Source organism: Diabrotica virgifera, chromosome 2 (assembly GCF_917563875.1).
Source record: "Diabrotica virgifera virgifera chromosome 2, PGI_DIABVI_V3a".
Lineage (NCBI taxonomy): Eukaryota > Metazoa > Arthropoda > Insecta > Coleoptera > Chrysomelidae > Diabrotica > Diabrotica virgifera.
In genome coordinates, this window is record NC_065444.1 from 180,129,484 (window position 1) to 180,417,841 (window position 288,358).

A 288,358-nucleotide genomic window follows, 5' to 3' on the forward strand; every position below is an offset into this window, starting at 1 on the left:
AAGATGAACCACCCTGTATATGGTAAGAGCAAAAAGAACTGTTGGTAGAGAATATTTGCCTACTTTCTGTTAGTAACAATAACGGATTTTTCACAAAAGCCAGAGTTCCCTTTATTTTATCTATATCAGTATTTTCTATCACTCTGTCAATTTCACTACATATTTTAGTAATTTTAAAATTATTGTCATTGATGCTTTCAAACAAAAAGAATACCTGGATAGCAGATTTTCTAGTTGTGACCAGCGCGAAAATTTACAGTCAAATGGTAAAATCCATTTTAAATCCTGCGGTGACAGTGGGCTGTCCTTCATATATACAGATACAAGTAATTCCTTCGCTTGAATTCATAATATTAATGTTTGAAATAACTTGTATTCACTCATCACTACAGTGACTGTCAATATTTAATAAGTAAAAACAAATCCTTTCTTCTACAACTTTTATCTGTCAGTTTTTTAACTCAATCTTCTCACTAACATGTTGTACAAGTTGATTGAAATCCACGATAAGGTCTTCGTTTTCAAATTCCTTTACATTATTTTCTTCCCAGAGACTTATTTCAGCACATCTAGTTTCAGGATTTTTTCATGTTGGTGGTTTTGGGTTAAATAAATATGAAGGTTGATTTTCAAAAATGCTTGGGATTGCGTTCTCTTTCAACTTCGGGTATGTCAAATTTCGGTAAAGAACAGTACCATTTTTATCAATAAATGACTCAGTTTCAATATGTCGGTCGAATCAAAATGTTTTTTACGTACCACTGAACTAGCAGTTACTGTAAAATTTTCACGGTTAATAGATCTAACCTACTGATTACGAAGGTGATCGTTTTTGGGTAAAGAGAATGTACTTTGGGCCTGTTCATATTTTAAAGTAAGTTGCATAATTTGATTTGAAATTTGGTACACTGCAGTGTCTCGGCATCTCTAATTTAATGTGTTATAATAAAGAATCTAAAAGAAAAATGAATTAATTGTACCTGTACCAATGAATTAATTAACACTTATCGAGTTGGGGTTTGTAGTTATAGTATTTTTACTACAAAAACGTTATTACGTAGGTCAAAATTTTTGACGTAAGAGAACTGTCAAAACATTAGAATGTGACTTTTCATTATTACCGTGTTTATAATAAACATAGCAATAATGAAAAGTCACATTCTAATGTTTTGACAGTTCTCTTACGTCAAAAATTTTGACCTACGTAATAACGTTTTTGTAGTAAAAATACTATACTAAATGGATGTTGTGGTTGTGATTTTAACAGTTTGTACTATATCTTATTATTAGTAATCACACAAATATTACAATATACATAAGAGGTATATACTTTTTCTTTTTTAATCAAATAACTCACCAATAATACACTAAAAATTAACAAAATTAGCATAAACTCCCAATGTAAACAAAGTTAATAATATGGACTACCATCGGACTAGCTTCAACGTTGCCAATTTTCTCATTTCACGGCTTGTAATATAGTAATAATAGCAGACAATAAAGAGAAAATGCAAAAATTAATCGATATCTGGGTGGAATAAATAGAAAATTTGAAAATGGAGGTAAATGTAAAGAAAACGAAGACCATGATAGTAACCGAAAAGAAAAGGGAAGAAATAAACCAAACGATATTTAGTTGCAAAAACGAAATAATAGAAACAGTCTCGACGTTTGAATACCTGGGAGTAATAATATCAGAGGATGGAAAGCTAGATCAAGAAATCTCATACAGGACTAAAATAAAATTATAAATAAGATCTACTATGCACTAAATAAAACAATATTTGGAAAGGAAGAAATAGATAAAGAAATAAAACTGAAGGTACAATGCAAAAATAGACAGTACAGTAAACGCAGCGGAGATGAAGCAGCTGAGAAAAATAGCAGAAAAACGAAATTGGACAGAATAAGAAATGAAGATATTAGACAAAGACTGAAACAGGAATCGATAATAACCAAGATCCAAAAAAGAAAATTAAAATGGTATGGGCACATTAACAGAATGGACCAGGGAAGACTACCAAAGCAGGTGATGGAATCAAAAAGATATGGTAAAAGAAGGAAAGGGAGGCCAAGGAAGAGATGTATCGATCAGATTATAGAAATTGGACAGGAAAAAGGAAAAACACATCAACAAATGAAAGAGTTAGCAAAGGACCACCAGAAATGAAAGATATGGATAGAGGATGAATAAAACCTCCGACGCCCCCGAGGGACATAAGGAGTTCCGAGAAAGAAGAAGAAGATTACGTGACCAAAGTAGCTCATTTTTCTTTCCTTCATAGTGTTGAGTATTTCTTTTTCTTTTTTCATCTTTTTTTATTCAGAGAATATGTAACATCTCAATACTTTAGTTCTAATGGACTCTACACTGCACAAATCATAAAACAACTGATTTGGATAGCTAATTTGGATAGCTCTCAAAAAGACTGTTGTCACAAATAGATAAATACATGACAAAACAATGAGTGCGTTCGGACGACCACAGTGGCTGGACAGGTGAGTAAGCGATAGTGTTCAGACGACAGCGCTGGAAGTCAGCCGCTGAGAGATTTACTAAGCTTTCCCTATTAACGCTGGATACAATCACTAAGCGCTTTGTGCTGACAGTCAGCCGCTGTGGTTGTCCGAACGCACCCAATAATTGGCAAACAGTATGAATTAACAATAACACAAAAAACCCATGATTGTATTATTAATAGTGCAGTCACTGAAGGTTTTCACCTCCGATTTCGTTGAACCTCCATCGATTTTTATGAAAATTGGCGAGTCGTTAGAGGATACCTGGGGGTAGATGCCACCCCTTCTCGGGGGTGAAAATTATTTCATTAAAAATAATACCATAAATCGATAGAGGGACAAATTCTAAGCAAAATTTGTTATATAAAGTTATTAATATAAATCAATACTTTTTGAGTTATTAAAGATCGAAAGATTTTATTGTTTCGCAAAAAAATGCATATTTTAAACATGCTCTTTACGTATAACTCAAAAACTATAAGCTTTTACAAAAAAGTTATTATTACCAAAAATTAAAGATAATAAAAATTTAATACATTTCTCATTTAAAGAACTGCACTAATGTTAATTCAAAATTAGTTATGGGTAATTGAAGGTATATTTTTTTCGACGAGTACGCAAATCTAAGTATTCAAGCTTAAATAACAGGAAAACGATGCATTTTATAAAATATACCTACTAAGCACTTGCCAAACTACTTCGGAATACCTATCAAATGAGCTACATAAGAAGTTAATAGCATCAAAATTAAGCAAGTTATGATGAAAATAAGAGAACCCTTTGGAATTTTTTTGGAAAAAGTGAAAAATAAAACATCGCCATTTCCACAAAAATTAAAATTTATAGAAATCCATACAAAAGTTTCTTTATATTAACATAAGTAATGATTTCAAAAATTTTGACTGGTTTGGAATGCATATTTTTGAAAAAAAGATATTTTCAAAAATCAGAATTTTTCGGATTATCACAATTTTCATTTTCTTTTAATAATAAGTCCAAAAATACTCAATATACTAAAAAAATTAATACATATAATCAAATTTTAGTTTTTTCTGTATCAAATATTTTACCTTTTTTACTATTTCTGTAGGGTTCAAAACAACCGAGATAGAAACGTTTTAAGCTTAAATTATGCCCGCGAGAACCATGTAACCGGGGCAATTTAACCTTTTATTTTTAAAACAGTAAGGGGTTTAAAAGATTAAATTCAATGTTGTTCTGAAGCTATTTCCTTGTGGCATTTTTATGATTAATTATTTATATGGGAAATAAGCCACAATTAAAATGAAAAAAAAAATAATTTTATTAACGTTTCGACGCCCAAATCGGGTGCCGTTGTCAAAATACAAATTTTGTATTTTGACAACGGCACCCGATTTGGGCGTCGAAACGTTAATAAAATTATTTTTTTTTTCATTTTAATTGTGGCTTATTTCCCATATAAATAATTAATCATAAATTCAATGTGTTTTAAAAGCCCTTAGTTTTAGCTTTCAAATGGTTTTTAGGCGAATCTCATATCTCACAATTAACAGAGTTATTTAAAAAAAAAACAATAATATTTTTTGGAAAAGTTTTTAAAAAATAACTTGAAAAATTTTTGGAGCATAAATTTTAATGCTATCACTTGTTCGTGGGCTCATCTGATAGATATTTTTAAATACTTTGACAAATGTTTAATAAGTTTATGTTATAAAATGCATTATTTTCCCGTTATTTAAGCTTGAATACTTAGATTTGGGTAGTCGTCGAAAGAAATATACATTCAATTACCTATAACTCACTTTTAGTTAACACTAAAAGGTTTTTCTAGTAAGAAATTTATTTAATTTTTTATTATCTTAAAATTAAATTCTTAAAATCTAAAAATTAAAATATTTAATCTTTGATAACTCAAAAAGTTATGATTGATTTCAATAACTTTATATAACAAATTTTGCTTACAGTTAGTCCCTCTATCGAATTATGGGGTTATTTTTAATAAGATCATTTTAACCCCCGGGAAGAGGTGGCATCCACCCCCAGGGTAAAAGCGCAAGTTGGCACCATGTCACCTTTGTTCCTTGAGATATCCTCTAACCACTCACCAATTTTCATCCAAATCGATGAAGGTTCAACCAAACCGGAGGTAATAGCTCATATCCACCTTCAGTGACTGCACTATAACTAAACTGCTCGTCAAAAGTTAGGGATATAGAAAATTCTGCTAAATTTTTATAGTAGATTTTTTCCTGAACATATTAACGGATTCCGCTAATTTTTTTATTATTTTAGACTTTTCTTTAGTATTTACACAGTTATGCAAAGGTTTACTCAAACTTTTTTTTTTTTGTACTTATACCGGGTGGAAGAAAAGAAATGTTTTTCTTATGTTAAGTTTGAGATGCCCTGTAGGGAGGACGAGGTACAAATGGGAGTATATATCGAAATCGTATGTCTTATGTTTTGTGAACATTTTGTTTTTTGAATGTCCCTGATATCTTTAGAAATAAAAAAAATAGACGGTTTTGTAATTTAACATGTGTTTTAACCGAAACAAAAGTTTGAGACACCTTGTAGGGAGAAAAAGGCACAAAGGTGAGTATACCTCGATATTTTGTTGTAATCTCATATTATGTGAATATTTTATTTTTTTAATTTCTCTGATACCTTTAATAACAAAGAAACTAGACGATATTACTCTTTACTATGTGTTTTAACTGACGACATGCGTCACATCACACATGTGAAACATAGAAAAACATATTAAAGAGTAATACCGTCTAGTTTCTTTTGTTATTAAAGATATCAGAGAAATTAAAATAAAATATTCAAAAAATATGAGACTACAACATAACATCGGGGTATACTCACCTTTGTGTCTTTTTTCCCTACAAGGTGTCTCAAACTTTTGTTTCGGTTAAAACAAATGTTAAATTACAAAACCGTCTATTTTTTTTGTTTCTAAAGATATCAGGGACATTCAAACAACAGCATGTTCACAAAACATAAGACTACAATATTATTCTGATGTATACTCACATTTGTAGCTCGTTCTCCCTACAGGGTGTCTCAAACTTCACACAAGAAAAACATATTTTTTTCTTCCACCCGGTATAAGTACAAAAAATAAGTTTGAGTAAACCTTTGCACAACTGTGTAAATACTAAAGAAAAGGCTAAAATAAAAAAAAATAGCGGAATCCGTCTGTTCGCGAAAAAATCAACTATGAAAATCAGCAGAATTTTCTATATCCCTAACTTTTGACGAGCAGTTTATTTATTGTCTTATGCTTTGGTTAGTTCGCTTACATTTTTTTATGTTTAGATATATACCTACTATTAGTCAGCTACGTGACTCCAACTATCAAAACTGGCACAAACTGTGGATATTTTTGGTCAGATTTTGCGCTAAGAAAATCCACCAATCTATGGATCTCACTAATAGGCTCTTAAGGATTGTGGAATATGCCTTTAGGACTTCATCACATGAACAAAGACTTAGAGGATATGATTGTTGGAAGGTATGTAATAATTATAATATAATTATTATATGTATATACAGGGTGTGCCAAACCTCTGGTTGTCTTTGATCAACCTCTGATCTTCTTGGATCACGGCTAAACTATGGGATATACAAAAAATTAGAACGTGGCACTCGCGGGGTGCCGACAAGTGAATATTTCTTATAGATTCGATTATATTCCAACCTTGGCAACCCTGGTAATTATACCAGGGTTGGCAAGCAGATTATATTCAATTATATATTATATTATGTTTATTACCTGATAGTTTTCAAGAAAAACAAATTTTGATTATAATTTTATACATCGTTACTATATTTTTTATTCTAGTTGTCTTTGGTTCAGCTCATATGACATTTTTTTCGTCTCTTATGATTTAGATATATGATATTTGGCAATCTTACAAATACGCAATCCCTTAATAACGTGAACTTTATTTCTACCTTAATAACGGGATACCTTATCCGCTAATAAAGTAATACGTTATTTTTCTGTTATTGCGCATGAGCAGAATAATGTATAACGTTTGACGTTCCTGAAATAAAGAGCCTAAAGACTCTCTATTAATAAGACCAGTGCCATCATATGGTTCAGAAAGTTGGTCACTTACACAAAATGACCAAGAACTGCGCAAACGTTTTGAGCGAAAAATCCTTTGACGAATATATGGAGGCATAAAAGAACAAGGTTTGTGGCACAGACGTTACAACTTTGAGTTGTATAGAAGTTTTGGAGAACCCGACGTTGTAAAATTCAGTAAGGTAACACGCCTTAGATCAGGGGTGGCCAACCTTTTTAAGTCGAGTGCCAATATGAGAACAAAAAAAATTTGGCGTGCCACTAAAATTTTTCGACATACTAATATGGATACTATATATTAATAATATACGGTACAATATGTATTTCTTATGTAAATTCCCCATTTTTCCGTTTAGTCAAGATAGTGGAGGTTTAAAAAATAACGTAATAAGTAAAACATAACAACAAACTTACTTTATTGTTAATAAAAATAAAATAAAAACGTTAAACAAAAAAACTTAAATATTTTCTTATTATCTAAAATTCAAATTATTAAACAGTTACTTATTTAATGTGGTATTTGAACTTGTATTTTTTTAATTAATTCATCTATATTGGGATTAATTTCGGAACTAGCCAACAGAATTAGATTTTTTAAATGCATGTCAGTTAATCGTGACCAATATTTTGATTTTATTATGTTCATAATAGAGAACATTTGCTCACAAACGTACGTTGAACCAAATCTACAACAATATCTCAGAGCTAACTCGTGTAAATTAGGAAAATTGTTTGCTGGTACAAATTTCCAAAATTCAATATAATTGGGATCAGTAACAGTTGAAATAATTTCCCTATATTTGGTTTTTAGTATAGTGTGGTTCTGTAAATCAATAATTTCGATCTGTATTTCAGCTGAGTAACAATTGATATCTTGCAGAGAAATAGAAAAAGGATTTATGAAAAGGTCAACATTCATTTTGTCTTTTTGAAAATCTTCAAACCGGGTATTGAATGAACCTAGCAAAATAGATATAAGGTTTTTAAATCTGTCATAATTTGGAGTTCTACTGACCTTGTTGGCTAATTCCTGCATTAATGTGAAATGTGTCAATCTCTGTTCTCCAAAATCGTTACAAAAAAGCATAAGTTTATTCACAAAAGAAGATATATGACCAACTAGAGTAGGAAAAATACAATTTTTTCCCTGTAATCTTAAATTTAATTGATTTAAATGTCTCATAATATCAGTGAGAAAATACTAAATCCCAAAGCCAATCTTTATCATTAAGTAACGAGCACTCACTGGGTAGTTCATTGTTTTCTTGCAAATATTTTAAGACGCACTCCTTCAAGTTCCAAAACCTTTCGAGTGCATTTCCTTTGGAGAGCCAGCGCACACTGCAATGGAGAAGTAACTCTCCATCTTGCTCCGTTTCTTCCGCGAACAGTTCTCGAAATTGTCGTCGATTCAATGCCCGAGCTCGTATTTTGTTAATGCAGCGTGTTACAGGGTCAACAACAGATGACATGTTTAGGTCCTTGGCACAAAGAGCTTCCTGGTGAATAATACAATGGTACTTAAAAACTTTTCTTCCCAAATAGTTTTCCAGTAATGTAACAAACCCCTTTAGTCTACCAACCATGCAAGGAGCTCCATCTGTACAAACACTATCTAATTTTGACCATTCAACTTTGTTGACTTCGATTACGTTTTTAAGCTGTTGAAAAATGTCCTCTCCTGTTGTTGTGACTAGTTGGCGCAAATCCAGAAGCTCTTCGGCATTTTCAAAATTATCATTGGTATAACGGACAAAAATGCTTAACTGCGCATTTTCTGTGTTGTCACAACTTTCATCCAACGCTAAAGAAAAGAATTTGCAGGATTGTAATCCACTTATAATTTGGGAAACAACATCCTGGCCCATATCATCTATACGGCGCATGACTGTATTTCGGGATAATGCAATATTATCGACCATATTTTTGATCTTTACATCTCCCACATTTTTAGCAAATATTGCCAGACTATTTTTAATTATCTCCTCTCCATCAGAGTAGGCTTTTTTCTTCCGGGCTAACAGCAGAGAAAGTTCATATGATGTTTTAACCATAGTTTCCATTTCATCACTTCTCTTCTGAAACAGTGACTGTTGGCTGGCTAGGGTTTTCTTTTTTTTTTTTTTCAATAAAGTCGGCTCGCAAATGTGAACCAATAGGATATTTGTTGCTGAAGTCCTTATGCAGTTGTTTATAATGTCGTTCCAGGTTAAATTTTTTCGGAACTGCTACAGACAATCCACATATCAAACAAACAGGCTTTGAAGTATTACGATTAGTAAATAAAAATTGTTCTTCCCAAGCAGGTTGAAAATCGCGAATTGCAATATCATCTTCGTATTTTCGTTTTGAAGTCGAAGGCTTACTCGTGGACATATCGAACAAATACTTTTAAAATTTTAAAGAAACAATGCGCGATGACAAAATGTGCACATACAACGGGGCAGTTTAAAATAAACTAAGCAAGGGTAACGCAGTCCTATTGCACATTACGACAGCTAGGATCACGTGCACCAATCGCAGCAATATCGCTCGCCAGAGGATGCAATGATGCCGCATCTATCGTAACTTCCGTAAACCTACCAAGTTTCTTCTTATTATTTTTTGTTTTTCAAGTTTTAATTTTTTTGAAAGTTTTTTAATCCAAAACGCTACGCGTGCCACTGATAGGACTCAATCGTGCCACAGAGTGGCACGCGTGCCGCGGGTTGGCCATCCCTGCCTTAGATGGATAGGTCATGTAATCAGGCGAGAGGAAGATGCCATAGTCAGAAAAGTTTTTGACCGAAGAGGGCCGATAGGACAACGAGCAAGAGGAAGACCGAGACTTAGGTACCAAGACAACTTAGAAAATGATTTAAAATCTATTGGACTTAGAGCATGGAGAAGAGTTGCCAGAGATATGGGCGAATATAGGATTGTTCTGAAAAAGGCTTTGGCTCATAAAAAGCTGTAATGCCACTGATGATGATGATGTTGATGATAAAAGCTTTTAATTATTTTCCTAATAAAATAACCAATATATTTTTTTAATTTGGTGAAAAATTTAATTACTGATGAAGTATAGTAAATATTTCATGTTTCGAATCATGTATTTGTGCTTTGTATAATTTTATTGATTTGTTTCAGTTACATGTGTACATTTTATATTTTATTTTTCTAACTGTTATGTTTTGAATATCTTGCCTGGTGATTTTTCAAGCCTTTGCTTTTCTTATTTTTACTTTTTAAATTGTAATGAATGATTGTACCTCATTTTTTTTATTGTATTATTGTATTTTTACTGTTAATGGGATTTTCCCGTGGATAAATAAATAAAAAAAAAATAAATCCATTTATTATTAGGTACTTCCGTTAAAGGGGAGGTCGTTATACAAAACTGTACAAACCTTTTTAAAGTTGTTAATAAATTTTTCCTTTAAAAATGTACTCAAATTGTATTTTTAAACATCTTATTTATTTTATATAATAATTAAATCCAGTATCAAATGTCATTTATATTTTATTAATACCTAATTTAAAATTTAGTTTGACATTGACGGATGTGTCAAACTCAAATGTGAATAACGTATGCTTTTCTGATATAAATACAAACATATTAATTATTATTTGCATGTAACATAATCTGTTTAAACAATACATAATTCCTTTATTCAATTTTAAACATATTATTTTAATATAATGTGCGGTTTTCGAATGACGCCCAATGCGATTTTACACCCGCCAGAAATAAAACTGTTTTATTTTCTTAAAGTTCGCGTGACCCTGTGGAATATTCCAGCATTTATACAATACTGAAATTAAAACCCAACTGTTATAGCCTCATGTTTTCTTAACGTTATGTTTTTTGATTCATTCGATTATGTTGGATAATAAAAAGTTAGGTACTTCAACAACTAGCCTTGGTTTTCATCAATACCGTGTTTTTAAATAAGTATGGCAAACTTTGAGGGGTTTAAACCTTTTTAAAAGTTTTCAAACATGGAAAAATAATGACAGTTTGCTTTATCAAAGTATGTCTGCAAATGCTTCGTTTCCGAGATAGAGTGTGTTGAAATTTTTCTTACAAACTGACGATTTATTTATTGCTCCAAAACCGGTTGAGATAAGCAAATGAAATTGGGTGGGTTTTAAGAGATAGTTATTGTGCATTTTTTCACATACAATTAAGAATTTTATGTTCACCATTGGCAGACATAAGGGTCATATTATCCGTATGGGCGCCAATGGTGAATATTAAATTCCTAATTGTATATCAAAAAATGCGCAATAACTACCTCTAAAAGCCCCCAAATTTCATTTGCATGTCTTAACCGGTTTTACAGCAATAAATAAATCGCCAGTTTATAAGAAAAATTTCAACACCTCCTATCTCGGAAACGAAGCATTTGCGGACATACGTTTATAAAGCAAACTATTATTATTTTTTTATGCCGAATTAATTGCCCCTTAAAGTTTGCCATACTTATTTAAAAACACTCTGTCTTGATGAAAAACAAGGCTAGTTGTTAAAGTACCTAACTTTTTGAAGTTATACTCCTTTACGATCGAGGGTGAAATTTTATAATTCTCTAGCGCATGCACAGACAGACAGTAGTTCGTTGCTAATCTTTCAAATTATGTATGTATCAGCGCAAATAAGTCATTAAACAAATATATTAGTAAACCATACAGAAGTAAAAACTTCTTTTGTATATTGGTATAAAAAGTTTTATTAAAAAACATAAAAGTCCTCCAAAAGGATTTGCAAAACGTTTTCAATCTGAATCAGATCATCGATCCAATGACATCAAACACCAATCCCCACTACACCCCCTGGAGGTGGGGTGGGGGGTAACTTTAAAATCTCAAATGGAAACCCCCAGTTTTTCTTGCAAATTTGGATTCGTTACGTAAAAGTAGGCAACTTTTATTCAAGACATTTTTTCGAACTGTGGATAGATGGCGCTATAATTGGGAAAAACGATTTATCCTGATATCATAGGGAAATTATAAAAACGGTCTAATATCTCACGAAATACACTTACAAATGAGAAACCAAAAAACAGATTTTTAATTTTTCTCGAAAACCTATCGAATAACACCAAACATGATCCTCCAACCCACCCCCTGGAGGTGGGGTGGGGGTAACTTTAAAATCTTAAATAGCAACCCCCACTTTTTATTGCAGATTCGGATTTGCCATAAAAAATTAAGCAACATTTATTCGAAACATTTTTTAAAATATCTGATAGATGGCGCTAATAAATCGTATTGTTCCAATTAAAACGCCATCTATTAGCAATTCTAAAAATTTTTTCGAATAAATGTTGCTTAAATTTTTGTGACGGATCCGAATCTGTAATAAAAAGTGGGGGTTGCTATTTAAGATTTTAAAGTTACTCCCCACCCCACCCCACCCCCAGGGGGTGGGTTGGAGGGTCACGTTTGGTGTTATTCGAAAGGTTTTCGAAAAAGATTACAAATTTGTTTTTTAGTTTCTCATTTGGAAGTGTATTTCGTGAGATATTGGACCGTTTCTATAATTTACCTATGGTATCAGGATAAATCGTTTTTCCCAATTATAGCGCCATCTATCCACAGTTCGAAAAAGTGTCTTGAATAAAAGTTGCTTACTTTTACGTAACGAATTAAAATCTGCAAGAAAACCTGGGGGTTTCCATTTAAGATTTTAAAGTTACTCCCCACCCCACCTCCAGGGGGTGTAGTGGGGGTTGGTGTTTGGTGTCATTGGATAGATTTTTGAAAATGATTGAATACGTATTTTTCGGTTTTTCGATCCGACGTTTAATTCGCGAAATATTCGACCGTTCCACTACTTTTGGGACACCTTGTATAATAGAAGTATAACTTCTTACGTGTGTACAAAGTACACACACATTCTTTTTTTATTATCAAACATAAGCGAATGAGTTAAAAATCATAATGTTAAGAAAACATGAGGCTATAGTTAAGTTTTAATTTCAGTATTTTATAAATGCTAGAATATTCCACAGGGTCATGCGAAATTTAAGAAAAAAGGACAGTTTGATTGGTACACCCGGTATACAAGACAATTTACTTGTCTAGCAACAATATTAATACAGCGACGTTGTTAAAGAATATGGATATAACATATTAAAATAATCACTTAAATCGGACATCACTTATATCGGTTTAGTAAATTCGAGACATCAAAAATGACCCAGTGCGTTAATTTCTTGTAGAAGTGTAACTTCTACTAATCGAAACACTTTGTGTCACTGTCTTAAAATACCTACATATACGCTCTGAGCTTCGTTGGTGTCGCTCCTAGCGGATTACTAATGCAACTTTCACCGGTAATTTTTAAATTTATCATTTAATTGTTATCACTTAATATTTAATAGTCGCATGCCGGTGGTCCGGAGTTCAAATCCTACCGCCGGCAAGAACAACTAGACATTTTTAAATGTCTATAGGCCCCAGGTCGACTCAGCCTGAATAAAATGAATACCTTGGGTCAAACCAGGGGTAATAATAGGCGGTTGAAGCGTAGCACTGGCCCTGTTACCTTCCTTGTATACCGTAGGCCCTAGATATAGCAGACTACCCTGCTATACTCCCAAAGCCGCGTGCGGTATAAAACGGGAGACTATTATTATTATTATTATTCTTTTTCTCATGATCATCTTTCAGTGCGTCACAGTTTTTCGTTTTCTTTCTAACGCATTAAGTTGTATGTGACAGAAAAAAAGGCACGTCGGTGACATTTATAACATTTATTCTAGTTATTCTAGTTGTCGATAGATGGCGCCATAATAAAAAAAATAATTTTTTTTTAATTAGATAATAATATTACAAATATAATCTGTATAATTTATAAGACTATACAAATCAAAGAAAATACCATTTTATAAATGCAAGAAACACATTTGATTTGTTTTTATTCCAAATTGAAAATAAAATGTGACAACTGTCAGATTTAACTAAAATGTTATGTTAGAATAAATGTCATAAATGTGTATTATCACGGACTTACCCTTTTTCCTATCATTTGTTACGCACTGAAAAATGATCATGAAAAGGACAATACTTAATATTTACAACGCAAAAAAGTAATTAAATTGTAATCGATTTTTTAAAGATTTTGCTAATCATTTTAACGTTCTATTAATGAAATATTAATTTCTTACTTCGGATACTTTCAGAATTATCGAGTAGATGGCGCTTAGATTAATTTATAATTACATATTACGAATTATTAAAAAAACTTAAATTCAGTATTTAAAACGTAGGTATATTTAAGGTAAAAATATACACCACAGCTTTGACCAACTAATATTATTTGCTATTAATGTTTTTAATTTCAATGTTTTAAATTAATCACTTTGACATTTATGACAAATTTCCAGTAAAAGCTTACAGACTTGTCACTACTGGCGCTCGCGAATTTTTAATTATCCCCTCTACCTACGAGCTCATAGCGTATACCTACTGAATTCGCTCAGCCGAGATTCACTTTGACACATTCGGAATAGGAAATATGCAGCACCAAAATTCCTACTTCACACTATTAACTGCTCAAATCAACTTATCTTTCACTAAAAAAAAGAAGAAATATTGGAAATAGTGGGAGAGTATACTAAACCCATAAAATTTTGTAGAATTAATTTCTACAAAATTTCTCATTTTAGTGGAGTCAGTGAAGGTTTTCACCTTCGATTTCGTTGAACCTTCATCGATTTTCATGAAAATTGGTGAGTAGTTAGAAGATACTTCAAGGAACAAAGGTGACATGCTGAAAACTTGCGCTTTTACCCTGGGGGGTGGATGCCACCCCTTTTCGGGGGTGAAATTTTTTTTATTAAAAATAATACCAGAAATCGATAGAGGGGCAACTTCTAATCAAAATTTGTTACATAAAGTTATTAACATAAATCAATACTTTTTGAGTTATAAATTTCAAAATTTTTATTTTTTCTTAAAAAAAACGCATGTTCTAAAGCTCTTTTTCACGTATAACTCAAAAACTATAACCTTTTGTAAAAAAGCTATTATTACCAAAATTAAAGATAATATAGTATATTAAGTATGGAGAACGGTAAGGGTTTTATACCGATCGAAGACAATTGTTTGGAGGAGGAGCGGAGCGACGACTCTAATTATTGTCTGAGATCGGTTACCCTTAACGTTCGACATGCTTATAACGTTTTTTGCACGATTGATACCATTATAAATTATAAAATTAAACATTTTCGTCATATTGACTAGTTTCATTTATTTTATCAAGATAGATACTTTGGTTGTTAGGTAGTAACTAGGGTGCATAACAACAATGGAGAATTGAGTTTTTATTTAGTTGTCAATAATTTTAAGTACAATTATAAATTAAAATATGAGCGAAAGTGAATTTGAAGAAATTGAACGGGCTTGGGAAGAAGGGTGTTCCGCAATTATTCCCGAAAAATCCAAAATCCGTTATCAAAATACCTACCAAAGTTTTAAAAAATGGTGCGAAGGCAGGAATTTAAGAATCGAAGAAAAGACTCTATTGGCATATTTCGTTCAAAGACATATGCAGTTGAAAGCTCCTGGAAGCCTCTGGGCAGAATATTCAATGATTAAATCCACCGTTTTTCTTTATGATGGCACTGATATTTCCAAGTTTTCAACTTTGATCGCGTAGTTGAAGAGAAAAAATGTTGGATACTACTAATGTATGCGATTCTGCAGGAGTTTCTGTTAGAAGTGAAACCACAGCCCAAACAAGTGGGATTTCATTAAATAATTTAACAAATTGTACCATAAGTTTCAATATTAAAAAGCAATTCGTTAGTTTTCTTTATTCTTTCAAAAAATAAATTAAAATTAAGAGATTTTTTAACTCGACGGTTGGTGAATTACTTACCGTCGAGTTGGAGTACTTACCGTCGAGTTGGGTTACTTACCGTCGAGTTGCTAGTAAATGTCACCTACTGACGTAAAATCTGTCACGGTAAACGGGGTAAACAGTCAAAAATGATCAATCGTGCAAAAAAGAATTTAATACACTCCCCACTTAAAAAACTAAACTAATCTTATTTCAAAGTGAGTTATGGGTAATTGAATGTATATTTTTTTCGACGAGTACTCAAATCCTAAGTATTCAAGCTTACATAACGGGAAAACGATGCATTTTATATGATATACTTGTTAAGCATTTGTCAAAATACTTCAGAATACCTATCAAATGAGCTCCAGTAGAAGTTAATAGCATCAAAATTAAACAAGTTATGATGAAAATAAGAGAACCCTTTCGATTTTTTTAGGAAAAAGTGAAAAATAAAACATACGCCATTTCCCCAAAAATTAAAATTTGTGGTAATCCTCACGAGAATTTCTTTGGGTTAACATAGTTAATGATTTCAACAATTTTGACCGGTTTATAATGCACATTTTTGACAAAAAAAGGTATAATTTAAAAAATCAGAATTTTTAAAATTATCGTACTTTTCATTTTCTTTTCATAATAACTCAATATACGTAAAAAATCATATATAACTAAATTTTAGTTTTTTCTGTTCCAAATACTTTATCCATTTTACTACACACATGTCCAAAAGTTTGGAATACGTACAAATAATATATCTACGCCTATGGTGGTTTCAAACCTGTGGTTGATATTCATTTTAGAGCGTTTTTACATGAAAATGATAAAAACTTTGAATCGTTTTTGTATCATTTTGCCCATTTTGGTCACATTCAACTGGTTAGCGTATTTACACATTATTTCAGTCTGTGTTTAAATTTGAATTGAGACGTTTAAAAATGCCTAGAAACGTGATATCTCACTTTGACAGATTTAGAGTAATTGCTTTGTTACAACAGGGCTTTAGTCAAAGTGATATCGCGAATATTGTTGATGTTACTCAGAATGCTGCATCTAAAATTAAAAAAAAATTCCAAGAGACAAATGACGTCAAGGATTGTCCCAGAAGTGATAGAAGTCGATGTACAACAGCAGCACAAGATCGGCAGATAACATTGATAGCTCGAAGAAATAGTCTGGAATCCACAAGTGGTATATCCAGAGAAATTTCTAGGCTGCAAAGACTGAATATTTCACGGCAAACAATAACACGCGGACTAAATGCGGTAAATTTGTATCGTAGAAGACCCTTACATGTTCCTAAACTAACCTACCAACACAAAATAGTAAGGTTGCAATGGGCTAGAGAAATGGTGCAACATGGTCCTAACTGGAATAACGTGATGTTCTCTGATGAGTCAAAAATTGGCTTGGTATCTGATTCGCGAAGAACACTGGTTTGGAGGGCCCCAGGACGACAAGCCTGACTAGAAACAGCCCATCCGCGTGTCCCATTTGAAGGTGGCAGTACTATGGTTTGGGGTGGTATTATGAGTGGTACACGGACGCCACTGCTGGTTCTGGAGAGAAGTGTCACTAGTGCTGTGTACATCGAGGAAGTTTTAAATCCTGTCGTACGTCTATTCCGAGGGGCAGTAGGTGATGAATTTGTGTTTATGCATGACAACGCACCTCCTCATCGAACAGCAGCAGTACAAAATTTTCTGGAAGAAGAAGGAATATCTACATTACAGTGGCCCTCGAATTCCCCCAATATTAATGTTATTCAACATGCTTGGGACATTCTCAAAACACGCATCAAAAAGCGAAACAATCCCCCTATTACACTTCGCGAACTAAAAGATGCTGCTCGTGAAGAATGGAAAAGAATTCCGCAAGCCCAGCTCGACCAGTTAATCGGCAGCATGCCAAATCGCCTACAAGCATGTATACAGGCCAATGGAGGAAATACTAATTATTAGTTTTATAGAAAATTATTTTTTTCTTTACTAATTTATTTTTAAATGTAAGTTGTACTTTCTAAGTTTTACTCCAAGAGAATAAATAATTTTTTTTTGTATATCGTTTATCTGGTTTTGAGATTTATTTAGTATTGTTAAGAATTGAAACAACATTATGTTTAACTATTCAGAAAAGTTTATATGTAAAAATCAATAAAAAGACGAAATATTCCAATATTCCAAACTTTTGGACATATGTGTATTTCCGTAGAGTAAAATAATAACCGAGATAGAAACGTTTAATATTTCAATTTTGCTGCGAGAACCATGTAACCGGGGCCATTTAACCTTTTATTTTTAAAAAAGTAAGAGGTTTAAAAGGCAATTTTTGACGTTTTTTAATAGCTCTTGGAATCAGCTTTTAACTAGTTTTTAGGTGAACCTCGTATCTTAAAAATTAACGGAGTTATTTACAAAAAAACAATAACATTTTTTAGAAAACTTTTTTAAAGATACATTTTGAAACATTTTTGGTGCATAAATTTTAATGCTGTCAACTTGTTCGAGGGCTTATTTGATAGATATTTTTATGAACTTTGACAATTTGTTTAATAAGTTTATGTTATAAAATGCACCATTTTCCCGGTATTTAAGCTTGAATACTTAGATTTGGGTACTCGACGAAAGAAATATACATTCAATTACCTATAACTCACTTTCAGTTAACATTAAAAGGTTTTTCTAATAAGGAGTTTATTTGATTTTTTATTAGCCTCAATTTTGATAATAATAACTTTTTTGCAAAAACTTACAGTTTTTGAGTTATTTATGAAAAATCAATTAAAAACATACATTTTTCTCACGAAAAATTAAAATCTTTGATCTTTAATAACTCAAAAAGTTTTGATTTATTTTAATAAATTTATATAACAAATTCTGCTTATAATTTGTCCCTCTATCGAATTGTGGGGTTATTTTTAATAAAATAATTTTCACACCCGAGGAGGGGTGGCATCCATCCCCAGGGTAAAAGCGCAAGTTGGCACCATGTCATCTTTGTTCCTTGAGATATCCTCTAACCACTCACCAATTTTCATGCAAATCGATGGAGGTTCAACGAAATCGGAGGTAATAGCTCATATCCACCTTCAGTGACTGCACTATTTGTTATCAATACAATATAATGGTGTAAATCAATAATTATTGAATGGCGTAAGGTTTATGTTATTTATGTCTGTCTACTATTAATAATATTGGCTTTGAGCGGGTATGTTTGGTTGTGTAGTAATTTCCAGTCACGTCTAGCAACCAAATTTCCCAAAAAAAAAATTACCAACGTCACTAGACAGTAGTGTCTCAGGCGAATCGACTTAATCTATTTTTTTTGTTTACTTATATTTACATAAATATTTGCTAAATGTTATATGCATTTTCAGGAGCTCATTGATAATGCTAGCTTAGACCCGCATCACATCTCTTCCGCAAAACAAATAAAATTATTGGTAACACCTCTAAAAGCGAAATTTTCTAAACAAGAAGTAGTAATTTCGAAAAGATTCGATGTGTTTGTTCACTTGCTACAGAAGCTAAAAGGTGAAAGTGTTTTGTGCCTTTCCGAATTTTTAGAATTCTGTTTTGGTGTTAACACGACCGACAAGGATAATCACAGGTATTTACTTTTTTTGTATTATATTTTTAATTTAATATACAGGGTGTAACAAAAAGGCAGGTCATAAATTAAAGCACATATTCTGGCACCAAAAATCGTCGATTTTGACAAAATTACAAAGGCTTTAAAACGCGCCAGGCTTTAAAATGGTCTTGCCATTAAAAAGTGTTGGGGTGATTCTCAGAGGCTTGTGGGTTAAAGTAAAATAATCAAAAAAATCCTTAACCATTGTGTCCCCCTCTAATCAAAAATTGACCTGTCCCTGGTAGCCCGATCAAAGAACAATCTGACTCCAAAAAAAATAAAGGAAGGATGAAAATTTGGGAGTAGGTAGTTGAAATTGTCTATTATTATATAAGAAAAAGTTTACAATGTTTTCGGACGGTTTTTCGGAGATAACTGAAAAAGTAAGTATTTTATTGAAAAAAAATATTCTTAGCAAAAATATAGCCTATAAAAAATTGAAAAAAAAAATGGTGTATGTATGAGGTCTGTAGGCCCAGTAGAAGCAGAGCTGTAGTTAATGAAAAGTAGGTTATTCTTCGTCAAATTCCAAATCGAATATTTCAATGTGAAATATCCCAAAAACGGAGCACTCTTCGGGGAAAATTTATTTCAACTTTTTTAAAGTGTTTAGAAAAAGGTTTATTTTTGTTTTTTAAAAAAACTTCAATCATTAAAAGTAAGTGAGTTACGCTCAAAAGATTGTTGGTCCCTTTTATTTTTTGGTAAAAAAAATCGCGAAAATCACCCCCTAATTAGCATCACAAATAAATTTTATCATTACCTCTTGACAACTTACTTAGCTTATGTATTATTTATATGATCTGTAAGTTTCATCGGTTCCAAGTACTTATTTTTGAAAAAGGTGTAGTTAACCCGCGACTAGTCGCGCCGTTAGATAGGATCTCACATTTTATCCTTTTTCGCGATAACTTGATGAAAAATTTTGCAATTTTGAAAAAAATTCGTAAGTGCCTCGAGGAAGGGTGTAGTCCTTTTTGTGGAATTTATGGTTTTGGGGAGAGCCAATTAGCTTTAATAATTGTTGGAAATAATATTTCTAACATAACAAGTAAATACAAATACTATTAAATAAAAATTTGTTGTAAATTTGTATTTAAATTCGTATGTTGAGATAGAATCTAACACTCGACTATCCACGTTACAGAAGTGAGCGCGACTACTCCCGGGTTAAAATGGCTTGAACGAGTAACTAATCACGAGTTTAGGCAAATTTTGAACAGCCATAGCATAACCAATTTTTGTTTAACAAGAAAACAAAAAATCAAAAATATTCATAAAAGCAAAACGAACATTTTATTACTCTTTGTGATTTTTGGTATTACAATAATTGAAGTTATACTTCTTTAGGCACGAGGGTAAATTTTTATTTTACTGGGCGCATGCGCACACCGACAGTATGGTATAAACGTTATACGGGATATGATTAGGTGTTAAAATCATTTGTCAATAATTGTTCAATATGGAGACTTTGGATAAACAAATTAATGTTGTGTATATTAGTTTTTATTGCTGTGATGGCAGAGAAAAAAGCAAGTTTATAATATTGTAGTGACTTTTTAAATAGTTTTTAAAAGCGACAGGTACGTAATAATTGTAAATGTTTCAGTATCCTAATAAAAAATTTCATAGGTACCTACCTATTTGTAAAATTTAAAAAGAACCTACAAAAATAGTATGTAATGCTTTGATTTACATAATTTGGTTACCATCAAAATTTCTACCAATATTCACCTAATATATTGTTTTCTAACTCTATGTTTTGTTGTATTTTAATATTTCTTTCAATTTTAAATAATTTCAATTCAAAATCAAAATAATTTGGTTAAATTCAGAACCGTTAAAAGTATAAGGTGAATGAATTTCAATACTAACTGCGCTGATAAGCGGGTTCGAACCCCAATGGAAACTTTTATTTTTTTTATACATTTTATGATTGTAAGTTTATTTATTATATATATTTTTTTCAGAAAATATGTATTTAGTTAAAAATTTTTCCTACATTGTTCAGAAATTATTTGTGGCCTTCTTTAATGTGTTTGTTTGTGTGTGTTTTATTCTTTTATTATTTTAATTTTTGGCACTGTTTTAATAAAATTTTTGAGAAGTAGTAAGTATTAAAATTAGTTTAATATTTAAATAAAATATAAATAAACTACTATAATTGAAAATGGTTATTCCTTTTTTATAAATAAACTGTTTAAAGTATATTAATTTCGTTGAAATCATATAATAGAAGTATAACTTCTTACGTGCGTACAAAGTACACACACATTTTTTTTTAAGTTAATTTCATAAAAAATTCCATTTTTTTTCAAAATTAAGAAAAAAATGTTTATTTTAAACCCAATTTTTTTTAAAAATGAGCACTTTGAACCAATGAAACTTATAGATAATATAAACAATACATAAGTAAAGTAACTTGTGAAGCGGTCACAATTAATTTTATTTGGGAAGTCAATTAGGGGGTGATTTTCGCGATTTTTTAGCAAAAAATAAAAAAGATCAGCAATATTTTGAGCTTAACCCACTTACTTTTAATGTTAGAAGTGTTTAAAAAAAAAACAAAAATAAACCTTTTTTAAACACTTTAATAAAAAAGTTGTAATGAATTTTCCCCGCAAAGAGCTCCGTTTTTGGGTTATTTCAAATTGAAATATTCGATTTCGAATTTGACGAAGAAGTACCTACTTTTCATTAGCTACAACTCTGCTTCTACTGGGTCTAGAGACCTCATGCATATACCATTTTTCAGCTTTTTATAAGCTATATTTTTGCTAAGAATATTTTTTTCGCTAAAATACTTACTTTTTGAGTTATCTGCGAGAAACCGTCCAAAAACATGTTTTTTTTTGTTAAAAAATGAACATATTCATTCGCAAATAACTCGAAAAGTATTAACTTAGTGAAAAAACTCTATAGAACAAAAGTTACTTAGAATTGGTCATATTATACAATTTCGGAATTATTTTGAACGTATATTTTTTCACCCCCGAGAAAACATTTTTCACCCCGTATTTTCCAATTTTAGTAAAATGGAGGGGATGTAGAATTGTAAACTTTTTCTTATATAATAATAGACAATTTCAACTACCTATTCTCAAATTTTCATCCTTCCTTTATTTTTTTGGAGGTTTTCGTACAATTTTGTGTTCCCTGATCGGGCTATGGTTTTATTCAGGTAGAATAAAAAACAGTTAGCATGGATTATTTAGCACTAAATTAAAAACGCATGCAGAAAACATTTGGGGAGTTGATAAATTGTTAGATGATTTTTCCAATGTCCAATCCATTGCCTGAACAACACGGCGATTTTCTTGCTATAACTAAAAAAATCTCATGAGCATTTTTGTGTTTTGAGCAATAATAATTAAATGTTACTATGATGGCTAGGAGTGCATTCAATAACATGGCCAAACTCTTTAAAAGGCACAACCTTGGGGCTTACACACACTCAAAAATGTTTTGCATATTATCTGTAACGTCACTGAACGTTTCTCATTTGAAATTTTTTGCACTGATTTTTTGTGTCTACTAAAATTTTTTTATTGCTTGTTTTTTGTTTCTTAATCGTCGCAAAGATTCTCAGTATTTATATTGCGTTTATCAGTTTTCGAAAACCGATATTTGTAAAAATTGGTTCGCGTTTTATTCACTTTGTAGTGAACAATATGAATAGACAATTGATATCTGAGTTCAACAGAGCTAGAATCGTTACTTTGATTTAGGAAGGCCACACACAAATCGACGTTGCTGTCCGGGTTGGAGTTAATCAGAGTGATGTGTCTGGGATTGTGAAAAAATACCGAGAGACGAATTCTGTTAGCGATCGTCCAAAAAGCGGAAGACCCAGAATTACTACTAATGTCCAAGAACGCTTTTTAACGTTAACTGCCCGGAGAAACCCCTCTATGACTACCCCAGCTATTAGAAGAGAGCTCCAGCAAGCTCATAATTTGTAATTTGCGATCAGACTATTAGAAACAGGTTACATTCGGCGAATTTATTTACAAGAAGGCCATTGTTTGTACCAAACCTTACGTTAGAGCAGAAAGAGACTCGACTGGAATGGGCCAATGAACATTTACAATGGCATGACAACAGATGGGGAAATGTGCTATTTTCTGATGAAACCAAAATTACCGTTTTGTCGGATAATCGCCGAATTAGGATTTGGAGGAAGCCAAATCGACAGGATAGACTTAACCAAGCTGTCCAAAGAGTCCCATATCAAGGTGGCTCCATAATGTTTTGGGGCGGCATCATGCTAAATAATAAAACTCCTTTAATTCCTATTGTTGGTAACATGAATGGACAAATTTATATTGATACCATTCTTAGGCCTGTTGTACGCTTGTGGCGAGGAGCTGTTGGTCCTGAATGTATTTTTATGGACGACAATGCGCCTCCCCATCGTACGAGACATGTGACAGATTTTTTAAAGACAGAAGATATCGTCAGATTACAATGGCCACCTTGCTCACCTGACCTCAATCCCATTGAGCATGGATGGGATATGCTCAAAAGAAAAATTCAGTCCCGGCAGCCACCCCCAAGGACACTACAAGACCTTAGAATAGCAGCGATTGAAGAATGGGGCACCATGGACCAGAACTACATTAATACGCTTATAAGAAGCATGGGACATCGCATTCAGTCTTGCATTGATGCAAGAGGTGGAGATACGGCATATTAAGTATTAGTTCCTATATCTGTACAAATTTAAAAAATATATTTATAATACATGTTATAAATAATAATAATACATTGTTAATCCTTTAAATTTTGTTTATTGTTTTTTTCAAAACATACAATTTTATATATATAATAAAGTATTTTGTTAAAAAAAATAGAGTTCACCAGATTTGGTGGATAATTTTGGAAATATTACATTATGCAAAACATTTTTGAGTGTGTGTATTTATGTTAGGAGGGGGCGTGCACGATACGTGCCGTAGAACAATAGAAAGCGCACGTCCCCGGCACTCGCCGGTGTCGCCCCGTTTCGCTCTATGATAAACTAGCCAATGCTTTTTATATCAGACGTTCTTCAACGTGCCCCGTAAAACAGCAGTGCTGTCCAGCCGTGCTATCCATGTCCCCGTCCTAACATAAATCCGGCCTTAATCTGGAGATGAAAGTAAGGATCCTACGATGTTATATATTCTCAATATTATACTACGGAGTTGAATCCTGGACACGCACTGAAGCAATGGAGAAAAAACTTGAAGCCTTCGAGATGTGGTTATACAGGCAAGTCCTAAGGATATCATAGACAGACAAGATAACCAACGAGACAGTACTACGAAGAATGAGAAAGAAAGAGAGGTGTTATATGCGATTAAGGGGAGGGGGTATGGTTTGAAATATTTAATTTTTTCAAATAAAAGTGCATACTTTCAAGAATACTCTCTGAAAATTTCAAAATAATCAGAGTAAAATTACCAGAGATACAGCGTGTTGAATATCCCTACCTTCGACTCGCTTGGCTGCGACTTCGCGCCAACAAGCTTGAGCGTAGTGAGAAACGTTAAACAACTGTTCGCCTTCTCTTTTGTAGATTACTTCTCGCTCGCTTCGATTTGGCAGACAAATAAGAAGATGAAGATGCAGTTGTCAAAACTTTAAACACATTTTTCTCAAAACTGCTTTTTCAAATGCGGTGGACATTGTAACTGAAAAACTACTCGGTCGATCTACCTGATGTTTTGCACATATTTTCTTTAGACATTTCATGAGGTAACAACGTCGAGATATTTTTCTTTTTTTGCTTATTTTTTGTTCAACCATAATAAATGTTGATTTTCACAAAATTTTTACCAAAAATTTCATTTTTTTGATTTCTGAGTGATACCAAAAATTCAAAAATCATTAAAAATAAAAAACTTGACGTTGTGACCTCGTGAAACTCATAAGCTAATTAAATCTCTTTGAATTTTTTGTTTCGTATGATCGAGTGACGAGTTCTGATGTCCACCGCAAAATCCATTTTTTTGTGAGCTGCCTGTCAAAATTTGTCATTAATGGCTTATTTTTCAATATTTTGGATTTAATTTTTTTCTAAATATTCTTTGAATTGTACTTAATATGCTGATTTAATTTAAAAATAAAATAATTGTACCATAGCTTCGAAAAAAAATCACAAAAATGTGCTTGATATGTTGATTTCAAACCATACCCCCCCTTAAAAGGAGAAAGTGAGAAAATTTCGGACACATATTGAGAAACGGCACTAAATACAGATTACTGAAGGTAATCCTTCAAGGCAAAGTATTCGGAAAGCGAGGAATTGGGAGAAGAATAATATCATGGTTAAATAACCTGAGAAAATGGTTCTCCACAACAACTAATCTATTTAACGCATCAGTTAATAAAATAATTAAAACCAGAATGATTACCAATATTCGAAGCGAAACTATGATGTGAGTGAAGGTTATGTACTGTTCTAATACCTATATCTATGCACTAGAAGGATAGGAAATCTACCGGAAATAATACTAACTATCAAAAGACGAAAACTTGAGTACTTGGGACATGTGATGAGAGTGCAAAAATACTCATTATTACAACTTATTATTAACTATTTATATGGGAAATAAGCCACAATTAAATTGAAAAAATAATTTTATTAACGTTTCGACGCCCAAATACTACTAAATTAAACAAAACAAAACAAAAAATTCTTCTAATAATTTATTTAATCTGACTCATTTATATTGGCAATTGAGACATATATTATACATTTTAAAGTAGAAGACTATAATATATGTCTGAATTGCCAATATAAATGAGTCAGATTAAATAAATTATTAGAAGAATTTTTTACTTAGCAACAAAATTTTTGTTTAATTTAGTAGTATTTTGTATTTTGACAACGACACCCGATTTGGCCGTCGAAACGTTAATAAAATTATTTTTTCAATTTAATTGTGGCTTATTTCCCATATAAATAGTTAATCATAAAAATGCCACAAGGAAATAGCTTCAGAAGAATACAACTTATTATGCAAGGCAAAATCCGAGGAAAGTGAAATGTGGGAAGACGAAGAACATTCTGGTTTAAGAACTTACTGGAGTGGTTCGAATACAGTAGTGCAGAGCTATTTAGGCGGCAGTCAACAGGGTCCGCATTGCCATGATGATTTCCAACCTTCGATAGAAGATGGAACTTACAGAAGAAGAAGAATACCTATATCATTCTCTTTGCCTTTATCCCTATGATGCTTCGGATTCCTAATTATATTTCTCCACAGGATTCTATCTTGGATCAGACCTCTTTACCTTTTGTAACTCCACTTATCCATTCAACTTTTCTCACTTTCACCACATCCAATATAAAGAGCACACAGTAGCGATCAACAGGTAGCAACAAACGCGGTCCAAGATTCCGAAAGTTCTGCGAACTTTTAAAAGTGAGGCAACAGTGCGTCGGTAATTCGACACTGGCAGTGACGTTTATACTATCAAAAACAATAATTTTTATACACATAGGCGCGAAATGTTGCCAAGTCAGTGACGTTCGATTTCTTGTTATAAAAAAATCGATTTTTAGTAGTTCCAATGTGACACAAAATCTAGGCACGGGTTAAAAAAGTTTATTTGAAGAAAGTTTATTTTTTTGTCTTTCTTAATGGCGGTACAGGCTCCTTTTTTCAATATTTTATTTAGTTATAGAGTAATTTCCACATACTAACATATTTCCGAAATTGGGCTCTTTACCGCCATTCTTTATTATATTACGAATATGTGTGCCAAATATCTCGACAAAATATTCAAAATTAGAGCCGCAATATTGGAACGCGTTTGTTGCTACCTGTTGATCACTACTGTTTGCTCTTAAGTAAGTTTTATAGATTTTTACTTTCAGTTTCATTGGAATTTTGCTGTCCTCCTTCCCAATAACATAACTGCTAACACCTCTATTGATTTCCTCATTACTCTGTAATACTTTGTCTTTACTCTTAACTTTTCTTGTTTATTTTATTTTCTTTTTTAGGTCAGGCCAGGCAAAAACTGTGCCCATGATATGGCCAAAGAGTACCAAAGTCCTGCTATCCATTTTGGGACACAGCCATGAAGAAAACACTGAATGCGTAGAACAGATTTTTAAAAATCCAATTTTAACCCAAGAAAACTTCAAGAATCATTATATTGTTATCATTAATTCAGTAGGAGAGTGCTGTGGTTTACTGAAGGATAGTAATTTCGATTTTAATAAAGATCAGGTAATGATTTCTTTTTTTATTATATTAATTAGTCGTGCATAGTAAATCTAGGCATGGGAAATATCGTTATTTTTAAAGATTGAATCAACAGGTCATGATAAGGTCTGGGTCTCTGACCCGGATCTCTACTCAGTAGGTTAATTTTGTTCTAATTTTATTTTATTTTAATAATAAATAAAGAGAATAAACCTATAGAGCTTAAATTTATAGACCAGGGCATTTAGCACTAAAAACACCGGAATAAATCGATTTTTAAATACAGCACCTAGGGACTTGCCTACACACCTAGAAACTTTTTGTATTATAAAAGACTAAGTTTTTCAATCTAATAGCACATAAAACAATACTAAAAATATTACTCTACATCCCACCAGATTGAAAACAATGGGAACCTTCTCTGGCAACATCTCCGAGGCTTCTACAATTTGCAAGCCATAACGGATGCTGAGACTAAAGAAGATGAGGGAATTTTAAAATTTATAATTCACGTCCCATATGCAAGTTCCAACGAGAATGGTTTGTATTGTGTTCAGAATGATATCAGGAAAAAAATCTACAATAGAAAAATGGTTGGAAATGCATATACTTCGTCTAATATACTTACCGTTACACGACATCCGCGTTGTAGTCCGTGACGTCACATGATACCAACACAGTATCATGTGATGAGTATTTAGGCGGTAGGTGTGTTCTTTTTTAGTATCATTTTGCCGAGTACACTGGAATTACAGCCACTAGTCATATTTTATTAGATACGCGTAGAAATAATATTTGAAGATTTCTATTAATGTTAACTAAGAAATACACAATAATATGTTTCATTTAATTTGTATAAATGGATTATAAAGCGTTTTTATGAAGCACATTTGTTTGGAACACACTGTAACTGTAATCGAACGAAGGTGACATTTTGGCATACATTGGTAATATTTATTTGACAGTTGCGGTCATGACACTAGTGATGTTGATTATAGTTACTTTCGAGTATTCGTAACAAATTGTTACTTTTGTACCGGGTGTCCACTTATATTTTCCCCCATTTTAATTGCCTATAACTTCTAAACGGTTCAAGATAGAAATATGCGGTCTTCGCTGAAATGTTTTATTTTAGTAAAAGTTTTGTCTGAATGGATTGAATTTTTTATATCGCTTTCAAATACGAAATAAAAAATGGCGGATTTTTGAAAAAAATTTGTTGACTTTTTTTTAATGGAACACCCAGTATATTTTTTTGTAAATTGAAAGAAAGGTCATTCACCTATCCAGCGATATAAAGTTTTTCAAAATCGGTTGTCAAATCACTGAGTAATTAATTTTTAAAATGAGGGGTGCAACGTGGATATCACATACCTAAATAACATAACTGAGTAAAATGATATTATGTTATGTGATTTCCACATTGCATCTCTCATTTTAAAAATTAATTGCTCAGTCATTTGGCAACCGATTTTAAAAAATTTTATATCGCTGGATAGATAAATGACTGTTTTTTCAAGACACAAAAAATATACTGGGTATTTTAATAAAAAAAGTCAACAACGTTTTTTTTTAAAAAATCCGCCATTTTTTATTTAAAAGCGACATAAAAAATGGTCATTTACCTGAAAACTTGAAAAAACGGTCATTTATCTATCCAGCGATATAAAATTTTTTAAAATTGGTTGTCAAATGATTGAGCAATTAATTTTTAAAATGGGAGATGCAATGTGGAAATCACATAACTTGCTTAGTTATGTTATTTAGGTATGTGATATCCACGTTGCGCCTCTCATTTTAAAAATTAATTACTGTGATTTGACAACCGATTTTGAAAAACTTTATATCGCTAGATAGGTGAATGACCTTTCTTTCAATTTACAAAAGAATATACTGGGTGTTCCATTAAAAAAAGTCAACAAAGTTCTTTTCAAAAATCCGCCATTTTTTATTTCGTATTTGAAAGCGATATAAAAAATTCCATCCATTCAGACAAAACTTTTACTAAAATAAAACATTTCAGTGAAAACCGCATATTTCTATCTTGAGCCGTTTAGAAGTTATAGGCAGTTAAAATGGGGGAAAATATAAGTGGACACCCGGTATTTGGGTACCGGTAATCATATCGAGAATCGTATTTCTCAATAGGTAGGTATTTTGTATAGGTATTCCGATATAACAACGACGTTCACCGATCTGTTTAAGGGATAAAAATGATTTGATTACTATAGGTTTGTTCCAACACGACGAGAACCGTCATGAAACGATCACGAAACTGCGAGCAGATAGCAAAATAATACGTTCCATGGGTTATTTTGTTTACTGCGCAGTTTTGTGATCGTTTCATGACGGTTCTCAGTCTTGTTGGAACAAACCTTATGATTACTTTTGTTACTTTTGTATTTGAGAACCCCTAATCATATCGAGAATCGTATTTCTCAGTGGGTCCTCACACCCTTAAAACGCTTCATACCGATAACGATATTCGATAACACTCGTAAAATACCGGTCCCGTCCGTTACTCGCTGACATTTGATTGGTAGAAAGTAATCAAGTGCCCTGTCAAGTAATCAGACTAATCAAAGTAATCGAAGTAGATATAATAGTCGTTACTCGCCCTGATGCGATTGGTACGAAGTAATCAAAGTAGATACAATAGTCGTTACTCGCTCTGATACGATTGGTACGAAGTAACGAAGTAATCAGAGTAATCAAAGTAACGATTTGCCTCTCTGTACAGTAATCGTTACTTTCGGTATTCGTAAGTAACGAGTACTTTGTAACGAATAGATACTTTTTCCACATCTCTACTTGTCACTTCATATTTGTTTTTATTCTTTACTATAAGTATGTGTTTTATTATATTTACTATTTTTATTATTTACTTTAACAGAAGATTATAACTTAATTCTTGTTTTATATTCCTAAAGTTTTTATTTATTGACATTAAATATTAATTTGTTTTATTGTGTAATCCACTTCGCAATAATTATGCGATTTATTTGATTTAAAATGAATCCAAGAATTTTTTGTAATTGGGCAACAATGTCAACTTAGATATCTGATGTAGATAATGACGTAATGACGTGCAACGGTAAGTATATTAGATGGACTGTATGTAATTGCATTTTGAAGTGCATAAAATGAATTCAAAAGTGCTTAAACATGTCAAAATAAGATTTTATTACTCGGGCGATTTTGGGACCGTTGAACACGACTACACCATCAGAACCGACTCTCGGAACACCAGTGTCACTGTTAAAAGGCACGTCATACGATTTTGGCAATAAATTGATACAAGTAGATTACTTTGGGGGTTTTTGGGGTTGCTGAAAACGAATATGCTCTCAGAACGACACCCGACACGTGGTGTCTAGAGTCACGTCATTTTCTGGAGTTTCGAGTGAATTCGACACTAAATTGGTACAAACAGGTTACACGGAGAATTTTTGGGATTGCCAAACACGAATACGCCATCAAAACCGACTCCCGGAGCACCTGGTGCCCACGGTTACTGCAAAGGAACATCATCTTCTGGAGTTTCGAAGGTTTTTGGCACTTAATACATGCAAATAGATTACTAGGCGGTTTTTAGGGTCGCTGAATATGAATACGCCATCAGAACTGACCATCGAACCACCTGGTGCCCAAAGTCACGTCATCTTCTGGAGTTTGGAGGGTTTTTGGGCACCAGGTGCACCGGGGGTCAGTTCTGATGGCGTATTCTTGTTCAGCGATCCCAAAACCCATCTGTTGCATCAACTTAGTGCCTAGAACCCTTGAAACTTCAGATGACGTGCCTTAGCAGTGAACCTGTACTTCAGGTGCTCTGGTGGTGTGACCCCAAAACCCCCGAGTAATAAAATCTGGCCCTAAATACACTTATTTTGACATATTTATGCACTTTTTGATGCATTTCATGCACTTTAAAATACAACTATGCATTTCCACCCATTTTTCTATTTGTAACGTGGTCGTTGCGTTTGTTGCTCCAGGTAACAAAATTCAGCCGAAGACAAAAGTTCACTGTTTAAGACATTTTTATTTGGAATCATAACATACAAAAGATAAGATAATTAGCCTTAATTACTCGTTAATCTCGTTAATAAAATATATTTATAATCCACGCATCGAGCTTTCGGTTCGGGGCGATGCGACGATATTTTTTAGATGAATGAATGATATTGATGATCGCGTGGATTAGGAATTAATTTTATTAATATGAAATGGACGTATAAGGAGAGGAAATATCGCTCAGCTCGCCAGGGGAAAGGACATGTTGGGAAATACGATCACCGCTCGTATAAGGATAGGTAAAAGGAAAACCGTCGGATTCGTTCAGCGCACCAAAACGATGGCGGAAAATAGTCGGGATAACTCACCTCTTACACCTCGTTGTTGTTTATTATTCTTCGATCAACGCTCCAAGAATAATAATCAATTAGGCTTTTCGTTCCGACTTTTATATCGTCCGAGACAGTACAAAAACACGTTTTACTTAATTCATTGGCGTACTCTAGATGATAAAATTATATTATCGTCACATATTGTAGGCTTTTTCTTGACATCATCATGAACATAATGCAAACAGTCACAAGTTTCTAGGTGCTGTATTTAAAAATCGATTTATTTAATTAGGATTAATTAGGATTTATTTTTCACTACATTATTACTAATAATTTGAATTCTAAAACTTCAGTAGGTGACCTTATTCTTGTAAAAATTTTGCGAAGCTATCACAACTGGTCGCAATAATCTTTCATCCAGAAGGTAAAGTGCTGGAGGTTAAAGGATAAGGATTTGGCAGAAGTATTCAAGAGTAGAGAGCTGGAAGAGTTTGAGGAAAAAGATATGGCAAATGATGAAATTTCAACGAAAGTTGATTCCGTGTACTCAAAATATGAGTAAAACGAAAAATTAAAGACAGCTTATGTTTCATTTAGGTTCAGAGATGATCCACCATCCCCATACGTCCGTTTCGGTCTCCCAGATCTCTTCATTGGGGCTACATGAACACCTCTGAATCGAAACAAAAACAAGCTGTCTATTTAAACAGAATTATAAAAATAAAACGCGTATCGGACGCTGTAGCGACACCTACTAAAGAAATGAGAAGTCCCAGATAAAAACAATAAATCTGAAAATTATTGTGAAACCACATTCTGGTACAGTCCAACTTACCATTGGACCATTAGATATAATGTGTCCAACTTACCCATATACCTAAATATTAATTACTAGAAGTACTAGACAATTTAGGCTGGGATTAGTGAACTGAGTATACCATTAATTTATGATCAAAAGATAAATAAATAAATAGTTTATTTACGGTTTACCAATTACAATAATTATAATCATTAAATCATTCATATCATATTAACAGTTTTAGAACTCAATAATAATTACATACAATTTACACAAGACAAATGAATAGAATAAATACCTAAACGACAGTTTACAGTGACAGCCTACATTGTATTTTAAAAAGATTTTTTCAGCTTTTTTCGAAAACTATTCAGAGAGCTAGAAAAAAAGTCTACTTCTAAACCATTTCCAGATTGACACATTCGTCTTATTTAGACAATAGTTTGTTTGTTGGAATTCTAAGTGAAAAACGTCCTTAGATCTTATGCACCTTTGAGGAACCCTAAGACCTACTCTCTGCAAAATTTGAGGCGAATCTATCATTCCGTTTACAATCTTGAAAAGAAAAACCAAATCTAGCATTAAACGACGATTTTCTAATGTTGGTATATTAAGCAATTTTAAAATGTCACGTAACACTATATCTTCTGAAGAAATCCCTAATTTATAGCCTACAAAGCGTAGAAATTTTTTCTGACCTTTGTCAGTGCTCTCAATATGACGTTTATATAAAGGAGACCAAATAGTCCTGGAATATTCCAGAACTGATCTAAGTGAAGATGACATGCTTAAAGAAAAATTGACAGAGCTTAGGGTTTCTCCAAGAGGTGGACTGCTTAATAACTATACACCTTTTATAATTTTGACTTATTCTCCAATAAATATATTAGATCAAAAGTAACTAATAACTTTGCTAGTATTGTTTAATGGGACCAAGTTTTTATTTATTAAAAACTATTTTCAGGTTATCAGATGTATGTGGAAGTCGCTTTTTAACTTCATACTGTCAGCTAGTGAGTCGGATAAGATTATTTACAATAATATGATTATTAATATTTTGGATGGTTATATAAAGGTAAGTTTCTCTATTAATTTTGATTTTCACATTAGAATATTAATTAAATATTTTTTTCTTGTAACTATACAGGGTGATTGATTAGTGGGGTAAAGCTCAATAGATCCGCAATAGTAATAGATAGCAATAAAAGTTAATAACAAAAATTGTAGCCAACTTTGAGCTTCACATTTTAAAATTAGGATGTTACAGGGTGTTCGATAACATAGTGGCAGACCAAACTTATGTTTTTTAAATGGAACACCCTATATTTTATCTAATATTCAAAATCTTCTTAACTTCCCCATTACAAAAATATAAAAGTCTGTTATGTTATACAGGGTATTTACAAAGTTATAACCAATTTTCTATGAAAATCGTAACAAGTTCAACTCCCTGTATAAATAAAAATAAGCACCACAGCAATAGTTTATTGGTGCCATATTATTTTGTTGATTGTGAAAATTTTTAAGAATGGTTGATATTGCTAATTTTCTTTATCGAATACAGGGTGAGTCAAAATGCAAGGACATTATTTTCTCAGTAATTTTAAATGGAACACCCTGTATTTTATGTCACTATCGAAAAGTACCATTAACGTACTTTAATTTTTGTATAATATTCCCTATGTCTAAATTTTTTAGTTTTCGAGATATTTTCATTTTTCAGAGCAAATTATTAATTAGGGGTCTAAATCTTTCCAAATTTTAAGCAAGCCATGACTGAATTTTTTAAAACTGATAATTTAGGATTACTGATTATCAATCCGGTAATCAATGTAACAATGTAGCAAATTAAGAAAAAAAAAATAATTTATTAGTAATAAATTTTACAAAAAAAAAAACAGCCACAACATACAACATTTTTGAAACAATTACAAACTACTTTTGTATGTAAATGTAACAAATAAAGAAAGAACAATAATTTATTAGTTATAAATTTTACCAAAAAAAAACAAACACAAAATACAACATTTTCTGAAAAAAATTAAAAACTACTTTTGTATGTAAATGTAACAATGTAACAAATAAAGAACGAAAAATAATTTATCAGTAAAATATTTTACAAAAAAAAAAAAACACAAAATACAACATTTTGAAAAAATTAAAAGCTACTTTTAGTAAAATATTTTATATATTTAATTACAAGGTGTTCAAAATGAGTTTACTGAATGAGTTACTTACACTACGAAGCATTTGTAAATTAACACTTCGAAATACACTTTGTATTCTATTTTTCATCTCATCCCTTGTTGTTGGAGGAATTTTATAACCTTCATTCTTAATGTGACCCCAAAAAAATCAGTTCAGTTTATTAAATTTTGGTGATCTTTGTGGCCACGCTACTGGTCCATTAAAAAATGAAAATATCTCGAAAACTAATAAATTTAGACATAGGCAATGTTGTATAAAAATTAAATTCCGATAATGGTACTTTTCAATAGTGATATAAAATACAGGGTGTTCCATTTAAAATTACTGAGAAAATAATGCACTTGCGTTTGGACTCACCCTGTAGTCCAAATAAAGAAAATTAGCAATGTCATTTTTTAAAATTTTGACAATAAATAAAAAAATATGGCATCAATAAACCATTGCTGTTGAGCTTCTTTTTATTTATACAGGGAGCTTAACTTGTTACGATTTTCATAGAAAATTGGCTATAACTTTGTAAATATCCTGTATAACATAACAGACCTTTATATTTTTGTAATTGGGAAGTTAAGAATATTTCGAATATAAGATAAAATATATAGGATGTTGCATTTAACAAAACATAAGTTTGGTCTGCCACGATGTTATCGAACACCCTGTAACATTCTAATTAATTTTAAAATGTGAAGCTCAAAGTTGGCTACAATTTTTGTTATTAACTTTTATTGCTATCTATTACTATAGCGGATCTATTGAGCTTTACCCCAATAATCAATCACCCTGTATTAAGTAACTATTTATAGTAATATAAAATAAAATATAAAATAATTTATAAATAAAATTAGTTATTTCATTATTTCGAATACTTTCTTCAAATGTTATATTATTTGTTATTTAATTATTTCGAATACTTTCTCTCTAATACACCGACTATAATACTACGCATAAACGCCATCCCCCTCTGACACCTTTAGAATCTGTGCACTGTAGTTACTTCGTTAAAACTATAGTTTATGTCTGGTTCACCTTATTCCAGTCCGTAGTCCAGTGAGTTAATTCAGTAGAGTGCTGGACTGGATCATATCATCCACATTATTCCAGTCGCTCAAAAGCTGCAAGATTGATAACACTATAGTGACAATGCTTTAATGCAATTATCAAGCACTGGATTGGCTGTTCACACTATTTCAGTGGCGCTGGAATGAGCGAGCTACAATGAAAAATAGACCGTCATTCCAATCAACTGGACTGGATTGATCACTGGAATGGTTCATTCCATACAAGTTCAAATTATTATTCCAGTGACATTCCATCGCTCTACTGGAAAGCTGCACTGGAATAATGTGAACCGGACATTATTTTTCTTAATTAACAATTGAGCCGCTTAGAGGAAAAGTGGTATAATTGCATATATAGTAACTTAACTTTTGGTAAATGAAAGCTTTAGCATGTTAACAAATTAAAAAATCTCAGCAATACTTACAGCCGGTTTCCGAAACGTTATTCAAATCTCCGATCATCTAATCGGCTGTCAGATTTGATCGACTGTTAACCAGTGATGGGTTTCTGAAACGCCAATTATTGTAAAATTACATGATCATAGATCATGTAAATCGATGATCTGACATACGACTTTGTATCGATACTGTCACAATCGACTGTTATCCTTCAAAATTTCAATTATATTAACCTCTAAATCCAAACTTGTTTCTTTAGATTCTAAAGGTGCATTCCCTCTTATGTACTGTTACTTTTGTTTGAAGCAAGAATTGAATGAGAGCATTTTAAAAATGAGGCTAGATAATTTCAAAAAGAATAAAACGCATGAAAATATAATATTTTATACTCGTATTTTTATTTTTTGTCAATGTATTTACTTTTTATATATATTTTTAATTTATTTATCGGCTGTTTTGTTGTCTTCAAAGCTGGTTGTTATAATTTCTCACACGTTTTCCCTCTATTTTTAATTTATTTATCGGCTGTTTTGTTGTCTTCAAAGCTGGTTGTTATAATTTCTCACACGTTTTCCCTCTTATTTACATCCCTATAATCATTATGTTCTGCTTTTTAGAGGTCTGGCCTCTCAAAAATTAGCTCTATGAATCTAACATCGTTGTTATCTTACATTTTTAAAATAAAAAAAAATATAAATTATAAAATCAACTATAAAAAATGTCAGAGATGTCCATGTTCAGTTAGTTAAATAAATACTTAAATTATTTCTTCCATAAAAGAGTCTTATTTTTATTGAATATGATTTATCTTATTTATAGATCTGTTATTTGACAATTTTTTCTCGGTATTTTTTAATTACAGTAATTAGAAAACTAAAAAAACTCTTAACAGCCCGTTAATCGACGAATAATTTCAGATTACCTAACAGTCCATTTCGACCGCTGTTTGACAAGCGAAACTGGTTAATCAGCCTTTCGGAGACTCAAAACACTTATAATCGGCTGTTAATTAACGATAAATCGTTTGTCAGGAGATCGACTGTTGTTAACACTAGTTTGATTGACATTTCTGACGCATTTATTCTATTGTTAATCGTCGATTACATAATTTTTGAGATGATCATCCTTTCGGAAACCGTGCTTTAGTGAGCCAGATGTGATGGATTCTTGACAAGTATTTGTTGAAATTTCTATATGGGATGCTGAATTGCAATGATTTAATTTCGTTGTTCTTTTGTAATTAGAAAAATACCATTTCACTAACAAATGTTCATGAGTTATACCACTTTTCCTCTTAGCGACTCAATTTTACTCAGTAAACAATCGCAACCTTTTCTGTATTATAAATACAATAAATAGGGAACTTGCAAAAAATTTTAAATTTGAAAAAAATGCTATAAATCACAACAGAACATATTTTAAAATATATATCAAAGAAAAAAAGTTTTTTTGGCTTTCGTTTGGTCCTAAGACGATTAAAATCGAGAGAAAATTCAAATTATAGCAGCCGGCCCAAAACGCGTCCTCATTCGGCGTGACGTCATATCATTATAATGTTTGAGGCCGTGCTATTAATTCATTACGTTTGTTATTCGTTTACTTGCTGTAATCAACTTATGGTGTGTCTCAGTTTTATAAATCTTTAGATAGTTGCTATAATATATTTCATAATATTTTAGTGTTTTTGTTAAGACAATTTTTTTTTAATGACCGAAGAGGGTTTTTCTAAAGGGCAGTATGATAACTTACCCATTATGCACAGAAATCTTTATTATTATAATTAGTTTATTTTAATTTTATAGCAAAAATAGTTCCAAAAACATATTTTATAGGTAAATATCATTGAATCTGTAATTTACATCTACCGAAATATACAAAAAGTCATATTTTCTTTTTATTCAAAGTACACTTGATTTATTAAAAAAAACTGTTAAGAGCGTAGGCGCAAAATTTCGTTCCAAATTTAAACGAATTTAGAATAAACGAATAAAGAATTTAAAGAAGAGACAATTGAGTATGATTTTTAATTTCAAATATCTCGCTAAAAGAAACTTTTTGTTTATTTTAAGGGACTTTCTACCCTTGGTAATGATGTAATCTTTCCCTGCGCGTTTAAATTTTTCAAAAATATTTATTAGTTTTTCCAAGATTCGAAAAAAATGAACACCATGTCCGTGGTGAATCGAACATTCGCTATCTTTGTCAAACAATGTATTCAGTCGAACAGAATGTGGTGACAAGACAGTGAAAAACAAGGCTACTAAATTAAAAACGAATAAACATTTTCAATTTACCGCCTGAGCAGGTGGGACGTGAATTATAAATAGTTAAATTCCCTCATCTTCCTATAGTCTCAGAATACGCATGTCTTGCATTTTTAGAAGCCTCGGATGGTGTTACCAGAGAAGGTTTTCTATTGTTTTTAATCTGGTAGGATATAAAATGGTATTTTAAATATTATTTTATGTGCTATTAGGTTAAAAACTTAATTTTTTTCTAGCAGGGGCTGATTCTAATTCATTTCGATGTCGCAATTTAATTTCGACTCCGCCATGACAGTCGCAATTTATAGCGATTCTTATTCATTTCGATATTAGTTCCAACTGGGGATATTAACGTTATCATTTTGACACTGCTCAGAATTTGGGTTGGTCCTCCTGTTTATTGGATTTATTGGCTATGCAACCACCGCAACGTTTGTTGATAGTCTGGGCAAATGATCGAAAAAATGTCATTTTGGAAAAAGGTATTTACCTGTTATTTTATTGCTAAAATCGAATCTTAAGATTGCATATATTACTAATATGGGGTATGACCGTAAGTCCGCAGAAAATGTGTTATTTTATTTAGAAACAAATTAGCACTCCTAAATCTTCTTTTTTTTCAATTAGTGCTCTGTAACTTCTAAGATTTTTCTTTTAAACCAAAAACACTCAAATAAAATTTCACCGCAATTTCGTTCTTCACAAAGTTATTTTTTTTTCAGATTTCCTTCAACAAAAATTATACTCGGAAAATCCGAGTTTTCCCAAAAAAATCTTTAATTTTCAATTAAAATTTTAGGAAAGTAATTATTTATTATCAATAATTAAATAAATTGGTGACATGAAATATTTTTTATATCAGGAGACCGGCGACAATCTAACTAATAGTTTAGCAATAATTAAAATGTTAATTAAAAATTTCGGTCGAAATAATAACCAGAAAGATTATGATACACCAAAATAACTATGATTTTCGTATAAAAAAGCACTATACCTACAGTTGACTCCGCTAATCTTTACCCGTACGTCATCATTTAAAGCATACGAAATCAACTTAAAGCATACTCAAATGATGACGCACGGGTAAAGATTCGCGGACTCAACTGTATTCAACGTACTTTACAGAATTGAAATTGGGCTATTTGAGCGGTCTCAGGAATGTTATAAAGAAACAATTTTTTGGCTTATAAACAAATGGAACCCCTCAGAAAATATCAGATTAAATTAAATTAAGTTAACGCTGTTGAAAAGGGCACGGCTTCTTCTTCGAAGAAAAAAAATCGAATTGAGTGGTTCCAGGTATAACCGGTCAAATTTGACCGGCATTTGCGACAGAGTTATAAACAACAGGATTTTAATCTTTGAACCATTACTTTTTTATTCCGGTCCTCTTTGTACATACAAATTTTCATATCTTCAAGACACTCATAACAAAAAAGATTTATGTCACAAAGTTTTACAGTGAATTTTTATGTGAGTGTTTTTGGTTTAACGTTAAAATCTTCTGAGTTACAGAGCAATAATTGAAAAAAAGATTTCGGAGCGCTAATTTGTTTATAAACCAAATAGCACACTTTCTGCGGACTTTGCATAGCTATATTACTAATATATGAAATCTTAAGATTTGATTCCAGCATGTCCACCAATAAAATAGCTGGTACATAATTTTCCCTGTTTTATACTAATTTTTCCAGATCTTACATCTTTCATTGAGTTGATAATTCACGTTGTGAACATTCTCAATTATTATATTTCTAATTTAATACTGTTCTATCTAATTCCTCCAAAACCAGCAAATTTCCATAAAACCCAGTCATATTAATACCTTTTGCTTTAGTTTCCTTGCAAGAAACGAACAAAACACGGAATGGAACGTTTCAGCGCCGCCGGTTCATCGCCGCCGTTTCGATGCCGCCGGTTCATCGCCAGTCCATTTCATCGTCATCCGCTTCATCGCCGTCCGTTTCATCGCCAGTTAGTCAGTTGATTTTGTATTGTGGGAGATGACACGACACGACGTTAAATTCAGTTCAAAACTTAATAGTATACCATATATGCCGCAATATCATAACTTAAAAATAAAATCGACCTGTTTCGGGATTTTTCCTTAAAGTCGCCGGTTTACGAAATAACAAATTTATTCCTTTCATTTGCACCATACTGTCGGTGGAAAATAGTGTCGCGCACGCTTGATCAGCAATTAAAAAACAAAGGAGTTTTGAATATTGTATTGCAAAAAACTCTTCGGGATTTCATCAATCGATGTTTAAAGAATATCTACTACCTTGGCAACATTCAAATTTTCAGTTTTTCACATAGTTTTTGAGGGTTAAAAATGGCCGATTTCGCAATTTTTCAATTTTTAATCGCTTATATGTGAAAAACTATCATTTTTAGCGAAAAGTCACTAAAGACCTTTTCTGTTTGGAATGGCCCAAAAAACCTAAAAAAACTTTTTTCCATGCAAAAAAAATAATTTTAGGAAAAAAACAAAAAAAAAACGTTTAAAAAATTTTTGACCACCTTTTGGTCCTGGCAACATGCAAATTTGTTAAAAGGAGTCCTTTTTGAGTAAGATTGTGCAAAAAATCCGAATCAGAATATTTTTCCTAGCGGATGCGCATGCGCAGTGGCTTTCTGGACTACTGAGCAGATGGAACGTGAATTATAAGTTATAGTACATATAACTCCCTCATCTTCCTATAGTCTCAGAATCCGCATGACTTGCATTTTTAGAAGCCTCGGATGGTGTTACCAGAGAAGGTTTTCTATTGTTTTTAATCTGGTAGGATATAAAATAGTATTTTAAATATCATTTTATGTGCTATTAGATTAAAAACTTAAACATTTTTTAAGGCTACTAAATATTTGACAGGGCTTCAGGAATATTTTGAGTTGTTTATTAAATAATATTGAAAGTGTATTTGATAAATAATTGATTCAAGATTGATTTGAGACATGAAATTAATAAGTTTTTTTATTGTTTATTATTTATGGAATATCCAAGCACATAATACACCAGGGTAGATTCTGTAATCCAAGTCTTTTGTTATTAAATATTTATCTAAGTGTTCCATAGTATCAATATATTATTTAACTCACTGTATCACTTCTTCGCTTTTTTCTATTATATTTTTCTATTACATATTACTTTATATTGCATAGTATATAAATTATTGTAATCAGTGAATACATAGTTAGTGAAAAAATAATCCTATTAATTAACTGGATTAATAATTTAAGCGATTATGCCCATCTCTATGTTAATGATGACAATATAATTGTCAACTAATGTTTACATCTCCATACCAGTAAGAATTTTACTACACGTAATTTGCCGTGTAAAGAAAGAAAAAGTAGGGATAGCCGTAAAATATTTGCGCCTACGCTCTTAACCAGACAACAGACATTAAATACTTACAACAGATTGCCATGCTGGTCGCCAACATCCGAAACGGCATAGGCACTACAAGCAGAAGACACAAGCAAATACCTGTTGTAGCCATAGTTTTAAATAATTGTCAAAATTTATAAAAATAATTTATTTTCCTAATTCACTTTAAATTTCTACTTATTTAACTTACTATTTTTTACTATTTTTTTTTCAGCTCTCTAAAGACTCGAAAGACTCCAGTTACTACAAAAGCCTCATTACCCTAATCTTTACTTCGTTGATGGAATTCAATAAAGATATGTTACACGATTCTATTTCGCAACTTTTAAAACAACTGGTCACAATTTTCTTTGAAGCAAACATCGAGTAAGTTTCGTTTGAGTATTAGTTAATTGAATGTAATCACTTTAAACTCATTTCTTACATAATTAAAATATACTGAGTGATACTATACTGGGTGGTGAATCGTAAAACGGGCCATAAGAAACAGTGGGAAATTCGAAACTGTTGAATTTCTGCTTCCCCGATTATTGTTCTGAAGCTATTTCTTTGTGGCATTTATGTAATTAACTATTGTAATTGGGAAATAAGCCACAATTTAACTTGAAAAAATGATTTTATTGACGTTTTGACCTCCACCTCGGACGTCGTTAATAATATATAAATATATATTATTATTATAATCCCTAATTATTTTACATAAAAAGTCATGCGAAACCATTTGCAGAGGATTGAAATCTGTTCTTAATACAAATGTTAACATATGGCATTATGCAAAAAACAAAGTTATATCATTTATAAATTACTGCAAAAATAAGGGGTTTCTGCCATTATCTCGGTCAGTTGTTTATGTATTTTAAGGGGAAAATCTACTGTGACAAGGGAAAAAACAGGCCGATTTTCCGGGTTTTTTCCAACAAGAGATGACTCGTACATTAAATTAAATTAAATCGTTATCTTTATTATATATTCAGTATTTGTAAAAAAAATTCAAGTCGAATTGTGGCACTCCTTCAAGCGCAGGTCCGTTTTTTTAGGTGCCCAAACGGTGTACATGAAATCTCACGTCTGGGTGATCTGAAACAAAAAACAAAATATGCTTATCATCTACATAGTATTGACTCTCGTCTGACGGAGATTTTTTTTGATATCGTTTTTTGTTTATTGTTATAAACAATAATAACATCAAATTTGGGCAAAATTTCAAGAATTTTTTTTCGGCGCCAAAATTTTTTATCGACAAAATCCTCCGTCAGACGAGAGTCAATACTATGTAGATGATAACCATTTTGTTTTTTGTTTCAGATCACCCAGACGTGAGATTTCATGTACACCGTTTGGGCACCTAAAAAAAAAACGAACCCGTGAAGGAGTGCCACGACGGCAATTTTGAATATTTCGACTTAAAAATTTTTGTACACTTACTGAATATACACTGGGGTGCAAAATTAATCAGACACCTTAAAAATGGGTCATTTTTGATGTCTGGAATTTCCTAAACTTGTTGTCCGATTTAAGTGATTTTTAATATGTTATAGCCTTATTCTTTATCAATATCACTGTAATAATATTGTGGCTAAACAGGTAAATTTAAAAAAAACTAAAGCTAAACAACTATAGCCTTATGTTTTCTCAACATTCTGTTTTTCGATTCATTCGCTTAAGTAGGACCATAAAAAAGTCAGGAAATTTAACAACTAGCCATGTTCTTTATCAATACAGGGTGTTTCTAAATAAGTGCGACAAACTTTAAGGAGTAATTCTACATGAAAAAATAGACAGTATAGACAAAATAGACAAATATGACAGTTTGCTTTATAAACCTATGTCCGCAAATGCTTCATTTCTGAGATAGAGGGTGTTGAAATTTTTCTTACAAACTGACGATTTATTTATTGCTTAAAAATGAGTTGAGATATGCAAATGAAATTTGATGGGCGTTAAGACGTAGTTATTGTACATTTTTTGACATACAAGTAAGAATTTAATATTCACCATTGGCGCGCATACGGGTAATATAAGTCCTCATATTACCCGTATGCGCGCCAATTGTGAATATTAAATTCTTAATTTTATGTCAAAAAATGTGCAATAACTACTTCTTAAAACCCACGAAATTTCATTTGCATACCTCAACCGGTTTTAAAGCAATAAATAAATCGTCAGTTTGTAAGAAAACATTCAACACTCCCTATCTCGGAAACGAAGCATTTGCAGACATGTCGTTGATAAAGCAAACTGTCATTATTTTTTCATGCAGAATTACCCCTTAAAGTTTTCCAATTGTTATTTAAAAACACGCTGTATTGATGAAAAACCTGGCTAGTTGTTAACGTACCTAACTTTTTTATTATCCAACATAAGCTAATGAATCAAAAAACAGAATGTTGAGAGAACATAAGGCTATAGTAGGATTTTAATTTCAGTATTTTATAAATGCTAGAATATTCCACAGGGTGATGCGAACTTTGAGAAAAAAAACACAGTTTGATTGATACATTGGTATACAATGAAAATTTAACTGTTTAGCAACAATACTATTACAGTGATATTGCTAAAGAATAAGACTGTAATATATTAAAAAAATCACTTAAATCGGACAACAGATTTAGGAAATTCGAGACATAAAAATGACCCATTTTTAAGGTGTCTGGTTAATTTTGCATCCCAGTGTATAATAAAGATGACGGTTTAATTTAATTTAATGTACGAGCCATATTTTGTTAGAAAAAAATCCGGAAAATCGGCCTGTTTTTTCTCTTGTCACAGTAGACTTCTCCCTTAATAGGAAACTTTCCAAATTAAAGAACTTTTTATAATCTGCAACGTTTATTTCAACCATTTTTCTCTAAAATGTATAAGGAACATTTTGTATCCAAAAAATATTATCTTTCTACGACCGTTTAATAACATTCTCATTATTCACTATTTTCATTATTCACCCATTACTCACTCAGGGTTTAATTAATCAAGTGATGCATGCCAAGTGATATAATTATGTGACAGATATTAAGGTCGAAAGAGACTGTCATCAATTTTTAGCACTTTTAATATATTAGTCCTATATAAAACTTGCTTATTTAGGTAATACAATAATTATTGATTTATATCAATAATTAACGTTGCAAAATTTTTAAAGGATTTTTAACTGTAACAATGGGTGAGTATATTTTTTACATTTAAATTTCATCATTTGAACATTTAATGAATGTTACATGTTATGAATGTTTACATAAACGTTAAATATAATGTTTATCATAAACGTAAATAGACAAGACGAAAACGGCGGGTTCGTTGGGAAAAATATTCCCATGAGATTTTTTTGCATAATTACATTCGTGAGACATCCCAGAATAAGGTTCAAGGAGTCGCCCACGTGAGAAGTGGGCCAAATTTTTTTTAACATTTTTTTTTAATTAAATTGCAAAAATCAATATTTTTGGCCCAGACAATTTTTTTGGACCATTCTGAATAAAAAACGGCTCCTATAATTTTTCTCTAAAGTTGATCGTTTTCGAGTTATAAGCAATTTATAATTGAAAAAAACGAAAAATGGCGATTTTCAAGGCTTCATAACTCGTTTAAAAGTTATTATTATGAAAGTCAGAAAATGACTAAATCAAAGTTTAATGCCCCCCTACAAGATACCGAAGAAATTTTTGTCATTATTTTATTACTCAGCTGTTATTTTTAAGTAATAATATTGAGCGCCATGCACGGCCGTAAATGTGAGTGCAAGTAAGATGCACAATTGGACTGCCGGAGTGGCATCTCTATCGCACTCAGCATTTATGGCCGGCTACCACGTGCATGGCGCTCAATATTATTACTTAAAAATAACAGTTTAGTAATATAATAATGACAAAAACTTCTTCGGGATCTTGTAGGGGGGGGGGGGCATTAAACTTTGATTTAGTCACTTTCTAACTTTCATAATAATAACTTTTAAACGAGTTATTAAGCCTTGAAAATCGCCATTTTTCGTTTTTTCAATTTTAAATTGCTTATAACTCGAAAACAACCAACTTTAGAGTAAAATTATAAGAGACCTTTTTTATCCAGAATGGTCCAAAAAACCTACAAAAAAATTGTCCGAACCAAAAATATTGATTTTTGCAATTTGATTAAAAAAAATTGTTAAAAAAAATTTGGCCCACTTTTCACGTGGGCGACTTCTTGAACCTTATTGTGGGATGTTTCACGAATGTAATTATGCAAAAAAATCTCATGGGAATATTTTTCCAACGAACCCGCCGTTTTAGCCTTGTCTAAAACATTTAGGATTACAATTATTGCATTCATATCCACAGTGAAATACAATTAATTAAATTCACTTTAAAATTGCACATCATATCTATATTTTGGAGCATTACATAGTGCCTATTGGGCAATATTAAAATGCAAAATTTAGGTTATATTACTTCTTCTTTATTATGAGAGAAGTTCATTTTCCTATTTGTATTAATTTGTGCTTATAATTTTTCGGAAACGAATAGAACTTGAATTGACTATTTCTTGTTATATTTTTACAATACACCATTTGCGACGTTCCATTTTCGTCAATGATAGTCCTTATGAAGTGTGCTAAAAATAATACAAAGTTTCGCCACTTCACACACACGTTCGTTTCTCGTATCCCGTCCAAGTACTTGCACACAGCGAATACACCTCCTAATAGTAGACAATCAATTATTCAGTCATGTGCAATTGGCGAACAACATTTATTTTTGTAAATTTTAATTGTAATCAAGAGTAGTCGATAAAAGTATATTTTTCTACTAATAAAAATAAAAAAGGTCGTAGAAAAAGTATCGCATTCTACTCGCATGTAATGGCTATCATTACATGCTCGTTGAATTATACAGGGTGTTTAGTAAAGAATGGGCCATAGCTTAACCTTAGATTTCTGAGGTTAAAATGGGTCGATTTAAGCTAACTTACCTTAGTACAAAAGTTGATAATTACTTAAATACCGGGTGTCAAAGTTAAACTTGTATTTTATTTATTCTTGAATATTTCCTGACTGGCATGGGATAACAACACGAAATTTGGTAAGCGGGGGGTTTTTTGGGATGAGAAATCTAAATTCGCCACCAAAAATTATGTATTACCCAGATACGTCTTTCGCCACATACATCTTTCAGTGCTCATTTAATACGTTAGTTTTTTTTATTCCCCCCTCTGTAAAATTTTTATTCTCTATATATTTTTACTTAAAAAAGGTATACTACATTCATCTCGCTAAACTTTAAAATCAAACTCTAAAAAAAACTTAAATCTGCGATACAACATATTTTTGTGCATAATAAATCATTGCAGTTAGACCCGAAAAATAAACCATACTATTGTTATGAAACCAATGAAACCATAATCATTGTGCCAGTTCTCATATTTGTCATTGCATCGCAAATTCCATTTGAAGAAATTTGCGATACGTTTTTGTAAATTTTTATGGTTTTACCGTTGATTGATAAATATACCCCTATATTCAACCCCTATTGGGACAGTGCAAGTTCGGAAAAGCGACACCTGGTTTCTACGCTCTGCACTTTTATTCGCACTTTTAATTATATTGGCCAATCATATGGTCCTGGTTACTGGATAATTGTCAAGACCATAGTCAAAAAAAAATAATAAGAAGAAAAAATAAGATTTAGGTTATGTTATTCAAACATAAACAATTGTATGTAGTAAATAAAATTAGTTATTAAAATGCAGTACTGCAAGCAAAATAAAATTAATTAAATTTACCTTTATAAAATAATTGCATATTATCATATCAATATCGTGGAGCAATATATAATTTTTGTCCTTAAATGACAGTAGTTATGAAATGTACGTCAATTTGACAATTTCAATTGACGTTAATTATTTAAGAAAGTTGCAATATTTCTCCGCTATTCGCGCACGATCGTTTCGCGTATCCCTTCCAAGTACTTGCACAACGCGAATATCAATCAACGGTTTTACGTTATTTTTCGGGTGTAACTACAATGATGCAAAAAATTATGTTAGCCTCGCAGATTTAAAATGTGTTTATCTCAAAAACGGTTGAGTTTAACGAGATGAATGTAGTATACCTTTTTTAAGTAAAAATATTAAGAGAATAAAAGTTTAATTCAAAAAGTATGTAGAGTGGGTAATAAAAAAAATTTGAACCTATTTAATGAGCGATGGAAGGCGTATGTGGCGCCCTCTGAGCCATACATCATTTTTGGTGGCGAATTTAGATTTCTCGTCAAAAAAAACCCTCGTTTACCAAATTTGGTGTTATTATCCCATGCCTGTTAGAAAATATTCAAGAATAAATAAAAGTTTAACTTTTGTACTAAGGTAAGTTAGCTTAAATAGACGTATTTTAAGTTCAGGCATCTAAGGTTAAGCTATGGCCCATTCTTTATATATACATATATACAGGGTGTAACAAAAATACTCGTCGAACAAACTTTGATGTATGGGAACTCTGGAACAGGGAAAGTTTTAATTATGGAACGTGATTTTAATTGTGAAACTTGTCATCCTGACAAGTTTACAGTTGTGAAAACTAGTTTTTAAGTTTATTCAATACCAAACTTTATATACTCACGGAGAAAAACATTGCATATGCGTATGAAATGAAATTCTTTGTGCTGCTATCCTTAGCCCCCAATATTATAGGAATAGGATTTCGTTTCCGAATACGATGTTTTAAAGTGTCATATAAATCCTATAATCGGATTTAAATCTAATCTGGGCTATATACTGGCCAATATAATTTTTAAATTGATTCTCATCAAGGTAAGTATTCAATAATCTAGCGACATAAAGACGTGCATTAGCGCCAATATGTCATATCCAATGCGGCCTGCAAATGGCAAAACATGATATTCTAAAATGTTTTCAGTATATGTCAGTTGGCACTCGCCTAATCACCTTCACGTGTTCGGTATGTCCTTTTAAAGCAATATCGTTTCATAGCACTATGCCGCCGCCACCATAACTAACGCTCTGTATAAGGTGTACAACTGATTCTGATACAACTGTTACAACTGATACAACTATTCGCCAACTCGTCTGTAGACGAAGTTTTGTCAATCTTGCTTCCATCTGATGAACGATATACCAGATGAAACCTCATACAGACCGTTAATTTTGGTGGTGGTGGCATAGTGTTATGGAGTGGTATTTCTTGGAAAGGAGATATACTGAATTCGCTCTACCGAGATTCACTTTGACACATTCGGAAGAGGAAACATACAACACAAAAATTCCTACCTCACACTATTAACTGCTAAAATCAACTTAATCTTTCATTAAAAAAGGAAGAATTATTAGAAATAGTGGGAGTGTCCACTAATCTCATAAAATTTTGTGGAGTTTTATTTCTACAAAATGTTTTTATTTTGTACAATAAATAATTTTCTCATTTGTTATCAATACATTATAATGGTGTAAATAAATAATTATTGTTTGGCGTAAGGTTTATGTTATTTTTATGTCTGTTTACTATTAATAATATTGGCTGTGAGCGGGTATGTTTGGTTGTGTAGTAATTTCCAGTCACGTGTGACAACTGAACTTCCCAAAAAAGAAATTACTAACGTCAGTGTCAAAGTGAATCTCGATAGAGCGAATTCAGTATACCGAACTTGTGGGGGTGATTGGGTAAATGACAGCTGACATGTACATTAAAACTATTTTAGAAGATTATGTTTTGCCATTTGCCAGCCATATTGGATAACAAATTCGTGTTAATGCATCATAACGCAGGTCTTCATGTCGGTAAAATAGTGAATACTTATCTTGATGACATTAAATTAAAAATTATACTGGCCACCAATTTAAATCCGATTATTCCATTTATGTGATACTTTAAAACATCGCATTCGGAAAAGAAATCCTACTTCTGTGACACTGGGGCTATCTCAAACTATTTTATTTTACACGTTAATTTCAAAACATGTATGCAGTATTTTTGTCCGTGAGTGTATAATATATGAAAAAATGTTTGTCCGATAAATATGTTAAACATTTTAATAAGTCCGACACGTAGAACATGTCAAATTACAGGAATTATGTTGGTGATAAACAGCAGTCTGATTTTTTCATGAGAGTGTAATGACAGGGTAACAAATCAGTTGGAAGTTCTGTCCGACAAAATCCATGGGACGTTTTCGTAGTCTGACGTTCTAAATCTGTAACCTGTTCCACAGTTAAAACTTCCCCTGTTCCAGTGTTCCCGTATATCAAAGTTTGTCCGACTAGACACCATGAAGTCATTAACAAATTTTCAGCTTGCTATTAATAAAAATTTTTTGGTACGCGGGATCCAGGCCAGGATAATACCTTTTAGTATTTTTAAATAACTAGGTATAAGATTTTTTCAGCTTTTTTTTGTTGGGGGAATTTGCTTGTGTTTAAAACTATGTAATATAAAAAATTCGTTATTTTCCGTAGGTCTGACGAAGCCCAAAATTATTTCAAGCAGCTATTAGCTCATTCTTTCTCCACCGTAATTTTAGAAGAAAAGAAGATAAAGATGATTGAAACACTGTTAGATTGTTTAGTTTCACTACCAATAGAAGAATGCAATTCAACTAATTTTTCTAAAATTTGGACATTGGTGGCCCATGAGTTAACAACTGACTTTTCTGTAGAAAGGTTAACTCAGTTTACTAAATTCAAAGAATTTTTTTTATGGCCTTCTCATTATCTGCATTATGTGGATTTACAAGAGAAAAAAGTAAGTAAATCATGAAATTGATTTTTATTAAGAGGTACCATCAGCGCGCGGAAAACGGGTTCCAAGATTGCAGCGTTAAGTTTGAATATTAATCTGTCGAGATATTTGGCACACATATTCGTAATATAGTAAAGAATCCCGGTACAGAGCGCAATAGGCTATTGATTATATATTTTAGAAAGGATCCACAACGTTAACGGGGTTTTATTGTTTCATATAGTCCACGGACCTCTAAATATGAAAAACCCGCGGAGTGCTACCATTTAAAGGGGTGCGTTTTTGAGAAAGTTGTGAATTAGTTCCTAGGCACAGGGCAAATTAGGGTGAGTTCTATGCACTTTTAGTACAAACACGTCTACAGGAATATTGTTCCATGTTAAATTTACTATCTAAATATCACATTTTAAAGTAAAAAACATTCTTTTTTACAAAAGCATATTCAAAAGAAAAGCAAGAAAAAAACACGAAAGATAGCAATTTTGTTTTTTGCCACATAACTTTTTTCCACTGGGATATAGGTATAGGCATTTCTCCACAGAAAAACTTCCATCCAAAATATGATTTTTCAAAGTTCGCTACTCACAGCGATTTTGGCCCATTTTCCTTGTTACTTCTCAAACATTGTTCTGTAACTTTTTTCTACGTAGCTTTAGGTATATGTAATGTGTCATTTAATATGAAGAAAAGTCAATTACCTTTAAAATGGTCTAATGTAGAAGGCTGTATGGCTATTTTTAAGCAAGATAATGGTTGTTCATAGTTTTATACTTTTAATGATTTTTGATATATTTTACGATTATTTTTAAATTTCTCATTATAACTTTTTTTCTTGTATATTTAGGTATATAGATTGTACCATAAAAATAAAGATTTTCTTTTCTTTAAAATGGTATGTTGTAAAAAGTTCTAGGGCTATTTTTAAACAAGATATGCTTTTTCAAAATGTGACATATACACATGCAATAGGTCCCACTAAGTTGGAACCATATGGAAAACTTTTTTATTATTAACTTTGTGAAAAAAAATATCCTTTATAAAATGCTCTGCATAGTCTAAAACCTAAGATGCAATCATCAGATATAAAATTTTATCAATAGTGTACGAGGTGTTTAAAAATATGGATTTCGCTCAAGAGTAAAGTACCTATATTTCACAATATCGAAAAGTGTTATTAAGAAAAGTTATTTGGAATTAAAAAAATAATGTTATAATATGCAAAAAATATATGTTGAAAAAAATTAAAAAATTAAAATTTTTCTCAAAATCTGGATACCCTTAGATATCCTACGGATGTCTTGTTTAAAAATAGTCCTAGAAATTCTTGCGATACACCATTTTAAAGTAAAGAAAATAAGCTTTTTTTATTCTACAATGTATATACCTAAATGTATAAGAAAAAAGTCATATTGAGAAATTTAAAACATAATTATTAAAAATGTCAAAAATCATTAAAAGTATAAAACCTTGAAAAAGCATAACTTGCTTAAAAAAAGTCATATATCCTTATACAATAGACCATTTTAAAGGCAATTAACTTCTTTCTACTAAATGTACCATTGCATATACCTAGAAATGCGTAGAAAAAGATTACAGAACAATGTTTGCGAAATAATGGGGAAAATTGCCCAAAAAATGCTGTGAGCGGCGAACTTTGAAAAATCCTATTTCGGAAAATGTGAATCCTAGAGACTTTTACCAAAATGTATTTTCAAAAGGAAGGATGGAAGTTATTTTTCGCTGAAGTAATGCCTATACCTATATCCCTGTGGAAAAAAGTTATGGGGCAAAAAACAAAATTGCCCTCCTTCGTGTTTTTTTCTTGCTTTTCTTTTGAATATATTTTTGTAAAAAAAATATTTTTCACTTAAGAATGTGATATTTCGATAGTAGATTTAACCTGGAACAATTTTCCTGTAGACGTGTTTGTACCAAAAGTGCATAGAACTCACCATAATTCACCTTGTGCCTAGGGACTAATTCACCCCTTTCTCAAAAACGCACCCATTTAAATGGTAGCACTCCGCGGTTTTTTCAAATTTAGAGGTCTATTGACCATATGAGACAATAAAATCCCGTTAACGTTGCAGTTCCTTTTAGCCCTCTTATTTTGAACATAATCAATAGCCTACAATTTGAGAAATATGTTAGTATGTGGAAATTACTCTATAATTAAATAAAATATTACAAAAACGAGTCTGTACCGCCATTAAGATCTAAAAAATACACTTTCTTCAAATAAACCTTTTTATTCCATGCCTAGATTTTGTGTCCCATTGGAATTACTAAAAATCAATTAGGTATCGATAACAAGAAATCGAACTTGACTGATTTGGCAGCATTTAGCGCGCCTATGAGTATAATAATTATTGTTATCATAATATTCTGTCTTCGTTTTTGATATTATAGTGTCACTGTCTTACTATCGACGCACTGTTGGCACACTGTTCAAAGTTCGCAGAACTTTTAAAAAAAAAATATTGATGACGCGCTGATGTAGCCTCTTAGACCCTTGCTTTGTTGAGATTATTTCGTTAAACAATCTTTTCCGTTTCAGCAAATAACAATTAACTGGATGAAACTTTACAGAAAGCTGACTTTTGAATCAGATGTTAAAAAAGTTGAGATTATAAAAGACCTAGAAAAAGATTTTAAAAACAACCCTCTTCTTTCTTCAAACATTACATCCTTGTTGAATGTAATATCTCAGTTTGAAACTAAGTTTGGCAAAGAATTCGGTAAGATAAATGATTTTTTACTTATACTCTAAAAATATTAGAAATAACTTGCTGTGTATAACATAACAAGAATAAAAAACCATTAAACGCGGTAAAAATGAGTGACGCACACAATATTACATCTACAAAAGAACTGATATGAATATTACGTGGCGCCAAAATGTATTTTTTGAAAGGTTTTTCCATAGCATTTGCTAAATTTGAAGTAAAACGCGCCACAAAAGAGCCTCAAACTGCAGACTTTATCGAAGGTATTCTTTTGTGGCACGTTTTACTGCAAATTTAGCAAATACTTTGTAAAAATCTGTCAAAATAAAACTATATTTTATTTTCCATCAAAATAACAATACATTTTTGCGCCACGTAATATTCATATCAGATCGCTTGTAGCTGGAATATTGTGTGAGTAACTCATTTTTACCGCTTTTAGCGGTTCTTTTTATTCTTGTATCAGGAGATATTCAAAGTTTTTGTTATAAATGTTTAAATGAAATGTCTGCACTTGAATGTAATGCTTCTCGATTACACGTTATAACTGGTCGCATTTGTCGCATTATCGCCCAAATGGTCTAGTGGTTACGACACCAAACTTGTGATAGGGCAATCCGAGTTCATATCCTAGCCATCCCAATATTTTTTTTCTATATAGGTACATAATTCTTTGTGTCCATCAAATGTACACTAGATTTTTTTCTATTCGGAATAGATTAAAAAATATATATATTGAGATGGATGGCAAATAAACTCGAATTGTCCGATAAAGTTTAGCGTCGTAACCACTAGACCATTTCGGCGATAATTGTTAAATAGATTATACTTTTGGAGTTCGATAACTTCTAAACGGTTTAACCAATTTTGATCACTAAACATGAGTTTCAAAGATATTGACACCTAGTGTCTGATGTACCTAAGGCCAAATATGATATCTGACATGATGTAAGACTTAGTGAGCTTGAAAAACCGTTTTTCCCATTGGAAATGGACTTATAATACTTGTGAGTTAATACTAATATAAATATGATAAGATAATACTTAAACATTCGAATTTTCCCAGATTAGAGGTATACACAGAGGTATGCAGAGGTATACATTTATCAAAAAAATATGCCCTGTTGTACAGGGTTATTCACTATATTTTGACCCCTCTGTACTGCGTTATTGACAGAATGAGAAAAAAATGTAAAATACAAAAGTTATTCGATTTTTAAATTATGATTTTCTAACATAAGATCTAACAAAACTATGCAGATGCAGGCTAGGGCTGCATATACGCTGCACAGCTACCCTGAAACGGTGGAAGCATTTGAAGGTGAGACTTCTGTTAAAACCACCAACCCTTTCGTCTGTTCTGTTTGGGGAACACTTAGACGAAAAACGAAGCTATATACAAACATCAGGCCTGATTATATACAACTAAACTTGTGCTTTTGCGGAGTTTATCCGCACTTACGGGCACATAGACAAATGCGTAGAATCCTTAGGGAGGCGAGGCTCCAATTCAACGCTAATTTCTCGACGTCACTTCAGCTTGGTGGACCTTTTGACGGAGGTGAAAAATCCTATACGTCGGTTCTGTGATGTAGAACACTTTGACGCACGATGGGGCGAGAGACTATCATACTAGTGACGTCATCCATCTGGGCGTGATGACGTAATCGATTATTTTTTTAAACGAGAATATGGGTCGTGTGTTTTTTTTATTTATTTAATGGCATATACATTAGTCATTCAGCCAGTTGCAATAAAGAATATACAATCCTATCCCTAATACAAAATTAAACAGAAACAATATAGTAATACAATAATAAATAATACAATACAATAATAATACAATAAAAACAATAATGGATCTCTGATAAAGTGATGTAACATTTATGATGAAAAAGGATGCAAATCTGAACTGAAATCATAAAAAATATCATGCCCGCGTACAAATCTTATAGGACCGTGTGTGTATCTGACATGAAATCTATAATGATATTGTATATTTGTTGTGAGCCTGTAGCCAGCAGAGACTGGATATTGAATGGTGCATGCATATCAAGTTTGATTAAATTTTTATAGAGAGAGTTTGAATGCTGTTGAAACTTAGTACATTCAAAAAAGATATGATCAAGATCACCCTGCTTTCCGCAATGTTTGCAATTATCGTCTTCAATCATATTTATTTTTAGTCCAGAGAAATAAGATTTTTCTCGTGACACATCCCCCTCCAGGCCGAAACCAAATTTTTTGAGTAGTATGGACATCTATATTAATAACCTATATGTTTCCTGCAGCCGATTTTGATCATATACATAGCTATAAACAAATGAAGATAAAAAAACGCTAAATTTTCGCTTTTTTCGTCTATTACTAAAAAATGAAGCATTTTAAACAAATCTTAGAGTAAGAAACTGATAAATCATATAAAAAACTTCAATATGGCGTTTACTGCATATGTCTATCCTTATTTGTTCCTTACAAAATTGCAAAATAAGTCATAAATTTTGAGATTTTATAAATGTTCATAACTTATGTAAAAATTAAGTTAGAACTTTCTTATTACACAGAATGCTGAGACTTCTGGTGCTTAAATTATATTCTAAATTTCAAAGCAATTGGTCAAATAGTTTAAAAGTTATTTAATTTGTTTATCCCAAATTAATTTTTTTTGCAACACTATAAGTCAGAAAACGATGAGGTTACAGTAATACTTTGGACAGTTTATGAAAGAAGAAGATTTATTCTATTAACTTAATTAAAAAAAAATGACAAAAAATAATTATAAATAGTGTAAAATTATTTTGCAAAAACATGTCAATTTTTTGCTTATAAACAATTAGAATAACTTTTTAACCGTTACCCGTAGAAAAATTATTTTTCCATATTTAGAAAGACTAAATTTTTATACACATTTAGAAAGAAAAACAATTGTCCTACGACAATTAGGGACAAAGTTAGCCCCCTTCTTTTTTTAATTCACGGCAGCTTTGTTTATAACAATTAAGAAATAAAATTAGCAGCATTTGAAAGAACATACTTCAAAGTTTTAACGTACCAAGTATACAAAAGATTTCCTGTCAAGGAAATCGTCCACAAAGCTTAAAAATGTGGCCCTTAAAATCGGCCGGCGTTGAAACTTGGGATAGCGATGAGAGGGGGGAAGGAGCTGTTAACTGTATCTCTGGTTCTCGATTATTTATTTCGTTGTTTCTTTTTTTAATTTGTATGTACTTTTTACGTACATTACGAATATGCGTTATTTAAATAAACTAATTGTTATATACACCATCAAATTTGTTTAAACAATTTTTTTCAATTTTTTTAATAATATTTTATGTAACTTTTATTGTAAAACGTACATATTAGTTATACAGGGCGTAAGAAAAATACAGGTCATAAATTAAATCACATATTCTGGGACCAAAAATAGATCGTTTGGTCCTAACTTACCTTAATACAAATGTGCACATAAAAAAAGTTATAGCCCTTTGAAGTTACAAAATGAAAATCGATTGTTTCAAATATATCTAAAACTATTAGAGATTTTTTATTGAAAATGGACATGTATCATTCTTATGACAGGAACATCTTAAAGAAAAATTATAGTGAAATTTTTGCATCCCATAAAAATTTTATGGGGGTTTTGTTCCCTTAAACCCCCCAAACTTTTGTGTATAACCCAATTAAATTATTATTGTGGTACCATTAGTTAAACTCACTGTTTTTAAAACTTTTTTGCCTCTTAGTATTTTTTCGATAAGGCAGTTTTTATCGAGTTGCGGCTTCTTTTTTAATATGTTTACATAAAAATTTTATGGGGGTTTGTTCCTTTACACCCCCCAAATGTTTGTGTACGTTCTAATTGAACTATTACTGCGGCACCATTAGTTAAATACAATGTTTCTAAAACTTTTTTGTCTCTTAGTATTTTTTCGATAAGGCACCTTTTATCAAGATGTGGCTTCTTTTTTAATATGGTTCAAAATATGCCTAAAAATGTAAATTATAAATAATAAATTTTCATACGATTACCAAGTCTTCATAATCGTACTTAACCATATTATACAAATATGTGGTGGATTTGACGAATATTTAAAATATCTCAATAAAAACTGACTTTTCGAAAAAGTACTAAGAGGCAAAAAAGTTTTAAAAACATTGTGTTTAACTAATAGTACCACATTAATAATTTAATTGGAACGAACACAAAAGTTTGGGGGGGGGGGTTTAAAGGAACAAAACCCCCATAAATTTTTTATGGGGTGTCAAAATTTTACTATAATTTTTTTGTAAGATGCTCCTGCCATAAAAATACCACATGTCTATTTTCAATAAAAAATCTCTTCTATATATTGGACAAAATCGTTTTTCATTTTGTAAATTCAAAGGGCTGTAACTGTTTTTATGTGCATATTTATACTAAGGTAAGTTAGGTTCAATCGAACTATTTTTGGTCCCAGAATATGCGATTAAATTTATGACCTGTATTTTTGTTACACCCTGTAATTATTATATTACTAATCCTATTCAATTATTCCTAAATCTAAAATTGGCTTATAATATTAAATTGAAAATAAAAAATCTCAAATAAACTAGGATTTATTTGTTGATAAACATGCTACTAGATAAACGAAAAATGAAATGTAACAAAATTAGAGAGAGGATAAAAAGAACAAAATTATTTTCAGAAATTTTCTACAATATTGTAATAATTGTATCTTACAACATTGAAAGTTATAATTTTAAGATTGCTAAAAAACAAAATATATTTCATACATTTTGGTATGATAGCATAACTATTAAAATAAAATTAAAGGAGGTTTATCTAGGAATACTTGTATTTTTATGAAAAACGTAACAATTATCAGTTACCCATTTATTATAAGTTTTTGTAAAGTCAAGTGCATATGATCCATTCCTATAATTGCCAACAAAGTCATCCTAAAAATATCGTAAAAGAATTTCCAAAAATTGTTTACACAATTTACATAGTTAATTAAATAACCACTTTATTAACAAAAAACATATCCGTAACGTACGCAAAGAGTACACGCAGATTAAAAAAAGAAACTCCAAAATAGATAATAGAGAAAGATTGAGGTTTTGATAACCGAAGTCCATAAACTATTTATATCTCTGTACTAACAAGTACTCGGTGCAACCAGTTTTGCAAGAGCAGATAGTTTATTTTAATAAAATATCTGATATAAAGAAGATCTGTTGATCGGATCGGCACTAACGGTTCTTAGCTTAATTTCCAACCCCAATCAATTACGTTTATCTCTTTTTTGGTGGTTCTGTAACTTCAGTTTTTCATTCACATAATAGCATGTTTACTAAAAAACCTAGTTTATTTGAGATTTTCTGATTTCCATAAACCAATACTATTTTTAGAAACAATCGAATGGGATAATTTGTTTTTTCATACTTTAAATTATTACTAAGTTTAATAAAAAACTATGTATTATTATATTATTCATAAATATGTATGTTTTGTGATTAAAATTACTTCAAATATTATTAAAAAAAATGAAAAAAAATTGTTTAAACAAATTTGATGGTGTATATAACAATTAATTTATTTAAATAATGCATACTCGTACTGTACGCAAAAAGTACATACAAATTAAAAAAAGAAACGTCGAAATTCATAGGCGAGAACAAGAGATACAGCTAACATTTCCTTCCCCCTTCTCATCGATCTCCCAAGTTTCGAGGCCGGCCGATTTTAAGGGTCACATTTTGAAGTTTTGTGGACGATTTGTTTGAAAGTATATATTTTTTATACTTGGTACATTAAAACTCTGAAGTATGCTCTTTCCAATGTGACTGATTTGATTTCGTAATTGTTATAAAGAAAGCTGCTGTGAATTAAAAAATGGGGGGCGGCAACTTCGTCCCTAATTGTCATAGGACAATTTTTTCTTTTTTTTAAATTTGTATAAAAATTCAGTCTTTCTAAATGTGAAAAAATAATTTTTCTACGGGTAATGGTTAAAAAGTTATTCTAATTGTTTATAAGCAAAAAATCGACATGTTCTTGCAAAATAATTTTGCGATACTTAGAATTATTTTTTGTCATTATTTTTTAATTACGTTATTAGTATAAATCTTCTTTCATAAACTATCCAAAGTATTACTGTAACTTTATCATTTTCTGACTTACAGTGTTACAAAAACAATTAATTTGGGATAAACAAATTAAATAACTTTTAAACTATTTGACCAATTGTTATGAAATTTAGTGTGTAATTTAAGCACCAGAAGTCCCAGCATTCCGTATAATAAGAAGATCCTAAGTTCATTTTTACATAAGTTATGATTATTTATAAAAACTCAAAATTTATGAATTATTTTGCAATTTTCTAAGCAACCAATAAGGATAGACATATTCAGCGGGAGCCATATTGAAGTTTTTTATATGGTTTATGAGTTTCTTACTTCCAAATTTGTTTAAAATGCTTAGCCATTTGGCAATAAACGAAAAAAGCGAAGATTTAGCGTTTTTTGATCTTCAATTGTTTATAACTATGTATATCATCAAAATCGGCTGCAGGAAACATAGGTGATTATTATAGATGTCCAGACTACTCAAAAAATTTGGTTTCTACCTGGAGGGGGTTGTGTCACCAACAGGCTATTTTTTTCCTTATTTCTCTGAACTATTTATATAAATGACTTGGATAGCAAGCATGCCCAAAACGTAGTCGATTTATAGTTGTTATATATTTACGTGGAGCTTTAAAACTCTTAAACCAGGTACTTCGTGGAATCACTGGTTGTAAAGTGGTGTATCTTGTTAGGTTTGTTAGCTCATTTGAAAGAATATTCAATTCTCTATTCAGTAACATAAACATTAAGATAATTATTTATACAGGGTGTCCAAAAAAATTTTTTAAATTAAATTAATTGACACAAAAAGAAGAATGTATGTAATTTATTTAATTCAAAATATCTTCTACTGCTGTTAGAAAACAGAAATAAAAGTTTATTGCACAAATAAACATTGCTTTTTGCTTAAATTCAATGTTCAAACTGCCAAGAGGCAGATGAGTGGCAGCTTGAACATTGAATTTAAGTGAAAAGTAATGTTTATTTGTTCAATATATATTTATTTCTGTTTTCTGACAGCAGTAGAAGATATTTTGAATTAAATAAATTACATACATTCTTCTTTTTGTGTCAATTAATTTAATTAAAATAGGGAATTGAATAACCTTTCAAATGAGCTAACACACGACCTCTATTCTCATTTAAAAAAATAGTCGATTACGTCATCACGCCCAGGTGGATGACGTCACTAGTATGATATATCATATAGTCAAAAAATCATAATTTAAAAATCGAACAACTTTGTATTTAAAATTTTTTTTCTAATTCTGTAAATAAAGCAGTTTACAGGGGGGTCAACATATAGTGAATAGCCCTGTACCTACCCAGTTCTACCGGGTGGTGAATTGGAAAACGGGCCACAGGAAATTCAATGTAATATTTTAAACTGTTGAATTCCTTCTTCCCTAATTATTTAAAACACATGATAAACTATTTGTAGAGGATTGAAAACTGTATTGAAAACAACTGTTAAAATAATTCTTCTACGAATTAAACATATTCCAAAATTTTGTAAAAATATAATAAATTTGTCACAGAATCAGCCAAAGTTAGGCCACACACAGTGCCATAATGTGTATCGGTTGCGTTCGGTCACAATGAAGTTATTATAAATATTAATATTTGAACTGTCAAAATTTTGATTTCATCATTTCTTGTTTAAAAAATGATAAAATTGATAAGATACCCTCAGTTGAGGAGAAAGTATTAATAATAGGACTTTTCATTCACAGTCATTTGTTTTGAGCTTCTGTCATATGTCGTATAAGCCGTGTATATTAATATTATTGGGACCGTGCAAGTTCGGAAAAGCGACACCTGGTTTCATAGCTCAGCAACATTTTTCGCACTTTTAATTATATTGGATAATTATATTAGTCCCAGTTACTGGATAATTGTCAAGGCCATAGCCCAAAAAAATTATAAGAAAAAAAGTAAGATTTAGGTTATGTTATTAAAAGTTAAACGATTGTATGTAGTAAATAAAATTAATTACTAAAATGCAGTACTGCAAGCAAAATACAATTATTATCTAATTTACTTTTATTTAATAATTGCTTATCACATCAATATTATGGAGCAACATATACTTTTTCTTCTTCAATGACAGTATGACAGCCCTGGCACTAAGGCTATCTTCTCCCGGTGAGGGTGGTTATCCCTTATCCGAGGGGTGGAATAATTGATACGCTTTTACTTGTTGAGTTGTTTTATTTACACTCGCATGAGCATAAGCTGGTAGCACCGCACCCAAAGAACGTCTCGTGTAGAAAGAGACACTATCTTTAATGTGGAAATATTACGTCTGATCACCAAAATAGAATGACGAATGTCTAATATAATAATAAGAATTCCCTTGTTATAGTTTTGCTGTTTATATATTTAGAAATGCCTATTCAGCATCGACCATGAAAAGTGTTTATAATTGACTCTGCAATTATTAGTGAATCGTGATCTAGGATAACAATATTTATATAATCGAATGAAGGTTGTAATATTGTTATGATGACATAAATAACTGAAAGTAATTATCGTAGATAATTACAGGGTGTTTTTAAGATATATCTACTGAGTACAGATGAATTCTTGTACACCTTCCCTTTTTAGGAATTTTCCGACTACGGGGAGGGAAATTTGCAAGTCGTGCTACCAACCCATACTGTGTTGTAATCAATACAAAAAATTTATTTTATATACAACTTCCTAAGCCTACGTAAATACATAAATAATATAAAATGTTCGTTTAACAACATTGTTTCGTAACACTTGTCACTCACTGTGTTTTCGGATTGTAAGCATATAATCTATTCTTATGTATTTCCTTGATTTTATTGTTTTCTATTCTGATTTTTCAATTAACGTTATTTACTTCTGTTATCGTGAAAGGACCTACATAAAGACTATCAAACTTACCATTCTCTTCCCTTTTTACAAGGACTAGGTCTCCTATTTTAAAGTGTTGTGGTGTTGCTTTGAGCTTATTCTTTTCTTGCCGCTCTTTTTTGTGTTTTAATAAGAAGGTTCTGGCTCTCTCGTGTGCGCTTTGTATTCTCCTTTTCATGAACATTTTTCAGTGCGTCACAAATTATAGAAAAAAAGGTAAGTCCGTGATAATACATATTTATGACATTTATTCTAACGTGACATTTTAGTTAAATCTGACAGTTGTCAAATTTTATTTTCAATTTGGAATAAAACCAAATCATTTGTGTCTATTGCATTTATAAAATGGTATTTTCTTTCATTTGTATAGTCTTATAAATTGTACAGATTATATTGATAATATTATTATTTTATTTAATAAATAATTCTTTTTTGATTATGGCGCCATCTATCGACAACTAGAATAATCACCGAACTAGAATAATTACCGAAGTATTCCCAGACGTGCCTTTTTTTCTGTCACATACAATTTAATGCGTTAGAGAGAAATCGAAAAACTGTGACGCACTGAAAGATGATCATGAGAAAAAGAATAGTTTGTATCGTAACTCATTGTAGTAGGCATCTATATTGTAACATGGTTGAATCTCATGTGTAAGGTCTTCCGGTAGGTTAACCTTCCTGCCATATAACAGTTCGAACGGTGTGTATCCATGATACGCGTTAGGGGTTGTATTGTAGCAGTATGTGAACATTCTGCAACACACATCCCAATTTTCTCTGTCTTCGTCTATGAATGCTCTTACGTACTCGTTCAACGTTCTGTGTAGTTTTTCGCAACTTCCAATGGACTGTGGGTGGTATGCCGTTGAAAAGTTGTGTTCTATTTTTAATAGCTTTGTTAATTCCTGCATTACTTCGTTCTTATACTCTGTGCCTTGGTCTGTTCTTATTTGCTTCATGAGTCCGTATGTTGGTATGAAATGATCAAAGATTCCTCTTGCTATTGTCTCTGCTTCTTTATTGCACACTGGTATGCTGACCGCGTATTTTGTCAGTTCACACAACATTGTGATACAGTATTTATTACCTTCATTACTTCTCGTGAATGGACCTATTGTATCTATGTATACTATGTCCCATGGTTTGGAAGATGTGTCCGATATCACGAACTCTTCGACATGTGTTCTTTTCGGTTTGTTAATTTGACATTTGTGGCATTGTTTTACGTATTTTCTTACGTCTTTTTCCAAATTTTTCCATCGGAATCTTGCCTTTAGCTTCTTAATTAGTCTGTTATTCCCTACGTGTCCTCCGAACATCGGGTGATTATGGTATTCTCCTATTAATCTGTGTTTTTCTTTGTCATCTTTTATTGTTTCTGGTACTTCACATATGTATATTTCTATATTCTTCAATTTTTTATTTCCTTCTTTAATAAATTCATCAATTGTGCACATTTTAAAAATAATATCATTTACGTATATTTTTACTTTACGTACTGCATTCTCTACCGCCAGCTTATCAAGCTGTACCAACGCTTGGTTTAAATCGAAACGATTCAATCCTGTGGCTATGCTTTTGCTGCATTTTATTTTGTTTTTGGCCCTAATGCTCAGTCTTGGTGAGATTAGTTCTGCTCCAAAGGACAAAATTGGTAGTCTATGCGCCTCTAAATTATTTAGTACCTTCCTTACTGTCTGTTTGGTGGCTTCTGGCTGTAGTGCGAGTTCACTTTCAGCCTTTGTTTGTCTTGCTTCTTTCTCCTTTTCTTTTGCTTGAGCTCTTGTTATAGCTAGTATATGGGCGTTGTCTATGTATAGGTTTTTTAGTTGATGCAATGTTATTCTTGAAAGGCTGTCTGCGTAGTTGCTTTTCCCTGTTATATACTCTATTTCGAAGTCATATTCTTCTAGGTCTAATCTGATCCTCGTGAGTTTTGAGGTTGGTTCTTTAATTGCAAATAGGTTTGTCAAAGGTTTATGGTCTGTTTTTACTTTGAATGTTGGTGCTCCATATAGATAACATTTAAAATAATTAATTCCCCAATGAATCGCTAGTAATTCCTTAACGATTATAGGTTTATTACATTCTCCTTTACTAAAACTTCTTGATGCATATGCTATAGGTAGGTCAATTCCGTTATAATCTTTTTCTACAACCACTATTCAAAGTGCACTTTTCTGCACGGTTTTATGTTAGCAAACTTGATATTTTCTCACAGTATAAGATATTTGACATTAGTGTGCAGAAAAGTGACGTTTCTGTGCCGCAAAGTGACGTTTCTGTGCCGCAAAGTGACGTTTCTGTGCCGCAAAGTTCTTTTCTGCACAGTTGACTACCTCATTCTGAGTAACGTTATATTCTGTTTACATCCGTGGACTACCGCATTCTGAGTAACGTTATATTCTGTTTACATCCGTGGTTAAACTTTAGACAAATATATAACCTATAAGACAATTATTATATTTAACTATAGCATAGAAACTAAATTATGGATGTTACAACTGTTTTATTTTACAATTTTATTCTTATTAAACATTTCATAATTATCAAATAACCAATAAGGATTTAGCAACCTGTGCAAGAGACGTCGAATGAAGTAGGTTTTGTGTAAATCCGTGACTGCATAAATATAATGTCAATAATGTGTAATAATTGTTTAAATTTAAACAAATTAAGGCAGTGCATTAATTTTTTAACTGATTTCTGTGTAATTTATTTAGGTATAAGGAATTTAAATTGATTAGTAGGTATTAATTAAATACAGTTTAAAATTTATCACATAGGTACCTATTATAATTAATCGTCGTTTGGAAATTGTGATTTTTATTTTTAGGAAAAACTGTGCTTGTAGAAAAAGTATAGTGTGAAACACGTGCAGAAATATAATTTCTCACTCGTTTGAATTGCGGCACTCGCTTGCGCTCGTACCGCAACTTTTCAAACTCGTGAGAAATTAGTATCTTTCTGCACTTGTTGCACAATATACTATGACTTAGGATTGCTGAACAACTCTCATTGGATGCGTCTGTTGTTAAGATAAACTGTTTGTTGAAATCAGGATATTTTAAAATTGGTGGTTTCGTCAGAGATGCTTTAAGCTTTTTGAATGCTTTTTCACACTCCTCGGTCCACGAAAATTCTACTCCTTTCCTCGATAATTTGTTGAGTGGTCTGCATATTTCCGCAAAATTTTTAATAAAACGTCTGTAATAGTTGCAAAATGCTACAAATCTCTTTGTTTCTTCCGCTGTCTTAGGTGTCGGATATTGTTCAATTGCTGCATACTTCGCTTTGTCTGGTGATACTCCCTCTTGAGAAAGATCGTGTCCTAAATATGTTACTTCCCTTCTAAAGAATTGACATTTTCCTGGGTTAAATTTCAAATTGAATTTTCGACATGTCTCGAATGTCTTTTTCAGGTTGTCTAAGTGATGTTTTTCGGATATTCCAATTACTACGATATCGTCCATGTAAAGAAATGCTTTGTCTGGTGTTAATCCTGAAAATGCTATTGACATCATTCTTGAAAAGCTATTTGGGCTTACATTTAATCCAAAAGGTAATCTGGTAAATTGAAATGCTCCATTTTCTGTGCTGAACGATGTGTATTTTCTCGATGATTTTTCTAATGGTATCTGGTGAAAGCCTGACATTAAGTCTATAACTGAAAACCATTTTGCTCTTCCTAGTTGATCTAATATCGAATCTATTCTTGGTAATGGAAATTTGTCTGTAACTATCTTCTTGTTCAGTTGTCTAAAATCTATGCATAATCTCCATGCTTTTCCTCCATCTATAGCTTTTTTCGGTACCAGTACTACTGGGCTGTTGTACTCGGATGTAGATGGTTCTATGATTCCTTGGTCTCTTAGGTTTTGTACTTGTCGATTTAATTCCTCTGTTTGCGCATGAGGTGTCCTATAATTCTTGATATATACCGGAGTTTGGTCTTTAACTCTTAGTTTTTGTTCGTAGAAATTGTTACAGGTTAACATATCATGCCTTAGGGCGAATATGTCTGAATATTCCTCGCATAACGATACTAAGTTGTCTCGTATGTATTCTGGTATGTCTAATTTCAGTGATTCTCGTAATTCTTTTTTTCTGTCCTTGCTGTCGTTGACTAGCCTATATATATATTGAATAGTTTAATATCCAACGTCCTGATTGTGCTTGCGTCTACATTTACTGTTTCGTACGTTGTGTTCAAAATTTTGATGTATGGATTATTACTTGAAATAATTGCTCTTGCTATGAATATTCCTGGTTGTATTTCTTGCTGTTCCACTATCCTGTCTTTCTTTAACGTTTGAAAAATTTTTACGATTCTGTAAATTTCACATCTAGGCGGTATTATTATGGTGTCATTGTCTATATTATCCAGAAGTTTCGTACTAATGTAACAATCGTTGTCCTCTTTAATGTGCATTTTAAGGTTTGCGTAATCTAGTATACATTGAAAGTTAGAAATAAAGTCTCTCCCAATGATTCCGTCTGTTGGAATTGGAAAGTTAGGTTCTACCAATTGAAAGATGTGTTCGAATCGAGTTCCTTTTACTTCGAGTGTTGTCTCAACTTCTCCCATTGTTTGCAACTCTCCTTTAGTGACTCCTTTTATTTTCGCCTTTGTGTTTGGTTTCATCTGTTCCTTCATAAAATCTTGTGAACATTTTAGTATTGAAATGTCAGCTCCTGTGTCTATGATAAAAGTGCTTGTGTTTTCAAGAATTCCTGTTTTCATTCGTACAAAGTTCGTTAGGTTTAGGTCGAAGTTGTAAATGTTATATTTTATTTCTGCCTGTGTGCTTCCAACTTCTTGTTCATTCAAAACCCCAACTGCTGGTTTTCTTGCTCTTCTTGACTGTCCTCTATTTCTAGTAACCTTACGTTCCTGTTACGTCCGCCTCTCTGGTTTCCTCTGTATGTTTGATTGTTAAATTGTCTGTATCCTCTGTTCGAATAATTTCGTTGATTGTCCGTTGCTTCTCCTTCGTTCCGTTGTCCGAAGTTATTTCTTCTTCCTCTGTCATATTTGTTATGGTATCCTCTTCTGTATTGCTGCTGTCCTCTCCTATTCTCGTAGTTTGTCCTATAATTTAAGACTCTTCCTTGTGCATTTTCTTCAGTCGTATCGATCGACAAAAATTTAGATACTACTTCCTGCGGTGATGTAAAGTTACCTGCTTCCAGTATTAGCTTAGCTTTCTCTGCATTAGCGTTTCGTTTCATTCATTGTTGTTACTACTGCTTCCGTCGTATATTTCTTTGCTAAGTCAAGTGGCATTCCTTCCGCTATGTATGCTACTTTTAATTGTTCTGCTAACTCTTCCACTTCAGATGCGTACACTGCTGCATCTCTATGCCCTTGCCTTTTTTTGGCTAATTTGGCTATTAAATTCTTCGGATTATCACCTTTTAATTCTTTCTTTAGTGCTTCAGCTATCCGTGGAATCGTATCTTCTGTGGTTATTAGGTTCCTAGCCTTATTGGTGAGTCGCGTTTTTATTAGCGTTACAGCTGTGTCTTCATGACCTTCTGCCAATTTTCCAAGTAGTTCTAATGCGTCTAAAAATGGTTGTAATTTCCCTGCGCTTCCATCGAACTCGTTGGGCAATATCTTGCTTGCGATATTCAAAAATTCATTGATTGTCAAAGCCATGTTTAATATTGTTATATCTTGTTTTATGTCACCTTTTTCCTCTTTTATTCCGTCGTTAATTATTTCTTCTTCTCCTTCCTCGTCGCTTTTTCCTTCTTCTATTTCCTCATCGCTTTGTTCCTCTTCAACTTCCTTGTCGATTGGTTGATGTATTGAACTTGGAACCACTGTTCTCACATTTACTGCTTGAAATGATCGTATAACTTTGTCTCTGATTTTTCCAAAATATTTGTTGCACGATTCCCTTTGTTTGTCCGAAAGTGCTTCCCAGTTTTTCCTAGTCAATTGCGTGAACTTGTTATAAGCTTTAATTAGCTGTGTCGTCACTTCTTCCTTTATGTCCTTAGATTTCGGAACTTTTTCTTTAAGACTCTTCTGCTTTGCCTGTCTATTTCTTGTGCAATTTCCTCAACTATTTTGACAAAATCTTCTCAAGTAACTTTGTCGCTACTCATTTATACATATTTTTTTTCAGCTCCTGCACTTCTTAGCGAAAATATAAATTCGATAGTCTTACGGTGTATATAGATATGTAGTATATAGATATATAGTAAAAAAATATGGAGATAAAATAATACGTCAATATATGGTAAAAATATGTAAAAATTGCAGTGGTAATAAAAAATTAAAAAATAAATAACGTTATATTAACCCTTGTAAATAAGTAGTTAGAATAATAATTTAAATGTATTATGCATATATATCGTATATTTATGTATATATATGTTATATATCGTATATTTATTTTGATAGGTATATTTACGATAGCAAATATTAAAATCATAAAAAATTGCAAAAATGTACTAAAAATCAGTAGTCAAATAATAAATGAATAAAAGTCAGCAAGGATAAAGTATACGTTGATAAATATGTAAAAAATCATATAAAATTGTATCATTGCGTCCTACAATAACTTAATATGAGGGTAAAAAAAATCTTTGTATATTGATAAATATTGGTAATAGAATAGAATAATTAAGTAAAAATAGGTAAACTTGAAACATATATTAATGTCATTAAGGTAGCACATAATGTTTATACTTTATACTTTATATTAATCAGGAAATACCATAAAAATAGCTAATATGGACTTACCACTTTTACACGTCTTTGTTCGTATCACAAGTCCTCGCTGCACGTTCCATAGCATTGTCCATTTTCCATTGTCCCACGATGTTCCATCTCCATACTATTCCCTTTTCAGCTCCGCGTCGGCCTGATGTCTCCATCCATTTTACATACCACACTGTTGTCTAAGGTGGTCTAGGTGCCTGAACATTGACGTGTTTTCTCATTTCTCGTTCTAGACTGCTAGTTCTGAGTTCTCGCCTGGTCTTGGATCGCCATATGACAGCCCTGGCACTAAGGCTATCTTCTCCCGGTGAGGGTGGTTATCCCTTATCCGAGGGGTGGAATAATTGATACGCTTTTACTTGTTGAGTTGTTTTATTTACACTCGCATGAGCATAAGCTGGTAGCACCGCACCCAAAGAACGTCTCGTGTAGAAAGAGACACTATCTTTAATGTGGAAATATTACGTCTGATCACCAAAATAGAATGACGAATGTCTAATATAATAATAAGAATTCCCTTGTTATAGTTTTGCTGTTTATATATTTAGAAATGCCTATTCAGCATCGACCATGAAAAGTGTTTATAATTGACTCTGCAATTATTAGTGAATCGTGATCTAGGATAACAATATTTATATAATCGAATGAAGGTTGTAATATTGTTATGATGACATAAATAACTGAAAGTAATTATCGTAGATAATTACAGGGTGTTTTTAAGATATATCTACTGAGTACAGATGAATTCTTGTACAACAGGTAGGTATGAAATATACGTCAATTTGACAATTTCAATTGACAATATGATTTATTTAGGAAAGTTGTAAGATTTCTCCGCTATTCGCGCACGATCGTTTCTTGTATCCCCTCCAAGTAACTGCACACCGCGAATACACAGATTATACAACAGATGACAGAAGCTCGAAACAAATGACAATCGATGAAAAGCTCTATAAAGATGTTTTATTCAGTCAATAGTGTGCGTACTGTCAGTTAAATAATAACGTGGGCCTAACTTTTACATACATACATACTGTGGCAAATGCAGGTATTTTTCAAACTTTTGGAATGTGTTTATTTCGTAGAACAATTTTAACTTTTGTTTTTAATACATATTTTAATCCTCTAGAAATAGCGTCTAATGACTTTTGATGTAAAATAATTAGGGAAGCAGGAATTTAACAGTTTAGAATTTTACATTGAGTTTCCTATGGCCCGTTTTACGATTCACCACCCTGTATAGCTGGCTTATGGGTGGTCAAAAGTCACAAACGGTTCTGAATCGGCCACGACCCCCTTCTTAAAGCATAGAAAAATAAATTCAGATCGGTGTAACTTTCCCACACGCATACAAACGTACATATAAACATTTTCCCCTTTTTAAATAGAAATTGAGTAAAATTTGTGAGATCAGTAATTTTTGAATGGTATAACCGATTTTCAAAATTAGACATGCGTTAAAAAAGTAATGATCAATACTATCGCAAGCTGCAGAGATCGGATTTAAATTTTCGAAATTTTTGGGGAGTTTTGGGGACGAGAACGAAAAACAGACCCCAAATAGGGAGGGCCGTAAAATCCACACCCGTGGACCAAAATGGATGGTTGACATATCGATTGGCGAGTTTTTTCTTAACCCGTTCACTGCCGCTGGCTCTTCTAAGAGCTAAACACCGCGCAGATGCCAGTGCCGCTGACTCTTAAAAGAGCCGCTGTTAAACACTATTGTTATGCGGGATATTGAATTGGCACAAACGAAAATTAGTGGCAGTGAACGGGTTAAACTTGTAAGATGGGATTTGGCCCATTTTAGTTATCCAAGAAAATTCAAAAGCCATGATGACAATGTCATTGTCAACTAATCTCCATACCAGTGAGAATTTTACTGCACGTAATTTGCCATGTAAAGAAAGAAAAAGTAGGGATAGCCGTAAAATATTTGCGCCTACGCTCTTAAATAACTTGGTTTTATTATGGAATGTAATATTTTAAACTAACATTAAGATCTTTACCATTGTTATAGTATACACTCTCTATAGTTGAACATGGGTTCTATGTTAAGATTCATAGATAGGAGCCTATCCTCTCTATGATCTTGGTTCTATGTTTGGTCTCCATATTATCGTATAGTATCGTATAACATAGTGCGCCATCTGTCGACGTATAGATAAATCTCAGGCATCCCGGGTAACAATATTCCGTTTTAATAATAAAACAATGATGTGATAAAATAAACATAAGTATAATATTATGCTTTATTTTTCAGTTACGAAACTTATGGATGTGGTATCTTTAGTTCTTCAACTACCAAATTTAAATTCAGAAGATCAACAAAAATTATCATCTCTCGTAATGCAGTACTTTGAATCCTCTTTAGAGTGTTTTACTTCCGAACATAATGAAGAACTTATTAAATTTTTGTGTAATTGCATAGAACACATATTGCGTATTCATTCAGATTTTAAGTTACTTGATCCGTTTGTTGCATTTTACAAAAATTGCACAGCGAATCTTCAAACTCAATTTGCATTCCATCTTAAAAACGTATTAGTGGAATTGCTTGATAAAGAAATCGACGCTAACAGCTACGCCAGTAAAGAAATGTCCAAATGCTTAGTGTTATTCACTGATGGCGTTAAAGACAAAGACAAAGAAGAAGAAAAAAAGACTTTTATTATACCGACTGGAAGATCAGCACGCATTGCTCGCATGGGAAAGGATTCTCCTAGAAGTCCCCGCAAAGCAGGCACATTAAGACTTTTTGGAAAGGACATTGAAACGATGTCCCCACATAAACTTAAAGGCAGCCAGCTAAACAATTCTCCAGTTTCAAGTAAGAAAAATGCCGTCAACGTCGTAAAGGTGAACCAAACAGGAACAAAGCCTATCAGTGAGGAAAATTCTCAAGATTTTGTTCCAATAACTTCTGAAGTTAAATTACAAGTAAACAAATTGAACGACCATCAGAAAGAAAAGTTAAAGACACGACGTGATGACATTCCGGCTCTCTACCAAGACTTATCGCAAAGTCTAAGCCAAGACATATTTAGTTCAAAATCAAATTCTCGAGAAACTACCAAATCATCAGAGTGTGAAAGCGAAGAGAAAAAAGATAATGGCAATCCAGTTTCTCTTACATCAATTCCAGAAACTTTAAATTCAGAAAGCGACATGTTCCCTGATACGCCTAAAGTTGTATTTAACGATATTAATATTGAAAATAATGTTGATACAGAAATCAATGAACCTGAAACAACGGTTATACCTCTGGACCAAAATATTCCCAATTCAAACTTTGAAACAATTACTAAAGAAACAATTTCTAATGATCTCTTTAAATCAGATTCTACAGAAGATATTAAAAAATCAACAGAATCTGACATTATTGAATCAGATTGTAAAGAATCAATACCTACAGAAGATATTAAAAAATCATCACAAACTGACATTATTGAATCAGACTGTAAAGCAGACGATGAGGATGTACAAGGAATTCAACATTTTAAGGGTTATTCTAGAAAAAAATCACATGGTAATTCAGATAATGCATTAGAAAAAAGAAAGCGAAGTGAATTAGAAAGGTTAAGGATGGATATAGTTGGAGCCGAGAAATTTCTCGAGTCTCCTCGCAGAACTCGCGAGAAGAAACCCAAGAAAAACGTCTGTGATACTGAAAACAAAGTAAATAAGTCTGTTAAAATATCTGAAAAGTTACAAGAAAAAGAGAAAGGTGCTGAAATGTCTGAAAATACAAAAGAAAAAGATAATTCTGTTAAAATGCTTGAAAATATGGAAGAAAAGGAAAAAAGCAACTCTATTTCTGAAGTTATACAAGAAATCAACAAAGATAAAGCTGTCCAACTACCTGAAAAGAAGCCAGAAAAGAAAAGAGGTAGATCCTTCAAGATGTCTAAAACTACGGAGGCCAAGGATGTAGATCAATCTAATAAAATTTTTGACAATAAGGAAGAAAAGAAAAATAGTATTTCTGTTAATATCGCTGAAAATACAGAGGAGATGAAAATATCTCTTAAAATATCGGAAAATACGGCAGAAAATGAAAAAGACAAAGCAGCGAAAATGTCAGAAAATTTGAAAGATAAGAAAAAACATAAAGTTACTAAACAAATGCTTGAAAATACAAACGAAAAGAAAAAAGATATTTCCATGTCTGAAAATGTAGAAGAAAATACAAAAGATAAATCTCCTAAATCGCCTGATAATATGGAAGAAACGAAAAAAGATGAATATGGTAAAATATCTGAAAATACGGAAGAAAAGACCAAAGACAAATCTGCTAAAATGTCAGAAAGAAAGCAAGAAAAGAGAAAAGATAAGTCTCCTAAAACTCCTGACAATACGGAAGAAAAGAAAAAAGATAAACATGCTAGAATGTCTGAATATATTGAAGAAAAGATACAAGATAAATATGTTGAAACTCCAGAAAATCCTCAAAACACCGTAATTTCTCCTAAGAGGTCTGTGGGACGGCCGAGAAGAAATCCGTTACCACTTCAGCCTGAAGAAAAAATAATCAGTCCAGTAGCAGCTGTTCCAAACAGTGTACCAAATGAAACACCAGAAAAGAAAAGAAGGGGGCGACCTAAAAAAAGTCCCGAAGAGAAAACGAGAACAGCAAAAATTTTCGAAAAGCTAGAGTCGCCTACAAGGAGCATCGAAAGATTAGCAAAAAAACGACAAGAAGCTATGAAAAAAACTGATAAAACTCCCGAGGGCGAAAATAAGGCGTGCAAATTTGAATCTTCTCATATAAAGAACCTATTCAGAAAACTTAGCGAACAATACTCAGGTAAAGAATTTGAAAAAACAAACGAATCTGTTAATAAAACTCCAGAAAAAACGTTAGGAATCACACAAGAAACTGAGGGTAGAGGACAAAAGCGAAAAGCTCCTACAGATGATGAAAATGATGACATTATTGAGAGTTCTCAAGAGTCATTTGCTGAAATTGTTCCTTTACTAAATTCGTCTAAAAAGAAGCCAATTAGACTAAGTATTACTAAATCCGGTTCTCATTTAGAATGTAAAGTAAATATTTCAGATAATAATACTCCAAATACATCAAATTTAGTTACTGATGCTGATACCGTACATAGTAATGCTATTAAAATACCTGACAAAGCGGAAGACGAAGGTGTTAAAGACATTAATACCACCCAAGACACTACACTCACTCAAAATAGTTCTCGAGATTCAACTCAAACGGAAGATACAGTTTCTAAAGTCTCGGTGATGACAGATAGCACTATAACACAAACAGCCAGAGAGGATCCTGTAGAAGCACTAATCGAATCTCCAGAACCTCCTCAAAAGCCTAAATTATCTGAATCTGAACTAATTATGTGTCAGATGGATACAATGTCAGTTTGCGGGTCAAAAGAAACGATTACGGATAACAAGGAAATGCAAGACCGATTGGCATCTCCCGTATCACTTAATTCAGTTGAAGATATACTTGGTAAGTTTCATTTTTTATTGTTTTTTTTTTTATTTACTAAAACCTACTTTGTAAAAATAATCCTTATAGGCGAGCGGGAGATACCCCTAAAATGACCAGGTACTGCCCACGGAAGGCCGAAGGGCTAATTTTATTCATACTTTATATTTTCGAGTGTGCTGAAAACAAAAATGAGTTTTATTTTGTATTTTATGTGGGGGAACATTGTCAAAATCGCAATTTTAACCTAAAAATAAAAAAAAAATCACGTTTTTTGCGTTTAACTCGCTACAACTCTGTTCAATTTTAATATTTTTTTCTGAAATTTTTACAGTATATAGCTCTAACATTTCTGAAGACAACTGTACTTGTTTTAAGCTTTAATTCTTATTCTGATAAAGGTTATGAATTTTTCAAAGGGAAAGGTACGGATTTGTGCATTGCAAAGTTTAATCGCAAAAGTTGAGTGACGAAATTTAAAATTTAGCCTTTTAATCACGTTTATGTTAAAGTAGAGAGTACAAAGAAGTTTTCTGGAAAATTTTTGATCAAAATGTTTTATAGAAAAAAACTAGTGCAACTTTTATTATCGACATTAGAAATCCCCGATATAACGGTTATTTTTCGAGATACTGACTAGTGATGTAACGAATATTCGTATTCGCTTTCGCGAGTATTCGCATATTTTTGCATACTCGCATTCGTATTCGCATTCGTGAAATATTAACAAAATTGATTTTACCCGCGTAACTGACATTCTATTGAAAACTGCATTTTATTTTTTAGCGTCGTCCCAAACTCCTGAGTCTGGTACTCCCCTAAGCACACCTCAGAAATCTCAGAAAATTCCAACATCTCCAGTTACAGCTGAAACACCAAATAGGACAAATGAATTACTGGATAATACGATCAACATTTCCCCTATAACTTCCAGAAGTAATTCCGAAGAAGAGATTTCAGTAGAGGTGCCCATCGCTAAACCTCTAGAGTTTCTTGAAGTACTGGAAGACGAAATAAAAACTCTAGAGCAGGAAGAGATGAATAATGCCAGTGAAGAAATAGATGACGATATTGAAGGTGTAGATATTAGTGGGAAGTTTGCCAACGAATTGCCGAAGGATGACACTTTTACAGGTACGATAAATCATAAAATTTATTTTCTTTACAAAGCGTTGATAATATACTCATGGACAAAAATATTGCATATTTTATCTTCAATCGTTATTATTTGTTTATTTTTTTATCTTGGAAATGTTAAGTATTTTTTTTATTTATTTATTTATCTATTTATCTATTTATTTTATTTATTTATTTATTTGATGTATTTTAATTTATTAGAGATAAATAAATGGTTAAACATAGTCTTTATAACTGAATATGCAATAATGTAACAAATTAACAAACATTGCATAGTATGGAAAGTGTGCTTTGGCGACTTGACAATTCTTGTTTTGTTGAATTGTCAGTTGGAGAGTTTTATTTTTCGATTCTGCAGTTTTCTTACCGATATGCCACATTTAAGTGAGGTAGTATGTGCTAGAATTGTTACTTTATGAAATGAGGGTTACAGACAAGAAGATATTGCGTGGATAGCGAATATCCATCAGTCAACTGTTTCTCGTATAGTAAAGCGATACAATGAGACTGGTGAATACAAAAGGCGACCTGGTCAAGGACGAAAAAGATGTACAACGCCAAGAGATGACCAATATTTAAGACTTAAATCTTTGCGAAATCGTACACTTACAGCTTCTTATCTCAAAAATGAGTTACTGATCACAAAACAAGTTAATGTGAGTGCCAAAACTGTGACTCGAAGACTTAAAGAGGTTGGTTTGAATCCAAAACGGTCTGCCAGAGTTCCACTTCTTCTACCACGGCATAAAACTTAAAGGTTGCACTTTGCAAGAGACTACGTTAACTGGAACGAACATCAGTGGAGAACAGTTCCTTTCACAGATGAAACGAGGATACAATTATGGAAGCCAGATGGACGTGATCGAGTATACAGAAGGTATGGGGAACGTTTCACATAATGTAATCTTGTACAACATATTAGTTTTGGTAGCGGTTCCATAATGCTATGGGGTGGCATTAGTTGGGAGAGTCGTACGGAGCTTATGGAGGTGAATATTCGAATGAATACTGACTGGTACATACGGAACATCCTTGAAGAGCATGTTTTTCCTTATGCCGGCTTCATTGGGTATGATAACTTTGTGCTAATGCATGATAATGGCCATGCACATACCGCAGGAACAGTCATACAATACCTTGAGGATGTTGGAGTTGAAGCTCTAGACTGGCCACCAATGAGCCCTGATGCAAATCCCATAGAACATATATGGGACATCCTAAAAAGACGTATACGAGCAAGACATCCAGCTCCAAACTCAATTGCAGAATTAAGAATTGCTGCACAGGAAGAATGGAATCGACTTCCGCAAGAAACCTACCAAGATATTCTGCGGAGCATGTCTAGAAGGATGCAGGCAATCATTAGAGCTAGATGAGGAAATACTAGGTACTAAATTGTTACAATGTTGCCGTAAAAAATTGTTCTATTGTCGTTATTGTTTCTTTTTCTAATTAAATGTTATAAGCAAAATTAGACTATTTCATTAATTTCTCTACAAATTAGTTGTGACTCCGCAATATGCAAGTTACTTGACAATAAATATACGTAGGATAGTTCAGCTCAACTTATTTAGCAATAAAAATTACAAAAATTTTTAAAAGGAAAAAGATATACTTCAAAAATAAAATATGCAATATTTTTGTTTGTGAGTGTATTTGCAATAGAGAATTGAATATTTACTTGAAATAAGAAAGGTGTAATATCTGTTGCTGTCGCAGATGAACCGTCAGTAAGAAGTAATACCAGACTACAGCCTATCTTCTTCTTATTCCTCTTCATATGCAATTCTGCTTGTTCATTGGCGGATTGATACCTCTATGGAAGGTTGTCACTCCATCTTTTGCGCGGTAGGCCGATACTTCTACGATTTTCGTACTTGATTTCTCACTTCTTTGTCCTAGCTCGACAGTATAATTCCAAGGTATTTTAGTACCATCACCTTTTCGATACTGATGCCATTAATTTCTATTTTACATTTGCTTGGTTCTTTGCTGATTACTATTGTTTTAGTTTTCTGAGATGAGATTGTCATATTAAATTCTTTTGCTCTTATGTTAAATCTGCACATTAATCTTTGTTTAAGGAGAACAGTGCCTACGTTCCTTCTGATGACGCTCCAATAAGAGCAGAAAACTGCAGTTAAAGGGACTGGCTGCACTCCTTATTCTAATTAAAAAGTAAGATTGTTTTTCCTTCGTATTGCAGCCGAATATATAAAAATGGTACACACATTTTTATTTTAATCTTTGTTTGTTGTCGGCTGCTCAACAGAGTATTTTTACTTCTTTGTTTCCCATTATGTATCGTCCTCCTTTTTGACGATTTCATCCATGATTAAATTGAAGAGAATAGGGCTCAATGACTCATCCTGCTTTATTCCACTGTCTGTCTGTAGGGTCTGTAAGTTTTCCATCTGTTCTGATTTACATTTTGTTGTTTTGGTAGACGTTTTAAAAAACTTTACGGATTTTAGAGAAACTTCTCTATTATACAGAAGATGGATTTCATCTTTGAGTCTTAGCAAGAGAAATGCTGGTCTATTATACCCTAGTGATTTTTCAGTAATATACTTTATGACTAGTATTGCATCTGTACACACAGACTATAAATCTGGAAAAAATTAGAGATTAGATTAGATGAAAGTATGTTTTTACTTCGCAGAATAGTCTTTTGCATGTAGTCTTTTGATCTTCAGATCCAAATTTATTTCCCACATACATAAATTCGCCTATGTTTAAATAATTTAAATAAAACTTTTACTTTTGCAATGAGACCCAGTCGTCTGTTTATTTTGTAGCTGGGTAAGTTTTATTGGGAATTCTTTGAAGTGACTGACGTTAAGGGGGTAGGCGCAAAATCTTGGTCCAATGCTATTTGAATGCATTCAATTTGTTTCGAATCCTGAAAAAACTAATAAGTGTTTTTGAAAAATTTAAACGCAGGATGAAAGATTACATTATTACCGAGTGCCGAAAATCCCTGCTATAATGTTTATTTTAATAAGTTAAAGGGATGAATTTTCACTTTACAAAAATGTAGTGTGATTTTTAATTTCAAATATTTCATTCAAGAGAAACTTTTTGTTTATTCTAAGGCTCTCGGTAATAATGTAATCATTCATGCTGCGTTTAAATTTTTTAAAAATATTTATTAGTTTTCTCAAGATTCGAAAAAAATTAATGTATTTAAATAGCATTGGACCAAGATTTAGCGCCTACCCCCTTAAACGTGTATGACGCTATACAGTGAGCACGTAAAGGTCATAAATTCATTTTGTCATGAATGGGAGATTTTGAAAATAACTCCCGAAATAGGTCGATTTTTATTTTTAAATTTCGTTTTTTGGCACACTACAATATATAATATCATACCAGTGACGTCATCCATGTGGGCGTGATGACGTCATCGATGATTTTTTTTTTAATGAGAATAGGAGTCGTGTGCTAGCTCATTTGAAAGGTTATTCAATTCTACTTACCTCTATTCTGTTTCACCCCTAGCAGTGACCTTGGGCACCAGGTGGTCCGGGGGTCGGTTCTGATGGCGTATTCGTATTCAGGGACCCTAAAAACCGCATAGTAATGTATTTGCATGTATTCAGTGCCGAAAACCTTCGAAACTCCAGAAGATGACGTGCCTTAGTAGTGACTGTGGGCATCAATTGCTTCGGGAGTCAGTTATGATGGCTTATTCGTGTTCAGTAACCACAAACATCCCTCGTATAATCTGTTTGCATAAATTTAGTACCGAAATCCATCGAAACTCCAGAAGATGACGTAACCCTAGACCTCAGGTACTTTGAGTGTCGGTTCAGATGGCGTATTCGTTTTCAGCAACCTCAAAAACCGCCCGAGTAATCTATTTGCATCAGTTTAATGCCGAAGACCCTCGAAACCTCAGAAGATAACGTACCTTACCAGTGACCAGAGCTGGGCAATACCCGGGTACAAGTACCCGAATTTTGTACTCTGGGTACATTTTGGGTACTCAGTACCCGATACCCGAGTACATTTTCAATAAAGTACTCGGTACTCGTACCCGTAACATATGGGTAAAATACCCAGTACCCGCGTTTATTATACGAGTACATTTTCCGAGTACTTTTTGCAGGTTTAAACTTGTCACTGCATGTGGAAGACCAAAAATAGCAACACGCAAAAACGATACTGATACGCAGCCAGTATCAGTCCATTGTGCTACAATAATTAATAGCTCTCGAACAAATGCTCTAGCTGATGCTAAACTTGGCTATCTTTGAAAAATTAGTTATCTTAAGAGTCAATAAAATTGATCATTGAACGTGAGTGGTGTTATAGTGATTATAATTAATCGATGATTAATTTGTAAAATTCTTATTTTTTTTATTTTAGTTGGAATTGTACGGTATTTTATGTTTTCATTGCTCATAAATAAATATGTTTTTCTACAATCACTTGATAAAGAAGACTTTTTCGCTTGTCAATGGCAACGAAAAGTTGACGTTTACTGAGTACCGTCACTTTATCATTCTAGCGCGTAAAGTTTGATTTTACGCGCGTTGTCCGTAGCAACCGTACAACCATACAATACAATCACATTGAACATTCAAACTGATAGATATAAAAGTTAATGTTATGACATTATAATGACAGATATAAAATAGCTACAATAAAGTTAATGATTTAAAAATACTTTCATTTTATTAAGTGATTGTAGAAAAAATGTATGTATTACAAGCGCAAAGTGGCATTATTGCTTTAGAGTAATTACCGCTCTCCGCTACGCTTTGAGCGGTAACTTTTACTCTCAAGCAATAATGTATCACTTTTCGCTCTTAATACATAAATAACTATTAGAGGTGCAGAAATAATTATTACTAGGCAGCGGTTTTTATGCTAAAAGCAGATTGCTTGCATATATCGCCTATTTTAGAACTTTACCAAATTTTGCATATTTTTAAAGAAACATACATATAATATTATGTGTCTATTTAAAAACATTTCTGTCCATACAAAAAAAATTCAAAAATTTTTTAATTCAACACAAAATATTTCCTTGCACATATGCAGTCGTATCTTTTCGGGAACGACTAATTCTCCGCCTTTTCGGTTTTTCTTAGAAAACACCCGATCTTTGCCCACAAGACCGCATAGTACGACGTCATAAAATTATTGTAAGGATCCGGAAATTCGGATTTATTTAAATTTTATCACACTTAGTAGGTATAATTTTGGCGATTCTTTTAAATAGGTACCATATTGTTAAGAGAATATTTACACCTCTAACCATCCTTTTACGATTCTTTGACGGAAATTTAAATATGATTTAAATCAGGTCCCGTTTTGTTCGTCGAATAAATAGTATTGACCACCCATTGAGAGTAGGTATCTATTGACCACCCGATTAACTGCAAAGTCTTTCAAGCCGATAAGATGGGATGTTATTGTTATTAAAGAGGATACATATTATTAAATGTATGAAAACACCCGTTGGTTTTGCTAATAATGGGTATAATGCTAATGATGGGTAATAGTTTGCTAAACGGGAAAGTAAATCAGCCAGTAAAATTAGCCACTTTTAGTCGGTCAATCCGAATGCTTAGTTGTTGTGTAAAAGTACTTCTGTTTGTGAATAGTGCATTATGCGAAAAGACTCTAGCCTGGTTTATTCTTTACACCAACGTGGGTTTTAACATTGCTTTTTTCCTCTTCTTTCTTTAATAAATAATATTTGACTGCTTCCTCAACTTTTAAAGTTTAAACAGTTTGAAAAAGTACGTGTTATTGTCGTAGATACCATCTCAGCGAAAATTTTCGGTCACACACGTCAGGACAGAAATATGTCAGGACAGAAAGTCAAAATTAAAAAAAAGCGAATCGAAAGTTGTTCATTTATCCATTGACAGTAGAAAATCGTTTGAAACAAATTTTTATATGTTAGTCATATTGTGTTTTATTCTAAATATTTCTAAATAGGTACTTTCAAGATTCTACCTGTTGCGTACCTATATTATATAAAACATAATGTTTTTATTTGAAAGATAATATTTTTATAAAACTCACTGAATAAAACAGAAAATATGTGGTTTCAAGAAATGTGCATTCTTTGAATTTTTGTGCAAATCTTGTGCATATTTCAAATTTTTTACTGCATATATGTATGCGCATATTTCATCAAAATTGATCGCATATAAATCCGCTCCCTAATTATTACCTTCTTACTTTTTTTCGGGTGCTGTATTCGAATGTACTCGAAATAAGTACCCGAGCAATTCGGGTAATTGTACTTTGAGTATTGTAGTCTGAGTACTTTTTTTGAGCAATGTACTCGGTACTCTGTACTCGTTACTCAAATATGAAAAGTACCCGGTACTCTGTACCCGAGTACAATTTATCAGTACCTGGCCCAGCTCTGCCAGTGACACGACATCAGGTGCTCCAGGTGTCATTCTGATAGCGCATTCGTGTTCAGCGACCTCAAAAATCTCCCGAGTAACCAAATCTGGCTCTTAATATATTTATTTTGATATGTTTATGCACTCTTGAGTGCATTTTATGCACTTTAAAATACCATTATGCATTTCCACCCATTTTTCTGTAGTAGACTTTTTCCCTGGCATCATCCTGAACACAATGCAGAAAGTTGTAAGTCTCTAGGTGCTGTATTTAAAAATCGATTTATTCCGGTGTTTTTAGTGCTAAATGCCCTGTTAAGTAGTGTAGGCTTCTGATAATTGCGCACTGGTTTCTTGGCCTATAGTTAGGGTTACCATACGTCCGGATTTCATCCGGACAGTCCGGATTTGAAAGACATGTCCGGATTGGCGTCCGGATATGAGAAATGTCCGGATTTTTTTCTTTACTAAAAAAATGAAAAACACTTGGCCCAACGGTGGACACTTTCATTATGCGCAGCACCTAGTTAAGTTGGTCGCACTGCTTGTCAACAGCAGACGAGCAGACAATAATCGGTTGACAACGAGTTGAGTCTTCTAAAAAGTACGAAAGAAGAACAGATAACAGATCAACAGATGAAGAACAACCTATCCCTTGGCCCAGTACAGACTATGTTTATACTTTTTTTTCATGAATGTTTTTAAGTTGTTTGTTTTTAATTAAGTAAAAATGTATTAAACATAACGTCATTATATATTTGCAATTTATTATTTTTACTACCTTTTCTATTTTGAAAATTATACTGCGTTCTAACCATACTGCGATATAAATAGTTTTAACTTATATCGAGAAACTACGGTCGTTTTGATGTAAATTTGTCTTCCTCAGAGCCTCCTTGACAACAGGTAGACCTAGAAATAGTACCATCGGAGAATGGAGGGAGACAGATTTAAATCAAAACGAAACCGTAGATTTTCTTATTTTACTAATGCCATACTCTGTATTAGAGTACACATACTCGTTTCATACGGGTTCTCTGAACCGTAAATTGGAATATTTTCCTAACGGTGCCTTTTGGCATTGTCATACCTGGGTTAAACAGAGAACTTGAATCGAGTCGAAATTCATTTCACTTATTCCCCGTTAGAGGGCGTTCTAACCATACTGTGATATAAATAGTTTTAATTTATATCGAGAAACTATGGTTGTTTTGATATAAATTTGTCTTCCTCAGAGCCTCCTTGACAACAGGTAGACCCAGAAATAGTACTATCGGAGGATGGAGGGAGACAGATTTAAATCAAAACGAAACCGTAGATTTTCTTATTATACATTTATTTGTTTATTAGCACTTATTTTCCCTTATTTTAAAAATGTACACGCCACCATTCAACTACACTCGTCTCTCGTCTCGGGCCCCTCCAGTATCATTTTTAAGCGATACCCTAACAATCATATTGAATTTCGACTATACATAAACTGTGGTCTGGTATTATTTATTTCTATGACTGTAGCAGATATTATTAATAGCCATATCACATTAGTGAAAGGTATTTTTTTGATGGTTTTTAAGCCCTAAAGGCATTGCTACCATTTTTTTAGATGAAAACTCTTCTGATGATTTTGATCCTGCAGATGCTTCCAGTGAAGCTGAAATGACTCCTTTAGAAACAAGTGAAAGTAAAGACAATGAAGAAATTGTACAGTTCAATTCTGCCCCTGAGACAGAACTTAACGAAGAACCGCCTATTCAGAATGGTCAAGTGTCAACTACAATAAATATTACCTCCAATAAAACATTTAAGGGACCAACAGCAATTCAAGAAAAAGCTTCTAAAATCCAACATATATTCCATACATTTATGTCTCAAAAGCATATGCTAAAGCGGAAAATAGGAAGTACATCATCTCCGTCGACTTTAAGAATAAAAAGATTAATGAACAACGTCGGACAAAAGCAGAACGTTCCAGAAGTAACTGAAACCTTTAATGAAGAAGATATATTGACGTTTTCGAGAGAGATACCCAGTCCACTTGCAGTTCCTCGAAGTAGTATACTTAAAAGGAAATTTACAGATAGTAGTGATACCGAGAATTCTCCATGTCCAAAAGTAAGTATTACTGATTTCTTTATTGTATATCAATAATTTGCAAATAGATAAACACAATCAGTCATCATCTTCAGTCTTATCATCATCTTCTTCTTGATGTACCTATCCGTGACGAATGTTGGCGATCATCATGGCAATCTTCACTTTATCTGCAGCAACGCGGAAAAGCTGCACAGATGTTGTGTTGAACAAGGTTCTGAGGTTATTTAACCAGGATGTTCTTCTTCCTGGACCTCTCTTTCCAAATATTTTTCATTGCAGGATGGCTTGTAGGAGGGATCATTCATATCTGGATTCATTTCGCATAATGTGTCCTAAGTACTCCAACTTTCGAGATTTGATGGTAGTTAGTACCTCTCGGTTCTTCCCCATTCTTCTTAGGACCTCCTCATTTGTGACCCGATCAGTCCATGGGATTTTAAAAATTCTTCGATATAGCCACATCTCAAATGCTTTCAATTTTCGGCACATATCTTCGTTGAAGGTCCAGGATTCAACACCATAAAAAAGGACAAGACGTAGCATGTCAGCATTCTTAATTTTATACCAAGAGAAAGGTTGTGGCTCTTGAAAAAGGCCCCCATACGGTTGAAGATTGATCTAGCTTTTCCGATGCGCGCTCTTATCTCTTGGTTGTTGGTCCATTCTTCATTTATCATGATGGTGAGGTAGTTTTAGTGCGTCACTCTTTCTACAGGGGTTTGGTTGATGTAGAGTTGACCTTCTGTTATCTTTTTCTTGCTAATGATCATAAGCTTTGTCTTCTTTAGGTTTATATTGAGTCCATATTATCATCTACCTTCCTAAGTTTATTCCTCCATTCAGCTAATGGTTCTTGTAGTGTAAATGCTTCTTGCAGTCTAATATCAGATAACAACGGAAATTTTCCTGACATACTCAGGTACACCATCTCTCTATCTTAACTGTGGTCAACTCTTTAGTTACCTCCTTCTATAACAGGACAATATATCGTATAGGGTAGCTTTTACTTGCTTTGGCTAGATGTCCTGCACATCGCAGGCGTCTAATTTGTTTGCAGTGATGAAATGTTTTCCTTCAGTTATTTCTTTGTATTGGTTTTACAAAATTCCATCCACCTGACTCACTCATTGTGGTGACGTCAATCGAAGAAGAGACTATGAAATTCGACATTGCTGAAAGGTCAATTTTACATATAGTCTAGTAAAATAAAATAACACTACATGTAAATCAAAATGTAAATGCGTACAGGTTGAAACAAATTTTTTTTTCAAAGTTTAGGTGGGTACAAAAGATATTTTCAAGAAAGTATCCAAATCATACAAGGGGATCATTGTTTAAATAATTAAAAAGGGGTCATTTTTGCAAAAAACTTACTTTTTTAACTGCTGAGGTCATTCAATTACTAATGAAGGTGTATAGGATTGTTTTCTGCAAAGTTGAAGGGTAAATTCTTCACATAAGACTTACAAAATTAAATTTGACCCCCTATTTATTTAAATAATTATACATAAAACTTTAAAAACAAATTTGCAAAAAATTATTTTTAGCGTTTTAAATAAGCACTATAAAATATTTTATTTTACAGGAGAAGTTGCGCTATGTTATCAGTATTAATAAAATAAAAATTGGTCCAAACATATTTAATATTTTTTGAGATATTGAATTTGTTTATTAAATGTTACTCTATTTTCAATTGCAAAAACGCGGTTGTTGCCAAAGAAATATTCACCTGTATTAAATCTTATTATTTTTATTTTTTTTTGTATATTTTCGATAAATGTATTGATAAATTCAAATTTCAATTAAACTTCCCCCTAAAATGGCATTTGAAAATTATTCAAATTTGTTTATAATTTGTTTTTTTTTAATAACGTCGCGGGGATTAAATATTTTGAAATACCGTTTCGATAATTGGATTCCTGGGAATTTTTCACGAATTAACAAATTTTTTTTGTCTTTTTTCCTCTTCTTTTTTTTTCTTTGAGTTATATTACTACAGGCCCTTTTAGGGTTAAGTTTGATTAAGAATGTCGAATATATAAGTTGTAGATTCTAGACCTTAAAATATTAAGATTGGTCTAAAATCACTTAAATAAAATGTGGCTACTTACTGAGTTACAGGGTGTTTTATTTAAAAATTTAAAAATTATTTTTACCAAGTACTTTCAAACTATTTGACGTATCCTTATCATACTTGGCAGAAAGTGTGGGTACTATACAGTCTACTAAATTGTGATAAACAAAAGTTTCTAGCTACTACCAGAGGCGTACGACAGGGGATAAATAATGGTTGACCCTTACCAAATTCTACGCCACTGAGGGAGTTACTATTTTAGCGAAATTTTTCGATTCTCTAATACTTTCTATGTAAATAATATACTCTTTACTGGTAACGATTAAGTCATTAGTTTTCGAGATATAGGATGTTAAAAATGAAACGGCATAGTTATTTTGATTCATTCATTCATTCGTTTTAAACTTCCAATATATCTTAAACTGATGACTTTATCGATACCAATAAAGTTATTTACATACAAAGTATTGGAGAATCGAAAAATTTCGCTAAAATAGTAATTCACTCAGTGGCGTAGAATTTGGGAAGGGTCAATCATTCACTATCCCCTGTCGTACGCCTCTGGCACTAATGTGTTTTATTTTATATTATTTAGCTTAGGACCTACAAATATTTTGTACTTTGGGCCACATAAGCTTTGCTTTGGCTCGTAATCATTGTATAATAACAATAATAATAAGTTACTTGTTGTTCAACAGAGAAAGCGAGTGAACTTCAGTGATCCGTGCCTCACATCCAAAAAACTCTATATAAAAGATGAGTTTCAACCCAGTCTTGAGGCCAAGAGGCTGTTTGATGTTACACCAGACAAGAAATTCCCTGATGAAGTTTTGAAGGATCTCTTCGGTTTCTCAGATGACACTCCCAGCTCAGAACTTTCTACTGAAACAGAATCAGACTGTCCTGACACAGAACCGAGTTTGTCGGTGGTAAATCCCATGGTTTTACAGAAGAACAAACCAATTTTCCCAAAACTCTTAGACTGCAAGGACGATGTTCTAATAATTGTTAAAAGAATAACTAGCCCAATGTTTGTTCCAGCTTTAATGAATAAATTAAAGTAAGTGTGATAACATTATTTTGGTTACTTTTGTCTAGTATACCATAAAGCTTCAGTACTAATTTTAAGTTTATAATTGATTTGATTCAGTAGGAAAATATAAAAGAATGTGTGTGTACTTTGTACGCACGTAAGAAGTTATACTTCGATTATATGATTTCAACGAAATAAATATACTTTCGAACAGTTTATTTATATTTTATTTAAAGATTAAACTAATTTCTACTTACTACTTTCCAACAAAATTTTATTAAAACAATACCAAAAATTAAAAAAAAAATTGGAAAATACCCGGATTCGAACCGGGGACCTCTTGATCTCCAGTCAAACGCTTTACCACTGAGCTATACTCCTTTTGTTTGTACGGGTGCGGACTACAAGATTTCTCAGACAATGTGTCAAATAGACCAAGTGAAGTAAAAAAATACTGTAAATATTACTTTTATTATCTTATTCCCGAGGTAGACAAATCCAAAGATACAAAAATTATAATAAATATATATACAAAAAACACTAATATATTCTTTCCACATATTTTTTGGACTATAATACATACATAACTAACATTTAGCAACGAACTCCATACTGTCTGTGTGCGCATGCGCGCAGAATAATAAAAATTCACTCCCAATCGCGTCTAAAGAAGTATAACTTCAAAAATTAGAAACTTGATTTTCACTATACTGTAGGGTTTAAAGCTTAAACTTTTACTTTTATGTCAGTGTTTATTTCTACTATGTTACTTGAGAGCGTAGACGCACAACTTCGAGCCAATGCCTTTTAAATGCATTCATTTTTTTCGAATCCTGAGAAAACTTTCGTTTTCTCACTATATAAATAACAAATAAACGTTTGTAATCGTTCATGGGTATTCTTTCATTTTTCCGACTGTATATGGGCTATCCCGATGTAAGGAAGTGAGACGTGGTCACTCCAAGTGAGATATCATGAATTTTGTGAAAGCTTTCAAAATGTGGTGTCTCTGAATGCTGCTTAGAATCCCATTTGTGGACCATGTAACAAATGATAAGGTCCTAAGAAACGCTAATGTTCAAAGAAAATTGTTAAATCTCGTTAAGCAGCGAAAGACTTTATGCTTGGGTAATATTGTACGAAATACCAAATACAAACTTCTAAATTTTATCTTGTGACGGAGTCGAAGAAAGCTGGGCAAAAATTAAGTCTAATATCTTAGCCTCAGCCAAGGAAGTTCTTGGTGAACGAAACATTAATAAAAATAAATCGCTTCCAAGGCGAAGAACTTCATGGTTTTGTACAGAAGTGAAGAAAAAATGTAAAGAGAAGAAAAAAGCTTACCTTAAATACATGTCAACTAAGACACAAGAGGCATACGATAATTAAGACAATAAGAAACGAAACACATTCAGTGGTAAGAAGAATAAAAAATGATCACTAGTAACGTTTTTCGAAAGAAATGTAACATGATTTTTATGGTCTCCAAAAGGAAATATGGCGCTTTATAAGAGGTCAAAGAACGGAGGTAAAGGAACTAATAGAAACGGAACCAAAACACATAGAAAAGGATACATTGATTGAATATCTAAAAAAGCTCTATCCAGGGGAAGAACAAATGATGCTAGAACCGGAAACACCAGAAATTACCACACATGAAAATGTTAATATAAGTACACAGGAGCTTCCGAAAACACTTGAAAAGTTGAAGAACAGAAAAGCTGCAGGTAAGGATGGAATACCAAACGAATTACTGAAATATTGTGGAGCCGCAATGACATAACAATTAGCAACATTATTTAACAAAATCATAAAACAATAAAATACCGGAAGAATGGAGAACGAGCGAACTAATTCTACTATTAAAAAAAAAGAGATAAAAAGCAACCAGCAAACTACAGAGGTATCAAGTTGGTAAATACTACCCTTAAACTTACAACTAAAATTTTACAAGACCTAATGAATCAGAGGATAAGTTTAGCAGATGAACAACAGGGTTTTCGTACTGGAAGATCGTGCACAGATGCAATCTTCGTCATAAAGCAAATTACTGAGAAATCACTGGAGTATAATAGACCAGCATTTCTATGTCTGATTGACTCGAAGAAAGTATTTGACAGATTAAGACTCAAAGATGTAATCCATCTTATAGAATAGAAATAGAAATATGCTTTATTGTCACTGAAAATACAAATTTTATGGACAAAGCTTAATTAAAGTCAGAAAAAATAAATAAATAATATCTAACAATAACAATAACAAATACAATTTTCTGAAATTTGATAAATCGTCAATATGAAAAAAATATACATAAATACAAAATATAAGTTAATAAAGTAAAGAAAAAAAAACAAAATCGATATATTGCAACAATTTATAGAAATTGCAAAGTGAATAAACAACAAAGTAAACTATTTATAGACATAGGAACTAATAAGTTTAAGCTGCTGCATGTGACACCCAAATATAGATAAGTTTGGTTACTTGTACATTACTGTAATTTCTTAGTTAGTCATTAAGAAACTCTTCTAATAAGAATAATATGGTCTTTTAGATAGATGAGCTTTTGTCATTTTACGGAACTTGGGGAAAGATGTTGCAGATTTGAGTTGTAAAGGAAGATGGTTGTATAGTTTTTTTGCGGAATATAATATAGATTTCTTTACTAACTCAGAGGACGGGATCGGTAAATAGACATCAAAATTTGAATTTCTGGTGGAGTAGTCATGACGAGGCCTTGCTGGAAAGACATGCATGTGTTTACGAATTAAGCAAACAGTTTCTAAAATATATAAAGATGTAAGGGTTAAAATGCCGTGATCTTTGAAGTAACTTCTGCAATGTGTTGTTCTTCTGAGGCCAAACAGATACCTTATTGCTCTTTTTTGTAATTTAAAAATAACATCTAATTGGGCAGCTGTACTAGAACCCCAAAAAGGAAGACCATATCGAAGATGAGACTCGAACAAAGAAAAATATGTTAGTTTAGAAGATGCTAAATTGAGTTCTTTCGAAACAGATCTTATAGCATAGCATGCTGAGGCGAGTTTCTTACTTAACAAATCGATATGAAGGGACCATTTGAGGTTGCTGTCTAAAAAAATACCAAGAAATTTTACAGAATCAACGGTAGAGATCTGGCTGTTATTAACAAGCAGGGGTTGAAGAGCACTTTTATAGGATAATGCTACTGTCTTATCCACGTTAAAAGAGAGTAAATTAGAGTCAGACCAGGTTTTTATCGTAAGCAAATCGGAAGTTATAGTTGCATGAAGAGATGCAATAGTTGAGTTGCTCCAAGTGATACTGGTATCATCAGCAAAAAGAAAAATTTTTCCATCGATTTTTAAGTTAGTGATGTCATTTATAAAGATAAGGAACAGTAGAGGACCCAATACTGAACCTTGTGGTACTCCACATACAATGTTTTCATCTTCTGTATGAAGTCCCCCCAGATATCATAAAAACTATTGAAAACATCTACCAAAACAACAAAATGGAACTCAGAATAGATGGACAACTTACACCACCTATAGATATAAGCAGCGGAATAAGATTGGGAGAATCATTGAGTCCTATGCTCTTCAATTTAATCATGGATGAAATCATCAAAAACGTCAACGAAGGAAGAGGACATAGAATGGGAAATAAAGAAATAAAAATACTTTGCTACGCAGACGACGCTGATATTGATAGCTCAAGATGAAGATAGCCTGTAAAGATTAGTCCACAGATTTAACATAAGTGCAAAAGAATTCAATGTGACAGTTTCATCTCAGAAAACTAAAACAATAGTTATCAGTAAAGAACCAATCAGATGCAAAATTGACATTGATGGTTAGTATTAAACAAGTAATGGAAGTAAAATACCTTGGAATTACATTGTCAAGTTACGGGGACCTGGATAAAAAAGTGAGAAATTAAATACAGAAAGCAAATAGACTGGCAGGATGCCTTAGTAACACTGTATGGCGAAACCGACATATTAACACTGAGATGAAGTCAAGAATTTATAAAGCCAGTTAAGACCAATAATGACATATGCACAATTTATAAAACACAAAGACTACTGGAAACGGCAGAGATGAGAGTACTGAGAAGAATTACAGAAAATACGCTGAGAGATCGAAAGAAAAGTGAAGACATTAGAAGAAAATGTAACGTACAGTGTATAAACGAATGGACACTAAATAGAAAAAGAGAATGGAATAGCCACATCCAGAATGAGGGAGACACGTGTTGTCAAAATAGCTAGAGATAAAGCACCAATATGTAGAAGAAGTATCGGCCGACTGCGCAAAAGATGGAGTGACAACCTTCCATAGAGGTATCAATACGACAATGAACAAGCAGAATTGCTTATACAGAGGAAGAAGAAGAAGAAATTTCATCTTGGTGGACAAGGTGAAGGTGAAAAGACCCTGGGCGAAAGCAATGAAACTGGTGTAACATATCTGATGCCAGTACGATAATAAGAAGAGAGAGAACCACCAACGCCAACACTTTTCTATTGTCTTGGTTTATTTAATTAATAGTATTTATCTATATTATCTTACTTTAGTAATTAATGTGATTCAACAACTTCTAATTAATTTTTTAGGTCCAGGAACGTGGAAACCATTGGAGATTTGGCAAAACTAAGCGAGTCTGAAGTGAACCGTATTCCCTTCAAAGTGCCAGTTGTTGCTAATGTTATAAAGGCTTTGGAAAATTACTATAGGAAAAAAGGGGATGGAGAAAAGCTTGAGGAAAAATTGAATAATTGTCGTGAAGGCGAAGGCAAAAATGAAGATGAAGAAGTGCCCAAGTTAGATATTAAATTAGAATTAAAGATGTTAATTAATAGAGCAATACGTGAGGTAAGTAGTATGTTATATGCATCTTTTTATTATTAATTTTACGAAAAATAAGCTTTTCTTCATAACAGTTGTGCATGGTCTACTCTAAAATAAATTCACAAGGAAAATAATTTCCTGTAACTGGCTGTATAGCATTAATCATAAAAAACTAGTAAAATTCTTTATAAAAGGTATATTTTATTTAAAAATCCCTTAAAGAGATCACACAGAGTTTTCGAACTAACATCAGTGTTGTTAACCCGAAATGACTATAACCATTTTAATAAAAGCAAACCTGTCAGTACAACCAGTTTGTATTTTTCAACCTTAGTCATTTCAATTGAACGTTTGCTTTCATTGAAATGTTTATACTCATTTCAGGTTCACAGCGATGATGATGAACTTTTTAGTTCGAAACGTTCTGTGATGTAGCTCTTTAACACGTTACGTACGAATGACGTCGAAAGATGTCGTTCGCTTCTTAAGTCAAAGGCGCATGACGTCTATCGACGCCATCGGTACAGGCACATTAATTACTTTAGTATATCGTTCAAGCTGAACAAATAGACCATAAGATAATAAGGATAATTAATGAAATTAACAAGAACAACAAGACCATAGTTACAATGTCAGCAGGAGAAACAGAATGCGTAAAACTAAAAGGAGGAATCCGCCAAGGAGACTCGCTCAGCCCCTTGTTATTCAATATGGTACTGAATCAAATGCATAATTTGCCTAAGCAATTAGTAAAGAGCTAAGCCAATTAGCCAGAACAATTTTATAAAGTTATTTTATTGAATTGTTTATATAATCCTTTTTCACTATTGAGGAGATTGATCGTTGATCGAAATTAATCTAAAATTCAGTTATCAACACTACAATATTACTAATACTCGTCTTTATCTGGGGACCCACAAGTCAGAATTACAACTTTTCCTTTATTTAACTGAAATAATATATTTATTTTTTAAAAATATATAATCAAATAAATTTTATTGATAAATAAATAAAACTATTGATTTACGAAACCAAATAAACAATAAATGCAAATAGTCGACAAATGGGCTAATGCCACTGTCACTGAAAATGATAAACGTCAGAATTCATAGTTAACAAGGTATCAAAGACAAGGACAAGTTTCTGTGAGTAAAAAAAAGACCCTAGTATAAAAAGTAATTCGTGAATAGTTGCATGCATGGGCAAAGATAGAGTGGAAGAATTATATATTCTTCATTTTTAGTCTATACAGGGTGATTGATTAGTAGGGTAAAGCTCAATAGCTCCGCCATAGTAATAGATAGCAATAAAAGTTAATAACAAAAATTTTAGCCACCTTTGAGCTTCACATTACAAAATTAGTTAGAATGTTACAGGGTGTTCGATAACACAGTGGCAGACCTAACTTATGTTTTTTTAAATGGAACACCCTATATTTTATTTTATATTCGAAGTACTGTTAACTTCTCCATCACAAAAATATAAAGGTTTGTAATGTTATACAGGGTATTTACAAAGTTATAACTAATTTTATATGAAAATCGAAATAAGTTCAACTCCCTGTATAAATAAAAATAAGCACAACAGCAATGGTTTATTAATGCCATATTTTTTTATTTATTGTCAAAATTTTTAAGAATTATTGATATTGCTAATTTTCTTTATATCAAATACAGGGTGAGTCAAAACGCAAGTACATTATTTTCTCAGTAATGTTAAATGGAACACCCTGTATTTTATATCATTATTGAAAAGTAACATTAACGTACTTTAATTTTTATATAACATTTCCTATGCCCAAATTTATTAGTTTTCGAGATATTTTTATTCCGATGGGTGAGTTGCGGAATTTAATTGAAATAAATGTAATAAAAATAAATAAACAACGAACGGTAATAATATTCTATTTATTGTGTGTAAACAAGCAGTGTGTTATTGACCTAAATAATACCGACGCTCGAAGGGTGTGCCTTATGCAGACGCTGGTAGAAAACTGACTGGGCTCGAAGCGAACCCCCAACTGTTATGTCTAATGATCTGCGGTTTCTTAGATAAAACAAAGACAGCCATAAATCGACAAGGTTTATGGATTTCAAGAATTTTTGACATTAGGAGGCTGGGACATCGTAATCAATTAAGAAATGTTTCTTTGAAAGAAACATTAATCTTATACAATCTGTTCAACGTTTCGTTTAACATCTGCCCTGTATTTACATGTGAATTTTGTCATTTCGTTTTGCGAAAGGTTATTAAAAAAATAAGAATTAAAATTAGTAGAAAATAGTAATTACAGCGTAATGCTATATACCCCCCTTCGAGTACGAAGACGATGACGATAAATAATACATAATATATACAAATTATAATGACAATTGAAAATGGAAAAAAAAATAATGCAAAGTTTATACAAGGAGAAAGAAAAAAAATCACTCGATTCACTTTGAACTAACACTTTCTTGGTAAGTTCCAGTAAATCTTGCTTTCCTCTTCGGTCTGTTGTTGTTTGTTTTGCTGGTCATTTCTTTTGTTTCGTGATGGGTAGAGTCGTGAAGTTCGTAAGCAGGTTTCAATCTGTCTATGGAAATTGTTGATTCCTTCCCGTTTACCCGGACGACAAAAGTCTTGTCACCTCGCTTAACAACTGGAAAAGGACCGTGATATGGGTTTTCTAAGCTGCTTTTGATTGTATCACGGCGGATGAAAACGTGAGAGGTGGTTTTCATGTCTTTGAAAATGAAGGTACTTTTGGATCCATGATGCGACGGTTGCGTAGGACGGAGGTTTTCGAAATGGTTTCGAAGCGTTTTTAAATAAATGTGAGCATTGTCGTCGGTGTTTCTTTGTGACGAAATCAATAGTTCACCTGGCAAACACAATGGTTCTCCGTACACGAGTTCGGCGGCTGAAGTACCTAAATCTTCTCTCCACGCTGCTCGTATGCCCAGTAACACTGCAGGTAGGCTTTCGGTCCATCGGATGTTTTCATGACATCGAATTACTGCCTTTAACTGTCGATGAAACCTTTCTACCATACCGTTTGCTTGCTGATGATAGGCGGTTGTCCTTAAATGGGTAGTTCCAGTTAATTTGCATATTGATTTGAAGAGATGCGATTCGAATTGTCGACCTTGATCTGTTGTGATGCGCTTGGGAGTGCCGAAACGAGCTATCCAACCAGAAAAGAATGTTCTGGCTACTGTGTCTGCTTCTTGATTAGGCATCGGGAAAGCTTCTGGCCAACGTGTGAAACGATCCACACATGTTAAACAGTATCTGTTTCCTTCTGAAACCGGCATCACTATAATGTCTATGTGGACATGTTCGAATCGGCTGGAAGGTGGTAGGAAACTTCCAGTAGGTGAAACAATGTGGCGCGATATTTTCGATTTTTGGCACTGTATACACGCTCGAGTCCATTTCCTCACATCTGATTTAATGGATGGCCAAACATATCGCTGTGTGATCATCTTCACAGAACTGTTGATTCCGGGATGTGCTAGGTTATGCATGGTGCGAAAAATTGCCATTCGAAGTGGTTTCGGTACAAATGGTCTGGCTGTAGATGTTGATATGTCACAGTACAAACTCACGTTTTGTTCGGCAAAGCGTATTTTCTTCATTTGTAGTGATGTTTTCTCACTTAAAAAAGTTTGCAGTTCTGGATCAGTTTCTTGTGCGAGAGCTAAGTCATTGATGTCGATATTTTCCTTGATGCTATCGACTCGCGATAGTGCGTCTGCCACAATATTTGTTGAACCAGAAATGTGCTGAATGTTAGTGCAAAACTGTCCTATATAGTCTAAATATCTAAACTGTCTAGGACTACATTTATCTAGCTTCTGAGTAAAAGCGAAGGTGATTGGTTTCTGGTCTGTGTATATCGTTATGTCCTTGCCTTCGATCATATGTCTGAAGTGTTTTATGGCCAGATATATAGCTAATAGTTCTCTGTCGTATGCACTATATTTCTTTTCGCTAGGTGAGAATTTCTTAGAAAAGAAAGCTAAAGGTTTCATACCTGTATCCGTTTTTTGTTGTAGTACAGCTCCCGCACAAAAATCAGAAGCGTCACAAGTGATGGAGATATCAACATCGTTTACAGGGTGGCTCAGTAAAGCAGCGTTAGCTAAACTGTTTTTGCAGTCGTCAAAGGCTTGGATTCGCTGTGGTGTCCATTAGATTGGTGCTTTTCCTTTGACATTACCTTTTAGGGCATCATGTAGTGGTGCTTGTAGCTCAGCTGCATTGGGTATGAACCTTCGGTAGAAGTTTAACATACCTAGAAATCTGCGTAGGTCTTTCACTGTTTTTGGCTGAGTGAAATTTTGTACAGCTGCTACTTTTTCTTGTGGAGGTGTGAGTCCTCCGTCTGATACTGTGTATCCCAAAAAGGTAATCTCGTTTTTGCCGAATTGACACTTCGCTGGATTTATCACAACGCCAAACTGCTTGAGCCTTTTGAAAATCTCTTCTAAATGCGACATATGCTGCTCTTCGGATTCTGATGCAATGAGAATGTCATCGATGTAGGCGTAGGCGAAGTCTAGACCACGTAAAATCTCGTCTATGAAACGCTGGAATGTCTGTCCTCCGTTTCGTAAACCAAAAGGCATATATAAGTATTCGTACAGCCCAAATGGTGTGGTAACGGCGGTTTTTGGTATGTCATCGGTGGCTACTGGTATCTGGTTGTATGCTCTCACTAAATCTATTGTAGAGAAAATTGTCTTACCAGCTAGCGCCTGACCAAAATCTTCGATGTGCGGAATTGGATATCGATCTGGAACTGTTTTTTGGTTGAGACGTCGATAATCTCCGCAGGGTCTCCATTCCTCACCTTTCTTCGGGACCATGTGCAGTGGAGTAGACCAGTTACTTTTCGATGGTCTTATGATGCCTAGTCGTAGAAGATTTTCGAACTCTTTTTTAGCCCATTGCAGTTTGTCAGGTGCTAATCGTCGAGGCTTCGAAAAAACGGGTGGACCTGGTGTTGTATCGATGTGGTGCTTCGTTTGATGTTGAATGTCTTTCACGATACCGGCGGGTCGCGTGATTTCCGGAAATCGTAGCAGCAGTTCGTGGTAACGCGACGCTTCCGCGATAGTCTTTACGCTGCCGTCGAAACACTCTTTAACGAGTCCCTTTGTTCGAAGGGTTGTCGTACTGTCTACTAAGCACTGGTTAGCAATGTCCACTAGGAGCGCGAAATGGGAAAGAAAATCGGCTCCGATAATGGGCTTTGAAATGTCCGCCACTACGAATCGCCACGTAAAATCACGCCGTAGTACGATGTTTAATGTCAAGTTCACATAGCCGTATGTCGCGATTTTAGTGTCATTGGCCGCGTATAGTTCGTATGAAGTCTTTTCGCGGCGGTTTAAAATACTCGCGAGGGTCACCAATATTCCGATGGGTGAGTTGCGGAATTTAATTGAAATAAATGTAATAAAAATAAATAAACAACGAACGGTAATAATATTCTATTTATTGTGTGTAAACAAGCAGTGTCTATTGACCTAAATAATACCGACGCTCGAAGGGTGTGCCTTATGCAGACGCTGGTAGAAAACTGACTGGGCTCGAAGCGAACCCCCAACTGTTATGTCTAATGATCTGCGGTTTCTTAGATAAAACAAAGACAGCCATAAATCGACAAGGTTTATGGATTTCAAGAATTTTTGACATTAGGAGGCTGGGACATCGTAATCAATTAAGAAATGTTTCTTTGAAAGAAACATTAATCTTATACAATCTGTTCAACGTTTCGTTTAACATCTGCCCTGTATTTACATGTGAATTTTGTCATTTCGTTTTGCGAAAGGTTATTAAAAAAATAAGAATTAAAATTAGTAGAAAATAGTAATTACAGCGTAATGCTATATTTTCATTTTTCAGAGCAAATTATTTTAGGTGTTTAAATTTATCTAAATTTTAAGTAAGCCATGACTCAATTGACAATTGAAGATTACCGATTATTAATCCGGTAATCAATGTAACATCGTAGCAAATAAAGAAATAAAAATAATTTATTAGTAATACATTTTACAAACAAAAACACAACCACTACATGCAACATTTTTGAAACAATTAAAAACTATCTTTTTATGTAAATGCAACAAATAAACAAAGAAAATTAGTAATAAATTTTACAAAAAAACACACAAACACAAAATACAATATTTTGTGAAGACAATTAAACATTACTTTTGTATGTAAATGTAACAATGTAACAAATAAAGAACAAAACATAATTTATCAGTAATACATTTTGCAAAAAAACATGATTGAAAAAATTAGAAGCTACTTTTAATAAAATATTTTTAATATTTAATTACATAAGGTGTTCAAAATTATCTCCTAACACATTTATGTACCCCTAAAAACGATCATTGAATGAGCTACTTACTCTACCGAGCATTTGTAAATTAACACATCGAAATACACTTTGTATTCTATTTTTCATCTCATCCCTTGTTGTTGAAGGTATTTTATAAACTTCATTATTAACGTAACCCCAAAAAAATCAGTCCAGTTTATTAAATTCTGGTGATTTAGGTGGCCACGCTACTGGTCCATTGAAAAATGAAAATATCTCGAAAACTAATAAATTTAGACATAGGGAATGTTATCTAAAAATTAAAGTACGGTAATGGTACTTTTCAATAGTGATATAAAATACAGGGTGTGTTCCATTTAAAATTACTGAGAAAATAATGTACTTGCGTTTTGACTCACCCTGTATTTAATATAAAGAAAATTAGCAATATAGACCATTCTTGAAAATTTTGACAATTTGTTAAAAAATATGGCATTAATAAACCATTGTTGTTTTGCTTATTTTTATTTATACAGGGAGTTGAACTTGTTACGATTTTCATATAAAATTGGTTATAACTTTGTAAATACCCTGTATAACATAACAAACCTTTATATTTTTGTGATGGAGAAGTTAACAGGATTTCGAATTTAAAATAAAATATAGGGTGTTCCATTTAAAAAAACATAAGTTTGGTCTGCCACTGTGTTATCGAACACCCTGTAACATTCTAACTAATTTTGTAATGTGAAGCTCAAAGGTGGCTAAAATTTTTGTTATTAATTTTTATTGCTATCTATTACTATAGCGGAGCTATTGAGCTTTACCCTACTAATCAATCACCCTGTATAAAGTGAAAGCGTAAATATCTACTAACATCATTTTTTATATGTTTTTAGAAAGTACCTGCAGAAGAATTGTCAAGTATTGTACTATCCAACATAGACCCATCAAAACTTACTTCGATAGTCAAATCTTACAACCCAGCAATAGCCCTAGATGCTTTGGAAGAAAAGGACTTCTCTGCAGTATTAAAAGTGATAATTAATTCGAAAGGAATCTCAGACATATTAAAAAGAACTCACGGCACTTTATTCAATGACGAAAGGGAGCACGAGTTTTATGAAGCAATAGCCGAGTATGTTAAATACACTATGCCGTTGGAGAAGTTCTTTAAAGGAAGGAGTATTGAGGATTTAGAGGTAGGTGTAGAGGAGAGCATTAAAAATAAAACCTTTCATAAGAGCGATGTCATACAGCACTGTCTTATGCCTCTGATAGAGGGACCTAAGGATCTGTTTCCGTATCTAGAAAATCTTTCCCAAATAGATTTTGATGAAATTGTGATGAATCGTTTAGACAATGAAAACTTGCAAACTTTCTTCGAAAGAATCCTTACAGCTAAATCCGCAGATAGCCTGAAAAAGATCACGGAAAATGTGTGGCTCAAACAAGCTTCCACGTCCAGTGAAATCGTTAGTTGTTTCAAAAATAAAATAAATTCTCAAAACGACAACGACAAAAAAGACATATTGGTGGAAATGTTTAAGTTTTGTAGTGAAAATATAGACTCTAATACTCTATTGGAGCTTCACGTCAGCTTCCTTAGGAGAATCTCAGTTCAACTTACGGAGGAAAAATAGTTTTTAGATTTTATAATGAGTTCGTTCAAATCCAAGAAACTCTTAACTTGATATTCGCTAATATTATGCATATATGTATAATTAATTAAATAAGTTTTTATTTTATTGGAAACTACAAATAGTTAATCTGATTTTCAAGAGAATATTAATACATAAGGTACGCCAGTTAAAATGTTGAGACAATCCCAGAATTTTCAAATGTTGACCATGATCAGCAGTGTCTTTTAGTACTAATTCTTATACTTCTTTCGTCGATTCTTTAATTTTACAATCCTTTGTAGTTGTTTCTATTCGCTATGTACAAGTCATGATACAATAACAGTCATGGGTTATTGTATCATGTGTGCAAGTTTGGAAAACGTAGTGCTATAGATCATAGAAGTTTTTAGCACTTTAATGTTAGTCGTATATGAATTACAAATAAAATGACTTTTTTTACGTTTCAGTCACAATTTAGATTCCATCATTTGAACAATTAGTTCTTCTTCTTCTTCTTCTTCTTCTTCCTCTTCTTCTTTTATATAGGCAGTATTGCATGTTTTTCTTCAACGGTGCCTTTCATTCTGCCCTTAAGTTGTCATTCCATCTTTTCCTTGGGCGTCCTATACTTCTCCTGCCTATATACTTGTCTCTGGCTATTCTTATTACCCTTGATTCAGACATCGTGCTCATTCCACTCTTCTTTTCTGTTCTTTACCCAGGTATTTGTATTGTCTACCCCACATATGCGTCTGATTTCATCACTTCTTACTCTATCCTGTAGTCCTTTTCCAGCAATCCTTCTTAAGATCTTCATTTCGTTGGTTTCCAGATGTCTTCGTGTTTTGCTTGTATCTGGTCTTGTTTCGGCCGTGTAAGTCATAACTGGCCTAATTACTGACATGAATTCGGGCCTTTGTTTCCAATCTTAGGTGTTTGTTTTTCCAAATTGTGTCGTTTAGGCATCCGACCGTTCTACTGGCTTTAATTATTTGGTCTTTTACCTCTTCTTCGATATTATTGTCGGCTGATAGATTAATTCCCAGATATTTGACAGTCATTACTTGTATAATTTGATTGTCTAACTCCAATTTGCATCTTATTGGTTCTTTTTCAATTACTAAGCTTTTTGCTTTTTGGGCTGATATTTTCATATTCATTTCTTTTGCGTTAATGTTGAACTCGTGCAATAATCTTTGTAGGTCGTCTTCGCACTCTGTTACTAACACTGTGCCATCAGCGTAACAGAGTATTTTTATCTCGCTGTTGCCCATTTTGTACCCTCTTTTTTTCTTCACTTGTTTTATTATTGCATCCAAGATTGTGTTAAACAGTAGAGGGCTTAGTGAATCTCCTTGCCTGCTTCCTGTGTTTGTTTCTGTGGGTTCTGTTATTATTCCATTGTCTTTCAATTCTATTTTATTTCTTACATATATGTTTTCTATCAGTTTTATGATATCCAGTGTTAAATTTTTGTCATATAGTAGGTGTATCACATCTTTTAATTGGATTCTATCAAACGCTTTCTCTAGGTCTATGAAACAGAAAAATGCTGGTTTGTTATATTCTAATGATTTCTCCGCTATTTGCCTTATCACAAAAACTGCATCGTTACATGATCTTCCACTTCTAAATCCTTGTTGTTCATCGATATATTTATGCACGCCATTATTTTCTCCATAAGTATTTTTGTTGTGAGTTTCAGTATAGTGCTCAGTAAATTTACTGAACAATTAGTTAATTAAGTATTTTCTATGGGAAATAAGCCACAATTTTACTAAACAATGAATTTACTAACGTTTCGAAGCATTTAGTAAATTATTTAATAAATAAAAATGAAATTATTTAGTCGTCCCAGGAACGCAACTCATAAATATTGGCGATATCATTTTAAAGTCTTCTACTTTAAAATGTATAATATACGTCTGAATTGCCAATATAAATGAGTCAGATTAAATAAATTATTAGAAGATTTTTTTTACTTAGCAACAACATTTTTGTTTATTTTAATAGTATTTTGTATTTTGACAACGAAACCCGGGTTTGGGCTTCGAAACGTTAATAAATTCATTTTTTAGTAAAATTGTGGCTTATTTCCCATAGAAAATACTTAATTATAAAAATGCCACAAGGAAATAGCTTCAGAACAACAGTTAGTTAATGGTATAAATCTGCAAAAATGTCATCAGCATAATTTGTGTTGTTCAGTAGTTCTTCATGTATAAGTATTAAACAATATAAGCAATGTTTAGATAAATAAACAATTTTTATCATAGATGTAAACATTTATGATTCCAATTGCAGTCATATCCACTGTAAGAATGAATTAGTTAAATTCACTTTAACAATTGCATATCATATCAATATTTTGGAGAAACATTAAGAATGCCGAATTTAGGTTATGTTACTTACTTCTGCTTTATTACGATAAAAATCCACTTTTCCCTTTGCATTTATTTGTGCAACTTGAATTGACTATTTCTTGTTTAATTTTAACAATTTATAACAAAGTATTTACAACATTCTATTTTCATCAATGATAGTACTTATGAAATGTGCTAAAAATGATACAAGGTTTCTCCGCTACACACGCACTATAGTTTTTCTTATCCCCTTTAAGTACTTGCACATACCGAATATACTTCACTGTGCTTTATTCATTTTCTCCGGATCTTTTTTGCATATTGTTTCACTATCGTGCACTAGGTTTTCTTGTATTTTTGTCGCGGGCATATATTTTTTAATTGCCTTTATTGGATATGGTTAGTACAATCTTATTTACAAAATGAATTTATTACTATTTTTGAATTGTATTTGAAACTAAAAAGCAGAACATGTTGGGATTTAATACATTAAAATGCACATCACAAGAGGCAATAATTAATCTAAATACGCAACTATCACACATGGGCTTCGACATGGAGATAGGCTATCTCCATGTCGAAGTCCTGAGTGTGTTTGGAAAATTCTATTTTATTATCTTTTCTAATTTAATAAGCCATTATTTTTGTGGTCATTCAAGCTTTTTCAACATTTTTTTTTCTAATTTTTAACAATTGTTAGAAAGCAGATTTAATAGAGCTTTAAAATTGATTAAAGTGTGAACGGCCTGAATAAAATGTATGTAGTTTTAAACGCACGTTATCAAAACGCGTGTTATCAAATATATTAATTGCTAGTTTTGCAGTTGTTTCTACGTTAAAATCATCGTTTTAACAACGCATGGTCTGGCTTTTTATTATTTTTTGATTTTGATAAGCTTTTTCTTTGAAGTAAGATAAGTCGAAATCAGTCGTATTTGACGATTTTGTCTCACTGCTAACTCGGAAATATGAGCTAAGCTAAAAACTAAGACTTTACTACAATACTGTATTTTCTAACTAATAAGTGAGAGTATCTGTGGTTAGTTTTCTCTTGGATTTGGATATACTCTGTAATTATTGCATTTAATAGAAGACATATTGGTTATATAAAAATGTTTTCTTTATATTTATCATGTAATTTATATTATTATTATTATCTTGTTATTGCTTAGTGATATTAGTGTTTATATTTTTAATATTTTGTTGCTTGTGCCTTTCAGCATTTTTGTTTCTTTTCATTAGGTAGATAAGTTTTCTAAACCAGTTAATAAAATTCTTGTAATTAGAGTCAAGAAATTTTAAAATCTGACAGGAATAATTATTGAGTCCTAGAATAGCAGGAATATTTCAATTGTCACAATTTCCCATTCAACAAATGCGTACGATATTTTCAAAATTATGCGAAATCTCCTGTTTCACTGTTCCTATTATGTTTAATGTGATTCATTGTGTCTATTTTAATGTCATATATACTTAATCGCAAAAGTTCTGCACTACAAAAAATATGCTCATTTCGATTGTTGATTTTTTCGTGAACGGATTAATGAACTCTGCTGTTTTTTTATTATTTTAGATTTTTTTTCTTTAGTATGTACAGTTACGATCACTGAATAGTGTACACCTTAATTTTTATATTTCAATACTGTAAAGTTGCAGTGTCGTACGGATTTAATAAATATGTCAAAGTCAAAAAAATTTCAAAAAATCAATGGTATTCAAAAATTTCGCAAATGTTGAACAATAAAATAAAACGATATCAAACTCCTCCAAAATGGTTAGAATGCATTTGAATGATGCGAAAAAAGCAAGAGCAACTGCCAAACTCGAAGAAGGTTGGTCACTAAGGCAAGTTGCTGCAGATTTGAACGTGAGCCATATGTGCATATGGAAAATCAAACAAAGATGGGATAATGTTCACTCTACAGCACGGTTAGGCGGTTCATGAGGGCAAAAGGTCTCCACAGATGAACAGGATGAAATATTAGTAGATTATTTGAAATATTCTCCTTCTGTCACAGATCAAAAAGCTAGCGAAGAGACAGCATTTCCTCAGCAAGTTCTCTTGACAATTGAACGACTAACGTTCAGTGTTCAGTTGTCTTGCCACACCCCTTTGGTGTGCTCCATTTTCTAGCAATGTAACAATCTGAACAGACTTTAGATATTTTTCCATCGTTATTAGATATATCTTTCACTGTGAGGAGCCCAGTGTAACATTGGAGATATCCTAGAAACTTTTTAGAACACTACAATAGTTCATACATACATACATAATCGGAAACCTCTTATACCCGTAGGTGTCGAGGTTTACAAGCTCTCTTAAATTTTGTCTACAAATTGACGCTACTCTTCTCTGTCTCTAGCTAGTTCCTTTGCCTCACTCCTTGTCTTCCCTCTTTCTTCGAGAATCTCGTTTATGCATTTGTTCCATGTTTTTTTGGTCGTCCTCTACGGTTTTCCCTATTTTTCTCGCTTCCCATATCTTCTTCACCTGTCTAGTTTCGTTCATTCTGTTCTCACCGTTCATGTGTCCCACTATTTCAGTTTCTTTTCTTCTGCTTTAACCTTTAGTGATTTCGTTCCTAGTTCTTGTCTAATGTCTTCGTTTCTTCTTCTGTCTGTTCTTTTAACACCCAGCATTTTCCTCAAGTATTTCATTTCACTTGCTTGCAGTCGCTTTGTTTGTCTTTCGTCAAGTACCCAGTTTTCTGCCCCATAGGTTAATACAGGTTGGTTTAGTTTTTGTTGTTATTTCTTTTCTGTTCAAGAAGTTTTTGTATAGTGCATGATATATTCAAGTGACTCAGAGAGCTATGGAACGGAGAATGCTCAACATTAAGCTCAGTGATCGCAAGTCCAATAAAGAGATAACAAGACGATCAAAAGTAACAGATGTGATCCAGAAGGTTGCCATGTTAAAATGGAACTGGGCAGGACACATAGGAAGAATGGAAGACAACCGCTGGACAAAGCGAATTCTCGAGTAGCGACCAAGGGCAAGCAAAAGAGGTAGACCTCAGACAAAATGGACTGATGATATCTCAAGAGAATGGCTGACAACGAATGGATGCAAAAAACAGAAATCAGATACGAATGGACACACCTAAGGGAGGCTTACATCCGACGATGGATGATGATGATGACTGTTGATGATGATTATGATAATGATGATGATGATGATATATTCTAGTTGCTGGGTTTTTTCTGGCACCAATCTCGTCTTCTTGCGTCCTTTTATTATTCAAACTTATCCCTAAGTACTTTAATATTTCTATCTGTTCGATTACATTTCCTTCAATGTTAATGTTTATTTTTGTGTTGTTTTTTTGTTACTACCATCACTTTAGTTTTCTCGATGTTTACTCTTAAGTTGTATGATTTTAATCCTTTGTCCACATTGTCATGTTCTTTTGAAGGTATTTTTCTGTTTTTGCTATAAGCACTATATAATCTGCAAATACGAATGCTTCTACTTTGACTCCATGCATGTTTCTGTATCCTGCAATATATTTTTTTGTTTTTGGCCAGCAAGCTTTTATTACTTCGTCCATAACGCTTGTAAACAATAAAGGACTCAATACACCACCCTGTCTGACTCCATCGATATTTTTGAAGTTCTGTTTCTTGTTCTTACTTGGTTTGGTTATTAATGGGCGCGTTCAGCGGTGAGTGATCAATTTACGCTACTGATACATCGAATGAACTGCTCTTTATATTCCGCTACATTTCCTGCTCCAATTTGTTTGTCAAATGTCAAATATTTTATTTAGCTGTCAAGACCTTAACCAAACTCTATTTTGTAATTTTGTCTACTCTAAAGAAAAAATAATTAATTATCAAATATCAGATCATCTAGATACTGTTTTATTTTCTACCAGGTAACATTATATACAATAGATACCTTTATAAATCTGGTTCACTTCCTCCCTTTGTTAGGTTTTTATCAAGAACTATCAGAATGGAATTCCAGAATATTCTTGAAGAGGCAATGTATGAAAACATCTTACTTAATTTAATTAATGATGATGATGTGCCTCAAAAAACTCGAAAATAGGAACCAAAATTTGCGCCAAAAGTACCTGTTTATTGCTTGTACGCATGCGTCATTTTATGCTACACTGAAAGTATTACACTCACAATGTGCTCCAAAAGATGGCGACCGCTCCGCTACATTTTCGAATCGAAGTTCGATTTTCATTCTATGTAGCGCACAACGCAAAAGTCGTTCAGCGTGAAGGATCGATTTGTGATCCTACAGATCACTTTATGCTCATTTACCGCTGAACGCCACCAGTATTTTCATACAGACTACGTACCACCTTCAACAGTTCTTCATCTACATTATTTTTCTCTAGGCTCTGCCAGATTCCTGTCCTATTAAAATAGTTCATAAAACAATAATTATTGCGAAACGTTGATTCGTAAATAATCAGTTTTGAGAATTTTATTGTTAATAGGTTTTGTGAATTTGTTTATTTTCTCTACAGGCTCGGTCTAGCTTCTAAGTACACGCACGTGAAAATTCATTGAATTTAATTAAACATAAAACAAATTAAAAGAAAATGGAGAGATATATTAAAAAAAATAAAATGTCCTAGATTTTGTGGGTGGTTTGTTTTCTCTGCTGCGCAGTGTATTTGTAAGGCCATGAAAATTACTTTTTACAATTAATTTATTCTTCTGTGTTATTTTTTTAGACGCCTCAATAATTTTTTTAAATGGTAATCCCCGTATGTCGTAATTTCAAAATGTTAATATAACTACTACTTTTCAAATATAGTGAAATTTTTTACCGACTATAATATTATACATATTTAATTAGTATGATGGTCACTTCTTATGTACATATAACCAGTATTATTATATATTCGCATAACATATTCCAATCTAAAAAGGCACATGGAAATTATAATTTATACGCAAATGCAAACAGTAATGAGTGCGTTAATAACCGGCAAAATAACGCAAACGATGGAAAACAATTAATACGTTGTGAAATAAAAAGACATTAAACTAGTAGAGGTGGGAAACCTATAAATTTACATTATATTGATAGTTTCCCACCTTTAGACGTATCGGAGGAGTTTGGCAACTGCCACGGTCTGTTACAGTTTGACTCCGATACGTCGAAATGTGGAAAACTATCAATATAATATAAATTTATAGGTTTCTATTGATAATTTCCCACCTCTACTAGTTTCATCCCTTTTTATATCACAGCGTATTACGTTTTCCGTCTTCTCCGTTATTTTGCCGGTTATTAGCGCACTCATCATTGTATAACGAACATGCGAGTGTCAGTTAGTTATTGTAATAATCATAATAATAAATTACAATTATTATTATTTCTTATATTATATTATTAGAGGATCGACTCAAAGATATGTTGGACTAAAAACACAGAATCAACAGCCAATTTCGTGAGTTTAAGAGTAATATTCTGCTAGCACTTTTAAATTTATACTCACCAATAGGAGTACTTTTATTATTTGAGATGGGCGCATTATGCACCCATACTTTGTGATACTTGGGCGTATAACATGTGAGTATCCTGTATAATAATATACTGGGAAAAAGTCAAGACACATCTTGTTGTTTAGCTATCAGATACATATTCTGCAATATTTTAATTTGTTTACTAGAAAAAAAGCTTGTTTTAAAGCAAGAAATGTGTGAAAACGTGAGTAATTATTTATATAGTCTAATTTATTACTTTTTGTAATCGTTTTTCATTTTTGTATAACCTTAAATGTCTCTTGCATGACAGTGTAAAATAATGCATTTCTAATTTTGAAAGACTGCCGTTGTATATACCTACTTTTATTTACAGTATTTCTTAATAAAAGTTTTAAAATGTATGTCTTTTTGTTTATTACCAATGTAGACCAAAATATACAGAAAACCTAGATTTATTTAATGACAAATAAATTGGGCTGGATTTACCGTAACAATTCTCTAAGAAAGCTGTGAAGTTATCGACGGGTAACATAAAAGAATCTTTTTGGTAGTGGTCTCTGATTGCATTCTTGGATTCCAAAGATATTTTGCAGTCATCGTGAACTGAAGAGTCCCTTTTGAGTTTCTTTTTGGGTTGAGTTGCTTTTTTTGTGGCTTGCTCTGGTATGATAAACTTGTAGCACTTAGAAATAAGGGGGAAGATAAAAGCTTGGAAAATTTAGATACTGCTTAAATACAAAAGGGTCGAGAAAACTAGGGGATATTTCTAAAAACTACTTTGCTACGGCGGCTCGTGTTTTGGTTGGAGAGCTAAGGTTGTGAGTTCGTTAAGAAGAAGTTAGGGATTAGGGAATATTTACTACTATCAAAAATTTAAACAAGGGTACTTACAGATATCCTGGGGTGTTAAATATAAATCCTGGCTATATTTTGTTAGGGCGCCTTACCAGGAGTTTTACTTTCTATGATCATCCAACATCTTAAAATTTGACTCTAAAAAGCTTTTAAAGTTTGTGGTTAAAATCTTGCCAATAGGTTAGCGGTAAATAAACAGGACAAAATACACAGTTATGGCATTTATTGAAAAATTATTCCTTGACATAACAAAACTTTCAGATTACATAAAAGATTACCTGTAAAAAAAAAATACATCTACTTTTCTGAACATAGGTTATGGTGCACCAAAAGATAAACAATAATATTATTGCATTGAGGATTTGATATCTGACTTAATTATGACTTGTATAACTGACTGACTGACCTAATTATGACATATATTATAGCATTTGCATTAAAACAAAAATTTATATTCATTCAGGGAACAATGTTTACATTAAAGAATTACTGACTACTCCTCGTAGTACTTAATTATTGAAAATAACAACAACTATGTCACCTGTCAAATATCATTCCGTAAATCTTTTATTTTTAACTATTTCAAAAGGTTTCAAAAAGGATTTTAACATTAACTTACAATTATGTCTTTACAATAATATTTTAATGATGGAAGCAAAATTATTCTTTGTTCTGTTCAACAATTTACTTTTTCATCTTTGTATTTTAAGTTCCAAAAAGATTTATTTTTTTTATGTTGAAAGAAATTAACGTTATTAGTTTGAGAATTTTATAATTATTAAAAGTCACTATACCTTAAAATTCAAAACTTCACCATTGTGAAACTTGACATGACACTTGACAGCACGTACGTAGTTCATACGTCACTCGAAGGGGAAAATGTCAATGGAAAATTACTGATTGCACCATATACCATTATACCATGAAAATACCATAAAACAAAAGAAATTTGCTTATTTACCTCGGGAAATAGGTTTTCTAATCCAGGAGACGGGAGGCTTGGGTTTAATTCATCACTACGATATTAGTACTATGCCGGCTTTCATAAATACATACGCAGTATTTTTACAAAGCGTATATTACACTTTTACCATCAAAAAAGGAACTGCTACACCATCAAACTGATGGTACACCTACTTAACAACAACACAGAAGAACTTTGATAGATCCCATTTACTTGGAAATTCTTTTTGCGTCACAAAAAAGCCGGTAACTCACTATCGATGTTTACTGATTCACTACCATTGTAAGAATGCCTGCTTTCTTCTCCGTCTCCTGCCAAAATTCCTTGATCCTGTCACTACGCAATTTCCGGCTTCCGTTCTTCAGAGCCAATTACGAGCTTCGATCTTTGTACCAAATTCAAACAAACCAATCAAATTGATTTTCTACATTTGTTCTAGAAAGTTCATCTACGCATCAGAACTGTACTTTTGTCAGCACTTCTTACAAATTCTGTTTTTGCGTCTCAAATAAACAGGAATCTTGTAACACATTGAAATGTTGCGGAATACTTCGTAGATGTATACAGGTGCGGTTTTAGAAAATTCCTTGCAATCTGAATTTAAGTAAAAAACTGAATAAAAAAATTTGGACTTCTTAGAGAGGGATTGTAAAATCTATACAAATCTAAAGATCATATTTTCACTGGTTTTTTAAACGCTACACAGCCTCCTCCGAAAAGAGAAAGCTCGGATAGCTATCCAGTTTTCGATAAACCAAACAAAAAATCAACCATGACTCCTTGAGTGAGGCTAAACAATCACATCAAAATTTTTTTTTTTTTAGATGATGGCTAGTGGGGATTAAATTAAACAAACAAACGTTAGGGATTGGGCTAGCGTACCATCGATCGCCAGACTCTTTAAAGTCGAGTAGACTGAAATGTGTAATGACTCTAAAATGAACTGTAGGTGACAAGAGTTTCTGTGCCTTGGGAAAGAAACTAAACTTGTGCCCTGTGTGGACCTCGCTGACATCCACAGCAGTAACACAAGTGACATACCAGGGCAGACACAGCCTTGTCACCTCGTTGCCTAACCGCGAGCGGTTCTCAAAAACTAAAAAAATCATTTGAGCTCTAGGCTCAGCAGATAGGCATCTGCCTAAACTCCACTAAACGCCTAGCGAGTTTCAGGGAATTTTGTTGGCAACGGTTCAGCAAAAATGAGGATTTAGAATCTCCATTCTAAATACCTCAATGAGACAACGTAATCTTAACATTTGTCTCAAGTCGAGATCGGTAACTTTATGTTAAACGTCTCACAGGGAATATACTCACTTCAACAACTAGACTAAAATAAAAGAAGACTAACAAAGGGGGATACAACAACAACAAGGGCCAAATCACAACAAATTCATACAAGGGGGTATACGACAACAACAGGGACCAAAAGACGACATACCAAAATCAAAGAGAATATCAACTTCTTATCAAGACTAAGGGAACTGAAGAACAATACAGGGGGAACATGGAATAGGGGATCAGGACTAAGGGGATGACATATTATCTCCATCAGATACAAAAGGTTTTAAGTCTTTAACATGCCATTTACCAAGATCAGAACCATTTAAATCAGAGAGACGATACACCACTGGTGACAACTTTTCACGGACTGTAGCTTCAATGTACCTCGGTGCTAGTTTAGACATAAACTTGTTAGCAGCATTAGACAGGACTTTATTCCTTTTCCATACTCTATCTCCTACTTGGAATTGGACTTCTCTTCTTCGTAAGTTGTAACTTCTAGCGTTACGTTCATATCCTTTTCGAAGATTAGCCCTGACCTTTTCGAAGACTTGACTTAATCCTTTTACTTCTGAAGCATACATATCACGGTTACCAGGAATAATTTCTAGATCTTGCTTCCGTTGATCGTTTTGATCAACACCATAGTAGTTTCCACTCAGGGGAACATGACGGCCATAATTAAGGAAAGCTGGGGTGTATCCAGTTACTTCGTGCTTTGCGGTATTAATAGCTTGTCTGATCTTTGCTAAATTCTTGTCCCAGTCTACGTGGTCTTTTATATACATACGGATTGCTGTTCCAATGGTTTTATTATTTCTCTCCACAAAATTACATTGTGGTGCATACACGGGGCTAAACCATACTTTCTGAACATTATACCTACTACAGAGATTAATTAGAAGAGGGTTGTTCAGATTTGAGGCATTATCACAAATCACATACTGGGGAACACCAAACATCAGGAAGACATTATCTTCCAAAAATTCAGTAATACTCTTAGCCGTAGCCTTCCTCAAAGGATGGACTAAGGTATATTTACTAAACCAATCAGCAACCACTAATAACCATGTATAACCTTTTTTAGAACGAACAAAGGGACCTATCAGATCAATGGCAACTATTTGCCAGGGGAATTGGGCTTCTCTCTGCTTACCCATTTTACCTAAAGGAGCATGATTTGGTGTTTTCTGAGCACCACAAACTTTACATGATCTGACAAACTTAAGCACATCACAACGCATTTTGGGCCAATAGTACCTTTCTTGAATACGGGACAAAGTTTTATAGAATCCAAAGTGAGCACACGTAGGTGGCTCATGACAAGATTGCATTACTTCTAATCTTTGGGGTTTGGGAACTAAAATTTTCCATTCAATATCATTAGTCTTGAAAGAATTGGGGGATGGGGCATACTTGTAAATGAAATCATTTTCCACTTTCCATTGTGGAAAATCACCAGGGGAACGGAGTATCTTTGATCTTAAATCATCGAACCAAGGGTCTATTCTGTCAAGATCTATTTCTAGATAATCAACTTTTTGGGCATCTTTGGGTGTATCATTGGTATGAGCTCGAGATAAAGCATCAGGGACTAAATGGGATGTTCCTTTTCTATGAATCAAATCGAAGGTATGTTGTCTTAGGCGCATAGCCCACCTGGCTAATTTGCCTGTAGGATTGGACAGTTTATTCAACCAGAGAAGTGAATGGTGGTCAGTAATGACCGAAAACTTAACTCCTTCAATATAACCTCGAAATTTCTCGATAGCGAAGATCACTGCGAGACATTCTCGCTCTGTAACTGAATAATTTCTTTCAGCTCGGGAAAGGGACCTACTTGCATAAGCTATAACTTTTTCTTCACCATCAATAGTTTGAGTCAAGACACCACCAAGACCAGTGTCAGATGCATCACATTGCACAACAAAGGGAAGTTCGAAATTGGGTTGGGCTAAGATAGGGGCAGAAATTAGGAGTTCTTTAATTTTTAAAAAAGCTTTTTCAGCTTCACTAGTCCAAACTACTGGTTGTTTTTTCTTTCTATGACCTTTAAGGAGGTCATTAATAGGGGAGGCTAAACTGGAAAAATCTCTAATGAAACGACGATACCAGGAACACATACCTATAAATCTTTTAATTTCAGTAGAATTAGATGGCCTGGGATAATTAACCATAGCTAAGATTTTTTCAGGATCTGCTTTAAGGGAATTGTTACCAACTACATAACCAAGATACTTCAATTCAGATTTAAAAAAATCACACTTATCGATGTTAATGGTCAAGTTTGCTTCTTTCAGTTTATCTCTTATAATTTTCAACAATCGGATATGTTCTTCAAAAGATGGGGTACACACTATGATGTCATCTAAATAACAGAATATATAGGGTTCAAATTCAGGGCCAAAGATAGCATCAACTAATCTTTGTTGAATCTGTGCACTATTACACAAACCAAAAGGAACAGAAGTGAATTGAAAGGAACCTCTACCAGAAACATTAAAGGCTGTCTTTTTCCTAGAGTCAGGATGCAGCGGGATTTGCCAAAAAGCTTTTCTTAAGTCAATGGAACTAATGCATTTAGCTCCTCTAAGTAACGAAAGAATTCTGTCTATTTGGGGCAAAGGATATGTATCATGAACAGTGACTTCATTTAATGAACGACCATCAAAACAGAACCTATATTCACCTGACTTTTTCTTGACTAATAATATGGGACTTGACCATGGGGATTGGGCTGGTTCGATTACTCCTAATCGTAACATATCGTCTAACTCTTCATGTAGTATTTTATTCATGTATGGGGATAAAGGATATTGTCTTTTCTTAAATGGCTTTGCATCACCAGTGTCAATAACCATTTCAATTTTATTGGTTCTTCCAATGTAGTTGGAACTAGAAATTTCCTCAAAAGAAGCGACTGTGGAATCTACTAAATTTTTTTCAGTGGGGGAAAATGAGTCTACAGAATACAAAGTTTCTGTTTTCTCTTCCTTTTGGGAAGAATGCCATGTTCCATCTCTAAAATTCAAGAACACTGAAAATTTATGCATAAAGTTACTTCCCAAAATAAAACTATGGGGAACGGAGGGTACGACAAGAAATTTCACTACTTGGGAAACACCATCAGCCTCAATTGGAAGATCAATAGTACCAACAACTGATTTTTGAGAACCATCTGCTAAGCAGACGTGTTTACAGGGAGTAGAATTATATTTAATTCCTTGGGAATCCAAAAATTTAACTCCAGCGGCACCTACTACGGATGTGGTGCAACCACTGTCTAAGAGGGCGACAAAGTTTTTAGAAAAGATAGAAATACTAACATGAGGACGACTGTCACAACCTTTCTTTTCAAAAAGAGGGTTAAGTATGTTTTGGGGGAATTTGTCGGGCTTAACTCTATATGGAGTGCAACTGCCGACTGGCTGCACACTACCTAGTTTTTTTGACACATACAGGAGGACGTTCTCACTCCTTTATTACCACAACGAGAACAAGACATTTCTCTGTTTGTACAATTGCGAGAAATGTGGTTGGGCTTACCACAAGTAAAACAAAAAATAATTTTTCTAGGGTTGTCATGTGTTTGGTAGGGTTGTGGAGGGGGTTGCATTGAATGAGGTTGATAAGAAGAAGACTGATTTCCATACGGTCGATAGGGAGGGGATTGCATCAATGGAGGTGGATAAGAAGACTGATTTCTGTGGGGTGGATAAGAAGAAGAAGACTGATGTCTTTCATCAGTATCTACTGGAGGATTGGGTCTCTCATTTCTCTGCGTAGACTTGGATTTCTTAAAGGGACGATCTTGCTTTTCTCGTTTGTCTCCTTTGGGGTTATCAGGCTTGTCTTGTTTATCAAGTACCTGAAGCTTCTCTTGGGGTTTTTCTGAATCCTCTAATGAAATACCAGCAAGACCTTTTGTAGTTTGAAGCAGGGGCAAAACATTTTGCTCCAAACGTTTAACAGTTATGACTAACATTTCGACAGTGGGAAAATCTTGAAGGGCTACGAGTGGAATATAATCCACCAAAATATTTTTTCTTAAAATCTTTACTCGTTGGGCTTCAGATGGGTACTCTTCTAAACGTTTAAAGAGATTCTCCATGATTGCGGAATAAATAGTGATTGACTCAGACTTTTTTTGTTTTCGACCTTTAATTTCATCAAGGAGATTATCATTATAATCTGGGGGTAGGAAAGCAGTTTTGAGAAGGGTTACCAACTCATTCCAACTGTTAACTGTATTTCCAACACTCCTATACCAAATAGCAGCGTTTCCGTCGAATAACTCAAAAGCTGATCTAAACAGGACATCATCAGAAATATTTCTGGATCTAGCAGAATCTCTTACTTTTTCTAAAAATGTGGGAAGGGCTTTACTCTCACCATTAAATTTGATATTTAAATCAGAAACTCTAACAGGAGTTGAAATTTGTATAATAGGGGCTGAAACTGAACTAATAGGGGCAACGGGGACTGAAGTTGTACCACTAGTCGATGGGACGGACACATTGTCAGATGTCTCTTCCTTTTCTAAGACATCTCCAGTCAACATCAATAAATCCATCTTATAGTTGTCAATAACTTCTTTTATAGCTTCTTCTACATTATCAGGGAAATTTTCCAATCTGAAATCCAGATGACTGGACCTTGTTTTGAAACGAGCAAAGTCAGCCTTTGATGACTGTGCACTCATTGCCCGCGCAATACTTTGCAAATCTGCTAATATTGACTGGATTGTAGGTAACTCTTGATCAGGATCGACTACATTTTTAGTCAAATTAATGGAAGATGAGATGGTCTCTTTACTTAACTGACCTCTCAACAACTTACGTTTTTCTTCAACAGTCCTATTTTGGACATTAAAACCTCTTATGAAAAGTTCATAAGATAACTCATCGGTTTTCAGATCATTAACTTGGGTAGACTTCATTTTTAAAACTGGGGTGAAAACAACACACAGGGGAAAGACCAAAGGGAATAGTAGAAAGTATGACTTTCGGACAAAAAACCGTTTCTATTTATCAAACGAACACAAACCTCACTTGCACTCTCACGCAGCCAGATCCTAACCTCACTGACTTTGTTGCAACTTCTGCTCTTGGTCTGCAATCACTCAATAAACAAAAGAGGGGTCAATAAACTATTGGTCAAAAAATTCACACTCCACCACTGACACGGACTAACAGGGAATAACACAAGGGTACACAAAACAAACAGGAAACAACAGACTCAAATATTTTCAGACAAAACAGGGATAGACAAACACAAACAATATTGAAACTTGCTTCTCGAATGAGCTTACACGGGATAACACCAACAACGGTTCTTGTTCCGATAACTAATGGGAGTGTTCCTAGACAACTAAGCACACTTCCTTTATCACGAGTATTACACTTGTGATCTATTCTGGTACAAGAAGGGAAAGACAAATAGTAATTGGACTGACTAACTACTTTACTTCACGGATACACTCAAACTACTTCACAGGCAGACTCCAACTAACCTTTGGTATCTTTATGACACTGACAAAACTAGATTAGTTGAGAAAAAAATAATGGGACAACTAGACAACATTGGGACTAAAAACTCAAACGGAAACTACACAGACTATACACATATACTCAAATGACGAACAAAAAAAATCACAAAAACAAGTTATTCTGTAAAAAATTGTTAATCAATTATGAATAAATGCACAAATACAACTAAAATGTTATACTTTATCAATAGTTTCAATATTGGAATGTTCAACGCTACTTATATAGACTACTTGTCTATACAATCAATACTTTTTTAAAAAAAATTTAAATATTGCTTTCACCATGGGTACTGTATTAACATCTACTATAAGTACATACATAAAAACAATGTTAATACACTACTATGAGTACATATTTACACATCCTATTGAAAATTTTATACCACTTCGTAACGTTCTAAAAAAATGTAGGGGCTCTTGGGCTAAACTATGTTGCGATACTGGTTGTGATAGTAGAATCGGTCTCAAATCTGGGGCAAGGAGAGGAAATTAAGTTGAAAAACAGTTGGGACTAACTAAAAAAATGTAAACTGCTTGGGAACAACTTAACGATATGACTGGGGGGTGAAAAGAGACTGGCCTCACGTCTGAGGGTGCTATTTTGTAGCGCACAACTGGACACTGAAAGAGGCAGAAAAATGAATCGGCCCCACGTTCTAGGGCGACATTTTGTAGCACTTAGAAATAAGGGGGAAGATAAAAGCTTGGAAAATTTAGATACTGCTTAAATACAAAAGGGTCGAGAAAACTAGGGGATATTTCTAAAAACTACTTTGCTACGGCGGCTCGTGTTTTGGTTGGAGAGCTAAGGTTGTGAGTTCGTTAAGAAGAAGTTAGGGATTAGGGAATATTTACTACTATCAAAAATTTAAACAAGGGTACTTACAGATATCCTGGGGTGTTAAATATAAATCCTGGCTATATTTTGTTAGGGCGCCTTACCAGGAGTTTTACTTTCTATGATCATCCAACATCTTAAAATTTGACTCTAAAAAGCTTTTAAAGTTTGTGGTTAAAATCTTGCCAATAGGTTAGCGGTAAATAAACAGGACAAAATACACAGTTATGGCATTTATTGAAAAATTATTCCTTGACATAACAAAACTTTCAGATTACATAAAAGATTACCTGTAAAAAAAAAATACATCTACTTTTCTGAACATAGGTTATGGTGCACCAAAAGATAAACAATAATATTATTGCATTGAGGATTTGATATCTGACTTAATTATGACTTGTATAACTGACTGACTGACCTAATTATGACATATATTATAGCATTTGCATTAAAACAAAAATTTATATTCATTCAGGGAACAATGTTTACATTAAAGAATTACTGACTACTCCTCGTAGTACTTAATTATTGAAAATAACAACAACTATGTCACCTGTCAAATATCATTCCGTAAATCTTTTATTTTTAACTATTTCAAAAGGTTTCAAAAAGGATTTTAACATTAACTTACAATTATGTCTTTACAATAATATTTTAATGATGGAAGCAAAATTATTCTTTGTTCTGTTCAACAATTTACTTTTTCATCTTTGTATTTTAAGTTCCAAAAAGATTTATTTTTTTTATGTTGAAAGAAATTAACGTTATTAGTTTGAGAATTTTATAATTATTAAAAGTCACTATACCTTAAAATTCAAAACTTCACCATTGTGAAACTTGACATGACACTTGACAGCACGTACGTAGTTCATACGTCACTCGAAGGGGAAAATGTCAATGGAAAATTACTGATTGCACCATATACCATTATACCATGAAAATACCATAAAACAAAAGAAATTTGCTTATTTACCTCAGGAAATAGGTTTTCTAATCCAGGAGACGGGAGGCTTGGGTTTAATTCATCACTACGATATTAGTACTATGCCGGCTTTCATAAATACATACGCAGTATTTTTACAAAGCGTATATTACACTTTTACCATCAAAAAAGGAACTGCTACACCATCAAACTGATGGTACACCTACTTAACAACAACACAGAAGAACTTTGATAGATCCCATTTACTTGGAAATTCTTTTTGCGTCACAAAAAAGCCGGTAACTCACTATCGATGTTTACTGATTCACTACCATTGTAAGAATGCCTGCTTTCTTCTCCGTCTCCTGCCAAAATTCCTTGATCCTGTCACTACGCAATTTCCGGCTTCCGTTCTTCAGAGCCAATTACGAGCTTCGATCTTTGTACCAAATTCAAACAAACCAATCAAATTGATTTTCTACATTTGTTCTAGAAAGTTCATCTACGCATCAGAACTGTACTTTTGTCAGCACTTCTTACAAATTCTGTTTTTGCGTCTCAAATAAACAGGAATCTTGTAACACATTGAAATGTTGCGGAATACTTCGTAGATGTATACAGGTGCGGTTTTAGAAAATTCCTTGCAATCTGAATTTAAGTAAAAAACTGAATAAAAAAATTTGGACTTCTTAGAGAGGGATTGTAAAATCTATACAAATCTAAAGATCATATTTTCACTGGTTTTTTAAACGCTACAAACTCTGAATTAGTTGGGTGTTCTATTTCTGACGAGTCCGTTGACTTTGGTCTCTTTGCACCTTTTGAATCTACATAAATTTTTTGCATGTCATTGGGAGTTTCCGAATTATGGTCTTGTGGAGCTACCGGTGGTGTGTTTAGACTTGCAACTTGGGAAATATTAGAAGGAGGGGAAGGTGTTTTGTTCGAATTTTCTGATTGATTAGATTCAGGAGTGGGGCCATTTGATGCAGTGTGACCAGGTTTTTTACATAAGAAACAAATCATTTTATCTGTGGATAAAAATATTCTATGATCAAGATTGTCAAATGGAATAATCAAAGATGTTTCAACTTCAGGATTATCATGGGATGGCACAAAATATACTTGCCTACGGAAGGACAAAATATGGTTGTATATGACTCCTGGGATACCAGCTCGTAGAAATGATATTGGAGAAACTAGCTGAAGTCCTATATTTTTCAGGGCGGTCTCTTAACATTTCATGTGGTATTGAGGGACATATATTAGATATAATCAGTCGTTTTGCTGGTGTGATTAATTTTCTTACTGACAGGATATGGCTTCCGATGTTAATAGTAGGGTTTGTTGAAATAAGCTGCTCAACTAGGTCGATTTTGGTTAAATAAATACATACTCTGCTGTTTGAGATCCTTGAGGCGAAGCATATATTCCTTGGTCCGATAATGTCTCCTATGGATTTGCCGTAGTCATATAACTTTAGGTCTTCTTCAGAGGGCATCACTATGGCTTGCTGTTTGCTCGGGAAGGATGCTTTCGGTGGTATGTTTTTCTTTACTGCTGCTGTGTAAGAAGTGGAAGGCTGTGAGGTGTTTGTCATTATGGTGTTATTTTCAGTCGGTGTACTCATATTTTTATTTAGGGTGCCCTCGTAGTCAAAAGCAAACCTGGAGATGATCTTTTATTTTTAGCTTCTATTTGTATATATTACGTTCAGCAACCAGTACTTACTCATCGTAATTCTTGTTGCCTATCGACAGGTGATTAGTTGTTCCAATAATAGGTTTGTTGTGAATATTGAGAAGAGGAGCAAAAAGTTGTTTAATAAACAAGGTGTTGTGAATGTTTATATTTAGTGACAGTAAGTGCAGTAAAACTAAATTTCACTCACCGAAATAGTACCAGCAGGTGCACAACACACTAAATTTACTTCACTATGATTCCTATTAATTAATAACAACTTTTTCTCTATTAAAACTACAAAATATTACAGCGTAGTCCAATGTGAATTAACTCGTTATAGCTCGATTAGGCCAGTCCTGTTTATTATTTTATTTCAATTATTTTAATTGTTTTATTACAGCAAACTTTGTATCTGAGACTTTTCGTCTTCCTCGTTTCTTCTGATATTGTTGGCCAGAGTGTTTCACCTTAAAAGAGGTCTTCTATATGTATTCTTTCCATATTCGCATTTTTTTTTTCGTTGTATGCTGCTGTCTGATTTCCTTCATCTTTTTATGTAGGTATGTTAAATGAGTCTTGTGTAATTCTTGTAGATTTTCTATTTCACTTTTCTATTAAATTAAAAGCAAAATTTCGAAAAAAATTTAAAAGATTCAAAAATCATTGTGATTTGCTTGAGTTTCAACGGTTAAGACACCTTGTCAAATCAAAAATCAGTTTGGCATACAATGTGTATGTCGATAACATTCAAATATCTCTATCCATCAATCCCAAGAAGTTTTGGTCGTATGTTAATGCGAAAAATAATAGTTCAAGAATTCCTGGTGTAATTAAATATATTGGCATTACTACCTCCGAACCACAAAATATTGTGAATGTTTTTGCAGAATTTTTCAATAGTGTTTTTCTGTCATCTGATATTAATTATAAAGCTAACTCTTCATCAGTTAACGCAGATTACTTAAATTTTTATCCTATTGTAGAATCTGAGATAATTTCTGCTAGTAAGAAATTGAAAGACAAAATGACGTGTGGACCTGACAATATACCATCTTTTCTGGTTAAGGATTGCATAGGTGCCTTAACTGTGCCACTATTAAAAATTTTTAATTTATGTCTTCTGAATAAAGAATATCCAAGTCTCTGGAAGGAGTCAAAAGTGTGCCCAGTATTCAAAACTGGTGAAAGGGATCAGGTAGAAAACTATAGACCAATTTCCATAATTTGCAATCTGTCGAAGGTTTTGGAAATAATTTTGTATAATCGTATTTATTCAAGAACTCGTAATCAGCTGTCTCAATACCAACATGGTTTTGTCTCCAGTCGGTCCACTGTAACAAACTTATTAGTGGTCACACAATATATTTCAGAGGCCCTAGATAATAGAAGTCAAGTTGACGTCGTCTATACCGATTTTTCGAAGGCGTTCGATATAATTCACCACGGAGTATTGCTTTCTAAATTATACCACTTTGGTCTTTCTGAGGATGCTGTTACTTTTATGAGGTCTTACTTATCAAATAGAACGCAGTTTGTTTCTTACAATGGTTACAAATCGGCAAAGTACCTTGCTTCTTCAGGGGTTCCACAAGGTTCTAATCTAGGTCCATTATTGTTCTTGTTATTTATTAACGATCTGTGTGAATCTATTTCTGCACCATGTTTATGTTATGCTGATGACTTAAAGATTTATTCATTGATAAGCGACCTTAACGATTGCCATTTTCTGCAGAGTGAACTGAATCTCGTACATGAATGGTGTAAGGAAAATCATCTGAATCTTAATGCCAGTAAGTGCAAGGTGGTTAGTTATTCCAGGAAACAGTCTACTATATACCATCCTTATATTATTGATGGCAATGAACTGGAACGTTTGACTAAAATTAAAGACCTTGGAGTTATATTTGATCACAAACTCACTTTTGTTGAACATGTTAATGTAAAGGTTAGAGAAGCACTTAAATCTTATGGATTTATAATTAGAAATAGTCGAAATCTCACTAATACTAAGGCCATTAAATTACTGTTTTACACTTTTGTACGCTGTAAACTGGAATATGCCTCTATCATTTGGTCACCGTTTTATGATGTACACATCCAAATTATAGAACGGCTTCAGCGTAAATTTTTAAAATTTTTGTTTTATAAAATTAATGGTATATATCCTACGAGGGGTATCAGCAATAATGAGTTATGTAGCGGTTTGGACGTAGTGTCATTAGAATCTAGACGAATTAATGCCTCCCTGGTATTCCTGTACAAGCTACTACATAATCTCATTGACAGCCCTGATATCCTTCGACAAATAAATTTTAACGTTCCGTCTTATCCAGTAAGAAATTCGATTACGTTCAGAAATACACAAGCTAGAACTAACCTTATGTTAAATTCTCCTCTATTCGTCATGTGCAGCTATTATAATGCCTTAAGTATTTACTGCGATATATTTAACTGCAGTTTAAAGCAACTGATTTCTATGGCCAAGATCTACCTAGGTGATTAATAATTTATTTCTTTAGATTCAAATTTAGTTTTGTAAAATTTTTGTTATTATCGATACCTATGAATTACTAATATTTTATTTAATTTTTTATTTATGTAATATTTTGTCCTGTAAATGGATTCTGTTGGACAATAAACGCTATTATTATTATTATTATTATTATTTCACTGCATGTCTCATTCAACCAATTTCCTTTTTTGTAGGTACAACAAGTACCTACTTTTCATGAGCTTCTACTAGGTCGACATACACAATTTTTTCACTTTTTTATAAGCTATATTTTTCTTTTTTTATAAGCTACGTTTTTGCTAAGATTTTTTTTTGTTTTTCATATTTTTTCAACCCCGAAAGGGGTGGCTTTCATCCCTTAAGTAAAGGTAACCCTGGATTCCAGTCAAAAAGTGAAATAGAGCGTGAGAGGAACCTAAAACCAAATTTTCAAGCATACTTATCGTGACGGAGAAAATTACACTTCAAAAGGTTCATTTACTGGGCTAGTACTCGTAAAGGTACGTATATATAGATATGCGCGCCGAACACTTCACGCCGTGTGTGGGATACGCGTTCGGCGTCCGTGGCGGGTTCGTTATATAGTGGAGTCACTGAAGGTGGATATGAGCTATTACCTCCGATTTCGTTGAACCTCCATCGATTTGCATGAAAATTGGTGAGTGGTTAGAGGATATCTCAAGGAACAAAGGTGACATGGTGCCAACTTGCGCTTTTACGCTGGGGGTGGATGCCACCCTTCTCGGGGGTGAAAATTATTTTATTAAAAATAACCCCATAATTCGATAAAGGGACAAATTTCAAGCAAAATTTGTTATATAAAGTTATTAAAATCAATCAAAACTTTTTGAGTTATTAATGATCAAAGATTTTAATTTTTCTTGAGAAAAATGCATGTTTTTATTCAATTTTTCATCAATAACTCAAAAAGTGTAAGTTTTTACAAAAAAGTTATTATTATCAAAATTAAAGCTAATAAAAAATGAAATAAACCCCTTACTAGAAAAACCTTTTAATGTTAATACAAGTGAGGTTATAGGTAATTGAATGTATGTATATTTTTTTCGGCGAGTAAAAAACTCTAAGTATTCAATCTGAAATAACGGGAACTCGATGCATTTTATAACATAAACTTATTAAACATGTGTCAAAGTACTTAAAAATATCTATCAAATGAGCCCCCGAACATGTTGATAGCATTAAAATTTATGCTCCAAATTTTTTTCAAAATTTATCTTTTAAAATTTTTTCCAAAAAATTTTATTGTTTTTTTTAATAACTCCGTTCGTGTTTACGATATCAGGTCCATCTAAAAACTGTTTGAAAGCTAATTACAAGTGCTATTTAAGCACCTTAAACTTAATTTTTTAAACCCCTCACTTTTTACAACATAAAAGGTTAAATGGCTCCGGTTGCATGGTTCCCACGGCAAAATTTAAGATTTAAACGTTTCTATCTCGGTTATTTTTTACCCTATAGAAATAGTAAAACAGGTAAAATATTTGGCACAGAAAGCACTAAAATTTGGTTATATATAATTTTTTACGTATATTGAGTACTTTTGGAGTTATTATCAAAAGAATGTGAGAATTACAATAATTTTAAAAATTATCATTTTTTAAATTATATCTTTTTTTCAAAAATATGCATTCTAAACCGGTCAAAATTATCGAAAACATTAATCATGCTAATATAAAGAAGTTCTTGTAAGCATTACTATAAATTTTAATTTTTGTGGAAATGGCGTATGTTTTATTTTACACTTTTTCCTAAAAAATTCGAAACGGTTCTTTATTTTCATTATAACTTGCTTAATTTGACGCTATTACCTTGTTATGAAGCTCATTTGATAGGCATTCTGAAGTACTTTGACAAATGTTTAGCAGGAATATTTTATACATTGCATCGTTTTCCCGTTATTTAAGCTTGAATACTTAGATTTGAGCACTCGTCGAAAAAAATACACATCCAATTGCCAATAACTCACTTTGAACTAATATTAGTTTAGTTCTTTATGTGAGCAATGTATTCAATTTTTTATTATCTTCAATTTCAGTAATAATAACTTTTTTGTAAAAGCTTATAGTTTTTGATTTATACGTGAGACACCAATTTAAAACATGCATTTTTTTACGAAAAAATAAAATCTTCGGTCTTTAATAACTCAAAAAGTGTTGATTTATTTTAACAACTTTATATAACAAATTTTGCTTATAATTTGTCCCTCTATCGACGTATGGTATTATTTTTAATAAAATAATTTTGGCACCCGAGAAGGGGTGTCATCCACCCCCAGGGTAAAAGCGCAAGTTGGCATCATGTCACCTTTGTTCCTTGAGGTAACCTCTAATTACTCACCAATTTTCATGAAACTCGATGGAGGTTCAACAAAATCGGAGGTGAAAACCTTCAGTGACTGCACTAATATTAGTACGCGTTAGTGCGTGTTTTCAAGTGGCACACAAACTTTGCGCACACGATCCAACTTCTGTCGGCGCCAAGAACGCACGGCGTACATACGGCGCGAAGTGCTCGGCGGGCATATCTATACATACCTTAACTCTCTCTATGAACGTGATTGACAGAAAAAGAAGCTTTCCTACTTTTTCGAATCTTAGACCGTCTCTTCACATTAATTTAGACTAGAGTTTTGGCACAGTTTGTTTCGGTTAGTAGTAAATATTTTATACATTTTCGAATTGTGTTTTTTGTGATTTATTATTCTCATTGCATCAATTTATAATTTCGGTATTATACTGTAGGATATTACTATGGCGTTTATACTTCCAGATAATATACTAGAGACTTTACTTTGCAATTTTTGTCATAAATATTTATCTGTGAAACCTATAAAAGTTCATCCAAACAGGCTTATACAGTGTGGAAGATGTATTGAAAATACCGATAAATCAATGCATAAATCAGAAGCAGTAGAATCACAGTATGGAAAAATTGCCAAAAACATGTTGTTTAAATGTGTCAACAGGTTTGATGGTTGTCGACAATTGTTAACATATTCTCAGGTTAGCGATCATGAACAGGTAAGACTATAAATTAAAAGTTTGTAGACTAAATTTAAAGGCACATAGTTAGTTTTTTTATAGATAGTTTTCTTTAAAAAAACGCGATACCACGATAAGGTTTTTGTAAAAAACTTATTTTTATATTTGGCCCTTTCCAGAGGACACAGATAGGTAGGGGAGAGTTGGATACAACCGGGTACTAGTCCAAAAACCGTCTGTATCTTGTGCTATGTTAGAGTAGCAAACATTTGCTGCAGATTAACATATTCTCAAATGACTTAAGTTTGATATACCAATGTCAATTTTTTAAATATTCTTAAATTTTTAATTTTTTTTATTTTTATGAAAATATTGCCAAATACCCGGTTGTGTCCAACCGGGTAGTAATTTAATTAGGTACCATGGAAAAGGACTAATGGACATCGGACAGAAAATAAAATATTTATTGAAAATATTTTAACCAAAACTGAAAATCTATGAACAGAAGTCACAAATAAAAACTTCATTGACATCATCATAGGCGCTACAGGTTTCATGAGCTTATTTATTGCAAGACACACATTTTATCCAGACTTCCTTTGCCTTAGAATTTAAAACTTTGCAATATAGACACGCATCGTCATTATTATTATTCTCTTCCTCCGAATCTGCAATCGGTAACTTCGTAGCCAATTTTGCTTGTTATCACGTGTTTTCCTTTTTTGTCCGGTTCATTTAACTTTCATCATCATTATCTTTGCCTTATACCTATGCGGGGTCGGCTTCCCTAATTGCATTTCTCCATACAATTCTATCTTGGGTCATATCAATATTAATCACCTTTACCAACATGTCCTGCCTAATCGACTCCCCCCCACGTCTTCTTTGGTCTTCCTCTTCTACTCCTTCTAGGAATCTGCACTTCAGCAATTCTTCGTATTGGGTGATTAGCGTCTCAACGTTGAACATGACCAAACCATCTCAACCTATGCTCTCTCATTTTGGCATCAATTGGTGCCACACCTAGACTTTCCCTAATATACTAATTTTTAATTTTATCCTTTTTGGTCACTACACTCATCCATCTAAGCATTCTCATTTCCGCCACATGCATTCGTTGTTCCTCTTTCTTTTTCACTGCCCAACATTCAGTTCCGTATATCATAGCCGGTCTTATGGCTGTTTTATAGAATTTTCCCTTTAACTTCATTTGAATTTTCCTGTCACACAGCAAACCACTCGCTTCCTTCCACTTTATCCACCCAGCCCTAATTCTACTGCATGCATCTCCATTTATTTCTCCATTACTCTTCTAATACCGATTCCAGGTACTTAAAACTATTGCTTTTTACAATCAGTTCACCATCCAAAGATACCATTTTATCAGTGGTGTCATGGTGTGGGAACGCGTGGGAATGCCGTTCCCACACTGGTTAAGAAAAGAAAAAAAAATAAATAGAGAATTTAGGTTTTGTAAACAAAAATTAGCAGTGCGTTCCGGCACTGCTAATTTTGCCATGACACCACTGCATTTTATTTGTAGTAACTCCATCTTTAAATGGACATTGCAAATACTCTGTCTTTGTCCTACTAAGTTTTACACCTTTTTTCTCCAGAGCTTGTCTCCACTGTTCCAGTTTTTGTTCTAAGTCTCTTTCACTATTTCCTACTAACACAACATCATCAGCATACAATAAGCACCATTGGAATGTTACCCTGTAGTTTCGCTGTTATCTGGTCCAAAACTAATGAGAATAAATACGGACTAAGCACCGAGCCTTGGTGCAATCCTACTTTCACATGAAATTTATCTGTCTCTCCAACACCTGTCCTAACACTAGTCGTTACTCCCTTAACTTTATTTTTTTACAACTGGATATTTTTGAAAATGTTTCCTACCTATCTTTCGTACTAGATTCTTCAACACAGTTACCATTTCCTATTTTTTTTCACACGATCTTCTGAAGTGGATTGCGGAACATTAAATCTTTGAGAGGTTTTTTGTATCCCATCCATACCTAGTACTTCAACTATTACATTTTGCATGTTTTCTTGATCCCATATCTGACAAGTAGTTTTTATTTTATGCTGCGACATGTAGTTAAATAAAAGCAAGAGAACTTCTGCAGAAACTGGAAGTAACAACAGGTCTGATAAAATCGGGTACCCGGTTTTGTCGATTTTCGGACTACCCGGTTTTGTCAAACTCATAAACAACACATTAAATATTATTTAGACAAGGCGGAAACGGCGGGTTCGTTGGGAAAAATATTCCCATGAGATATTTTTGCATAATCACATTCGTGAGACATCCCAGAATAAGGTTCAAGAAGTCGCCCACGTGAAAAGTGGGCCAATTTTTTTTTAACAATTTTTTTTAATCAAATTGCAAAAATCAATATTTTTGGCCCGGACTATTTTTTTAGGTTTTCTGGACCATTCTGGACAAAAAAGCTTTCTTATAATTTTTCTCTAAAGTTGATCTTTTTCGAGTTATAAGCAATTTAAAATTTAAAAAACGCGAAAATGGCCATTTTTAAGACTTAATAACTAGGTTAAAAATTATTATTATGAAAGTCAGAAAGTGACTAAATCAAAGTTTAAAGTCGCCGCTACATGATCCTGAAGAAATCTGTGTCATTAATTTACTACTAACCTGTTATTTTTAATTAATAACAATGAGCTGTTAGATCGTATTGACTCCGCTGTAAATGTGAGTGCGAGTAAGATGCACAATTGGACTGCTGGAATGGCTTCTCTCTCGCACTCAGAATTTACAGCGGCCGCACACGTGCATGGTGCTTATTATTATTACTTAAAAATAACAGCTTAGTAATAAAATAATGACAAAAATTTCTTCAGGATCTTGTAGGGGGGGCTTTAAACTTTAATTTAGTCATATATTGACTTTCATAATAATAAATTTTAACAGAGTTATTAAGCCTTGAAAATCGCCATTTTTCGTTTTTTTCAATTTTAAATTGCTTATAAGTCGAAAACGATCAACTTTAGAGAAAAATTATAAGATACCTTTTTTGTCCAGAATGGTCCAAAAAATTAAAGAAAAAATTGTTCGAGCAAAAAATATTAATTCTTGCAATTTGATTAAAAAAAAATTTTTTTAAAAAAAATTGGCCCACTTTTCACGTGGGCGACTTCTTGAACCTTATTCTGGGATATCTCACGAATGTGATCATGCAAAAAATCTCATGGGAATATTTTTCCCTTCGAACCCGCCGATTTCGCCTTGTCTAATTTAAATTTTTAAGTTATCAAATAATATTCAAAATTTTTGGCCAAATTATACGTAATATACACTCACCGGCACAAAATTCCGCCACCCAGAATTTTTGAATAAGTTTGACAACTTATAACTTTATTATTTTGTACTCCGATTTTCAAGATTCTCGCATCAGTTTATAGGTACCTAAATGTTTTGGTGTCAGTTGTTATTATTTCGGTAAACATTTTTTTTTGCTTAGATGCCATTATACGGGGGTAAATGGAAGCGTTGTATTTTCTCCTAACTTTAAAAAATTCTGTGGAAAAATTGGAGGGCTGATTTTGTTACATACTCCTTTTGGATTATCCTGGAGATATTCCTAAGATTTTGATTTTTGAATTATCCGAATATCTCTTTTCTTGTAAGAGCTGTACAATTGTTTCTAAATAAAATCACTGATTGAATCATAAACATAAATATCTTAAATAGAGGTTGGATTGATAAGATTAGAATGAGCATTTATGTGATGATAGCTATTTGCCCTCTCATAGGCCTAGAGAAAATTTGGTTCAGTTATGGCCCTGGTAGAGGAATATCGGCCTTTTCCCCAGGAAAGGATAACACATCTTTATTCGATGCCAAACAGATTGCGAGCAGTCGTTGCTGCGAGAGGTGGACATACCCGCTATTGAATTGTTTTGTTTTGTTGTTAATTTTGTTTGTGTTGTTAATTTTAAAGCGTTTGATATATTTAATTAAGTAAACCTTCAAAGCAGTGTTTTTATTTACAGCTTTTAAAATAAAAGAGATATTCGGATAATTCAAAGAACAAAATCTTAGGGATGCCTCCAGGGAAATACAAAAGGAGTATGTAACAAAATCAGCCCTCCAATATTTTCCACAAATTTTTTTAAAGTTAGGAGAAAATACAACGTTTCCATTTAACCCCGTGAGGTGATGCCATTTAAGCAAAAATTTTTTGTTACCGATGTAATAGAAAATGACACCAAAAAATGTACCTATAAACTGATCTTGAAAATCGAAGTACAAATAATAGTTAATACAAGTTATAAATTGTCAAACTTAATCAAAAACTTTGGGTGGCGGAATTTTGTGCCGGTGATTATTAGGTTATATGTATTAAATTTTAGAAATGTTCATTAGTTATTCAGTAGAGGAAAAAAAGAACCATAAACTTACCTTAAAAATCCAGATTGCTACACCAAAAAAACAGACGAGGTCTTATTGTTCCTGCACAGATTACTGAAATTATGTAGAAATGAATACATGCGACTGTTGGCGGTTTAGGGGCACTGATTTTAATATTGTGTGATAAATGGCAGCATACAGTTAGAATAATTATTAAGGGGTACCTGGTTTTATCAACCTACCCGGTTTTGTTTAACTCTCCCTTACCTTACTTCGTTTTTTTAGTTATTTTTCTTTCCAAACACTATAGGGTTTTTGTAGTTGTAGTTATTTATAATATATTATAATATAATTCCCCATATTATATGATAATAACTATAATTGACCATATTATGGGCAAATCAACTCTTAGACAACAAGAAAGAAGCTTAAATTATAGATTTAAATTTCTAAAAGTACTTTTTAAAAATTAATTTATTTTCAAAATACGAAATACTAATAACAAAAAGTGTTATGGACAAACTTATAATACAAAATAAAAGCTAAAAGTTAACGTTGTTTTAAAAGCTCATCTATATACAGTGTGTAAAAGCTAAATGGAATAAATTCATTAGTTCGTGATTGAGCGATTTTGGAAGTAAATCCCAAAACAGCTCGATTTTTATTTTTAAATTACGATTTTTTGGCATATACAAGGTGGGGCATTAGTGTGACAAAGACCAATTACTAGTTTGTCGTAAAAGGTACGAAAAAAAGTCCACCCGTATTAAAAGGGTGACACAAACTTGTTTTTTTTTTAAATAGAACACCCTGCATATTTTTAAATTTTTATATTCTCCTCGTTGCTTTCTTTCTTAAAATATAGAGTTTTGTAATATTATACGAGGTAGTTTTTTTATTAATAGAGGATACTTACGTTTTTTTTTTAATTTCGTAGCAATTTCCACACCCTGTAGAATTGTAGTGATTTGACATTAAAATTTCTATTTATGTTCAAACGATTTTTAATATTGTCTACTATTGTTAAGCAATAATAGTATAGCGAAATGTTTAATTTTAGTATACAGGGTTGGTCGGAACTCGGAATGAGTATTTTCTGAGTTTTCTTAAATGCAACACGCTGTATTTTAGTATTATAATGAAATTATACTTTTTTATGGTACTTTATGGTGTTTTTTATTTATTAAGCATTCCCTATACCTAAGTGCTTTCATTTGTGAGTTATGCGTGATTCTTTAAGCCAAACATTAATTGCAACAAAAATTACGTGAAATTTTATTAGGTGGCCGTAAAAATACTCAACCAAAAAAAATTAAAAAAAAAATTCATAATAATCTCTAGACTGATTCTTAATTTATTCAAATTCCTGATATATCCAAATTCCTACGTAGATGATATTGTTGGTGCGTAAAATATTAATAAAAACATACAATATTCTACCTAGTTAGCTATGACACTAAAATTGCTTAACCATTTGATATCATACTATTTTTATAGTTCCAGTTGCTTTGTTACCATTACTAATATGAATGAATTATATAATATGAATTTAGCTAATAAGGAACTGATTAATATGTTTTTTTTTGCTATAAACCGGGAGGTATTAACAGAAGTTCAACCACGATTTTCTAAGTCCTGCCCTTTGCAATACTGGAAGGTTAGAGAAGGTACTTACAATTTGTGGAAAAATCCACGGGTTTCCTGTGACATTTTCCTGTGAAAATTAGATTTTCCATGAAAAAAAAATTGGGAGTTGCGATGAATTTTTAAGTCCTGCCATATCCATAGAATAACAGGACACTATCTATTTTATGAAGAAAATTTTTTGGGCAGGACGGTTGCAAAAGGACTAAGGGAATATACAGATATATAAACATGTAATAAAAACAATGAAAATTTTATAATTTTCTAAGTCCTGCCAACTTAATAAATTAATCATATTTATTTCAAAATGACCAAAAAGAAATGTTGGCATGACGTCACCTAATGTTTAACTGCACTTGTTTCTTGGAAAATTCTGTATAAAATTTTCACTCTGGTTCCGTGATTTTCTAAGTCATAAAATAAATTTTGTTATAAAATAAATAATTTCAGTAGACATTATTCAAAATGGCAGGATGTTTAGTTACACCTTTTTTTCTATATATAGTTAAAAAATTTGTAAGAAAATTCGTGGAAAATTACACGATTTTCTAAGGCATGCCATTTCGCACATATCTCAAGAAGGTTAATATAAATCTATTTTCAAAGAGGCAGGATGGTTGTATAGTTATTTCGTATAAAAAAATTAAATTGTGTGTCTGTAAAATTATTTCAGGGTGTTATACAAACATATTCATATCACCACAATTTTCTGAGTCATACCATGTCGAGTATGCTTAAAAAACACTAATCTAAAACCGTTTACAACTTGGCAGGATAACTGCAAAGATGAATAATACAAAAAATTTATTTGTATGTCATTAAAACAATCGTATCCTATTAAATATTATTTTCCTGAATAATGTCTCGGGATCTTTACACACTTTTCAAATCTAATAGCAAACTGTAACATCTTTATTTTAAGTGATTAGATCATATTTTTATCTAAGTAAACGCAATAAAAGTAAATAAAAATTTTTTACAATTTATTGGTTATAGTAGGGAATTTACCTACCCATTATATTATACAGGGTGTCCAGAAGCTCTCATAACAAACGAAAACCGGAGATTCCTCAGATAATTTTAAGAAAATTTAACTCAATTCACCTAGTTCAAAAATGCTTCCGTGGAAAGCTAAAGCTCTTTAAAGATGGCGTCTTGTAATTCATCATCGTCATAATTCAACCCGGATCTATCCAATGCTGGATATAGGTCTTCCTCAGTCTTCTCCATGCATTTCTGTCCTGTACTGTCTGCATCAAGTTTCTGTCGATCTGTTTGATGTCATCAGACCATCTGGTTGGCGGACGACCTCTACTTCGATATGCTTCGTCTAGAAGAAGCATATCGAAGTCTTGTAATTAGTTTCTTTAAAATAGCTGCAGAACGCTTTTATTTGGAAAATCGAAAACTGGTACACTTACTTATCTTCCAGAGGTCAATTGTCAAATGTCAATTATCAATTGTCAATTTTTAGTACCGGTCATAGGGGTCCGTTTTGGGTACGGAAACGGATATTTTATCGAATAACTTTTCTGTCTAATTTTTAAGCATTTCTGACACTGGATTATTAAATTCTGGGATAGTTTTGTACTAAAAGGTACTTTTGCTTTAACTCAGAAGAATATGCAGTGTTCTAGAAAAATCGATTTGAAAAATTGTTCGTTTTTTGGTTTTTTGAGTTTAAAAGAATTTAGGAAAATTCTATTTAGGAAAACGAAAACTGCTACGTTTATTTCTCTTCCAGAGATGAATCGATTTTATCAATTGTGAATTTCTAGTACTGGTCATAGGCATCCGTCTTGGGTAAATCAACGGATATTTTATCTCAAAACTTATTGGTCTTTAAATTTTTAGACATTTTTGAGAGTAGAGTATTAAATTATGAGGTATTCTAGTACTAAAAGTTACTCTTGCTTTAAGTCGGCAAATGCACCGTTTTTTTATTTTTTTTTTAAATTTATTTCAAATTCAAATAAAAGGTGTACAATATAAAAATGGGTGGAAATTGCATTTTAGTGCATAACATGCATCCAAAAGTGCATAAACCTGTCAAAATCAGTGTATTAAGGGCAAAATTTTGTTATTTGGGAGGTTTATGGAGTTACGAATACGCAAGCAGAACCGACCTCCGAATCACCTAGTGCCCAGAGTTGCTGCTAAGGCACGTCATCTGGAGTTTCGTGGGATATCGGCAATAAATTAAAGAAAACAGATTATTCGAGGGTTTTTGGGATGGCCGAACACGAATATGACATTACAACCGACCCTCGGAACACCTGGTGCCCAGGGTGACTGATCTCGAATTTAGACAGTTTTTGGAGGTCGATTCTGATGGCGTATTCATGTTCAGCAACCACAAAACTCCTCGAGTAATCTATTTGCATCACTTTAGTGTCTGAAAGCCTCGAAATTTAAGAATATGGCGTGTATATTAGTCACCCCGAGCACTAGGTAAAGATCTGTTCTAATGTGACATTCTTGTTCAGAAACCCCAAAAACCACCTGAGTAATCTGTCTGTATCAATTTACTGCCGAAATAAATATATGTGTGGTACAGAAAATGCTTAACAAATAAAAAGGTACCATAAAATATCATTTTATTATAATACTAAAATACAGGGTGTCCCATTTAAGAAAACTCAGAAAATACTCATTCCGAGTTTCAACCAACCCCGTATACTCAAATTAAACATTTTGGTATACTATTAATAACTGACAATAGTAGACTATATTAAAAATCGTTTAAACATAAATTAGTAGAAGTTTGGATATCAAATCACTAACAATATGTATAGGGTATGAATGTTCCTACAAAATTAACAAAAAAACGTAATTATATTTTAAACTACCTCGTATAATATTTCAAAACACTATATTTTATTAAAGAGAACATCGAGTAGAATCCAAAAATGTAAAAATATACAGGGTATTCCATTAAAAAAAAAACATAAATTTGTGTCACCCTGCGAAAACGGGTAGCCCTGTATATTAGAAAATACTGTTAAATCATAGTCCTATCTGTGGCCCATGTTTTACCTAAATAACTTTTTTCGTATATCTTACGACAAACGAGTAATTGGACTTTGTCACACTAATGCCCCACCCTGTATACAAAATAACCATAAAACCATCCTGCCTCTTTGTAAATAGACTTATATTAAGATTCTTGAAACATGTGCAAAATGGCATGACTCAGAAAATCGTTGACTTTTTCACGAATTTTCTTACAAATCTAGGACTCCTGCCGTCTTACAAGAACCGTTTAACCTTCCTGCCGAGTACCGAAAAGGTATTGATTGTATTTGAGTATTATAACTTTTTAAAGGCAGGACTAAGAAAATCACGGAATCAGGGTGAAAATTTTCCGCAGAATTTTCCAAGGGACACCAAGTAGCAATTTGTCGACGCGACAACGTTGTCTACCGCGTGGCAACGTTTTGTTACAACGTTGTTATTGTCTAGAAGACGACCCAGTTCTGCACTAATTTGGTGGACGATTTTTGAGTTGTCTTGACGTTGCCTAGGCAACCTTAAGCGTTGCATAAGACAACTGAAGCGACTATAAAAAGTGCCTGCGTGCAATGGTTGCTCAAAGAGTCGGACTGGTTATGTTTTTTTACCTATATAAAAAGTAAACTATTTTGACATCATATCAGGTATTTAAATTTATATAAATACATAAATAAGGACTTAAACAAAATTACCTGATGTGAAATTTATAAACGCATCTCAGATTACCGTCAAATATGGATATTCCACCTTTAAAAAACACACGCGCTCGTTTTTTATCACCTTTTTAACAAAAAATATGCAAATTTAAAAAATCTAATTTTAATATAAAAGCCAGAATTTATGTTAAATATGTTTTGTATAAATTTAATGTATTGATGGTGCTTTTAAAGGTACTAGAAAATGCCTGTATTTTTTATATTTTGTGTTTTTATTTTCTTTACATCCCAAAAAAACCAAAATGGTGCATTAAACAACATTACCAATATTACTTAAAATATACCTTATTACCAACCATAGACGGATGAGACAACCGAGAAGTCCAATCGCCGACCAAACACGGCCTGGACCGACTATCCCAACCACTTTAGAACGCACCCTCTTATTGGGTGACAGAGGTCATGTGACCAGTGCAATGAAGTGCATCATTCTCCTTAACAGCGTTGCCACATTTAGTAGATATCTACTGTTTTGGTATATTTTTGATATTATTTAAAAAATTCTAGTAGGCAATGTTTTTTATTAGATGTTTGGTATATTTCAATATTTTGTTATCACTAAAATAAAATTTGCTTTTTAATAGTATTCACCCCATTTCTAAATTAATTTTCAGACATTTTGTTACAATTTCCCAATGTCATTACCGAAAATAAGATTCAGGACGTAGATGATGATAATAGATGGACAGAGAAATGAAACTGGTAAATACCAGATCTAAATAAGGAAATCTTCATATAATTGGTTTGGAGAATTTTCAAAATGATTGTAACGCTCGGTTTCATAATCAGTTAAAGTGGATTTTAAATTTTAAGTAAGTTGGTACCTACCTTTATCACAATTCATATATGGGTAAATGTCAACTTTAAAGTGAACTTTACTTAATATTTACTTTAAGTTGATTATGAAACCGGGCGATTTCGACAGGTAACCGTTAACACAGATTTTACTGTATTTACAGGGCCTAAAAAGAATCTACTGATTTCTATTGATTTTTTGAAAGCAAAACTACTATCCGCTGCAAGATAATTCGGATGGGATTCAGACAAAATATGTACAAAAAGTACATATTTTGTCGGAGTTTCAGCCAAATTATCTTGCAACGGATATAGTACTGAAAGAGTAAGAACTGGCCTGGCAACCCTGTCTAGCAAAGCTGATACAAAGATTTAAGCTTATCAAATCTACTGATAAAACAATGGACAATGGAGAAACCAGCTAATAAAAAACAAATAAACAGGTTGTTAAATAAATCGAAAATTTCCAGCAAAATAAAATATAAAATAATAAGAAAAAAGTAAGGTTATAAAGTAAATTCCTTTTTTGCTCCTGAAGTTGCCGTAAACGTGTCACACATCTATAGAACTATACGTAAAGGCCCTGGGGTCGTGAGAGACAACTACCTAGTCGGCCAGAAAACCCATGGGCGTAAATTAGTTTAGCATTATAACGTTTTTAAGTAGTTGCGATTGTTGAAAAAACTTAACTGTGATATGTAGTTGTCACAATAGTAATAACTTAGTTGCCCATATAACTAAAGATATTACTTAACGTTGTAACATCGTAATGTCAGTCGGGTTAGGGGTCGTTGGCCGAAACAACTGAAAGTCCACTGTGGTAACGTTATATACAGTGCATTTGTTTGTACTGACAACCAATGCGTCGAAAAATTGCTACTTGGGGCGTATACTTAAACATTAGGAGACGTCATGCCAATATTTTTTTTGATCATTTTGAAATAAATATGTTTAGTTTATTTAGTTGGCAGGACCTAGAAAAATCATGAAAATTTCATTATTTTCCTTACATGTTTGTATACACATTGTTGTGATCTTGTTTTTGAAATCTAATGATGTTCTCAGATGGAATTTTTCTTAATTAATTAATCAATAATTATCTCATTAATCAAACAGATCAAATACCAATATAGTGTCAATCTCAGGGCTAAATTATAATATCATTACTTACTTTCGTGGCTTCAAAGTATTTCTCAGTGGATTCCTAATCGGGATAGATAAAAGAGAGTAAAATAATACACACATACGGATTTCAATTAGAAATTATAAAAATCGTTTATTTTATCTAAATGGCAATAACTGCTTAATATTTCTTATATCTTATCTTTCTATCTTTATTTAATACAACAGTTACAAAAATGGGAATCTTATTTCTTTTTGTCTCCAAATTTATTTTATTTATAATAAACTATTATGATTTATCAGTAACAAATTGATTTAGGTTTGATGAAATTTTTTTAATAGTGATTGTGTGGCTCAATTTTCAATGTGGTATTTAATACACAAACCATACATTCATGTCATAACAAAATAGACTGACCTTTACTGATGATTTGACAATGTCTTCACACAAAACACGTTTCCTATTGGCTTGGGTTGCGATCCAACGACTCGTCCAAGTCTTCCAGTAATGCCTCGGCTCCTTTGAAAACTACTCCTCGTACAGCCCTCGTTCCTGCCTTCTCCTGATGCCGTGTTCTACCTTTTTCAAACACTTCAACAAAAACCGGGATACTCTAGACTCAAGGAGTTATATACTATCTCGACTCGGTCTATCACTCGCTCCACGATATCTTACTTTTTATTTTTTAAAGACAAAACTAACCAACCGGCGTTTCACTTTTTTGTACACTCTTCTCGAAAACTGGACTTCGCCTCTCTATCGCTCAAAACAATCTGACCTCATTGCTCATTCATTCTCCTCCTTCTAAAATACCCCTTCCAGCATTCAAAAATCAACCACTCCCAAGCAACTTTCAATTATCCGTATTAACCAACACAAACTTTCCTTTTTCTAAATATCTTAATGGATTTCAAGAAAAAATAATATTCCCCATTTCAATTTTACTTTTCACATTAACCCTCTTTACAAATTGAATAACCTATTATCTTATTTGCTAGAATATGAATTATCGGTGGTTATTCACACCTTTCCACGAACACTTTCTTTTTAAACATCACTCTAATTGTTTACTTGAGTCGTATTGTTCCTGGGGTTCGTAAACACTTCTCCGAAACACTATCTTAAAAACTACCTATACATAATTTGTTTTATACAGGGTGTTCCAAATTTAAATGCCCGCGGTCGAGAAAAACGAAAACCTTTATTTTTATTTGAATTTTAAATATAACTATAGACTTTTATTTCTTATGTCAAATAGGAATATAACAATATATACTCCGTTAGCCCGTTTGCAACCCTCCTGCCCAAAAAATTTTCTTCATAAAATCGATATAGTATCCTGTCTATCTACGGATATGGCAGGACTTAGAAATTCATCGCAAAACCCTATTTTTATTTTTTGGGAAAATCTAATTTTTACAGGAAAATGTCACAGGAAATTTGTCGATGTTTCCACAGATTGTAAGTACATCGTCTACCCTTCCAGTATTGCAAAAGGCAGGACTTAGAAAATCGTGGCTGAACTTCTGTATAATATCTCCCAGTCTACTAGTGGCGTATAACAAAAATGTGCTATACTAGCAATAAAAATTTTTCATCAGCAATTCCCTGATAGACGACAACTAAGAAGAGAAACTTTTGAAAATATAGGTACTAGAACGGTTTCAACGGCTGGACACATTACCATAAATCTGATCTAACAAAAACTATTGAAAATAAAAAAAGGAAATTAATGTAATCCTTAGAGTAACTGAGGATCTGCATATTAGTACGAACGTGAAGAAATCTAAAAAATATAACCAAAATATCTACAGGAATAAAAAAGTGTAGTTGTGTACAAAGTGTACACCATCAAAGGGAGCTAAATTCAGGAGTATATAAATCTCAGTTCGACCGTTCTTATAATCTAAGTATCTAGTCTGTTGAAACCGTTTTAGTATACTTTCAAAAGTTTCTCTTCTTAGTTTTTGTCTATAAGGGAATGGCTGATGATAAATTTTTATTGCTAGTAGCTCATTTTTGTTATACTCTCCTAGCACAAAAACAATTTTATTCAGTTCCTCATTAGAAAAATTGATATTAGTAATGATGACAAAGCAACTGGAACTATAAAAATAGTACAATGTCAGATGTTTAAGCAAATTTTTTGTCATAGTCAACTAGGGAGAATATTGTTTGTTTTATTACCAGAGAACGGCAGTTCTCGTCAGTGGCGCACAATACATGTGACACTATATACAGGGTGCGCCAAACCTCTGGTTTTCTTTGATTACGGCTAAACTATGAGATATACAAAAAAATGTTTATAACAAAACTAATGTGTATTAAAGAGGTCTATAATTTAAAATTATTTTCAATTATACAGGGTGAGTCAGAACGACGGTATGAACCAAAGTTGTATTTTTTTAAAACGAACACCCTGTATATTAAATCATTTTTGAATATATTATTTAAAAATATGAAAAATTTGTATAAGGTCTTATAGGCCTGAAGTTAATAATTTTCGAAACATTTACATTTTTATTGAGAAAAATGGTAATATTTATAAGGTTGTGGATTATGTTTCCAAGGAAATAAAAATTTAGGTGATAGGTCAAAGTTTTTAAAATACAGTGTTATTTTTAAATAATTTAATATTTTTTACTTTTAGCCATAAAATATACAGTGTGATCACTATTTGCAAATACAAAATTTTCTCATTTTTTTTTAAATGGGACACCCTGTATATTAGTTTTGCGTTTCGTAGCAAATATTACAACCTTTCTTTTGGTATAAGGTTGTATGTACCTAGCATGTTTCGTTTTGTAGACATTTTAAAAAAACTATAGATTTTACGTTTTTGCGGATTTTTTATTTAAAAATTTTTTTGCAAAAAAATAATTATAATCTGGTTTTAGAAACATACACTAAAATATAAAATATGAAAATAAAAACGTAATTAAAGATTAAAATAAATCGTATGCTAGTACAATTCAATTGAATTTAATAACTTTAAATTATTTTACAAAAAATATTTTACCATATTAATGAATGCATAAATTAGTTACTAAATTAAATAAACAACCAAATTTTAAATCAACCGTAGTAATTCTTCTACCGCAGCAACTTTCCTGTACCAAATTAATTGTTAGTTATATTGTATTTACGAGTAAGATCAGTTAATAACTTCTTAATTTACCTACATCTTGAGAACGTATAAAGTATGATTTGAAACAAATGAACCTTATGGAAGTATATTAAGAAGTAAATAGTATCTATAGTATTTTTACTACAAAAGCGATATTACGTAGGTCAAAATTTTTGACGTAAGAGAACTGTCAAAACATTAGAATGTGACTTTTCAATGGCAATGGTGAAACATGGCAATAATGAAAAGTCACATTCTAATGTTTTGACAGTTCTCTCACGTCAAAAATTTTAACCTACGTAATATCGCTTTTGTAGTAAAAATACTATATGTACCTACTCGTGTCACAAAAGCTGGTAATAATTTCTAATGGTTTCGCCCAAAACAAATGTCATATCCAAAAATTTTTCGGTTAAAAAATTAAAATTTAAAATATAAAAAATTGTTACAAAAATTTCAACTACAAAAGTATTACCAGCTTTTGTGACACCAGTAAATACTATTTATATTAATAAATAATTTGGCTGATACATTTAACATTCATTTGTTTCAAAGCATACTTTATAATAATTTTTATATTCTCAAGATATATGTAAGTAAATTTAAAAGATAAATTAAAAGTTTAACTAAATACAATTTAACTTCTTCTTCTTTATGTGCCGTCTTCTACCGAAGGTTGGCGACCATCAAACGATAGGTTTCTCTGTTTTGTGCCGCATGTATTATGTTCGCAGCTTCTGGTATTTGAAACCATTCTCTCAAGTTTCTCAGCCAGGATTTCTTCTTCCTGCCCAAACCTCTTCTACCTTCAATCTTGCCTTCGACGATAAGCTGTAGCAGACTGTACTTATCATTACGGAACACATGGCCCAGGTATGACGCTTTCCTCCTTTTAACAGTTGTTAACAATTCCAACTCTTTACCCATTCGTCTCAATACCTCTGTGTTGGTCACTCTGTCTGTCCAAGGAATTCTCAGTATGCGTCGATACAGCCACATTTCTAGAGCCGCTAACTTCTTTATAGTTGCTGCTGTTAACGTCCACCCTTCTACTCCGTAAAGTAGCGTAGAGAGTACATAGCATTTTGTGGCGCGCCATCGGAGGTTAACGCTTAGGTTGCGGTTGCTTAAGAGCTTTCTCATTTTTATGAATTTGGATCTTGCTATTTCAATTCGGATCCTAATCTCTACGTCTGGGTCCCACTTATCATTTACTGTATATCCCAGATATTTAAATCGGTGTACTCTTTCAATACGTTCGGCTTCAATATTCAGGTCGATATGTTGAATGTTCTTTTTACTGATCACCATAAATTTAGTTTTCTTTCTATTGATCTTCAGTCCAAATTGGTTGCCAGTTGTATTTACTCTATTTAACAGTATCATCTGCATATCGAAAATTACTTATTGGTACGCCATTAATCTTGATGCCCTCATTGTACTCTTCTAGTGCCTCTAGAAATATTTGTTCCGTGTACACGTTGAAAAGCAGTGGCGAAAGAATACAGCCCTGTCTAACCCCTCTAGAAATGGTTATGTTTTCACTCACCATATGTCCATTCTTTATGTGGGCTGTTTGATTCCAATATAGATTTTTTATAATCTGGATGTCCTTAGTGTCAAGTCCTGAAAGATGTAATAGTTCTATGAGTTTGTCATGTTTGATAGTATCAAATGCTTTCTCATAGTCGATAAAACAGGCGTAAACATCTTTCTGTTGATCCAGGCATTTTTGAATCAAGACTTGTATTGCAAATAGGGGCTCTCGAGTTCCAAAACCGCATCTAAAACCGAACTGTGTTTTACTTATGCTGTGTTCTAATTTTGCTCGTATTCTGGAATGGATAATACGCAAGAATACTTTAATTAGTTTATTAGTTTAGTTTAATTAATTTAACTAACAATTAATTTGGTACAGGAAAATTGCTGTAGTAGAAAAATTACTACGGTTGATTTAAAATTTGGTTGTTTATTTAATATAGTAACTAATTTATGCATTCATTAATATGGTAAAATATTTTTTGTAAAATATTTAAAGTTATTAAATTCAATTGAATTGTACTAGCATACGATTTATTTTAATCTTTAATTACATTTTTATTTTCATATTTTATATTTTAGTGTATGTTTCTAAAACCAGATTATAATTATTTTTTTTGCAAAAAAAATTTTAAATAAAAAATCCGCAAAAACGTAAAATCTATAGTTTTTTTAAAATATCTACAAAACGAAACATGCTAGGTACGTACAACCTTATACCAAAAGAAAGGTTGTAATATGTACTACAAAATGCAAAACTAATATACAGGGTGTCCTATTAAAAAAAAATGAGAAAATTTTGTATTTGCAAATAGTGATCACACTGTATATTTTATGGCTAAAAGTAAAAAATATTAAATTATTTAAAAACAACACTATAAAAATTTTGACCAATCACTTAAATTTTTATTTCCCTGGAAACATAATCCACAACCCTATAAATATTACCATTTTTTTCAATAAAAATGTAAATATTTCGAAAATTATTAACTTTAGGCCTATAAGACCTTATACAAATTTTTCATATTTTTAAATAATATATTCAAAAATGATTTAATATACAGGGTGTTCCATTTAAAAAAATAAAACTTTAGTTCATACCGTCGTTCTGACTCACCCTGTATAATCAAAAATAATTTTAGAATATAGAGCTCTTTGATACACATTAGTTTTGTTATAAACATTTTTTTGTATATCTCATAGTTTAGCCATAATCAAAGAAAACCAGAGGTTTGGCGCACCCTGTATACACGAAATTATCGATTTTCTAAATCTGGCTGAATTGAAAATTAGGATAAATCCCATCTTAAAGATTAGAAAAGACTCGCCCATCCATATGTTACCTCTCCATTTTGGTCCAAGGGTGTGGATTTTACGGACCTTCCCATTTAGGGTCTGTTTTTGGTTCTCGTCCACAAAACTCCCAAAAATTTCAAAAATTTAAGTTCGACCTTTGCGGCTTCTGATAATACTGATCATTTTTTCTGACCTTTCCGATGCATGTCTAATTTTGAAAATCGGTTATACCATTCAAAAGTTACCGAGCTCAGAAATGTCACTCAATTTTTATTTAAAAAGGTGAAAATGTTTGTGGATATGTATGTAAGTATGTATGTATGAGTGTGGAAAAGTTACACCGATCTGAATTTTTTTCTCTGTTTCCAGAGGGGGTCGGGACCGATTTAGAACCGGTGTAGTTTGTGACTTTTGGCTACCCATAAACCAGCTATACGGCTAGGTAGATACAAAATGGCATATTTTTGGGCGTATATATCTTAGGTTTAAGGAGAGTCAGGAAAACCGTAAATAAACCAAATCAATAGCGTAGAGTTAAGCTTTTCAATGGTGCCTAAGCGGTCAAGTTCATACCTACACACTGCTCAGTATGGCCGAAAAACTGAAAAATTAAACTTTGAAAATTTTGTTTTTTCGACAATTACTCAAAATTTCAACCTACGAATTGCGCCAATAACTGAGCGTTTGTAGGAAGACTCTAGATGTGCCTAACGGTGTATACCCTCATATCTGGGAAAATTCGAATTTTTAAGTTATAGGCTTCATAAGTATATGGAAACTCCATATAGACTATCAGAAAATAGAAAAAGGGAAATCGCGAATGTCCTCTTCCCCAGTAAACCGGATACTTCGTTCATCCCGAATGTATGCACGCGCCCGGATGCAGTTACCCCTATGGAACTTACCAGAGCTGTGGAATCATTAAAGACGGGGAAATCTCCGGGACCAGACCGTGTGCCATCCGAAGCAATCAAACTGTTGACTAATCCGAAACCGGAACTAGTAACGAACATCATGTCCCAGCTCCTTACGGCCCAGGAATTTCTCGACGCGCTAAAGTGGGCACGCCTCACACTAATCCTGAAACCCGGAAAGGACCCAGGAGAGGCTAGCTCTTTTCGACCAATCTTTCTCTTAGATTGCTTAGGCAAGTTGTACGAAAATATAATCAAAAACCGCTTGGAAGCAGAACTAGAGGAGAAGCACGTAATTTCGGCTAGGCAATACGGTTTTCGAAAGGCAAGATCGGCGATTGACGCGGTAAAATACATCACCGACGGTGTAGGGAATAGAAGAAGGAGGTGGGCCGTGATAACTATGTTCGACGTCAGAAATGCGTTTAACTGTGCAAACTGGGGTTATATTATACAAAAAATGGAAGCCGCCAATATCTCAGAATACCTAATAAACATTGTTAAAAGCTACCTCACAGATAGTTATGTAACTGTGGAGAAAAATATAGATATAAAGCTAACAGCCGGGGTACCTCAAGGCTCGGTGCTCGGCCCAACTTTATGGAATGTTCTATACAATGGAGTGCTAGAGATTCCATATGGCAGAGATAGTGTAGCCGTGGCCTACGCCGATGACTTGGCCATTCTCACAAGTGACATGTATCGGGTGTTAGTTGAGACCGTAGAAGATTGCTACAAGAAAGTGAATGATTGGATGATTGACAATGACCTTGAACTTGCAGATGGCAAAACAGAGGTCGCCATCCTAAAAGCCCCGAGAAATGCGCTCCTGCGCTAAATATCTGGGTATAGACCTCGACAAAGGACTTAGATTCACTAAACACCTGGAAAGAGTGGTGAAGAAGGCGGAAGTGCAGACGACGGCCCTCCAAAGAATTACACCTAATATTGGAGGTCCGAGCAGTTCCAGGAGAAGGCTATACCTACATATCGTTCAGTCTACCCTTCTTTACGGAATCCCAGTCTGGTTCGGGGTACTAAGATACCAAAAGTACAGGGATATGATAACAAGAGCGCAGCGTAAACCTCTGTTGAAAGTCACCAGTGCATATAAAACTACTTCTACCAAGGCCTTGCAGGTGATAGCGGGCGAGCCCCCCATTCACCTATTAGCCAAGGAACGCCAATTATTATACGAAAACGGCAATGGTCACGTACCGGAAGTAAGGTCAATCGCACGCGAGCGGATCATAGAAGATTGGCAAAGGGAATGGGAGGCAGAGCACACGAAAGCCCAGTGGACTAAGAGACTGATCCCAGATGTTGGGACGTGGTACGACTGCAAGTTTAAGCGTGTCAATTATTATTTTACCCAATTTCTAACAGGACATGGATCCTTCAGAGCATTCACTTTCGCAATCTGGAAATCAAACGATGACACGTGTCAAACCTGCCACGCGAGGGAGTATGCGGAACATTGTATTTTTAGATGCAATGTTTTCGCCCGTGAGCAGGGCACCCTGCGAAATAGGCTAGGCGACTTTGGACCTGATAATTTTCTGCGAATAGCGACTAGCAGTAAGAGCAACTTTGAAAACATTATTGATATTGTAACAAAAATAATGAAGCGTAAGTCCCTAATGGAAAGGTTGGAGCAAAAATTTGGGAAGAAGTAGACCATGACATAACTAAATAAAATCCTCAGAGCCGGAAACCCGAGGTGGGGTATGAGGGTAGTTATAAGGGGTCAAAGTCGCCGTTTTTATTATTTTTTTTGCGAAGCTCATGATCGAGATAGTGCACCAAAATTTGGGAATAAGTAGGTCATGACGTAACTAAGTATAATCTCCAGAGGTAGATCGCTGAGTGGCCGATAAAGGGGTGGGGGTAGGTGTCAATATAAAAAATATAAGGGGTTTTTTGCGACGTTCTAGATTGAGATAGTGCACCAAAAGAGAATAAGTAGACCATGACTTAGCTAGTAAAATCCCCAGAGCCGGAAACCAGAGTTGGGGATGAGGGTAGTTTTAAGGGGTCAAAGTCGCAGTACGTATTATTTTTTTTGTGACCTGGCACAACATTTGTCCCCCACGCAGCGTTCCGCCCCTGGAGATTTTACTTAGTTACGTCATGACCTACTTACTCCCAAATTTTGGTGCACTATCTACATCATGAGCTCCACAAAAAAAAAAAAAATAATAAAAACCGCGAATTTTACCACTTATAACTTCTATTACCCCTTCTTCCGCCACTCTGGTTTCCGCCTCTGGGGATATGACTTAGTTATGTCATGGTCTACTTATTCCCAAATTTTGGTGCACCATCTCAATCACGAATGTCGCAAAAAACCCCTTACATTTTTTTATATTCACCCCTGCCCCACCCCTTTTTTGGCCACGCAGCGTTCCACTCCTGGAGATATTACTTCGTTACGTCATGACCTACTTATTCCCAAATTTTGGTGCACTATCTCAATCACGAACGTCGCAAAAAGCCCCTTATATTTTTTATATTCACCCCTACCCCCACCCCTTTGTCGGCCACGCAGCGTTGCGCCCCTAGAGATTTCACTTAGGTACGTCATCACCTATTTATTCCCAAATTTTGGTGCACTATCTCGATCATGAGCGTCATAAAAAAATAATAAAAACCGCGATTTTGACCCCTTATAACTACCCTCGGCCCCCACTCTGGTTTCCGGCCGTTGGTGAAAGTCATGTACACAACTAATTCAACATATCCACGTATAGTTTTTCCATATTACTTATCACGCACAAAATCCGCTGCCAGCTCTTAGACTATATTCACTCGCAAATAACTCAAAAAGTATTGACTTAGTGAAAAAACTCTATAGAACAAAAGTTGCTTAGAATTAGTAATTTTATCCAATTACGGGCCTAGTTTGAACGTATTTATATTTTTTCACCCCCGAGAAAATATTTTTCAGCCCTTATTTCCCAATTTTTGTAAAAGTATTTTTGCAAGTAGCAATAAGGGATGAAAGGGGAAAGTTATTGCAGTCATTAAAGGTTTTCACCTCTTATTTTGTTAAACCTCCATCGATTTGCATGAAAATTGGTGACTAGTTAGAGCATACCTCAAGAAATAAAACTGATTTAGTGCCAACTTGTACTTTTACCCTGGTGGTGAATACTACCCCTTCCCGCGGGCGAAAACAATTTTATTAAAAATAACCCCACAAATCGATAGAGGGACAATTTTTAAGTCCAATTTGTTATATCATGTTATTAAAATAAATCAATCCTTTTTGAGTTATTAAAGATCAAAGATTTGTCTATTTAGGAGCATATGCGTGAAGTTACGGATGATAAAAAGAACATATTAATTAATTAGTCTAGGCGCCAAATAGAGGTCACCGTGTCCTTTTCAATTCTGATGGACAAACTCAACGGTTTCTTATGGATTTTTGGCTGCTGATTACGAATTTCGAGGGTGGATTTCGATCCGAGTGGTCAAAAAATTGTTATAAACAATTTAATTGTTTATAAATTGTTTATAAGGCTCTGGCTCATAAACTAAAAGAGATAAAAAAGAATGTTTCAAATAAAATTTGTTCGTTAATAAAAAAACGAAGAAAAAACGTTTACTAAACTTAAATCCACCAATTAGAACTCAAGATATTGTAAAATTAGTGCACAATGCAAATTGCAAATTGCAAAATAAGTATTTTTCGAAGCTTTATCGATCGTAACTCGGCTTCTACGCATGAAAATGAGCCTTAGAACGCCTTATTTTAAAGTTTAATGAATATGATTCCAAACAAAGTTTGTTAAATTACTTTGTTTTCATTTGTTTTAAAGTTATATCCGTTTAAAATTAAAATTTTCTTAAAAAATTGTAAATTAATTTGTATATAAGGCTTTCAAGCAAATTTGAGCTATAAACATTTATACTTTAATTAAAAGTAATGATAGAAGAACTCAAAAGGAACATTTTGAGCTTTAAAAAATGTTCGTATGTTTATTTTTGGCCAAGATATCGATATTTTAATAGCGCGCTCTGAGGCGCGAGATTGACTCACCGCGTAAAGGTTCACGAGCAAAGGGCTTGTTTATATGTGGGCGGTTTACCAACGTCGACTGCGCGGTTTACCTGTTTTACTTGATCTCACCCTAATGCCGCCTTTGAAGTTTCACCCTAATACCAAGAAAAACAGGGGGAAAACAGGTAAACCGCGCAGTCGACGTTGGCAAACCGCCCACATATGGACAAGCCCTAACTTCTCGATGCAAATTATAATTTGTATGTATATTATATACGTGATCTTCATTTTTCATTTTTGAAGATCCTAATAAAATTTTATCATATAATTTTTATAATTAAATCATCATACTGTACCTCGTATCACCTTTCATTCTATTTATTTTGTCTTCTATTTTTTGTACTAAGTGAGAAAAAAAACCATTAAAAACTAATATTTCAGAAATATAACTAAAAAGTAAGTTGGTATTATTTATTAATACTATTTTTACAAACATTATCTTTCATGCATCTGCATCGATATATACAGAGAATCTCAGGTTTTTTACATCTGCATAAGTTCTTAGAGCAATTTTGACAGTTACATGGTGGTACTAAGTATGTTCTTGTGGGCAGTAAAACTAAAACTTTCTGGGGCTTCAGAGTCTAGTTATCTAGATGATATCCATATAAAGTGGATCTGGTTCTTTTGCAACATCTTCAAGGCAAGTCAATTGTGTGTATGCCGCCACAACATAAATGCTCGTCTTATATGCAATGATGATGCTGTAAAAGAACTCGATTCATTTTTATATGGATATCACATATTGGCTCATTTGCATGCGTAGAAGCCGAGTTAAGATCGATAAAGCGTCGAAAAATAGTTACATACTTGACTGTGAGCCGCTTTTGCGCCTCATAGAGCGCCATTAAAATATCGATATCTTGACCAAAAATAAACTTAAGAACATTTTAAAAAGCTCAAAATGTTCCTTTTAAGTTTTTCTATCATTATTGTTAATTAAAGTATAAATGTTTACAGCTCAAATTTACTTGAAACCCTTATAAACAAATTGATGTATACTTTTTTTAAGAAAATTATAATTTCAAACGCGTATAACTTTAAAACAAATGAAGACAAAGTAATTTAATAAACTTTGTTTGGAAGCCTATTAATGAAGCTTTAAAATAAGAACCTCTAGGGCTCATTTGCATGCGTAGAAGCTGAGTTACGATCGATAAAGCTTAAAAAATACTTATTTTACAATTTGCAATTTGCATTGTGCACTAATTTTACAATATCTTGAGTTCTAACAGTTGGATTTAAGTTTAGTAAACGTTTTTTTCTTCCTTTTTTATTAGCGAATAAATTTTATTTGAAATATTCTTTTTTATCTCTTTTAGTTTATGAGCCAGAGCCTTATAAACAATTTATAAACAATTAAATTGTTTATAACAATTTTTTGACCACTCGGATCCAAATCCACCCTCGAAATTCGTAGTCAGCAGCCAAAAATCCATAAGAGACCGTTGAGTTTGTCCATCAGAATTGAAAAGGACACGGTGACCCCTCTGGCGCCTAGACTAAATTGTATGTTAGTAAAATATTATTTTTATATTATTTCGATATTTAATTGAATTTTTTTATATCAATATAAACTGAATGTGTCCAGAAACTGGGGGTGTCCAATAATGGGTACATTTGACATATTCGAATACACTTTTGCTAAATTTATAATCTCGAAATAATATAAAAATAATATTTTAGTAACATACAATTAATTAATATGTTCTTTTTATCATCCGTAACTTCACGCATGTGCTCTTAGACAAATCTTTGATCTTTAATAAATCAAAAAGTATTGATTTATTTTAATAACATGGTATAACAAATTTTACTTATAATTTGTCCCTCTATCGATTTGTGGGGTTATTTTTAATAAAATAGTTTTCACCCCCGATAAGGGGTGGTATCCACCCCCAGGGTAAAAGTGCAAGTTGGCACCAAATCATTTTTATTTCTTGGGGTATGCTCTAACTAGTCACCAATTTTCATGCAGATCGATGGAGGTTTAACAAAATAGGAGGTGAAAACCTTTACAAACTACACTAACGTTCCCCTTTCATCCTTTATTGCTACTTCCTATATCCACTGAGGTGTCAGCCTGAAAGGGGTCATAATCATCAATATACAATAGACACATTTCACATGCCAAACTCCATATTACTTATGACAATGATTTTTCGGCTCTAGCTCTTAGACTATGAGTTTGTTTTTGTCTTTCTATTTGACTGAAAATTTGAATTACCTACACGTATTTTGATAATATGTGTTAAATAAGTGTTTATTGACTATAAAATTGTAATTTTTATATGTTTTTAGGTATGCTTGGAGAGAATTCACGAGTGTCCAATTTGTGGTGAAGACATGGTGAGTCTTCTGATGCTTCGTCACTTTCATTCCAACCATAGGGATGCTATATTGGAGTCTCCTGCGTTTCTTTTCAAGTTAAATGATCTTTTAGACGTGCCTAGTGTTTATATATATCAAGAAGAAGATAATTTGTTTTTTCTATATATTAGCTATAGTAAGTCAGAAAATACAATAAAATTATATTTGCTTTATATTGGGATCTATAAACTCGCTAAAAATATATACCATGAATTTACTGTAAGTAGTGAAAACAAAGACTTTGATATTGTATTGAATCCAAAACCATGTACTGATGATTTTTTTGTTGTGGATATATCACATATTATGACAAATTTGATACAAATTAAATTTAAATTAATTGATCGTAATCTAAAAGTTTTGACGGCACCTGAAATTAGTAATGCTGTGAGGTCACCTATAGTCAAAAATGCTCCACTAGAGAGTCAAATTGAACACCGATCAGAATTCAATTTAAAATGTAATATATGCCAAGCCTATTGCATTTTTTCATTGACTGGATGTCCAGTTATGTATTACTACATTGATGAAAAAAATAGTTATGTATGTTACTATTGTACGCAGTATTTCAAACTTAAGATAGATGAAGCAAGTGCTGAAAGAACAATTCCCATTAATATATTTGAGACAATGAAGTTTTTCAAATGGAATTGTAGTAATTGTTGTAGCGATTTTGAATTCTCAGATATACAGTCACATGAAATAAACTGTAAATTAGGTCGACAATTTACATGCCCTAGACGAAATTGTAATGAAAAAGGAACTGCTAGCCAAATGATCGAACATTTGAAAGATTGGCATTTTTGTATGGCGTTTGGGTCTCACTTTAAACTACCTATTGATTTTATTAAGTGTTATGTATTTGTAAAAGAGTATATTGTATTTTTACGTGAAACTAATACATTAGAGTTTACAAGTTTTCGACATAAATATATTCACGTGGAACTAGTAACAAAAACTGACAATGATCGAAAAAGTCCATTAGCTTTGTTTTTTAATAACAACAATGAAATTTTAAGAAATTATAAGTGTGGATGTGAGAGTGAAGTATTTGTAAAAGTTTTTGTATACTAGTTAAACTAAATACATACTCTTTATTGCAACACCGGGGTTCAATTCGAGGTCCGGGACAAATTTTTTATTCTTTAAATTAACTAAATTTTTATCTTTGATTACTAAATAAACAATTGATTAAATTAGAATGAAATAAGTATTAGGCCGTCCGCATATGGGACGACGCTCGAACTACTCGACTTGATTCCAGTCGCGTAGGTCTCTCCCCTCCCGTCAAGTTCCTTCGTTGTGGCGTTGAGCTTCATACACGGAGCGTTTAGGATTACAAATCTCCTCGTCTTGTACGACTCTCGTCGCTTGCGATCCGTAGCGCACCAGAAAGTTCGAGTGAGACGCACGTTTCCAGCCATATAGGTAGTTTATTTTATTTGTTTCCTTCGTTTTTTGTTGTTTTTTTTGCGCTTAATTAAGTTTAATTTAAAGATCGGAACATGTTATGTTCGTTGATTGTACCAGCTTTGTGGAAATATATTGTTTGTAATATAAAATTGTGAAAACATTGAACTTCTGTTTCTGGGTGTTAATGTAAAATTCGTTGGGGAAGTAGAAAAATATCCTCAGTATAATGCTCATTGTATTCAAATTATACTAAAAATGTAAGAATACCGTACTTTTCACAGATCGAAATAGTCGTTTTGGTTGATCTAAATAAAAAATGCGTTCTTCCTGGTTGGAAGATGTGAGCAAACTGAATCGGCTAGTGTGCGGAGAACAATCGCTTGTGCCGCAAGGTTCGTACAAGACGAGCAAGACGCGTTAACTTCGAGACGTGTCTTCGACCGACCCATGTGCGGACGGCCTTGTCTAAAGCCTCCTCTACACATCGGCAGACGCATCTGCGGATGCATCTGCCAATATATCATCACGCGCTGACCACACATCTGTAGGTACATATCTGTAAATAGTTCAGTCTGTGTTAATTCTCGGGTGACGCAATATCTACTTTGAATTCACTGCGAAAACTAATGCGTCGTAGAGGTCCGAGGTAAACAACAGACGATCAATTTACCCCATCTACACATCTGCGGATGCATACGCAGATGCCGTCCGCGGACACGTCTGCCGATGTGTAGAGGAGGCATAAGGTCCGACTCTAGGTCGACCTTAACACATCTGCTTTCCGGATGAAACATTTTTTTTTATAAAATTTCATATATAGACAAATATGACTTGCATGGGTTGCCTATCAAATTCTTGTCATAGCTATCCTTAAGGGGGAGCGTAGTGTCTGAAATCAACATTTCAAGCACATTTTTGTGAATTTTTGTTAGAAAGTATGGTAGAAATATTTTATTTTTAATTTAAATAAGCATATTCAGTACAATTCATAGAATATTAAAAAAAAATTTAAGAAAAAACATTGAAAAATAAGCCAACTGTGGCAAATTTTTAAAGACACTTCAAAACACAATAGGTCTGGATCCCGCGTATGAAAAAAAGTTGATTAATAGCAAGCTGAAAATTTGTTAACAGCTTAAGGGTGTCTAGTCGGATAAACTTTGATATATGAGAACACTGGAACAGGAGTAGTTTTAATTGTGGAACAGGTTAAAAATTTGGAACGGTCAGACCACGAAAACGGCACATTTATTTTGTCCGACAGAACAGACTTAAACTCTCAGAACAGAGATTAAACTCTTATGCAAAAATCAGACTGCTATTTATCACCTGTTATAATTACTGTCATTTGACATATTCTACGTGTTCCACTCATTAAAACGCCCATTTGGTGATAAATAGCAGTCTGATTATCTCTGTTAGGAGAGTTTAAGTCTGTTCTGTCGGACAAAATACATGTGCCGTTTTCGTAGTCTGACCGTTCCAAATTTTTAACCTGTTCCATAATTAAAACTTCCCCTGTTGCAGTGTTCCCAACGCGGGATCCAGACCTACAATGGATTTTATTAAATTCAAAAAGATTTTATTAGCTTATAAGTTTCTCGTGGTAACGCTGTCGAGTTTTTTTAGTTTTATCGATATTTGACTTTTTGGTATCACTCAGAATCAAAACAACGGATTTTTTTTTGCAAAAAAGGGTGAAAATCAACATATTTATTATTGTTAAACAAAAAATAAGCGTAAAACAAAAAATATTTCGACAGCGTTACCTCAGGAAATGTCTAATAGTCCAGGGCGCATCTGTTTTGAGATGGACGTTGAGAGGTGACTCAAATTTTTTTGCAGAAATTGCTTAAAAATAACTCAAATAATTATATTTGAGTTATCCTCCTACTCAAAATGGTCCGGAACATTGTTTAAATAATCAAAAAAACCTATTAATTTCTGAGAAAAGTTGTACTAACATAAAAGTTGCGTAATTAAATTTCCTACAATATAGAGTTGGTTAAAAATTTAAAAAATAGTCAACCTTGTTGCAAAATAGCAATAATTGCGAAAAAAACCATACAAAAACAAGTATTGGCATTTTACGTTTTTCAACCATTTATGCTACACTTAGGACTAGTGTTGCCAGGTCCGATTTGTTTTTAATCGGCACATAAGCAAAAACAAATCGGGATTTAGGGTTGTAGATCGGGACAAATAAACAACAATAGCCCAGTAAATGACCGTTTTGGAGTGTAATTTTCAGAGTCAACTCCGAATTGCATGAAAATCTGGTTTTAGGTTCTACTTACTGTCTACTTCAAAGTTGAACTTGTACCGTTGGTTGCTTTCACTGACAGTTACAGGTACCCCTTCTCGGGGGTAAAAAAACGCGCGTTTAAAGTAAGTCCCAACATGGATCAACTGACTAACTCTAAAAAAACTTTTGTTCTATATAATTTTTAAACTAAGTTAATACTTTTCGAGTAATTTTATCGAAAAAAATATTCTTAGCAAAAATATAGCTTTTAAAAAAGCAAAAAAATTGTATTTTTAGAAAGTCTATAAAACCAGTAAAATCAGTTTATAGCTCATCAAAAATACGTTCTCATTCGTCAAATTCCAAATCGAATTTTTTAACTTTAAATAACCAAAAAATTTAGCAATTTTCGGGCAAAACCTATTAAAATTTTTTAAAGTGTTTAAAAAAATCTTTAAGGCCGCCGTAGCGCAGGCGGTGGTATGCTTGCCTCGAGTGCTGGTGGTCCGGAGTTCAAATCCTACCGCCGGCAAGAACAACTAGACACTTTTAAAATGTCTATAGGCCCCAGGTCGACTTAGCCTGAATAAAGTGAGTACCTTGGGTAAAACCAGGGGTAATAATAGGCGGTTGAAGCCTAGCACTGGCCCTGTTACCTTCCTTGTAAACTGATCGTGAAAATCTCCCCTTATTTAGCACCGTAAATAAAATTAATCGTTAACGATTTCCATTTACTTTATATGTGTATTGTTTATACGATCTGTAAGGTTTACCGGTTGGGAGAGCTTAGTTTTGAAAAAAAATTGGTTTTATAGTAAAAAAAGTTTCCTAAAATATTGGGAAATGCCCCTTTTCAAAAAAACTTCAAAAGTATTAGGGATACTAAAAATCTCAAGGAGTAAAAAGTAGGTAGGTTTTGTAAATAAAGTAAATTGTTTGTAAAGCGGTAACGATTAATTTCATTTTGGGTGCTAAGTAGGGGGAGATTTTCACGGTTTTTTACCAAAAAAAGGAGTCAACTTGATTTTAAGCATAACTCGCGTAGTTTCGATGCTAGAAACTTTTTTAAAACATAAAAACAAAGCTTTCTTAAAAAAGTTTTAATTGGTTTTTTCCGAAAAGTGCTTCATATTCTAGGTTATTTCACGTTGAAATATTTGATTTGGAGTTTGACGAACAAAAACGTATTTTTCATGAGCTAAACTTTGCTTTTGCTGGGTCTATAAGACTTTACGAGTTCTCAATTTTTTTCATTTTTTTATATTATGCTACATTTTTGCTAAGAATGTTTTTTTCGATCAAATGCTTACTTTTTGAGTTATTTGTGAAAATCGCCTGAAAACGTGATTTTTTTGTCGAAAAATACACATTTTCAATCGTAAATAACTCGAAAAGTATTAACTAAGTTAAAATTCTATAGAACTAAAATTGCTTAGAATTAGTCAATTTATCCATCTCCGGACTCATTTTAAACGCGCCGTTTTTCACCCCCAACTAGGGGTGTCTGTCACCTCCCGAGTAAAAGCAACCAACGGCACAAGCCGTCCAAATTTTCATGCAATTCGGAGTTAATCCTGAAAATTAAACGGTATCGTCGTATTTCCCGTTCATTTAGAGCCCGCGCAGACTGCAGACTTTTTAATCGGCCGATAGTTTAGTCGGCTTCTTAATCAGTACAGAGAGGTGGTATGCATCGGTGAATCGGTGTAATGTGCGCATCTGTATACCTCTCTGTACTGATTAAGAAGCAGACTAAACTATCGGCCGATTAAAAAGTCTGCAGTCTGCGCGTGCTTTTGCTGGACTACAAGGTGTTTCTATAATCTGTATTTAATCCTACATAATAAAAATAATCAGACGAAATTACAAAAAAAAAATCGTAGATTGAGTAAATTATTTATTTTTTATTAAAATTATATTTTTCATTCGATTTTGCTGCTTTTAGGAGTACCTTGTTTTTATAACATAGTATAAAATTCACTGTAAGTCCTCCTGAAATTGGTTTTCGTGGGTGAAAATCGGGACATTTAGTGTTCCGATCAGGTACAAATCGGTACGCGTCCCCAGGCCCCTGAAAATCGGGAAGTCCCGCGCAAATCGGGACACCTGGTAACTCTACTTAGGACCTTCATATTTTACCCAATAAAACTCTATAATATAGTAAAACAACACTGTAAATTTCATTAGGATCGGTTTAATAGAATTTGGAAAATAAATTTTGCAATCCAGCTGTCGCAAAAAAAATCATTTTTTTTTAAATGTTGCAGGACTGAAAATAAAGCAGATAGCAAGTTGAATTTTCTTTTACCCATAAAAGTGTACTGTACCTTTCATTTGCAATTTGCAAAATTAAAATTGATTAATTACCACGGCGTCAGGAAATTTTTTAAATAAACATTAATTTTTGGTGCTACGCGCAGGACAGCGGTGTTCGATTCACACAAGTTGGTTTCCACCAAAATTTCTTCCAATCTTTATCTAATATATTATTTTCTTACTCTATATTTTGTTGTATTTTAATATTTTAATTCCACAAAAATCAAACTAATTTTATTATTGTTTGTGAAATAATGTTTAAACAATTGCATATGTTTAAAAATAATAAACTTTTATTCTCTAAGCTAAAATATATAAACAAAGAAAGTTTTTGCTAAAAAAAGTGTCATTTCAAAGGATAGAGTATGTGTTTTTATTTTGCAATAAACAAATTTATTTATTTATATCGAAATGTAATAAAAATTAAAATGCATAAATCATTATCAAAGGTCATTGGAATGTCCAATCAGAGTAAACTATCCGCTGTCCTGCGCGTAGCACCATTAATGTTTATTTAAAAAAATTCCTGACGCCGTAGTAGTTAATCGATTTTAATTTTGCAAATTGCAGATGAAAGGTACGGTACACTTCTATAAGCAAAAAAATTTCAACTTGCTATCTGCTTTCTTTTCAGTCCTGTAAAATTTTGAAAAAATAATTTTTTTCTGCGAAAGCTGGATTGCAAAATTTATTTTGCAAAATCTCTTGAACCTATCTTAATGAAATTTACAGTATTGTTTTACTGTATCATAATGTTTTTCTGTTTGAAATATGAAGGTCCTAAGTGTAGCACAAATGGTTGAAAAACGTAAAATGGGAATACTTGTTTTTGTATAGTTTTTTCGCAATTATTGCTATTTTGCAACAAGGGTGACTATTTTTTAGATTTATAGCCAATTATATATTATAGGAAACTTAATTACGCAACTTTTATGTCAGTACAACTTTTCTCGAAAATGAATACTTTTAAAGTTATAATCAAAAAACGAAGAGAAAAATCGAATTTTTCTTTCATTTTTTGACATTTTGATTATTTAAACAATGTTTCGGACCTTTTTGAAAGGGAGGATACCTGAAATATTATTATTTGATTTATTTTTAAGCAATTTCTGTAAAAAAATTTGAGTCACCTCTCAACGTCCAAATGTACTAATATTTTTACAGATGCGCCCTGGTCTATAAAGGATACGATATTTTGCTTGTAATCGGAACTTTAATATATTGTATATTTCATATTTTTAAGCATTTATTGTTTTACTTATATTTTTATTGATTAAAATTTTTATAACTTATTTATTTGTCATTTTATTATCCTATAATTTCAGTCTTTTATTTTGAAATTCCAGATTCAAATTATCCTAATAAAATTACTATTAATAAGCTGGGACATAATTATTTACTTTCTATTTTATCAATGAAATAGAAAATTATTTATAATCTGTTATAATTATATATCATCAAAGAAAATACAAACGAGATGATGTCATTATCCCTCGTATACCGTTGGTTCCAACAGATTAACCATTTGATTTTAACCGTCTATAAATTTCCCGTGCCATTGGTTTTTACCATGACGATAAATAAATCGGTAGTTTTTTGGATGCTTGCGGGGAAAAGTTAGAGTGCCCATGGTTCGGGCATGGAAAATTAATCGCGCGTTGGAAAACCGCTATCGTTGTAGAATTACGCACCGCAAAAAATATGGCTTATCAAAAAGAATTAAATTGAATCTTTTTAATGCATAATATTTTTAGTATATTCTTAGTTTTCTGTTAAGAAACCTAAAGCATATACAGGGCGTAACAAAAATACAGGTCACAAATTAAATCACATATTCTGGGACCAAAAATAGTTCGAATGAACCTAACTTACCTTAGTACAAATATGCACATAAAAAAAGTTACAAAATGGAAATCGATTTTTTTGAATATAAAGAAAACTATTAGAGATTTTTTATTGAAAATGGACATGTGGCATTCTTATGGCAGGAATATCTTACAGAAAAATTATAGTGAAATTTGTTCGCCCCATAAAAATTTTATGGGGTTTTGTTCCCTTAAACCACCCCAAACTTTTGTGTACGTTCCAATTAAATTATTATTTTGGAAACATTAGTTAAATTAAATATTTCTAAAACTTTTTTGCCTCCTAGTATTTTTTCGATAAGGCAGTTTTTATCGAGTTCTGGCTTTTTTTTAAATATTTTTACATAAAAAATTTATGGGGGCTTTGTTCCTTTATAAACCCCCCAAATGTTTGTATACGTTCCAATTAAACTATTACTGCGATACCATTAGTTAAACACAGTGTTTTTAAGACTTTTTTGCCTCTTTGTATTTTTTTGGTATTTTTTATCGAGATGTGGCTTCTTTTTTAATATGGTTCAAAATATACCTCAAAATGTAAATTAATCATAAATAAATTTTCACATTATTATAAGGCAGTCAATGAGGATATTTGGCTCCGAATTTCATCCTACTACATCGATTACTTGATATTTTCACAGTAAGTAGGGAATAGATCAGGAAACAAAGTCTACTCCATGCCGATGTATGCTTTTATCTTGGGGGTGGTTCCCACCCCTTCTCGGGGGTGGAAAATTTTTTGGTTAAAATAACCAAGGAAATGCCTATAGAATCTAATTCTAAGTAAAACTGTTCTATTTTTTTGACAACTCAATACTTTTTGAGTTATTCGTGGTTGAAAATTGGCCATATTCATTGAAAAATGACACCTTTTCGGACGTTTTTTTGCGAATACTTTAAAAACTACGCATATAACGAAAAAACTATATAAAATCTTTTTGTAGCTCATTAAAAAACAAAGAGACTCGTGCCTTCATGAATCTTCTAGATATAACACGAAAAGAGATATGGTAGGTGAGAAGAGTTTGTTTTTTTGGTGCAAGCTCAAATCGGTGTATTCAACTTAAAATAACAGAGAAACGGTCGATTTTATTTGTATAATGCTACCAATACCTTTGAGAGTGCTTGAAAAGACCTTTAAAATGAGCAATATTATGGGCCGGTATTTCAATAGCTACTTAAGCTTTTGCTTAGCTAAGCCTGTGTCAAAAGTTAAGGAGAAGCTTAAGCTGGGTGCCGTATTTCCATTATTCTCTTAACTAAACTGATGCTCAGCTGTAAAGTTAATTGGTTTGGTACCTCTGAATACGTCAAAGTACCAGAGCTAACTGTTCTGAGGTAAAAACCACTACTGTTGACATTTAATTTTATCTTGTCATCTGCATCAATGTTATTTTTACTTCACTTAATTTTGTGTACATGGTACATGTGTTTTTAGTTTATTGTCTATATTTTCTCTGGTTATATTTTTATTGTTATTTTGCATAAGCAATAGACCCGTCTTTGTAATTTTGTTTATTGGATATATTCCTTAAAATGTCAAATTGGAATGTAAGTTTATTTTTGTAAAATAAATATACCTACCAAGCATTGTAGAAATAAACAATTTTCATGTGCCTACACCTTCCAAAAGTAGTAAGAATTTTAATAATCGTTATTACGATTAATAAATTAATAGATTATTATTTAATAATCCAATAATAACGTTATTACTTAAAAGTTGGTTTTCAAAACAACTCTATAATTAATAATCTATAGAAATAACCTCAAAAAACAGAAAACAAATTTTAAGCAAAGGCTTAAACCAACTCCCGCGCGAGCTTAAAATTATTTGGTTTAAGCCTAGGCTTAAGCCTCAAATTGAAGTGGAAATACAGGCATCTAAGCTTAAGCAAAGGCTTAAAGTAAGCTTTGGCTTAAGTGAGGTTGGAAATAACGGCCCTAAATGTCGATTACATTCAAAATAAGCGAGGTATGCGCAAAATATTGATGACTAATTTATTTAAAAAAAAATGGGAAGTATATTTTTAACCCCTCATCCATCAGAATTTAAATACATCGTTTTCCGTCAACAATAGCTTTTATTATAGTGTTATTTCTATGTTAAAAAAGTTGGACGGGTTTAAATTGAATGGTTTTGGAAAAAAATACGATCAAATTATAGAGCGCATTTTAAAATTTTCTTAAAAATCTTTCTTTTTCTCCATGTAACTCGAAAATGATAAGAGATACGAAAAAAAGATACTGAACAAAAATGTAGGGTTTTTTTAGATAAAAATTCTGTTTTTGTTTTTCATTACTGTGTCCCTTTTGTTTTCAAGTTACAGGGAGAAAAAGGAAAATTTTTAAGAAAATTTAAAAATGCGCTGTAAACTTTTTGAACATAGAAATAACACTATAATAAAAGGTATAGTGGAAGGAAAACGATGCATTTAAACTCTGGTGTACATGAGGGGTTAATAAATATAGTTCTCATTTTTTCTTAAAATACATTAGTCATCAATTTTTTTGCAGCATATCTCGCTTGGTTTGAATGTAATCGAAATTTAAGATTGTTTATTTGAAAGGACTTTTCAAGCACTACAAAAGGTATTGGTAGCATTATACACGTAAAATCGACAGTTTCTCTTTTATTTCAAGTTGAATACACCGATTTGAGCAAGCACCAAAAATACAAACTCTTCTCACCTACCACATATCTTTTTGTATTATAACTAGAAGATTTATAAAGGAACGAATCTCTTTGTTTTCTTATAAGCTACAAAAATATTTTATATAGTTTTTTTAGTAGAATGCATAGTTTTTAAGTTATTCGCAAAAAACCGTTCGAAAAGGTGCCATTTTTTAATGAAAATGGCCAATATTCAACCACGAATAACTTAAAAAGTATTGAGTTTTCAAAAAAAAAAAATATAAAACAGTAATTAGGTTCTATAGCCACTTCCGTGGTTATTTTAACCGAAAAATTTTCCACCCCCGAGAATTGGTGGGAACCACCCCCAAGATAAAAGCGCACATCGGCATAGGGTAGACTTTGAATTAGGAGATAAGTAGAGGCTATTCCCAAAATTTCATTAAAATCCATGCAGTAGGATAGAATTCGGAGGTAATATCCTTTTCTTGCTCCCATTGACTGGCGTATTACCAAGTCTCCTTAATCGTACTTATAGTCTAGGCGACAAATAGAGGTCACCGTGTCCTTTTCAATTCCGATGGACAAACTCAACGGTTTCTTATGGATTTTTGCCTGCTGATTACGAATTTCGAGGGTAGATTTCGATCGGAATGGTCAAAAAATTGTTATAAACAATTTAATTGTTTATAAATAAAAAAAAAACAGTAAAATGCTGTATAAAAGGTATATTTAAAAAAACCTCAAAAGGGCCACATCATAATCACATAACTAGTTTTCGAGTGGTTTACCAGTCATCATCAGTGCTTACCTAAAATGAATATAACCTGATAAAAAAGGCAAAGATGTTGAAATTTTGACTAGTGTTAAAAAATAGTCGGTTATACTCACGTGCAATGTACATGCTTACCACCAAGATAGTATTAATACAAAAATATGTGGGTCAAAGCCCAGTAAAATTAGTCCGTCAAGGAAACATTGGTTTAAAATATTACCTTAAGTCAGGATGTTTAAAATTTTTTCTAATTTGCCCTAGGTAACATCTGAGATGTAGATATATGACTTGTTCACATGTTGGAAGTGAGACGGCAAGTGACAATGAAATGGTTGGGAACCTCTTTGAGAAACCTTTTTGTATTATTATTGTATTATTATTATTATTACATGGTATACAGCCAACTACAGGAAACCTTTTTCCTTGTGGATTGTTTATAAATTGTTTATATGGCTCTGGATCATAAACTAAAAAAGATAAAAAAAATGTTTCAAACAAAATTTGCTTCTTAATAAAAAACGAAGAAAAAACGTTTACTAAACTTAAATCCAACAATTAGAACTCAAGATATTGTAAAATTAGTCCACAGTGCAATTTGCAAATTACAAAATAAGTATTTTTCGAAGCTTTATCGATCGTAACTCGGCTAGTACGCATGCAAATTAGCCTTATATGGTTCCATTTTAAAGCTTAATTAATAGGCTTCCAAACAACGTTCGCTAAATTACTTTATCTTCATTTTTTTTAAAGTTATACCCGTTTGAAATTATAATTTTCTTAAAAAAATTGTACTTTAATTAGTTTATAAGGGTTCCAAGCAAATTTGAGCTATTAACATTTATACTTTAATTAACAATAATGACAGAAAAACTCAAAAGGAACAATTTAAGCGTATTTTTTTTGGCCAAGATATCGATATTTTAATGGCGCGCCATTGGGCGCAAAATCGGCTCACAGTCAAGTAAGTACCTATTTTTCGACGCTTTATCGATCGTAACTCTGCTTCTACGCATTCAAATGAGCTTTTCAAGATCTCATTTTAAAGCTTAATTAATGGACTTCTAAACAAGGTTTTTCAAATTACTTTATATATGATATTTTTTTGACATATAATACACAATTTTTTATTAATTATATTATTCATTATTGCAACAAATCAATATTACATTACACTATTAAGAAACAATGACTTTGTTGTTACAAATAGACAGAATTGACAGTAGTATGTTATATAATTTGTAGACATTGACAGACATATTAAGAACGGGCAAGGCCTCCTGAGCAAAATAGTGTAACACGAGAGCAGTCGATCGGTGTGTTTACCGTGATATTACTTGACTGTGAGCCGATCTTGAGCCTCAGAGCGTGCTATTAAATTGTCGATATCTTGGCCAAAAATAAACCTACGAACACTTTCCTAAGCTCAAAATATTCCTTTTGAGTTATTCTATTATTTAAAGTATAAATATTTATTGTTCAAATTTACTAAAAACCCTTATAAACTAATTAATGTACAGGGTTATTCACTATACTTTGACCCCCTGTAAACTGCTTTATTTATAGAATTAGAAAAATACGTAAAATACAAAAGTTGTTCGATTTTTAAATTATGATTTTTTGACATACCTATATATCGTAATAGTGATGTCATCCATCTAGGCGTAATGACGTAGTCGATGATTTTTTTAAATGAGAATATGGGTCGTGTTATAGCTCATTTGAAAGGATATTCAATTCTCTATTCAGTAATATAAACATTAAGATAATTAAAAATGAATAACCATTCTCAATTTCGTTGCAAAACGAAAATACAGCCGAACCATATTCCAGTCCAATCAGAGAGTGCTGCAAGCACCTCTACCGGTTTCGAAACTTATTAGTCTCTCATCAGGAGGCACATATGCTGCTCTCCCCGATCCAACCAAAACAAACCCCAGCGTGCAGTCCCGAATTGCAACGAACGAAATGGCATAGATGCCCTAGCGGCAACTGCTAGCAAAAGACTAAGTTTTCACTCTAATGGCATATAACATATCCCACCAGAATGAAAACAATGGGAACCTTCTCTGGTTACACCTCCGAGGCTTCTACAATTTGCAAGCCATACGGATGCTGAGACTAAGGAAGATGAGGGAATTCTACAATTTACAATTCACGTCACATCTGCTCAGCGCGGTAAAGTTCCAACGAGACTGGTTCCCTTCATACTCCACACAGAGTAAATGTAAAACAAAAATGAATAACCCTTCTCAATTTCGTTGTAAAACGAAAATACAGCCGAACCATATTCCAGTCCAATCAGAGAGTGCTGCAAGCACCTCTACCGGTTTCGAAACTTATTAGTCTCTCATCAGGAGGCACATATGCTGCTCTCCCCGATCCAACCAAAACAAACCCCAGCGTGCAGTCCCGAATTGCAACGAACGAAATGGCATAGATGCCCTAGCGGCAACTGCTAGCAAAAGACTAAGTTTTCACTCTAATGGCATATAACATATCCCACCAGAATGAAAACAATGGGAACCTTCTCTGGTTACACCTCCGAGGCTTCTACAATTTGCAAGCCATACGGATGCTGAGACTAAGGAAGATGAGGAAATTCTACAATTTACAATTCACGTCGGCAAACAATTCACGTAGTCTCGGCATCCGTATGGCTTGCAAATTGTAGAAGCCTCGGAGGTGTAACCAGAGAAGGTTCCCATTGTTTTCATTCTGGTGGGATATGTTATATGCCATTAGAGTGAAAACTTAGTCTTTTGCTAGCAGTTGCCGCTAGGGCATCTATGCCATTTCGTTCGTTGCAATTCGGGACTGCACGCTGGGGTTTGTTTTGGTTGGATCGGGGAGAGCAGCATATGTGCCTCCTGATGAGAGACTAATAAGTTTCGAAACCGGTAGAGGTGCTTGCAGCACTCTCTGATTGGACTGGAATATGGTTCGGCTGTATTTTCGTTTTGCAACGAAATTGAGAATGGTTATTCATTTTTGTTTTACATTTACTCTGTGTGGAGTATGAAGGGAACCAGTCTCGTTGGAACTTTACCGTGCTGAGCAGATGTGACGTGAATTGTAAATTGTAGAATTCCCTCATCTTCCTTAGTCTCAGCATCCGTATGGCTTGCAAATTGTAGAAGCCTCGGAGGTGCAACCAGAGAAGGTTCCCATTGTTTTCATTCTGGTGGGATATGTTATATGCCATTAGAGTGAAAACTTAGTCTTTTGCTAGCAGTTGCCGCTAGGGCATCTATGCCATTTCGTTCGTTGCAATTCGGGACTGCACGGTGGGGTTTGTTTTGGTTGGATCGGGGAGAGCAGCATATGTGCCTCCTGATGAGAGACTAATAAGTTTCGAAACCGGTAGAGGTGCTTGCAGCACTCTCTGATTGGACTGGAATATGGTTCGGCTGTATTTTCGTTTTGCAACGATATTGAGAATGGTTATTCATTTTTGTTTTACATTTACTCTGTGTGGAGTATGAAGGGAACCAGTCTCGTTGGAACTTTACCGCGCTGAGCAGATGTGACGTGAATTGTAAATTGTAGAATTCCCTCATCTTCCTTAGTCTCAGCATCCGTATGGCTTGCAAATTGTAGAAGCCTCGGAGGTGTAACCAGAGAAGGTTCCCATTGTTTTCATTCTGGTGGGATATGTTATATGCCATTAGAGTGAAAACTTAGTCTTTTGCTAGCAGTTGCCGCTAGGGCATCTATGCCATTTCGTTCGTTGCAATTCGGGACTGCACGCTGGGGTTTGTTTTGGTTGGATCGGGGAGAGCAGCATATGTGCCTCCTGATGAGAGACTAATAAGTTTCGAAACCGGTAGAGGTGCTTGCAGCACTCTCTGATTGGACTGGAATATGGTTCGGCTGTATTTTCGTTTTGCAACGAAATTGAGAATGGTTATTCATTTTTGTTTTACATTTACTCTGTGTGGAGTATGAAGGGAACCAGTCTCGTTGGAACTTTACCGCGCTGAGCAGATGTGACGTGAATTGTAAATTGTAGAATTCCCTCATCTTCCTTAGTCTCAGCATCCGTATGGCTTGCAAATTGTAGAAGCCTCGGAGGTGTAACCAGAGAAGGTTCCCATTGTTTTCATTCTGGTGGGATATGTTATATGCCATTAGAGTGAAAACTTAGTCTTTTTTTATTAAGATAATTATTTATACAGGGTGTCCAAAAAATTTTTTTTTAAATTAAATTAATTGGCACAAAAAGAAGAATGTATGTAATTTATTTAATTCAAAATATCTTCCACTGCTATTAGAAAACAGAAAAAAATGTTTGTTTAATAAATTTTTCCACCTACCTCTACCGAAAGTATACCTTTCCGGACCTGATTGTAGGGAGCAAAGTTGTACTTTTCCTCCCTAGGGAGGAAAATATTTTTCCTCCCTAGGGAGGAAAAGTAAAAGTGACGTCATGGTATTTCATTCATGAAATATAACTTATTGACGCCCTGTACAATATCTATTTTCTATTACGTAAGTATCTATACATTTTAACGTTTATCTAAAAACACTCTGTATTTTGCAGAATGGTAAAAAACAGTAAATTGTTATTCTGATTTAACAATGTTTACATTAATAATTTGACTTATATTTGACAGTTGACAGTTATATTGTATCTACTTGTTAGTTTTAGTTCTAATAAATTTTGTTGGTTAGTTACATAAATAAATTAAGTAAAAATGAAAAAATGACTTGTTATTTGAGGAAGGTGGAAAAACCATATGTATAACATGGGAGTAAAGTGCCTTTTCCTCCCTTGAATGATTACTGCCCTCCGCTACGCGTCGGGCAGTAAACTTCATTCTCGGGAGGAAAATTAGCACTTTCCTCCCTTGTTATACAAATAGCTATTGTTGCTTAAATTCAATGTTTAAACTGACAAGAGGCAGATGGGAGGCAGCTGGAGCATTGAATTTAAGTCAAAAATAATGTTTATTTGTTCAACAATCATTTATTTCTGTTTTCTGACAGCAGTAGAATGTATTTTGAATTAAATAAATTACATGCATTCTTCTTTTTGTGTCAATTAATTTAATTAAATAAAAAATTTTTGGACACCCTATATAAATAATCCTGTTATTGTTTATACTATTGAATAGGGAATTGAATAACCTTTCAAATGAGCTAGCACACGATCCCTATTCTCATTTAAAAAAATAGTCGATTACGTCATCACGCCCAGATGGATAACGTCACTAGTACGATATATATGTAAAAAAATCATAACTTAAAAAAGGAATAACTTTTGTATTTTACATTTTTTTCTAATTCTGTAAATAAAGCAGGTCCCGGATTACGTACACTCGATACGCATCGTATCCGCCATGTGTTACTGTAGCGCCTTATGGGAAATCATGGCGGATACGATGCGTATCGAGTGTACGTAATCCGGGCCCTGATTACAGGTGGTTAAAGTATAGTGAATAATCATGTACAAATGTTTTAAGAAAATTATAACTTCAAACAAATATAACTTTAAAACAAAATGAAGATAAAGTAATTTGACAAACTTTGTCTAGAAATCTATTAATTAAGCTTTAAAATCAGATCTTGTAAAGCTCATTTGCATTCGTAGAAGCCGAGTTACGATAGATAAAGCGTCGAAAAATAGGTACTTACTTGACTGTGATCCGATCTTGCGCCTCATAGCGCGCCATTAAAATATCGATATCTTGGCCAAAAATAAACGTACGAACATTTTTGTAAGCTCATATTGTTCCTTTTGAGTTCTTCTATCATTATTGTTAATTAAAGTATAAATTTTTATAGCTCAGATTTGCTTGAAACCCTTAAACAAATGAATGTACAATTTTTTAAAGAAAATTATAATTTCAAACGGGTATAACTTTAAAAGAAATGAAGATAATATAATTTAACAAACTTTGTTTAGAAGTTTATTAATTAAGCATTAAGCTTTAAAATTAGACCTTCTAAGGCTCATTTGCCTGCGAACAAGCCGTGTTACGATCGATAACGCTTCGAAAAATACTTATTTTGCAATTTGAAATTTGCAATTTGCATTGTGCATTAATTTGCAATATCTTGAGTTATAATTGTTGGATTTAAGTTAAGTAAACGTTTTTTTCTTTGTTTTTTATTAAATAACAAATTTTATTTGAAACATTTTTTTTATCTTTTTTAGTTTATGAGCCAGAGCCTTATAAACAGTTTATAAACAAATAAATTGTTTATAACAATTTTTTGACCACTCGGATCGAAATCCACCCTCGAAATTCGTAATCAGCAGCCAAAAATCTATAAGAAACCGTTGAGTTTGTCCATCAGAATTGAAAAGACAAGGTGACCCCTCTGGCGCCTAGACTATTAACAATATACAAATATGTGGTGGATTTGACAAATATTCAAAATATCTCGATAAAAACTTGACTTTTCGAAAAAATACTAGGAGGCAAAAAAGTTTTTAAAACATTGTATTTAACTAATTGTACTACAATAACAATTAAATTGGAACGTACACAAAAGTTTGGGGGGGGGGGTTTAAAGGATCAAAGACCCCATAAAATTTTTATAATTTTTTTTTAGATACTACTGCCAAAAGAATGCCACATGTCCATATTCAATAAAATAACAGATTTCGATATATTGGAAAAAGTCGATTTTTATTGTGTAACTTAACCTTCCGATGACCAACCTTTTTTTGTTACACGGATGACCAAGGGGGAAAATGACTCTAGGTCAAAAATGTCAAAAATGACAATTATCAAAAAAATGAAGTTTTATTTTTAAATTTTTTTTTATGGCATGGACTTTATGTCTTTCAGCCAGTCACAACATGAGTATTAGTGTCATGTGTAGTGTGTATGTTGAGTAAGTGTCTTGTTACTTTGCAAAGTCGACGTCATTAGCGTAAAACTACTTGGAATTACGCATAATAGACGCTAGTTTACTAAACATCAACTTCAGAATATATTTTTTATTCGTAAAATTCGTAGGGAATTTTTTTTATTTCAAAATATGAGGATATCTAGAATGATATTAAGGTCAAATAAAAAAAAATGAGTTAAAAATTGAAAATACTTTTGAATTTATTAAAGAAAAACATACGCTGGGGTCACAATTTCCTCCGCTTGGTCATCCGAAGGTTTTAAAAGGGCTGTAACTTTTTTATGTGCACATTTGTACTAAGGTAAGTTAGGTTCAATCGAACTATTTTTGGTCCCACAATATGTGATTAAATTTATGACCTCTATTTTTGTTACACCCTGTATATTAACTATTAATAATTTTTTGAGCTAACAAGGTGATTATTTGAGATTAACTTTTGATATAGTAGTCTAAGGTCCTGCGTGGCCCAAATGATGACGTAGCGATATGGGATACTTATGTTTATCAGGTATACTTATTAGCGTTACTTAATCGACCGCTGACGCAAAGGAGGTTTTCAGAGTTCAAAAATGGGCTTAGATATTGCAAATATCTATTTAGGTGTACGCAAATATCTATTTATACCTATTAGAAATTGGTGTTGAGAGTTTCAGTTCAATAATTTCTTTAGAGACGTACAGACTATCATGGCTTAAAATGGAAAAGTAGATAGACCCAATTCATCTACCGTAAGATCATTACAGATTTACAAATTTATGTCAGAAAGTGAAATTCTGTAGTATTTTGCAATTATATTTATAAAACATAAATCACAACTTTACAGATTTAGTAATTAGGTATTCAATATTGATACCTAATAACTATCGATTAAAAATCGAAATCGCCGATCATGCAAGCAAGAGCCTTCTGTCATTACTGTCATACGAAATTTTTATTTTGTGTAAAAGTAAAAGAATCCTTAAATCTTTTAAGTTTCGTATTAATGCGAATATAGTATGAAATGGTGTTTTTGTTAATTCTATTATATATAGGACGGTGATAGATATGTAGGTACTGATAATTTGTTAGCAAATATATTTATTTAGATTGTCTACTATAGTATTTTTACTACAAAAGCGATATTACGTAGGTGAAAATTTTTGACGTAAGAGAACTGTCAAAACATTAGAATGTGACTTTTCATTATTGCCATGTTTATAATAAACATGGCAATAATGAAAAGTCACATTCTAATGTTTTTATAATAATAATAAACATGGCAATAATGAAAAGTCACATTCTAATGTTTTGACAGTTCTCTTACGTCAAAAATTTTGACCTACGTAATATCGCTTTTGTAGTAAAAATACTATACCTATTCATCACGGCAAATCAACTTCGCTGCGGCAGGCTACACTACACTTCATAAACAATTACGTAACTATTAACGGTATTTTTAATTTTTGGTATTTTACTTTAAGTATTAAAATTAGTATATTATTTAAATATAAATACGATAAAATTGTTTAAAACATATTTATTTCGTTGAAATCATGATAATAGAAGTATAACTTCTTTCGTGCGTACAAAGTACACACACTCTTTTTTCATTAGAAGGATGTAATTAAGTAAGTGTTAATGTTTTTTATGATTGGCGATACAATTTTGTATGCACCACGTCAGTAAAGACTCTTGATCGCACTCGTCTGTTATTCGCCTTGCTCGCTACGCTCGCTCGGCTCATAATATCAGACTCGTTCGATAAAGAGTCACTTTACTGACTTGGTACATAAATAACTATTATCGCCCTAAACGAGGCGGTTTCTCATTTTACAGGTCCTAACTTGTCAGTCTGCGTCTGCAAATTCAAATAGTATTTTTTAGCGTGTTGGTTTTTAATATTATTTTGTGTTATGTTATGTACTTTACAGTAGTTATTGTTGAGTTATTAATTAAGACTGGTCGTGCTTTATAGTTAGTTATAAGTTTTATAGTGTGTAGTCTGTGTAGTGAACGTTTAGTATCCATAAACAAAGTATTTATTCATCAAAAGTAGAAATAGCTTGTGGTAATCACTTTTATAAAGGCAAGAGAAACTTATATTTTAATTTATTGATGTTTCAAAAAGTTTCATTTCCTCAGTTATCATCTCAGTTAATGAATATTTTATTTTACCACATTTTTCTTAAGGACATAGGCGCAAAATTTCGCCTGTCAAAATGTTCAATGTGTTTTAAATGTATTCATTTTTTTCGAGTCCTGTGAAAACTAATAAATATTTTTGAAAAATTTAAAGGCAGAATGAAAGATTACATTATTGTTGAGGGCCGAAAGTCCCTGAAAACTTCTATAATGTTTATTTTAATAAGTTACAGGGGTGAAAATAAAGGAGAAAATTTAGGGTGATTTTTAATTGCAAATATTTCACTAAAAAGAAACTTTTTATTTATTCTAAGGGACTCTTGACCCTCGGTAATAAGGTAATATTTTATTCTGCGTTTAAATTTTTCAAAAATACTTATTAGTTTTCTCAGGAATCGAAAAAAATTAATACAATTTAAAACACATTAAAAATTTTGACAGCCGATATTTTGCGCCTTTCCCCTTAAAAAGAACATACAATTTTGTTTGCAATTAAATTTCAAGCAATTCTTACGGTATTAGTTTCAAAAGTAAATATTTTTAAAAATCATATGATACACCTCAGTACGGCCCTGTTTAGCTTCCACGTGCGTTTGTTTACAGTTGGGAATTTGTAAAGTGAATGGACTTGTAAAATTGATGCAAATGTGATTTCCTATAATTTCCTTATATTTTTTTTTGTGTAGTCAATATTTCCGATTAAAGGGGGAAATAGTTAAAGTTTAATTAGGTATTCAATTATAATCACGCTTATTATTAACTTTACGACATAATTATACAGTGTGTCGCATTTAAGATAAAGACATACATACCTACATTTTGGCTATCAGAATAAATAAAGATTTGAAATATTGCATAGTCATACAGGTTGATGGTTTACATTTTTTAAGATAGTCAACTGAAATTAAAATGTTAAACATGGCCTACTACGAAATCACAAACAGGGTGAATTTTCTATATTTTCCTTCTCGTCCGAGATATCGGAAAAACTTATTTGGAAAAGTTGTTCCAAAATATTATTATAACCCCACATACCAAATTATATGACAAAATTCGCACTTTTAGTTTTTTCAGTATTTGTAGTCAGGATCCAAAACCTACAATTGGCTGCCCCGAAATGCATTCTAACAGAAAAACATCAGAGTCGAGGAAATGAAACTGAAAAAATGTCAAAACCTCGCAATTTTTTCGTCCAGCATCGATTTGTACAAAAATTTGGGATTGGCCTCATTTTACCCTCTAGTTCATTTTCTATATTGAGCCGTTGTACGCTTTTGATTTTTTAAGGGTGAAAACTACCCCTAATTGTAAAAAATTATAAAACAACATTTTAAACTTTAATATTTGTTCTTATTAATTACATAAAGCATAAAACAATCATTTGTTTTATGCTTTAAGATATACTATCATAATATTTCAACCCTTAAACCCACCCTTGTTGGAGCTATATATAAAAAATTTACTTATCATAAAACAATAATTTCGGCTTGCATCGATTTACATAAAAATTTGGGATTAGGATCATCTAACCCTTTACTTCATATTCTATATCATACTTAAGGACGTTGATTATTTTTAGGGGTGTTAACTACCCCTAATTGTCAAAAATTATATAAAAACATTGTAAACTTTATTAGGGGTAAAATTTGGTTTTGATTGGTTAAATATTTATTGTTTTATGCTTTATAATATCATAATATTTCAACCCTTAAAAACCTCCCTTAATAACATTACAATTTTTGTAAGTAGATAATTTAATAGATCTATACAGAAAAAAAATAGAATTAAGGAATTACAAAAACATTTATTTACATAAAATTACGAATTTACAAATATGTACAAATACAAATACAAATAGTTTTTTAGTCATCTTCCAGTATACGAACCGGTTCTGTGGTATTATACATACATTGAAAATGATCCATAAGCGGACTATTAAAAAAAATTCGTTTTATTAACATAGCACCTTCAATTTTGGCGATAAAAAGTTTTTTCAAAAATGATTTTGTTGGATTTTTAAAGAGCTATAAGACTGTGTAAACTAAATTCCGTAAGATCCCTTAATTTTTAATTGGGGTGAGTTTAAAGGGCTCGAATAAGGGGGTGTTTGCTGGTAAATGGAGGTTTTAAACAGCTACATCTCGCTAACTCTTCACTATAATGAAAACTTGTATACAAAGAAATTTTACATATTAAAAAAGCTACAATTTAGTAATCCATAATTTTTTTCGTATCTCCAGTATTTTCGGAGATATTTTGAAGTAAAAGGTCAAAAATACAAAATTGCAAAAAATCAATTTTTCTAAAATTTGGCATTTTAAATAGACCAAACTTCTTGGAAGTATTGAAAATATAAGTATAAAAGGAATTAAAGAAAGGTAAAGACCAATCTTTAATTAGGAGGGTAGTTAAGGGGTTGTTTTCACTGATTTTTTCGTAGAGAAAAGCAGGTACCGACCTTTTTTTGATCATAGATCGCTCAATTTTTATGCGAGAAACTCTTTATTATTATTTTTTGAAATGACTAATTGTATACTTAAAAAAAGATTATTCAAGTTTTCCTCGAAAAATGCAAAGTTTTCCCATGAATATTTCAAATTATGCATTTGACGAAAAAAGATAAATTTTAACCTGCCGTATCTCGGTTTGTATTGGTCTTGAAGATATTATAGAAAAAGAACTTGGTTTGTGTTACTAAAAGATACAATTTTGATATCTACAGTTTTTTTTGATAAAATGAATATTTTTCCAGGTATTCTCAAAAAACCCTCTAAAAAAGTCGAGTTTTTCGTCACAAATCCGTTAGTTTCAAGCGCGAATAACTCAAAAAATATTAGTTTTACGAAGAAAATGTAAAAAACATTTTTTTCTTATAAATACTTTTTACATCGACTTACATGGTTAACATGTAATAACATCTTCCACCCCCGAGATTGGGTGGCAACCACCCCCAAGGTTTTAGCGTACAGCGGTATGATATAGAAAATGATCCTTGGACTTTGCCCTACCTTCTGTGAAAATTTCAAGTAAATCCATGCCGGATGAAAAAATTGCGCGCCAAAATGCTTCATTTCCTCGACTATTAGTGATTTTTTAACAATAACTTTGAAACTAAAGATATTCGCTGTGTCTAGGTACACGTTAACTTGTAGCAAATCAAAAAGTTAGATACACGCGAAAAAACGTTCGCCAAGCCAGTGACGTCATCATTTAGCGTGTGCTGTGACTATATTTTCGGTACACGCTAGTTTTCCGATTTTTTGGTGTGTTTAGTGTTTGTTTGATAGACAAATATTTGTGATTAAGGAAAGGGAAACAGAACTTTTGAGATGTCTCAAACTTAATTGTAATGAACCAGTGTGTAAAAATATATACCTACTCAGGTCAGCAAAATATACATTTAGTTGACATGACATGTACAAAATACTGTTATAATAATTTTTGTACGCAAGATAATTATTACTGTTAAAGTTCAGAAAATTATTTTTTAAATCGTTTTCCCTTCTTTAGGTGCTAAAATATTATTAATAGATATCTAGAAAAGAAGAAAAAATATTGTTGATTATATAAGTTTATTTAACACTAATTTCAAATAATCAACAAACCTGTTATATTTGAGTCCAAGATGTCTTTTGGTATAGTTAGTTGACAATGTCCATTTACAGATAAAATGTCCTTGTTATTTTTATTTTTCCATTAGTTCTATGAATTCAACTTCTACCGTTGATTGAATACACTAACACTAATACATTTGTGTATTCCATCAACGCTTATACATTAGACATTTCGTTAGTTACTAAAATCTCATATCTAACCTCACTGACACCATATACGCGGCACAAGTTAGTGTGTCAGCACACGCTAAATAATGACGTCATTGGTTTGATGACTTTTGGCTTGCTTGTATCTTAGTGTCGGTTTAAACTAACTTCGGGCCCTGGGCACTGGAGATTTAGGGGCCCCCTTCATTGCTATCCGTTGTCAACTTTTTTAACAAAAAAATAGATGCATTAACCTGCATCACAGTTGAGTCCGCGAATCTTTACCCGTGCGTCATCATAAATGATGACGCACGGGTAAAGATTCGCGGACTCAACTGTAACTATAAACGTTTATTGTACTTAATACATTTTTAAGATTTTTAAAAAAGATTTTTAAAATAAACGAGAAAAATAGCAAACGTAAAAAATATTCCTAAATAGTTATTTATGATATAATTGTTAAAAGTACACGTTTAAGGCACGCATGTGAAAGTTTGCAGAATGAGCGATAGCGAGCTCTGCAATTCACATGGGTGCCTTAAAAATGTACTTTTTAACACGCATATCATACAATATTTTTTCTAAAAACGTAATTACAGGACAATATCTACAAAAACTTTTACTTGAACTTGACTGACATTCAATTTTTATATTTTTTTGACATTCCATCAAAATTGCCTTAAAAATATTTTAAAGCGCTAGTGTCTTAAAGTAGCATTTTTAACGCTCGTATGAAGTGCTAAAAATTGCATTTTTAACACGGTTGTAGAAAAAATACATTTAAGAATATAAAAAAAAAACAGAAAGTTCTACAGAACAACACATGACAAACAAAAAAACATATTATAAAAAATATATTACCTCACTTTTTTCTTTACCAGGCATTAGCAAACTGCCATATTAATACTATCAAAATTCAGTTGCTCCACTTGTCTAAGTTTTCTTGACCCTTTGACCTTCAATATATGTATCTTTATTCTTTTTAAAGCCAAAAAAAGCCCGCTCATCTGACGCATTAGAAATTGGTGTCGTCAAATAAACTTGCAGTAAAGTTAAAAATTGACAAAAGTTTCCTGTACATCCTGGATGACACCAAATTTTCAAATGTTTATTCAAATTTTGGCATGACATTATAAAATTGATAATTTCATTATGCAAGTTATCTTTGGTTTCATCAATATCTTGTTTATATTCCTCGCATGAAATATTAAATCACATCTTGACTTCTTCTTTATTTAGCGTATAAAAAAATATCTAACAGCTGATGTAACATCTTTGTAGCATTATATTCTCTTTAAAAGATTTTGAGAAATATTGTGGCATATAACATTAAATAGGTACTTCAATTCTGAATATCTCTTGCCCCTTTAAAATTGTTTCACTTTCAACTGCTTCATCTAAAAATGTTTTTTTTTGTTTTTGGAAGGCCAATTCTATAGAATATGTTTGAGATTATTTCCTTCATAAAAAAATAATTTTTGGCTTCTAGTTCAATTTCGCTTAATTTATTTGTTACGTCTCCAACAAAGCTCAAATATCCTTCATTCTACTCCAATTGACACGTTCAAGTCCACAGTTTCTAACGTTTTGCTTGTTGCATTCACTCGTTTTAAAATCCTTGCCCAAATCAGTGTCAATAGAGTATCCAAGTTAACCTGTCTCAAAGGTATCCATTTTATTATGCAGTGCCTTGGCTTCATTTCTAACTGCTGATTTTTGTCTCTATTATTGCTGGAAAAATCATATGTTTGATGGATCCGTAGTTTTTAAGTAAAACATTTACAGCGTCAAAAGTTTCTACATGTTTCGTTTTCATCGCTTCCAGGAATTCATTGCAAGTTTAGTCAGACATATAGCTAACTGAACCTTTTTATTTATTCGCATTCCGCTGTAAATGCTGAGCTAAGAAGTTGTCAAAAGCAAAGTATATAAGACAACTTAAGTCATTCCCCTTATGACGACTCGTTAAATTCTCATGGGATCAACGAAAATCAAGTCCTTGAGAAGCAAGTAATTTAATGGTGACAACAACTCTTCTTAGGGCCTTTACTCAATAGTCAGCTTCACGTTCTACTTGCTCTTTCAAGCTGGCGTCTATAACTCCAATTTAACTGATGGTCCATCTAACACCAACTGATGATCTTGTTATTAATGTAACCATAGAGTTCAGATGAAATTTACTTTCTTATATAATTTGCACGGGTAACAATAAACAGCTTTAATACTTTCCTTTGTCTCCATTGGGTTTTACTCTATAAGAGTTGCTTTCATTAATTAATCTTCAAGCTTTGTCTTCAGCTTCATACATTTTTTTACAATTTTCTAAGGAATCGCTATTTGGTTTAAAAGCTGTCACAGTTCTTATTTGTCAGTCTTAAAATCAGACCATATCGAAATCGCAGGTATTTCGTATTCTTTTTTTTTATTTAAAAAAATATGATCCTCGAATACTTAGGCCGATGCCACATTATGCGTTTTGACCGGATGCGTTTCCGCCGCATCCGGTGAAAACGCATAGTGTGACAGATCGGCCCGGTTGCGTTGGAAACGGATGCGTTTTGAGTCATCGGTACGCGCTTACAAACTGCACCAGACTAAACGCATAGTGTGACAGGTCGGTCCGGTTGCGTTGGAAACGGATGCGTTTTCACCGCATCCGGTCAAAACGCATAATGTGGCATCGGCCTTAGCGGATTTTAATTTGTATCAAAGGATAAAAGGATAAAAGGATAAAACGATAAAAGGATAAAAGGATAAAAGGATAAAAGGATAAAAGGATAAAAGGATAAAAGGATAAAAGGATAAAAGGATAAAAGGATAAAAGGATAAAAGGATAAAAGGATAAAAGGATAAAAGGATAAAAGGATAAAAGGATAAAAGGATAAAAGGATAAAAGGATAAAAGGATAAAAGGATAAAAGGATAAAAGGATAAAAGGATAAAAGGATAAAAGGATAAAAGGATAAAAGGATAAAAGGATAAAAGGATAAAAGGATAAAAGGATAAAAGGATAAAAGGATAAAAGGATAAAAGGATAAAAGGATAAAAGGATAAAAGGATAAAAGGATAAAAGGATAAAAGGATAAAAGGATAAAAGGATAAAAGGATAAAAGGATAAAAGGATAAAAGGATAAAAGGATAAAAGGATAAAAGGATAAAAGGATAAAAGGATAAAAGGATAAAAGGATAAAAGGATAAAAGGATTTGCGAATAAAAGGATGGGTCCCTACGGGCCCCTCCGGGGCCCGGGCCCTGGGCGCCCGCCCCAAGCGCCCAATGGATAAAACGGCACTGGTGTATCTAACTTTTTGATTTGCGTATAAGTTAGCGTGTACCTAGACCAGAAACATGTTAACCATAGACGAAGCTGGTAATATGCCACTCAATGCATCGGGGTGTAACGCCGATATCAAGGACGCCATTGGTCAATATTCATTTTGAGTGGTCTAGCCATCTTTGTCCTTAATATGAGCGGTATCGCTTAGTAAAAAAAGATAGATAGACCACCGATCGACTGCCGCTCGTTACACTTTTTGCTCAGTATGCCTTGTCTACGGTTAACATGTCTCTGACCTAGACACAGCGAAACATATTTCATTGTTCCAAAGCTTACTTTGTAGAAATTGTATCTAAGTTAAGGGTTATAAGTTTTTAAAAGTTCACTTTTTAGAAGTCTTTGACTTAAAGCATACGATTTAAAGAGCTTAGAAAGAGTGCTTCTCACACTTAGGTACGTCCAAATGTAGAATGGTAGAATGCAGGGAACGAGACCGGTTGGAAAGCCAAGAAAGCGCTGGGAAGACACAGTAAACAGCGACGCACAAGCCCTTTTAGGAGTCCGTGTATGGAGAAGAGCAGCCACAGACAAGCAAGGGTGGAGGCAAAAAATAAAGGAGGCCAATTTGAGCTGTAGTGCCGTAGAAGAAGAAATGTAGAATGGTAATATCTCAATTAGTTTTTATCATAGCAAAATAAAAAAAAAAAAAAATGGAAAATTTTCAGTAAAAAATACTAATTATATTTTATTGTTCGTGTAAATTTTTCTTTATTTTTTGAGTAATTTTGAAAATATTTTTGAAAACAAATTTATAAAACTTCAAAAAATAATTTACTTAATTGAGGTTTGTTTCAAATGTACGCACTTTATACTGGTTAAAATTTCAGGACATGTAGTCAATATGTAGATAAAGCTAATTATTGTACCTACATGAAATAATGTTAATTCTTATTTTTGTGAAAAATTAACCAATTTATGTAATTTTCTTCTTTTTTTAACGACTTAATCGTTTCGTTTTTGTAACAACTCGGCCATTTTTCTTCCAAATCACTGTTACCTTAGCTCATTTTAAAGCTCTCATTACCATCTTTAAAAAAATATTTTTTGTTATTTTTTTTCTAAAAACGTCTGTTTTTGTGTTATTTAATAATAAAAAGTTCGATTCAAGGTTAATTCGAAAAAACCCTGACTTTAACCCGTTGACGGACAGAACGTATATAGACGTAATTTTTAAAATAACGGGTTGTAACAAAAAATGGATCACATTACATCTACAGATGCATATTAAATGTGACACGATGTCCACGGTCGTCGTCCACATGTTTACAAAAAATGCTAAAAAACTCAATTTAAAAAATTCAATAATTTCCCTAATCTACTTTGCAAAATACAAAATAGTGTCACAACACTTGCTTATACATTTGACGCACTCTCCGTCAACGTGTTAATTAGACTGTATCTTGGGTTGTTTTATTGCAATAAAAATTTTAAAGAGACCACTCAATTCGTAATTTTAGAAGGTTTCTTTTTAATTGTAGTGACTTTGTCGTAAAACTGCGCTGTTTTAAAGATATTTTTGAAAATACACTCAAAACATGCATTTTTTATGCAGGACATCATCTATTTTGATCGTGAATAAATCGGTAAATATCAACTTACCGAAAAAGTCTATATTTCCTGCCAGTGCTGGATAAAGGGGTGGGCAAGCCTGGCGACCGCCCGGGGCGCCGATATAGAAATAAAATATTTTTTCATTTATTATTTTTTTAGATTTTATAAATTAAGATTGATCATTTTTAATGAGACATTGATTGAATAATTGTTATATTATTTATAAGAACACTATTTGAACAGGCAGAATTCATAATACATATTAACAGACAAAAACAAAAATGGTACCCCCCGTTAAGATAAGCAAAATGCCCTCACTCCCAGAATTCAATTTTATTAATTTTTTTACGTTCTATGCAACTAAAAAATGAGATAACGCGGATTTTTAGCTCGCCACCCCCTTACCCCTCCCCCCACAGCCGAAAACGTAGATTTTTAGATTTAATTTTTGTTAGTTGGGTTCTAATTGATTTAAAAATTTCAAAAAATTCACAAGTATAGCTAAGGCTTTTACAAAACATGTCCATTTTTTATGAGGTCGAGTGTACATAAACTCAATTTTTTTTTAACTTTTTTAAAACCTATAACTTTTTTTTGGAGGGGGCTGCAGGTCCAATTTTTTTTGAATTTTGTGTATTTTATCAAAAGCTATCTCTCTAATTTTTTTCAGATTTTTCCGTCAGGTGCGCCATTTTGAAAAATTAAGAAAACTGTTTTTTTAGGGGGTTTTTGAAGATTTTCTCCATTTTATAAACTGCAACATAGATCAACTCAAGGTTTTGTTAATAAATAATGTATAATTTAAAATAACTGAGTATATTAGGATATTCAAAAATTGGCGAAACACTTTTAAACCCCCAAAAACCATGTTTTTTTAAAGTTTTGTAAGGATTTTTGCGGATCTAATTATATTTATTGTGGTCGATAGAGCCTGAATATTTTTTTTTTACGTTCTATATGATTTTAAAAAATTAGGACTCACCGCAATTTTAGCCCACTTCCCCTATTCTCCCTCCCCCATAGCCAAAATATCAATTTTTCGATTTTTTTTTTTTTTTTTTCGTCTTTAAAGAGGGGGGGGTCTGGAATCTTCAAAAGACACCTCAGTCCAGAACACCGCCTGACTGACCTTAGTGCAGGATTCATTCTTCGTAGTACCAGCGATAGTTCCCGAGGTGCTTTAAAACGCTCTCTCGTCGATGAGGCTACGCCGAATGCCTACCTGCTAAACCAGACCCTCCTCTGTCATCCAGCGCTCCGAAAACGGAATGGCCGCTGCAAGGTCGACATCGCTTCCGAAGCACTTTACCTTCATTTATCCACAGACTGTAAGCAAGGAGGCCCTTCATTTTCCCCGTTCCCCCTTTTTTTGGTCCCAAGATTGGGTTTTTTTTTTTTTTTTTTTTTTTGAGCTTCTTTCCCACAGTCTGTCTCATACAATATATCTCACTTATTCGCCTCTCGTCAAAACTTATTCCCTCTGCCTTCTACTCGCCATATATTTCACCCCTATCGTTGGTACAGCTGTTTTTCCTCCTCTTCTTTCTTCTTGATCACTACACGGATATAGTTGTGTATGCTAGTCCAACCAGTTTTATTTTCAATCATTCTCTCAATCATTTCTCGCACTGTCAAAAAATTCACACCTGTCTCTCTTTCCATTCTATTTCTTTCTACTATCCATCTGTTGCACTCTAGCATGGTATGTGTAACAGTGTCCGGGTGTCTGCAGTATAGACATTCGTCAGTGTCAGCCTTTCCAAACCTAGAGAGGTAGGCTCTAAAACACCCGTGTCCTGTGAGCACCTGCGTCAGGAAATAGTCCAGTCGCCTGTGACCACAGTCCATCCACTCCTTTAAGTTAGGAAGCAGCATCTTTGTCCACTGTGCCACATGCTCCATGTTGTTCCATTCTTGCTGCCATCTTTCAATTGACCTTTCTCTTTCCTGTCTTCTCTCGGCCATAGTAAGCTCAAGGTCTCTTCTCTCATACAGTTCTTTTCTTTCTACTACCAACACATGCAGCGGAACACATCCAGTGATGGCCCACAAGGCTGCGGCAGACACAGTCCTGTAGGCGCATGCCACTCGCAGCAGACTTGTTCTGTCCACTCGTGTAATGAGCCCCTTGTAGGCCCGTATCCCTACCGCCTCACTCCAGACTGGGGCTGCATAGAGGACGATCGACTGAACAACACCGTGCAAGGCCCTCCTCCTTTCGGATTTGGGTCCTCCAATGTTGGGCATCACCCTCCCCAACGCAGCCGCACTGTTTGCAGCCTTCCGGGTCACCACCTGCACGTGCTCCCCCCATTTTCCATTCTGGTGCATCGTCACTCCTAGGTACTTTACGTGTTTCTTGGGTGTTAGACACGCTCCTGCACATTGTAGCTCCACACCTTGCCTGTTCCTTTTCCCCTTCAGAATGATGGCCTCGGTCTTCTCTGCCGCGAGTTTCAGTCCATGTTGTGTCATCCATTTCTTCACGACGCCGCCTGCTTTCCGTACCCGGTATTTAAGATCTGGCTCGTCCCGCGCCACTACCAGCACAGCGAGATCGTCTGCAAATGCGAAGGGAGACGTACCCTCTCCATATTCACAGTTCAGAATCCCGTCATATGCTAGATTCCATAGCGTCGGGCCCAAGACAGATCCCTGGGGAACACCTGCCGTCACATCCACGATCGTGCCTTTCTCCACCATAATTCTTCTTTCAGACAGATATTCCGCTACCACGTTTATCAGGTATCCAGGACACTCTCTCTTCTCCATTGCCTTCATTACCTCGTTCCACTGCAGCGTATTGGATGCATTCCTAACATCGAACAACAACAGGGCCGCCCAACGGTGTTCATCCCCTCTATTGAGCAATGCGTCGAATACACTCACGATTGCATCAATCGTGCTTCTCCCTTTACAGAAACCAAACTGCCTCGGGGACAAGCCTCCCGACCTCTTAATCATGCCATCGATACGTCCCCGCAGCATTCTTTCATACAGCTTACCGACGCACGGAAGAAGGCAGATGGGTCGATACTTTTCCCCAGCTTTGGGAAGCAGTACCAACTTCGATGTCCTCCAAGGCTCAGGAAAGGTCTGTGCTTCCAGCAGTGCATTCATGTGCTCCAGAAGCCACGCGGGCTCCGCCCGTCCTAGACACCTCACCGCCTCAGGTGATATCTGATCCAAACCGGGGGACCTGCGCGTCTTAAGTGCGCCCAATGCCTCGACAAGTTCATCCATGGTAAAGGGTACAGCCTGCTCAGCTTCCTCGTCTCTCCGTACACCATGCCACCTGCCCGCGGGAAAGAGCTCTCGTGTTACCTCGAGCTTCTTATCCATAGGCATTTCATACGAGGGGTACGCATGGAACTTTTTCATGGCGATCCTGTATCCTTGACCCCAGACGTCCTCATCCAGTTTTTAACACAGTTCACTCCAGTGCCTTCTCTTTTCTGCACGAATTTTCCTGTAGAGTTCCCTCTTCCGTAGGCGGTACTCCTCCTCGATCTCCTCGATGACATCAGGATCGACTCCTGCTCTGCCCCTTGCTCTCGTTAGCCTTCTTCTCATGACTATACATTCATTTCTTTGTGTCTCGATGTCCGCGTTCCACCAGTAGGGCATCTTGTTTATATCTCGGCGACCCCTCCTGCTTCCCTCCATCGCTTCTTTAATTACCCTCTCCAGGTTTTCGACTGTCGGTGATTGACCCTGCATCATGCTAACTCTCCATTTGATCAGCTCCTCGTATACTTTCCAGTCATTTCCATCGCCGCATCCGCCTCCCGACGTACCAGACGCGCGGACTGCGTTAGTAGTTCCCGCCCCGACTATCGAGAATCCGATGTACTGATGCTCCGTTCCGGTGTAGTCTGGTAAAACCTTCCAGCCTCTTGCTTTCGCCGCTATTCCTTGTGTCGCCATAGTCACGTCGATGTACGTACCTGTACCTCTCCTAACAAACGTAGGCGCCAGACCTGTGTTCAGTACTACTAGATCCAGAGTACCCACCCAGTCGGTTAGTATCCTGCCGCGAGTGTCGGTGATAGGAGATCCCCACTCCGCTGCTTTTGCATTAAAGTCTCCCAGCACTACGCATTCTCCTCCTGTGTTCCCCACTTCCTGCATGATCTCGTCCATCTTCCTCTCATACTCACCCACTGTTATGTTCGGAGAAACATAACAGCAGACCAGCTGCATCTTCTCCATCCGGACGATCACGTATCCTTCCTTCGGTTTAATTTCATACACTCGCAGCTTTCTATTGTAGATTCGTACAGCGGCCCTTCCAGTCGTATCCACAAACCATCCTCTTTTCTTAGCCGCTGTTGGGTTTGGCTCCGCCGTCACCAGCACGTCGATATTCTTTTCTACGGCGGCAGCCTCGGCGAGATCATGTGCTAATCTCGCCGTTCCCACGTTCGTTTGTAGTACTCTCAGCTCTCGGATCTTATTTCCTGTGTTCGCCATTTCTTAGACTCGGACTCCTTTCACGCTCTCTTTCATACTGTTTCCACTCGCGCGCTCTTCCTGGGACTAGTCCTTAGTGGTCCCTACTTTCAACCAGTCGGTTGAACTTTGGACATCTTCTAGAATTCGCCACATGCCCGGTCACATCGCAGTTGAGACATCTGATTGTTTCTGTCTTGCATTCCGACGCTATGTGACCCTCTTTGCCGCATCGGAAGCAACATCCTCTTCTGTTCTGCCCTTTACAGTTCCATTGCTTGTGTCCAAAGGCTAGGCATCTCAAGCATCTTGGTATTTCTGTCCTTGCTTCTATCACCCGACAGGAGGTATACTCTACCCTAATTCTTCTCATTCTTAGGATCTTTTCGGCCGCGTCTTCGTCGACATCCATCACTGCACTCATCATCCCTCTTTCTCCACCCCGTGTCTCGGTCCAGGTTTTTACTATGTCACATGCCCGCTCTTTACCTGCTGCTTCCTCTGTGGCCTTTTGGATCACATCCTCCGTTGTGTTGGGTGGGATTTCTTGCATCAAGATTCTTCTCTTTACGACGCCCCCTTTTGCCACTGCTCTCGACACACATGTGCTACCAGAGAGGAGTTTCTTCACTTCCTCCGCCATTTCCCTTCCTCCTCCCAGTTCCAGTGATATTCCTTGATTTCTGGTCTGTCTGATCCTTTTTATGTCGATGGATTTTCTTCCTGTGAGGTTACTTTTCACTTCTGTCATAAGGTCCGCAAATGATTTTTCCTTGTTTTTGCTGATAAGTACTACTCCACATTGTTCTCTGGGCTTGGTGTTAATGTTTGCCCACCCTCTTCTGGATTTTTTGCCTAGGAGCGTGATCGTCACACCCCTTCCTCTTGCTGCCCACTCCAGGATTCTCCTCGATGTCTCAACTCCTAGTGATGTTGGCGTGTGGATTCCCACTCTTTCTCTTCCTAGCTCCTCCATCTTCTGTACCAGTTTCCTGCATGTCTTGAGGAACTTCACCGACTCGAGTTCTTCCTTCTTGTTTGGGAGAAGTTTGAATCCATATTTCTCCTTGTCAATCCACGTTCCATCTACATGAGCAGACATCGTGACTCTCACAGTTCCCAGGCCTCCATCCTCATCTACCTCCGCTGGAACACCTGGTAGGTCAGGAAACATACCTTTCACCGTTTCCATGGCTTTTTTGTCCTCGTCGTTGTTGGTAACAAATACTGCCACGTCTGCTGCTATATCAGAGATGTCCCCCTCTTTCACTTCAGTTCTTTGGAAGACTTCCTCCGGCCAGTCCTCATTTAAGAACTCTGTTATTTCCTCGTACTCGCATATTGCCATTTTTTCCGTGATGGCGTCCACCCTCCTTTTAATGGCTTCTGGGTTCTCTAGGTCCACTTGAACACCCATTGTCGCCATTTTCTTGACTTTCAAGGGCTCCATGTTCGTCTGCACACCTCTGGATGTCGTGCAAACAGACTTCCTTGGAACCTCTTCTTTCTTCTTGCTTTCCTCCAGTTCCTCGGTATAATCGAACAACCGGTTTCTCAGGTTGTCGACCTCCTGCTTTATGGCAACTCTTGTATTTGGCACCTCAACCATGAGTTTTTCAAGGGCCGCTACACTATCCTGGAGGCGTTCCAACTTTGTTCTTGCATTACAGTTGGGTGTTTGCTCCTCTTCCTCCGATTCATCATCGGAACTGCTGTCAGAGCTGCTCGATTCCCCTTCTTCCCTTGCGTTTTCTTTCCTTTGACTCTTCGCTTTATTTTTTTCGTCCTTCTGTCTGTTCTCTTCTCCCTCTTTTTCTCTTCCTATTCTCTTTCTTTCTTCTTCTCTCTTGGTTTGCAGTTCCCCTCTTACTTCCCTTGTTTCCCTCTTATCTTCTCTTTCTTTTCCCTTGCTTCTGTTTGCGCTGGTTCTAGATCCGGGGTCTTCCTTTTCTTCCACTTCTCTTCTCCATCTTTTCTCCCCTTGATTCTCGTCCCTTTCTTTTTCCCCGCCTCTTCTGTTTTCTTTTTCGCCCCCGCTGCTCTCTCTTCCGCCTTTTTTGTTTTTCTTTTTTTGTCCCATCTTCCTTCCCACGAGTTGGGTCGTGTTGATCTGTCCAGTGGGGCAGTGCGCCCTTGCCCCGCCAAGGCTGTTTTCCCCTCGGGTTCGCCATCTCCCTTAGGCATCGCTTGTAGCCCACTACGTTACCCCTGGGCCATGCACCCCTTCGGCACGATGGTGTTACACCTTGAGGTTGGGGTGGCGGTATACTAGGATGGTGCATAGCCGCAATCCCTATGCATATCCGTTTGTTTTCAGTGGTTTCCTCCACTGGTTTTTAAATTCGTGGAGGTTTTCTCCTCGGGTATAGGTTTGGGTATCAGGACGTGTTTGATGGTAGGGGTGGGTGTCATATGATAGTTGGGGGGTAATAACTATCACACAGGGACAGGTTAGGAGCTGGGTTGAAGGACAGCGGTCAGCTGCTCCAATTTGTCGCCTTTTACGATGAGCAGGAGAAGCTGTGGAGGTATTCTACTTGAGAGGCCCGCCTCCACACGGGGAGATTTTTTTAAGCTGGTTTGCAATTAATTAATGTTATTCGGAAGCTATTTCTTTGTGGCATTTTTGTAATTAACTATTCTAAATGGTCATTTTTTAGTTAAATTGTGGCTTATTTCCCATTTAGAATAGTTAATAATTATTAAATTATAATATACAAATAATTCACACGCACAGCTGAGGCTTTTACAGAACATCTATTTTTATGGACCCCAAGGTTGAGTGTAAGTACATTATTATAAACTCTTTTTTTTTTTTGTTTTTTAATACGTATATTTTTTTGGTGATGGATTTATGTCTATTTTTTTTGTGTTTTGTGTATTTTATCAAAAACTATATTTCTGACTTTTTTCAGATTTTTCCGTAAGGTGCGCCATCTTCAAAAATCCGCAAAACTGGTTTGTTCGGTGGTTTTTAGGGATTTTTTCCATGTTATAGACTTCAAAATAGATTAATTCAAGGTTTTTTATATAATGTATATTTTATAGGTAATGTAGGTATAATTTGAAATAACTGAGTTTTTAGGGATATTTTATATAATTTGCTATTGAAAAAACAAACTGCTAGTTTTCACAATCATAAACTTGTCAGGATGGCACGTTACACAATTAAAATTACGTTTCACAATTAAAACTTCCCCTGTTTCGATACCTACATCAAAGTTTGTCCGACTAGATACCGTTAAACTATTCAGATATTTTCAGCTTGCTATTAATCAACTTTTTTTGGTACGCGGGATCCAGGCCTAATATTTTTTGAGATCAACACAACCTGAATACTTTTTCATTTTTTTACGTTTGATGTGTTTAAAAAATAAGCGTTAGCCCAATTTTAGCCCTCCTCCCTCTCAACCTGCCCAATAAATCATAATTTTTTCGTTTTAATTTTTTTTTCTCAGTATATATGTTGCTCAGTTTGTCCTCAAGTAAACTACATTAACAAAATAATTTCAAATTTTTGCAATATTTTTATATGTATAAAGCGAAGATTTTTATATAAAGTAAAGATGTCATTGTGATATCTTTTGGGTAGGATACAAAAAACAAAAATAAAACAGAATAATCAATTTAAGAAAAATACATTATTTTAATATATCCTACTTCTTGTCGTTTTGGGAATCAAACCATTTTGTTCTTTGTTAGTTTGTATTTAGTAGGTACCCTAATATTACCTTCCATTATACATATTTTAATTATTCAAACATGTGCTTGTACCATCTACATAACCTATATCTCTGCTCTGCCTATTATAATGTCACTTTGATTCACGTTCACTGCCACGTAAAACACTATAAAAAGAATAAGGAAAGTATTACCAAAGAATATATAGCTCCGTATATACTCGTAGAGTATTCGGAGAGTATATTCGTTGGTATTACACTTCAGTTTTAAAGTCTTCATCGCTGTCTTCGTCTATTACAGGTATAACATAATATGTATTGTCAAAGAGTTTTGTAAGATATTCTGCTGGCCTGATGATTTTTGTAAAATATCTTCCATGCGATAAATATTATATTATGGCAGCTACATGCGAACAACAGCCTATGGTTATGTTACCGTTTGCGCAACTCGCATCTACAACAGTATCTATTGTTTAATGTTTTCCGAACCATCTTCGTTTGGCTCATAATGCAAATATGTAGTCCATGCTTTATGCTTGTCCCCATTAGGTAAATTATTTCGATTCATTTTTTTGCACAAACTTATTCAAAAACAGGTCCTTATAACAAATCCACATGGTGCCAGGCAGTACGAATTCAAAAAATCAATTTTGTCACTTAGGACAAACTTGTTTTAGATTCTCTGGATCAACCTGAGCAAAAAAGGTCTCTTGTGATTTTTCTATAAAATTGACTGTCGTCGAGTTACATGCAATTTAAAATTTGAAAAACGCGAAAATGGCCATTTTCAAAGCTTAATAACTCGATTAAAAATTATTATTATGAAAGTTATAAAGTGACCAACTCAAAGTTTAAAGTCCCCCCTCCCCCCTGCAGGAGCATGAAGAAATTTTTGTCATTATTTTATTACAATTTTTAATAATTAAAAATGAGCGCTAAGCACGTATTGAACCGGCCGTCCGCGAGAGAGACGTAAATTCATTGGACGTTTTAAAAAAAATATCGATTGGAAGTAAAAATGCGTTTTAAAAAAATAAAAAAGGGATTTTGAGGTTATATGTATTGTACACTCGACCTACGGGTCTATAAAAAATAGATATGTTTTGTAGAAGCCTCATAAAATTTTTAAATTAATTGCAACTTAACTAAACAGAAAAAAATAGAAAAATTGACGTTTTTGTAGGGACAGGGGGAGGGGGTGGTGGGCTAAAAATGCGATTAGTCTTATTTTTTAATCACATATAACGTAAAAAAATGAAAAAAAATATTCAGGCTCTATCGACCTCAAAAAATATAATTAGACCCGCAAAAATCCTTACAAAACTTTAAAAAAACATGGTTTTTGGGGGGTTTAAAAGTGTTTCGCCCAATTTTTGAATATCCTAATATACTCAGTTATTTTAAATTATACATAATCTATTAACAAAACCTTGAGTTGATCTATGTTGCAGTCTATAAAATGGAGAAAATTCCCAAAAACCCCCTAAAAAACAGTTTTCTTGATTTTTCAAGATGGCGCACCTGACGGAAAAATCTGAAAAAAATCATAGAGATAGGTTTTGATAAAATACACAAAATTCAAAAAAAATTGGACCTGCAGCCCCCTCCAAAAAAAAGTTATAGGTTTTAAAAAAGTTAAAAAAAAATTGAGGTTATGTACACTCGACCTATGGGTCCATAAAAAATAGACATGTTTTGTAAAAGCCTCAGCTATACTTGTGAATTTTTTGAAATTTTTAGATCAATTGGAACCCAACTAAAAAAAATTAAATCTAAAAATCTACGTTTTTGGCTGTGGGGGGAGGGGTAAGGGGGTGGCGAGCTAAAAATCCGCGTTATCTCATTTTTTAGTTGCATAGAACGTAAAAAAATTAATAAAATTGAATTCGGGGAGTGAGGGCATTTTGCCTATCTTAACGGGGGGTACCCTTTACTATAAAAACAATGAAACCTAGGATTTTTTATGGCTTTTATCACACAACATTGTTGCAGACAAATGCTTTTTAATTTCTAAAAGTATTTCTTTAAATAATTTGTAAGGAGTATCACGTATCACAACCATCTAGTCAAAACATCAAATGACGTCAAACAGACGATCAAATTTTTAAACCAAATTATGAATAGTCAGTGATACTAGATACTGGCGGCTCTCATACGCCGTAATGGTTGAATAATTTTTGTAAACTTTGCATTAACTAACAATACTTGAAGTAGTATAATACACACACATTAATAATAATGATAATTTATTCAACAATAATAGGTACAATCTTTTTAGATATTTACATATAAACTGAATAAATCCCGAAGGTCTCCGAGAGGTGTGGATACACCTGTTTCGGTAAATAGGATATAAAATAATAAATAATAACATACTAACGTAAATAACATAAATAACATAAATAGCAACATAATACAATATAATATAATACAATAAATAGATAGGTCCGTTTTTTTTGTAAATACACAGTTATGTTTTAGTAAATATGATACGTAGAATAAATAATATAATGAAAACAATAAAATAAGTACTTAGTTTAACAATAAAGCACGAATAATTAATTTTTTTTTAAAACAATTATGTATGGCTCAATTAGTTAGTAATATTTTTGAAGAATGGTGTATATACGCATGTTTTATTAAATATGATAAAAATAATAAGCAAAATAAATCAGTTTAAAACAATATAAAATTTGGAATATAGGTATAAAAATTGGTAGTGACTCTAGAGTTTCATTTATTTTTTTTTTGTTTTTTAATGTATGTAAATTTAAGCTACTATAATGATGTCACAAAAATTTCTTGTTTGTTCCATCAGAAATGATTTTAATTTCTTTTTAAATAGAGGAACATTCTTAGTATTTTTGAATAGGTACGTATTTTTGAACATTATACGTGTTTGAATAGGTACGTATTTTTTTCGTGGACCTAATTTAAATTTTTATTATTTTTAAGTTATATAAATTTCGGTAAGTAGGTATCCACCTAATAAATAATATTGGTTAATTAATTTTATGGTAAAAAATCATAAAAAATATTAATAAAATTTCAGGCTAAAAGCGCTATAGTTTTCAAAAATATTATCAGGGTATCAAAATCGTAAAAAAAAAAACAACGAGAAGAAGTGTTATTTGAACTAAATTCGTGGTTCATCCAATAAATTTTTCACTAAAAATAATGTAAGTTTATTGTGGTGGGTTGAACTTGTTAGTAAATATGACGTTAATTTACATGTCCAACATAAAGGCTTACACGTCTACTCAATGAATTTAAATGATGCTGATAGTTTATTACAATCTTGTTCTAAATATCTTGAAACTTATCGTTTCAATGGTTTTGAAAAAGCTTGGTAGTCGCGAGAGAGTACCTAGATACTGAATCGATGTTTATAGAAAATGCATCTGGCTCCTTCGTTGCTCGAACTTTACATCGTCGGCTTACTATAAAAAAAGCAATTCCAAAATACCTGATTTTACAAGAAAGACAAAGAACCAACTGTTCATAACTATAACTCCACGTGTACCTATGCATAAAAATATAATGTGGAATGTTTTTAGTACATAATCACTTTATTTAATGATCAAACAATATATTGTGTCAATCTAACCTGTAGGTACTCACCCGTTTGCAAAAAAATATATATTTTATAAACAGCTAAAAAGCAGTAATTTACTTTAATGAACATTTTACTCACTAACAAGAGCGAACTTAAATTCAACTAACAAGCATTTGATATGGTTGTAAACATTAACAAACTTTTATTTTCACAATTTTAGCAAAATCTAGCAAAGTATATTACAAGAAAACAGAGCTGTACATAGCTTTTGTATAATTCTAACAAATGCCATCAAAAGCCTAAAATTGAATATTTTGGACTTACGGATTTTTCACAGTATGCCAACAAAATGTGGTCGTTATGCTGTTCCATATTATGTTGCATTATTTGCACGTAAATAACTTTTGTATTATTTTTTAAATAAACACAGTTTTACACAGTTCTTTATTGTGTAATTTGGATTTTTGGCCTTTTTTCTGTATATTTTTGTATAAAGGGGCGCCAAATTTTGTTTTGCCCGGGGCGCTCAAAACCCTAAAGCCGGCCCTGTTTCCTGCTTAAAATTGAACTACATATCTGTTGATTTCTGAGGTTATTTTGAGGTTAATATTTCCACCCCGAAAAGGGGTGATACTCGTTTCCAGGGCAAAAACACACATCGGCACAATATCACAATTTTCTTTGGCATGTTAGCTACGTGTATGCCAAAACTCATATCAATTCAATGTCCGGTTCTTTAAAATCCTGAGTAAAATCGTGAGGTAATGGACTATTATACATTTTAGTGGATTTTTTCTAAAATAGTCATTTTTTGAAAATGATTTCCGGAGTGGAAATCGACACGTCCAACATTAGTTAAAATAGTTTATTGTACAAAAAGTGAGAAAAAAGACATATTTTTCACGAGCGCAGAAGTTTGTTGACACGAGCCGAGCACGAGGCGAGGGCCGCAAATCAAGCGAGGGAGAAATATGTCATTTTCTCATGTGTTGTACACTATGTACACTGTACTTTTTCTATGGATGCGGTTTTGTCAAGAGTTCAAACTTCAAAATTAAATAGTTTAGGTGCTTTTAGGTATATTATATGCACAAATTGAAATAAAATACATATACATGTAGGTATTTAATATTCTTAAAATTTATATAGATTATTATTTTTTAAATAACAGTTATTTTTGAACAGTTTGAAAGGTAATCCTGGTAGGTTTGGCTTTAACACATTTATTTGCCAACATTAATTGTGTTTGTATTGTGCATGTTTCCATGGACACAGCGATCATAGTATGGAAGACCGTAGGAGAACCCGTGAGAACAAATATTTCTCACTGCAATGGCCGACTTTTCTCACTGCGTGAGGAATTGTTCGTTTTGAATGTATGTAAGTAGTGAGAGAAGTTGCATATTGTATAGCATCCGTAGAAAATAATAGGTAATTTTCATTACAAATAATTGTGGCTTAATCCTATATAAACATAATATTTTACATAAACTTTCATATCGAATATTAAACTTGTTCAATAGTTTATACACTTTTGGAAGCTATTGTATACATGTCCTTTAATTCCCGTCATCCTCAAGGAACACAAGAGGGTGAGAAGCAAGGGTTAAAGTTTAAAGAGTCGAATAGACACTTAGTAATTGCATTCCTTAATGCTAATACAGCTGATGCCATGAAAGGGGTAATTGCCTTGAATTCCACATCAGCACTTCCTTCAACGCATTCCTAACGTTCACTTTCAGGCTACATTCAGAAACACATTATGTCTTATCCATAGATAAAAGTCAATTGAATCTTTTTTGTCGTAACATTTGTTGTATTAGTTTTATTATTTTATTTACCAACAAGAATTATTAAGTTTTAGTTTATACATACATATAACTTTCACACGAATTAAAAAAAGACATATTTTTAAGATTTTTTTTTATGAAACTAATGTAAGTAACTCATTTGCGAAAGAAATCGACGACAGAAATTTACAATAATTATTAAATCCCTATTTTGTTATTAATATTGCATTAAAAAAGTACAAGAAAAAAACGAGTTCACACGCTATGAAATGGAGAACGACACAGAAGGAACAACTTTCAACTGTAGTAGGTGTAGCAGAAATCCTAGACAAATAGAATGCCGGACGTTTGGAAGAAAATGTCCAGTATGCAATGGTATGAATAGGAAAAGAGGAAGAGGACAGTTTGTTTCTATTTAGATAGTATTCTTACAGAATTAAGTAAAGAAAGTAATGGAATAGATAGTTTTCAAATACAAAATCAACAGTGGTATCAGAAAATCTAATTACTTGGTTTAACTATAGAATTTAAGTTAGATACGGGTGCTGAATGCAGTACACTACCAGAAAAGTACTTTTTTTACATATAAGTAAAACGAATAATATAGTATTAAAAGATAGTAGAACAATGTTAATTGTGTACCATGGAAGTAAACTTAAACCGGGGGGATCAGTAACATAATAATATAAAATTTTTCATAGTGAATATGGCATCAGTACCCATATTAAATTTACTATGGTTGGTCCCACCTTGACTTCACAGTATTAGTACATTGTTTCACGGCTTTTCCTGTAAATTTTAAAGAACCGCTTGGATTGACATGCAATTTGGCACATGTATAGCTAATATGTCATAGAAAAAATGTGATATCGTGCTTTTGCCCTGGGGGTGATTTTCACCCCCTCTCGGGGGTGAAAGAATATATGTAGAAAATAAGTCCGGAAATAAATAAACTGACTAGTTTTAAGTAACTTTTGTTCTATAGAGACTTATCGCCAAATCAATACTTTTTGAGTTATTTGCGAGTAAATATGTTCATTTTTCAACAAAATAACCACGTTTTTAGACGGGTTTTCGCAAATAATTCAAAAAGTAATTATTTTATCGAAAAAGACGTTCTTATAAAAAATATAGGATGTAAGAAATTATAAAAAATGATGTATGCATAAGTTCTCTAGACCTAGTAGAACCAGAGTTATAGCTAATGAAAAATAGGTTTATATTCGCCAAATTCCAGAGTATTTCAACGTGAAATATCCAAAAAATTAAGCAATTTTTGCGGAAACTCATTACAACTTTTTTAAAGTGTTTAAGAAAATCTTTATTTCTGTTTTAAAAAAAGTTTCTAGTATCAAACGCAGGCAAGTTACGCTCAAAATAAAGTTGGCCCCTTTTGTTTTGGCAAAATAAAATCGGGAAAATCATACCCTAATTAGCAACTTGAAAGACATTAATCGTTACCGCTTCACAAGTTACTTCACTTATGCTGTGTTTATATGATCTGTAAGTTTCATCGATTCAAAGTGTTTATTTTTGAAAAGAATTGGTTTAAAAGTAAAATTTTAAAAATTTTTAATTTTGAAAAAAAAAAGCATTTTTCCAAAATAACTTGTTAGAGGTAAACTCAAAATTCCAAAAATCTCAAAGAATAAAAATTTCGGCTTTCCTTTTCTGAATACACTGTGTTTTTTTGTTTCTCTATAAGGCGAAAATTGGTTAAGATTTGATGTTTCTAAATTTGCATACACTTGTGATTAGTGACTCTTTTAACTACAGCCCTTTCAAAAATAAGGACTGTGAACCTACGAAACTTACAGATCATATATAAACAATAGAGACGTGAGTAACGAAACTTGTGAAGTGGTAACGATTAAGTTCATTTGAGATGCTAATTAGGGGGTAATTTTCCCGAATTTTTTACGGAAGTACAGGGACCAACTTTATTTTAACCTTTTATAACTTATTTACTTTTGATGTTAGAATTTTTTTATAAAACGAAAATAAAGATTTTTTAAACACCTTAAAAAAGTTGAAATAAGTTTTCCCCAAAACGTGCTTCATTTTTTGGTTATTTCAGGTTAAAATATTCGATTTGGAATTTGACAAATATGACCTATTTTACATTAGCTATAACTCTGCTTTTACTAGGTATAGAGACATAATCTATACACCACTTTTTTCAATTTTTTACAGGCTATATTTTTGCTAAGAATGTTTTTTCGACAAAATACTTACTTATTGAGGTATTTACGAAAAACCTTATAAAAACTTTGTTATTTTGTTGAAAAATGAACATATTCACTCGCAAATCACTCGAAAAGTAAAAAAACTATGCGGTTGCAGTTAGGTGTTGCAACGAAATTGAAAATGGTTATTCATTTTTGATTTACATGTTTACTCTGATTGGAGTACGAAGGGAACTATTCTCGTTGGAACTTTACACCGCGCTGACCAGATGGGACGTGAATTATAAATTGTAAAATTCCCTCATTTTCCTTAGTCTCAGCATCCGTTATAGCTTGCCGGAGGTGTTACCAGAGAAGGTTCCCATTGTTTTGAATCTGGTAGGATTTTGAGTAACATTTTTGGATGTTGTTTGATGTGCTATTAGATTGAAAACTTAGTTTTTTGCTAGCAGTTGCCGCTAGGGAATCCCTGCCATTTCCTTCGTTGCAATTCGTGACTGTACGCCGGCGTTTGTCCTAGTTGGGTCAGAGAGAGCAGCATATGTGCCTCCTGATGAGAGACTAATGAGTTTCGAAACCGGTAGAGGTGCTTGCTGCACTCTCTGATTAAACTGGAATAATGATGCGGCTGTAGTTTTGTGTTGCAACGAAATTGAAAATGGTTATTCATTTTTGACACACTCGAAAAGTATTGACTTGGTGAAAAAACTCTATAGAACAAAAGTTGCTTAGAATTAGTCAGTTTGTCCATTTCCGGACACTTATTTTGGAAATATATTTTTTCACCCCCGAGAGGGGGTGCACAAAAGCACACGTCAGCACAATATTACTTTTTTTTTTGACTTATTAGCTACGTGTGTGCCAAATTTCATGTCAATCCAAGTGGTTCTTTAAAATTTAGAGGTTTTGCAATATTTTACCGTTAAGAAACGCACACGGTATGCAAGTACTTGGAGGGGATACGAGAAACGATCGTCCGAGCATAGCGGATGCAACTTTCTTAAATAATTCATATTGTCAATTGAAATTGTCAAATTGATGTATATTTCATACCTACTGTCATTGAAGAAGAAAAATTATATATTGCTCCACAATATTGATATGATATGCAATTATTATATAAAGGTAAATTTAATTAATTGTATTTTGTTTGCAGTACTGGATTTTAATAACTAATTTTATTTACTACATACAATTGTTTACGTTTTAATAACATAACCTGAATTTTATTTTTTCTTCTTATTATTTTTTTGGACAATGGCCTTGACAATTATCCAGTAACCAGGACTAATAAAATTGGCCAATATAATTAAACGTGCGAATAATGTTGCTGAGCGTAGAAACCAGGTGTCGCTTTGCCGAACATTTGCCGGTCCCAATATTTATAGGGGACATAGGCGATGCAGTCCTTATGAGTATGAGAGTTTTTAGCGCAGCGATGCCGATTTTATCAAAAATAATTTCTAATTGAACATTATGTTTTAAAATGAAAAATTACTGTCTGAAATACATTGATGTGTGTTGGTCGGTGGATGATATGTAACAACACCTGCCCACCTTCGTTGCACTTGTCTGGCTTGCATTTCTTCGTCTCTCGCCCGCGAACACCTTGTACACCAGTCGTTTAAAAGTTCAGAGGCGTGTTCTACGATTCTGCGGTCTACCCAGTGTGTAAAAAAATAAATGAATAAAGTTAGGACAAAGTCTTAACATACCGCCCCCTGTTGGAAGGTCCGCCTTTCAACCCATTTTAACGCACATAAAAGAAATAATAATGAAAGTTTGTAAGACTGATAGAAAATAAAGTTATTCAATGTCAACGGGTAAAATACAAAGTTTGTTCACACCGCGTCTAAATTGTCAGTTATTTGTACGCACTGTTGCCACTCTAACTACATGGTCTCTGCCTGGATGAACATCAACATCAATCACACGACCAGTAGCGTACTGATAGATCCGCGAGCCCTAGTTCCAGTGATGATGCGGGCCCCCGCCCAATAATGCGCCCCCCTCCCAATTATGCGGGCCCCCCGCCCAATAAAAACACACATTGTATGTTAAAAGTTTTTAATAAACAATAAATAGAAATAATCATATATTTTTTATAAAAACTCAGCTAATTTAAAACAGTAAATTAATATTAATCCTATCGTTTTTCATACCAACGGAAGTTCTGATACGTACCTGTTAGTTCAGTTATCCTTACTTTTGTTTTAGACCAGGACGCATCTGTAAAAATATTAGTACATTTGGACGTTGAGAGGTGACTCAATTTTTTTTGCAGAAATTGCTTGAAAATAGCTTAAAAATAATGATATTTAAGTTATCCTCGCACTCAAAAAGGTCCGGAACATTGTTTAAATAATTAAAATGTCAAAAAATGAAGGAAAAATTCGATATTTTCTTCATTTTTAGACGCTTTTATTTAGTTCAATAGTTTGCGTCAAATGTTTAGACGTTAATTTGACTGACTTTTCTTCAGTGAAAATGAATGAAAATTTGCAGACATATGCATTCGCGGGAACAATACACGAATAATCAATAAAAATTTTTTTTTCATGTTTATCAATTGTTTAAATAAAAAAAACGATTTTAATAGAAAACGCTTAAATTCTCTTGTTTTTTACAATGTAAAAACTTGAAACTTTTACGGATTGTATAGCTAATGATATGAACAATACATAATTTCACTTTTTACGTTAATTGTTTACGTTATGCTTCATTAATAAACAATAAAGTTTCAATTTTTTTGCCGATTCCGACTACTTTTCATGTTAATACATCATATGTTTTACACATATTTTAATAAACATGACGATATATTTTAATGTTTAAAAAGTGTAAGACTAAAAAGTAAAAAATAAAAAAATACGAAAAAAAAAATTTTTAAGAAACGCGTTTCTTTAAGTATGAGTGACTTAAATTAAAAATATGAAAAAATGAAGTAAAAAGCAAAAAATAAAAAAAAATTGAAAAAATCTAATACATTCGTTAAAGAAAAGCGTGGGGCGAAAACCGTTTATTGGATGAACACGCGCCACTCTTTTCTTTGACGAATTTGTTAGATTTTTTAAATTTTTTTTTTTTTTTTGCTTTTTAGTTGATTTTTTTATATTTTTAATTTTAGTCACTCATAACTAAAGAAAAGCGTTTCTTAAAATTTTTTTTTCGTATTTATTTATTTGATTATAACTTTAAACATGTTCATTTCCAAGAAAAGTTGTAACGACCTAAAAGTTGCGTAATTAAATTTCCTACAATATAGGATTGTCTAAAAATTTTAAAAATTGTCAGCCTTGTTGCAAAATAGCAATAATTGCGAAAAAAAAAACCATAAAAAACAAGTATTTGCATTTCACGTTTCTCAACCATATTATGCTACACTTAAGACCTTCATATTTTACTTAAAAAAATTTATGATATAATAAAATAATACTGTGAATTTCAGTAAGACCGGGTCAATAGATATTGCAAAATAAATTTTGCAATCTAGCTTTCGCAAAAAAAATGTATTTTTTCCAAATGTTACAGAACCGAAAATAAAGCAAACAGCAAGTTGAATTTTTTACTACTTATAGAACAATACTTTATCTTTCATCTGCAATTCACAGCAAAATTAAAATCGGGTAACTACCACGGCGTCAGAAATTTTTTTAAATAAACAATAATTTTTGGTGCTACGCGCAGGACAGCGGATACGTTTGCTCTGATTGGGCATTCCAACAATGACCTTTGATAATTATTGATACATTTTAATTTTTAGTACATTTCGATATAAATAAATAAATTTGTTTATTGCAAAATAAAAACACATATTCTGTCTTTTGAAATAACACTTTTTTTAGCAATTTTTTAGCTTTTTTTCTTTGTTCATATATTTTAACTTAGAGAATAAAAGTTTATTATTTTTAAACATATGCAATTGTTTAAACAATATTTCACAAACAATAATCAAATTAGTTTGATTTTTGTGGAATTAAAATATTAAAATACAACAAACTATAGAGGAACAAAATATAGAGGAAGAAAATAATATAATAGGTAAAGATTGGAAGAAATTTTGGTGGAAATCAACTTGTGTGAATCGAACATCGCTGTCCTGCACGTAGCACCAAAAATTAATGTTTATTTAAAGAAATTCCTGACGCCGTGGTAGTTAATCGATTTTAATTTTGCAAATTGCAAATGGAAGGTACAGTACACTTCTATATGCAAAAAAAATCAACTTGTTTCTCCTTTATTTTCAGTCCTGCGACATTTTGAAAAAATGAATTTTTTTTGCGAAAGCTGGATTGCAAAATTTATTTTGCAAAACCTATTGAACCGATTTTAATGAAAACAGTATTGTTTTATTATATTTACAGTTTTTTTTTGATAAAATATGAAGGTCCTAAGTGTAGCGTGAATGGTTGAAAACCTAAAATGCGAATACTTGTTTTTTTATGGTTTTTTCGCCATTTATTGCTATTTGCAACAAGAGTGACAATTTTTAAAATTCTTAACCAATCTTGCGTTGTAGGAAATTTAATTACGCAACTTTTATGTTAGTGCAACTTTTCTCGAAAATGAATACTTTTAAAGTTATAATCGAAAAACGAAGAAAAAAATATTAAAAATATTAAAAAAATTTTTCCTTAATTTTTTGACATTTTGATTATTTAAACAATGTTCTGGACCTTTTTAAGTGGGAGGATAACTCAAATATTATTATTTGAGTTATTTTCAAGCAATTTCTGCAAAAAAATTGAGTCACCTCTCAACGTCCATCTCAAAACAGATGCGCCCTAGACTATTTATATTTATTTCAGTTATCAAGAATTATTACTTAAAAGTAAAAGCTAAAGAATGCTGATGCTATAAATACAAACAAAAGCAGCATCTTTCGTCGAGGTAATTGTCTTGGGATTAGGCATTTTTATAACCCTGCCAAAAGTATAAAACTTGCAATGACTGTGTCAATTTGCAAAATTTTACAACTTTCTAGTTTACAACTAATCCATAAAACGTGCAGAAAGTTTTTGAGTTAAAAGGTACCGTACACCGGAATTACCGGTACAGGCGGTAATTCTTTACATGTGTTGAAACCAGAACTTGCGTTTCACTTTCTCTTAGTAGGTAAAACAAGTACAGAACCTTCCAAAAGTAATTTTCCTTGTGTCTATTATTAATTTATTTTCAAATTTTTTGATAAATAGGTATTCTTCGTTTTTATTTATAAATAACTACACAAAAATAAAAATTGATTAAGAAGTTACATTTTCTATTGTGTACTTGTATAGTGCAAAATGTCCCTATCAAATTAGAAAAAAAAGCAAAGAGCGCGCTAGAGCGGGCCCCTGCGGGGCCCGGGCCCTGGTTCCGCGGAATCCGCGGAACCATGCTCTGTACGCCACTGCACACGACCTATTTGCCACTTGAGAGGTGAAAGATCATCTTCCTTGATAATGACCATATCGCCGAGATGAAACTGTCTGCTGCTTGAAGTGCGCCATTTACTTCGTGACTGAAAATGACCGAGATATTCTTGGATATTGACTTGTCCCAGAAGTGCTGAATGATTTGAATGACGTGATGAAATCTGGAAATTCTAGTTGCACTGTGCTGTCGTAAGTCTTCTTGTGGTAAGCATTTTAATAAGCAACCAATTAAGAAGTGTCCAGGCGTAAGTACCTCTAGGTCCTCAGGATTTTCGGTTAGAGGTATGAGAGGACGAGAATTGAGGCAAGACTCTATCTGTATTATCACCGTGTTAAACTCATCATATGTCAACTGTTCATTTCCCATTACTCTACGTAAATGAAATTTAACACTCCGAACCCCTGCCTTCCAAATTCCACCAAAGTGTGGGGACCGTGGAGGGTTGAATGCCCAATTTATATCAACATTCGACAAAAACTCTGAATTTCGTTCTGTTCCCAGGATTAGCAAGAAATGAATGAAGATCATTAAAATATTCTTTGCCCCAACAAAATTAGTCCTATTATTCCTAGCAAAAATATAGCTTATAAAAAAGTGAAAGAAATGGTATATGCACGAAATCTAGACACCAAGTAGAAGCAAAGTTGTAGCTAATGAAAAGTAGGTTCTTCTTCGTCAAATTCCAAATCGAATATTTCAACGTGAAATAACCATAAAACGTTATGAAAATGTTTAAAAAAAGGTTTAATTTTGTTTTTCAAAAAAACTTCTACCGTTAAAAGTAAGTGAGTTACGCTCAAAATATTGTTGGTCCCTTTTATTTTTTGGTAAAAAATCGCGAAAATCACTCCCTAATTAGCTTCCCAAACAAAATTAATGGTTACTGCTTAACAAGTTACTTTACTTATGTATTTTTTATATGATATATAAGTTTCATTGGTTCAATGTGCACATTTTTGAAAAAAAATGGCTTTAAAATAAACACATTTTTTAATTTTGAAAAAAATTCATTTTTTTTCAAAATAACTTAAAAATTATTAGTAATACCAAAAATCTGAAAGAGTAAGAAAATGTACGCTTTGCTTTCCTGAATATTTTAAATTTTGGTTTGCTTGTTAGACAAAAATTGGTTATGCTATGGCTGTTCAAAATTGGCATAAACTCGAGATTAGTTACTCGTTCAAGCCGTTTTAACTACAGCCTTTTCAAAAACTTTGAACCGATGAAACTTACAGATGATATAAAAAGAATACATAAGAAAAGTAACTTGTGAAGCGGTAACGATAAAATTTATTTGGGATGCTAACTAGGGGGTTATTTCGCGATTCTTTTTACCAAAAAATAAAAGGGGCCAACAATATTTTCAGCGTAACTCACTTACTTTTATTGTTTGAGAAATGCTGTAATTGAGAAGTTTTTTTTAAAAAACAAAAATAAACCTTTTTTTAAACACTTTAAAAAAGTTGTAACGAGATTTTCCCTAAAAGTGCTCGGTTTTTTGGTTATTTCACGTTAAAATATTCGATTTGGAATTTGACGAAGAAGAACCTACTTTCATTAGCTACAACTTTGCTTCTACTTGGTCTATAGACTTCATGCATACACCATTTCTTTTTCACTTTTTTATAAGCTATATTTTTGCTAAGAATATTTTTTTCCATATAATATTTGCCAAAAACCGTCCAAATTCATGTTATTCACTCCAATAACTCGAAAAGTATTGACTTAGGAACAAACTCTATAGAACAAAAGTTGCTTAGAATTAGTCATTTTATCCAATTCCGTACTTATTTTGACTGTACTTTTTCACCCCCGAGAAAAGCTATTCCCCTTCATTTTTGTAAAATAGAGGGGGTGTAGAATTATAAACTTTTTCTTAGATAATAATAGACAATTTCAACTACTTATTCCCAAATTTTCATCCTTCCTTTATTTTTTTTTTGGGGCCAGATTGTCCTTTGATTAGGCTATAAAGTATAAAGACTAGTTTCAAAACAACATTAATTTTACAGCCGTGAACGGTTGCATAGCCACATCTAGTTGAAGTTAAGTTGGTACCAGTGCGCACGACGAACATATTCGGATCAGACGAGAAGGCTGTGATTTGAAAATTTCGAGTTGTTTGGCGTCGGTTCTTGTTGAAATTAAAAAAAATTACTAAATTGAATGCATCGTTCAGTTTTTTACGCAAAAACACTTTTAGTTTGTGTCTGGCGTCGGTATCAATACGTAGTAAGTCGCGTTATTGTGTTTTACGTTAAAAAAATGAAATAATTTATCGCGGAGTCTTACAGGTATTAATACATTATAGCATACCATTCGGGGATTTCTATTTCACGCTTTTTCTGATCATTGGTGCCTTTAAGTAAGATTCCCTTTTTATCCTCTAATTCATTGTGATTCTTGCTATTGTTATTGGTTGGTTCTGCCATTGTTTCAACTAAATATTCGATTTTTATGCTCTCCATTTTATTCGCAATTGTGACAAATTTGTTTACCGATATTAATATTGTCTACCTTGTTCATTACAGCAATATATTTTCATAACTGTGATTTGTGTCATAATTTTTCTTAATATCCACGTATGTTTCAAATAATTCAAAATTTGGTACATTACGATTCCGAAACATGATAGATATCTACTCCATGACAGTTTAGTTACATGGTGCACCGACAGTTGTCGCTGCCTTCGTCACTTCAAATCACTTTAAAACAATTTTTGTTTTTTTAATATCAGTTCATATAAAACATGTTTTGATGGTTAAAATAACTCGTTTTTCGTTTATTTCAGATCTTTCTCGTGTGGTGAAGTGTTTAGTGCAGTGCAGTTGAAGTGTTTACCTCATATGTGGCTGAGATAGGAAAATATTCAACAGGTATTATTTCAATATATTCAATATTTATTAATAAAAATATTTGTCATGCGACAGAATCGTTTATTTGCAAAATTTAAAACGATATATTATATATGCTTTTTCTCATGAGGATCTTTCAGTTCGTCACAGTTTTTCGATTTCTTTCTAACGCATAAAATTGTATGTGACAGAACAAACGCACGTCGGTGATTACATTTCGTCGGTGACATTTATAACATTTATTCTAGTTGTCAATAAATGGCGCTATAATCGAAAATAAAATAATTTGCGAAATATATAATACACTGCGGTGCAAAAAAATCGATTCATTAAAAATTTGGTAATTTTTAATGTTTCGAATTTCCTAAACCTGTTGTCCGATTTAAGTGATTTTTTACCACGTTATAGCCCTATTCATTGACAATATCGCTGTAATAATATTGTTGCTTGACAGTCAAACTGTCATTGTATACCGGGTGTACGAATCAAACTGTGTTTTTTTTCTTAAAGTTCGCATCACCCTGTGAATTATTCTAGCATTTATAAAATACTGAAATTAAAACCCAACTATAGCCCCAGGTTTTCTTAACATTGTGTTTTTTTATTCAGGCGTTTATGTTGGATAATAAAAAAGTTAGATACTTTAACAACTGGCCATGTTCGTCATCAGTACAGGATGTTTCTAAATAAGTGCGACAAACTTTAAGGGGTAATTTTACATGAGAAAATAATGACAATTTGCTTTATAATCATATGTCCGCAAACGCTTCGTTTCCGAAATACGGGATGTTCAATTTTTATTTTACAAACTGACGATTTATCTATTGCTTTAAAACCATGTGAGATAAGCAAATCAAATTTGGTGGGTTTTAAGACGTAGTTATTGCAAATTTTTTGACATACAATTAAGAATTTAATATTCTCCATTGGCGCGCAAACGGGTATTATGACTGATAATATTACCCGTACGCACGCCAATAGTGAATATACAATTTTTAATTGCATGTTAAAAATGTGCAATAACTACGTCTTAAAACCCACCTTTCATTTGCATATCTTAACTGATTTTAAAGGAATAAATAAATCGTCAGTTTGTAAAAAAAAATTGTACATCCCTTATCTCGGAAACGAAGCGTTTGCGGACATATGATTATAAAGCAAATTGTCATTATTTTCTCATGTAAAATTACCCCTTAAAGTTTGTCGCACTTATTTAGAAAACACCCTGTACTGATGACGAACATGGCCAGTTGTTAAAGTACCTAACTTTTTTATTATCCAACATAAGCGAATGAATCGAAAGAAAAAATGTTAACAACACCTGAGGCTATAGTTGGGTTTTAATTTCAGTATTTTATAAATGATAGAATAATCCACAGGGTGATGCGAACTTTGAGAAAAAAGCACAGTTTGATTCGTACACCCGGTATACAATGAGAGTTTGACTACCTAGTAACAATATTATTACAGCGATATTGTCAATGAATAAGGCGATAACGTGGATCGATTTTTTGCACCGCAGTTTATATCTACGAATATAATCTGAACAAATTAAACGACTATAATTAGGTAATTGATTTGTTTTTATGCCAAATTGCAAATAAAATTTGACAACTGTCAGATTTAACTAAAATGTCATGTCACTAAAATGTATATTATCACGGACTTACCTTTTTTTCTATCATTTGTGACGCACTGAAAAATGCTCCTGAAAAGAAGCATATACCTATATATATTTTTTTATTTAGCTAATGCCTTCACAACTAATGGCCATTGGCATGGTAGGTACGGTAAATTTTTGCAGTTAGGTACCTAGTGTCATGTGTAGTGTGTGTGTTGAGTAAGTGTCTTGCTACTTTGCAATGTCGACGTCATTGTCTTTGCAAAGAGACGCTAATTGTATCCGAACGTCTGCGGTCCCTCCGGTGAGTACCGATCGCACAAGAACAGAGGCTATTTTTATTTATTAATTTATAATAAACGAAAAATTCCTGACCCTGGTGAGATTCGAACTCACGACCATTCGGACCTTTCGATTCAAAGGTAGGCGCTCTTACCACTGAGCCACACATGGGGTATATTATATTTAAAACGATATAATATTATCACAGTAATAAAAACTTATACAGTGCTAGTCAAAAGTCCGTACCCCCCCCCTCATAACTTTTGAACGGTTATAGCTATAATAGTGAAATTTGGAGGGAGGAAATAAACGGACGTAAGCTTATTAACTAGTCATGACAGGTAACGTAATAGTGACAAATGACTTTACAGCGCCACTATGACAGATAATTTTAAATGGGACCTTATAGCAAGTGATACTTCGTTTGAAAGGTATTGAAAATACCTATTCAGTCATACTAATTTTGTTAGAGTTTAAGCTAATTTTGATGAATAAATGAAATAAATATAAAATTGTAGTTTCCCATTTAATTAATAAAAATTCAAAATTCCGCCGATGATTACTTGTCAAAAAAGTTGACGTTGATGTAAAAACTACTAGTCATTGAAAAACGTCAACTTTTTTGACAACGAAACCATAGGCGGACATTTGAATTTTTATTCATTAAATGCGAAACTACAATATTATAAGTATTTATTTAATTTATTCACCAAAATCAAAATCAACTTAAACCCAAAAAAATTAGTATGACTGAATAGGTATTTTGAATACCTTTCAAACGAGGTATCAGTTGCCATAAGGCCCCATTTAAAATTATCGGTCACAGTGGCTCTGTAACGTCATCTGTCACTATTACGTCACCTGTCATGACTAGTTAAGAAGCTTACGTCCGTTTATTTCCTCCCTCCTAATTTCACTATTATAGGTATAACCGTTCAAAAGATACGAGGGGGGGGGTACGGACTTTTGACTAGCACTGTATATGTACCTATAGTGCGTCCGTAAAGTAACGCATAAATTCATTATTTCGTAAACCGGTGACTTTAAGGAAAAATGGCGAAACAGGTCGATTTTTATTTTTAAATTCCAATTTTTGGCATATACATTGCGTCCATAAAGTAACGCATAAATTCATTATTTCGTAAACCGGCGATATTAAGGAAAAATGCCGAAACCGGTCGATTTTTATTTTTAAACTCCGATTTTTTGGCATATATATTATACTAGTGACGTCATCCATCTGGGCATGATGACGTAATCGATTATTTTTTTAAATAAGAATAGGGGTCATGTGATAGCTCATTTGAAAGGGTATTCAATTCTCTATTCACTAATATAAACATTAACATATTTATTTATACAAGGTGCTCAAAAAAACATTTTTTTCAATAAAATAATTGAGACAAAAAGAAGAATGTATGTAATTTATTTCATTCAAAATACGTTTTACTGTTGTCAGAAAACAGGAAAAAAATGTTTATTTGACAAATAAATATTGTTTTTCGGTTAAATTCAATGTTAAAGCTGCCACCCACCTGTCTCTTAGCAGTTTGAACATTTCGTTTAAACGAAAATCAATGTTTATTTGTCAAATAAAATTTTTTTCTGTTTACTGACAGTAGTAAAATGCATTTTGATTTAAAATAAATTACATATTATATTCTTCTTTTTGTCTCACTTATTTTAATTAAAAAAATGTTTTTTGAACACGCTGTATAAATAATTATGGTAATGTTTATATTATTGGATAGAGAATTAAATAACCTTTCAAATGAGCTATCACATGACCCCTGTTTCCATTAAAAAAATCATCGATTACGTCATCACGCCCAGATGGATGACGTCACGAGGATGATATATATGCCAAAAAATCGTAATTTAAAAATAAAAATCGACCTGTTTCGGAATTTTCCCTTAAAGTTGCCGGTTTATGAAATAACGAATTTATGCTTTACTTTATGGACGCACTGTATATCATACTAATGATGCCAGCCATCTGGGCTTGATGACGTAATCGATGATTTTTTTAAATAAGAATAGGGGTCATGTGATAGCTCATTTGAAAGGGTATTTAATTCTCTATTCACTAATATAAACATTAACCTAATTATTTATACAGGGTATTAAAAAAATTATTTCTTAATTCAATTAATTGAGACAAAAAAAATGTCAGTAATTTATTTAATTCAAAATGCGTTTTACTGTTGTCAGAAAACAGGAAAAACATGTTTACAGTAGGAAAAATGAAAGAATACCCATGAACGAACTTATAAAACACGCTGTATTTTCCTGTCACCGTGTCACATAAAAAATTGGCCAGCGCAAGTACATGTAATAATTATTATTAATACATGTACTTGCACTGGACAATTTTTTTTGTGACACGGTGACAGGAAAATACAGCGTGTTTTATATGTTCGTTCATGGGTATTCTTTAATTTTTCCGACTGTATTTGACAAATAAATATTACGTTTCGCTTAAATTCAATCTTAAAGCTGCCACCCACTTATGCCTCTTGGCAATTTGAACATTTCGTTTAAGCAAAAATGAATGTTTAATTTTTAAATAAAACATTTTTATGTTTTTTAACAGCAGTAAAATGTATTTAAAATTAAACAAATTTAGAATTAAAAAATAATAATTTTTTGGACACCCTGTATAAATAAATATGTTAATATTTATACCAGTGAATAGATAATTAAATACCCTTTCAAATGAGCTATCATATGATCCCTATTCGTATTTAAAAAAATCGTTGATTACGTCATCACGCCCAGGTGGATGACGTCACTAGTATAATATATAGCCAAAAAATTGCAATTTAAAAATAAAAATCGACCTATTTCGGGATTTTTCCTTAAGGCCATGGGTGCATAATTCTCAAATATTTTACGGCTATCCCTACTTTTTCTGTCTTTACACAGCAAATTACGTGTAGTAAAATTAACACTGGTATGGATATGTAAACATTACTAGAATATCATTCTACTTGAAAATGTCATCATTAAGTTAAAGAGATGGCTTTTGAATGTTCTAGGATAACTGTTATTTATATAATTGCAAATTATTAATTCAGTTAATAAATTCGATAATTTTTTCACTAACTATGTATTCAGTGATGGTAATAATTTATATGTACAACAAAAACTAATACTCAATCGAGAAAAGAGAAAAAGTGTTAAAGTGATTTTTTAATAATATATTGTTACTATGGAACGCTTACAATTTTGAACATCTTTAACAACAAAATACTTGGATCACAGAATATATTATCCTGATGTATTCTCTGCTTGGATCTTCCACAAATAATACACAATAAATAACTTTATATTAATCGTCATACAGAACAAGTAAAAACTTCGTTTGTATAATGGTATAAAAAGTTTATTGAAAAACTATTAAAAAGTCATACAAAAGGATTCGCAAAACGTTTTCAATCTAGATCAGATCATCTTCAGTGCGTTCTGCTTAGTACATGAAACTAGCAACCTTGTAGAATAGATGAGAAATATCGAGAAACATCGAGAAATATGATTTACATTTTTAAAAAATGATGTAAGTGGCGACTCTAAGTCGATGTTAAGCGATACAATTTAAGAGTGTTCAAAGGGCAACATGATTCACTGCTCGATGGTAACGTGTGATACTGTGTGATACACAGACCAACATCGTGTGTCCATCTAACTGGCAAGTACTACACGTTACCATCGAGCAGTGAATCATGTTGCCCTTTGAGCAATCTTAAATTTTATCGCTTAACATCGACTTAGAGTCGCCACTAACATCATTTTTTAAAAATGTAAATCATATTTCTCGATGTCACCTATTCTACAAGGTTGCTAGTTTCATGTACTAAGCAGAACGTACTGAAGATGATCTGATCTAGATTGAAAACGTTTTGCGAAACCTTTTGGATGACTTTTTAATAGTTTTTCAATAAACTTTTTATACCATTATAAAAACGAAGATTTTATTTGTTCTGTATGATTTTTAATTATGATATACAACCAGCTACTGGTACTTTCCCATTGATTTTGATTTAACTTTTTATTAAATTCACGTCTTAAATCAATTATTTATCAAATGCACTATATATCAATATTATTTAATCAACAACTCAAAATATTCCCGATGCCATGTCAAATATTTAAAATTGTCACTGATTGTCAATGTCTGACTGACAATATTCTATTCGACTGAGTGCGTTGTAAGACAAAGATAGATTTGGAAAATATTACCACGGACATGGTGTCCATTTTTTTCGAATCCTGAAAAAACTAATACATACTTTAAAAAAATTTAAACGCAGAATGAAAGACTAAATTATTACCGAGGGCCGAAAGTCCCTTAGAATAAATAATAAGTTTATTTTGAATGAGATACTTGAAATTAAAAATCACACTAAATTTTCTCTTAGTTTTTCACCCCTGTAACTTATTAAAATAAACATTATAGAAGTTCTCAGGGACTTTCGGCCCTCGCTAATAACGTAATCTTTCATTCTGCGTTTAAGCTTTTCAAAAATACTTATTAGTTTTCTCAGGATTCGAAAAAAATGTATCCCCATTTGAATAGCATTGCAGCCGAAAATACGTACCCATCCTCTTAAAGACGCCGGTTTCCAAAATAATCAATTTATGCGTTACTTCTGTAATATATGATATACGAAAAGTGTATTAATTTTTTATTTAATAGTTATTCATGATATAAGTGTTAAAAGTACAATTTTAAGGCACGCATGTGAAAGTTTCACATGAGTGCCTTAAAAATGTACTTTTTAACACGTATATCATATAACATTTTTTCTACAAACGTCTTATATATCAACAATTATAATTTATTCATTCTCAATTACAGGACAATACCTACAAGAACTTTTACTGACATTCCATTTTTATATTTTTCTTGACATTATATCAAAACTGCCTATACTGTCAATACGTAAATCATAACAACTATAGAATTACATCTATTTTTATTGTTGTATATTCTAACAAATTTTAATAGTTTTTTCTAAAAACGTGTTAAAAATGCAATAATACAGTTTAAATTAAATTTTAAAAAACTTTTAAACCACATTTTTCAAATTGCGCAAGTTCTACTATTAATATTAATGTTAATAAATGAAATATAAATATTTTGACGTTTGTTTTCAAAATTTGACATTTCAATTTTAACTGCAGTGCCTTAAAATTTTTAAAGCACTAGTGCTTTAAAGTAGCAGTTTTAACGCTCCTATGGAGTGCTAAAAGTTGCATTTTTAACACGGTTGTAGAAAAATAATGTTTCATAAATTAATCAAATATTAACAGTACATTCATTTTTAATTTTTCACTCTACATCAGAGCTCTTTTCGCCAATTTTTCCTTTTTCATTAATCCATTATTTTGGCAATTGTCCCCACTGCATGATACGCAGGTTGAATTGCGAAATGAAAATAGTCTTCGATACCTCAAGAAGCGCAGCAACTTTTTTTGCAGTTGCAAGAACATCATTTTTAACAATTCTTCTGGAGCAAGTGGATTGGGATTTTTAATTGGATACAAAGACTTTCCAATTTCGCACCATCCCCAGTCAACTGGATGAATGTCTTTGTTTCCAGGGCATATCTGGGATTTTCACAACATTAATAGCACAACTTATGAATAATTTTAAATGCTGACAAACAGTACCACGTGTATTTTACTTCGCTTGTGGTATATACTATTAAAATATTCCATAGATACACAGCAGACTACTATGTTTTCGGTCTCTATTGCGACCATTTGCAAATTATTTCTTATTAGTCGAGGAAATCAAGCATTTTGGCTCGCAATTTTTTCGTCCAGCACGGATTTACTTGAAATTTCTACAGAAGGTAGGGAATAGTCCAAGGATCATTTTCCGTATCATGCCCCTGTACGCTAAAACCTTGGGGGTGGTTGCCACCCCATCTCGGGGGCGGGAATTTTTTATTACATTTTAACTATGCAAATCGATGTAAAAAGTAATTCTAAGAAAAAAATGTTTTTTACATTTTCTTCGTAAAACTAATATTTTTAGAGTTAATCGCGCTTGAAAGTAACAGTTTTTCGATGAAAAAATCGACTTTATTTAGAGGGTTTTTTGATAATACCTCGAAAAATATGCATTTAATCAAAAAAACTGTGGATATCAAAATTGTATCTTTTAGTAACACAAACCTAATTCTTTTTCTGTGATATCTTTAAGACCAATACAAACCAAGATGCGGCATGTTAAAATTAGCTTTTTTCATCATACGCATAATTTGAAATATTAAAAAAAATAACGGAAAAACTTTGCATTTTTCGAGGAAAACCTAAATAATATTTTTTCAAGTATACAGTTAGAAATTTCAAAAAATAATATTAAAAAGTTTCTTGCCTGAAAATTAAGCGATTTATGATCAAAAAAATGTCGGTACCTACTTTTCTCTATGAAAAAATCAGTGAAAACAACACCCTAACCACCCTCCTAATTAAAAAATGGTCTTTACCTTTCTATAATTCCTTTTACACTTGTATTGTAAATACACGCAAGAAGTTTGACCTATTTAAAAGGCCTAATTTTAGAAACAGTGGAGTTTAAAAAAAAATAATTTTTTGTAATTTCCCATTTTTCACCATTTATTTCAAAATATCTCCGAAAATACAGGAGATACGAAAAAAATGATGGATTACTAAATTGTAGATTTTTTAATAACTAAAATTCCCTTGTACATATATTTTTATTACAGTAAACAGTTAGCGAGAACAGTTACTATTTACGAGCAAATACCCCCTTATTCGAGCTCTTTAAACCCACCCTAATTAAAAAGTAAGGGGTCTTACGGAATTTAGTTTACACAGTCTTATAACTCTTTAAAAATCCTACAAAGTAATTTTTGAAAAACTTTTTATCGCCAAAAATGAAGGAGCTATGTTTATAAAACTATTTTTTTTTCGAAAAATTAGGATAGCTTATGGATAATTTTCAATGTATGTATAATACCACAGAACCGGTTCGTATACTGGAAGATGACTAAAAATCTATTTGTATTTGTATTGGTATTTGTACATATTTGTAAATTCGTATTTTTGTGTAAATAAATGTTTTTGTAATTCTTTAATTCTACTTTTTTTTTCTGTATAGATCTATTAAAATATCTACTTATAAAAACTGTAATGTTTTTAAGGGTGGTTTTGAAGGGTTGAAATATTACGATATTATATCCTAAAGTATAAAACCATCATTATTTAACCAATCAAAACCAAATTTTACCCATATTAAAGTTTAAAATGTTTTTATATAATTTTTGAAAATAGGGGGTAGTTTACACCCCTAAAAATAATCAACGCCCTTAAGCATGATATAGAATATGAAGCACAGGGTGAGATGATCCTAATCCCAAATTTTTATGTAAATCGATGCAAGCCGAAATTATTCTTTTAGGATAAGTATATTTTTTATATATAGCTCCAACAAGGGTGGTTTTAAGGGTTGAAATATTATGATAGTATATCTTAAAGCATAAAACAATCATTGTATAACTAATAAGAACCAAATGTTGACAATATTAAAGTTTAAAATGTTATTTTATAATCTTTTACAATTAGGGGTAGTTTTCACCCTTAAAAAACCAAAAGCGTACAACGGCTCAATGTAGAAAATAAACTAGAGCGTGTAATGAGCCTAATCCCAAATTTTTGTACAAATCGACGCTGGACGAAAAAATTGCGAAGTTTTGCCATTTTTTCAGCTTCATTTCCTCGACTATATTAATTTGTTTACATGGCAGTTGGATTTAGTTTCGATTCAGAGCACACCACGGGCTGTTCTAAAGAGATCAAGAGATCGAAATGAACATAAACAGATGGCGGTGGGCTCTAAAACGAAATTAAAACTTAAGTGTCTCATTAAATTTTCAATTTCTAACTAGTCAAATCTCTCTCTCTCTCTCTTGGACCATCACGCCTAGCCACCGTAGATACGCATTGGGCTCATCTGAGTTTCTTGGCCGATGATGTAAGACAGCTGGTGGCCAGATCAGCGCATCTTCTTGTGTTTATTCTCTGGTTAATCTGCGTACCAGTTCCTTCCATTCTCCTCTGTTTCTTGCTTTGTTTTTCACTTCCCCCCAACTTAAACCGATTCTGTTGTGTTCTCTGGTTACTGTTGTCTTCCAGGTATTATCTGGTCGTCCCCTCTTCCTTGTCCCCTCAGGTTGATATTCGAGTGCTTGTCTTGTGATGTTACTAGGACCTTTCCTTAATGTATGGCCGATCCATTTTCATTTTATCTGTCTAATTGTTGTTATTTTACCGGTTTGTTTCGTTGTCTCGTAAAAATTGAGCACAATAGGCCAGTAAATGACCCTTTTGGTGTGTAATTTTCCTCATCACGATGGATTTGCTTAAAAGTTTGGATTTAGCTTATAAAAAACGAAAAAAAAAAATAGTTTACTTAACAAGTCTGCAGATCCAGTAAAAGCCAGTGGCGGCTCGTGGCTTTAGGGAACGGGTCGGCAAGGAATTAAAAGGCTTCAATCATCATAGAAGAGTTTTGGTTTTTGTTTTTTTTTTGTTTTTTTCACATAGATTTAGAACCTAACCATGTTTATAAATTAACTTTAGTCTATGTTGTTTGGACGTAGCAAAATGGGTTATAACATCATCGTAAAATTTATTAATGTGTTGGAAAGATTTTAATACTTTTTTTCTATTGACATTTAAGAAAAGCTTGACATTCTCTCTTGTTTCATGGTGTTTCGACAATACGTTTTGACACTTTTGAGACAAGAGAAATCCCGTTCATTTAAGAGGAAACAGTAGCGATCAACAAGTAGCAATAAACGCGTTCCAAGATTGCGGCTGTAATTTTGAATATTTTGTGGAGATATTTGGCACACTTATTCGTAATATAATAAAAAATGGCGGTATATAGCCCAATTTCAGAAATATGTTAGTATGTGGAAATTATTCTATAACTAAATAAAATATTGCAAAAAGGAGCCTGTACCGCCATTAAGAAAGGCAAAAAATACACTTTCTTCAAATAAACTTTTTTATCCCGTGCCTAGATTTTGTGTCACATTGAAACTACCAAAAATCGATTTTTTATAACAAGAAATCGAACGTCACTGACTTGGCAACATTTCGCGCCTATGTGTATAAAAATTATTGTTTTTGATAGTATAAAAACGTCACTGTCAGTGTCGGATCACCAACGCACTGTTGCCTCACTCTTGAAAGTTCGCAGAACTTTCGCAATCTTGGACCGCATTTGTTGCTACCTGTTGATCGCTACTGTATCACCTTAAGGCAAAAGTTGGTAGCAATTAGAGAATTCATGATAATAATTTATTAATTTCGGGAACAGTTGTTGCAATGAATTGCAGTATATAAAATTATATATATTTTGTAACTTATCCCATCTTCCGAAAATATTTGGATCAGTATATAAAACTTTTAATCAATTTCTTTAGTTGTTTATTTGATTAAAGAATGATGCATAGTTTTAATACACTTGTCTAATAGATATGTTGAGAATTCTTTGGCGTAACTTTTAAATTTTTGCAAATCTTCAAAATTTGAAAAAATAGGAGTATCTATTTGCACAAGTAATAATAGTATCAGAAATTTAAAAATATACTTGTTTTTCGAGATCTGTGTCATACTTTTGTATTTTTTGGGGGTGTTCGGGAATATCAAGCGAATCCAAAACGTCACTGCGTATATGTATATTGAAAATTACTATCTCTGAGATTTTTTACCAGCTTTGTTATTCTATTTTTGGAATAACTAATGTCAGTTGACTGATTTTCAACAACATTGAATATCGCATCAGTTTAGGTAAACACTTTCTTAAAAATATGTAAAAAAAATATTAAAAGAATAATCATTTAGTAAAGTTTTCAAACCGATTGCTTCACGGATCGAGATATCATCACTTGCAAAATTGTCGCCTTTTTTAATAAAATAAAATTAAAAACTTCCAAAAGCTGTTTACGAAAATCTGCTACAGTGAAAACTAACCGAGATTTAAAATTCCAAAAGCTACTTTATTTCATAATTACTTTCATCCCGAGCGCACTATTAGCAGGGTACGTGGCTTGCCTGCTGCTGGAGTCTGCCTATCACCGATCGGCAGATTGTTTATGTGCCGGACTCTGCCATTCAAATACGGGTGAAATTGTGGTGAAATGTATAGTTGGTTGCCTATCGGCTAATATTCCACAGCGCTTCAAATCGTAGATACGTAGATCTAGGGACGGCTGGCCGTCCCTGTCGAAGCAGATCTTATAAAAAAGAATTCACACAATCGCAATCGGATGCATGGCTGTGGCATGGGCTGTTATTATTAATTTGAAAAGTTTCATACGCGTAGGGATCACTTAACCTATCGGATTGATCGAATTCTTTTAAAAACAATGAATAAAATTTAGTCTGTATTATCTCACAGATTTTTTTTATTTTACAGAAACAAATATCATCAACTCTGATTAAATTAAATATTTATAAAATCTACAATGTGTCTATAAATGTGTGGGTCGGCACTGCCGACCCTGCCGACCCTGACCGGCCGCCACTGGTAAAAGCAGAGTTGTAGCTCATAAAAAATAGGTTCATATTCGTCAAATTCCAAATCGAATAATTCAATTCAACGTGAAATAATCAAAAAATGAAGCACGAAAAATCTAATAGAAAAAAAATATAGGTATTGCTGTTGTAAATATTTTTGAATTTTTGGTTTTATATGACAAAAATTAGTTAATATATGGCTGTTCAAAGTTTGCATACACTCGTGATTAGGACTTGTTTAAGGCTTTTCAACCACAACCCTTTCAAAAATAAGCATTTTGAACCATATAAGCTTACTAATCATATCAACAACACATATCTAAGTATCTAAAGTAAATTTTAAAGCAGTAACGATTACTGTGGCCGTTTGCCAAAAGCTGATATGTCCACTTTTTGTGATTTGCACTTTTTTATGGCAGCTGATATTGTGTGAGTATATGCTCCGTCTGTCCAAAGCAGATATTCAGTGTACTGTGAAATGTAGTTTACCTTCCCTTTTTAAATCTGTATATGTCCACATGACCAAATCAACGTTTGCTAAAAGCTAATATGTAGGTGAACTTGAAGTGGATTTATCAGCTTTTGGCAAACATTTTTTTGTTTATTTGGGAAGCTTACATTATGCTAGGGGAGCAAAGTATGCTAAATGTGCAGTCACTCGAGCGTTTTGGGGACCTATTGGGTTGTGAAGAGTAGGTCCTAAAACCAAAAAAAGTTAAGTAAAGTATTCCATTTTAGTGGGCGCTTGCCATTTTTTAATTTAATTTTCCATTTCCAACAATCATTTTTTGCGATTATAACGCCATCTATCCATAATTCGAAAAAAATATTTCGAATAAAAGTTACTTATTTTTACGTAAGGAATGCAAATATGCAATAAAAAATGGGGCTCCTATTTAAGAGTTTAAACTAACCCCCTACCTCAAGGGAGGTCGTGTTTGGTGCCATTCGATAGATTTTTCAAAATATTGAATACGACGTATTCACAGGGGAAAAACCCCGTTAGTCAATTTTTTCAAGAAATGGGCCGATGACCCTATCCCGTGGCTTCAAAGGAATAGTTTTTAAACATTTATTAGCTTTTGTACAAAACACCGTCAATTTACTAAAATCTACGTTAGAAAATATGCGGCACTGGGTGCCGCATATGCCGAAAAGATAATAAATAGGTGTTTTCTCGAAAATTACTTTTTTTGACTGACGGGGTTTTTCCCTTGTGCCCTTCGTATATTTTACAGTTTTTCGATCTGATTTTCATTTCGCAAAATATCGCGGGATTCGTATTTAAAATATTAAATTTACCCCCCCACCCCTCCCCGTGGGAAGTCGTGTTTGGTATCATTCGATAGATTTTTAAAAGATATTGAGTACATATTTGTTAGTTTTTTGATCTGTCATTCATTTCGCGAAATATTCGCTTTTTTCTTGTGAAACTTTGGGACTCACCCATTTCCTTACGCCCGGCTCAAATCGTCAGATTTTTGAAATATACACTCTTTTGCATTTACTTAACTTACCTTATCAATCTGACAATTTCGAGTTTTTTAAGGATAGAATTTTTTTTTCGGCCCCCCCTTAACGAACGCCCCTGTGTTTAGAGCCAGTATATGGTAGAGGGACATCTGCAGGGTACCAGATTTCTCCCCATATGATAATCTGACGCGCTCGAGTAACTGCAAAAATCCCCGCTCGGGCTCCCCTACCATTATAATAATATAGATTTACAAGAAATAAAAAACATACGGAATGCTAAATATACATAAAAACTCACTGAAGGTAGAGCTGCCTTTTATATAAAGGGTGTTATTAAATTCTAAAAAATAACGACAATTTGCAAATGTTTCTTTTCCGAGATACAGAGTGTTGAGATTATTTAAAAATTGACGATTTATTTGTTGCGCTAAAATAGGTTGCAATATGCAAATGAAATTTGGTGGATTTTAAGAGGAAGTTAGTGTACATTTTTTGACAAACAATTAAGAATTCTATATTTACCATTGGCGCGCATACGGGTAATGGTCTGAATTTTTTAAAGAAAATAATAGTACGCCAATGAGATATATCAAATTAAAAATCATGCTTGACTTCCTCGTTCAATTTGTGATAAAAAAATTTATCATCCATTTTTTATAGGATGCGCCGTTTTCATGCAAAAAATAAAACATCCTAACGCTTACAAAGTGTTCGATATAGTTTCTATCTTATTATGAATGTATAGAAACTTATTTAGAATACCTGTAAGCGTTAACATGTTTTATTTTTTTATAAAAACGGATTTGCATTGAACGGAATTCAAAAATGATTTTTAATTTATAATACATATATCAGCTGCATACTTTTTTTTCTTTAAATAAATTCAGACCATTACCCGTATGTGCGGCAATGGTGAATATAAAACTGTTAGTTGAATGTCAAAAAATGCACAATAACTACCTCTTAAAACCCACCAAAAATTCGCATATCCCAACCGGTTTTAGAGCTTGTAAAAAAAATTTCAACACCCTGTATCTCGGAAATGAAGCATTTCCAGACAAACGTTTATCGAGCAAACTACCATTATTTATTATTTTCATTATTTTTATTATTCCAGTCTTTCTAGCGTATTTATGCCAATGCAACCAATTTTCGCATTTGCCAAAAGCTGATATTATGTGCACTTAGATCCGCAAATTTTTTGGATTTTACAAAATTACCGGATAACTTTTATAAAATTTGTAGGTTATATGTAAACTTATATGGGTAGCTGTGAGAAAACTCAAAACCAAACATGATATTTCTCAAACTGTGATTTTATAGACGCCATATAAATTTAAATTTGCTCTTCAAAGTATCAAAAATGGACATCAGCTTTTGACAAACGACAACTCAATTTCATTTGGGATGCTAATTAGGGAGTGATTTTCACGATTTTTTTTACTAAAAAGGGACCAACTACAAGGAGAAATAAAAATAAAGCTTTTTTTAACACCTTAAAATTTTTTGATGAGCACACCTCGAAAAATTCTTCATTTTTTGGTTATGTCACGTTGGAATGTTTATTTTCGTTAATTAACATTACAAATATTTCGGTGTATTATTAATACATTCGGCAAGAAATGATTGCTCAGCAATTAGAATAAATATTATAGATATCATTTGTACAGTAAACAAAAACAAAGAAAAATATCTGACAAGTAATGACATAAACGTGGCCATGATGAAAAGTCACAATCTAATGTCTGGCAGTGCTCTGACGTCAGAAATTTTCACCTACGTAAGCATGCTTTTGTAGTAAAAAGACTTTAGGTAGATTATTCCCGGTACAATAATAATCTGATTGGACAGAATAGGGCTTTTCATCGATTGTCATTTGTTTCGAGCTTCTGTCATGTGTCACATAATAGTAAGATATCTACGTCATACGTCTTTGGTTTGTATCATTGTATATGCCAATAAAGTATGACGTAGATATATTAATATTAGGTGACATATAACAGAAGCTCGAAACAAATGACTGTGAATGAAAAGCACTATTAAACACGTGGTGAAAAATCTTACTACAGGATGATTGGAAATTAAAATCATTAAAAAATAATCAGTAGTAATTGCACAAGAGCTCTAAAATTATCGAATTTTTCCCGAGTGACACTTTGACAGTTTTAATTTCACGACCCGAAGGGGAGTGAAATTATGTCAAAGTGTCACGAGCGCAACAATTCGATAATAATTTTAGAGATTGAGTGCAATTTGCTAAGATTATTTCATGAATAAAACGTTCAAAACCAACATATATAATTATTTATGTAAGTATAACTTAGTACCAAATTAAACACACAGTGGTTATAAATATTTGACGCTTGAAAGTCATCACTTTTAAAACATTAATTGTCATTAATGTCACTGAATGTATTCTTTCGTAGCAACGAAGGGCATCTGATGTAATATACTTGACGACGGGATATTATCAAAAATTATCACTTTAATTTTTATTTCTGTAGCCTTCTATTGGTCAGAATCTCCTATGGATGAAATAATCAGTAGTAACTGCACAAGAGCTCTAAAACTATCGAATTGTTCCCGAGTGACTCTTTGACAGTTTTAATTGCACGACCCGACCCGAAGGGGAGTGAAATTATGTCAAAGTGTCACGAAGGCAACAATTCGATAATAATTTTAGAGATCGAGTGCAATTTACTGCGATTATTTCATGAATAAAATTGTTCAAAGCCAAAATTTTATTTAATTTATTTATGTAAGTACAAATTAGTACAATTAAACACACAGTTGTTATAAATATTTGACGGTTGAAAGTCATCACTTTTATAATTTTTAAAACATTAATTGTCTTTAATGCCACTGAATATATTTTTTCGTAGCAACGAAGGGTATCTGACGTAATATACTTGACGACGGGATATTATTAAAAATGATCACTTTAATTTTTATTTTTGTAGCTTTCTATTGGTCAGAATCTCCTATGAATGAAATAATCAGTAGTAATTGCAGAAGAGCACTAAAATTATCGAATTTTTCCCGAGTGACACTTTGACAGTTTTAATTTCACGACCCGAAGGGGAGTGAAATTATGTCAAAGTGTCACGAGGGCAAAAATTCGATAATAATTTTAGAGATCTAGTGCAATTTGTTGCGATTATTTCATGAATAATACTGTTCAAAACCAAAATTTTATTGTAATTTATTTATGTAAGTACAAATTAGTACAATTAAACACACAGTTGTTATAAATATTTGACGGTTGAAAGTCATCACGTTTATAATTTTTAAAACATTAATTGTCATTAATGTCACTGAATGTATTTTTTCGTAGCAACGAAGGGCATCTGACGTAATATACTTGACGACGGGATATTATAAAAAATTATCAGTTTAATTTGATTTCTGTAGCTTTCTATTGGCCAGAATCTCCTATGAATGAAATAATCGATGCAATATTTACTTTTTGAGTTATTTCAGTTGTTTGTGAAACCCGAGGTTCATTGACTGACCTACAAGGTTTGCGACTACTGGCATGTATCGTGATTATTAGTACACGATACATTCCGAAGTGATTCCAACAAAAAACTAGACTTCTATGGAAACTGTCCAATTCAAAACATATTGCACCTGGATTAAGTTATTTTTGTAAGCTTGATTTTTTTAGAAAAACCAAGAATTTAAAGGGCTTATTGCTATATAGTGACAAGCCACATTTATTCATTTTCTGGATATTTGCAGTAATCTGTTAAGAAATATAATGCTAAGCCACAGGTAAGTAGTTACGCAGTCAAATCACAGATGGCAGTACAGGAAGCGTATCATTATATTGAACAGTGGTGTTTGTGTGAAATATTTTATGCAGATAGTGACAAGCCACTTTCTAATATGGCCGCCGCCTACACGCCTTTGACAACCTGTGACGATAAAAACGGTGTTTTTTGTGAAAATATGGAGCAAATAGATAGCAGAAATAGCAATAATGATGAAGATAGTGATCCACCATTAGATGATAGTGATCAAGATCCAAATTATGATCCAGATTCAACGGTAAGCGTATTTTTTTTAATTGTGGCTTATCATATTCTACCTTTTAAATGTTTTAATAACTTTTTGACGACAACATTTTCCGTTTTTATTGTTCGAATTTGTAACAATAATAAGAATGATAAAAACCATTATTATGATAAGTTATTATTATGATTTCCACTTATGGTTGTAGTACATTTTTCTTTGTTAACCTTATCGTGTAGAATTTATTGTGGCTTGTCATTATATAGCATATTGAAAATAATCTTTTTTTTAGGACGATTCGGATAATGTTTCGAGTGATAACACTTCCAAAGGCAATAAACTTATTCATGGAATCACATAAGGTCTAAAGATAACCCTGCAGATATTCTCTCTCGCGGTACCACACCCGCTCTGCTGATAGAAAATACATTATGGTGGCATGGGCCCCACTTTTTAATGAACAGAGCCACTAAATTCAATGAATTCGTTCCAAATACTGACTTAACAGGTGTCCCTGAAATAAAAGGCACTCTTCACACTGTAAGTAATTCGAAGTCAACTCTATATACAACATTTTGCAAATTTTTATCCTTCACTCATTTACAAAGAGTAATTGCATATTGCAATAGGTATATTTACAATCTTAAGTATAAGAAAAACAAAAGAAATGGTGTACTTTCGGCTGCTGAACTGACAGAAGCTGAGGAAAGGATAGTCAAAATCATTCAACTAACATTCTTTCAACCAGAATTTAAAGACATAAAGCTCCAGAAACTAGTTAAAAATAAGGCAATTTTAAAATTGAATCCATTTATAGACACATCTGGCTTTTTAAGAGTTGGTGGGAGACTTCGCCACGCAAATGTTTCATATAATCAAAAATTTCCACTCCTTCTTCCTTCAAAATGCCATGTAGTTAGATCGTTGCTTGAAAGAGAACACGTTCGCCTATTGCACACCGGCCCTCAAAATACATTGTCAAACATTAGACTCACTTATTGGCCTCTTGATGGACTAAGAGAAATCAAGAGAATCATATACAAATGTAAGAGCTGTTATAGATTTAACGCAAGGCCGGCTTATCAAATAATGGCCGATCTACCCAAAGAGCGGTTTCAGGTCTCTCGACCGTTCACTAATGTTGGTATCGATTACGGGGGCCCACTTCAAATAAAATCTTCAAGGTTGCGACGTGCACCCATTTGTAAGGCTTATATAGCAGTATTCGTATGCCTCGTTACTAAGGCAGTCCATATAGAGCTAGTGTCCAGTCTTAGTACTGAATCCTTCCTACTAACTTTGAAAAGATTCATTTCACGCAGAGGCATCCCTAAAACGATATATTCGGACAATGCGTCCAATTTTCATGGAGCTCGTAATCAGTTAAAGGAACTTTACGACTTCTTTATGGGAGCGAGTGTCCTACCTGCCATAAAGGCATTCGCAGCCTCAACATCAATTGAGTGGAAGTTCATTGCACCTCGATCTCCACATCAGGGTGGAATTTGGGAAGCAGCAATAAAAAGCTGTAAGTATCACTTGGTAAGGATGATAGGCAATAATATTTTTACATTCGAGGAATTAACCACTATTTTAGCTCAAATAGAAGCAGTTTTAAATTCACGACCACTTTGTCCATTGTCAGACAGCCCAAATGACTTCTCATTTCTAACCCCCGGTCACTTTCTGATCGGCAGCAGCATGACTTCCTATCCAGAGAAAGACATCTCGTCAAGATCCGAAAATAGTTTGTCACTGTGGCAGAAATGCAGCAAAATTCAGCAGCATTTGTGGAAGTGCTGGTCCAGGGATTATTTAAATCGTCTCCAAAACAAGCCCAAATGGTTTACGCCCCAAGAAAATATTAAAGTTGACGATCTGGTACTCCTAATCGATGACAACGCTCCCCCTCTAAAGTGGCCATTGGCAAGAGTAATTGAAACATTACCAGGTAAAGACGGCAAGGTTCGAACCATAAAAGTAAGAACTAAAGACGGAACATTCATAAGATCGATTGTTAAAGTGTGTCCTCTACCTCATACTCATTTAGATGTAGGTCACATCAACGGGGGGACTATGTTGCTAAACAACACTGTTTAAATTTAGTTTAATTTCGCTCACGCTGTATATTAGTTTTAAGATATAGACTTTCCTAATTTTCCTAAAATTTAATTATCTTTACGGATGCCGGTACTTGCTTGGAAACTAACTTTCTAAATATAATCCTAATGCGTTCTTAAGAATTATAACAATGACAGTACACAGTTAGAAATTTTTATCTTTCAGTATTTGGTATCCAAAATTTCCAACCAGACGTTTCATGAGAAAGACGGCTGACGTAAACTTTAACCAAAAAAGGAAATTTTGAAGGTCAAAAAACGGTTGCGATGAATAGGGGTTGAGGGGCGTTCTTGTGTTCGAGGGACAGTACAATTGCAACTGCGAGACGGAGGAGTCGAAAAGTTGGAGCTCAACGCTCTCGGTTCAGCGCAAACCGGATTCTTTAATACGTGTTCAGTAACTAGTGCCAATTCTTTTTGTTTTCGTGCTCATAGTGTGTTTATTGAGCTATTGCAAGCAAGCTATCGGCGTCCAAAATTTCGTTATTGTAATTGTTTTTGATAAATAGACTTAGTAAAAACGTTCTTCTCGTATATTTCATTTGTCCCAAAGCTTTGGGTGGTCCTTCGTATAAGTAGAGAAAAAGTGAAACCATTTCCCCAAAGAAAGAAAGTTCAGTTTCCCAAGGGGAAAAACCAGCGATCTATAACTGGTGCGCGAAACAAAGGCACCAGGACGAAGTGTAAGGCCAACAACACCTACATCTTCGCACATAGAAAACGAAATAGGCGAAAGTGCAAAAAAATCACCCCATATTAATAATCATATTAACCTTATTCCTAAGTATCAGAGTCACTATAGTCGATCTGATAATCTGGGAAAGACTTATTTAAATAACGATATTATGTCAATAACTCGTTCACATGAAGAGTTTTATGTTCCATGGTGTGAAGGTAAGGGTGTACCATCTGTATACCCTTACCAATACGCTGTTAATGGTGAATACCAGGAAGTTACCTAATTTGTTAAAAAAAGGAAGGCCGTCACTGCTAACGCTCGATTCTTTAACACTTAAATACAAAGATATTGTCAAAATTTCGAAAAAAAAAAGATAGACAACATAAAAACTTTATTGGCCTATATACCGCAAATATATCACCATTATTACGAATCCCTTCAGCCTGACCAAAATAAAGAAGATGGTGAAGAAGAATTGCTGGAGTAACATAATTCTAATTGGTTCATGTATATCAAAAAGTGTTCTCTTCTGTTTGTCATAGTATGACAAGCCACATAAAAAATGTTATTTATGTGTTTTTAAGCATACTAATGATTATTATTACATACTTGTTTCAATTAAACCAGTCAAATGTAGAATAAATATGTTTCTGATTTTCTAATTTTTATTTAAACTTTAACACTGATTTACTCCCGATCACCATTTTGTGGCTTATCACTATTTAACAATAAGCCCTTCAGTTATATTTCCGATTAGTGTTGCATCGACAGACATCCAGAAAAGAAAACAATATATATTCTATATAGATGTTTATAGACGTTCAACATTAACAATATACAGGGTGTCCCGAAAAGATTGGTCATAAATTATACCATAGATTCTGAGGTCAAAAATATGTTGATTGAACCTAACTTACCTTAGTACAAATGTGCACATAAAATAACTTATAGCCCTTTAAAGTTACAAAATGAAAATCAGTTTTTTCCAATATTTCGAAAACTATTAGAGATTTTTTTATTGAAAATAGGCACGTGTAATTCTTATGGCTGGAGCATCTTAACAAATAATTATAGTGAAATTTGTGCCCCCCATAAAAATTTTATGGGGTTTTGTTCCCTTAAACCCCTCCCAAACTTTTGTGTACGTTCCAATTTAATTATTATTGTGGTACCAATAGTTAGACACAGTATTTCTAAAACTTTTTTACCTCTTAGTCTTTTTTCGATAAACCAGTTTTTATCGAGATGTGGCTTCTTTTTTAATCTGTTTACATAAAAATTGTATGGGGGTTTCGTTCCTTTAAAGCCCCCAAATGTTTGTGTACGTTCCATTAAACTTTTATTGCGGTACCATTAGTTAAGCATAGTGTTTTAAAAACTTTTTTGCCTCTTAGTATATTTTCATATTATAAAAATGTAAATTATAGATTTTTCATAAATTATTATAAGTCTCTATAATCGTACTTACCATATACAAATAGTGGTGGATTTGACAAATATTCAAAATATCTGGATAAAAACTGGCTTTTCGAGAACGTACTAAGAGGAAAAAAGTTTTAAAAACACCGTGTTTAACTAATAATACTTTAACAATAATTTAATAGGAACATACACAAAAGTTAGGGGGGTTTAAGGGAAAAAAACTCCCATAAAATTTTTATGGGGTGCACAAATTTCACTATAATTTTTTGTTAAGATGTTCCTGCCATAAGAATGCCACACGTCTATTTTTAATAAAAAATCTCTAATAGTTTTCGAAATATTGAAAAAAATTGATTTTCATTTTGTAACTTCAAAGAGCTATAACTTTTTTTATGTGCACATTTGTACTAAGGTAAGTTAGGTTCAATCCACATATTTTTGACCCCAGAACCTGTGGTATAATTTATGACCAATCTTTTCGGGACACCCTGTATATACAGGGTGAGTTTTTAGTGCGGGATCGGTCGATAACTCCATTATGGTATAAAATATCGAGAAAAGTTATTTAAAAAAAATGTAGGCAATGATATTCTCCACGCTTGGAAAATATGTCCATTTCTACAGGGTGATCAATAACAGCGTGGTATATCAAACATATAATTTATTAAATAGGACACCCTATATATTTTTTCATATTTATATTCCCCTCATAATTCTTGTTCATATAATATATGGTTTTGCATTACTATACAGAGTATTTAACAAGTTATGACCATTTTTATTTCGAAATCACTATGAGATTAACACCCTGTATAGAAAGAAATAATTCGTAGACAATAATTTGTTTTATTTAACAAGATAAAAAATATACTGTAGTTTTTAAATTAAGTCCAATTCATATCATTGACGAATATTTGTATACAGGGTGAACTACAAAACCAAATTACGATTTTCTCTATTTTTTTAAATGGATCACCCTATATTTTATTTTTCAGCGTTATTGTATTTAATATACTCTTTCATTTTTATATAGCATTCCCTATATCTAAACTGATTACTTTCCGAGATATTTTTAGTTCTCTTCAAATTTCGGGAATACATTAAATTTTTCTAGTAGAAATTAGTCCAGAAAGCCACTGCGCATCCGCTAGGAAAAATATTCTAATTCGGTTTTTTTGCACAATCTTACTCAAAAAGGACTCCTTTTAACAAATTTTCATGTTGCCAGGACCAAAAGGTGGTCAAAAATTTTTTAAACGTTTTTTTTGTTTTTTTCCTAAAATTATTATTTTTGCATGGAAAGAAGTTTTTTTAGATTTTTTGGATCATTCCAAACAGAAAAGGTCTTTAGTGACTTTTCTCTAAAAATGATAGTTTTTGACATATAAGCGATTAAAAATTAAAAAATTGCGAAATCGGCCATTTTTAACCCTCAAAAACTATGTGAAAAACTGAAAATTTAAATGTTGCCAAAGTAGGTAGATCCTCTTTAAACATCGATTGATGAAATCCCGAAGAGATTTTTGAAATACAATATTCAAAACTCCCTTGTTTTTTAATTGCTAATCAAGCGTGCGCGACACTATTTTCCACCGACAATATGGTGCAAATGAAAGGAATAAATTCGTTATTTCGTAAACCGGCGACTTAAGGGAAAAATCCCGAAACAGGTCGATTTTTATTTTTAAGTTATGATATTGTGGCATATATGGTATACTAGTGACGTCATCCATCTGGGCGTGATGACGTAATCAATGATTTTTTTAAATGAGAATAGGGGTCGTGTGCTAGTTCATTTGAAAGGCTCTTCAATTCTCTATTCAGTAATATAAACATTTATATAATTATTTATACAGGGTGTCCTTCTACTTCTTTTTTTGTCAAATAGTTTAATTTAATAAAATTTTTTTGGACATCCTGTATAAATAATTATGTAAATGTTTACATTACTGAATAGAGAATTGAAGAATCTTTCAAATGAGCTGCCACACGACCCCTATTCTCATTTAAAAAAATCATCGATTACGTCATCACGCCCAGACGGACGACGTCACTAGTATACCATATATGCCACAATATCATAACTTAAAAACAAAAATCGACCTGTTTCGGGATTTTTCCTTAAAGTCGCCGGTTTACGAAATAACGAATTTATTCCTTTCATTTACACCATACTGTCGGTGGAAAATAGTGTCGCGAACGCTTGATTAGAAATTAAAAAACAAAGGAGTTTTGAATACTGTATTGCAAAAAACTCCTCGGGATTTCATCAATTGATGTTTAAAGAGTATCCACCTACTTTGGCAACATTTAAATTTTCAGTTTTTCACATAGTTTTTGAGGGTTAAAAATGGCCGATTTCGCAATTTTTCAATTTTTAATCGCTTATGTGTCAAAAACTATCATTTTTATAGAAAAGTCACTAAGGACCTTTTCTGTTTGGAATGATCCGAAAAACCTAAAAAAACTTTTTTCCATGCAAAAAAAATAATCTTAGGAAAAAAACAAAAAAAAAACGTTTAAAAAATTTTTGACCACCTTTTGGTCCTGGCAACATGTAAATTTGTTAAAAGGAGTCCTTTTTGAGTAAGATTGTGCAAAAAATCCGAATTAGAATATTTTTCCTAGCGGATGCGCAGTGGCTTTCTGGACTAAATAAGTTAGTATTGAGTGATAATTAAACAAAATTATTTTTATTAGATAAATAACTAACACAAAATATAAACCATAGCAATATGCAGTGAATATACCAATAAATGTGATACTAAGAAATTATCATATTTCCCTAATATACAAGAATTGTAAAATTCCTACAAAAATACTTTGTATTGTATACAAGAATAAAAAACCGCTAAACGCCGTAAAAATGAGTGGCGCATAAAATATTCCAGCTACAAAAGATCTGATATGAATGTTACGTGGCGCGAAAATGGATTTTCATTTGATGCAAAACAAAATTCTAGTTTTATTTTAAAAGATTTTTCCATAATATTTGCTAAATTTGAAGTAAACGCGCCACAAAAGAGTAACTTTGATACAGTTTGAATTTTGAAACTATTTTATGGCGCGTTTACTTCAAATTTAGCAAATATTATGGAAAAATCTTTTAAAATAAAACTAGAATTTTGTTTTGTATCAAATGAAAATCCATTTTCTTGCCACGTAACATTCATATCAGATCTTTTGTAGCTGGAATATTTTATGCGCCACTCATTTTTACGGCGTTTAGCGGTTTTTTATTCTTGTATCAGGAGTTTTTCAAAGTTATTTATAAATTAAATGTATGAAGTTGAATGCAATGTTCCTCTATTACACGTCAAGCTTTATAAATGGTCACCTTTGTTGCATTATCTCCCAAATCATCTAGTGTCCATCGAATATACACTAGATTTTTTTCTATTCAAAATAGATTGAAAAAAAATATATTGAGATGGCCGGTAAATGAAGTCGGATTTCCCGTTGCCAGATCAAATTTAGCGTCGTAACCACTACAACTCATAAACCATTTGGGGAATAATCGTTAATTGGATTATACTTTTGTATCTTAATAACTTCTCTAAACGGCTTAACCGATTTTGATCAGTAAACATGAGTTTGAAACGTATTGACCAGTAGTATCTGATGGATCTAAGGTCAAGTATGATAACTGAAGCTATTAGGTACAGGAATTATTTAGCTTTCGAAACCGTTTTTCCCACAGAAAATAGATTTTATCATATTTATGAAGCCTATAACCTAAAAATTTGAATTTTCCCGGATATGAGGTGTACATCGTTAGATTCGTCTTGAGTCCTTATACAAACGCTAAGTTATTGGCACAATTCGTACGTTGAAATGTTGAGTAATTGTCGAAAAACCAAAATTTTCAAAGTTTAGTTTTTCAGTTTTTGGGCTATACTGAGCCGTGTGTATGTCCAATCCTGACGGCTTGGACACCATTTGAAAGCTTAAGTCAACACTATTGATTTGATATATTTGCGGTTCTCATGCCTTTTCTTGATCCGAATATATATACCCCCAAAAAATATGCCGTTTTGTACCTACAAAGTCCTATAGCTGGCTTATGGGTGGTCAAAAGTCACAAACTACACCGGTTCTAAATCTGCCCTGACCCCCTCTTTAAATACAGAGAAAAAATATCAAATCGGTTTAACTTTCAAACACACATACATACATATCCACAAACATTTTCCCTTTTTTAAATAAAAATTGAGTCACATTTCTAAGCTCTATAACTTTTGAATGGTATAACCGATTTTCAAAATTAGACATGCGTTGGAAAGGTAATGATCAGTTTTATTAGAAACCGCAAAGGTTGGACTTAAATTTTCGAAGTTTTTGGGAGTTTTGGGGACCAGAACGAAAAACAGACCCTAAATAGGAAGGGCCGTAAAATCGACACCCTTGGACCAAAATGGATGGTTGACATATGAATGGGTGAGTCTTTTTCTGAACTTGAAGATGGGAGTTGGCACAATTTTCAATTCAGTCAGATTTCGAAAATTGAAAATTTCGTGTATATAATAGTGTCGCGTATAGGGGGGTGTATTTCTGCGCCACTGGCGAGAACTGCCGTTTTCTGGCAATCTTTCCGATATAAAACTAACAGCTTCGATAACTAATAAATCGAAAACTATTAATTTTATCAAAAAAAATGTATAATGAACATTTTTTGTTTATAATTAATATTTTTACCAGCATTTGCGGTAAAAATATAAAAAAAAATTTCCACCCTCGAGATGAGGTGGCAACTACCCCCTTGGTAAAAGCGTCTTTCGGCATCATATAGATTTTGATCCTTGGACTATCCACTACTTATTGTCAAATTTTTAAACAAATCTATCCATTCTGTAAAAATTGCGAAGTGAAAAATTTCAGTTCCTGGACTAATTATACCTTTGGAGCTCTATAATTTCTGAACGGCTTACCTGATGTTGATCGTTAAACATGAATTTGAAACGTATTGACAAGTAGTATCTGATGCATCCAAGATCGAGTATGATAACTGAACGTATTACAGGAATTCTTGAGCTTGAAAAACCGTTTTTCCCATAAGAAATAGATTTGATCATACTTATGAACCCTATAACTTAAAAATTCGAATTTTCCCAGATATAAGGTATACACCGTTAGACGCGTCCTGAGTCCTTCTACAAACGCTCAGTTATTGGCGCAATTCGTAGGTTGAAATTTTGAGTAATTGTCGAAAAACCAAAATTTTCAAAGTTTAATTTTTCAGTTTTTTGGCTATGGTGAGCAGTGCGTATATCTCAGCTTGATCGCTTAAGGGCCATTTGAAAGCTTAACTCAACTCTATTAATTTGGTGTATTTGCGGTTTTCCTGTCTTTTCTTGAACCTAAGATATATACGCCCAAAAAATATGCTATTTTGTATCTACTTAGGCCTCTAGCTAACTTACGGGTAGTCAGAAGTCAAAAATTAGACCGGTTCTGAATCGGCCCTCACACTCTCTTGAAACACAGAAAAAAAATTCAGATCGGTTTAACTTTTCCACATACATACATACAAGCATACATATCCACAAACATTTTCCATTTTTTAAATAAAAATTGAGTCATATTTCTGAGCTCGATAACTTTTGGATGGTACAACCGATTTTCAAAATTAAACATGCGTTGGAAATGTAATGATCTATGCTATCAGAAGCCGCAAAGGTCGGGCTTAAATTTTTGAAATTTTTGGGAGTTTTGGGGACGAGAACGAAAAACAGGCTTTAAATGGGAAGGGCCGTAAATTCCACACCTTTGGACCAAAATGGAGAAGTAACATATGGATGGACGAGTCTTTTCGTAAACTTTACGATGGGATGTGGCCCAATTTTCCATTCAGTCAGGTTTAGAAAATCGAAAATTTCGTGTATACCTATACAAGAATAAAAAACCGCTAAACGCCGTAAAAATGAGTGGCGCATAAAATATTCCAGCTACAAAAGATCTGATATGAATATTACGTGGCGCGAAAATGGATTTTCATTTGATGCAAAACAAAATTCTAGTTTTATTTTAAAAGATTTTTCCATAATATTTGCTAAATTTGAAGTAAACGCGCCACAAAAGAGTAACTTTGATACAGTTTGAATTTTGAAACTCTTTTGTGGCGCGTTTACTTCAAATTTAGCAAATATTATGGAAAAATCTTTTAAAATAAAACTAGAGTTTTGTTTTGCATCAAATGAAAATCCATTTTCGCGCCACGTAATATTCATATCAGATCTTTTGTAGATGGAATATTTTATGCGCCACTCATTTTTACGGCGTTTAGCGGTTTTTTATTCTTGTATGAGGAGTTTTTCAAAGTTATTTATAAATTAAATGTATGAAGTTGAATACAATGTTCCTCTATTACACGTCAAGCTTTATAAATGGTCACCTTTGTTGCATTATCTCCCAAATGATCTAGTGTCCATCGAATGTACACTAGATTTTTTTTAAATATACGAAGCAAGTTTTCAATCCTAATAGCAAATAATTAATATTGAAAAATATCAAAAATCACTAAAAGATTTTTAAATTGAAAACTTACTGGTACATCCCCATGTATACGCCTCCAAGACTTCTACAATTTGCAAGTCATATGGATGCTGCAGTAAAGACGATAGGGAAGGAATTCTAAATAAAAATGGTACACATTTTTATTATTTTAGATTTTTTTTATTCGAAATAGATTGAAAAAAAAAAATATTGAGATGGCCGGTAAATGAAGTCGGATTGCCCGTTGCCAGATCAAATTTAGCGTCGTAACCACTACAACTACATAAACCATTTCGGGAATAATCGTTAATTGGATTATACTTTTGTAGCTTAATAACTTCTAAACGGCTTAACCGATTTTGATTAGTAAACATGAGTTTGAAACGTATTGACCAGTAGTATCTGATGGATCCAAGGTCAAGTATGATAACTGAAGCTATTACAGGAAATATTAAGCTTGAGAAACCGTTTTTCCCACAGGAAATAGATTTTATCATACTTATGAAGCCTATAACCTAAAAAATTCAAATTTTCCGGGATATGAAGTATACACCGTTAAATTCATCTTAAGTCCTTCTTCAAACGCTAAGTTATTGGCGCAATTCGTAGGTTGAAATGTTGAGTAATTGTCGAAAAACCAAAATTTTCAAAATTTAGTTTTTCAGTTTTTCGGCTATACTGAGCCGTGTGTATGTCTGATCCTGACGGCTTAGACACCATTTGAAAGCTTAAGTCAACACTATTAATTTGATGTATTTGCGGTTCTCCTGGCTCTTCTTGTTCCGAATATATATACCCCCAAAACATATGCCGTTTTGTACCTACCAAGTCCTATAGCTGGCTTATGGGTGGTCAAAAGTCACAAACTACACCGGTTCTAAATCGGTCCTGACACCCTCTTCAAACACAGAGGAAAAATATCAAATCGGTTTAACTTTCAAACACACATACATATATATCCACAAACATTTTCCCTGTTTTAAATAAAAATTAAGTCACATTTCTAAGCTCTATAACTTTTGAATGGTATAACCGATTTTCAAAATTAGACATGCGTTGGAAAGGTAATGATCAGTTTTATTAGAAGCCGCAAAGGTTGGACTTAAATTTTTAAAGTTTTTGGGAGTTGTGGGGACGAGAACGAAAAACAGACCCTAAATAGGAAGGGCCGTAAAATCTACACTCTTGGACCAAAATCGATGGTTGACATATAAATGGGTGAGTCTTTTTCTGAACTTGAAGATGGGAGTTGGCACAATTTTCAATTCAGTCAGATTTAGAAAATTGAAAATTTCGTGTATATAATAGTGTCGCGTGTAGGGGGGTGCATTTCTGCGCCACTGGCGAGAACTGCCGTTCTCTGGTAATTTTTTCGATATAAAACTAACAGCTTCGATAACCAATAAATCTAAAACTATTAATTTTATCAAAAAAATGTATAATGAACATTTTTTGCTTATAATTAATATTTTTACCAGCATTTGCGGTCAAAATATAATAAAAAATTTCCACCCTCGAGATGACGTGGCAACCACCCCATGGTAAAAGCGTCTTTCGGCATCATATAAATTTTGATCCTTGGACTATCCACTACTTGTTGTCAAATTTTCAAGCAAATCTATCCATTCTGTAAAAATTGCGAAGTAAAAAATTTCAGTTCCTGGACTAATTATACTTTTGGAGCTCTATAACTTTTGAACGGTTTACCTGATGTTGATCACTAAACATGAATTTGAAACGTATTGACAAGTAGTATCTGACGCATCCAAGATCAAATATGATAGTTGAACGTATTACAGGAATTATTGTGCTTGAAAAACCGTTTTTCCCATAAGAAATAGATTTGATTATATTTATGAAGCTTATAACTTAAAAATTCGAATTTTCCCAGATATGAGGTATACACCGTTAGACGCGTCCTGAGTCCTTCTACAAACGCTCAGTTATTGGCGCAATTCGTAGGTTGAAATTTTGAGTAATTGTCGAAAAGCCAAAATTTTCAAAGTTTAATTTTTCAGTTTTTTGGCTCTGGTGAGCAGTGTGTATGTCTCAGCTTGATCGCTTACACGCTATTTGAAAGCTTAACTCAACCTTATTGATTTGGTGTATTTGCGGTTTTCCTGTCTTTCCTTGAACCTAAGATATATACGCCCAAAAAATATGCTATTTTGTATCTACCTAGTCCTCTAGCTGGCTTACGGGTAGTCAGAAGTCAAAAATTAGACCGGTTCTGAATCGGCCCTCACACCTTCTTGAAACACAGAAAAAAAGTTCAGATCGGTGTAACTTTTCCACACACATACATACATACATACATACATATCCACAAACATTTTCCATTTTTTAAATAAAAATTGAGTCATATTTCTGAGCTCGATAACTTTTGAATGGTATAACCGATTTTCAAAATTAAACATGCGTTGGAAAGGTAATGACCTGTGCTATCAGAAACCGTAAAGGTCGGGCTTAAATTTTTGAAATTTTTGGGAGTTTTGGGGACGAGAACGAAAAACAGGCTTTAAATGGGAAGGACCGTAAAATCCACACCCTTGGACCAAAATGGAGAGGTAACATATGGATGGACGAGTCTTTTCCTAAATTTGAAGATGGGATTTGGCCCAATTTTCAATTCAGTCAGGTTTAGAAAATCGAAAATTTCGTGTATATATAGTGTCGCTTGTAGGGGTGTTGTGCGCCACTGGTGAGAACTGTCGTTCTCTGTGGATAGTGTCGCTTGTAGGGGTGTTGTGCGCCACTGGTGAGAACTGCCGTTCTCTGTGGATAATAATATAACAAGATTATTTTTATTTAATAAATAACTTACATGAAACATAAATCAAAACAATATACAACTGATGTAACAGTTTTTAGATTGGTATATCAACAGCATTCTAAGCCAAGAATTTTTTTTTAGTAGAAAATTCATTTTTATAAGCACTTTTAAACTACAAAACAAAATTACGATTTTCTCAATTTTTTTTTAATAGATCACCCTATATTTTATTTTTTTTGAAATATTGTATTTATGATACTCTTTCATTTTTATATAGCATCTCCTATACCTAAACTTATTAGTTTCTGAGATATTTTTAGTTCTCTTCATTTGCCGGGAATACATTCAATTCTTAAAAATATAAATAACTTAACAAATAAGTATTATGATTATGTAATAATATAACAAATATTTTCATTCAATAAATAACTAACAAAAAACTAATAAACCATAACAAAATTTAATGTATGTACCAATTAATGTGATGTTAAGGATAAGGAACTCTAAAGTAAATGTTGAAAATGACCAGTTTCAAAGTTTATGCAATTTTGTAACTGATATTCAAATGACCGAGCCACATTTCTAACATTTTTGTAAGTTAATATTATTAAAAGCTTCTTTTATTCTATTTTTCATAACATCAAGCGTTGTTGGATGCTTCTGGTATACAAGGTTTTTTATATAGCCCCACTTGGAAAAAATCAATTTTGGAAGGACTGGAGCACCGTCGGTCGTATAAAAACCTCAACCGTCAAAAAATGTGGACAATCACATAATCTCTAACAATATCACCTTAAACATTTATAGATCACCTAGTTTGAGTGTTAACAAAGCAGGGATTTCTTGATGCATATTAATGAAATTTAATATGAAAATTATATAATTAATAACTGCGGGTCACAATCTGCAGTTAGGAATGTGTTACTAAAAACTTCTTGGCTTAGAATGCTGTTGATATAATAATCTAAAAACTATTAAATTACTTGTATATTGTTTTGATTTATGTTTTATGCGAGTTATCTATTAAATAAAAATAATCTTGTAATTTTATTATACACAACATACCTATATTTTTTTTTTGTAGGAATTGTATGATTCTTGTATATTAGGGAAATATGATAATTCCTTAATATCACATTTATTGATACATTCATTGCATATTGCTATGGTTTATATTTTGTGTTAGTTATGTATTGAATAAAAATAATTTTGTTTAATTATCATTCAATACCAACTTATTTCTACTAGAAAAATTGAATGTATTCCCGAAAGTTGAAGAAAACTAAAAATATCTCCGAAAGTAATAAGTTTAGATATAGGGAATGCTATATAAAAATGAAAGAGTATAATAAATGCAATATTTTTGAAAAATAAAATATAGGGTGATCCATTTAAAAAAATAGAGAAAATCGTAATTTGGTTTTGTAGTTCACCCTGTATACAAATATTTGTCAATGATGTTAATTGGACTTAATTTAAAAACTACAGTATATTTTTTATCTTATTACGTAAAACAAATTATTGTCTACGAATTACTTCTTTATATACAGGGTGTTAATCTCATAGTGATTTCGAAATAAAAATGGTCATAACTTGTTAAATACTCTGTATAGTAATGCAAAACTATATATTATATGAACAAGAATTATGAGGGGAATATAAATATGAAAACTATATAGGGTGTCCCATTTAAAAAATTATATATTTGATATACCACGCTGTTATTGATCACCCTGTAGAAATGGACATATTTTCCAAGCGTGGAGAATATCATTGCCTACATTTTTTTTAAATAACTTTTCTCGATATTTTATACCATAATGGAGTTATCGACCGATCCCGCACTAAAAACTCACCCTGTATATTCTACAATATATTGTAAAATAATATTAGTAGATATCAACCCACACGGTAAAATATTATTGTAGAATAAATTAGTTCCCGACTGAAACTGGTATGTACTGTCATATAAAAAGACAACGAGTTGTGTGGCTATTGTTTTAGTTGTAGCTTCAAAAAGGACGAAGCGAAATAAATGCAGGTGGATGAAGGAATGGTTCAAAAAAGAAATAACTACACTAATAAAAGTTTATTAACGTTTCGACGCCCAAGTCGGGTGTCGAAAAACGATTTTGACAACGACACCCGACTTGGGCGTCGAAACGTTAATAAATTAATTTTGTTGGTAACATTAATAAAAGTTTATTTAAGGATTTAAGAATTACTGAGTTAAGTAATTAATGCCCGGTTGCACCAACAGATCTTAAGCTTAAGTCGAGAATATCATAAGAATTAATATAATATAATTATAATATATTTCAATAAGAATACCATAATATAATAATAGATATAATGGATAATAAGGTAAGAATCTAAAATTATGGTGCAACGTAAGTGATACTCAAGGAGGCTCTGTTTAAAAGTAGAGCTTAGCTAATCTGGAACTTAAGATCTGTTGGTGCAACCAAGCATAAGACTTTCAAAACTTTCTGCATCTGGATAATATTCCTTATATTTTCGGAGCAATTTCTCGTACTGTTCATTTTTTTAAATTATGTTACTGTAATATTTTCTCTTGACATACCACACAGCCGGTAACGACCGATACACATCGATGCACTCTATAATAAACTTTCTTTCTTCCTCTATTCCTTTTTTTAGCCCTATTTTTAACCACACCACGATGTTGCAACAAGAGTGATAAAACACAACTGAACCAATATTGCGCAATATAGGCCAAAGACGGTTCAATATTTAGTTCGATATTGCACAATTAAAATCAAAGTCGTGTTGATTTACAGAATATATTGCGCAACCGTTCAATGTGATTTACAGACGCTCAATATATTGTACAATATTAAAAATATTGTTCAATATATTGACAAAAATATTGAGCCTCTAGGGGCCGCTTAAGATAAGATTTATGTTTGACTATGACGTTCACTTAAAAAGTCATATTTTCGAAATATTTTTAAAAAACTTTCCAAAAACTTCATTTCTCAAGCAAAAATTCAATATTTTCAACTATTAATAACACGAAAATTATTTACTTATCAAGAACACTCCATTAAATATTTTTTGCTTGAAATTGATCCTTATTAAATTACTTAGTTAATATCTTCAGTATCAAAAATCTATTAATGCGCGATACATCTGTGGAGGCTGTCTACAGAAGAATTCTGCATAAAGAATTAACTCAAAGAAAATTAAAAGCAACTGTAGGGTAAAATCAATCTGAAAAGAATAAATACAACAAACATTAAAAACTCTGTAAATACCTACGCGGGCGTTTATTTTCTGTCTCTCTTTAACTTTCCTATACGCAAACGCAAAACTTTTCCAGGTATCTCAAATAAGTGATAAAACTTTTAACTTCTAAGATTTAACTGATATACTCACATTTTTTATAAATTAAATAACAGCAATTAAAATAATCGTAACAAGGAGATCCAAATCGGGTTTAATAAAATATTTAATAAGTATATAACCCTTTTTATATTTACACCTAACTATATCAACGACTGCGCCATGTAATTAATTATGCAGACGCTTCTCATTATCTAATACACACTGGTCATATTTTCTCGCTTGTTAATACTTCAATTAAAAAGTTTCAACAACTTCAACAACTCCATATAAGAAGTGGAACTAATATGTAAGTAAGTACATAATATTCGTTATTGATTTCTAAAAGTAGCTGCGCATTCTACTTCATTCATTCCAAGTTCCCTATGTTGTGTAGCGGTGTTGCCGGTTGGGAAATAATATCCAAGAAGTCCTTACGTTTTAGATTTCCTTAATATAAATAATTTAACTCATAAAAATACTTTAAAGTCATTTATAAGTAAACATAATATTGGTGATTTTGGCATTGATATCTCTTGTTTAAGGTTTTTGATGAGGATATTTCTTTAGTTTCATTATTTTTCTTCTCTTTATTTTTTTGACTTCAGTTAAATGTATGGAGTCACTGAAGGTTTTCACCTCCGATTTCGTTGAACCTTCATCGGTTTTCATGAAAATTGATGAGTAGTTAGAAGATACTTCAATGAACAAAGGTGACATGATGCCAACTTGCGCTTTTACCCTGGGGGTGGATGCCACCCCTTCTCGGGGCTGAAATTTTTTTTATTAAAAATAATACTAGAAATCGATAGAGGGGCAACTTCTAAGCAAAATTTGTTATGTAAAGTTATTAACATAAATCAATACTTTTTGAGTTATTAAATATCAAAAATTTTATTTTTTCTTAAAAAAAAAAATGCATGTTTTAAAGCTGTTTTTCACGTATTACTCAAAAACTATAACCTTTTGTAAAAAAGCTATAATTACCAAAATTAAAGATAATAAAAAATTTAATACACTCCCTACTTAAAGAACTAAACTAATGTTATTTCAAAGTGAGTTATGGGTAATTGAATGTATATTTTTTTTCGACGAGTACTCAAATCTAAGTATTCAAGCTTACATAACGGGAAAAGGATACATTTTATATAATATACTTGTTAACCACTTGTCAAAGTACTTCGGAATACCTATCAAATGAGGTCCAGCAGAAATTAATAGCATCAAAATTAAGCAAGTTATGATGAAAATAAGAGAACCCTTTCGTTTTTTTTTAAGAAAAAGTGAAAAATAAAACATACGCCATTTCCACAAAAATTAAAATTTGTAGTAATCCTCACAAGAATTTCTTTAGGTTAACAGAGTTAATGATTTCAACAATTTTGACCGGTTTAGAATGCATATTTTTGAAAAAAAAGATATTAAATAAATCAGAATTTTTAAAATTATCGTACTTTTCATTTTCTATTGATAATAACTCCAAAAATACTCAATATGCGTAAAAAATCACATATAACCAAATTTTAGTTTTTCTGTTCCAAACACTTTATCCCTTTTACTATTTCCGTAGAGTAAAAAATAACCGAGATAGAAACGTTTAATATTTCAATTTTGCTGCGAGAACCATGTAACCGGGGCAATTTAACCTTTTATTTTTAAAAAAGTAAGAGGTTTAAAAGACTAATTTTGACGTTTTTTAATAGCTCTTGAAATCAACTTTAAATTAGTTTTTAGGTGAACCTTATATCTTAAAAATTAACGGAGTTATTTACAAAAAAACAATAACATTTTTTGGAAAAATTTTTAAAAGATATACTTTGAAACATTTTTGGTGCATAAATTTTAATGCTATCAACTTGTTCGAGGGCTTATTTGATAGATATTCCTATGAGCTTTGACAAAAATGTTTAATAAGTTTATGTTATAAAATGCACCATTTTCCCGGTATTTAAGCTTGAATACTTAGATTTGGGTATTCGACGAAAGAAATATACATTCAATTACCTATAACTCACGTTTAGTTATACCCCAGGCTCTGGGTGAAAAAACGTGATATAATTCAGGAATTTTTGAAACCTACCAGGTGTTGTAAAGGACGATGCCAGGAATAACTTATGCTTACTAAAATGTGACCAAAAATATTGTGAGCTTATTTTTTAATTGCTATTTTCATTTGTTAAATTTGCAATTTTTAAAGATTTTCAATTTTGCAACTTAGGATATTGATTTTAGAGAAAAACTTTTTGATAGAAAGTTTTAGTAAATTAAAATACCTACAATTTGAGCTATGGTAAGTTTAATTTCGTTTATTGGTTATTGCTAAACAGCTTGCGAAAGTCCAAAATGGCCGTTTTTTACAATTGCGTTATTTATTGTACAAATAATTTTTTTTATTTTTTAAAGCTTTAAAATGAAGATCTTTCAATTCCAAACATAAAAAAATTGTAAGGCCGGATTAACGAATTTGTTGCTTAGATATTATAAATTGTTTATCCCATGAGGTCAAATGTCGAAGGCTATAACTTTTTGAAAAAAAATCGTAGAGTGTTGGTGAAACATCCAATCTCCTTCTAAAGAGTTATATTTTCATATTCTGATGTAAATAAATGAGTAAAACATTTTTAAACCTCCAATTTTTGGGTTTGAAAATAAGCGGGCAAATTTCGTTATAAACATTGAGAGCTGAAGCGGCCCTGTACATCCTATGAGTTTCTAACTTACAGATTATTGTTGCTGAATACGAAGCGAAGATTTATAAAAAAATAAAAAAAATTTACAACCAACTGAAGCCGAGATAATTGTTTATTTTTTCTTAAATCGTAGTGCCTTTATTTATAACAATTAAGAAATTATTTTACAGTCATTGACTAAAGAAAGACTTATATTATCTTAAAATAAAAATTATTATAACTTAAATTACATTTAATTATTAAAAATTATTTTTAAAATCGGTGCTTTTGCGAACGGCCGGATTTTGCAAATCGCCCGGCTCGCTTCAAATCCGCGCGCTCGGAAAATGTTTGCTTAACTTGTATTAAATTTTGACCGAAAACAATTTAATAATATTACCATTATAATATACAGTATATTTACCACTGTATTTGTTTTTCTTGATAAACTTTTATATGTGAAATCTCATTTCTGAAGAAATAATATTACAAAAATGATACATATATATATGAAATATATAACTATATTTTTAATTTTTTCATTGTTATATAAATATAATAATAATAATGTTACTTTTCATTATACAATATAAAACTTTTTCTTCTTGTAGTGACTATCCGTTTTGGATGTTGGCGACCATCATGGCAATTTGGCAAACCCCATTTGGAAACTGAGAACCAGGAAGGCGAAGGATTACCTTGCTAGAAAATTTACTTACGTCGTTCAATACAACAACTACAAATCTTTTTAGAGCAGCAGTACCGATTTAGTGTACAAGTATAGATTGCCATGATGGTCGCCAACATCCAAAACGGATAGTCACTACAAGAAGAAAAAGTTTTATATTGTATAATAAGAAGTAACATTATTATTATTATATTTATATAACAATAAAAAAATTAAAAATATAGTTATATATTTCATATATATGTATCATTTTTGTAATATTATTTCTTCAGAAATGAGATTTCACATATAAAAGTTTATCAAGAAAAACAAATACAGTGGTAAATAGACTGTATATTATAATGGTAATATTATTAAATTATTTTCGGTCAAAATTTAATACAAGTTACGTAAAAAATTTCCGAGCGCGCGGATTTGAAGCGAGCCGGGCGATTTGCAAAATTCGGACGCTCGCAAAAGCACCGATTTAAAAAATAATTTTTAATTATTAAATGTAACTATATTTTATAATAATTTATAATTTAAGATAATATAAGTCTTTCTTTAGTCAATGACCGTAAAATAATTTCTTAATTGTTATAAATAAAGGCACTACGATTTAAGAAAAAAGAAACAATTATCTCGGCTTCAGTTGGTTGTAGAAAATGTTTATTTTTTTTATAAATCTTCGTTTCGTCTTCAGCAACAATATTCTGTGAGTTAGAAACTCATAGGATGTACAGGGCCGCTTCAGATCTAAATGTTTATAACAAAATTTGCCCCCTTATTTTCAAGCTAAACATTTAGCTCGGCTTCAGTTGGTCTTAGAAATTTTTTATTTTTTTACAAATCTTCGTTTTGTCTTTAGCAACAATAATCTGTGAGTTAAAAACTCATAGGATGTACAGGGCCGCTTCAGCTGTAAATGTTTATAACGAAATTTGCCCCCTTATTTTCAAACCCAAAAATTAGAAGTTTAAAAATGTTTTAACGATTTATTTACATCAGAATATGAAAACATAACTCCTTATAAGCAGATTCGATGTTTCACCAAGTCTCTACGATTTTTTTTTTCAAAAAGTTATAGCCTTCGACATTTCACCTCTTGGGATAAACAATTTATAATATCTAAGCAACAAATTCGTTAATCCGGCCTTACAATTTTGTTTTATGTTTGGAATTGAAAGATATTCATTTTAAAGCTTTAAAAAATAAAAAAAATTATTTGTACAATAAATAACGCAATTGTAAAAAACGGCCATTTTTGACCTTTCGCAGGCTGTTTTGCAATAACCAATAAACGAAATTAAACTTACCATAGCTCAAATTGTAGGTTTTTTAATTTACTACAACTTTCTATTAAAAAGTTTTTCCCTAGAATCAATATCCTAAGCTGCAAAATTAAAAATCATTAAAAATTGCAAATTTAACAAATGAAAATCGCAATAACAAAAAAAGCTCACAATATTTTTGGTCATATTTTAGTAGAAGTTATTCCTGGCATCGTCCTTTACAACACCTGAGAGGTTTCAAAAATTCCTGAATTATATCCTGAAATCGACCTATTTTTCACCCACAGCCTTGAGTATTAACATTGAGAGGTTTTTCTAGTAAGGAGTTTATTTGATTTTTTATTAGACTCAATTTTGATAATAATCTTTTCTGCAAAAACTTATGGTTTTTGAGTTATTTATGAAAAATCGGTTAAAACATACATTTTTCTCACGAAAAATTAAAATATTTTATCTTTAATAACTCAAAAAGTTTTAATTTATTTTAATAAATTTATATAACAAATTTTGCTTATAATTTGTCCCTCTATCGAATTGTGGGATTATTTTTAATAAAATAATTTTCACCCCCGAGGAGGGGTGGGATCCACCCCCAGGATAAAAGCGCAAGTGTGCACCATGTCACCTTTGTTCCTTGAGATATCCTCTAACCACTCACCAATTTTCATGCAAATCGATGGAGGTTCAACGAAATCGGAGGTAATAGCTCATATCCACCTTCAGTGACTGCACTATTATTACAAAAGAATTGTGTAATGGATGGTAATAACAAAAGAACTTCTTGCTTAAATAACTTCGAACCTTTAGGTATACAAAATGGATATTTATTATCCGATTCTAAAGTTGAGATCAAACAGTTATTCTGAAATTTTAATATTTATTACGTGATCGTTTAACTTAGTTATACAGTGATGAATGCGCTAATAACCGGCGAAATAAAGGAAAAGACGAAAACTATAATATGCTGTGAAATAAAAAGAGATGAAACTTGTAGATGTGGGAAATTATTATCAACAGAAACCTATAAATATACATTATATTGATAGTTTTCAATCTTAAGACGTATCGGAGTCAAACTGGAACAGGAGAATTTTATAAAATTTTATAAATTTTATAAAATTCTTCTATCACAGTTGCAGTTGCCAAATTCCTCCGATACGTCTAAATGTGGAAAACTATCAATGTAACGTAAATTTATACGTTACTATTGATAATTTCCCACCATCTGTAGTTTCATCTCCTTTTAATTCACAACGTATTATATTTTCCGTCTTTTCCTTCATATTGCCGGTTATTTGCGCACTCATCACTGTATATTTTTTAAACAAAAATCTTTTTGGTCAAAACGGCAAACAGGTGTATGTTTTCAAAAAAAACTTTTGATAGTGTGTAAAAAATATTTTATTATCAGCTAAGTACTTTCGACATATAACGTGTCATCATCAGAGCTTCCTAAAAGGACATATTTAAGATAAGATTTTTTAATATAAAAAAATAAGTGAAAAACTTACGTCCTCTTATAAAACCTTCATAGAAGAGCAATTGCTAAACAACACAATAAAATACATGGATACTGGGCAAAAGCCACAGATAAAGGGTATAATAACCCTTTAAAGTGAATAAAATCACATCTAAATTCTTTTATTAATTAGTGAGACAACATGGCTGAGTCAAACCATTTTGAGCCCACGTGAACAGCAGATCACTTAAAGGTAATTTAAAAATCTTTTTATTAACGATTTTGTTTTCTCTAAAAGTAGTCTCTCATAGTGGTTGATGTTTTACTTATGTATTATTGTTCGTCCGCTATAACTTCTCCCATGCGTCACGATTGATTTTTAAACAAATTAAGTCAAAACATAAAGTGAAACTAACGTCGATGTGTATATACATTTTGTATACTGTACACTATATACTACACACATCGACGTAAGTTTCACTTTATATTTTGACTTAATTTGTTTGAAAATGGATCGTGACGCATGTGAAATGTTATAGCGGACGAACAATTGTAAAGGTCTAGGCCCTAGGGGATAGTATCATATATTTTTCAGTCTCTTAGTGGTCTCCAAAAGGGTTTGTCGCCTATAATCAAATCTAGTTCTTCGCAGTCATATAAGATGTGACTGATGCCACTGATGTTCTATGCCACAGTTCTATGGACCTTCCTCTTTAACACATAGTTATAAGAGTCTATGCGAAAATGGGATATTATAGATACTGAGAAAACCTGAGCAACGTACAGGTTAGACGTAATTAGGAATACCAAATGGATGATGATTTCTAAGTATATGGTACCCAGATATAGGCCTAAAGTACCTTTCCAAGTCCACATTTGCCCACAAGACGGATGGGGAAGAGAAAACTCTCATCCCAGACTGCAGGATTTTGTCTGGTACACATCGGGTCTAAAATTGCAGAAAGGTTGCAAGGACGCAAGAATTTTTAGTAATGGTGGAAATTTAAACATTTCTATTCCCATAGGAGGAATCCGCATTTTAGGCAGAGATTTTTGCAATATTGAATTATCTCCTTCTCTTATTCTTTTTTTTGTATAGACAAGAATCTGTCTGTTTTTCAATTTGCCTCTAGTAAGTTGTCGTTCCATCGTTTTCGTGGTCTTCCCACTGATCGTCTTACTATTGGGAACCGTCTGTCGCTGTCCTGACAATCCTATTTGTTGTCATTCGGCTTATTTGGTCGTTCCATTCTACTCTTATGTGTTTTACCTAGTTATTAATGTTGTTCACCTTGCATCTCCTTCGTATATGTGCCCTTCTAGCTCTGTCCCATAGAGTCTTACCATCGATTTTTCGAAGGGTTTTCTTTTCTGCTGTTTCGAGCAATCTTTTTGTCCTATCTGTGTCGGGTCGCGTTTCTGCCGCGTATGTCATTATTGGTCTGATGAATATTTTGTAAATTCTGCCTTTAATTTCTTTTCCAATATTTTCATTTCTCCATATTGTGTCACTCCGGCAACCTGCGGCTCTGTTTGCTCTATTCACTTGATCTTCCACTTCTGTTTCGAGCCTTCCGTAGCTAGATAGTGTGATGCCTAGGTATTTAAACTCCATCACTTGTTCTATTATCTGACCTTCCAGCTCCAATTTATTGAATTATATAAGAGAAATTATTAAATGGACTTTCGAACTTAAGCGGAAGGACAACATAGAAAAAGGTGGAACGATGCTGTCAGAGAGGTTTTGGAGAATGGGGAATAGAGGTTCAGGACCGACAAACATGGAAGGCAATAGCTAACGGCGCAGACTCACAAAAACTTATAACGCCTTTGATGAAGAAGTCAGCAAGAGAGTCCTGAGCCTGAGATGGTCTTGCATCTTCGTTTTTAAAATGGAAATATTTCTTTAGTAAAAACGTATATTAAACAAATAAGATATTTAAGTTACATGGCGTGAAAATATGAAGCCGAGCAGTGTATTTCAAATCTATTTCCTGATGCTTATTTTGTTATGTATTATTACTTATTTTAAATGTGGTATTTATATAACAAATGCGCTTTTTAAAAATAATTTCCGCTATCTCTTTAAATAAAAGTCTATAGATATTTTTCCAAATATTATTCCGATTATTATTCTGTTAATTTTATCTTTCTTTCACTACCACATAATATGTTTTTAAAATACAATTACAGAGCTAATAAGGTTAACTAATCAATTAAATAGTTAGTTATAATATCCAATTGTTAACATACTTCATCCCTGCATATTCCTTCTATGATTATACCCATTTCTCACAAAATTCTATTACATACAGAGATACAGACATTTTCGGCGCTACAACCTGAGGGCGATTTTTACCTTTTCCACATTTTGCCATCAATCTTTTCCTTAAGATCTTTAGGTTCATTCTGGGGATATTCTTTATACGTATTCAAGCCTTGCCAATCTTCTAGATTTTACGAATTTACATTTTTCCATCTTTTTATCACAGCTTGAAATTAAAATTATTTGTAATTCTCTACAACAGTGGTTCCCAACCTTTTATGACTGGCGACCCACCTTCTGATGTTTTTTCATATTTGCGACCCAGTCTTTACCTCCATCGGTTGTAAGCCCGACGCATTTGGACCAATTAGTTCCATTTTTGGGAATAAAACTATCCAAGGAATCGAAAATGTCTTAGCCAGTTGTAGTGGTATTTAGCGTGTGACAGAATAATATTTCTTGTTTAACTGATCCATTGAAACTTAACCTTACTAAGCAAAACAAATTAACTTTTTCAGCAATATCTGTACTTTCATAGGCGAGAACCTCATTTTGTCCCGGGCATTATTTTTTGCTATTGGCAAAGACAGCTGGTAAGAGGCCATAGTAATTTAATTTAGTACCTTATCCCGACGCCACATTCTCCATATTCGACCGAGTTGAAATCAGTTCTTTGAAAAAAACATAAAAAAAAAAGGTTTATTTAAGGTTTCTAGATCTTTAGTTGAACACATTTAATGTGATTGAAATGAAGTTTTGAAGGCTTCATACTTTCGAAAGGTTTAGCCAAGATTTCGGAACAAAGGTGTACTTAGGGGTATAAGTTCTTCTTCCGTGCCTATGAACTTGAAACCGAATTGAAAGTATTCAGGACAATATTTTCGTAACATTTTCTTTCCTCTCTTAACATTTAAAAATACTGGAGCTATTTAGCTTCATTGCTAGAAGACGGACGAATAAGATCACCTTGGCCAGTAGATTGCAGTTTTCTCTTAACACAAGGACCACTTTTCAACCAGTTTTCCATCGTTAAATAATATAATAAGTAGTGAAAATTTCACTACTTTTAAACGAAACTAAGAGTATCAAGCCACTATGTTATTACTCGGGCAAATACAGTCAGACTAAGAACAAGAACCGAGTGTTTGGGTCCGAGTAAGGAGCGAGTGGGAGAAAACCGTTCTGTGTTCTACCCAGCTACTGTAAGAGCCACACCGCGACCCACCTGCAATCCACCCACGACCCACCTGTTGGGAAACGCTTCTCTACAAAATATCTTACCTCATCGGTTGGTAGTTTCTTCGAAGTATTTTTTTCCTAAAAATTTTCAAAGATGATTCATAATTCATGTGTGCACCAGGTTTTAACCTAGTTTTAACCTAGTAACCAGGTTTTAGCTCTATCTAGCTATATAGATTTTCGTAGGTTGACAATAAAAAAATGGCCTGTTTCGCTTCAAAATTACATTTGAGATCTCCAGACTCACCACTTTAAAAGTGTAAAATTTCAAGGGTAATTTTCTAAGAATTACTTCTAGCTTGATCAGCAGACATTAAGTATTTGGCTTTCTCTTCATATAGTGAACTAACTTACTATTTTTTTCATTAAGTGAACTAACTTACTATTTTTTTCAACTTCATACAATTTTCTTACCGATACGATATTTCGAGCAAGTAGTGCAATGTTGTCCACGTAAACATAATGTTTTTTATAACTTATGTACCAGAGTACTAGAGATCTACTTCGATCCCCAAAAACTTTTTTACAACTACCTAATTTATCTACAACATATTTGTGATTTTACCATATTTATAATTCATATTATTTTAGGTTTAAAAACATTATATTTTGAAAAAGATTTTCGTGGTTAAAACGTGAAGAAAACATCTTTTTTCTATGGATGCTATACAATGTGCAACTTCTCTCACTACTTACATACATTCAAAACAAACAATTTCTCATGCAGTGAGAAAAGTCGGCCATTGCAGTAAGAAATATTTTTTCTCACGGCTTCTCCTACTGTTTTCCATAAATATGATCGCTATTTCCACGGTAACATGTACAATAAAACACAATTAATGTTGTCAAACAAAATGTGTTGAAGCAAAACTTAGCATGAATTACCTTTCAAAACTGTTCAAATATAACGGTTAATTGTAATTTTAAATAAATAAAGTATATAAATTTTAAGAAAATTAAACACTTAAATGTATATGTATTTTATTTCAATTTAGGCATATAATATACCTAAAAGCACCTAAATGATTTAATTTTGAAGTTTGAGCTCTTGACAAAACCGCAACCATAGAAAAAGTACAGTCTACGACACATGAGAAAATGACATATTTCTCCCTCGCTTGATTTGCTCTCGTGAGAAATATTATGTCTTTTTTCTCACTGGTTGTACAATATACTATTCTACATAAATATATACATTTATGGTATTGAAATTATTTTCTTGTGGCATGACTATGTTAAATATTATGTTTATAAGATAAGCCTCAGTAAATTGTAATGACAATTATATTTCTATCAAAAAATTTGACGTTTCGAATTTCCACTCCAGTTTTCAAAAAGTTTGTCATTCAAGAAATTGCGTTAAAAAGAATGTATAACCGCAAAGGTGTTGCCTTCTCTATTGAGGTTGGCGATCAATATGGCAAATTTCTCTCTGTTCTGGGCTTGATGGATTAAGTCATTTCCTGTTGTGTGGGTCCAATCTCTGATGTTTCGGAGCCAGGATTTTTTCTTTCTTCCTATACCCCTTTTACCTTCGATTTTGCCTTCTAATATTATCAGAAGCTGCTCAAATTCCCTATGGCGCATTGTGTCCTAGATCTGACGTCTTTCTAATTTTGATTGTATTGACCAGATGAGGACGTGTGTTCATTATTTCCAGTACGTACTTCTTTATTTGTACTTTTGCTGGTCCAGCTTATTCTTAGCATTCGGCGGTATATCCACATTTCGAATGAATTCAGTTTGTTGACGTCATCCTGTTTTAATGTCCAGGTCTCACAGCCATATAGTAATAGAGACCACACATAACACTTTAGTGTTCTCAATCTTATTGTGACTGATAGTTCTGCGCAAGTATATGAAGCTCTTGGAACTCTGAAGGGTGCTACCATTGATTTGTATGTTGGGTGTAATTTGTTCATGGACGCGCTAATAACCCGCAAAATAACGCAAAGGATGGGAAATATAATATATATAATAGATTTTCCAACTTTTGCGTTATTTTGCCGGATATTAGCACGTTCATCACTGTATATTATGGAGTACATTCTTGCTATTAAGTATTATATTTTTTCATTACATGCATTTAATATTGTTGTGAAATAAAAAGAGGTGAAACTAGTAGAGGTGTAAACTTATCGACAGTTTCTACATAGTTTCCCACCTTTAGACGTCTGTCACAGAAGAATTTTATAAAATTCTCCTGTCAGAGTGACAGTTGTCATACTCCTTCGATAAATTTTTCATAGATATAATACGAATAGATCAAGGACGTCATTGGTCAATATTTACTTTGAGTGGTCTGGCCATCTTTGTCTGTCATATGAGCGGGATTGCTTAGTAAAAAGAAATAGATGGACCACCGATCGACTGCCAGCGCCTTGCGCTATTTTGCGTAGTATGTCTTGCCTATTATTATTATGTCTATAAAATTTATAGGTTCCTATCGATAATTTTACACCTCTACTAGTTTTATCTTTTTTATTACACAACGTATTGTGTTTTCCACCTTTTACGTTATTTTTCCGGTTATTAGCGCGCTCGTCACTGTATAGGTACCATATTACGAATCCGGTAGGCTTCTACCGTTACTCAAATTTGAGGAAACTAAATAAAAATTACTTTTACGAAAAACTCTCATTCCTACATTGAAGATACCGAGACAATGATATCATATCAAAGACTACATTGTACAAGTAGAAGATTCGAGTATATTCTACACAGAGCCATCTTAACAATTATTAGAACAATAATTTTAAATGCATCATTTATTAATTTAATATTATTAAGCTATTTTCTTGTGGCCTCTTAATGCAATTTACAATTTTTGTTGGAAATAAACCACAATTTTCCTTAAAAATTAAGTTTTTTGACGATTCGATATCCACTTCCGAAATTGTTCTTATAGTTCTACACAGAGCCATCTTAAAAATGCCTAGAAAAACAACAATTTTAAATGTATCATTTATTAGTTGTGACGCTATATAGATCGTCCCAAACCCTTTTTTCAGTGCGTCACAGATTATCGAATTCTCTCTAATGCATTACAGTTGGAATTGACAGAAAAAATTGTACCTATGTGATTATTATACATTGAACTTAGAAAATGATGTACTCCTTACTGGATGTAAGATGTCTAATTGGTTGGCGATTACAATACTCTAAATAAATAACCAAGCAATGATGTGAATAAAGATAATTTGACACAAAAATAATCGATCATATGGTAAAATGACAATTGTAATTTCTAGGTTACTATTTTTCAGCCATGTAAATATAAATATTTTATGTCATTGGTATATTCGGACATTTTATAGTGAAATTTGATTTTATATTTATTTATTTTTACATTAGAATATTTTAAATAATAATATTCTGGCCAATATTTGTATAAATATTGATGTTTATATAAATATAAATATTCTGACAACTATCAGATTGAACTAAAATGTCATGTAATGGTTTGCGACATTCTTAAAATCCTATACAATGTCAAAATTAATGACGCATTGAAAAAAGGGTTTAAGACCCACTATATTTTCTTGTGGCATCTTAACGCAATTTATAATTTTTGTTGGGAATAAACTACAATTTTCAGTAGTAATTGCAAAAGAGCTCTAAAATTCTATATTAATTTTAGTGATCGAGTGCAATTTGTTGCGATTATTTCATGAATAAAACTGTTCAAAACCAAAATTTTATTGTAATTTATTTATGTAAGTTCAAATTAGTACAATTAAACAAAAAGTTGTTATAAATATTAATTTGATGGTTGAAAGTCATCACTTTTATAATTTTTAAAACATTAATACTTGTCACTAATATCAGTGAATGTATTTTTTCGTAGCAACGAAGGGCGTCTGACGTAATGTACTTGACGACGGGAAATTATCAAAAATTATCGATTTAATTTAGATTTCTGTAGCTCTCTATTGGTCAGAATCTCCTATGAATGAAATAATCCCTAAAACTTAGTTTTTTGACGATTCAATATCCACTTCCAAAATTGTTGTTAAAGTCAAAGCATTAATAAATTAAAAAAAAAAAATAGAAATGAATTCTAACATGGAATCACAAAATAGTTCTACAATACAAGACCATCAAAGCCAAATAAACGCATCACAGTCATACTCTTTGGCAGCGTCGAGAGTGCAATTTCCTTTAAAGTCCCAAGCAATTATCTTAAGTGCCTTAGAAAACACCAAACTTCAAGTCTACCTTCTCCCACTTGGAAATATAATTCAACCGAAAAATATAATCCTCTCTTCTAGATTATCTAATAATCGCATATGTATGTATTTATCCAATAAACAAATAGTGGATGATTTTATGAATAATCATGGTCAAATAGAAATACAAGGTGAAATTGTCAGAGCAAGAAGGTTAGTTACACCAGCGGAACGACTTGTGCTCTCCGGCGTATGTCCTTCAATACCGCACGACGTGCTAATCAATGAGTTACAAAAAATCGGCATAGTTCCTGTCTCCCCCATGACATTCCTCAAAATTAGTGCTTCTATGCCTGAGTACAATCATATCCTTAGTTTTCGAAGACAAATTTATATCAGTCCTCACAGTCTAACACTACCAGAGTCATTTACTCTTGTTTTTGACAACACGATATATAGAATATTCATTTCTCAAGACAGTTTAGTTTGCTTTAGATGCAAGAAGCCAGGTCACATTGCATTACAGTGCTCCGAACCATTAGCTCAACCTCAACTAAACCCCGGTCAAAACAATGGAGCATCGGTATCCAGCGCCACAAATATATCTTCGCAAGCACCCAATGATACAAACGCTTCTCGGTGCGAACAAATGTCTATTTCTAGTTTCCCAGAGATACCGAACAAAGTAGATGCATCAAATCAGGACAGTCACAAAATTAATCAACCAACCAATCAACCAACCAACCAACCAACCAATCAACCAAAACGTAACTTTGATGAAATTATTCCACCTGAAGCAGATCCATCTTCAAAAAAATGTAACATTTTTCCAACACCTAAAGCCCAAGCAAAATCTAAAAAAGCTAAAGCTAGTTCAGCAAGCACTTCTGAATGCTCATTTTCTCTCTTACTTGACCCTGCTAAAAACTTCATAGAAAATCACCCTCTACTTTTCCCTCTAAACTTTGAACAACTTAACATGCTCCTAATGAATATCACGGGATCAACAGATCCTATAACCACAATTCAAGAATATACCACAGACCTATCAGCTTTGTCCCATATGCTCAGTCAAGTTTACCCCCATTTAAAGGAAAGATCCATAAAACGTAAATTCACGTCCATAAAAAAAATCAATAGTTATCTTGGCAGTGAGGCATCGGACTGGGAAAGTGACACATCTCAATTAAGCCAATATTAATATTCAAATCTCTACTTCAGTGGTTAAGTATATATAATAAACATGAAACCAGTCCTATTATTTTTAAAGTCAAACTAAACTCAATCCTAGATCAACAATACAATGAGTGGATTAAAATTTATACAGATGCATCCAAAGGTGAACTTGGCGTTGGAGCAGCAGTGGTAACCCCAAATGACACTTTTCAATTTAAACTTCCTCTAAATTCCAGCATCTATACTGCAGAACTATTTGGTTTGTTCAAAGCCATCAAGCAAGTAAATATTAAAAATTTTCCTTGTTGTCTAGTCCTTTCTGACTCAGCGCAGTCGAAGCTCTGCAAAATGTATACCCTAAACACCCCATTGAGAAAATGATCAAAGCTCAAGCTAATTTTAGAAGAATCCACTTCCTGTGGATACCATCTCATATAGGTATAGAAGGGAATGAAGAAGCAGATACTAGTGCGCGTAACGCTATCAACAGTGACGCATTAGAAACAGAGTGTCGGAGTGTCGCAGGCGATCTAAAAGTTTATTTCAAAAATAAGGTGTTAAGTGCGTGGAATCTCGAGTGGAATAACTCTAGTTCTAAACTCAGAACCATCAAAAGTGACATCTTTTTATGGAAGTCCACTGTCAGAAGCAGAAGATGCCAAACTATTATTACACGTCTACGACTTGGACACTGTAGGTATACTCACGCCTATCTCTTCTCAAATAGTGAACCTCCAAAATGCGAAACATGCAATACAGTAGACAGTATAAAGCACTTCTTGATAGACTGTCCTAAATATGTAAATCAAAGACAGTTTTACAATTTGCCAAATAACCTGAAAGCACTCCTCAACAAAAATTTAGTTCCGGACAATTTATTAGGTTACTTAAAATGTATAAATATGTTACACAAAATTTAACTAAAATAATTGTTACAAATGTTCAATTGTTCATAAATTCTAATTAATTGTTACAATGATTGATTGTTACAAATGTTAAATTTAATATTATTACAAATGTTACAGGAATGTCGCTAATAACCTTTGGGTGGATGCGACTTTTTCTCTTTAAATAAAAAAAATATTGATTTTGTTTAATTTTAAAACAAAATTTGATTAATTTATGATGGTTTTGTATTTTAAGAACGATTTCCGAAGTGGATGTCGAAACGTCAAATAAACCTAATTTCAAATTAAAATTTTGGCATATTCCCAACAAAAATAATAATTTTATTAATATTTTTTCGTTTTTTTACTTAATTTTTTAAGTATATTTAAAGTTTCCCTATTAACATTTTTTATTATTCAATTTCTAGTTCGTGACTCAGCAGTTTTGTATTTAAAACGAAAAAAAACAAACAATATATTTAGTGAATTGTTTAGCTTTACTCTGCTTTTAACTATTGTCTCTTATCCCGGACATACTTTAACCTGTTGGTACAGCCACCAAACGACCTTCCCCAACATCATCCGGCAACACCGCGTGGTGATTGCTCGAATCCCAAAAGTTTTTCTCACGCGAAAATAAGACTCCGTCTTTCAATGAACTTTCTATAACTTATTAAACTATTCAAAAACTCGTGGTGAGTGACTTTTTCGAAAGTTTAAAGTGTCAAGTGAAAAGAAACAGTGTTGATAATGAAGGTCAGTGATTTTTACGAACTTTTAGAGTTGCAGTTGGAATTGCTGGTTTAGTGAAAACTTTGGGTGATTGTTGTCGTAAGTTTAGGTTATGTTTTGCTTGGAGTTGACGTGGGGGAAGAAAGTGATGGATAATCACCGGGAAAGTTGTCATGTCGTACGTGTGTACTTACTCTTGTTAGTAGGTATTTTGCTCGGTATTTTGTTTGAGTTTAATTTCAGATTACATTAACTAAATGGAAAATGAATATTTTTAAAAGATCCAATATATTATTATCAGTAATTTTTCCCATTTAAGTATCACTTATTAGGGAATTTCCAGAAGTTTAAACACCGTGACATCTTAAAAAAAAAAAAAATAAAAAATTAGAAAAGCCAATTTTCTTAATTTTAAAGTTTAAATTATACGCCAACATATACAGTATGTCTACTTAAATTGGTCACATATTGGAAACTTCTTTATTATTAATTTCACGAAAAAATTTTTAGTAAAAAGTTATGCATAGTGTAAAATATAAGATCCAACCGTGCGTCATCTCCAATTTTATCAATCTTATACGAGGTATGTCAAAAAATATGAATTTCGCTTAAGATTAAAATAACTTTACATTTCACAATATCGAAAATTATTATTTTGAAAAGTTGTTTGAAATTAAAAACTATGTTTTAATGCAATAACATGCTTCTAGTGGGAAAACTTTACTTTTGCAAATTTTTCTCAAATTACTGATACCCCAAAATAATTTTTATTAATTACAAATGATAACTCTTTTATTATTTAACTTAAGAAAGAAGTTGACATTCTCAGGCATATTCTCAGGAACATATTGATAATGTACGAGATGTTTGTTTGCAGAAGTACCAGCTTGATAGCTATCTTTTGATGAAGGATCTTTCTTACTGTCATGCTTATTATTCAGTTGCAGCAAATGTCTGGCAGCCTCCGGCAAGATGTTGGATGGTTTATTGGGCTTGAAATCCATATCGCCATTTGTCGTTTTGGACATAAAAGTCTTTGACGATATATTTCAGGTAATTTTTGGTTGGTATAACCTGATCCTGAATAGCGAGCAGTGAAACTTCTGTTTCAAGAAACATCTTTCCTGATGTCAACCAATAGTTTGATGCTATATTGTCCACATAGTCTTGACTGCTTTCATTAGGATGTCGTCCGTGCAGAGATTTACCCATCCGGATGGAATTTTTTCTTCCTAGAAAGGTGGTTAATTGGCATTTCTGGTTTCCTCAGTTTCAGTGGTTTTCTGTTATCTACGGCCCAAATCGACCGATGTAAAGTAGATGTCTCAACCTGCATCTAAAAATAAGTTCTTAAATTAGCAATGCGTTTTTCTAATTGCTCACTTAGATCCATAAGTCTTCTGCCGTCTAAATACCACTAACGACGTTCTTTCTACGAGTATAGTGTTTTTGTGCCTCTGTTAGGCGTGTTCGTACTTTTCGCTGAAAATGTACATATTTATATTCGTTTTAGTCCGCCTAATCATACCAGATGAATACTTGTCTAGACCGAAGTGCATACTAATATCATTAGAGAAAGTTTTTACAGTTTTTAACACCTATTCTATGTGGTTTAGAGTGTAAGCCATTAATTTCAAATCATACATATACAACAGATAATTTAAGCTTTGCCACTACAGTATTGTTGTTTCTAATACTAAGCTAAAACCTGAATGAGTGGAATTCAATAGCTGAGATAGGGAGATCATTGCTATACAGAACCATCGATGGACTCAATCAATCTTCTTGGAAAAGGCCCCGGTTGATTGTGATATTTTCCGTTTAGATTTTTTTTCATAAGGTGTTTAGAGGGGAATTTTATTTTTTTAATTTGTCATTGTATGACTTATAAAAATGTTACTATGATATCGTTGAATGTATAATACATATATTATTAATATATCGATTAGTCATTCATGAGTCAAATACTTTTTTGTAGCCAATAAAGTGTTAAGTGAAATGAAACAGTGTTGATCATGAAGGTCAGTGAATTTTACGAACTTTTAAGGTTGTAGTTGGAATCGCTCGTTTAGTGAAAACTTTGGGTGCTTGTTGTCGTAAGTTTAGGTTATGTTTTGCTTGGAGTTGACGTTGGGGAAGAAAGTGATGGATAATCACCGGGAAAGTTGTCATGTCGTACGTGTGTACTTACTCTTATTAGTTTGTATTTTGTATGAGTTTAATTTTATTAATTAAATGAAAACTGAAGGTTTTTGTAGAATATAATATTTAATTATTACAATAATGTATATTATTATAAATTTTTCCCATATTATCATAATGGGATTTTCTGAAGTTTTGACGTGACATCTTCAAAAAAACTTTAAGAAATTAGAAAAGTTATTTAAAAAAGTCAATTTTGCAGTTTTAATTATACGTAAACATCTTTGTTATATACAGCGTGTCTACAAATTGGCCTAGTATTGGAAACCTTTTTATTATTAATGTTACAAAAAAAAAAATAATTTTAGTAAAAAGCTCTGAATGGTGTACCTAAAACTTAAGATCTAACCGTCATATATCACATTTTATCAATCTTATACGAGGTATGTCAAAAAATACGAATTTTGCTCAAGATTAAAGTACCTACCTTTATATTTAACAACATCGAAAATTATTATTATGAAAAGTTATTTGGAATTAAAAACTATGTTTTAATATGTAATGACATCCTTATCCTTTTAGTAGCAATTTTTTTTTGCAATTTTTTTCTCAAATTACTGATACTCCAACAAAATTTTTATTTATTACAAATATGACACAATTCTTTATTATTTATTTTGCCAAAGAAATTGTCATTCTCAAGAATTCTATCAGGACCGTATTGATAATATTGGAGATGGTTTGTTTGACCCGTTTGAAGAAGTCCCAGCTTGATAGCTATCTCTTGATGAAGGATATTTTCTACCGGCATGCCGTTCCTTATATCGCACCTCCGCTCAAAGAGTATCATCTGTCAAAAAAGCAAAGTTTCGAGAAAACGACATTTAAAGTTTGTCCTACAACATTTTCGGGTTTAATTCAAAAACTATTAAAATTAGAATAATAACTATTTTAGTCAGTAACAATAATTGTTTTTGAAGCTCTACCCATAGAATGGGTCTAGGAAAGTTGGTCGAGAACACTTCGTCGACGGAAAATTGGTCGACAACATTTGGTCGACAAACAGTTGGTCGAATGCACAATTAATCGAATGGACAATTCGTCGACGAACATTTGATCGAATGGAATTTTCGTCGACAAACTGTTAATTATCTTTAGGATAAAGGGATTAATGGTGACAAACGACCGACGGCTTGTTGGTTTTTATTTTGTGAACTGGAATATTGTATTAGGGTGATTCACTCAATTTTGGATCAAAAATCTTTTGGATCTCCGTTTTTTCTGAAACTTGGTGTACAGCTTCTGCGGGACGTAAAAATAAGAGATTTAAGGTCAAAAAATCTTCTTCTTCTTTTTTTTCTCAAAATGTTATTTTAAGCGATTTTACAGTGATTTGGTATTTATTTAACAAATTTGCATTTTCTCTCGTAAAATATTAATTAGTGCGGCCGATATGTGAAACAATTGCACATTTAATGACACAAGCATATAATTTGGACCACATATACTACGCATTATACCCCTATAGAATAGCTTATTAAGTAGGTATATTAAAAATATTACATTTTTTTTGAGTTGTGACACTATACAGGTAAAATAACGAAAAATTTAAGAAATATCATTTATCAAAAGTGACATGTGCAGCACAGAATATAATATCATTACTATTATCTGTTTAACAGACTTATACTTCTTAATGATGTAACTTTAAATAAGGTAACAACATTAAACACAAAATACTGTAAAAAAGATAAATAAGTGATAAATTTGTCACTTTTCTTGAACACATACTCAGATTGTTTTGAATAAAGTAATCACATATACTGTCTTAACTCGACAAACGACGCTTTATACACATCTTAGATGGACAAATGCTTTGTACAAGTCGATATGATACACTGTTTGTGTTCAGTGCGTCGTTGATTTTGGATAATCGTATAGTGATACCAGTGTCATCTAACGATAAATACTTGACCCATAGACGTGACACTTTGTGAGATAGGAGTTTATAGTTTTATGAAACTGTTGGTGCAATAAAACCGATTAAAATTTTTCTGAGTTATGTTGAGCGGAGGTGCGATATTCAGTTGCAACAAATGCCTGGCACCTCCGGTAAAATGTTGGATGGTTTATTGGGCTTGAACTAGGGATGGCGGTTGTTGACAAAGTACCGGTTATCAGTTAAACGGGTTTGTTATACTTACGGTTTGGCCTGGCGGTTATAACCGGTCAAAAAAACCAGTTATTCCAAAAACCGGTTTTCGGTTTTTTGAATCAACATCCAATACCCAATAGGTTACAACGTTACATTACATTTTACATTGCATTTTAGTTTGCGATACTCCAACATCCATATCGATGTCGTAGTATTGCATAGTACACGAGCGGGACGCCCTCAAAAAAAGCGCTTAGTATTCGAGATACTGACCACGGAGGGGTGAATGGCTAATTTTATTCATACTTTATATTTTCGAGGGTGCTGAAAACGAAAATGAAGTTTATTTTGAATTTTATGTGGAGAAACATTGTCAAAGTCGCAATTTTAACTTAAAAATATAAAAAATAAAATCACGTTTTTTTGCGTTTCCCTCGCTACAACTCTGTTCCATTTTAATATTTTTTTCTGAAATTTTTACAGTGTATCGTTATAACGTTTCTGAAGACAACCAACGGTACCTGTTTCAAGCTTTTATTCTTATCGAGATAAAGGTTATGAATTTTTCAAAGGAAAAGGTGCGGATTTGTGCATTGGAAAGTTTAATCGCAAAAGTTGTGTGACGAAGTTTAAAATTTAGCTTCCTAATCACGTTTATGTTAAAGAAGGTTTCTGGTAAGTTTCTGGTTTTAGATCAAAATGTTTTATAGAAAAAAATAGTGCAACTTTGGATGTCGACATTAGAAATCCCCAATATAACGCTTATTTTTCGAGATACTGACCATGGGTATTGAATGGCTAATTTTGGTCTTAGATTATGTCTTTGAGCGTGACAAAAACGAAAATGAAATTTATTTTAAATTTTAGGTGGGGTAATATTGTCAAAATCGCAATTTTACCATAAAAACAAAACAAAGTGAAATCAAGTTTCTTTGCGTTTAGCTCGCTACAACTCTGGTCCGTTTAAATATTTTTTTCTAAAGTTTGTACACTATATATCGCTCACATTTTTGAAGACAATAGTTTCTGCTTTAAGCTTTTAGTCTTATTCTAGTAAAAGTTATGAATCTTTTAAAGTACAAGGTGCAAATTCGTGAATTACAAAGTTTAATCGCAAAATTTGACTGACAAAATTTGAAACATAGATTTAAAATTAAATTCAAAAATAAAACATGTGTACAAAGAAGTTTTCTGGAAAGTTTTGGATCAAAATGTTTTATAGAAAACAAATGGTGCAACGTTTAACATCTACGTTATAAATCCCCAAAATAACGTTAATTTTTCGAGATACTGATCATTGGTGGTGGAGGGCTAATTTTGGTCTTACTTTATGTTTTTGATGGTGCTTAAAACGAAAATCGAGTTTATTTTGAATTTTAGATGGGAGAACATTGTCAAAATCGCAATTTTGCCATAAAAATAAAAAAAAGTTAAACCACGTTTTTCTTAAAATTAAAAGTTGCACCATATTTTTTCTATAACACATCTAGACCTAAAACTCCTCATAAAACTTCTTTGAATTCTATGGTTTAACATAAATGAAATCAAATAGATAAATTTTAAATTTTGTCACTTAATTTTTGCGATTTAACTCTGCAATTCACGAATCTGCACCTTTTATTTTTAAAAATTCATAACTTAAAAAAAGCCTGAAAGTCTACGGGTACTTTCATAGTCTTCACAAAGGTGAGAAATATATGCTGTAAAAGTTTTAGAAAAAAATATTAAAATAGAACAGAGTTGTAGTGACTTAAACGTAAAAACTCGTGACTTCACTTTTTTTTTTATTTTTAGGTTAAAATGGCGATTTTGACAATGTTCTCTCACATATAATTCAAAATAAACCACTTTTTCGTTGTTAGCACCATAGAAAACATAAAATGAGACCAAAATTAGCCATTTACCTCCGATAGTCAGTATCTCGCAAAATAAGTGTTATTTTGGGAAAGTATAACGTCTATATTAAAAGTTGGGCCATTTTTTTTCATTAAACATTTGTAACTAAAACTTTCCAGAAAACTTCTTTGTACTTAATGTTTTAACATAAACGTGATTAATAAGATAAATTTAAAATTTTGCGATCACAATTCTCAACTTTGGCGATTAAACTTTGCAATTCACGAATCTGCACCTTGTACTTTAAAAAGTTCATAAATTTTACTAGAATAAGACCAAAATCTTAAAAGAGATACCGTTGTCTTCAAAAAAGTGAGCAACCTATAGTGTAGAAACCTTAGAAAAAAATATTAAAATCGACCAGAGTTGTAGCGAGTTAAACGCAAAAAAACGTGATTTCACTTTTTTTAATTTTTATGGTAAAATTGCGATTTTGACAATATTCCCCCACCTAAAATTTAAAATAAGTTTCATTTTCGTTTTTGTCACGATCAAAAACATAATCTAAGACCAAAATTAGCCATTCAACACCCATGGTCACTATCTCGAAAAATAAGCGTTATATTGGGGATTCCTAATGTCGACATCAAAAGTTGCAGTATTTTTTCTATAAAACATTTCGTTCCAAAACTTTCCAAAAACCTTCTTTGTACTCTATACTTAAACATACACGTGATGAAAAAGCTAAATTTCAAATTTCGTCGCTCAGCTTTTGCGATTGAACTTTGCAATTCAGAAATCTGCACCTTTCACATTAAAAAATTTATAACTTTTATTACAATAAGACTGAAAGCTTGAAATAAGTACCATTCTCTTTAGATAGGTGATATATATATACTGTAACAATTTCAGAAAAAAATATTAAAAGGTATCAGAGTTGTAGCGAGGTAAACGCAAAAAACGTGATTTCTTTTTTTATTTTTAGGTTAATATTGCAATTTTGACAATGTATGAATAAAATTAGCCATTCACCTGTTCGTGGTCAGTACCTAGTCATTTTAGGGGTATCTACCGCTCGCCTATAGTGGGATAAAGAAGGTGGAACTGGAAGTTCAAATTAGCCAATTGGGATCAAAAATAGAATGGAAGGTGGACTAAGATGATTATACATTATAGACCGTGAAACCACAAACAAAAAAGGGGAATGCCACAAATGCGTTGGTCAGATGATCTGAAAATTATGCCGGGTAAAAATGGATGCAAAATGTCCAAGATAGAGAGGAACGGAGGAAGGAAGATGATTCTCGTTTATGTATAGCTCTATATCTATACAACTACAACTAACAATGACTACACAGCTGATTGAAACTATATTATCATATGTATTTTTAATACAATTCCGCAATTCACCAACAAGGCGTGCTTATTCCCAATATCATCAAAATGGCCAATTCAGACTATCACATTTTTTAAACATAATTATTTTAGTGAGTGTGAGAGTCATTAACGAATATAAACACTAAACATATCAAAAATATTGATGAATTTAAAAAAAACTATATTTTTTCTCTGAATTCATTATTTTTTTAGACGTGTAATAGCTTATCAGGTTTTTCACCGGTTATTACTTTAAAAAGAAAAAACCGGTTAGAACCGGGACAAAAAAACAACCGGTAAAACCGGTTATTGCGAAATAAAAAACCAGTTTTAGGTTATAACCGGTAGGTTCTTCCTATCCGTAGCCTGAACTCCTAATCGGCATTTGTCGTTTTCTGAGGGTCTTTGGACGATATATTTCACGTAATTTTTGGTTGGTATAACCTGATCCTAAATAGGCAGTAGTGAAACTTCTGTTTCAGGGAACATCTTTCCTGATGTCAACTATTAGTTCGATGCTATATTGTCGACATAGTCTTGACTGACTTCATTGGGATATCGCCCGTGCAGAGGTTTACCCATCCAGGTGCGCACTTTTTCCTTATTAGAAAAATTGTTTATTGGCACTTCTGGTTCCCTCAGTTTTAGTGATGTCGTATTATTTACGTAGACAATGTCCGACAAAATACATGGGACGTTTTCGTAATCTGACATTTCAAATTTTTAAACTGTTCCACAATTAAAACGTCCCCTCTTCCAGTATTCTCGTAGATCAAAGTTTGTCCGACTAGATACCGTTAAGCCATTAACAAATTTTTAGCTTGCTATTATTCAACTTTTTTTTGTTACGCGGGATCCAGGTCTAGTATAGCAGATAATTAAGAGGAAACAGTAGCGATCAACAGGTAGTCAAAACGCGTTCCAAGATTGTGGCTGTAATTTTGAATATTTTTTCGAGATATTTGGCACACGTATTCGTAATATAATAAAGAATGGCGGTATAGAGCCCAATTTGAAAAATATATTAATATGTGTAAATTACTCTGTAATTAAATACAATATTAAAAAACGAGCCTGTACCGCCATTAAGAAGAACAAAAAAATACACTTTCTTCAAATAAACTTTTTTATTCGATGCCTAGATTTTGTGTCATTTTGGAACTACTAAAATTTTTTATTTAATTAGTAGTTCCAAAATGACACAAAATCTAGGCATAGGATAAAAAAGCTTATTTGAAGAAAGTGTATTTTTTTGTTCTTCTTAATGGCGGTACAGGCTCGTTTTTTAATATTGTATTTAATTACAGAGTAATTTCCACATATTAATATATTTTTCAAATTGGGCTCTGTACCGCCATTCTTTATCATATTACGAATACGTGTGCTAAATATCTCGAAATAATATTCAAAATTACAGCCGCAATCTTGGAACGCGTTTTGGCTACCTGTTGATCGCTACTGTATCACCTTAAGCTTCGCCACTACAGTATTGCTGTTTTAATGCAAAAACCTGAGCAATTGAGTTCAATAGCCGATATAGGGGTTTATCGCTAGACAGAATTACAATGGGCTTAATATGAGTCATCTTGGAACAGGCTCCGGTTGATTACGATATTTTCCGTTTGGACGTTGTTTTTATCAGATATTTGGAGGAAAATTTTATTTTTCCAATTTGTCATTTTATGACTTAAAAAGGTCACTATGTTATAATCCACTTTATTCTCTTAATATATCTATAAGCTATTCATGCGGTAATACGTCAAAGGATTTTTTGGATTCAATAAAGGCAGTAAAAATGTTTTTTTGGTATAATAACATGCCTGGTTCGAAATGATGAGATTAGTCGATGATAAGTGCAACGCATGCAACCCTTAGCGCATCCTTTTTGTTGAGGCTCTATAATATTGTTTAGTGGTACACTTTAGTGGTATAGTGCAAAGTGTTGGTTGATAAGCTTGACTACACAAAATGTGACCAATTTATACTAAGTCGGAAGATAAGTAATTGGGTGGTACTTAGCTGGATCTTGAGTATTATTGTGATCATTTAGTATTTAGTATTCAATAGGTTGTTCCCTGAGTTAGGAATGACGGTATTCTCTGGGGATGAGAAATAATATGATTAATTAATTAGTGATAAGTACTTATTAAAACACTCCAAAACTTCTTAAGCCGAAAGTTTTGAAGTCTGTCTGGCCAGGAGATTTCCAGTTATGAAGCTCTTTGATAATATTTTAGACTTATCAATAGTGAAGCCTTCGTACAGAATAACATTGTAGCATTGACAGTGGCGCCTGGTGTGTCTTCCATCCAGCATCGGCATTAAGAACACCTGGTGTGATTGGGACAGTTGATTTCCCCAAACTCATGAATTTTTCGTGGCTTGGATACGATTTACTGGGACTGCCTCCAAGGGAATTAAGTTTCCGATATAATGCCTTCTCGGCATGTTCAAAAAGGGCCATCTTACGCAACTGCCAGTACTGCTCTTTCTTTTTAGTAGGGGAGGAAAGTATGCTAAATTTGAAGTCACTTAGTCGTTATTGGGACCTATTGAGTTGTGATTATTAGGTCCTAAAACCAAAAAAAGTTAAGTAAAGTTTTTCCTTTTAGTGGGGACTTTCCATTTTTTAATTTAATTTTCCATTTCCAATAATCGTTTTTTTCGATTATAGCCCCATCTATCCATAATTCGAAAAAATATCTCAAACAAAAGTTGCTTATTTTAACGTAAAGAATCCAAATCTGCTATAAAAATTTGAGACTTCTATTTAAGATTTTAAAGTAACCCCTTACCCCACCTCCGTGGGGATCGTGATTGGTACCATTCGATATATTTTTCAAACATATTGAATACATGTGTTTTGCAGTTTTTCGATCTGATGTTCATTTCGCGAAATATCGCGAGGTTCGTATTTAAAATTTTAAATTTACCCCTCTCCGTGGGGGTCGTGTTTGGTATCATTCAATAGATTTTTGAAAAATATTGAACACGTATTTTTTAGGTTTTCGATCTGACGTAAATTTCGCGAAATATTAATTGAATGATGAAATGTTATAAATAAATAAATTGATTAATGAAATAATGACATTAAATTAATTAATTAAAAAACCTTAAAATGCCGATTTTTGAAAGTTAAAAAGTTAATTTGTTTCTACGCAAACTGTAAAATAAGTGAAAATCGTTATTTGTTAATAACTTTTACTAAAACTTCCTTAGAACTTAGTGTTTCACCCAAAGTTGGGTATTGGGGTACTTAACAAACCCTCAAAATTTGAGACGGATACATTAATTAGTTTACGAGTTATTCTATTTGTTTTTCCCAGAGAGAGACCTTTATTTTGCAATAATATAAGATAGAAAATAATGAAGATAGGGCAATTCTGCGTATGCCAAATGAAAGTAGAAAACTTATGCTATCAAAATGTACTAAAAAAATATAACAAAATAATCTAATATAGCCAAAAATCCTAATGCCAAATTTTTGAAATTTTGTAGTTTATAAACATTAGAATAACTTTAAAAATATGGTCCGTAGAAAAAATCCTTTTACATATTAGAAAATCTGGTATTTTACGCGAATTTTTAAAAATGTAGTTCAATTGGTGACTAGTGGTGGTAAGTGAAGGGGGAGTTAGAAGCCGACAAATGCACGAGTTCAAAAACTAGAAAAGGCTACTTAAAACTAATATAATTTTCTATATCTCGGCAACTACTGAATAAATTTTGATCGTTCTTTTTTAATTTGTACATAAATTTTCTGTATATTAAAAATATGCAACTTGTCTAGACATTTATTAATTAATAAAAAGTCTAATTTGTTTAAACCATTTTTAAAAAAATAATTTTTTCTCAAAAATCCATGATTTTAATCATACTATCACTATTAATCATAGAAAAAGTTAAGGTCCACTTTAATAAATAAATTATCTTCAATAAATAATTATCTGATAAAAATAATTTATTTATTAAAGTGTACTTTAACTTTTCCTATGATCATTAATGATACTATGATTAAAAAAATTAGATTTTTGTAAAAAAAAAATTTTCAAGAATTGTGTAAACAAATTAGACTGTTTATTAATTAATAAATTTATAAACAAATTGCATATTCGTAATGTACGTTGAAATTACATACCAATTAAAAAAGAAAGATCAAAATCCATTGAACTGATCCGGAGATACAGAAAATTTTATTAGTTTGAAATTGCTTTTTCGGTAATTTAACTTGGTGGATTTGTAGGTTCCCCCTAGGTCCAATCGTTTGAACTACATTTTTGAAAAATCGTAGAGGGTGCTGTGAATGCACAATTAAAAAAATTACAAATCCCATTCTTAAAAATGGCATTAATGGTATTCCTTAATTATTATAAACAAATTAGGTGTGAATTATAAAAAACACACAGCTAACTTTGTCCCAAATGAACACAGGCTAAATTTTTTTATTTGAAAATTCGTGTTGAGATAATACATTTTCGAATATATAAAAATATTTGTTCTACGGACAACTAGTCCTGTCGCCAGGGGGGGTACAACGGCCTCGTTAATTCAGATGGACTTACTCAAGTTTTTTTTATGTATTTTGACCCGTAGAACACGAATTTTTTGGGTAACAGTTGATCCGGATGTCGATAAGATTGTTATAGACCAAGAACTTGAGGAATCAAATAACAGCGATTTTTGGCAAAACAAAACAATATTTTGTATTTTTGGGCCATTTTAAGTAAAAAATATTTCTACAAGTTTTTTCGTAGGATGCACAGTTTTCGAGATAAACGCGGTTGAACTTTAAAAAAATCGAAAAATTGCAATTTTTGAACCCGAATAACTTTTGATTAAAAAATAAAATAGCAAGTCTGCTTACCGCATTTGAAAGTTTAAGTCAAATTATATCGGTTTTGATTATTTGCATTGGTAAAAATTTATTTTTTTATTGTTTAACAAAGCTATAAACACGTAGGGTTTCCCGTGTTTTACATGCGTTTTAACGCATGTAACGTAGAAATAGTCTTGATTGCACTAGTACCTATTCTACCTACTCGTTCGATTTTAAATGAGAAATCATAGAAACATCACTCACGCACTAGTTGTTTGTAGCTTTGTTTAGCAATAACACAATAAATTTTTAGCAATGCAAATAATCAAAACCGACATAATTTGACTTGAACTTTCAAAGGCGCTAAGCAGAATTGCTATTTTATTTTTTAATCAAAAGTTATTCGGGTTTAAAAATTGCAGTTTTTCGATTTTTTGAAAGTTCAACCGCGTTTATCTCGAAAACTGTGCATCCTACTAAAAAACTTGTAGAAATATTTTTTGCTTAAAATGACCCAAAAAATACAAAATATTGTTTTGTTTTGCCAAAAATCGCTGTTATTTGATTCCTCAAGTTCTTGGTCTATAACAATCTTATCGACATCCGGATCAACTGTTACCCAAAAAATTCGTGTTCTACGGGTCAAAATACATAAAAAAAATTTGGGTAAGTCCATCTGAATTAACGAGGCCGTTGTACCCCCCCTGGCGACAGGACTAAACATTTAAGTTATTCTAAATGTTTATAAACTACAAAATTTCAAAAATTTGGCATTAGGATTTTTGAGTATATTGGATAATTTTTTTATCTTTTTTTAATACATTTTGATATTATCACTCTTCTACTTTCATTTGGCATACTCACAATTGCCCTATCTTCATTATTTTCTGTCTAATGTTATTGCAAAATAAAGGTCTTTCAGATAAACAAATAGAAAAACTCTTAAACTAATTAATGGATCAATTTCAAATTTTGAAGGTTTGTTAAGTACCCCAATACCCAACTTTGGGTGAAACAGTTTAGTTTTAGTAAAAGTTATTAATAAATAACGATTTTCAGTTATTTTGCAGTTTGCGTAGCAACAAATTAACTTTTTAAATTTCAAAAATCGGCGTTTTGAAGGTTCTTCAATGTTCTAAAAAATTAAATTTTGTAATTTTATGTCAATTATTTAACTTTTGAAGGGGGTGCAAAAAATCGAAAAAATCGCGATTTTTGCACTAAATTGTTAATAATTAAAAAACGTACGTGAACTCTAGACAAAAAACAGGCAGGTTTTCTTCCTTTAGGTCTACAATAAATAACAAAGTGGTCAGCTACCTGGATCTTTGAGTCTCCCGAGAAAAGCCTTATTTCTCTGGACTATCAACTGAAGTTAACAGCGTAGATCAGTTTCATGGTAGGGACTGGAGCTAATCTCTCGATATTAACTATCTTGGGTATAATTCTAGCTGAAAAATGGATGCGGTAGATTCTATAGTTTATTTTCTGATGGATGGTATACAGGGCCTCCCAGTTTCGCTATCCTCTATGTATAATTTAAAATAGGCCCTACATAATACACTTTTTTGATGTGAGGTTGTCTAGCAGATTCTAAAAACATAAAAATATACAGGGTGTTTCGTTAAAATTAAAGATCATGACTATGATAGACTTGTGAATCACACTGTATATTTAAGTTTATGTTTAAACAGTGCATATTTGAATTTAAAAGTTGACGTACTTAGCGTTTTTATTATTCTAAAATAAGGACATAAACAATTTTATTCCCAAGTCGTTTCCACACATTATAATTTCTAAATTTCACCCTGTATTCTTCATAATACACCATACTACCATACATGGTATAGTTCGTTAAAATCAGGTTGATAAGCAGCTTTTAAAAATATATAGGGTGTTCCATTAAAAATAAAGCTTATGGAATACGCTAGGCGTGCGTGAATCGACCTGTACATTCAAATTTAGTTTTAAAAAGCGTATATTTATATTTAAAAATGGACGGGTCTTAGCGTTTTTTTTTTAATTTTTTAAGACAAGGACAGACATAATTTCATTCCATAAGTGCCTTCCACCCTATAGATTATCGTATGCCTTTTATGTCACTACCTTTCTTTTTTTCCAGGTAAGTCTGATCATTATCTTCTTCTTTTTTAACTGTGGTTATTCGGTTACATTCTCTTTTTATTCAAGCTGACACCGGCTTTGAATATGTAATTCATTCAAAAGCATCTTGGAAATCTTGTAATTTTACTTTACCTATCTCCTTCACCAATTTCTCGCATTTGTATTAGGTCGGACAGTGCACGTGCACAGTGTGCACGTGTGCCACTACTGTGCATGTGCAATTTACATGATTTCGAGTTACCTTACACACTCCTCTTGCAAAATTAACACATTATGTTCTCTTTTTTATTTCATTGTTACTAATCGCTAGTTACTCCTTCAAATGAGCAACTTCAGTTTCCAGAGAATCTTTTTCCTTTCTGTACCTACTTAGTCAGTTGTGAAAAAATTACTTCTTAGAGAACTCAACATCATCATCATCCAACCAATTCACGTCCACTGCTGGACATAGGTGTCCCCCAATTGTCTCCACACTTCACGGTTTTGTGCTGATTGTTGCCAGTTTTTACTAATACACATACTTAGAGACCTACAATACTTATGCCTGGTTGCACCAACAAAGATTAAGCTCTAGCTTAGCCCAGCTCAGATTATAGATAGGGCCGCTTGAAGTCACACTTATGTTGTACCATAATTTTCAATTATTATCTAAGTATTCTACCTGACAATCCATTGTGGAAAGCTGAAAATTGATCTAAGACTCAATGGTGCAACGCGTATGTTTCGTAAGCTGAGCTTAAGGCAGGTCTTAAGCTTAAGATCTGTCGGTACAACCAGGCACTAGAGACCTACATAATATATTATGTCTACTAGTATTTCAAGTAGGATACTGTGACGGGCTTCTGGTTCTGGAACTCGATCTAGGTGACATTCTGACCACATTATTTAGACCTTCCTTCCTTGCCTTCTGCAAATATTTTGCAAATACCGTGTTCTTCGACAATAGTTAAAATATCTTTTGTTTTCATTTTGAGATTTTTGTTGCAGATTTTGCAGTATGGTAAATATCTAGGATAAATTAGGTTGTTGCTTTTCTGCGGTAGTGGAGAATGCTTTCCGCTGTATTATACTCCTGTGGTGAAATTAGTCCTTGATCTAGCGTTTTGTGATGTAATCATAGAGCTTGTTGAATTATATTCAATCTATAATTTTTTCCAGCAAATTTTTAGGGGGCTGAGTGTTCAACCAAATGCAATACATTACATTAGGTTTCATTTTTTTTATCAGCATTTCAAAAGCTTTTAAATGAGATGTCACATGATGTACTTTCCCATTTAAAATAATCAAAGTTATAACTGTCACTTGAAGAGGGATCGAGTAAAGTTAGAAACATTGATGCTATAATATACTACGATTATTTAAAAAATCGACCTGTCCGAGCGTTTTGCTTATGTGCTAAAAATAAATGAGTTAATATGGCGGGATAACACTTATTCCAGCGCACTCTATGTTGTACTCAATAACCGAATTCGGCCATTGAAAGAAATTTATACCCACAACGCGTTGTAAATTTCGTTTATTTCTCATATCGCGTTTCGGAAACTTTTAACATGCACAGAACGCGTTGTGGATATAATGTGAAGACCCACAATACGAAACTGCGAAGACCGTTGGACACACACGACAATTTTTCGCGTTATGGGCAATACAAATACTCACAAAGCGAAATTTCTAATTTTATTTAAAACATGTAAATAAAAATACGTTAATAAAAATGATGGATGTAAAAGATGTAAATGATGTTAAATTATGCAAATAAAAATAAAAATACCCACATAACGAAACTTTTAGTTTTATTTAAAAAATGCAGATAAAAATAAATCTTAAACACAAACATTTTTAGAACGAAATTTTTTCATTTATTTTTGCACGTCAGCGATCCATGACACTTTAAATTACATTGTTTGTTCCATTGTTTAGAGGAACATTTATTGTTGCCACAAAACCTTTTACAGTTGCATCTGAGAAAACCTTGACCAGAACCTTTGGATGACAATTTAGATGGGAAATAAGCCACAATTAAATTGAAAAAAATAATTTTATTAAAGTTTCGAAGCCCAAATCGGGTTTCGTTGTCAAAATACAAAATAATACTAAATTAAACAAAAATTTTGTTGCTAAGTAAAAAAATTCTTCTAATAATTTATTTAATCTGACACATCTATATTGGCAATTCAGGCGTATATTATACATTTTAAAGTAGAAGACTTTAAACTGATATCGCCAATATTTATAAGTTGCGTTCCTGGGACGACTTTACTAAAAGATAGTTCATTCGATTACATCAAATCAATCCCAACTCAAGAATATCCGTCACAAAAAAAAATTATAGCATGTGATCTATCTTTAAAAAGACAACCAAATGCAACGATGACAGTAAAATTCTCATGATTTTGATTTGAATTGATTTGATTTGATGTAATAAAAATTGATTTCATGTAATCGAATGAACTATCTTTTAGTAAAGTCGTCCCAGGAACGCAACTCATAAATATTGGCGATATCATTTTAAAGTCTTCTACTTTAAAATGTATAATATACGTCTGAATTGCCAATATAAATGTGTCAGATTAAATAAATTATTAGAAGAATTTTTTTACTTAGCAACAACATTTTTGTTTAATTTAGTAGTATTTTCTATTTTGAAAACGAAACCCGATTTGGGCTTCGAAACGTTAATAAAATTATTTTTTCAATTTAATTGTGGCTTATTTTCCATCTAAATAGTTAATCATAAAAATGCCACAAGGAAATAGCTTCAGAACAACTTTGGATGACATTTTTGCTGCAGTTGGCAAGTGTATTTTCTTACTACTAATATCATTTGATTCAAACATGAATTGCGAATCGGTTTGAAGGAGTTCATTACTTGAAAATAATCTATCCAGTGGTCCATTCTCAGTACTGAGTTTCTACAAGCCATCATTATTAATTCCAGAAACAATGGCAAATACATTTCTTGAAGTTAATTGACCTTTATTAATATCCGGTACTCGAATCAAAACATTAGTCCCTTTTTTAAAGGGGCAAAACTTTTATTTGACTCACATATCATCTTTGATCCCTGAACTCTCATCATTGTATGTGCTTATTCTCTCTCATTCAATATTCTCTTACTTCTTTGGGTTAACTGTATAATATATATTTGTCTTGATTTTCTAAATTCTCTTGGCAGTGTTTTACACTGTTGCTTTCTTCTCCATTTTTATGCGATTCGATATGCGATTTTTGCATTTCCCTTTGTGGGTAATAGGGAACTGGCACATTTTTTTATTACATAATAATGTTCAGTTTTGTATAAAAATGAGATTTCCAAAATTTTACGCTTCAAAAACTCATAATAACTTAGAAGTACAGATTTAAAATCTTCTGTATTTTAAAATAGTTCAAACGACCCGTGACATCACACAGTTTAACTATATGGTTATAGTTAGGTATATTCTTCTTCTTCTTCCTTAGTTTATTGGCTTCCACCTACTTGGGTATACCTCGTCGCGGAATAAAGGAAAAATGTTTATATTCTATTAATATTTATCGTATGTCATTGTAATAATATATACCAGTTTGTTAATATTGGAGTTTCATATAGCCCAGGCAACCAAATAACGTTTACAAAACGTTGAAAAGACGTCATAATTATCATCAAACCACGTCAGTTTATCACGTTTTTCGACGTCGAAATTCACGTGAATATGTCCCACCATAACTGACGACATTTTTATCACGTTTTAGATACGTGATATCAAAAACTTAGTTTTGATGTCGTTTTTTAGATTATTTTTTATTTTATGGTTTTAAAAATACACAATAATAATTATTCGTATGGGCATTGTTGGTATTGCAATTTTTCATTTAACTGTTTTAAATTTAGTTTATAAGCTAAAAGTAAAACCAAATGGAAGACTTTATAAAAAAATGCATAGAATTACAATAAAATTACAAATACCCTCAATGCAACATTATAGAATTTTCACTTTTTATATAGGTATACTTACTGTGTCAAAAGTGAAACAACATATAAACTAATAAATAATTTATTAACAAATTATCCAGCATAATATCTTAATTTAACGTAACGCTGTCTATTAAATCAAAAAGAATCGTGAACAACACATATAATAATTAGTTCATTAACAGAAAATAAACACCAAAACACCAAGAGTCTTATTTTGCCACACAAAGCACGTAAACAATAAATGCAGTTTGGAGTTTGGATTCATGTCAATATACATCATTAACATTATAAACATTAACTCTTTAAGCTCCTCCCATTTTTATGACATCAGACTTGGGCTGTTTGAAATGAAAACGTGTTCTTAAACGTATTTTAACGTCATTAATCTTACGTATTTAAAATCGCCTACAAAAGACGTTTATACGACGTAATGTTCAAACACGTGTATGTATTCAACCAAAAACTGACGTTTCCTCGACGTTATTGACGTCACTTGGTTACCTGGAAGTGATTGAAGGAAAGGAAAGAAGGTTTACTACGGAAAATAAAACCATTTTGTAAAAGTACAAGTTTTCTATAAATAGTTCAAACGATCAGAAACACTTGTAACGTCATATAACTGTATTTTCTACTGACGTTTATAACGTCTAATTTAAAATTATGTTTACTTTGTTGGAAGAATGTAAACATATAAACGGATGACGTCACGACACGTTTTGGCCTGGCTGGAATAATTTGAATTTTTAATCGTCTTTAGGAGCTAAACGAAAGCCAAACAAAACTTTTTTATCTTTGATACATCTTCCCTATTGTACTGGCCATAAAGCGAAATTAGTCGTGTGTTTTCGACGGCCTTCGTAGTTTCGCATTGTGGGTCACTGTAATTTATCCACAACGCGTTCTGTGCACGTCAAAAATACCCGAAATGCGATGTGAGAAATAAACGAAATTCACAACGCGTTGTGGATATAGATTTCGGTCAATGGCTGAATTCGGATATTAAGTACAACATACACATTGTAAATCATGATTTGTGAATGCTCCTCGTAACATTCAACGTGTCTTGGTTGTTACGGAAAATAAAGGTCGCGAGATGATACTGAATAAATATAATGGATATAAAATGCAAAATATTCAGTTAATCTCTCTTATCTCATCTCAGGGATTTATAATGGGTTAGTAGAATATGACCCGGTTATTTCTGAGCATTAAAACAACCTATAACTACAAATATTTATTGACCATAAAATAAAAACAGAAAATAGGAATTGCAACAAAATATAAGAAAATGTATAATGACTATTGAAACTATAAACTATAAAATAAATATAAAGTATTTTTAAGGATTAAGGCTTAAGGCTTAAGGCTTAAGGCTTAAGAGCACTCGGATCAGTAAAATGTACCTACATTAAGCAAGAATCAGATATATGTACCGTAACCGTACTATATTACTATTATCAAATATGAGGTGAATAATTTATATCCTGAAGTGTGAAATACCTACTTCTTGTAAGTCTACCTCTGGAATTAACTAAGTACAATTAATATGTAATACCCTGTAATTGCTCTGTTAAAAATTAATACCTTCGTATAGCGCTATGTTCTGGTGTACAACGAGGGTAACAGGAAGGACTAAGGTCTGAACAAAGTAGTAGGTATAGACACAGTATAGGATAGATGGTATGAATAGAGGTTACTGTACTGACTTCCTCTTCTTGTTCACGGTGTCGTAGGTGGGTGTTCCTAGATATGGTGACTCTGGATGAAACTAGGTGCTAGTTTCTAGCTACTAGGTGCTATGCCTTGAGTGTTAGGACAGCCACTAGTCCTCAAGGTGTGTCATCAAGAAGTTGGTCTACCAAGGAGAGAAAATACAACTGTCAGTAGGGACTATACGAGACAGTAGAAATACGAGAGGCTATAAGTCTAATAACATCTTTAAAGCTATTTACCTGTTGGTGTTAGGTGGCCACAAGAGAAGGGTTGTTGAGATTATGCTCGTAACAAACTAAAATTGCCACCGGCACTACAAAATATACGGCCCCAAATCTCTCCCAGACGATAAGTTTTCATAAACTTGGATGGAAAAAGGATTAGCAAACACAACTTAATTCTGCAATCCCTAGCACTGTCATTAAGACCAAAAAACAAGATGGATAAACCGGATGTCATCCGTCTTACCTCAATGTCATTCGATCCTCAAACGAACATAGAAGGACACTATGGTTGACTCAGTTACGCGACAAGAACCTACACAAAGACCGTAAGCCAGAAAAAGACACACACTTCTATGTTCTCAGAAATTCCTAAAACAAATGAACCGACCCATTTTGCGAACGAACCAACCATTTTATAGTAACTACCATAGGCATAACCAGGGGGTTTTAAAGCATTTAAACATATTTCAGTCCAACACATATAAATGAATTATGAAGGTCTAAAAAAAACCGTAACATGTTCCGTTTATTTCTAGTACATCTTTATTGTGATTGCAATATAAAATAAAAATTTAATGCCATAATTTTACGCTGGAGTAAAATATTTAAGTCCATACTGTATACACCAAAAATAAATATAAATTCAGGGCGCATCACCAGTTCAGTGCGCGTTTTTGAGAAGTTTTACTTCCCAGAATTTTTTCTTACGATCAACTTCTTAAACGAAAAGTTTCTTGGATGTTCAGAAGTTTATAAACCCAAGGAAGTCGTAAATGCGGTAACCCTGAGATTATAAAAATGAAAAGGTGTTTCCTGATCTCTTTTTTGTGCTAAACAGGTACAAGAAGTTTATCGAGTAAAATATTAACGAGAGTATAATATTTAAGGTATATGTCTGTGTATTGCTGTGTGTCTGTGTATCGGTAAAAAAGCAAATTTCTAGGAATAAAAATTCCTTTCTATTTACGCTGCATTTTAATTACAGTACCTAACTTATAACATTATTTAAAAATCATCAACAAAGACTGATTACATGATTAATTTAATATTTGCTATTAAATTTGATAGCTATATTTCGATCAGACACAAAGATCAGGCTGTATCAGTCTTAGGTAAGTGAGTGGTCCTTATCCAGCGAACATAACCAAATATTATTTGGTATTTATTTATAGAATGTGGTGACAATCATTAATAATTAATAATTACAACTTCCATATCTTTTACATTTTTGGTTTTTACTAAATACACTAAGCAACAAAATTAACGCACCACCTAAAAACATTATATTTTTACATTACATTTACATTTTTGATGTCTTGTATTTCCTAAACCTGTTGTCCGATTTTAGTGATTTTTTTAATATGTTGTAGCCTTATTATTCAAGAATATTGAAGTAATAATATTGTTGCTAAATAGATAAAGATCACCTATCGTCTAAATGTTTAAAGAAAAGAATATAAAAGATGTCCAATGTGTAAATTGTCGAGAAAATCATCCTGCAAGCTACAAGGGATGTTCTGTATACAAAGAGCTGCAAAAGAAAAAAATTCCATCGCTCCCAGAAAAAAACGCAAGTCAACCACCTCGTGTTGCACATTCGGCAATCACTCAACCAAATATCAGTTATGCGAATATTGCTGCAGGAAAAGATAATAAAAATACAACTAACACAAATGAGACTACTCACGAAATAGAAACAGCAACTCCCCAACATATACAAAACAATTTAGAACTTGTGGTACATAAGCTAATGGAAAGAATGGATAACATGTTTGATCTAATAATGTCTCTGATATATAAGCTTAACCTTCAACACTAAACTTAAGATGTGCTGTTGGAATGCCAATGGCTTAACTAATCATTTTTACGAAGTAAAACTTTTATTTATTCTCATAATCTAGATGTTATGTTTAGTTCCGAAGCACACATGACTATTAAGAGTTATTTTAATATTCCCAAATATTCAACCTATGTAACTCAACATCCATTAGGAAAGGCCCATGGAGGTACGGCAATTATTATAAGAAATAATATTAAGCATCATGAAGTAAACAAAATTAGCGTAGTTAACATTCAAGCCACATCAGTGTCGGTAGAAGATTCACAAGGCTTGATTATTTTATCTGCTGTTTACTGTCCACCGAATAAAATACTTAAAGCTGATCATTTTACTGAATACTTTAAGATGCCCGGACACCGTTTCATTGCTGCAGGAGATTACAATGCCAAACATCACAAATGGAGCTCCAGAATCATAACCTCACGAGGGCGAGAATTATTAAAAAGTATTAATGAGAATCATTTAACTCCTCTCTCTACTGGCCAGCCTACTTATTGGCCCACTGATAGACAAAAAATTCCCGATCTTATTGATTTCGCTATATTAAAAGGAATAACACACACCTATATCCAAATTTCTCCTTCTTTTGACCTATCATCGGACCATTCCCCTTTCTTCGTAGACCTACTAAGCCTACACAATTGTGCTAAACTTCAAACACTTTGTAATAAAAGAACAAACTGGAATAGGCGAAATAAAATCATCCATTAACCTAAACTTGCCTCTTAAAAGTGACAGTGACATAGAAAATGCAGTCACTCACTTAACTACAGTTATTCAGAAAGCTGCTTGGTCGTCCACCCCAAAAATTACCTACACACAACTCCGAGTCGTATCCTGCTCACATAAATACACTTATACTGGAAAAAAGAAAACTAAGAAAGAGGTGGCAGCTCACTAGGCACCCAGAAGATAAAACAAATTTTAATAGAACTTGCAGATTACTTAAAAGAAACTTGATTAAACATAATGACAATGGAATCAACAATTATTTAAAGAGCCTCACCTTCAGATGATACAAATTCTTCTCTATGGAAACTAACAAAAAAACTTAAAGACAACGAACAAATGAATATGCCAATCAGGAAACCAAATGGCACATGGGCTAAAACTGACAAAGATAAAGCTTATACTTTTGCAAATCATTTATGCGAGGTATTTCAACCGCATCAGAGGGAAGTCTCAGCTGAAGAAGAAGAAGATATTCATGAAGTCATAAACGCACGATATCAAATGGCACCGTCTATTAAAATTTTCAAGAAATCTGAAGTTAAAGAAGTAACTGATAATCTGAAGAATAAGAAGTCACCTGGGTATGACATAATTCCTAGTTTGGTACTAAAAATCTATCTAACAAAGGTGTAAGTTTAATTACTTATATATTTAATTCAATATTAAAAACAGGTTACTTTCCACTCCAATGGAAAGTAGCTCAAATTGTTCTAATCCCAAAACCTCATAAGGATCACGCGGAAGTATCTTCATATCGTCCAATAAGCTTGTTGCCTATTATATCCAAATTATTCGAGCGGCTTTTCCTGAGAAGACTAGAGCCTACATTAGACAGGAACAATTTTTTACCTAACTATCAGTTTGGCTTTAGGAAACAACATGGTACCATCGAGCAAATTCATAGGGTAGTAAAAACTATCAGAAATTCGCTCGAACACAAAAATTACTGTACAGCTGCATTTCTAGATGTCTCACCGGCATTCGACAAAGTTTGGCATGTAGGTCTTATCTCCAAAATTAAGTCCATATTTCCTTATCCCGTAAGTTCACCATTAAGATCCTATCTGACAGATAGATTTTTTCAAGTCAAAAGAGGAGGGGAAATTACTAACCTGTTTCCAATATGTTCTGGAGTTCCACAAGGAAGCATATTAGGACCAACACTCTACTTACTATACACATCGGATCTTCCAACCACCAATAATAAAACAATTGCTACATATGCGGATGACACAGTTATAATGGCTTCAAATCCTATAGCAACAGAAGCATCCGAGGTATTGCAAAATCATCTGAATAAACTAGACAGCTGGCTGAAACTATGGCGAATACAAGTCAACAGTTTAAAATCCACACAAATAACATTTACTTATACTCCGGTTATTATAAATAACACTCCACTGCCAGTCAATACCACCGTGAAATACCTGGGAATTCATTTAGATAGTAAACTTAATTAGGGCACCCACATCTGGAAGAAACGTCTTCAACTCAGCTTAATCTACAGGAAAATGTATTGGTACATGAGTAGAAAATCAAATCTTAGTCTGGAGAACAAACTTATGATTTATAAATGTATTTTAAAACCGGTATGGCTATATGCAGCACAAATATGGGGAACAGCAAGTAATATCAACATTCAAAAACTTCAACGGTTCCAATCAAATGTGTTGCGCCAGATCTTCAATGCCCCTTGTTATGTTACGAACCAGAGATTACACCACGACCTACAGCTACCAACTGTTAGCGAAGCAATATCTGCTGTAAATTCTAGATACAAGACCAGACTATCCTGCCATCCAAGTCCGCTCGCCACGGACCTGCTCAGCATTTCTCATGAAAGAAGATAAAAAAGACCTGACCCTTTGGACCTCTGGTACATCTGAACAGCAGAGCAACAACAGAGTGCAGTGTCATAGTGCAGTGAAATAATCTTGTTTTCGCTTCAGTGATTTTTTAAACTTCTTTCGTATTTTTATTCATGTTTCTTAGACTTTTAATAATCATATTTGTTGTCTGAACTGTCCACTATACAAAATTTTATCTATGTATTATGTTCCAAGTAATTGTTATGTCTTATTTTAAAATTATAATCTTTATGTCTTACTGGGTGCTCGCCACTGGGCGGCTTCCATCTATGTTATTTTTCAATAATTATATGTATTGCTTATTGTTTGTATTGAGACAGATTGCAATAAACATTGGATGTTAAAATAAAAAAAAAAATAGATGTGTCATTGTATACCGGGTGTAACAATGATAGTGTGTTTTTCACTAAAAGTTTCCAAAGTTTCCAAAATATTTAAATTAAAACTCAACTGTAGCCTTAGGCTTTCTTAACATTATGCTTTTTGATTCATTCGCTTACGTTGGATAATAAAAAAGTTAAGTACTTTACCAACTAGCAACGTTCTACATCAATACAGGGTGTTTTTAAATAAGCGCGACAAACTTTAAGGAGTAATTCTGCGTAAAAAATAATGACGGTTTGCCATATAAACATATGTCCGCACATGCTTCGTTTCCGAGATACGGGATGTTAAATTTTTTCTTACAATCTGACGATTTGTTTATTGCTCTAAAACCGGTTGAGATATGCAAATGCAATTTGGTAAGTTTTAAGAGGTAGTTATTAGGCATTTTTTGGCATACAATTAAGAATTTTATATTCACCATTGGCGTGCATACGGGTAATATGACCCGTATGCACGCCAATGGTGAATATAAAATTCTTAATTGTATGTCAAAAAATGCGCAATAACTAAATCTTAAAACCTATTAAATTTTATTTGCATATCTCAACAGGTTTTAGAGCAATAAATAAGTCATCAGTTTGTAAGAAAAAATTCAACATCCCGTATCTCGGAAACGAAGCATTTGCGGTCATATATTTATAAAGCAAATGGTCATTATTTTTTCATGCAGTTTATTTACCCCTTAAAGTTTGTCGCACTTGTTTAGAAACACCCTGTATTGATGAATAACATGGCTAGTTGTTAAAGTATCTTACTTTTTTATTATCCCACATAAGCGAATAAATCGAAAAGTAAAATGTTAAGAAAGCCTAAGCCTACAGTTGAGTTTTAATTTTAATATTTTATATACGCTAGAATATTCCACAGGGTGTTCCAAACTTTGAGGAAAAAACACACTATCATTGTTACACCCAGTATACAATGACACTTACCTGTTTAGCAATAATATTATTATATCGATATTCCTGAAGAATAAAGCTATAATATACTAAAAAAAATCACTCAAATTGGACAACAGGTTTAGGACAACAGGTTTAGGAAATACGAGACATAAAAAATTTCCCATTTTTAAGATGGTGCGTTAATTTTGATGCTTAGTGTAGTTTGTTGTATGTTTTTTTCTTCGAGATTCAAGGTGTCTTCACTTTCTTCATTTATTTACAACAAATTGAAGGGCTCGCTTTTTCTATCTTTATCTACTTATCTATTTATCGTAATTTTACCATGTCAATAGTACCATGAATTTATCTATTCATCTGTTGATCTATCTATCTATCTATCTTATTTTATCTTATTTCTGGTAATTTGTTGTGTTGGACGAAATTCTTCTTTCTTCTTCTTCTTTCTTCTTCTTCTTCTTCTTCTTCTTCGTCTTCTTCTCCTCCTTCTTCTTCTTCTTTTAACCCATTTCTACCCAACTTTGGACATAGGCTTTTCCCAAATCTTTCTATTTCCGTCTGTCCTCAGCTGCGTTTTTCCAGTTAGTTCCTGCAGTTTTTACAATATCGTCCTTCCATCGCATCTGAGGTCTTCCTCTTCCTCTTCTTCCTGTCCACGGAAGGACCAAATACAAATTCCAAAACCTGATTTCGAAACCTAGACTCGCTCCCACCAACTGAATTGTAACTAACTGTAAATTTGTGTATAGTCCGTCCGCTATAACTTTTCCCATGCGGTACGATTCATTTTCAATCAAATTAAGTCAAAACAGAAAGTGAAACGTACGCGCCGATATGTGTGTAGTATATAGTATACAGTATACAAAATGTATATACACATCGACGTTCGTTTCAATATATGTTTTGACTTAATTTGATTGAAAATGAATCGTACCGCATGGGAAAAGTTATAGCGGACGGACTATATGTGTCCTCAGGTCTGACTAATAGCTCGATCAGGGAACGCAAAATTTTACGAAAACCTCTAAAAAAATAAAGGAAGGATGAAAATTTGGGAATAGGTAGTTGAAACTGTCTATTATTATATAAGAAAAAGTTTACAATTCTACATCTATTCCATTTTACAAAAATTGGAAAATACGGGGTGAAAATTTTTTTCTCGGGGGTGAAAAAATATACGTTCAAAATAAGTCCGGAATTGGATAAAATTACTAATTCTAAGTAACTTTTGTTCTATAGAGTTTTTTTACTAAGTCAATACTTTTCGAGTTATTTGCGAGTGAATGTGTTCATTTTTAACAAAAAATTTTCTTGGCAGTTTTTATAACTCAAAAAGTAAGTAGTTTAGCGAAAAAATATTCTTAGTAAAAATATAGCTTATAAAAAATAAAAAAAGGTGTCTGCGTGAGGTCTGCAGACCCAGTAGAAGCAGAGTTGCAGCTAATGAAAAGTCGGTTCTTCTTCGCCAAATTCCAAATCGAATATTTCAATGTGAAATAACCAAAAAGCGGAGCACATTCCGGGGAAAATTCATTACAACTTTTTTTAAAGTGTTTAAAAAAAGGTTTATTTATGTTTTTTAAAAAAACTTTTAACATTAAACGTAAGTGAGTTACGCTCAAAGTATTGTTGGTTCCTTTTATTTTTTGGTAAAAAAATGGCGAAAATCACCCCTTAATTAGCTTCTCAAATAAAATTAATCGTTACCACTTTACAAGTTACTTTACTTATGTATTGTTTATATTATCTATAAGTTTCATTGGTTCAAAGTGCTCAGTTTTGAAAAAAATTCAGTTCAAAATAAAACATTCTTTTTAATTTTGAAAAAAATCGTAAGTGTTTATGGAATTAACTTAAAAACAATTAGGAATACCAAAAATCTCAAAGAGTAATAAAATGTACGTTTTGCTTTTCTGAATATTTTTGATTTTTTGTTTTCATGTTAGACAAAAATTGGTTATGCTAAGGCTGTTCAAAATTTGCCTAAACTCGTGATCAGTTACTCGTTCAAGCCATTTTAACTACATCTTTTTCAAAACGAAGCACTTTGAACCGATGAAACTTACAGATCATAAATAATACATAGACAAAGTAACTTGTGAAGTGGTAATGTTAAAAGTTATATGTGATGCTAATTAGGGGGTGATTTTCGCGATTTTTTTACCAAAAAATAAAAGGGACCAACAATATTTTGAGAGTAATTCACTTATTTTTAATATTACGAGTTTTTTTTTTAAACAAAAATAAACCTTTTTTTAAACACTTTAAAAAAGTTAAAATGAATTTTCCCCTAAAAGTGCTCCGTTTTTGGGTTATTTCACATTGAAATATTCGATTTGGAATTTGACGAAGAAGAACCTACTTTTCATTAGCTGCAACTCTGCTTCTACTGGGTCTACAGACATACACCATTTTTTTCAATTTTTTATGGTCTATATTTTTGCTAAGAATATTTTTTTTAGCTAAAAGACTTACTTTTTGAGTTATCTCTGAAAAACCGTCCAAAAACATGTTTTATTTTGTTAACCGTGGACATATTCACTCGCAAATAACTCGAAAAGTATTGACTTGGCGAAAAAACTTTATAGAAAAAAAGTTGTTTAGAATTAGTCATTTTATCCAATTCCGGTCTTATTTTGAATGTATTTTTTTCATCTTCGAGAGGGGGGTATTCCCCTCCATTTTTTGTAGAAATGTAAACTTTTTCTTATATAATAATAGACAATTTCAAATACCTATTCTCAAATTTTCATCCTTCCTTTATTTTTTTTGGGGTCAGATTGTTCTTTGATCGGGCTATAACGGTCTAGTTAAACTCCGAAATAAATTCCATTTTCGGCCTTTGACTAGTCAAACCTAGAAGAGACTAGTTTGGTCAGGCAAACGTCTAAACTTAATTTCTTGAAATCAGGGTTTGATCAGTCAAATTCCGATCAGATATTAAAATATCATAATTTCTTAGATTGGTTTTAAAAAAAGGTAATTTTTTAATTTGAATATTTATTGTTTTTATATTGTTGTAATTGAAATAAATAATTAGTGGAACTTTTCGAACTGCACAATACGGTAGACCTTTTAAAGCTCGCGCCATTTGGAACCGCAAAAATCTGCATATTATGGCACATCTAAAAATTTCCTACAAGAAAAATTAACACATTACTAACACGTCACACTACAAAGAACATTTAAAAATGTCTAAGACTTGTCTTTAAGTTAGTGATTGGTTATTGATATTGAAATTTGATCCCTGAATATTGAAATTATTTTTTACTAAGGCGTGGCTTAAGAAGAAACTTCAAATTTGGTTTCTATACAAGTGCAATAATATGCCAATAAGTGCCTTCCCAAATGACAGGAACTCTACATTTACGTAATTTGAAGAGCAATTTTTATTGCAGTAACAGTTTATAAGTACTTGTTCCTTTTTAGTATGTTTTGCACTGACTTCTCTTAGAGACAACTGAACGTCAGAAAGATCATCCTAAATAAGAAATTTTTTTTGTAATCTTTTATTTGATTCCTTGAAAAAAGTGTGTATAAACCGTCAACTGTTTTATCTTGTATGATACCCAAAACATTTCGAGCATCACCTTTAGATCTATCAACGTTGGGAATGTAGGGGAGCAAAGTATGCCAAATTTGCAGTCACTCGAGTGTTATGGGGACCTATTGGGTTGTGATTATTAGGTTCTAAAACCAAAAAAAGTTAAGTAAAATTTTTAATTTTAGTGGGGACTTTCCATTTTTTAATTTAGTTTTCTATTTGCAACAATCGTTTTTTCCGATTATAGCGCCATCTATTCATAATTCGAAAAAATGTTTCGAATAAAAGTTGCTTACTTTTACGTAAAGAATCCAAATCAGCAAAAAAATTTGGGGGTCCCATTTAAGATTTTAAAGTAAACCCTAACCCCACCTCCTTGGGGGTCTTATTTGATACCATTCGATAGATTTTTCAAAAACATTTTGAAAGTGGATTTTGCAGCTTTTCGATCTGTTGCTCATTTTGCAAAATATCGCTGGATTTGTATTTAAAATTTTAAATTCACCCCCACCCCTGTCCGTGGGCAGCTGCTGAGCTGCTAAAAAGAATAACTCTGGGATGGGCAGCATATGGAAGGCTACGTAATAGTTTTAAAGGTGATATACCTATCAGCTTAAAAAGAAGAGCCTTTAATCAATGTGTCCTGCCTTCTCTTACATATGGCGCAGAGACACTTAGGGGAGCAGGGGGCTAGTTGTAACAATTTTCATAAAATCAAATATATCTAGACAGCTATTTTCCCAATTATCACTAATTAAATACTAAACGTTAGTTTAACTCTGTCTGAATAAAACTGAACTGAAGAAAAGTTAAAAAGACTGGTATTTTTTAATCAACTAGCATTTTACCAAAAAAAGTGTATTGTCACAACTTACCCCGCGCTTGGGGCTAGTTGTAACATCTATTGGGACAGGTTGTAACATTACAAAAATTCGAATTTCTTGGAATATTTCGAAGAAAATACCAACGTTGGTCCTGTTGAAAGATGTTGCTCGACTTAATAACGTGGCTTCCGGTGTTCTTAAATATAAATGTAGATTTCTACGCATAAAATTTTGGACCCAATCTGGACCAACCGTATAATTTTGATACCAAGAACATAGAAGTTGCTTAGCACTGAGTTTCACAGCACATTGGTAAGGTAGTTTTCGCATCTTCATGGAAATTAGTCCAAAATATATTTCGGTGCACTTCACAATATACGAAGCCATTTTACTTTCTTCTTCGGCTGTAAAAACTATCCCTGGTTTAGTGCAGCCCACTTGTAGACTCTTAATGTTTTTCTTTTTTCTATATCGGTATCAAGATACATGACACAGTCCGTGCTGTTTTACTTGCTTGTTTTATGCTACATTGATTATCTAAAATTTCCGCTGAACCTAACTGGTAGACTTCACTTTCTGGCTTTGAGTTGCTCTTGGTTATGGTATATCGGGACAGGGTCCACTTGTGAGGCCTTCAGACACTTAGACCTCCTAAGTTGCCTTGAGTTGCCCTTTCTGATTTTCTTTTATGTTGTCTCATTCTGGACTATTACTAAACTAAATAATACGTATTTATATTGTAGATCATAAATTTAGTAAGATTCAGCGCAATTTGTAACATGTTACAACAAGCCTCAACGTTTTATTACAACATGCCCCGTAGCACACTTTTGTATATTTATTAAAATAACTGTAAAAATATCTTGCTAATCGTAAAATCGTTAAGCAACATCAAAGTATAACTAAATTTATAAAAGAAATGAACACCGAAAGTTTCATTTCCGTTTAAAACAATAGCGATAACCAAAATTTTATGGGAGTCAAATTTTAAATTACCCCATCCAAATGAAGCACGTGCACAAAACTATTATTTGCAACTATCGGAGGCTGACTGGCTAGACGGTGTCATTTGCACGGCGATAAGAGAATAAGATTGAGTCAGCTAAATTAGTTAAAAACGGTTAAATAACCTATGAAAAATCCGTGTTACTACTTACCCCTGTTACAACAAGCCCCTTGTTCCCCTACCCTAACAAGGACATCTGCACGAAAACTACAAGTGACGCAACGTAGCATGGAAAGATCATTGTTGGGCATAACGTTAAGAGATAGGGTAAGAAACGAAGAAATTCGTAGAAGAAGTGGTGTAGAAGACATAATTAAACACATAGCCAAAATTAAATGGAAGTTGGCAGGACATATCGCTAGAATGAGAGATGATAGGTGGACGAAAAAAATCTTGGAGTGGAGACCGAGAGCGGATAGACGAAACTCGGGAAGACCACCCGCAAGATGGACTGACGACATAAAGAGGATTTGTACCAACTGGATTGCAGCAGCGCAAGATAGATCTGAATGGAAGTTTTTCGAGGAGGCCTATGTTCAGCAGTGGATGACTATGGGCTGATGATGATGATGATTTCCTTACGCCCCGCTCAAATCGTCAGATTTTTGAAATATACACTCTTTTGCATGTACTTATCTTAATCTGACAATTTCGAGTATTTTTGAGGATAGATTTTTTTTCGGGCCCCCCTTAACGAACTTCCCTGTGTTAAGAGCCAATATATGGTAGAGGTACATCTGCAGGGTACCAGGTTTTCCCCATATGATAATATGACGCGCTCGAGTAACTGCAAAAATCCCCGCTTGGGCTCCCCTACCACAAATGTATATGGTTATAGTTTTTCCGATCGTAATTGGCTAACAATTTTTGTTGATTTATTTGTTTCATAACATTAGACTGAGCATGAAGACCTTGCAACTGATTACAAATTTTGCACGTATGTGCGCCAGAGCTTTCTTTTTGCCAAACATGACATACCACATCTGAACGAGTATTATCAATTATTATTGAACAATTTTCTTTCTTTCTTAGTAAAGACGGTCCAGGGGATTTATCAGTATGGCGATTCTTAGTTTTTTCTCCTATTGAAGTACCTATCTGCTTTCACAGTTGACAATGACATTCTAGTTCAGAGAAATAAGGAAAAAAATATCATGTTGGTGACACAACCCCCTCCAGGCTGAAACCAAATTTTTTGAGTAGTATAGACGTCTATATTAATAACCTATATGTTTCCTGCAGTCGATTTTGATGATATATATAGTTATAAACAAATGAAGATCAAAAAACGGTAAATTTTCGCTTTTTTCGTCTATAACCAAAAAGTTAAGTATTTTAAACAAATTTGAGAGTGAGAAACTCATAAATCTTATAAAAAACTTCAATATGGCGTTTGCTGAATATGTCTATCTTTATTGGTTGCTTAGGAAATTGCAAAATAAATAATAAATTTTGAGTTTTTATATATATTCATAACTTATGTAAAAATTAACGTAAAACGTTCTTATTACACGGAATGCTGAGACTCCTGGTGCTTAAATCATACCCTAAATTTCAAAGCAATTGGTCAAATAGTTTAAAAGGTATTTAATTTGTTTATCCCAAATTAATTTTTTTTGCAACGCTATAAGTCAGAAAATGATGAAATTACACTAATACTTTGGATAGTTTATGAAAGAAGAAGATTTATACTATTAATTTAATAAAAAAAAATGACAAAAAATAATTCTAAATACTGTAAAATTATTTTGCAAAAACATGTAAATTAAAAAAAGGGGGGGCTAACTTCGTCCCTAATTGTGCTAGGACAATTGTTTTCCTTTCTAAATGTGAATAAAAATTCATTCTTTCCAAATATGAAAAAATAATTTTTTTACGGGTAACAGTTAAAAAGTTATTCTAATTGTTTATAAGTAAATAAGAAATTGAACGTGTTTTTGCAATATAATTTTACACTGTTTAAAATTACTTTTTGTCATTTTTTTTAATTAAGTCAATAGTATAAATGTTCTTCTTCCATAAACTGTCAGAAGTCTTATTGTAACCTCATAATTTTCTGACTTATAGTGTTGCAAAAAAAATTAATTTGGGATAAACAAATTAAATAACTTTTAAACTATTTGACATATTACTTTGAAATTTAAAATATAGTTTAAGCACCAGAAGTCTCAGCAATTCGTGAGATAAGAAGGTTAAGTTAATTTTTACAGAAGTTATGAATATTTAAAAAACTCAAAATTTATTATTTATTTTGCAATTTTCTAAGCAACCAATAAGGATAGACATATTCAGCGAACGCCGTATTGAAATCTTTTAGACGATTTATGAGTTTCTTACTCTCAAATTTGTTTAAAGTGCTTAACTTTTTGGTTATAGAAGAAAAAGCGAAAATTTACCGTTTTTTGATTTTCATTTGTTTATAACTATGTATATCATCAAAATCGGCTGCAGGAAACATAAAGGTTATTAATATAGATGTCCATACTACTCAAAAAATTTGGTTTCGGCCTGGAGGG

At 32.7% G+C, this 288,358-nt stretch overlaps 3 protein-coding genes and 1 non-coding gene across 6 annotated transcripts; 2 read left to right on the top strand and 2 right to left on the bottom strand.

Moving 5' to 3' along the window:
* Positions 1-5,809: 5,809 nt before the first annotated feature.
* LOC114335848 (telomere-associated protein RIF1-like) lies at positions 5,810-108,072 on the top strand. 2 transcript variants are annotated; one of them, XM_050642958.1, is made up of 13 exons: positions 5,810-6,022; positions 18,808-19,040; positions 27,061-27,289; positions 33,375-33,485; positions 41,948-42,099; positions 50,170-50,455; positions 53,010-53,190; positions 71,175-74,387; positions 75,153-75,500; positions 83,481-83,989; positions 86,744-87,105; positions 91,679-91,937; positions 99,129-108,072. In XM_050642958.1, the coding sequence occupies exons 1-13, from the start codon at positions 5,819-5,821 to the stop codon at positions 99,870-99,872; spliced, it is 6,831 nt and encodes a 2,276-aa protein (XP_050498915.1). In that variant the 5' UTR covers positions 5,810-5,818; the 3' UTR covers positions 99,873-108,072. The 2 variants fall into 2 exon arrangements, with proteins under 2 accessions (XP_050498915.1, XP_050498916.1); XM_050642959.1 differs by having other exon boundaries at positions 83,514-83,989.
* On the bottom strand, positions 87,387-87,459 carry Trnas-gga (transfer RNA serine (anticodon GGA)). Its single transcript has one exon. It is a non-coding gene; the product is annotated as a tRNA-Ser (tRNA).
* A 6,141-nt stretch (positions 108,073-114,213) lies between the features above and the next one.
* LOC126879740 (uncharacterized) lies at positions 114,214-118,826 on the bottom strand. 2 transcript variants are annotated; one of them, XM_050642961.1, is made up of 2 exons: positions 118,134-118,826; positions 114,214-117,318 (listed from the first exon to the last, which is right to left on the bottom strand). In XM_050642961.1, the coding sequence occupies exon 2, from the start codon at positions 115,711-115,713 to the stop codon at positions 114,214-114,216; it is 1,500 nt and encodes a 499-aa protein (XP_050498918.1). In that variant the 5' UTR covers positions 115,714-117,318; positions 118,134-118,826. The 2 variants fall into 2 exon arrangements, with proteins under 2 accessions (XP_050498918.1, XP_050498917.1); XM_050642960.1 differs by having other exon boundaries at positions 117,451-118,826.
* A 5,921-nt stretch (positions 118,827-124,747) lies between these two features.
* LOC114335847 (uncharacterized) lies at positions 124,748-157,516 on the top strand. Its single transcript, XM_028286138.2, has 2 exons — positions 124,748-125,318; positions 150,182-157,516. Exons 1-2 carry the CDS (start codon positions 125,049-125,051, stop codon positions 151,322-151,324), a joined length of 1,413 nt encoding a protein of 470 aa, XP_028141939.1. The 5' UTR covers positions 124,748-125,048; the 3' UTR covers positions 151,325-157,516.
* Positions 157,517-288,358: the final 130,842 nt, after the last annotated feature.

What these genes read in the sequence shown, in the direction of transcription:
- LOC114335848 (XM_050642958.1), top strand. Translation starts at nt 5,819, where the DNA reads ATGTTTAGATATATACCTACTATTAGTCAGCTACGTGACTCCAACTAT. An exon ending in TTCTTTGAAGCAAACATCGA is followed by an intron (nt 42,100 to 50,169) that starts GTAAGTTTCGTT and finishes TATTTTCCGTAG; the next exon opens with GTCTGACGAAGCCCAAAATT. An exon ending in TGGATTTACAAGAGAAAAAA is followed by an intron (nt 50,456 to 53,009) that starts GTAAGTAAATCA and finishes TTTCCGTTTCAG; the next exon opens with CAAATAACAATTAACTGGAT.
- LOC126879740 (XM_050642961.1), bottom strand. Translation starts at nt 115,713, where the DNA reads ATGAAGTCTACCCAAGTTAATGATCTGAAAACCGATGAGTTATCTTAT.
- LOC114335847 (XM_028286138.2), top strand. Translation starts at nt 125,049, where the DNA reads ATGGCGTTTATACTTCCAGATAATATACTAGAGACTTTACTTTGCAAT. An exon ending in AGGTTAGCGATCATGAACAG is followed by an intron (nt 125,319 to 150,181) that starts GTAAGACTATAA and finishes ATATGTTTTTAG; the next exon opens with GTATGCTTGGAGAGAATTCA.